At 48.4% G+C, this 253,831-nt stretch overlaps 2 protein-coding genes across 7 annotated transcripts; both read left to right on the top strand.

Moving 5' to 3' along the window:
* The first annotated feature begins 34,318 nt into the window (after positions 1–34,318).
* On the top strand, positions 34,319–218,259 carry ZBTB16 (zinc finger and BTB domain containing 16). Of its 5 annotated transcripts, none has more exons than XM_044753322.2 (8): positions 34,407–34,652; positions 37,702–39,059; positions 53,508–53,576; positions 126,325–126,422; positions 156,061–156,147; positions 207,272–207,442; positions 212,990–213,157; positions 215,209–218,259. In XM_044753322.2, the coding sequence occupies exons 2-8, from the start codon at positions 37,792–37,794 to the stop codon at positions 215,436–215,438; spliced, it is 2,091 nt and encodes a 696-aa protein (XP_044609257.2). In that variant the 5' UTR covers positions 34,407–34,652; positions 37,702–37,791; the 3' UTR covers positions 215,439–218,259. The 5 variants fall into 5 exon arrangements, with proteins under 5 accessions (XP_014710982.3, XP_044609257.2, XP_070346360.1 ...); XM_044753323.2 differs by lacking the exon at positions 34,407–34,652 and adding an exon at positions 34,893–35,019; XM_014855496.3 differs by lacking the exon at positions 53,508–53,576 and having other exon boundaries at positions 34,319–34,652.
* A 19,343-nt stretch (positions 218,260–237,602) lies between these two features.
* On the top strand, positions 237,603–241,610 carry LOC106840236 (nicotinamide N-methyltransferase). 2 transcript variants are annotated; one of them, XM_014855499.3, is made up of 3 exons: positions 237,603–237,812; positions 239,181–239,388; positions 240,566–241,610. In XM_014855499.3, exons 1-3 carry the CDS (start codon positions 237,662–237,664, stop codon positions 240,993–240,995), a joined length of 789 nt encoding a protein of 262 aa, XP_014710985.1. In that variant the 5' UTR covers positions 237,603–237,661; the 3' UTR covers positions 240,996–241,610. The 2 variants fall into 2 exon arrangements, with proteins under 2 accessions (XP_014710985.1, XP_014710984.1); XM_014855498.3 differs by having other exon boundaries at positions 239,178–239,388.
* The last annotated feature ends 12,221 nt before the right edge of the window (positions 241,611–253,831 follow it).

The following is a 253,831-nucleotide window of genomic DNA, read 5'->3' as shown; positions in this document are numbered from 1 at the left end:
AAGACTGGGTGGCTTAAACAACAAACACTTATTTCTCACCATTCTGGAGGCTGGGAAGTCCAAGATCAAGGCGCCAGCAGATCCAGTGCCTGGTGAGGGCCCACTTCCTGGTGTGTAGACAGCTCCCTCTCACTGTCCTCACATGGCCAAGAAAGGGATCGTGTCACTGGGGTCTCTTCGTATAAGGTTACTCATCTCATGTATGAGAGCTTCACCCTCATGATCAAGTCACCTCCCAAAGGCCCCACTTCCACATACCATCACATTAGGAATTCGGCTTCAACATATGAATTTGGGGGTACACATTCAGTCTATAGCACCTGCCCATGGTCACTCAGGCAGCAAGTTGAGAAGCTGGGTCTTCTGACTCCAAGTCTTGGTGCTTTCTGCTATATCCCACAGTCTCTGGGGTCACAGCCCCTATCCCCTGATCATCTCTAAGAGCTCTCTGTCCCCACTGTCATCTTCCTGCCATTTCATTTCCTGTAAAGTGACATATCTCTACATGCCATGTGAACACTGGCGATCAGGACCACATAACTGGAGGGTATGGAATTGGGAGCACCTAAGCTAGCCTAGGCAGCTGCAGTGGCAGATGGGCGGAGGGGGTAGGGGGTGGGGGTGCAGGGCGTGGGCTGCAGTATAAAGGTGAGGTCAAGGGTACAGACTTTGGAGCCAAACTACCCAGGTTCAAATCCAGGCTCACTCATTCTCTAGCTGTGTGGTCTTGGCCAAATTACCCAACGACTCGGTGTCTTGGTTTTCCCACCTGTAAAATGGTGCTAATAACAGTACCGAAGTCATTATTTGTTGAGATGACTAAATGAATCAATATGTGAACAGAGGCCAGCGCTTAGCATGCCCCGAATGAGGGATAGCAATCATTATTATTACTATCATATTCTAGGGGTGGGGCTTCCTCAGTCCCATGTTGTCACTGCCCAGTTGGGTTAAATTGCTCTGAGGCAGGAGTAGTCCTGGATTTCTGTTGGGGGCTCATAGGAGGGAAATAACAGGCAAAGAAGGCTAGGTGTCTGGAATATGCCCCGATCTCAAGGGCAATGATGTCTGCCTTCACCTTTGCACTATGAAGTTCCAGGAGATGCAAGATCCTTGGGATCTCAGGTAGGCAGGGCCCTGGAGAGATCTCTGTGGCCATCCCTCTGCCTCCAGGCAGCCCTTTTGTATATTCTCTGCTAGTATGAGGCCCTGAAGAGCCGAGTGACAGCGTGTGGCTGCCAAGAAGCTTTATGGTTCTTCATACTAGCTCTGACTTCTATTTCGGGACCCACAAAGGTCAAAGTCAGTCCCTGACTGCAAGAATGGTGAGACGCATGCCAGGAGCAGCTGGGTTCCCCAGCCTCCTGGGTCCCACTAACCTGGAGGCGCGAACCTCGAGCCCATCAAGCATAGAGGTTGACATAAACTCTGGCGCTGAGCCCCAAGGGGCTGCTCTGTACAGAATCCCCGATGAGCCCAAAGTGGAGAGAAATAAACTTCTTGCAGCTCATTCTGGAGCTTGCCTGCCTCCGCCTTCTCTCATTCCCTCAACCAATGAAGGAGCTCAGTTAACAATTAAATGCAGTAGCCATTTAACACTGCCCCGCTGTGGGAACTTCTCCCCACCTGCTCAGGTGGCTGTTGACTCTGGCAGGGCTGAGCTCCTCACCCGCCCTGATGCTGGCACTGAAAACTCGCCCATAAAACACCCTGTAAAAGAAGCTCTAGGGGCCAGTGAGCCAGGTTTGCGACAGGGGCCTCCATCTCTGGATCTTCTCCCTTTGCGCTGAAGCCCAGAGCCCACAGCACTTCCTTTGGCTTCACCCCACTTTCCAGAGGTTTGGAGATTTCAGGTGACCGCAGCTGTCTACATGATTTCCAGGTGGAGAGACTTCAGGGCGCTGACAGAGATCCTACCCAGGCCCTCTGCTGAGGGAAGCCAGCTGAGGGGGACCAGAAAGGTCACTAGATTTGGGATCAGAAGGCTTGGTTTTGAATCCCTGGCCTGCCACTTCCTAGCCATCACCCTGGAACTCAGTGGCCCTCAAAGTCTAGTCCTTGAGCAGCAGCATCCATGTCACTTAGGAACTTGTTGAAATGCCACTTCTCAGGCCCCATCCCCAGCCTATTGATTCAGAAACTCAAGCAGAGCCCAGCAATCTACATTTTAAGAAGCCCTCCAGGTAATTCTGGTGCACGCTGAAGCTCCAAACCACCGCCTTAAGTCATTCTCCTTGTCTGAGACTTGCTTTCCTCATCTGGAAAATGGGGAGAAAACATCTGTTTTGCAGGTTTGTTGTATTAAATGAGATTACAGTGTGTGAAGGGGCCTGGCCCCACACTCGTCACACAGAAGCTGTCCCACAGAGTTGCTGCACTGCTAGGCTGAGGGAGCAGGGCGGGCCTGGCGCTGGAGCCCTTGCTCGCGCTCTGTGGAGAAGAGCTGTCTCTCATTCAGGTCTGGCCTTGAGCGATTCTAAAGCCAGACCTCACCTCACCAACATCCGAGAGACTGAGCAAGCAGGTACCAAAAGCTACAGACTGGAGAGGAAAAGAAGGCAGAAGAGGAAACACAAGGAGCGGGAGATCAAAGGAAGACAGAGAAGGTGAGAGTGAAAAAGAGAAGCTGGGTGGTGAGTGTAAGATTCCACAAACAATCATTTGGTTGGCTTTGGTGCCAGCAGTCACCCACTTGTGAAAATGCTTGTGGTCTCAGAGTTGTAACAAGGGAGAAAGGTCTTTTGTCCGTGTCGCTGCTTCCAAAAAGCACAGTATCTAACCCGTCCTGCTGCAGCCTCCTATCTCACCTGCCCTTGGGTTGAAACATCCTTGTTCCTCATCTTCACCATCGTCAAGAAGGGTTCATTAGGGGCCGGCCCGGTGGTGCAGTGGTTAAGTGCGCACATTCTGCTTCTGCGGCCCAGGGTTCGCCGGTTCAGATCCCGGGTGTGGACATGGCACCGCTTGGTAAGCCATGCTGTGGTAGGCATCCCACATATAAAGTAGAGGAAGATGGGCACAGATGTTAGCTCAGGGCCAGTCTTCCTCAGCAAAAAGAGGAGGATTGGCAGCAGATGTTAGCTCAGGGCTAATCTTCCTCAAAAAATAAATAAATAAAATAAAAAGAAGGGTTCATTAGGCACCTATTATGTGCAGGGTGCCAGCAGTATTTTTTTAAAAGCAAGGGGACACATTCTCTGTCCTCTAAGGTTTACTGTCTGGTAACTTGGGTAGAAAAGTGTGTTCTGGAACCTAAGACAACCCATATCTCTTACCAGAAGCTGCACTGGCTGCTGATGACTGTGGGTATGGGTGTGGTCCTGGGGAATCGTCATATGTTTGTGAGAAAGAGAGAAAATGAGAGCAAGGAAGAGAGAAGCAGGTGTGCACTGCTGGGCTGCAGACCCCACATCTCCTGGAAGACGGCGTGACACGTCTGCTTATTTTCTGCTTCAGCACCTGGCTCTCTCAGGCATTAGGAAACAACCACATCCCATACACAATGGGCATCCAGAATCCTAGCATCGCAAGGCAAGCTTGCGCCTTAAGCCGTCACCTATCCATCCTCCTGCCTCTGGGCAGGAATGTCCTCCAACAATCCTAAGAGAGAACTCTCCATCCTCTTTGTCAACGTTCTCCATAACCTTCTAAGTTTGAGTGGTCCCAACTACCAAAAACAATCACAAAAGTAGCTGCCATTTATTATCCACCTCTTGCCAGGTACTGGGCTGTGCACTGTCCAGCACACACATTCTCTACTTATTTTTCACCATAGCATTGAAGAATGGAGCTATTCATCTTTGTTTTTATTAGTGAGGAAAACTGAAGCTGACACAGGTCGCATAACTTGCCCAAGGGCACATGGGAAGGAGGAGGTCCAGAGGCTGAGCCCAGTTCTCTCTAATTCCAACGCTCTTTCCACAATCACCCAGCCATTAAAGTTTCCCCTGTATCTACCACTCATTCATTCATTCAGTTAATATATATTTTTGAGCACCTACTATGTGCCAAGCACTGTATCGGGCACTAGAGCTAACCTGAATTCCTTCTGTTTCTATATAAGCCAGCTCTTTCTTATCCTTGTTATTAGGGAAAAAGAGGCAAGGTGATCAATGTGTGATTATTTTGGGGGTTGAGTCAAATATGGGAACTTGAAAAATCTGAAAAAACCTTGTTTCAGGTCGTTAATTCTCTCTTGTTTGTTATTCCCGTGCATCTCCCCACCAGGTTGGGAGAAACATCAGAGTTATGTATCTTTCAGGGAACCATGGCAAGGTCTTCAAGGGCTAGGACCAGAGAGTATCGTACAGGGCACCCTCCTAGTGTCTGGAGGTGTGTGAGATGTAATTGTATCTGAGTTTATCTAAATATTCCTCAGCTAATGGATGTTTCCAGTCTCTTCCCCCACATTGAACCAAAAAGAAAAAAAGAGAAAAGAAAAAGAAGGGAAGGAAGAATGTCTATTCTGAGATGGACTAGGAGTTCCAACAACGGTTATCTATATTGGCCTGGAATCATTGGTCCTTTGGTGCTGGGGACATGTGACAGCTTTGCCCTTCTCTCTGTTGCTAGTTCAATTTTTACATTTCTTTTCCTCTGGCACTACCCGCTAAGGACTGTCATTGGCCTTCAACAGACTCTAAGGTCTTCTCAGTCACTAACGGTGAAAATACGGAAGTCAAGAGGAGACAAAATGGCAGAGTTGTCTCCCTTCATGCAGCACAGAACTACAGAAATGGGTCTTGTTAAAGAAGACTTGGAATGTGTCACTGTTATGGAAGCAGGATGGCTTGGCCATGGGACTGTTTTATAGGTTTTTGGAGTTGGCCTGAGAAGGGGGCATTGTGAACCCCAGTGGGTTGCTGTTTCACGCACCTGCTCTCTGCTGGTGTCGGCTTTCCACCATGCTTGATGAGCCCAGGGGGCAAAAGCTAATGAACCTTCGGGTGATGGACAGTCCACCCATCCCTAGACTGCCTGGCTCCCAAATTAAGGGGATGAGTTTGCTCAGAACCCCAGTGATGGGTAAAATGCCTCCTTTCCTTCCTGCATGACAGAAATAAACTTCTCCTAAGCCCCTAAATCATAACTCAAAGGGAGCCGGATTGAGATCCTGGCTGCCATGACTGTGCCTCCAAGGGAGGCATTTAAGGAGAAAGGCTCAGCAAAGTGCATTTTTAGAGGGACCTCTGTCTGGAGGACAAAGCTGAGAACCTGACATTAAAAGAAGTCCTTGGCATGAGCCCTCCTGAAAATGTCTGTTGGTGTAGGCCACAGATCCTGGACACTGTGGAAGCAGAGAAAAGACCAAGGACTGTGCCTGATTGTCTGTAATGACTTTGGTTCAATGCCTGGAGCGCTTGAATTCATTCATTTATTAAATAGCCACTTAGGAGGCACGTACTATAGAGCACCTCATATATGTCCCTAAGATAGTCCAGACCCTCAGGCTCTGATGGAGAACTCTCTAAACGTTCTCCAGGAAGAGGGACTTGGGTACTTGTGTCTAACCTCATTCTCCCTCTCTGGTTCTCTCTATGTATGCTTCTCTCTCTCCAGATCTCACTACGAAACTGGTGAGATTCGAATACAATCCGCAGTGTAGTTAACAGTATTGTCCCAGTGTTGATGTTTTGGTTTTGACAACTGTGCTGTGGTTATGTGAAATGTTAACATGAGGGGAAGCTGAGCAAGTGGTATGTAGGAATTCTCTGTACAATTTTTTCAAATTTTCTGTAAGTCTAAAATTAGTTCAAAATAAGAAGTAAAAAAAGAAAAGGAAGTCTCATTAGGAGTTTCATTGACTCTTTCTGACTGCTGCTTCTCCATCGTTTGGTCTCTGTCATTCTGTCTGTCTTTCTATAATCCTTTTACTATCTCCTTGCCCCTTCTTTCTGTACACTTCTCTTTCTCAGTCTCCGCCTCTGTCCTCCATTTCTCCTTCCCACAAAAATCTGCTCTCCCCTCAGATTTCTCCTCCCCATATGGAAACACACAATCAGTCACCAAATTCTGTTTATTAAACTTCCTGAATACCCGTCAGCTCTTCCCTCCTCTCCTGTGCTACTTCCAAGGCTCCTGGGTCCTACCGTCATCACTCACAGCACACAATCACCCAGATTACTCCAAGGGCCTGCTGGCTGGACTTACCCCGTCTGCTGTGGGCTCCAGCTAGTTCATTCTGCACACTGCTGCAGCTCCGATCAGGCCTATCCCCCCATTAACACCATCACCGTATCTGCATCACCCACTGAAAAAAGCCCAACCAGGCGTCATCATACTCTGGTTCCTATTTCCCAGCTTCAACGCCCCATCAGTGGCATAACTAGTTTAACTGAGTCCCAAAGCAACGTCTAAGAGGGGCTTCTGCACATAACGGAAGGAACGGTGCTGCTTTCTCCTGGAGGCAGTGAAGGTGGTTTTTATATGTGAAGTTGAGGTTCTTGGGCTGAGTATGGAAGAGAGAGGAGGGAAGGGCAGAGGCAGAAGAGAGGTTTACATTCAGTGTCAGCAGAGGAGCCTATGGAAGAAGAGAAGGGAGGAGTCTCAAGCCTTCTTAGTAATGTGGTCTTTATGGCCTTGGTTGCTGCTGTGCCGAGCTGCCTGTGTCTTCCAGGTAGATGGGAAAATGGACAGGGGTCCAAGCAGAGACTGTGGTCCCATCCTGCCAAACCCACACTTTGTCCCTTTCAGCTGCCAGCTTTCAGCAATGCCACCTCTTGCCTGTCATTGAAATGAGCTCAGTGCAGACGTTTAAAAGCCCACAGACCCTGTGCAATGCAGCAGTAGCATGTTCCTAGTTTTATAACGACCTACCCATCAATATTTTATGTTTCAACAATACTGAACACATCACAATGTTGTAGCCCTTAGGGGCAAGGGAGCTGGTGTGTCTATAGGTTTTTATCTACCAATCATTGGTTAAGGGCTACCCCTAGTTGGGGTGGGAGTCAGGTTGTATGGTCCCAGGCACTTCCAGCAAAGCAGGTTCCAGCAGCCTGAAGGCAGTCCTCCTAAAAAGAGACACAGGTGCTGGCTGTTGGAAGTGAACACGCACCCCAAGTTGGTGCACACAGAAATGGCAAAGGGATCTGAGAGGATAATGGCAGAGTGGTACAGCATCTGCTACAAAAAGGGGGTGGCTGCAATTTTAGATGGGGGGCCCAGAGAAGGCCTCGTTGAGAAGATGGCAATTGAATTAAATTGCAAGCAAGCTGTGCAGGTATCCCTAATGTCCATCACAGCGCCTGGCAGACAGAAGATGCTCAGTATTGTCTGTTGAATAGATGAATGAATGGATAAACAATGACTGATGCCCTGTGTGCCTTTTCACCTGCATGGGAAGGATGCCAGGCTCCTGGTCCCTACCCTGAGGTCCAGATCTGATGTTGTAGTGGGTGGCTCATGCAACCAGGAGGGCCAGTTGTAGGTGTCTTCCAGCTTCTCTCATGCTGACCGCCCAGAGCCACAAGAGGAATTAGCACCCCAAGTCCCGCAGCATCCTCGTGAAGAAAACACTCCAACCATTGGAGAGTTGCAAACTTGCTGGGTGCGTGTGGGCTGCCTTGGGAGCAACAAATGAGTCTGTGCAGATGGCGCTGAGATAAACGGCGCCATCTTTTTACTGTAGCAGTACAGTCGTAATTTTCCAGAGACATTTATTAGGTGGCGTCTCCCTTCTGCGGGACTCTGCTGTGGCTGGCGCACAGAGCCGCTGCGAGCGAGGTGGAGTGTGGAACCCAGAGCTAATGGCGTGATGGGCACCCGAATCTCTCCCATTCTTTTCCTCCCTTTCTCGCTTCTGACAATTTATAGGTTAGTTTGATGCCTGAATAGCAGTGTGTCTCTAGTAATATGTATTCTTTGTAAGTATTTCCTGCTGTGGCATATCCTAAGAGAACTCCATCAAATAATTATCTTCCCTTTTCTTTATTCTCCTTCTTTTCACTTGATCTGCATAACTATAAAATATTCGATGGTCTCCTCAGAGTAGAAAGCCTTCTCTGTGATTGTAAAGTGTATTTATGTACAGGACTAAATCCACACCCAGCAGCTCTTCATCTCGGCGCTTGCTGGATCTGACAGGGCTCTGAGCCGCAGCGGGTTCCCACCATCTTCTGTTGGGAGAGGGGCAGCTGGGGTCATTGAGGCCATTGGCTCAGCCCATAGGCCTCCATGGCATGGCAAAGTCAGCTCAGGAGCCTGTGTCCAGCTGCACCTCCACACCCCCTGACCTTGACCTCTTTGCCCAGGATCCCCAGTGAACCCCTATTGTCACAAGGAGTCTTGGTCCAACTTGCTCAAACTTTCCCTGCCTCTCAGAATCTAGAGAAGGCGAGGTCTCACTAGGAGACCACAGCACCAGAGTGTCTGGGTACCACAGCCAGGACTCAGAGGCCTGCTTCCTTTGGTATTCTCCAGGCCTTCATGTACATATTGCTTCTCTAATGAGACAGAAAGCTCCCTGTGGGCAGGCACAGTAACATTCATCTTCCTTGATTTTCTCAAAGCTTTTAGCACAGAGCGGGGCGTTCAATTCATAATTAATAGTAAGTACTTATTGCTTTGAGTCCCTTTCTAGGAAGCGTTTTCTGATAAGGTCCTTCTCTCCATCACCCCTACACTCATATTAACTTGCATACTTAATAAATGGCTTTACAATTTTGTAAGAATCTCTCCAACTAGATGACAAGCTTCTGCAGCATCCTACACTCTCAGAAATGGACACCTCCTCAGGGGTCCCTCAGTCCCCCTCATATCCAATGTATGAACATGAACCCTGGGTTTTCTTTTGCTCTTGTTTTATCTTCCCGGTGCCCAGATAACACAACCTGAAGGAAGAAGCAGCAAACTATTGTGGAAAGAGTACATACTTAGAGTCAAGACACCTGGGTTCTCCTCAGTTCCAACAGTGCCTTCCTGAGTAAGAGTCACAGAACAGAACACAGAGCCTTCATTTTCCTCATCAGTAAATATGGAAATACTTATGAGGTTACAAAAGCCAAAGATCTAAAGGCCATTTAGTTCATCCCTCTGCCTCCAGATGTGTATCTATCTAATCTGGAAAGGTGAAAATTCAACCACCTCATCTGTGCCCTTGACCCGGGGGGTAACCTCCCTGAGTTCAGAATGCCTTCCTTTTGCCTCTACAGCTTGCTTGCCGTTTAAGCAGAATCTCTGTATTCTCTCAGTTGCTTACATAGAAGAATGTAGGCATTTTTCTTTCTACAGTCTGGAGATGAGGAGAAGGCTGGAACGAGGCGAGGGCAAGGTGGTGGAAGTTTCCAGGGAACTCGGTCTCCATCCAGTTCTGCTTCAGGATCACCTGTGCAACTTTAAACATCTACTCGGGCCAGGCTCTCTGCCCTGATCAGACTGAGATCAGACTCTCTGGGATGGGTCCCTGCATCTGTGGTTTTCCAAAGCTCCATCACAGTTAGAGTCTGTGCAGGTCCTGTACTCCTTCCCCCTCCCCCCCACCCCCATAGGCAGGGGCTGGGAAAACCTTTGGTGTCTCAGTGTCTCCTATTCCTGAATTCTGGAAACACGACTTACAGACAAGGCAGCTGACAGCATCCACTTCAGGACCAGAGCCATGCCTGAGCACCACAGCCTTGAGACAAGCCCGGGGCCACAGGAATGGGCCTGCACCAAGAGCGGGGCTGACACGAGGCTGGCCCCTTCCCTCGCTACAGACTATGGTGATCTCATACCCTGCCAGCGCTGCCTAGAGGAACTGTCACCCACATTGTCTGCCTTGCAGGTTGGATTGACACAGGGACTGATGGGCTTCCTCTCCTAGTCACCTGTGGAGTTTATGCCTCTGATATCCATCGCATTCAGTCTCCTGGGTGTGTACAGGCTGACTGCTAAGCTCAGACAGGTTTCCTGCCTTCAAGAAGCTTAACACCTACAGCAATGCCTCATCCTCCATCCCCCCCCCCCCCAAGCCTCAGACTCTGCTGTGTGCACAGAACTTCCTGATGCCAGGGCTCCTGAAGCCTCTCTCCTATAAACCCTACTGCTGGGACTCCAGAGTCTACCCAAGATCCCAGAGGAGGCTGAAGCAACCCTAGCCCACAGCAGGAAAGGGGCTTTGTCCTGCTCTTTGGGAGGAGCCATATGGCCACACATGGTCACCCCTTGCAGGGTCTTACATCTCGGGCCAGACCTGTTTTTGCCTCCTACCTGGTCTCAATGACTCTCCAGACTCTTCAGTATGTTTTTGGCTTTGCTGGCTTCTCCGACCTAGGCTTCTCCCATTGTCTTCCTGAGTTACGGGAAGATTCCTTATTTCTCATACCCACTCCCACCTCTCAACCTGCCCCGCCCGCCCTCTCTAACTACAGAAGGGCTTATCCCAGGGAGCACCTAATGAGCTTTCCCATCGCCTTCAGAGTGCCCTTCTGCCAAGGATATTCCTCAGCTCTCCAAACCACAGCCTGGGCATCGCTGTGGGACATGGGCTGGTAGATGAGAGGTGGGATCTGCACCTCCTGGGCAGGGACACAGCCTCGAAGTGTTCTCTCCTCCTATGCCTGGCCTGACCCGCTCCAGGAGACTCTCTTTCTACAGCTGACCATTCTCCTCCATCCCGGCCAGGGCTGGGAGGTGAGGGAGGCTTGATGTAATCTCCCAAAGAGAAGAAACGCCTCTACCCCGGCTCCTCTCCTCGTCGTTGCGGTGTGCTTCTCTCACCCAGGGAACGTTCCAGACACCAGTGAAAGTTCAGCGGCAGCTGTTCGGCATTTACATTTTACACAGTGCAAGGTTATTTGACTGCCACGATTTGATCTTCTCTAGTTAATAACCTTGACTTATGGAATAATAGCAGCAATGGCTCAGTTCCTTCTCCCGCCAGGGATTCCTGCTGCTGGGAGTGGTGGGTGGGCAGAGACCCCTCTCTCCGAGACCCTCTGTCTTCTTGTCCCACAGGGAAGGGGACCCCGCAGGACTAGAGAAATCCAACAGGCTATGCCGACGGTCAGGTCTTCTAGCAGCATCTCCTCCACTTCCTCTCTTTACGGAACAGGACCCCTGGCTCTGGCCCCTTTCTTTGGGTACCACCCTCTCCTGCCTCTTGCTGTCCTCCTCAGTCCAGAGCCACAGGTAGAATGGGCTGCGATCTTGATCCCTCTCCTCTCCGGGAGTCCTTCCTGGCAAGGGTTAACTGTGTGTATAAAATTGATTGCGATTTTAGTAATTCGGTATAATCACAGCCTACCAGCAGGTTGCTTTTCCAGCAGGAGGGTTTGGAATTATTTTCTGGAGTTTGCAATATAGAACTTAAATTAAGCCTCAGAAGTCAGGGGGAGCTCCGCAGCATCCCTAATGTGGTGCTAAATTCTCAGCAGCACAGTCTCCGTATTAAAGCCTTTGCTGGCAATTAGGTTCATTAACTATCACAATACCTTATTTATTACTCGTCGTGCCATATGGTTTCCCAGCTAAAGAATGGCGCCCGTTCTCCTACAGACCATTTGGCATCATAAAAATGTTAACAAATAATATTATGGCTCTCGGGGGCACAAGGCCTTGCTGGGTTCTGGGTCTGAGCGGCGGGAGAGAATATGAAAACATTTTTCTTCTATGGTGAAATAAAAAATTTCTCAAGACAGAAGTATTCAAAGAATATAGCACTTGCATAACATAAATGGGAGTTTTATTTACTCTCGTAATGGTTATGTCAATATTTGCATCAGCCAGGACTTTCACTCATCTTCTTCTCTGCTCTCTTTTGGGGTTGTTTTCACTTTCAGCTTCCCCCTTGTACTGCTCGACTTCCAAGGCAGGAGACCAACTACAGCCGGCACCACCCCAAGGCATGGGGGTGAACTGCTGGTGGGGTGAGGGCTGCACTGGGATTCTCCCACAATTCACCCATCTCAGGGTCTATTGCAGCTCAGCCACATGGGCGCGGCTGCCTTCTCTGCCCAAATCCTGCCTCAAGGCTTCTTCTCCCAGTTCTATCTTCAGCCAGTGTTTTCAGCAGAAATTGGGAAGCGACGCACGTGCCAATGTCGCCCTGTGATGAGCAGACGGTCTGCTGCCCAGGCCTTGCCAGTCCTCCCACTGTGGAGGGTGGGCATCCGGGTGGCTGAAGCTGGAAGTGAAAACCTCAGGAGGATGGGAGAGGTGCAGTGCAAAGGGCCAGTCTGAGAAAACCAACCCGAGAGGGCAAAGCATCTCGTTGTTCCTTATCCCCTGGACGTGGAAGTACGAGGCCTATGCCTGGGGGCTATAAACAAAAATTAAAGAGAGGAAGAACTCTCTGCCAGTTCTTCAGTGTGCAATAAGCAGGTCCCCCAGCTGTGAGGGGCTCCCCTATTTCCCGGCCATGGCTTTCCTCTGAAATGGAGGGTCTTCATGGGCAGTATTCCAGTGCCAGTTCCAGAGAGAACTTTGTGACTTACCTTCTCCCAAATGACTCCTTAGAGTCCCTGGGGATGCTCCTTGGGAAGCAATATAATGTAATGGTTAAAATCATATACACTGGAGCTGGACTTCCTAGTTTTGAATCCTAGTGTTGCCATCTACTAGCTGTGTAACCTTTTCATGGCTCAGTGTCTTCATCTGTAAAATGGGGATCATACTAATACCCACCCCCGCAGGGTTGTTCCAAGGACTAAATGAATTGGTCTCTCGAGGGGCCTAGGACAGCAGGTGCGATGCACAGGACAGCTACAATTGAGAACAGTTCTCCTGGACTGTCCCTTTTCTTTGCTCTGATATTTCCTTTTATCCCTTTGAAGCATTTGGGAGGGAAGACAGCTCCCTCCCAATAACTGCGTCACCCCCAAATCCTGATCCTGACTCTGTGATGGAGCCATGTGGGCAGGGACAGCGCCAGGATGATATCGTCTTTTACACACCGTTTCCTCTGCTATGATGACACGTTGTCATCTGGTGCTCACAAATGCTATGACCCCTCTGCACACACGTCGCCCTCCACCCACCAGCAAACCTGGTGGGCTGCAGCTAATGGAGACCTGCTTGGCATCACAGGCTGAGAATGTTAGGCCAGATGAGACCTCAGAGCTGACCTGAGAAGGTGGTGACATGGCCACAGCCATACAGCCAGGAAAGGGCAGAAGCAAGTCCCCAGTCTAAGGCCCCCAGCTCCACTCAGCAGATCAGTGAGGAAGGGAACAGTGTGGCAGAGGAGAACTCCAAATTCCACTAACAAATTCCATTGTCAATTACATGCAAAGCACAGAAAGGATGAGGCCCACTGTTGGCATCAGCAGATGAGACTCTGGGATGAGCCGACTGTGGCTTGGCAGCCCCAGGAGAGCTGTCTCTCATGCTCAATCTGCTGGGCCCCAGGGTCCCTGGACAGACACAGGCTGATCCCGGAGAGGACAGTGTCAAAGGAAGCCTGTTCCCATTCCCACGAGCCTGCTTCGGAATTCGAGGTGAGGGTGGCTGACGGCCCCATCGCGTCAGCCCTGCTGGCTCCTCGGGAATCACTCCCTCTGTCCAACGGCACTGGGCTTCCCTTCCTGCTGGTTTTCTCTTACTGGTCGCAGTGACTAGTCTGTTTCCCCTTTGCTTCTCCAAGAGGCATGCCCCTTGGGGAAACTCTTCTAGGAGGAAGGGTACAGGAGCAAAGATGCACGGGCGTGTATGTGTTCCCACATGCACAGACACAAGCAGACACCATGGCTAAGATGTGCACAGCCCGGTGACAGCTTCTTTCAGGACATGTCATCAGACTCCCAGAGCTCCCCTTTCACTTTCCAGGCCCCCACTTATTAACTGCCTGTCTTTGGGCCCGTTTGCCAGTACCTCTCTACTTCATCTTCCGCATCTGTAAATGGGGACAAGGATTCGCCTCAGGGCATTGCTGTGATGATCAAATAGTACATGTGAAAAGCTTAAAACATCGCCCTGTAACATGCACTCAATAACTGCTATTACAATAGTCATTAATATGACGTATGAGCATCCACCATGGCTCAGGCTCTCTTATCTATATGTTATATATATATATTTTTCTACGTTTTATCTCAGTCTTCAACGACCACCTGAAGGTAGATATTCTCTTCTCCATTTTACAGAAGACAAGACTAAGGCTCAGAAAGGAGAGGAGCTAGCTAATGGAAACACAGGCACTGGAGTCCACATCCTTGACGCTAAGTCCAGTGCATGTTCAGACATAGGGATGGCTTTTCTCTGCTCCCAGAAAGGGCAGGCATGGGGAGTGCACAGGCCCCAGGAACTCTGTGAGGGCTGAGGCACCACGACAGCCTGTTCCACTTCTGAGGGTCACGCTGCCCCCTGATGTTGCCCCTGCCCAGCTCCCTCCCTCGGCAGATGGGAAGGGGAGGGTCAGGCGGTCAGACCTGCCGTCTACACCAGGACTGTGCCCTCCAGCCAAGCCTAGGGGGAGGAAGGCCAGAGCCATCAGGAGTAAATCTACCGAGAGCTGTGACTATGAGGAAGAGGAAAGAGGAGGAGAGGACCAAGAGATTGTTTTCAGGAACATTAGACAGAGAATGGAGAGAAGTGGGTAATTTTAATCCATGCAGCTGCTGGAAATTAATTTAATTGTGCTGGCGCTGGCTCTTCTCCCTTCCAACTCATTTCATCAAGGGCCTGATGGAGGGCCAAGCCTGAAGAAAACGGCCAGCCCCTCCAGGCAGCCTTGGGTACTGCAGCCCCAGAATCCTAGGGCTGCTACCAGAGCTGATGGGTAAGCTGGCATTTTTTTCAATCTAGACTCTTCTCTTCTTGAGAGGGGACTGATGTAAGACAAAAGGAAGAACTTTCCAGGAGCAAAGAGTATGAACTATGCTAATGGGGAAAACAGACTTTAAAACATCCTCTCTGACTCCTAAGGACAAGAGAGAGATTGACAGGACCCTTTGCTTCTTTTTTTTTTTTTTTTTTAAGGTTTTATTTTTCCTTTTTCTCCCCAAAGCCCCCCAGTACATAGTTGTATATTCTTCGTTGTGGGTCCTTCTAGTTGTGGCATGTGGGACGCTGCCTCAGCGTGGTTTGATGAGCAGTGCCATGTCCGCGCCCAGGATTCGAACCAACGAAACACTGGGCCGCCTGCAGCGGAGCGCGCGAACTTAACCACTCGGCCACGGGGCCAGCCCCAGGACCCTTTGCTTCTTGAGACTGCGCCCAGGTTACGAGTTCCACCCCAGCTCACTCACCCTATGCAGCCACTCACTCAGGCACAGGACCCCCACGGTCGTCAGACACCAGCATCAGAGACACGCCGTCAGGGGGGCACAAAAGCCCATACGGGTGCTCAGACACTCTACTCAGGGGCACACTTGAGAGCAGACATACTCGGCCATATTCAGACGCTGGCATCAAAGCCACCTGCTCTGGCACACGCACATTAGAGGGCAACGAATGCCCGATTTTGACCAACGGCTCTTAATCCTGGCTGCACATTAAAATGACCTGCGGACCTTAAAAAAAACCGACGCGGGGTCCCACCGTCGGAGACTGGTTTGCGGTGGGGCCTAGACACGGGGTATTTTCAAAGCTCCCAGGTGATTCTAAGGCGCAAACCTGGGGTGAGACCCGCGGAGGGTTGAGACAAACCCTGCCTGCTTCCCCCTCTGGCCCAGCGTCCTGTTCAGTTCTACCTTGTGACCACTAGAGGTCAGCAGGGCTTGGAGGAAGCGGCAGCGGGGGTCCGGCCGACCCTGCCCGGCTCCCGGCGCGCGGCGGTCCAGCCTTCTCGCCGCTGTGGCCTCGAGCGGATGGAGGGCAGGCGCTGACTCGGCCCTGGGCTGACAGCGGACACCGCGAGGGGGCGGAGGCGGCCTGCTGGCAGGATCAAGCCTGTGAGCCACAGAAAGTCAACTTCACTTACAAGATCTTTTTCAAAGTATCCCCCATTAAAACCTCACAACCCAGGCCTCCCGCACCGAGCGCCTCTCTGCATCATGATTTTCCCACCTGATCACTGCTCGGCTCTGCGCGCAGGTGGGCGCGCGCTGAAGATGCGCGCACAGCCGTGCCAGGCACCCCGGGGGCCTCTATCAATATAAAAGGAAAATATTTTGCGTTTTCCGTAGGAGGAGCCAGCGTTTGGATTCCAACGGTTGTTTATTTTGACTGACTGCTGTTTTTGCTGGAGAAGAGTAAAGCAGAAAGTTCCTTTACTTTGGCTGAGATGGGGCACGCATAACCGCACTGAGGCCGAATTTCAGACGAGCAAACAAGTGAACCAGTGGTTCAATCTTCTTTTATCATCTTCAAAGAGAATACTGTCAAGGATGGAGAGAAAGGAGGCTTCCCTTCACTTCAGCTTAATAGAATAAAAGCAAGGCTAATCTACCTGCCCCTGATAACACCCGACCTCAAAAATAAAAAACGGGGAGGCCTCCCTGCTCCACTCCCGGCTCCTCCTTCCAGTTCCAGCTCCTGGACGCCTCCCGGGCACATTGCACATGCGTGCTCCCGCACTGCCCACAACACAATCTTGATCGCTCTTTACAATGTCCACCTCGCCCTCCGAGCTGCGAGTCTGCTTGATGGCGAAGTTCCTGGCACATGGCAGGTGTGCGATAAATATCTGTGAAACCAAAATGTTTGTTGCCAATCTTGTCTTGAATCTAACTTGCACAGTATTTAAAATCGACTCACAGAGAAATTTTTCTAGACCCTTCTCTATTCAGTTCCAAAGACCCCTCCTTCTTAACTCTCAAACGTTTGGGGGAAATTTGTTTAAAATGCAGATTCTTGAACTTCAGGCCCCTAGAGACAGTGACTGGGTAGGTTTTAGAGTGGCGTTCAGGAACCTGCGTTTTTGACAAATGCCTAAGTGGTTGTGAATTATTAGGGGGATGAGTCCTCCCTGCCCCCCGACCTCCCCAGCTCCTGGCTGGGCTCTTTATACCGGGCCTTGACTACAGCTCTGGTCCCTTCAGGGGGAGGCCGGGATGGTTTTTGCTGCTCCCACAGGGACTTGGGTCCTTCTGTCCTTCCAGCAGGGAGTGCTGAGTTCTCTCATGGCCTCCAGCAGAGCGAGGTCAGGGTTCTCCTCTGCCCCACCTGGTCTGGGACACTCTCAACAGCGCAGCTGCTTTCTTTTCTCCTCCTATTTCATGCCATTCTTTTCCTTGGTTTCCCTTACCCATCCCAGGAGTGGGCAGGACCAACATGCCAGGCCTCCATCCCAGGATGGGACAATTGTGGGGGGGTCCTAGAACTACACTTGGGGCTGAACTTGGGGCCCTTGTGGATGTGGTTCTGGGTCTCAGCCTGGCCCTCACTGGAATGAAGGGATGTAGGGCAGCCAGAGGAGAGAGGGGTCTGAGGACCTAGAGTTTCCCCAGCAGCCTGGGCCCCACCTGGCCACTGCCCCGACCTCCATCAAAACCCTCTTCATAACCACTCAAGAGACATGGTCATGATGAATTCTACAGCCCATTCTCCCTTCTCACAAAGACGCTGTCAAAAAGGCCACCCCTCAGGGAGCAATCTCTGTAAGTCCAACCAGATCAGGAAAAAGAAAAACTTCAATAAAAACAGCTACCATTATTGAGCACACTACATTGCAGACATTGGACTAGGCTCCTTGATATACATCCCATTAAAACTCATACCAGCGTTGAAAAGTAGCCACACATGTTATTCTCTCCGTTTCTCAGGTGAGACAGAGAGTTTCAGCAGTTTGCCCAGGACGCATAGCTAGTGAGTGGAAGAGATGGGATTTGAGCTCAGATCTGTCCAGCCCAAGCTCCAAAACTCAGCCTTTACTGAAGAGAAGGTAACACCTCTTACTGCTCTGCCCAGGGCTGTTTTGTGTAGGCACTCTCTAGGGAGAGAGCCTAGGGCCAGAGAGGTCTCTGAAACTGTTTGACACATGAAAAACCACTGATTCCAAATACAAAGAGAAAATGACAAAAATGTTAAAAAACCCTTATTTAAATGACAACAAAACAACATTATGACAAGTAGTTAACCACAGCTCACCTCTTAGACAGTTTTATACTGATGATGTTTAGTGAGGGGCATATGCATGTTCCATGTTCTGATAATCTAGGAGTGGCTCCTAAAGAAGCAGGATCTAGGATCTGTCACCGCCACGCCCACCCCACCTGGCCCTACGGCTCTATCAACATTGTCACCTGCCCAGCTTCCCACCACAGAAACATGAAGGAGTGCAAAGAGGACAAGAGTACAGGATCCTGACAGCCACTTCTTATTTCAGTTTTCCTGCCTGCAGAATGGAGATAATAATTGTCCTACCTAGTCACGAGGCACAAATAAAACCATTTTTTGAAGAGCATCAAGTCCTATAGTCTAAACAAAGAGCCTGATTCTAAAGGATGATAATCTCTCAAGATGGAAAATACAGGCTCAAATAAAACAAGGAAACATATACATAATTTTCATATGTGAAAAACATTCTCTCCTGTCCCAGATCTCACAAGGTTTCAGATTTCGTAAGGATAATTACTAACACTTACATAGCACCTCACATTCCTTATCCCACACAGCCATCCTAACTATGGTGTAAAGCAAGTAGGACCCTCTCTCCTTATTTCTGTCACAGAAACAATATGACTGAGGCACAGAGACGTGAAGTGACTTGAGGATCTCCCAAATAGGAAGAGCTGAAGCCTGTAAGACTGATCCGGCACCAGCCCTTCTTACTAGCTGTGTGACCTTAGGCTACTTATGTAATTCTCTGAGCCTAAACTTTCTCATTTGGAAATGCGTATAGGAAGAATAATCTTTAAAATGGCATATAGCAGTCATACCTATCTTTTAGGATTGCTGTGAGGTTAAATAAGAAAAAGCATGAAAAATCACTCAGCAGAGTTACTATATAGTTAATGCTCAGCAAATGTAGGTGTCATTGTTGTGTATTATTACTAGAGCTATTATTATCCAGCATACATGCATAGTCTTCCTTCGCTAAGCATCTCCCAAACCAACACATACATGCACTTTCTTTTCAGGAATAAAGATCTCAATCGGAGCTCCTTGGGGACACCTGGCCAAAATGTCAGCCTGACTTTGGCTTGATTCTCAAGATCATGCAAAGAAGACAGAAAAGTTAGACACAGAGGAGGAAGGAAAACAAAGAGATGGGAGCTTAGACAAAAAGGGGGGGAGGAGGAGAGCCAGGCAGAAAGCTGGGTTCGTAGAGTGCAGGTACTAAAGCTACAAATCAGTTACACACCTCTGACCCTGGCAGCTTGGGGAAGCCTGATGCCAAAGGGCAAAGTCTAAAAATAGGCCCTGGGCAGCCGGGGAGGTGCCAGGTTACTTGGGAACCTAGTTTCACTTGATTACCAACAACTTCACAGGAAAATATAAAGAAGTTAGTTCAAAGGCTGGAGTCACACTTAGCCCGGCTATAAAGTTACACGGCCCAGGCAGAGGACTGAAGGTAACCCTCCGCACACACACCCCTCAGTGTGGTGACAGTGGGGAAGAGCCCTGGGAGGCTGGGCTAGCTGGCTTGTGAGGTCCCAGTCCTCTGCCCAGCACTAACCTCCTAGATCAGGCTATCCCTCTGGCCACCAGTGATGAGCTGGGTCCACATCAGTTTTGCTCCAATTCTTAAGCCATCTTGAGCATGGGTGACCTTGGAGTTAGACTTTGAAGGGTAAACGACTCTTGCCCAGACAGACAGGGAAGGGTACCTCAGGCAGAGGACACAGCCCATCCAAAGCCAACATGGTCCATTGAACACATGACGGTGTTGAGGAGGCAGGATGGTGCCAATTTGTAAAGGTCTTAAAGGCCATCCAAGTGGTTTAGGCCTTTTTTAAATAAAATGTAGGCCATGAGAAGAGCCATTGAAGGATTTTCAGTAGGGAGTGACATATCTGTCCTTTAGGAAAATAATTTCAGTGGCCATTTGGAGAGGAGGTTGCCAAGAGGTGGTTAGAAGCAAGTTGGCAAAGTGAGCCAGCCCTCCCCCAAGGTCATTCTACCCTTTCGTTATTTTGATGATCTTTCTAGACAAAGAAGGATCATATGACATGATAGAAAAGGAGAGAAAACTCGGAGAAAGCTCTAATGAGGAGGGCCAGGACTAGGGGAGGCAAGCGTGGTGTCTAGGATGCAATATCTAACGAGGCATCATTCTCAGAATTCTGAAGATGCCCCGAGAGTGATGCCTCCTTAAACTTTGTACCCTGGCTGGCTCACCTGCCATCCTCTTGTCCTGGCCCTGCTCAGGAGTCTGTCATTACCAGCCCCATCTGGAGGCGGTCCTCCTGTGATCTCTCCATGGGGGCAGGCATGGGGAGCCAGCAGCCCTGTGTTCATTTGTAGGACGTTTAAATGCAAAGATAAGGGCACCAGCAGCCGGTGGACCTGGATCCAAGTCCTAACTCTATCCTGGATGATCTCAGTCAAGTTGTTGCGCCTTGTGAGCCTGGTGTCGTCATTTATGAAATAGTAAAATGATGTGAAAGTGCTGGGTACCGTGCTGTACAGATTCCAGGCACTGTCACTCCTCCTGCCTTCTCCTTGGCTGGCACCCCCTTCTAGAGAGCGGGCATATCATGATACACGAGGATGCTTCTTTTGGAAGCAGCATCCGTAAAAATAACTTTAGCGCCATCGGCATGGCTACCTCAGAGCCTGCAGAAGGACGGCTTTTTCTTCCCTGGCTGTTACTTATTTGAGCCTGAATCCCTGGTTCTCAAGAACATGTTGCTTGTTTGTTTAAAAAGTCTTCCTGGAGAGAGAGAGAGAAAAAAAAAAAAAAGCAGCACATTTCTTGTTTTGTTCTTTCACTCTTTGAAGAGATATTTATTTGGCCTTACTCTATGCAAGCATTGTCCTGGGGCTCTGGATGCCACAACCTGAGTGATGAGTCCAGCCCTGGGCCCTCAGGGAGCTTACATTCACTAGACGGGGGCTGGAACGTGGCTCTGGGGAGAGGAGCCAGGAAACAAACAAGCAGCCTTATAAACAAAGGAAACAATTTCCAGTAGTAACAAGTGCTGTGAAAACAATAGAGCAGGGCAGTGGGGCTGGGGGACAGAGGGCAGCTCCTGGGGCAGTCAGTTGTAGGGAGGATTTCTCCAGGGATGTGCCATTTGAGCTGAGATCTTAACAGGGAAACAAGTGTATTGTGTAATGGAAGGGGAGATTGGCATGGGGGGAGGCGGGGGGTACATCAAGTGCAAAGGCCCTGAGGTGGGAACTAGCAACCTTTAGTTACGGTATCTGCTTTGAGTCAGGTGTACAGCGTTGGGCACGATTTCTGAAAAAGAGAGGAACAAATGTGTTTCTCGACCTGATTCAAAGGACCATATCTATACCTGTATCTTTAATTCTCCATCCCCCTCTCTGTACCAAGGACACTTTATTTGGGTCACAGCTAAACACTCCCCTAACTACTCCACCCTGCCCCCATCCCCCACTCCTTCCTCTATGACCTGGCCATGGCTTCACCACTGATATTTCCTTTCCTTTTTAGAACCACAAAGAACCATCACTGACAGATGCACCTTACCATTTCCTGCCCAAGCTGAAGCCCAGCTTGCCGCGTCCATTTTGCCTGCTCTTGTGTGGAGGCAGAAGGCCCCCTAACACCTGGCTTTCCTCAGGAGGGGCATCAAAGCTATAATAAAGAGACCTCTTCCTTTAAACTCAGCCACATCATACCTCGTCTCAGCCAGAAGGTGCTGGCACCTGAGCCCACAGAGTATTATAGAATTCCATAGCTAGGCTGGCATGGTGATAAAACTAGTCCAATATTTTCATTTATCCACAAGGAACCTGAGGCCCCAAAGAGGGGAAGTAACTTGCTCAAGGTCAGACAGTAAATTAGGGACAGGTCTTAGGGCTCTTCTCAAAGAACTGGGCAAGCGCTTTAAAATGATCAGAGACATTTTCCATATAATATCTCCATGTTTACAGCGGAGAGCATTGAAGCACAGAGAGGTTAAGCAACTTGCCCAGGGTTGCACAGGAAATGTTTGGCAGAGCTAGCCTTGAATCCAGGTCTTCTGACTGGAAATCTAGTGTTCTTATAATTTCACCATGCTGTCTCCAATCTGCCTAACAGAAAATCAATAAACATTCCAAAGAGATGTTGGAAGAGACAAAAATTAACATCCTTCATGATTACCTTTTTTTTCCTTGTTACTGAAGGCACTCAATAGGCAATAAACTCCATAGAAGGAAAATTCTCTTTCTGGAAAGATAGGATATTAAGTCTTTGAAAAAGCTTCCACAGAGTGGAGTATTGGTGGGGTTTATTTGAGTGCTATCCCTTGAAAGAAGATCCCCTCCGATGACTGGGAGCTCCCACAGAATGGGGCTTTCATAACCAGAGAGGTCCATGTCTTGCAGTAGACTCTGCAGTCAATTTATAATCTTTCCTGCTTTCCACCAAATTTCTCTTCCTGGTAATATTTTTGTCATTTTAATTTTAGACATGAGTGAGGAAGTAGGAGAGGACTTTTTTTCACTGAATATAACATATATATCATGAGAATCATATGTGATCTTACCTATTTGTGTCTTCCACGCAGAGAATAAGAGATGGCTTTAGAAAGAAAAGCTTGGGCAGGATAGGAGCCTCTTCTCTAATCCTAATGGCCACCTTCCTCATAGGCAATTGCCCTCTGCTTCCCTAAGCATGTGCTCCAGGAAAGAGGCGGTTTGGGGAATCCAAAAGACCTGGGTTTACGTCCCAGCTCTGTCTGGTACGAACTGTGGGATCATGGCCAAGTTCCTTAACTTTTTTGAGGTTACAGAGAATTTAGTGTCCTCGTTATATAGATAAGGAAACCAAGGCTTAAGAAATCTGTCTCATTTTACACTGCTTTTAAATGACAGATCTGGGTTTGAGACCAACATTAGTCTGATTCCAAAGCCCAGACAGCATGGCACATTGCTTCTCCAGAGGATCGCCACCATTACTACCCTCTAAAGGAAGACGTTCATGGGTTGTGCATAAAGGAATCATGACTATCAAGTAACAGGATCAATTTTAAACTAATCCATCAGAGTGGATACACACATATGTGTGTGTGTGTGTATATGTGTCTATGTATGTATACACACTCATACATATAAATACATGTAGATAAATAGATGATATATCTCCAATGTATATTACATGCTTCTAACTGGTCACATTGGGAAAGAGGATAGACTTCTTAAAGCTATATTGCTATTATTGCTGGGTTATGGGCCACAGGAGAATCTCGACCTCACTGCTCTCCAATCCTACTAGTTTTGACCTCAGATTTTATTATCCAGCTTCATCACCCTCTTGAGCTTGTTTTGAAAATCAGATCTTCCCTCTATGGGTAGATATGCCATGACTGAAGACTTTCAAAAGATTAATGCTATGTACTTTGAAGGAAATTTCACAAGATTTCCAAGAATGACTGAATGACTTCAATGACATCCTTATGATGGCCCCCTTTCAAAAGGGCTCTAGTCCCAAGTTGCGCCTCTAACTGGCCGTACGGCTTTGGGAACGCTGTACCGCCTCTCTGTTTTGCTTCCTGTCTGTAAAATGCGGAGACAGTGCTCGACGGGGTTTTAAGTCCCTTTCGGTTTTGAGTCTATCAGGCATTTCGAAGAGGACAAGCGTTACTTGGTCGTCTAAGCTTAAGTATGCTTATCAAAAAGTTAACTCCCTTGCCTTCTGTATGTTGATGAGTGGGCACAAGTGCTGGCAGGTCCTTGTTTGGAAATAAATGTAACAGCCTTACCAGCCTACCCATTTTTCCTATTAGCCCCCTGCCCCATTTTCTTGCCTTCAACCTAGAAGACACAGGGTGGAAAGAAAAAGATGGGAATGTACCATCTCCTTACAACCAACATGTTCAGGGACCTTTAACTACTTCCTTCCAGGACCTGGGCTCTTTTCTTTTGATTCCTGCAATGTTACACTAATGCTGTGAATATCCTTCCCTAAATTCTGTCACTATAGAGGATGCCCCTCCTCAACTTTTCCTCCACTGCTTCCCCAGTGGGTTAGGCTAGAAAATTATTTTTTCCTCATCATTTGTAGGGAATTGTGAAGAAACTCAGACCACAGGGAAGGCCTGTTACAGACCTGCCCTCTTCTCCCCAGCACGTTGGTGGAGGTCCCGCTGTTCAATCCTGGAGAAACAGCCCCGCTACCCCACTCCTTCTAATGACCTGGTGATTAGATTTGAAAAGCTCAGTGGTTTACAAATCTGCTTCAGTCTGCCTCCTTCTCTTCTGTTGATGAAGGACCAAATGACTCTGCTACCAGGAATGGAAATTAATCCAAAGAGCAGGAATGCATGGTCGTGGTTTCAAGCATGGCCTCTGGAGGCTGGGAGCTGGCTTCTCCCTCTTGTTAGCTGTATGGCCAAAGGAAGGTTGCCTCCTCTCTCTGTCTTAGTTTCCTCAGCCGTAAAATGGGAATAACAATAGGACCCAACTCATGGAGTTATCTGGAGGCGTAAAGGAGATGACTCATGTCAAGAGCCAACGCCCTTGAGGAAGTCCTCAATATGGGTTAGCCATGGTTATTACCTCAAAAGCAGTATTCAGCACATGTCGTGGCAGAAATGAATTGAAGGCATGACTTGGATTTGTTTAAGCCTATCAAATCAATATTCATTCTACATAAACTACAGAGTTTATCATCCTGTTGGCAGACCCTCTCCAAGAAACTATGGGAGGGAGTTTAACAAGCTCATAGGAAACAGACGTCAGATTTGGGCTTTTTTTGGTTACTCTGTTATCTTTGATCACAAGCAAGTTCTGTGAAGTGCTTGTCCACCCAAACACCTTCTTCCTCCCCCATCCACTTTTATTTTGGAAAACGAAAAAGTGATAATACAAATGCCCCTACCACCTGTCCTTGCTCATTCCAGCCTTGCCTATTAGACTGTAACTTCCTGAGGGCAGCATCATTTTTTTTTTGACTGCATCTTTCACTGAGGATGGGACCATAGGTACACTTGGATTCTTAGCAAAGAAGCAGTGCAAACACCCGAAAGCCTCCTTTCTTCTTAGGGATTTTGCAGAGACCAAACTGTTCAGAAAAGCAAAACAAGCCGCCCACATTCAGGGATCTGCCATCCCTGCCAGTTCAGGATTAATCAACAAGGACGAAGATTCCTTTAAGGAAAAGAAAAGAAATAGGGACCGGAAGAGAGAAAACAAGGAGAGCTGTGGATCTGGGCTAGAGAACTAGCTTAACCCTTTCTCCCAGCCCTGCAGCCCTCTGTGACTCTGGGTCTCAGTGTAATTATGCTAAATAATTATATTTATTATATAAATATGTATATTTATATCATATAGATAGCAACTGTCCCTGAAAGATACAGCTGGATCTCTGAGTGTCTAGCTAATAAATACATGGCAAAGAGAAACAATTATGGCTGGTAATGACTTCTGAATATTGAGGCACCCCTGGAACAATCCTTTTCCAGCTTTCCCACAACTCCTCTTGCTATCTGCAGACAAATGGAACTGAGGACTCCAACATGTCACCATTCCCCTAGCACAAGAGATCACTCCCCCCAAGCTGGTGGACTGGGCCTCTTTGCAAGGCCAAAGCAAACACACATGCAGACTGGGGGCGGGATGGGAGGAGGGGAGTGGGAGTCTGTAGTTGCACTTGCCTCACCCAGGACTTCTCCACAAACCCCCTGGTCTTGTGAGCCTAATCCTAAAGGTTAAGAATAATCACAACAGGCAGCCCATCATTGCCTCCCGGTCTGGCTGAGAGGTTTACAACTTAAACTCATGGCAGAGGGAGAAATTGGCTCAATCACTTGGAGTAATGGTACATGGAGAGCCAGTTGGGCATGACTGCTATTTAACTCAAGGAAACCAGGCTGCCGCGCTTAACGTATGTGCACACTAATAAACACGTCATGCTACGAGGTGAAAATTAACACCACCCCTTGCATTCCCTGCCTCGCTCCTCTATTGCCTGCTTGCCTCATCCTACCCAAATGAATGGGACAAGACTGGGAGGATAGGGCCTCAAACAGATGCTCACAGCTACAATGATGTCAATAATCCCAGGTCACCCTTCACTCTCTTAAAGAGATTTAAAATTTATTTATCATAAGACCTTACCCCAAATATTTATAATAAGTCATTTTGTAGAAAGAAGGTGGAAAGAAAGAGTACCTGATATCATCGCTAATAATAGCTATCATTTTCAGATCTTTTTTTTTTTTTTGAGGAAGATCAGCCCTGAGCTAACTACTGCCAATCCTGCTCTTTTTGCTGAGGAAGACTGGCCCTGAGCTAATATACATGCCCATCTTCCTCTACTTTATATGTGGACACCTACCACAGCACGGCTTTTGCCAAGCAGTGCCATGTCCACACCTGGGATCTGAACCTGCGAACCCCGGGGCGCCGAGAAGCGGAATGGGTGCACTTAACCACTGCGCCACCAGGCCAGCACCTTTCAGATCTTTTTTTTGTGGGCCAAATCTTGGGCATCTTCTTAGCAACTCTAGGTGTGAGGTGGATACCATTATTGCCCCCAATTTATAGGGGAGGACAGTGCAACTCAGAGAGTTTAAGAAATTGACCCAAGATCACCCAGGACCTTGGAGGTAGGAGACGGTATTTGAACATAGACCCATGTGAGTAAATCTGAGTCCAAGCTCTCAGCCTTTTTGCTACAATGAGTATTTACAGGGTACAGGAGAAAGTGGGGGATGGGATCATTGGCTTGATGGTGTTCTCAATAGTCCTGGTTTTACTCCCTAAGGTCTTGGATGGGTCCACATTATGATGCCTTCCTATCTGCCCTTCCCCAGCAATCATGCTGCTTTTCCGCCACAAACAAGAACTCAACTTTCACCATGTGTCAAGTACTGCAGATACAGAGGTAAGACCCACAATCACCCTTGTCCCCATAGAACTCACAGCGTAGTGGAAGAGGCAGCTGAAGAAAAATAGGCTAATAGGAAAGAGGGCGAACTACAAACTGTCAAGATCTTTCCTAGTATTCCCCTTGGCTCTGTCCATCCAGGAGACTCCATTCTGCCGATGGACCTGCCCCATGCATAAGCTAATTGTCAAGAGGACCTGGGGGCAGCCCTTTGTCTCAGGCCAGAATCTCAGCTCTGGGGCCCTGCTGCTTCTGACAAACGAAATAAGATGTGTTAATTAAGGTATTCCTAGCTAATATAAAAAACAAATTCCAAAATATACAATAGCTAAAGACTAGGGTTGCCAGATTTAGCAAAAAAAAAGACACCAATTTAAATTTGAATTTCAGCTAATTTTTTTAGTATAACTACGGGATATACTTATACTGAAAACTTATTCATTATTTATCTGAAATGATTTATCTGATCTTCAAATTTAACTGGGTGTCCTGCACTGTATTTGGCAACCCTGCTCAAAACATTGAAGGCTTATTTCTTGTTTCTATAAAGTCCACAATGGGTGGTCTTAGTGGGCAGACAGCTCCCGTCCAAGCTGTGATTCAGGGATCCAGGCTCCTTCCATTCTGGCTTGCCATCCTCATCACTCAGCTTCCAAGGTATCTACATGCTCATGGAGTCAAGTCACGGAAAGGGAAAAGGCATGGAGGATTCCATGCGGGAGTTCTTATGGGCCAGTCCTGGTAGTGGCACAATGGACTTCTGCTCACTGTTCATTTTGTCCTGCTCACTGCTCATCTGTTTGTTGGCCAGAGCTCAATCACATGGCCTGTACCTAACAGCAAGATATGCTGAAAAATGTAATCCAGCGTGTGCTCATGAAGCCATTTGGAGAACAGCGAGCCAGTCTCTGCCACACCTGGTGATAGCAGAGCTCATCTGTCAGCACTCGTGGCTAATGCATGTCTCATATGCTAGTTCTGGATTCAGTCAGCTGTTGTGCACCCACTGGTGTCCCTAGCAGGAGATCAGATGCTCTGCTCTCAGCCCTGGCCTGGTTAACTAACAGCTATTTGGGATTGGGAGTACGAGGCCATTGTAGGAATAATGAATAGTGTGATTTAAGTCAATTCATTTCACTTCAATGCGATTTAATAACTATTTATTAATGCTCCTAGGATATTGAGAAAAGCTTGGTTCTAGGCCCCTGACGGAGACATAAACTGAAATAGAACCCACTTATACCCTCAAGGAGCTGTATACAATTAAACTCAACAGCTATCCTCAACCCTTATCTATATTCCACTGATTTTTCAAGGGTTAGTAAAAATGGCATAGCTACAAAGAATTCTGCCCTAAATATTGGGATACAGAATGGTTCCTCCTCTCCTGAATTCCTAAAACACTTGGTGTCTATGTCCATTTGCTCATTCATTCATTCGTTCACGCATGTACGCATTCATTTAATTAGTTAATTCACTAACATTTCTGAGATCTACTCGGCTTGACAGTGTGCTAGGCTCTGAGGGTTGGGAATGGGAATACTGAGTTGAACAGGACTGAGACCTCGCCTTCCAGAACATCACAATGGAGGGGGTGGTCAGAATGCACATAACTCAGTCAGATACAAGGCAGATAGTGGTAAATACTATGATAAATGTTCAAACAGTGCTAAGGGACTTATGGAGGAGGGAGAAATTAATTCTGGCTGGAGGGCAAGGTGGAGAAGATTACTTGAAAGATCCAACAATGACTTCCCAAAGAGACAAATGAACTTGCCCTGGCAAGGGAGGCTGAGTCTGGCTCAGAGCCCACAACAGCCTTGCCCATGGGGCATCCCCCTGCCTCCCACCCACTCAGTCCTAATGGGGAAAAGGCAGTGAGCTTTTCTCAAGGGAGAACTCCAAGGGAGTCTCTCATTTTATCTTAAAAATTCGTACAGATTTTGAATTCCACTCCACAGGATATCAATGTTTTTTTGCTAAAATAATTTTAATATAATTGGCTCAAATTACCCGTCATTGAGTAAAATCATCTCATCTGTGGCTTGTGTGCCCCTGACATACCACTTCTATTTGAAAAGTACCTTCTCCAGAAATTCAGCTTCTGAGAGTCTATGAATGGAAGTCCAGTCTCACTGTATCCCTTGTCAGGATAAATGAAATATTCTGTTCTAAGGACTCTGAGACCAGTCATAAGCTTTGTGAACAGACAACACAACCGCCATAGATGAAGCTATATTAAATGAACAGAGTAGTTTTCATATACTTCTCTCATATCAGGGAAGAAATATATAGAGTAATGCAACTTGAATATGGGTTGTATTTCTGGACCATGGGGCTTCTGGTGGTACCTTCAAGGAGTGTGCCCCTCCCCTTGCACACCTTTCCAGGTTTGGTACACAACTATAGTGTTCCTGCTGTAGAATAGTAGATTGAAGTCTATAACCTTAAACATCCCCAAAGTTAAACAGCTGGCTATTTAAACAGCATAAAAAAATGTTACAGGGCTGGCCCGGTGGCGCAGCAGTTAAGTTCGCACATTCTGCTTCTCGGTGGCCTGTGGTTCGCCAGTTCAGATCCCGGGTGTGGACATGGCGCTGCTTGGCAAAAGCCGTGCTGTGGTAGGCGTCCCACATATAAAAGTAGAGGAAGATGGGCATGGATGTTAGCTCAGGGCCAGTCTTCCTCAGCAAAAAAAAGAGGAGGATTGGCAGTAGTTAGCTCAGGGCTGATCTTCCTCAAAAAAAAAAAAGAAAAGTTACATATTTCCCCTCTTCCTGGCTTCCCAACAATAAAACACCAAAGTGTAAAAAAGCCCCTGTTTCTGATGAGGACTTAGGGGTTAATTTTCAGGATGGTGCCTGGGGATTTAGCTGTGGGACTCCCATTACTTGTAATGGGCCATGCTGCTTCATTTCATGTACACTATATGGAATCTGCACCCCTCGACTGCTACAAAATTTTAGTTTTGAAATTGAGGCCATCTTTCTCAGCACAAAGCAGATTCCCAGAAATACCAAAAACTACTCAATGTGGCCGGGAGCCTGTGTGTTTGTGCTGCTGATGTATATTTAAAAGAGACAAAATGGCTTTCTCTTAAGTACAGATGCCCCTTTCAAAGACAACAACATGAACACATTATGCCCAAGAGCTGACAGCAATAGTTGCTATGTCTCACCCCAAAGCTTTGTTCAGATCCCCATAAAACCTGGCACATGGTTTGTGACATCCACTGAAACACTGTGGTCCTTCCATAATAACCTGAGCCCTGCTGCCTGTCATTAAGGGACCACTCTTACTAAGCATCTCTTTTTAAATGGCTGCCATCATCTGGTCCCAGTGTACATTAAATCCCATTATAATTATAAACACACTTCCCCATAACATCCACTGCAGATTTCACCCACACTGTCTACCCCTCAGGGCATCTTTGCACTAATAACAACTCAGATTTGCTCTTTGAGTTGACAACATTAGGTCCCAACACCATTTGCAATATGCTGGGGAGAGAGAGAGAAGAAAAAGCTTTCTCTTCCTCAATCACAAAGATCTTGGGATCACAGTGACCCAAGGCCTCAGGGGCTGAAGGAAATAACCCCTCTTCTTCATTTGAAAACTCACTCTCTGCCTTACAGATGAGAGGAAGGGCATACTTAGTACCTGGAAGAGAAGCCCAAGTTTGTAAACACCACTAACCAGATCTCCACAGGGAAAAAGGATGGCAATTACTAGTCAAGAAGCCATCTTCTTATTTGGTTTTCTGACCTTCAGCTAATTAGAGCCCACAGGTCACCTGATTATTTCCCCCTCTGCTTTTTGGAAGGGACAGCTAAGGAAGTGAGATGAAAGAATTAAAAAAAAAAAAGACAAATCAAAAATAACTATCAACATATGCATTGAGAGCAAATTCTACTCTGCTTAATTTTTACATACTGTAAATAATAGTAGATGCATCTGCATCTATCTAGTAAATATCTACAGTGATGACCTTGACACATTGTAAGAGTCTTTGCCTCCAGAAAAGGACCCCAAGGCTTGCTGTGTCTTTCCCCGAGGAGTACCTGTGACAGCCTGGTGCATCCTCCAGTGGCAACCTGGAGTCCTCAACTGCGGAAGAGACTACTTTTTCCATTGGGGGGCTTGGCTGCCTGCATCTCTCCCTGAAAATGCTTCATTCCCCACTCATCACCAAGTTTTGGAGAAATGCAAAGTAGCTTCTTCTCCCCCAAAGGTAGAAGTCCTTGATTTATTTATCAAGAAAAGGAAAATGTACTTTTAAATTTTAAAACTATTTTCCAACTAAGGAGTTGGAACAGAATGAGTTTCGACATTCCATTAACAATGGGAATACTCGAAACACCACTATCGCCTTCTTCCTGGGCGTCTGCTTGGTTGAAGTTTTATTGTAATTCAAAACTCCCTTCTCAACTTTGGCCTGAGATGTTGGGGGAGGAGAAGTGCCGAGATGGTAGTGATCTGAGTCTGTTTACCTGGTGGCCTGATTCACCAGAGAACTGCTTGGTCCTTAGCTTGGCTGGATGCTGCATAGACCTTGGCCTCAGTGGAGGAAGAGGAGAAGAAAAGTTAAAAGCCCCGTTTCCCTCTTCCATCTCGCTAGATGCTGTATGATCTATAAGTTAAGATCATGAGCTTTGCAGTCAGAATGGTCTGATTTAAAGTCTCAGCTCTGATATTTAAGAACTCTATGGTCTTGAGTTAGGCACTTAACCTCTCTGAGCCTCAGGTTTCTCATCTGCAGAAATGGAGAGAATAATAGTACCTGCATTAATAGGGTTGTTATGAGGATTAAATAAAACAATGTAGGTAATGTGTGAAGATCCATAGACAGTGCTCAGAATGAGTTATTATGCCCACTGTCTCCTTCCTGTAAGATCCCTCAGACCTGATATACTCTCCTACGAACTGAGCTCTGAAAGGCTGCTACCAGTGGGAGGTATGTTAGTAAAGAAGGAAATGGGGGAATAAGAAGATTTAAGGATGGAATTCCATCCAAAGGTCAACTCATCTATTCCCCTGTCGCCAGCATGACATCCCAGCACGACTGAGGTCTCTTCTATTTTTAGGACCTATCAAAACTGATGTTCCAGCTTCCCTTACCACACCCTTCAAGAAAAAAAGTAAAAAAGAAAAAAAAAATCACTACAAATACATGAACAGAGAGAGATTTCTATTGTAATTTTCCATCCTGCTTGTTTTTAGGTGCCACCATATGAAATCTCTGAACTGGGGATTCTCATCAGCCTTCTGGGGACCCAAGGACATAGCTCTGGCTATAAAGGGTGCCAGTTGTGTGTGTGGGGGGGGCAGCTGCTGCGGCTTTATCTGGGCCCAATAAACCTTATCAAACTGCTGTGCGGCCAGCCTTTAGCGCTAAGTGGAAATGCTGGGAGCCCAACGCTGGCACTCAGCCCACAGCCTCGCCTGCCTTCCTCCTTTTTGTTACCTTCTCCACCTCTTAAATTCAGGCATTAATCTCTCTTTAACACTTACTAACGAGAGCTGGGCTTTTTAATGGGCAGAGTTTATGAAGCAAGGGAGATTTTCACATAGAGCGAATATGGCATGGGGTGGGCGAGTCCAGGGCCACGGAGGGACCGTTCTTTCCTATTGTTTCCAGAGTCTCTCTTTCACTGATTTGAGGATTAATAGGAGATTAGGATCAAGGGTTAACTGCAGGAGCACTAGAAGGTACAAGTAGACTGCAAGACAACCACCTTCAGCAGGCACCATCAGGCAGAAGCTCAACAAGTTTACTGACTCTTTGTTCTATTTCCCCGGGGAGGCAGAAGGAGGGTCTTTCTCCTCTTCTTACATCCCTCCCATCTTGCTCTCCTTGCAGACCAGTTATTCTTAACTTTCTTTACATTCCTTTCCTCTTACAGATTGCATAGACCTTAGCTAGGAAAATAGTCTGTAATAGGGATTGCTCTTTATTGTTACTCAAAATGAATACTCAGGGCCTGGGCTTTTCTAGCATCGGTTAGCTGTTGCTGTTTTCACTGCTATCAGAGGGTAACCGGCTCCCTTCCTTCCCTTCCCTGCCCGCCTTCTTCTTTCCCCTTACTCCTGGAGGTCTGAGCACTTTCCCTGCCAGCAGGAGACAGGAGCGACGCTTGCTGGGATGGAATTGCTTGTGCTTGGGACTACCCCATTAGCAGCTCTCGTGAACCCGGATCAGTTCTGATACGTAAACTCCACCGTCTGGCTTTCCACAACCGGAAGCGGATTTTGCCTCCAGTTGGCTTCTGCCACCTTCCATGACCCTTCAGTTCTCGGGGCCTGACTCTCGGTCTGGGGCAGTGCCAGAGGCGCGCATCGGAATGTGATTGTAGGTGAGTCCGGCGGGAAACCTTTGACCCACTCGCGTCTTATGTGGGGACTCAGGACTGTGGGATTGAAGCCTCGCGTTGCTAAAATTCTATGACCTCCAGGGCTGACTTGTCCGGAGACCCAGGGAGGGCGCTCTCCACCACCACCCTCACCCCAGCGGTCCTGGACCTTAGTCGGCCGCGACGGCCTGCGCCCAGAAGAGCGCTTCCCTCCCACCTCTTGTCCCCTACCTTCGCCAAGCTCCAGGGAAAGGGGGGAGAAAGGGACTCTCCACCACCCGAGGAAAGGCAGATTTCTTCTGGTTGCTCTGCCCCCGGGTTAGTGATCTCAACTCCACCCTCTAAAGTGGAGCGGCCAGCGGAGAGGAGGAAGCACTTTTGGGGGGCCTGGAGCTTCTTCAGGCTTTCACTCGCCCCCTGAAGACTTTGCGCTGAGCAGGGCGCAGTTCTCAGGAACTGTTTCCAACCAGGGTCCCTGGGGGTCAAAGCCGAGGAGATGCTCAACACTGGGAGGGAGAAAAGTTTCTCTCAGGCCTCGACATCGGTCTCCAGGGATCGCGAGAGCTAAAATGGGGCGTCTCCCCTCGACGAGAGATCCCCGCTGACCCTCTGGCACCTGGCTCACCAGGGCCCGCGAACTCTGCGCCTGGAGACTTCTCGCAATCTGGATGCTCAAAGCTCAGAGGCACAGAAGGCCTGCCTTTGGGCGGGGAAAGTGACCTTCTAAAACCGATGTTGGGGTTCAGGGGATGTAGCCCCTAGCCCGGAGAAAAAGTGAAAGGCGAGATGACACACACTGAATCGAGGCAAATATTGAAGCCGGGGACCAAACTCCGAGCCTGGAGCAGCAGGAGAAAAGAAAACCCGTGTCCAGTGGAAGTTAAAAACCAAGGGGTTGAAGGCGGGGGCTACGCCTCGCCCCTCACCTCCATTACCCCCACTAAGGGTTCCAAGTCCCTGGCACTCCTCTCCACGAGCTCCTCCTTCCTCTCCGCTTGGCCGGTAACAGGCGGCCGCCAGCGCCCCAGCAGCAGCTAGATGTCAGGCAAAGCCCGGAGCGCGGCGCGCGGGGAAGGGAGGGGAGGGGAGAGGAGGGAGCAATGGGGCGGGGAGCGTGCGCGGGCTCGGCCAGTGCGGGGGGGGTGGGCGGGCTGAGCCCAGGGACGGCGCGGGAGGGGGAGGGAGGGGGGCAGCTGTGGGCAGGGAGCCGGGCTCGGCCGCCAGCACTAAAGATGGAGAGGCGCCGGGGCCTCGCAGGGGAGGGGGCTTGGCGTTGACGTGGGACGCGGCGGAGGCGCCGCAGCCGGTGGTGATTTGCTAACCTCGCAGCAGAGAAGAGTTGAGGGCGATGAGAGCGGGTACTGCGAACTGCCGGGCGATGCCGCCGCTGCCGCCTTGATACCGAGAGCAACAGTTCCCCAGCAACACCCCTCCCCGACGCAGGCACACACCCCTCAAGAGGCACGCACACCCACCCCACAGCGCCCGGCTCGGCAGCGGTGAGTAGGGGGCCGGGGAGGGGCGCACTGTTTAGCGATAGCCGCGCGCCAGGGCGCCCCGGGGTTGGAGAGGTCTTGGGGGGCGCGCTCGCTTCGGCCATTCGGCCGCTGGGCTTGTGCCTTATTTTATTCGGCTTGTTCCCTTCCTGCTGCTGCAGCCGTCGCCACCGCCGGTTGGGGGTCGGCTGGAAGGGGGAGCCCCGGCTGTCAGCTTAGGCGCAGCTGCCTCCCCAACCCTTCCGCTCCAGGGCACGGTCAGGGTGAGAGGTAGGGGGCAGAGCAGTCTACAGGGGTTGAGGGCGCGAGCGGAAGGTTGGGGATACGGAGGCTTTGTACCACCAGGGGCAGGCGGAGGAGCTGGGAGCCGGTGGGTGCTCGCTCGTATGTATGCGGACCGGTGCGCGGGCGCGAGATAAGGTTGTGGTTTATTTGTGTGTTTATTCGCCGGCCGTCTGGGAAGCTAGAGTCGGAGGATTCGAGGAGTGGATCTGGGGGCGAAGAGGAGCAGGAGTGGGACTCACTTTGGGTTTTGTTTCTCTTTGGGAAACGTGGTGGGCTCTTTTTTTCTTGATTGGACTTGATCTCTCCGTTTTGGGGGGAGGGGCGGCCGTGGCGGAGCTCCGGAAGGTCTCCAGGGCTCCGGGCCCTCCTCGGCTCTCGGCGGGACCGGCCGTGGCGCCGGAGCTCGCTGTGCGCTCCCGGCCGCGCTTGGTGGGTGACCCCGCTCTGCACCTGATGCGTTCGGGACGCCTTTCCCATCCTGGCGCGCCGGCAGCTCGCTCGCACAGCCCTTCGAACACTCCTGCACGCGCTCAAAATGCGCACAATCTCGCCGGCCCGCGGACCCACTGGAACGCACAGACGCGCTCTGTACGGACTCACTCGCCCGCTCCCTGGGACGCTCGCAGTGTGCCTGGGCCGGGCATGCCGGCTGCTGGCGCCAGAGGCCGGGGACCCTGCCGGTCGCTCCCGAGGGTCACGGCTCTGGGTCGGAGAGCGAGGGCCCGCAGATCTCTTCTCGCCTTTCCTCTCACAACTCTCCGTCGGGCTTTTGTGCTTCCCCTTCGCTGCGGGGCAGGTCCACCTCCTCGCCGCTCTCGCCCAGGCATCCAGCCCGCTCGGACTTTCGCCCTTCGTTCGGGTCTCTTTCGCTTTCCCTCTTCCCTAGCCCGGTTCCCTTTCTTTCTGTCGTTTGGCTTCCCGGGAAAAGTTGCTTCTCCAAGTTTGCTGAAGTCGTCTCCAAGTCTCCGTGGGGGTGGCTGAGAACTGGGGGGTGTGAGAAAGTGATCCATTCCCGGAGCTCGAGCAGGTTAGCGCCGGCTTTCCCCCGAGCCGCCGGGCTGGGCACCGCAGCCAACACCAACCCGATCGTGGGCGCCGAGCCGCGAGTCGGGGAGATGGCTGGCCGAGGGCACCCTGATTTCTTTCAGGACCTGAGAAGCTTGCTTTGGGGAAGGAATTGCGTAGCCCAGTTTCCATTCTTTCTATTGCTCCCTCCTAGTTCTCCGAAACCCTGAAGTCTTCAGGAAGGCGCACGGTGGCGAGAAGCAGATGAATGGCCATCCCACCCTTGACGGCCTCAGTCCCCACCCCAGGGTGGGCAGCAAAAGTATCTTGATTAGCCTTCCTGTTAACCCTTTCTGCGTGAGATTTGTGGCTCTGGAGCCAATAGGGCTCCTTTTGGGGCGGAGGCAAGCAGTGTTCCAAGAGTGAGGGAGCCCTTGCTCTGTTTTGCTCCCAGTTCCTTTCACTGCGGTATTGGCTACAGCAAGGCAGAGGCTGGGAGTGACTTGGGCCTGGAGGTCTCCCTAACACTCTTTAAACCGGGTTTGGGCCTCCCAGAGCCCTGTTATTGATCTGGAACAGTGCTTTGGGGAGAGGCCTTTGTCTCCCAGCGCTGTCCTCCCTTCATACTGGTTGTAACTCACACTGCAGATGCTAGTGCCAATATCGCTTCCAGTGCCTCCAAGCCATGTCCAGCATCAGTTGCTGCTCCTGGTCACAGGACTTGCCCATTCCTGGGAGCCTGTGGGACACACTTGGAATTCATATGCCCGGCGTGTGCCCTCCTGGATGTAGGGGTGCATGTTTCCTCTGATTTCTCTCCTGGGGCTCTTTCATGATCTATCCTGCTACTTTTATAGATTCTCATGTCTACTGGGCACTTGTGGGCAAGGGTAAGTGTGGCATCTTATATAAGCGTGCACACATGTTAACTCTTGCTCCCTCTCTGGTTGGTGTGTTGCACACACCCTCATGTACACGCCCAGTCCAGATTTTGGATTACAGATAGAACAATAACTTGAGGTGCCTGTGGGTAGAAGTGAGCCAAGCCAGTGTGTGGGTTACATGTGTGTGTTTCTCTTAGTACCTAAGGAGGGGCGCTGGCCTGGGTCTGTCAGTCTTTTGCAACCCTGAGAAGAACAGAAGGACAGAGGCCCAGGATTGGACCATGGAATTTTCCTAGGCCTGTAGGCTCCTAGCCCCAGCTAGGCTTGGCTTTGCTCTTGTGGCTACCACTGTATGGCAGGATTTAGGGAAATTTTGTTTTTAAGATGAGATTTGCTGCACAGGGGGTTGAGAGTGAAATTGAGTGCTTAAATTGACCAAAGGAAGGGGTTAAACTCTTATTCTTTTCAGGTAGCTGCCGGGCACCTCCTCATAATGAATGTTAGCCTTGCATAGGAGCTTCCCACTCTCAGACTTAAAGACAGCCCAGGACTCACAAGGCTCCACTGTAATTTTCATTTCACTTCATAGAACAGACGTCATAGAGCAGTGCGTTAGGCATGTGCTGTGGCAGAGCCTTCTCTTTACTCTCATCATCTCTGGACTTGTAAAGGTAGACATGTAGATTTCTAGGAAGCTCCCCTCTCCTCCATTAAAGTCTCCAAGAGTCTTGCTGGGAAATGGGCCAGGGGGCGGGGGCGGGGGGGGGGAGGGGGGGTGGACTGTGTTGTATTGTTTGAATTCTTACTTTTAGGGATATTCACTAATCTGCCTTTTGTTCTCTCATCTCTTTTGCCTCTTCCCGCCCTCTCCTGTGTAGACCTCTCTGTTGGCCCAGGAAACTCACCCTGCCCCACCACGCAGAGCCAGCAAGGAAAGAGAGCCTCATGCCTAAGCCGCGGGGAGCACCATGGATCTGACGAAGATGGGCATGATCCAGCTGCAGAACCCCAGCCACCCCACAGGGCTCCTGTGCAAGGCCAACCAGATGCGGCTGGCCGGGACCTTGTGTGATGTGGTCATCATGGTGGACAGCCAGGAGTTCCACGCCCACCGGACTGTACTGGCCTGCACCAGCAAGATGTTTGAAATCCTCTTCCACCGCAACAGCCAGCACTATACTCTGGACTTCCTGTCGCCAAAGACCTTCCAGCAGATTTTGGAGTATGCGTACACGGCCACGCTGCAAGCCAAGGCAGAGGACCTGGATGACCTGCTATATGCAGCCGAGATCTTGGAGATCGAGTACCTGGAGGAGCAGTGCCTGAAGATCCTGGAGACCATCCAGGCCTCAGACGACAATGACACGGAGGCCACCATGGCGGACGGCGGGGCCGAGGAGGAAGAGGACCGCAAGGCTCGGTACCTTAAGAACATCTTCATCTCGAAGCATTCCAGCGAGGAGAGTGGGTATGCCAGTGTGGCTGCACAGAGCCTCCCTGGGCCCATGGTGGACCAGAGCCCTTCAGTCTCCACTTCATTTGGTCTTTCAGCCATGAGTCCTACCAAGGCTGCAGTGGACAGCTTGATGACCATAGGACAGTCTCTCCTGCAGGGAACTCTTCAGCCACCTGCAGGGCCTGAGGAGCCAACACTGGCTGGAGGTGGGAGGCACCCTGGGGTGGCTGAGGTGAAGACAGAGATGATGCAGGTGGATGAGGTACCTGGCCAGGATAGCCCTGGGGCAGCCGAGTCCACTATCTCAGGTGGGATGGGGGACAAGATGGAGGAAAGGGGCAAAGAGGGGCCCGGGACCCCGACTCGCAGCAGCGTCATCACCAGTGCTAGGGAGCTGCACTATGGGCGTGAGGAGAGCGCTGAGCAGCTGCCACCTCCAGCAGAGGCTGGCCAAGGTCCCCCGGGCCGACCAGAGCACCCCGCGCCCTCAGCTGAGAAACATCTGGGTGTCTACTCTGTGTTGCCCAACCACAAGGCTGACGCCGTGTTGAGCATGCCGTCTTCAGTGACCTCTGGCCTCCACGTGCAGCCTGCCCTGGCTGTCTCCATGGACTTCAGCACCTATGGGGGTCTGCTGCCCCAGGGTTTCATCCAGAGGGAGCTGTTCAACAAGCTGGGTGAGCTGGCTGTGGGCATGAAGTCAGAGAGCCGGACCATCGGGGAGCAGTGCAGTGTGTGTGGGGTGGAGCTGCCTGACAACGAGGCTGTGGAGCAGCACAGGTAGGCCCCCCTTCAGTCCCACACCCGACACCCCAACACCCTGACACCCTGCCTTCATTCCCAGCTACTCCCCAGTCCTGGGGCCTGGCTCCTCTGTCCTCCCTACTATTGGTAAAAACCCACTTCTTTCAAAGTCCCAGAGAGCCACTATTCAAGTGTGGTGAGGGGCTGAGGGTCTTTCCAAGCATGGGAGAACTCATGGGCCCAGCTCCTTTCTAGGCTCTTTCCTCTCTTTTTGCCTTTGGGCTCCCGTTGGCTTTCTTTGCTGTTGGGTCTATTCTCCCTCGCCTGGAGTGACTGATAAAGTGGAGGGAGGGAGAAGAGGGAGTGGGGTTGAGCAGGAAGGTCTCCCACAGCCTGGATCTGGCCGTGTTGCCAGGTTGCAGGTACCCAGGTTCCCGTGTGGCGGTTTCTGCCAAGGTAGGCTGGTCTGCAGCTCTGGAGGGTGGGAGGGGCTGGATGCTGCTCAGGCCACAAGAGCGGCTGCAGGTTCTGAACGTCATTCCTGGTGAACTTCCATTGCCAGGAACGTTGCTTGCTCTCCCTTCTCATTCTCTGTCTCTGCAGACACGTGGAGGGAGTTGATTTAAATTCAAGGGGGAAGGATGGGTATGAGAGTCTTCGTTTTACAGCCTGCAGAGCCTTATTCTTATCCCATCTCTGCTCGCATTGAATTAAATGCCACTTCGGGCTGGCATTGGCTTCCCTCTGGCTTCTGTTTCCTTCTCCGTGAAATAACCATTCACTGAGTTCTTATGACGTGGAGGATGTGCCTAGTTCAATGCTAAGTGCTTTACATGGAGTCACATTTTTGTAACCACAGCCCTCTGAGGTAGGCGACGTTCTTATTTCACACAGGAAGAAACTATGATCTTTTCCCAGGGTCACATAGATAGTAAGAGGCAGAGCTGTGGATTCAAATTCAGGTCTTAACTCCCTTGCACACTGCTGCCTCTTGGAGCCGTTCGGTCCTGAAGAGGGTCGTGTCTACAGAACAGAGGGTTTTGAAAACTGCTCCTCAGAAGTGGAGTAAAGACGGAGGGAATCAGTAGTGGGTATGGTGTTGGCCTGCATCTGTCATAACAATATGCCTATCATTTCACCCTGTGGTCTCTGGGTGTCAAGAAATCCGGTTTCTGTTGTCATTCATGGTCACAGTTCTCTGCATGCCCTCTGGCCTGCTGTTTGGCTGATCTTGGGTGGCTTTTTCCCTTTTGCACCCCTCTCCCTCCACCCCATTCCTGTGTTGCTCATTCAGGTAGAGGAGGAGGTGTGAGAGAGGGGCGGTGGGGGGCGGGTAGGGGAGGCATCTGGAGGTCTATCTGATTACCCGACGCTGAGCTGGAACCTGCTCCAACACTGCTTAACTGGTGACTTGGTGGCTCTGAGCCTTACCTTTCGGAACGTGCCGCTGAGCTCAACATAACCGATTTTTTCTTCCTGTGGGTGTGAAAAATAACTGCCACTGAGGTGTGTCGTCTTGAAGCTTGTACCGCTCAGACATAGACCCAGGGTTGTATTTGTTTTTGCTCAAACTTTCCTAAAGAGGAAACACGGTCCTCAAACTTGACCAGATCAATTTGCCGTCTCCGGATGTGAATTATTTCAGTTACGTGCTATGAGAAATGGGGTACGGTGGAAAGTAATTTTTTTATTGAGGTGTAATTGATGCATAACATTATATTAGTTTCAGGTGTACAACATAATGATTCAATATTTGTATATATTGCGAAACAGTCACCACAATAAGTCTAGTTAACATTTGTCACCATACATAGTTATAGATCTTTCTTTTCCTTATGATAAGAACTTTTAAGATCTACTCTTAGCAACTTTCAAATATACAATATAGTATTATTAATTATAGTCACCATGATGTACATTACATCCCAAGGACTTGTTTATTTTATAGCTGGAAATTTAATCTTTTGACCCGCTTCACCCGTGTTGCCCACCCCCCACCCCCCTGGAAAGTAAATTTTTTTCTGACTCCTGTTGCATCATTTTTGCTTCTCTCTACCTAAGAGAGCTACAAAAGATATCACTCTCCCAGGAGTCCCAAGTTCCCATTCTGTGGGACCCTCGCTTCTCTGGGGGGAGGTGGAGGGCTGGCTGCGTTGTACCCCATAGAACGTGGGTGGTGGAACTAGCCATATCTGGCCATGAGTGCTTGGGAAAGTCATGTGACCATTCTGAGCCTTGTTTTACTCTATTTAGATGGAGATGGTCAGCAGGGTGTGGTGCTGAATTAACGAAGTAAGAAATCCCTAGAGCTGTGCCTGGCGCACAGTAACTGTGAAGATGGAGCAGTGGCCCTTCGATCCCCCATCTTGTTTAGGTCTCGTCTCTGCATCGCCCCCACTGGCTCTGAGTTGCGGGTCGTATCAACGGCTCTGCCTTCTACCCGGCTTGTGTTGGCTGTGAGGTGGTGCAGAGAATGTGCCTGTCCTTGTGAGCTTGTGATGGGGAGGCGCTGGTCCTGGAATCCTTGGCGTCACGCTATGGGCTGCTGACATGGAGAATGTGCTTTTGACTGAGGATAGAAAGTGAGCTGCTGCAGCCCAAGAAACTAGAGCCTGGGGCAGTGCCTTGTGTGGAAAGCTGGAGGGGTCTAAAGAAACGGAGGAGGGGAGAATGTGTTCCTGCACCTGCTTGGCCCTTGCTCTGACTGGCAGCCACTTGGCTTCTGCTCAGATGCACTTTTTCCTCTTTCTCTCTCCCTCAAAGCTCCAGGATTAAGGTGCTACTTCCCGGTTCCCTACTGTTCTCTGTTCCTCCCCCGACATCACAACTATCAGTACAAACAAAAAGACAAGACAAAACAATCAGAGTGGGAGGTCCGGAAGCTGTGGAATTGGCTGTAAATGTAACAGGGACGAACATGATGAAGTAACAGGCTACAGATTTGATTTGATTTGATTTTTAAGCCAGTAGGTGAGAGTGTTGGTAAAGGTTAAGTTCCCAGCAGTTATTGTTGCTTTTCTTTGTAGGGGACAGAAGGGCATGGAGAGGAAGGAAGGGGAGAGGGCCGGGAAGTGATGCAGGAGGGAGAGGTGGTTAAGGAATCCCATCAGTTGGTTTCCTCATGACTTGGTCCCAAGCTGGTGAGAGGGGAGCCTATTGGCACGACAGACAGAACGAAACTTAGTGAAGTTGTGGTCCCTGCGGTGCACGGGGAGATGTCAAAGCGATGTCATATGTAGTCATGGGTTGATGGAGAGACCACACATGATGCTACTTGGGTAAATTAAATGGCGTTTCCTTACCTAAAGGATGCAGAAGGAAGTCAGGACAGTCAGAAGATTCGATGGATCAGCACCATTCTCCAGGCAGACGCAGGAGCAAGCTCTGGACCCCAAAACCTTCCCTATGGGCCCACATTATAGAGGACAATGTCTGAGGGAGGGAGGGTGGGTCACAAAGGGATTCTGGAAGACTTGGACTCTCCTTCTCTAGGCTCAGTCTCTCTTCTTTCTCGTTCTCTCTCTGAAAGGCTGGAGCTGTTCTGCGTGTAGCCTTGTCTGGATCTGATCTAGGGACAGGCTCAACTGGGCCCAGTGCAGCTTCTCGTTCTCGGGGTTATGTGTATGTGATAAGGTTACAGGGAACAGTATGGCTGACTTGAGTGTGAACACAGTCCTCATTTATAGCCTTCAGTCTCCCTAGGCTCGTACAGCCTGCTCCTAATACCTTTCTGAATTTAGTGCTGCAGAATCAGAGTGCGGTCTGGTTTCCCAGGAGCCTCTGGATCTTCTGCAGATAAGCCCTTAGACCAGCCACAGTGTGGATCCTGCACACACACAGTAGGAACTCTTGCCTGGTTCTTGAAGGGGTGCTCAGGAACCACAAGGAATGGCCTCAGCCAGCTCCCTGGACTCACGTGTGCACCCTTCTTGGTGGCTTCTTGGGGCCAGCTCTAGGTGCGTGAGCCACATAGCTGAGATGTCAGAGTTCTGCCTGGCCCTTTGCCTTCGTCCCTCCAGGTGGCCAGCAGCTCTGTTTTCAGTGGTTGACCATGTAGAGGGCCAATAGCCATTGACCTTGATTTAGGCCACCTTGAGGCATGTAGAAGTCGCCCATGACTCTTGGTCCTCTTTCATTATTCTGCCAGCTTTAGACATCCTTGAGGTCAGACCAAGTTCTATTTGGAAGAAAGCATGCTGTGGAATAATGATCACATCGGCAATAATATTAATACTGCCTTTTATCAGTTATACCACTTTTTTCTTTGCACAGTCCCTTTAGTGACTTTAGCTCTCTTAACAACACAGGCTCCCCTAAGGGGGTACAGGACCATCATCCCATATCTGTGATTAGAAAGTCTGAAAGCTGGAAGGTTTTATGTAAGTTTGTAGCAAACTCATTTAGTGGCAAATCCTGATCTGAACTGATGTGAGACTATATTTATCCCACTTGTTTTGAATATTCATATGTTTTGCTGCAAAAATATTAATGTGTTTGATTACAGAGTGCTTCCCTAGACTCCTCTGGGACTGGCAAACACTCTAGGCCCCATAGTACCTTTCTAAAATCTGAACAATTAGGATTTCAGAAGCGTCCAATGGTTTTGGATAAGGGATTGTGGACCATTATCAGCCCCAACTTGAAATGCGGAAAAGGAGCTTAGGAGGGAGTAAGTGACACGCCCAAGGTCAGGTAGCTATAAATGGTCAGAGCCAGGAGCTCAGCTCACCTTCTGATTCACAGTGCTGGGTGCTCTGCGCCAGGCCATATAAGAACATGGGCATTGCCGTTCTGGGTCGGATCCATCTGACCTAGTCTTTGGGTGCCAACACCATCCTTCAGATACCACCATTGGAGGCTACAGCTATCTTCCTTGACGTCAATCCTAAAGGTCAGGTGGAGCCCAGCTTCTCTTCGTAGCTATTTACGGCAACTCTGTCATTCACAGATTTGCTCAAATCCTTTCCGAAACGATTTCTGTTTCCAGGAAGTATCCTTTTGGGAGTGATGAATGACTTAAGTTTATAACCTCCTGGGCTCCTGGAAATCTAGTCTTTTGTCGAGCTCGTTGGTTGTGAAGATAGGAAGATGGCAGAAGGCTTGGTTGAGTTGCATCCGGCTGTTTCCCAGGGCGGGCCTCTAGACTCAGCTCTGTGGTTTTTCTTAGCGCTGTCACCATGTTGGTCTCTTTTTCACCCTGAGCTTTAATTTCTTCATTTGTAAAACTGGGCACTTGGATGAGCTGTTTCTGGATTGTTGAGCTCTTTAAAAAGTTCTTCTGGGGCCAGCGCGGTGGCGCAGCAGTTCAGTGCACACGCAGTTAAGCGCGCACGCTCCGCTTCTCAGCGGCCCGGGGTTCGCCGGTTCGGATCCCGGGTGTGGACTTGGCACCGCTTCGCAAAAGCCATGCTGTGGTAGGCATCCCACATATAAAGTAGCGGAAGATGGGCATGGATGTTAGCTCAGGGCCGGGCTTCCTGAGCAAAAAAGAGGAGGACTGGCAGTAGTTAGCTCAGGGCTAATCTTCCTCAAAAAAAAATAAATAAAATAAAAAAATAAAAAGTTCTTCTTTCACCCCTTACACACGCACTTCTGTCTTCATGAAGTCCTTTTGGTTAGTTGAATTTTGCTCTGTTTTAGAATCTGGATTGGCAGTCAGCCAGCTAAAATAGGGGGTCAGTAAGATTCCCCTCTGTCTCCTCTGGCTCCGTTTTTAAATACTTTAACCTGCTTAGGGTTCCTCTGGGATCCAGACTGTCATCTCCAGTCATCTGGGATCTCGACTGAACTCTTGGAAATTTTAGATGATTTATTTTATTTCCAGTGGAGGAAAGTTGCCTGAGTTCTTTCGTCTCAGTGAGGAGTCCTATTGTAATTCGCTGTCCCTGTCGGATGGAGCTGCTGATTGCTGGAGGGAGGGGGGGAAAGCTGTAGATCGGCAACACTTTTTCCTCCTGCTTGTTCTAGGAAAACTATTTATGAATCTTTAAAATAGTGATTATCCTAAACTGTTAAAATCAAACTCCATTCACAACTCTTTGATTTCTTGCTAATTCGGGAGAAAAACATTCCCATTCACTTTAACTTTTTCTAATTAATGACTTTAAAACGAGTCTAACTGAGAGCCCCAGTGTGAGACTTGAGAGTCTTGCTAAGTGAATACAGGTGTGCCTCAGTTTGTCCATCACAGGGTTCCTGAATTTTCCTCGGTGACTAAAGGTTTTCTTAGTCAAGTTCTGTTTCGGTGCTGTTAGGTGAAAGTCCTGACTCAGTGGCCGTTATTTTGGTAGAAAGAAAAATTTATGTGGCATCCCCACTGCCCCACCTCCAACCCTGTGTTTTACACATAGAAAATGTGCATTTTAAGTAATAGACCATCTGGGTCAGAATCCCCATTTCACCACCGACCAGCTGTCTGACTGTGGTTACGTTACTTAACCTCTCTGTGCCTGTTTGCTCGTTTGTAAAATAGGAATAATAACAGTACCTACTCACTGGGTTGGTACAAGGATTAATCAGTAAATAGTTGTCAAGCGCAAGGAGTGGTGGCACAAAGTAAGTGCTCTATCTGTGTCTGCTATTGTATTTTTATTGCCATTGTTGTTGTGAAGTGGGTCACCCTGGCAGTGCAGGGTAAAAAATGTGTTTGTATTGGTCCAGGTCCTGCGTTCTCCACAGGTGGCGGTTCATCCAGCACCATAAAACCTGCTGCCTCGGTGCTGCATGTTTGGGGCCGATACACAGTGAGCACATGCATTTTCCCCCAGAAGCTGATCTCTTGTACTGTGGTGGCCAGGGTACTCTTTGTCCCAATGACCTGAGGCCTGATGAGTCATTCCAGTTCTCATTTAAATTTAGCTGGGCAGTGCTCCATCATCAGCGGTTCCAGAGGCAGCTTACCAGGCGGTGTCCTATTACCTGTGCACGTGGCCAGCCGGGAGAGCTGATTTCCCTGTGGTCGAGGCAGAGATGAGCACGGACGCCCCCTTACTGAGGGAAGTCTGGGCTTGTGGATGCTGGATGTGCCACAGCTCCTTCCCTTTCCTGCCCCCAGTGCAGGATGCTTCCCAGAGTGCATTCGGCCAATGTGGTTTTGAGTGCTTGATCCACGTCAGGTTCTGTGCTAAGTGCGTTCGCCGTCAGAATCTCCTCAAACCCTCCAGCTGCCCTATAAGGTGGATGCTGTATTTGCATTTCCTGGTGGGCAGAGGTTAATGGACTTGTCCGCGGTAAGACAGTAATGGGTGGCACCAGGGTTTGTGCCCCAGTCTTCTGGCTCCATGTTCACCGTTGTTTCCGTAATGTCCTGCTTGGACTTTCAGCTCCTGATGGAGTCAGGAGGGAAGGGAGAATATGGGAGAATACAGGAAGGACCAGCTCCGTGTGCCCTGAAGCCGGTGACCAGGAGGCTCATCACTTGGCCAGCTCTGGGCTCCTAGCTTCTTCCGGTGCCTTGAGAGGCGGAGAAGAGGGAGGAGCTGTTACTGCAAAGGGTTCAGGTCTTTGGGGGGATCGGGACCACACAGGCTCCACACAGAGCACTACGTTGTACTCCATCATCTGTTACCAACGCAGAGGGGCCGGCTTCTAGCAATAGAGGCCTTTTATGCTAACTTAAAAAAGCAGAAAAATGGAGCAAAAAAGAAATCCACTTACAAAAATAAAAATCCCATGCTGTTAATTTCATGCCAGCATAATCAGAAATTCCCCTTTCTATTTCCCCTGAAAAGCCCCGGTGTCCTTATTATGCTGGCTCAGTCTGGAAAAACTGGTTGGGTTTTGCCTACGTGACGCTTATCTCTGCAGCTGCAAGGAGGGGATCCGGTACTTTATCGTCAGCACGGAAACTTCGGCTAAAAACTCGCAAAAATCTGCTTAATTCTCCGTTCCTAGCTCACTTTCGACTCTGTCCTCGAGACCTGATTTTCTTTAGCAGGAACAGATTGCGTTCAGCTTTGCATTCGGAAGAACTCAAGTTCGAGAAGAGAAGGAACTTCCCGGAACAGGGGGACGTTATTGGTAGAGTTATTAGAAGACTTGGTCATGGAAATTTGGATGACGAGGAGAAATTGTGGACCAGTTGGAAGTAGTTTTTGGAGTTCTTTCGTCTTCAGGGCCATTTAGATCCCCCACAAATAAAAGGAGGACATATACATGCAAACAAACTACCAGCACTAGGCATAGCAAGAACAAGCAGACACCCCACCAGACCATTGTCTTTGTGGGGGGCAAGGTGCGTAGTGCCTGGGTGCAAAGACTGTCGTTAGATGGCCCTGGGTTTGAATGCCAGTGCTTCACAGTGAGTTTGGGCAAATGACTTCCCCTGTTGGAAGCATCAGTGTCCTCTCCTGTGAAGTGAGGTTAGCCCCATACCTCTCAATGGGGTTTTCAACATATTAAATGAGGTACCATGTAACGTAAAGCACACAGCGGGGCCTCGCATGTGAGGTCACCTCCCTGCTTCCCGCTTCTCTCGTGACCTCAGGCTGACAAGGGAGCCGCTCGCTCGCTGAGCCCCCTGCCACCCTCGCCCGGCATTGGTCTGTAAGTGGATTAGCTGAGCGTTGTGATCTTAATGCCATTAGGCCTGTTGGCACAACTCTCCTTGCCATAGTGAGAAGCAGATGTGGCCGGCCATAATGGCCCTCGGTGATCCATCAGGCCTGGAGTGCTGGGGGAAACATTACGAGTGTTAATTTGGGGGAGTCTTTTATGGTAGCTGGGGGAAATGGGGAGGGATTGTTGGAAATGTATTTATTTAAGCCATTCAGCAGGTTAGATGCTACTGGGGTCTACTGTGGCCAAACCCCCCACTCCCCCACCCCTCTCTTTAAGTAAGGCCCCTCCCCACCCCCCGAAACCCGGGCCTGATTACTTCCAGAGTTGGAGAGACAACTTAGCAGGGCTCTTGTTTCTTGCCGATGTACCTTATTAGTAGCACCTGGCATCATAACCCACTAATGGGAACCAGCGCTCTCCTCCTGCGTGGCCAGTGACAAGTAGCCTTGTCAGCCGGAGCTTGCCGTGCGAGGAAGTTCCTATTAGCTTTATGGTCAGGAGAACTTGTCCTGTTCAGGAAATGAATGTTGCCGCTAAAGGTCCGCAGCCCTGACCCTGGCGGCATAACCTGTGCGGGCTGGGGAGACCCCGCTCAGGATGCTTGGGATTTCAGCCCCTCTCTGGTTCTTGTCATATGTAAAGAGGGAATCACTGTGGTATGTTGCAGCCTTGAACTTTTGATTTATTCAGTGAGGGCAACTTAACCGTTTCCATGCCTGGATGGCTGTGTGGTGACGGAGCTGAGTGTGTGTGCCTAGATGTGTGCCTGGGGTCTGGGGGGTGGAGGAGAGACCCCCACACGCGCACAGGGGTTGTCTCTGGGACGTGCGATTTCAGGGGATGGTTGTCTGCTTGCTTTTGCATCCCCGCAGTGTCAGAATTTTCTGGAGTGGTTGCTGGCTGTGGCATGGTGGGAAACTGGTTGAACCTGGGTTTGAATTCATCCTCTGCCTCCTAGAAGCTCTGTGGCTCTGGCAAGATACCGATCCACCCGCTTCCTCTTCTGAGAGAGGAAGTTAGTAACATCAACTTCACAGTGTTGCCATGATATTGTTCGTAGGATGGTGCATACAGAGTATAGGACCTAGTCCAGCGTCAGGCACGTGCTATGGTCTCAGCTTATAATGTTTGAAGGGAGGTGCATGTTTCTTTGTTTCTCATTGTAAACTTGTTTTAAAAAATTGAAAAGAATGGCATAGTCTTTTTTTCCGTTTCTATTGAGGCCATTTTTTCCTCATCATAGCCTTGGAATCATTAAAGAGAAGCTACTTCTTCTTCTTCCTCTTCTTTTTTTTTTTTCTGGGCCTGGGAGTAATGTTTCTAAATGTGATTTTTTGCAGAGAACAGTAAGTAGTGTTTGACCTCATTCTTGAGGGAAACTTTCACCTGACTCTTTGAGATGTTTGTGACTTGTCTGGCAAATGGATGCCTTACTTTTGCTGCTGTTGCAGCTGTCGCCGTTTTAAAGGCCCCTGGTGACAGAGGAGTGAACTGCACTTTCGGGCAAAGCACACGGAGTCTTGCCCCAAAAGATGGGCCTGGGGGCAGGCAGGGGTCGGTCGGAGATGATGCTTCCTTCCGGAACTTTAAAACGAATCTGTCCATCTGTCTCTAGCATTTATGGCATCGTTGACAGTAGTTCAAGGAGAAATAAAAAGACGTTCTTATCTGATTGCGGAGTTGGGTGCAAAGAGAAAGGACAGGAGCGGTCAGCGAGTCGAGCTGCTGGACCTGGAGTTTTGGAGAATGGGACACTGGTCCCTTGCTGGGTGCACACACTTGGGGGAGGCAAGTTCTCACCTCCATTCAGCCCTCTTTTCCCTCTACATGAAAAGCTGCGCCTGTCTCAAATAAATAGCAGCTCTTGCTCCTGTTGGAGCCGATGAAAGCTGCTTCGAAGGCGTTCGTAGAGTAGGGATGGGAAGTGCTCAATGCGAAAGCTGAATCGTGACAGTTGTCCCCTGGATGCTCTGCTAAATTAAGGCTCCGCTAACATTTGTGAGTCTCCCCCCCTGCATACCCCCACCCCCGTCCCCTCGGCAGAAGGGATAAGGATGGTACCTAAAAACAATGTGAAGCGGCTGCTAAATCGAGTGACTCTAAAAACATTTTTCTTTCCTTGAAGTTGAGTGTGGAAAACCAGGGCCGGACTCGTGAGTGTCGCAGCCCCATTTAGGGCCCGTGTGCCTGGCCCCTTTCCTCCATTTCTAGCACAATGGTTTTCATTGCTACCTCTCCCCCTCCTTCCCCCCTTCATAATTATCCACTATTTTACTTTTTGTGTCCTGACAGCTACAAGAGGGGTTTTTGTTTTTTGAGCCGAGTAGCTGCTAAATATTCCCCAGCAGCCAATTCAGTGGGGTGGGGGGGGGGTGGGGGGGGCGGAGGGAATAGGCCAAACCTTGGCATCCCTTGCTGCAAAAGTGAAAAATATTTCTGTTTGCAGTTAATTTTAGTGGCAAGCAGATCATGTTAACTGGATGTAATTGCTTCCAGATATGGCCGAGGGTTTTGTGTGTTGAGATGAAGGGTCTGGTAAGTGCTTACTTCCTGTGTAAATTAGCCTATTCCATTCAGTCTTTCATTCTGGCCAGCCCTGGATTCTGTCATTCTCCCGTTTTTCCCCCCTCCCCAGCCTGCAGCCTGGTGTGAGAAGCAGCTTGCTCTGTCCTTCCAAGGGTAATTCTTTTGTCACTTGGAGCTGCTCACCTCTTGATGTGAGTTTGCCCTTAAAATACTGAGAAGAGTTTGAAGACATGCCACCTGGACCTGTTTGTCTCCACGCAAAGGCAGATCGGCAGAGCCCAGGAGCAGGTATCATCGCCCGGTCACGTGGATTGTGTCTCGGAGCCCAGAACTCCTGGTTCTCTGTGGATTTTTTCCCTCCCGCCCTCTGACCCCGACTCCCACCTTGGAAAATACCTTTTTCTGTCTTTCTGAACAAAGTACACGCTAGTTGGTCTGAAATCCCAGAAAAACGAAATGGCTGTTGCGAGGAGGAGAAGCTTGTGGTCACAGAAAGGAGTTATATTAGTCAGACACGAAGCCACCGCTCTTCTTTGCAAAGCGGGTTAGACCGACACACACACGTGCCCCTCCGTGCAAGAAAGAGAGAGGAAAAATCACCCGGAGAATCTTCTCCAAGTTGCTGCGGGTTTGCAGGGTTGGAACCAAGGAAAACGGTTAAGATTGATGTTCTCCTAAATTCCGATTTTGTCCTGTGGCCAGTCCCACATTCTCAGTGCTATTTGCATAAGAGGTTGCTGTTTATCTTCCTGTATCAACTCCACTGATAACCCCTGTGGTCTGTTTAACAGTCTATGAGGAGTAGATTACTTGATAAATGCCAGTTTTTCCAATATGCAAAGATAAACTGTTGGGGTCAGGGTGAGGGGTAGTGTGTTAGGAGGGAGGGACCAGGTTGGGGAGGCAGGAGGACCCTCTTTCAGATCGGGGTGATGTCTGGAAGCACCTGATGGCAGAAAACAGGTAGCTTGTAAAACACAGCAGCTGCATTTGTCACGCAGTTTATCAGCTTCTGCCCTCACCTACTTTTCTCCTCCTTCACGTGGACGTGCCGAGTCTCTGGGAACATTGTGTTGAGTGGGAAAGTGTGTGGGTAATCTCTGCTTCTTTAGTTCCTATCTTTTCCTCCCTCAACCCTCTCTCACTCCCACAACTTTTTGGCTGGTAAGTAACTTGTGCTCGCTAAAAATGTGTAAATCTGAAATCCTAAATGGGTGGACCTCACCACCTGCCGTGAATTTGCTTTTTCAAGCAGAGTGCCCCATTCTGGAAGAGGCTGGGTGAAAACTTCTGACCCCATCACCTAGTCAATAAGCTGTCTGAGAATCAAACAAAAAGAGTTTGGACTGGCTGCTAAAGCGAGGAACCCAACTGATAGCTTTGTTTTGATGTCCTTGTAATGTTTGCAGATCATGGAGGGTGCTATTTAGAGCAGGGGGTATCTCCTGGGACAGGCTTGCTGGGAAGTTGGAGCAGCCAGCACAAAGTCCGTGAGATGCTGAAGATAGGAAAGGTGGCCCAGGAATTGGGGGGTGGGGGACGGTTCCTCAAGGAAGAGGCTTTCTGGGAGGTGGTGGGGGGGGGCCTGTTTTCTGGGGCTGTAGAGTGCTGAGAAGAACACCAGCTTTAGAGGGAGGCATCCTGAGTGAAAACTGAGGTTCCAGAATTTGTTGTGTGCCTTGGACAACTTACTTAGCCTTTCTGAGCCGCTGTTTCCTTGCTCTGTAAGAAATTATGTGCCTGTGTGGATAAAATATGTGTGAAGTGCATAGGACAGCAAAGGTACTTTGTAAACAGGCACTGTTAAGCTATAGAACTAGGCGCTTAGGAGCCTGCTGTTTTGGCCCAGAGGAGAAAGTGTGGAAGGAACCAGTGAACTCTTTTGGGCACTGTGAAATTGATGACAGTACTAACCCTGTGCTAGCAGCCGGCAGATGAAATAATAGGTGAATAATGTAAGTACCCTGTGCATATAAAGGTGTCCATTTGTGAAGTGCTACTGCTGTTCTAAAGACGCCTGCTTAGCTAATAAGTGATCACTTAATCCTGCGATGTGGCCACGGCCCCACACATTTCGGAAACCTTTCCGAATCCTTTCCGAAGTCTGTGCCACATTCTTTTGCTTCGTCCTTTGGGAGGGTAGATTTGACTTTTGGAGATGGTCAAAATAATTCCGTGACCCATCTGGTGAATATAGTGAGTGATGACATTGGGTGACTGTGTGACTCTGAAGGTGGCTTCTGGAAAGAATGTGTAGGGAGGGCTTGTCAGCTCAGCCCCGGGGTGAATGTTGGCCTTGATTCTTAGGTGGGAGGTGGACCAGGCCCAGGGGCTGGTGATTTCCAGCCGCTGGGGCTGGAAGGAGTTGCTGACACTGATTGCCTGGGCCTGGGGCAGACTCCTCTTATTGCTGCAATGTTTTTGCATTTGTGGTTTAGCCTCCTGGGAATTTGGGGTCCTGAGAGGCACTTCTATCATTAAGAAATGTAGACCACCACAGTAGATGTAGTTTGGGGTCAGAAGGAATGGATTGAGTTCTGACATACAGACTCTTAAGGGAGTAGGCATGGAGGCCTGAGTTTGAATCCTGCCTCTGTCTCTTGGGAAGGCTGTAGAAGGTTCAAGGAGCTCGTGTGTTAAAATCTTAGCCTGGGGGCCGGTCCGGTGGCGCAGCAGTTATGTTCGCATGTTCCGCTTCTCGGCGGCTGGGGGTTCACTGGTTCAGATCCCGGGTGTGGACATGGCACCGCTTACCAAAAGCCATGCTGTGGTAGGCGTCCCACATATAAAGTAGAGGAAGATGGGCATGGATGTTAGCTCAGGGCCAGTCTTCCTCAGCAAAAAGAGGAGGATTGGCAGTAGTTAGCTCAGGGCTAATCTTCCTCCAAAAAAAAAAAAAAAATCCTAGCGGGGCACCTGGCACTCCTCAGTGTATATTGGTCCCCTTTTCTAACGACCTTACTTGTCCGGAACACCTGGAAAGAGAAGGAATGAATGTTTGCCTTCTTCTCCATGGGAACCACCACCGGGCATCCGTCGAGCTCAGATTCACCTTGGGATTGTCCGTCAGACCTGGATCTTTTGTGACCTGGCTGTGCAGAGGCCCAGGGCTCAGTCGCTCCGTCTCTTTCTGCATTATTTATAGTAAGCCATATTAGAACAGAGTGTTAAAGAGGAAGGATGAGTCACTCCATTGAAACCATTGATGACATAAATAAAAGCAAAATGCTTACTCTGTGTTTTGCACAGTATTTAAGGCCAGGTTGTGCTAATTTGAATGCTCCCAAACTGGATCTGTGAAAGTACACACATGTGGGAAAAAATTCAGGTTTAACTAGAGAGAAGTGATTTATTGAAAATCCATTTCAGTATCTCCTTTCTCTCTTTTGTTTATTTTAGATCCATATTCAAATCATGGTTGTCATCCTTCCTCACGAGGGGGACTGACTGGCTGATTCACCAGCTCAGGTTTGTTTATTTCTTTTTGGAGGGTTGAGGACTAGTGCAAAGAGGGAATCTCAGTGCCCTTGTCCTCATCCTTCTTCTGGCCACCTGTTGAGGAAGGCATTCATGCTCTCCACCCGCTTTGCAGGTGTGGGTTCTCAGGGTGGAAGCGTCCCTAAAATTGGTTATTTCAGCGTACTCATTTAGGGCAGAACAAGTGGCGGTCCAGAGAGGCTCTGTGATTTTCCCAAGGTCACACAGCAAGCTGGTGGCAAAAATCAGGACTAGAACCCATGTCTCTCGTTTGCTGCCTACTTTAATTCCTCCTTCACAAACTTGCGTGTGACTACCCAGGTCTGCTCCTCTCTTCCACCCAGGGGGAGGTAAGAATGGAATCTGACTTGAGAGCAGTTTCTAATCTTTGGCTATGAGGGGTGCTGGCTGGATGTTTGGCATGGTGACTTGCTTCTTGGGGTACTCATTAACCTCTCTGCTGCTGAGCCTGATTAGACTAATGTACGCTGAGTCCTTTAGATTTACAGGTGATGTACTGTGTTCGGGGTTTTAAGATACAAAGATTAGTAAGACATGGGACTGGCTCTTGAAGAGCTTATAATTTGAGCAGAGGAGTTAAAATACTTAAAATGTGTATGTTGATAACTATGATAGAAAGTAGAAAATGGAAAGATGATGGTAGACAGAAAAGCACAAGGAAATTCAGAGACGAAGTGCCTTCTACCTGGAGGATTCATTTTTAGTTAAAAAAATTGGTGAACACTCACTGTGTGCTGGACACGGGGAGGGCCTGGGGATTCAGTGGTGGGCGAGATGACAGAGCCTCTGCGCATCTGGGCTTTCCTGATGGGGGAGAGAGAGTTGGCTAGCAAGCCTACGAAAAACGGTGAGAGTGCGATTTGACAAGTGCTAGGATCCCGGAGGAAGTAACTTCCTTTGGCTGGAGTGATTCATATGGAATAGTGGGTTGGGGTCAGATGGAGGTGCCGTACATGCCTGGCCAGGGAGGAGAGGAGGCAGCATGGAGGAGTGGCGAGAACTCGGCAGGACCTGAGTGCTGACTCTCCTGCTGCCCCTTGCGAACTGGATGATCTTGGCCACACGCCTGAGGCACTGTGGACCGTGCTTTCCTCATCCCTAAAGTGGGGTTATTGTGTGGGATATCGTGTGGGATAGCCTGAGGATTTCAGATAATGCATCTAACACATCCTGTGCTGTGCCTGTAACAAGGTAGTTGCTCAATAAACGTAACAGCCGTTCATCTTTGGACTTTATTCTGGGGCATTCGGGAGCCTTGGAAGGTGTTTGAGAAGGACGGTGACATGATCAGAGCTCTCCACATTGATATGGTCCACTAACCATATCCCGCTGCCCCCAGCTCCTCCTCTACCTTCCAGAGTCAGTGTGAGAAGGAGTCTCGAGAGTGACCGTCAGCCCCTCTTCTTGTGTCTTCTACCTGGCGCTCCACCAAGATTTGAGGAAGTGACACGAAATGGACCCTTGCCACCTCTGCTCGTTGGCTGGAGGGTCTTGGAGAGGGAGGTGGACTGGGGACGGGGGCTTCAGCTGTCAGGATCAAAGGAAGTGACGCTATGAAGCTGGCCAGCCGGACTGTTACCCGTCTCTCTGCCTCTCTTTTAATAGAAACCCGAGCATCTGAATTCAGGCTAACCGTCCCGTACCCCCTTGCTCGCCTGATAGCAGGCGGATAGGCGGCTATCTGGCCCAGGCCAGTCTCGGCTGTGGTTGTAGCACTACGCAATGTCTGCAAACCGACAGTGGCACGGGGAGATAAGGCGGCGTTGTGTAACGAGGGGCATGGTCTGTTTGCCCGGGTGGCTCCTGGCCCCTGGTTAACTGCTAACCTCAACGGAGCCGCGGGCCCGTGCTTGGAAAGGCCGTTCTGGGGCCCCTCGCTGGTTCCACTGATGCCTTTCTGTGGTTGGATAAAGGAAGCTCATGTAGGCCGCCCACAGCACAGACCTGGGCTTGGGCTGTGGCTGTTAGGTTGTTTTGTTTTTCTCTTTTCTTTGTCTGTCTTAAAAAAAGAGAAGCTGAAAGGGGGACAGTCTTCCTTGGCACCTACCACCCATAACCCAAAACAAGGTAAACAGTTCCTCAGCTAAGGTAAAGTTGACAGGTGGTAGAGACCACCCCCTTCCCTGCCTGACACTCACTGGGACCCAGAGGCCAGCTTTAAGAAATTGCTTTTGGGGACTCTGGGTCCTGAGTAGAGACTCCTGTCCTGGAACCTCAGGACCATGCTAGCTTTCCCTGATGTCCCAGTGGCTGGGTTCAGGGAGCAGAGGCAGTTGATAGACAGGACTTGGTTTACCTTCTTCCTTCCATCTTCCCCCGATGCTCACTACCTTTCAGGATGAAGAGGTGAGTCCCAGTGCTGGGCCCCCTGCCCTTTTAGGGGCCACAGTATCCTGGCTTCTGCTGTTGCCCTCTTGTGATGGGCCATGGGCTGGAAAGGACTTTCGTGGCCAGATCCTGTCCTGAGGCTCTCATGTGCTCCGTGCCTCCTAGCCTCTCCTTTGACCAGGAGAGGGATGTTACTGTTCACTGAGCAGCTAATTCCATTTCTAGAAAGTTCTTAATGCCCCCCACTAATTCTGCTCTCTAGAATCCCAGAGACACTGGGCCCTAGCCTTTGAGATATTCTTACCTATTTAGGCAGTTGTTTCCCCTACACCATGATTTCAGTCCCTCTTGCCGTTCCAATAGCCCTCCTTTAGATACTTCCAGATTTGTAAATTTTTTTTTTTTTTATGAAGAAGATTAGCCCTGAGCTAACTGCTGCCAATCCTCCTCTTTTTGCTGAGGAAGACTGGCCCTGAGCTAACATCCATGCCCGTCTTCCTCTACTTTATATGTGGGACGTCTACCACAGCATGGCTTGCCAAGCAGTGCCATGTCCGCACCTGAGATCTGAACCGGTGAACCCTGGGCCGCCAAGAAGTGGAACGTGCGAACTTAACCGCTGCGCCACCGGACTGGCCCCAGATTTGTAAATTTTATATCACTGTTTGATCTGATCACATCAGGGTGATTATATGCGGTGACATAACCACGTGGGTTTGACCAATCTGGAGAAGAACCAGACTCTCACCTCTACTGTTTAAGATGTTATATTTCTGTTAATATGTCTTCTGAATGTCTCCCTTCTGTTGTTTTCGTTGCGTGCTCTGAGGTTATTTCCCTTGTTCTTGGCTGTCTGATTGTTCCCAGAGATTGTAGTGATTTTGGGGGGGAGGAGGGAAGTGGAGGGTGACAAGAAGCAGGAGTTGGGTGGCAGATGGTCCTTCTTTGGATATTAGCTTGAATGGATGGTCATTTGCAGGCTTGGAGGTTGCTCCCTGCCTGCTGCGGGGGCCTGGCTCAGGGATGGTCAGGGGAGGGAAGGTGGTGAGTTAAAAGATTCGGAGGCGGTAGCTTATATTGATTTTAGCTTATCTGACCCTTTAGCTTGAGGCTGCTCTTCCTTCAAAGTGTCTAACTAGCTGTAACTTAAAGCAACAGAAAAATGTATATCATCCCTTTCTTTGCATTAATTAGGGCTGGGAGATTCATTATTTAGAAGGATAAGAGCTCCTTAGGAGGGAGGCTTTTGAACTCGTCTAGAGATCTGTGGCCAGACTGCGTGAGTCCCAGGTAGCAGGTGGTGGCAGGGGCTTGATGAGAGGTGAGTGGTGGAAAGGAGTGATGCCAGGGTCAGGAAGGTGAGGCAGGGGAGCTTCACACAGAGCCCTGTGCAGCCAAGCCCGGATCCACTGCCTTTCTCCAAGAGGGGCCCCAAGTGAGCAAGCCTGGGAGCAGACTTCCTCACCCTGGATCTTCCGGGAATGTTGCTTTCTGGGTTTAAAATACAATGTTTAGATTAACAGCTGCTCAGACATCGGGTCTGGTTAACCAAGGGTTAAGTCCTACATCCCCTTTAGTCATAAAGCCAGTTACAGATCTGCCTACCATGGAGCCATGTGCCTTCCTGCCTCGGTAAGTGGAGTCTAGACGACCTACTGGAATGATCCGTGAGTGAGAACTATTGTCCGAATTCCAAAACCCTTCCATGAAGATCTCTGCGCTGAAGCTGTGGAGGTGTCGGCAGATGAACAGAGTGTGTAGTGGTGACGCTGCCCCCCGCCCCCGCCCCGGAATTCTTCAGAAGTTATGTTTTGGATGAAACCTCTGATTACAGGCTTTTTTATTTGCTGGTTTATTCTAGAATGGAGGCTGTGGTCCACAGTGAACAGTGCATTTTTCATCCCAACCCAGGGCATACACAAACATACCTCAAACCAAAGGGTCAGCGAAACTCTCTTTATCTTTACTATATGCTGTGGACTCTGATATTTTCTCTTCTGTTCTCTCTCTCCTATTCCATTTAAAAATGTTAATCAGGACCCTCTAATGGATTTACCACCTGTAGTTTGAAGAACATCTCAATACAGTGAGGACTTAGCTATCAGTATTCAATTAAAAAAATATGTATTGAGCACCTGCTGTGTACTAGCTGCTTGCAAAGTGCTATGGGGTAGTGCTGAGATATTAATAAATTCCCTTAAGAGCACACAGTGAACAGAAATGATAGCCATATATGTATATGACTGTGTATGTCTGTGTGTCAGACTGTGTGCTCAGTTATTACATAAGTGAGGTACTAGGTGAGCAGAGGAGAGGAGCTGAACGATTCTTAGTGAAGCTTCAGGTAGACTTCCTGGAGGAAGTGGCATTTAGCTAGTCCTTGGAGGATGGCTAGGCTTTGGACAAATGGAGATAGGAGCCGTCATTTCTAGCTAGGAGTTGAGCAAATGTGTGGCAATGTATGAGTGGGGGCGGGGGGCCCATACACAGGTGTTGGTGTTGGGGGATGGGCGTGGGATGGGATGGGAGGAGAGCAAGCAGGAAAAGTGGATTGGGGCCAGGTCATGGAACACTTTGAACGCTAGAGCAGTTCTGGGCATCTGCAAGGCTGAGTTGGTTGGAGGTTGCATAACTGAGATTTAGTAGAAGACAAACCTGGAGGAGGTGAGGCCATGCCAGACCCCTCTGTTGTCATCCAGCCGTCTCTGAGTGTGTGGGGCTGGGGGTGGGGATGGTGTCTGAGCTTTGCAGGCAGCCTGGGTTGGGTGCTTGCTCTTTTTCTGAAGTTCCTTCCCATCCTAACTCCTGCTCCCAGTCCACACCCCACTTTGGGGGAGAGAACCACCTTGTGGAGCCCCGTGGCCAGCGACATGGAATGCGGACACATTAGACTTGGTGCACACCTGTCCTTTTTCACATTCCCGCTCTCTGCTTTGCAAACATCACACAGCAGTGCAAACTCAGCCTGGGCCTCCGAGAAGTCAGGGCACTTACAGGAGAGCAGATTTGGAATGAAACTGCTTTTGTTTTTGGCATTCACTACTCCCCCCGCTTGACACCCCCGCCCCCCTGGATGGTCCTTCCCTTAGGAATAATAAGGGAATAGGTCCTTCTCCTGGTCTCCTGTCCCATCCAGCCTTCAAGCCCTACTCACATGAGGCCTCTTTGGCAAGCGTCGTCTCCCTGTCTCGGCCCTCTGGCTTCCTCCTCATTTGTCTGCGGCAGCATTTCTAGTGCCCACCATTTGATTATGAGCTCTGCTGCCTTAGTATTAAACTGCTTGAGCCTCTGGTCGCCCCACCTACAACGTGGGTTCTCTGAGGATAGCCATCGTGGTTTATCCATCCGTTCGCTCTCCCTACACTGCCTGCCACCATGCTGCACACGTCGTAAGTCCCTGGTAAGTCATAGCTAATTGAGCATTCACTGGGCGCTAAGCACTTCACTTGCGTTAACGCATTTCATCCTCACAACCACCCATGAGGTGGGTACTATTTCGAGGAATCCTTGGGTGCTTACAGATTTATTCTCTCCAACTTTGGATTTTAGTCCCATTTGCCCCAAGGAGTTCTGCAGTCCGTTGCCATCTGCTTTCATCAAGGTAACTATGTTGACGCAGTTCTTTCAAAGGTTGCTCGTGACCTCCTAATTCTCAAAAGCAGTCTGCCCTCCTGGACTCTAGCATTGCTCCCTTGCCCCCCTTCCCCGGTAGTTCCTAAAACTCCCTCCCTAGAGGCTGTGTGGACTGTACACGGAGCACTGTGGGATCTGTGTTTGAATCCCATTGCCTCTTTCTGAGTGTGCAACACTTTGGCCCCCATAGTCTGTTTCTTCATCTGCAAAATGCTGGTCGTTTGTCCTCTTCACAGGGACGGTGGTGGCTTGTCAGTGTGTTAGTTGATGCTGAATGTGACCCACTCACCCCATAAATGTAGGTGTTTTTTAAGAAGATGTCCTTGCCATTTCTCCTCTTTCTCTCCAGTGTCTTTCTCAGCAGTCTCATGGTTTCCGTGATCACTGCTTTGTGGATGACTTCCACATCTGACTATCTCGAGGGTTTTTTGGTCTTTCTTGTGTTGCACACATTCCTTTCCAGCTGGCTGCTGGGCACAACAGTTCTGCCAGAAACTAGAACTTGGTGTGCGTTGAGCTGAGGTCAACACAGTTCCTCTAGAATCTTCCCCTTCTGTGTCCTCACATTCTGCCAGAGGCTCTGCCTTCTTCTCCTACCTTGGTGTCGTCTGCGGCCCCTGCCTTTCCTTTGCCTTCCCTGTCTGTCATTTGCCTCTCCAGCCCTATCTCCCCACTCTCACTTAACCCGGTGATGGTTATCCTGGTCTCCTCCCCAGCCTTCCTGCCGTGGCCCCGACAGTGGCTTATCACCACATCCTCCTGAAGCAGAGCTCCACATTGCCTCCCTGCTCTGAAGCCCGCACTGGCTCTCTATTACCTATTCTAGAGGCTCAACTAGAAAATTCTTAGCTTGGTGTTCCAAACCATTGAGGATACTAGATTCTAGGCACGTTTCTGCTCTTTCTTCCTTTCTCAGCATAGGCCATGAGCTGTACACCGCTCAAGGGCAGGGACCATCTTTTTCGTGTCTGTGTTACAACCTTTTAGTCCGTCATCCAGCATATGACAGCTCGGTATGTGTTGCTGTTGAATCGAACTCCCATTCTTTCCTTCACTTGCCGTCTCCATCTCCATCTCCGCTCATCACCACAGGGCCAGGGCTTTCAAGCTCATGCAGAAATGCTCTCTCCTTCTCAGGGCCTTTCTTGAAGCATTCCTCCCCTTTGCTTCCAATCAGAAGTAACATGGCCCTCCTTGGAACTCCCATGCCCAAAGAGGTACAGGTAAAGCTTGATCTTTTATAATCGCTACTTCTGTTCATTTATTCCCAAGAAACCTTAAGTTTTTGGGGTAGGATCTGCGTCCTATTTAGTTACATAGCCATCCCTTCTCCACTGCTTCCTCTGCAGAGTCCAGCGAGGTACCCTGGACATCACAGGTGTGCTCTAAATTGTTGGCTTAATGAATTGGAGGTTGTCTGATGGATGGCGGTGTTCCTGTGAAGCAGGGGTGGGCTGAGCTTTCTGAAAACCTGCCATGTGGTACTCATGGGGTAACCCCCAGGGCACAGCTGGTAGTAAGGGGGCCCAGAAAGCAGACCCAGGCTCGGGTATTGTCAAAGCAGAACCATCTTCGCTTTGGAGCTTTTTCTTTTTCTGTCTTTTTTTTTGATCAGTGGAAAATTTGTCTTAATTGGCATCTTTATTATGGCAGGAATAAGCCAGGCAGGAGTGAAGGGCGGGGGTGTATGAATGCTGTGTGAAGGGAGGTGGCCAGGGGCCTGCACACACAATGCGGTATTGTGCAGGCACAGGTATTAATGTTCTACAGCCTGTGTTTACCCGCCAGGTGACAACGAGCAGGCTACCCAAGGCCAAGGACCACGAGCCCAGCAACTGGATTTTCCTTCCCCTTTCCTTGCTCTCCAGCACCCCCACCCAGCACCCCTACCCAGCACCCCCACCTGACTGGGCCACATCCCGCTGAGATACAGTCCTTGAGGAGAAGCCACCAGGGAGAGCTTTGCTGGGAGGGGCAGGGCTCAAAGGGTAAGCGTTCTCTGGTTCCACAGTCAGGGTTTTCCTGTGGATTAAGGGAACCTACGAGGAGCGGCTCCCGAGGGCAAGGATGTCTCATTTGCACCTACTCGCTTGGTTAGTGCGGTTACTACACCACTGTATTTATTTCCATGCCATCTCTTCAGGATAATTGAGAGCCCTTTGCGGGCAGGGACTGTGGCTTTTTCTTTCCTTTATCCCAGTGCCCAACCTGGCAGGTAACACAGGGTGATGAACCATGATGTGCTCCATGGGTTGAATTGTAGATGGTGCCTCTGATCCCCAAGACCCAGAGAGAGGATCTGCTCTCTCTAGGCTCCCAGACATCTTCCACTATCAACTTGGGGCTTGGATGGGAGCAGACAGAGCTCTAACCAGAGTTAGCTGGTGGGGAGGCAGAGGGGATGATGATTTGACTACAGTCCTAAAGGACCCACTGGGGACCCATCCTTTTGCATCCATGCTCGCCAAAGTACTGTGTGTTCTCCGCAGGGTGCGTGAATCTGGTACAGGTATGTGCTGGATCTGGAGATGAGAGGGGTAGGGAGGCTGGGCTGCTCCTCCCCCTTTCTCTCCTTTCGACTTTGCAGGTAAATCCCAAGGTGTTTGCAGTATAAAGGTTCAGGGGTTTTATAGACATCCAGATGGCAGGTGCGGGTCTGTAACTCCTCTTGGGGCCTCCCTGGGGCGGCCAGCCAGGCTCAGGGCAGGAAGTGGCTAATTCTGGGTCACTTGGCTGCTCTTGTTTGCTGCTGAGATTGTTCCTATAATCAAGATCTTAGGTCTGGAAGGGACATTAGGAGGTTATGTAGTTCAGCTCACAGCTTTCAGGCAAGAAAAGTGGCACTATTCTTCTCGTGCCCATTTCGTGGGCAAGTAACCGAGGCCCAGAGTGACAGGGTGCTGCCTCCAAGTCATCAAATGCTCCCTGTGCTCTTCTTGTCCCTCAGGTATCTGAGGCCTGAGAGGGTCAGGAAGAACATTCTTGCTTTTTTGCTAGGGGCCTAATGCAGGGAGGGTGGCATGAAGACGGGATGGTTTCTTGAGCCTTTGGGTTTCTCTGTGTTGAAGGCTTGCCTGGCTGGCCGTGGGAAGCTGTTAGTGGCTTGGGAAGCAAAGTAGGGATGCCTGGCCTAGCCGGAGAGTTCCTGGGCTCCCCTCCACCAGCCCCACATCACAGAAACACCTGGACTTCCTGGTGGTGAGAAGATAGTTTAGGAGGGCCTGTGCAGCTGAGGCCTCGTCTGGGGCTCGTCTGAGGTCTGTGTAAGAACTTCCCAATCTGTGACTTAGAGACCCAGCCTTCTTGTCCCTCAATCCTGGGAAACTCATTTTAAAACTTAAAAAAAAGGACTTCATTCTCTTCGATGCGATGTGGGCTGGCCCTGGGCTGTCCTTGAGAGAGGTCCAGACCCCTTCGGCTTTTCCGGCCAGGATACGGTGTGTGCCCTGTGGCTGCCGTGCCCTTTTCCCAAGATACTAATATCCCACCCAACCTCTCAGACTGTTTCTGCGCATTGTCTCTGTAGCATTATATGTTTGTGGGAAATTTAAGAAAAATGTCTATGGCCTTGTTGTTTCTGCTTATTTGTTTTCTCATCCAAGTTTCCCATTTCGTCCTGTCCCGACCCGTGCCCTGCCCTAAGGTGGTGTTAGTGAAAGTCACAGTGTAGTGGGGGATCACAGGGCCATCCGTCCTCCTCCCTGCCTGTGGAGAGGACAGACAATGGACATTTCATAAAGGCCCTTTCACCATATTCTCATGTCTTTCCCTGCCACCCCTAAGTCCAACTGAAGAGCTGATGCACATGGACTCTCAACCCCCAGCCCTGTGTGCAAACAGCTATAAATGCCAGGGCTAAGTGGTTATGGTGGGTGGCTGAGTGGCCCCGGGGGGTTTGGCCTGTGTTTTCTCTACATATGTGAGTGTAGTTGCTACTTTTGCACCACTTTGTGCCTTTCTTCTTTCCCTCCATCCCATCTTTCCTTCCTTTTTTTGTAAAGTGTGTGACTACCCCTAGTGTGATTTTGTCCCTATCTGCTTCTCCAGCCTGCTGGGACAGTGTCCTGTGGCCGTGATCAAGGGTGACTCCAGTCTCTCAGCCCACTCTCCTTCTCCTTGTCTTTGTCCAGTTGGCTGGACAAAGAGAACAAAACCAAGTGGCCGCCCCTCCCCCTCTCCTAACCCAGTCCAGCCATGGTGTTCTGAGATGGTTTTCCTGCAGCCGTTTAAACATGTGCTTAAATGCTTACAAGTCCCGAAGCTGACCAGACCTTCCTCATGGACACCCCTAAACCAGCCCAGACCTCATCCTTTTGTCTTCCTGCCCTGTGATGCCCCGTGGGCGCAGGGCGGTGGGGCTGAGCAGAGTGTCTGAAGCCGTGTGGACCAGGAGCTCCGTTACAGTAGAGGAGAAGGAGGTCCGAGGCTGGAGGGGCAGGTCAGCCAGGCCTCTTTTATTTACAGTACTCTCTTTCACGGCCCCAGTGAAACAGGAGCCCCGAGAGGCTCAGTGAAAGGGTACTGTGTTTGTGCATTCAGGCCTTCCAGGACTTGCTACAAAAGGTGGGGGCACCCGGAGCACTGAAGGGGCTTTTTGTCACTGGCAGTTTGGCTTGGGGTGGGAGAGAGGGCGAGAGGGCAGGGCTGCTGCTGGCATTGTGGGCATGTGTGTGTTGAGAGAGCTCTGAGCTGCTCCTTGAAACTAATTTTGTGATCTGGGCCTGGGGGAGGCATGCTGTCTTGATCCTCTTATTCTGTTGGAACAAATGATTCCTTTCTCACTAGTGTTTCTCCTGATGGCCCTGTCGTCCTCACATGAACTATGGTGGGGGGTAAAGAGGAGAGGGGACCCCACTCTCCTCCCCTCACTCTCCTCTCTCCAAAGAGCAGATTCATGGACAGTGATCAACTTCTGTGCGTTCTTTGATCCTTGGAGCTGCCATTCCCTGATTCCTCCTCTCGCCATGATATCTCCTTGAGCCTTAGTTTGCCCATCTCTAAAATGGTCAGAGCAGTGGCACGTACCTAATGTATGGGATCGTTGTAGGATGAGGTCAGATGACACGTGGGGTTGGCTTGCACAGTGTTCATTCCTTTCACGCTGACCAGGCCACAGTCTCTTTATGAGCCTGAGGAGCCAAATTGAGGACCCCATTTTGTAGTGCCCCCAGTCTTCATTCTACCCATCCCTGGATCTTGGGGTTCTTCATACTGGTCACCCTCTGGTCTGCATTATGTGTTAAAGGGACGAGAAGGTTTCCAGAAGAACATTCAAAGGATTAAAGTTTGAGGCTGTAGGATTATGAAAACACACATATACCATACCACACCCCAAAACTGCCCTTTAAAAGAAGATAAAAGACCAGCAGGGCCTGCCCTACATGGGTGAATTCTGACAGGCCCGACAGTGCATTCTTCACCGATCGACCTGCTCTGACTTCCAGTAGCTAAGTCCAGATGGGTGTTGAAGCCTCAAGTGTTTCTGCCTTTGCCCTTTCATTATATCTTTGAGACCATATTTTCAAGACCAAAAATCAGGGCCATAAGAGTAACCGTGGCACAGGCTGGTTAAATTCAAGCCTATGCTGGAGAGCGTTGGGCCATTTGGAAGTGCTGGGTGGTCCGTGCTGTGGGGAAGTGAACAGCTCATGGGTGGGAGTTACTGTCCCCCAGCTACAGAGGGGCCGGTCTTCCTTTCAGCCTTTTGTTCTTTGGCCCCCCTTTCTTCCTCCCCTATACTTACCACCACTGCTACTTCCAACGGGGCAGCCCCCTCTCTTGTCCTTGCCCATCTTCCAGAGAGGCAGATAGTAAACAGCGGGACAAGTAGAAGAAAAAGGACACCTGGAAGGAGATGAGTGAAAGGCCTGATAATGGTGGAGCATTGGCTTGAAATGTAGAATTAGAAAGAGCCTCAGAAAATGTCTTTACCTTGTACTCATCCCTCAGGCCATTTCTGTGTCCTGTTCCAGCAGCTGGAAGCAGCCAGAGCCCATAAAAAGATTGGAAAGACACAGTGAAGGAAGTTTTCCCTTTACACAGTACAGATTTCTCTGCTGTCTGGTTTCTCTGAAGAACTAGTCTGTAAGAAAAATGGGGAGCCTTATTTCTACTGCTTAACCCATGTCATTTTCTAGAGGGTTTACAGAAAAGACATCACACTAGCTCTTTGGGACAATACATCATACACAAGGATTGGTTCTGGATGGTTCTTGCATTATCAAGAGCCACTTTTTCTTTCTGTGCTAGTATGTTTGGAATAGTGATGTCATTGGTTCAGACTTTTAAGTCCTTCTCTGGTTAAACTCTTCAATACAGGCCCTTAAAAATATTTTCTTTGGGCTCTTCAGTAAAACAAAACCAGATTAGTTCACTGATAGTCTGAGGTGTTGGTTCATTCACACATTGGGATATAGGAACAAGCCACCTGGAAAAGTTTATTCTCCTCGTTGGTGAGGGCATGGGCCACACCGTGGATTGCAATGCTGTGGTGTTTGGGCACCTAGCTTCTGGGGGTCAGTGGGAAACTTGGGCATGCAGACAGTGGGAAGGAGGTGATCGCCTCCAGAGAGAGGCATTGTTGCTCAGGAAGTTTCTGTGTGGGCTCAAGCATGGCTGCTGGTAGTCCATACGGTGCTTTCGTGTGAATTAGAAAAGGCGCCTCTTCCTGTGGGAGGATGTGGCTCCTGCCAGCTCCATGAGCAGGGCTCGATTTAAACCTGCTTGCCTCTCAATCAGGTACACAAGGTCCCTGACCCAATGGGGCCTCAGTGGTTGGAGTGGTCCTGGAATGAAGGCTGTTCTGGTGAGATGTTTTGAGTCATCAGCTCATGGAGTGTCTGTGGGTGGAAGCAAGAGTTTCCAGAGGCCAAGGCCTCCGGGGATCTATTCCACTGATCCTCAGCCAGCCTGTGTGCTCCGTGAGCCCCGAGCCAGCCAGGACACCATACCCCCCCCCCCCCCCCCCCCCGCAGCGGGCTGCAGACCCCCCAGCTCAACTCCACAGAAGCAGGGGGCCCTTTCTGCACATCCTGGCATCCGTAAAGCTGCCAGAAACATCAGATGGGGTTTATGGCATCCTTTTAGCATGACTGTCTCTTGTGCAAGGCCAAGAAAAACAACACGAAGGGGGAAGAGCCACGAAGAAGGATGACGTATCCGCACGCACTCCGCAGTCACTGTCACTGTGTCTTGAGAGTGAAGCTTAGAAAAGCACAGCATCTTACACAAACAATTTCTTCTATATTGATATGGAGCAGGGAGAACGAGACCTGTTCACAAGGCAGAAGTCAGCCCTTTGCAAGAGGATCCCATTCTCCCACCCCTTGTCTCATAGTTTCCTCACCGTGGCTGGGTCTTCTTAAAGCCACTGCCAGGCCTAGCCCTCTGGAGAGAGAGAAGCTCCAGGTCCCTTTAGCCTGACACACTTGGGTGCTGTGTTGACAAGACTGAAGCGCCCACGGTAAGTAGACCAGGGCCTGAGAATAATTTCCATTTAACTAATTATTATTCTTACTCCAATAGATTTGAAATCTATTTAACTTTTCAGGGTCCCATAGCCTTTTAAATGTTTCCACTGTATCCTCTCTGATAGGTTACCTTTTCTCTCCCTGTAGGCTATAATTAGTGTCCTTTACACAAAATTGGCTTAGAATTGGATTTAGAGAAGATAAGAATCAAATTACCAGTATTTATCTTGTAAATTCCAAAAGATCTACTTAAGACACTGTATTAAAAAAAAAAAGGGAGTTTAAAAGAAAAGTTTGTTCCATGAAAAAGTAAATTCCTCACGGTCTGAGCCTCCCAGGGACATTTTAATATTAAAGCTGCAGACTTGCCTTAGAGGATGTTAAAATTGCCTTTTCTTTTGCCTGAGTTTTTATCTCCAGTTGAGCTTCTGAAATACTTTGCCAGGCCTGGGATGGGGGAGAGCTGATGTGGTCTCGGTTTTCATGAAAATTTGGAGGGTTTGGATTGTCTATATTTCTGATTTGTGGTAAGATATAAACCTCTAACTATGCCTATCATAAAGCTATACACACGATTTTTATCTTGGTGTTTTAGGTTATTAAGCTGTTGGGAGCTGGGAAGGCAGATTTCTGTGGTCTGTGCACATTTGCACGTCCTAAAATGTCAGCATGCTGGTTTTGTCGTGCTGCCTAGGACAGTAAGTGCCCAGCAGGTCTAAATCAGGTCGGGTCAAAAAATGTGCCTGTGTTTTTAACACTGTTGCCTCATCAAGGTCCAGGCAGTCATGGCACATTCAGCTAGTTCATGAAGCCGTTTAGCCACATTCTCTGTACCTGACAAATCCTTCCTTTGGAAGGCACGCTTCTGGTGTTGAACTCAAAACTCGCACCCCCATCCAGCGAGGAAGGGTGGGGTCTCAACTGCAGCCCCCGGTGCACAGCAGGGGCTCCACTTCATAGGCACTTTTTGTGACCGCGTACGCACTCTCTGCGTGGCTTTCTGCCTCAGCAACATTGTTGACTTCGGTTTTTCAAGCTAATTCTGTCTTTTTTTCATTTTTGGTTCTGATGAAGGTGTTGGATGCCACAGCACAAACGATGGATTCCTTTTAAAGGAACGAAAGTGTATTTGTGAGCAATTCCACTTCTGGGTATGTACCCAAGAGAATTGAAAGCAAGTATTTAAACAGATAAGTGGCACACCTGTGTTCATAGCAGCATTGTTCACGGGAACAAAAAGGTGAAGACAGCCCAAGTGTCCATCACAGATGAATGGATAGATAAGAATGTGGTATATTCATACAGTGGAATATTATTAAGCCTTAAAAAGGCAAGAACTTCTGACACAGCCACATGCTACAGCATGGATGAACCTCGAAGACATTATGCTAAGTGAAATAGGCCAGACATAAAAGGATAGTAGTGTAGGGTTCCATTTACATGAGGTATCTACCTATGCTTATGTGAAAGAGATTCTTAGAGACAGAAAGTAGAATAGACGTTACTTGGGGCTGGGGAGGGAGGGGGAATAGGGAGTTACTGTTTAATGGGTATAGAGTTTCAATTTGGGATGATGGAAAAGTTCTGTGGATGGATGGTGGTGATGGTTGCACAAAAGTGTGAATGTACTTATACCACTGAACCATTCACTTAAAAATGGTTAAAATAGTATATTTTATGTTATGTCTATTTTATCACAATAAAAAAAAGTACTTTATGTTAATTGCAACACCTGGCATTTGAGACAAAACTTCTTGGAAAATACTTCGAACATCATACTGATAAAAACCCTTTGCTAAGGTTTTGAAAAACAATTACCCATATTTGGTCTTGAGTATCAGTCATCAACCTAGCCTTGCCCTCTAACCATCATTATTATTGTTAACTAGGTAAAGTTATTTTTATTAGATGCTGCCTCTCAGGTGGCACGATTAGTTTTCGAGGCCCTGGGTTTTTATGACTCATATGATTCTAGAAAAGTCTCCCCCTTTTTGGTTTTGAGACTTTCTCTAGTTGACCTCTTCCCAGAGGGAAGTGGAGGAAAATCTTCCACTCTGATTTTTTTTCGTCCTTAAATAGTTAAAAAAAAAAAAAAATCTGTGGCTTTACAGCACAGGGAGGTTTCCCTGAGGAAGGAAATTCATTCTAGGTTTGCAGAATTTCTGAAAATTATGGAAGAGGTGTTTGTGTTTTTAGACTTGGTACCTATGTGGTCAGGTTTCTAGAGGCCATCTGTGGCGTGCCTTGTCCCCCGCGACTGGGTGTAGATGTGGCTAGAGATTTTGTGAGCCTCTGAACAAAAACTTCTTCAGCTCTTCCTTCCCGTCCTCTTCATTTGGTTTTTATTTAAATGAAAAGTTAAAAACTCCTAAGGAAATTCAAAGTGCAAATCTATGCCCAGATAAGTTAGCATCTCAGGATGAAAATATACAATCTGGAAATGGAAGTTTCCTCTGCTCAGGGGTGGCTTCGCAGCCAGCAGCCTCGCTCTGTGCTTCTGAGGGTTTAATGGCCAGCATCTGAAGGTACGGGCTCGCCATATATATAGTACCAGGCGTGTGGGTGCCTTGGCACGGATCTGAAAAAGCTTAACTTTGGCATTTCTTGGTTTATTTTAAACGTACAACCTTTAACGCCAGACACAGAGCCTCTTTCCCACTTAATGTAACCATACATTGATTGCTTTTAATTAGTGTTGGATCTTTTTTGGTGTTTTGCAGCTTGGCGTATATAAAAAGTCTGACTTAAATTAAGAAAAAAAAAAAAGCAAACTCTCAGCATTCTCCCAGGTCCTGCAGAAACCAGCCCAGGAGCTTTTGAAATCCTAACCTCCCTTTCCTCTTTATTTTTATCTTGAGTCAGGTGGGCTGAGAAGCAAGTTGAAGAGTCCAATTTAACGCACGTAATAGATGGAGGTAATTTCCTTGTACTGTTTTGGCAGAAATCAAGCATCCGTATGGAAATAATGGCGGTGGTGAGCTGGATTTTCATAGCGTAAACGTAGTTGATGAAGATCAATAGTGCCAGGGTAATGGGTTCTTGGCTAGGGCCAGAGGGGTGGGGTCTGGCCTCTCCCTTCAACCATTTGGAAATGCTAATGATCATCTGTGGCTTCCAACCCAGAATTCTTCCTATTTGCTTGCACATTGCCACTCCTCGTGGGGGACCTCCATACCACTGCCGACTTCTCCAGTAAATATTTCAGACATCCTAGGCCCTGCTCTCCTTTCCCTGCAGTAAATTACATATTAAAGCAGCCTGGTAACTGAGCACCGGTTGCTGTGAGATAAGGGCTGGGAAATCAATATGTTTGCCATGTGGCTGCTTGTTTATGACACCTGCCTCTGGAACAGTTGAGCAATGTTCTGTTTGTTAAGGCTGCGTTTCAGAAGCTTGTATCCTCCTAAAACAACCGTGCTCTTACTGGGGGAGAGAGAGGTGCTACAACAGGTATTGATTTTAGTTTTTCTAAGTATGGAATCGCACATCTAAACGGTGGTCTCATGGCCTCTGGTTTTTTTTTCCCCTTGAGGAGGAGAGGTACAGACTCTAATACTCTGAACATATATATCATATATCTATTTTATAATGTTTATGATGTGGTCAGTTAAGGGTGCAGCATATAGTAAGGAAGTGTAGGTGTTGTTTAAATTTCTCTCTTCTCCGGGTACCTGGCTCACACCCGTTCCGTTCTCTTCAAACTCTTGACCCTCCCTGATAGATGCTTCTCCAGCAACAACAACAAAAACAACCAGAAACACAGCTCTAGCTGCTGGTAAATAAACATTTTAACCTAAGTCTCCAGTGGGGCTTTATTTTAACTAATGGATAATACTATTGTCTTGTGACCCAGCCTGCTCGTGAGTCAGTGGTTCTTAGAGCTGTGCGATGTCAACTCAAGTGAGTAAAGAGTCTGTGTGTGTGTGTGTGTAAGTGTGTGTTGGAGAGTGAGGGGTATGAGGTAGGCAGCTTTGGAGAGAGTGGGAAGGCAGCCTGGATCCCCTTCGCTTGGCCTTCTGTTTTGGAAAAAACAGCCATGATACAGCTTCTTGCCTTTCCTTGGGGATTCAGTAGGATAAAATTTTCAGAAAAGTTTGGATGTCAGGGTGTAAAACATGTCGTGTGTTTTGGGGGTGCCATTGGCACACACCCTCCTAGTGTTCCTGCATCTTTCAAAGTGTTCAGCTGTCTCCACCCCAGTTGGTGTTCTGTAACTTCAAATGGACTTATGCGTAAACAGTCAGTTCTGGTTTGTTTTGCCAAAAAGTGAGTTAAAGGTTTAAAAAGAAACATGAGCTCTCTTACTGAGCACCCCAGAGGCAGCCGCAGCTGAGCTGCTGCCCTGCCCTGGGATTCCCACGGATGGGGGCAGATGATCTCTTAATGACACTAATATATTCTGGGACCTGATTTTTATTTGTGTGTTTTTTAACCCAGATTGTCAGGTTCTCCTTAATCAATAGTGGCAAAATGTTACTTTCCTTTCGATTTTCCATGTGATGGTAAGTGGTTTACCCAGTCATTTCTCTCTGCTCATGTTCAGCCCAAGGTGACACTTCAAATTGGACAGAGGTGGCCTGTAGGAGGACGTTGTGAGTTTAGCTATGCCAGTCTAAACTGAGGCTGTGTCTGTGCAGCTGATAGAAAGGCTAGCGATCCAGGGATTCAAGTCAAAAAATTGGTTCCCCGCACCCCTGCTCTCTTATTCCCCATGACGGTTGACTTATTTTGAGGAGGCTAGTACATATTGGATACTTATTTAATTTTTACAGTCCTGGCCTGGCTGGATGATAAAAGTGTTTAAACCAAGACTAATTCAAGCAAGTATTTCATCCTGCTTGTCAGGGGAGTCTGGTCATAGAGCAGTGTGTAAATTTGGGGGTGCTGGCAGGCTGATCCCTTGCCTCTTGAGTTTACTCAGCCACAGATGGAAAAAGATGAAACTAGACGAGGAGACTTCTTGTTATTTTAGTTTTCCGGGAGATTTTTAATCATCAGGCAGTACTGAGAACTGGAGTGACTCTGACCTTTCTGGCAGACTTTTGCGAGATACGGCACATCTAGCTTTATGAAATTATTAACCTTTCATAAGACTGAGATAATTATAAACTAGAGTGAGGCCCGACAGTGGCTGTCGGATTCCTCCTTTTGAAAGATCGGGTATTTACTGCTTTCACAAAACTTAATGCTGGCTTGGGAATCCAGAAAGACCCCTGGGATGGTGAGTGACCCTAGGGTGGCTTTTTTTCTTTTTTTTTGAGGAAGATTAGCCCTGAGCTAACTACTGCCAATCCTGCTCTTTTTGCTGAGGAAGACTGGCCCTGAGCTAACATCCATGCCCATCTTCCTCTACTTTATATGTGGGATGCCTACCACAGCATGGCGTGCCAAGTGGTGCCATGTCCGCACCTGGGATCCGAACCAGCGAACCCTGGGCCACCGAAACAGAATGTGCAAACTTAACCGCTGCGCCACCGGGCTGGCCCCCATAGAGTGGGTTTAATGAGGAGATATTCACATGGGCTAGCATCTCTGGGGTCCAGGGGGACCCTTAAGGACAGAACATTACAAGCTGAGTTTTCTTGTTTTTCTTTATTTTGAACAATTACCTCCCGTAAAGCGATTTAGAATCTTCATTCAGTTACGATCCAGCCCTTCCTATATTCTTCAGCTTAGTGTTGATGTTCTTTGGGGCCACAGAGGCATATTTTCCTAGACTGACTAATTCTTCTGTTTAACCAGAATTATATGAAGGGCTCTAAGGAAACTTGAGTGACTGAAGAGAGCAACATGGTGTGGTCTGGTAGAAAGAGCCCAGATTTTGGAGTCAAGATAGAACCTGATTGAGACTTTAGCCACGTTTTTTGGCGGGAGGAAGTTTAGCCCTGAGCTAACATACGCTGCCAATCCTCCTCTTTTCTTTTCGCTGAGGAAGACTGGCCCTGAGCTAACATCCATGCCCATCTTCCTCTACTTTATATGTGGGGCGCCTACCACAGCATGACTTGACAAGCAGTGCGTAGGTCTGCACCTGGGAATCCGAACTGGTGAACCCAGGTCACTGAAGCAGAACGTGGGAACTTAACCATTGCGCCACAGGGCTGGCCACGGAGACCTTGGCCACTTTTTAAGTTGTATGTCCTCAGACACATCACGTATACATTCTGAGGCTCCTGTAAAATGGGGATGTCACTTAACTTGTAAGGTTATTGTGAGCATCAAGTGAAAAAAAAGAAAAACAGATCTCCTAGCTGTTATTGTAGTGCCCAATAAGGGTGATTTCCCTTCTCCTCCTCCTCTTCTTGAGAGCAGAGGCTCTGCTTTTATTTCTTTATACTTTTCGTGTTACTGCACACAATGGAGATGCATTCATATATCCTTGTCTCATTTTTGTATATATCACGGTGGGATGAAGGAACTAGTGGCACCCCAAATGGAGAGGGGGCAGGCGAGGTTTTGTCAGTGGCTTTTAATTTCTCTTCCTTATGAAATTGGGGGCTGCTCCAGGGAATAGAAGTCCATGGGACAGTCCTGTTTTCCATTGCCTTTGGCTTCCGCATCACGGTCCTCTTTCCTTTGGTTTGGTGGTCTGTGTTCAGCTTGTGGTGGGTCTTGTCTGGCATGTTGGGGTTGGCACTGAACACGTCAGTGATGCCTGGAATGTCCTCCTTCATGGCCTTCTGAGACAGGGGCCTCAGCTGATTCGCCCTGCAGGTCTGCTCTCAGTTGCAATTTCTCTTTCCAGGAAAAAAAAATTCTTTAAAAAATGCTTTGGGGAGGCCTTCTTATTGTGGCTGAAGGCGCTGGTGCCTCGTTGGCAGCCAAGTTTGGGTTTGAATCTCCCTGGGGTTTGAGGCTGTTCAACTGCAATTCCTAACATGCTCTTGCTTTTTATGCACGGACTGTCTTCGGGATCCTTGGTGAATTTTTCACTCTGGGGTTTTCAGGAGAAAGGTTTGTCATTTGTCATCACGCTCCTCATCCATCACAGTTGCAGTAAGAGTGGTTAGAGGGAAAAGGTGGAATCAGTTGTTCACATTTTTCTTTCTTCCAGGTAAGTCTTTTCCCCCTGTCTTTCTGGAAGTAAACCAATTGGGAAATGCTTGGGCTGGTGTTTCTGGGATGATCTTGGCATATGTAGGAAGAGGGGTGCTTTTTGCTGATGGCCCTGGGATTGGTCCTGTGTCCCTGAGGTGTGGTTTAGCAAGAGGTGAACAGTCATTTAATTATTTATTGGGTGCCTGGAGAATTTTATAGGCAGGAGAGCCTAGGGCAGTTCCACAAAAGAAGGCCAATCGTGGAGCTTTTCATGCAGCTCTCTTCTTGGGTGTGAAGCCTCTGATGCTCCCCAATGCTTATCATAGCCCCCAATGCCAACCAAGTGTCAGGTAGGGACAATAGAGTCAGCTGAAGCTCTTTCTTTGCATGCGCTCATGTTAACTGATCCAGTCAGACGTGGGTGCCCTTCCAAACCATTATGCCTTGTTCCTCTCAGCTGCTAGGAACATTAAAAGATCTTATTTGAAGGCAAACATTACTATGTCAATGATGCTGAAACTGGAGGTCTGTAGAGTGGCACTTCGTTGCCTTGATAATTATTCCTGCTTTGAACCATAACACTATGATTATTGAGGTTAAAATGGAGGGGCTGAGAGAGCCTTGAGGCCATCCAAAGCATTCTCCTGCCTTCAGGCCAGGCCCTGTGTTGAAGGAAGGAGGAAGAGGAGTGGACTGTGCATGGAGGAAAATTCAATAACGACTGGAATTCTGGATGTAGACCCCCTCACCCCCCAGCCTGAGACCCCAGCACAGTTTAACCCGGTGATGGGCACAGAGGGCAGAGACTGCACCAGCACTGCAGGTTGGCTGAGCATTCTGCTTAAACACACTTTTCTTTCATTTCTTTTTTAGTGTGCACCGTCTGCTGGGACTATAGAGGTTTTGCTTGTTGTTTTTTTTAACTTTGGGACATAGAACTCTCTAGTTGTGTTTGTGTTTTGGTAACCACATGTAACAGCCGGTGGAATCTTTCTTCTCTCTGCTTTCTCTGAACTTTCCAAAGAGTGGGCCCCTATCTCTCGGGGGATTAACTCCTTGTGGCCCCTGCATCGTTGGTGCTCCCCCACCCTGGGTCAGCATCTAAACCTCTGTACACAGGATGTTTTCTCCAGCGCTTATCAGATGGCGTAGGAGATGTGGGGTGGAGATAGAGGTAACGTTTAACCCATCCTGAATTCCTTTCATGAGTTGGGGCCCAAGACGAACTCAGCCTCAGAACAGAGGGAGGGTTTGGCCGGAGCAAACTATGCTGGGCTCTCCATCTCAAAGGGAGGTGTGGGCGCCTGTGGTGGGGGGCACAAAGGAGCTCCTTTTCGATGGCTTATTTAACACCCCTCCCTGACACCAGTGGGTGGGTTTGGAGCCCGAGGAATCAAAGAGAAATTTAACAAACGACTCTTTCTTGTATGTGGGCTGAATAATTGAATTTGTGGGTAATCCACACCAGTTTTTTCTCTTTTCTCATCCTCCTTCCTTTCTCTCAGACCAGAATCTTGCTCAGTGTGCCAGTTTGAGATCCCTTGCTGAGGGTGAGTATGGAAGGGAATGGAATCCCAATCGGGCACCTCCTCGGCCCTGTGAGCTCTTTCCTACACTCATGCATTTGGATTATGGAGAGGTTTAGATCGGTTGTTTTATCTCGGGTTGGACATGCCTAGAAAACTGGGAGCTAACCAGGTTCTACCCTCCAGCCCCACGAGAGTCCCTACTTTGAAGGCAGAAAGGATGGAAGCAGAACAGGGAGAGATTTTACATGGCTTTGTAACGGAACAGCAAGCTTGTGCTAGCCTGTAGACGTGGCCTGCTAGCTGGGGACCGACACAACTGGTGAAAGACATCGGCCTCACTTCCGGCACCCAAGAGTTAAGCATTTCTTACTCTTTCTGGGCCTGGCCATCTCTACTTTGCCTTTTCTTCCCACCTCCCCCTTTTTCCTTAGCAGGAAGGGAAAGGAAGGTACCTTGGAACAGCTGGCAGTCAGCACTGTCCCCAGAAGACTCTATTATCGAGGTGGAGGGACTGGAGAGTGGATTGGTGCCATTTTGTTATGGGTTGCGTTCATTCTTCGAAACCTACGGGCATGACTGTCAGATTCATTGAAGGGATGGACCTCCCAGAAGCCAAGAGGTAGGAGATCTTGTGGCCTGGGAATCAGGAGGCCTGCACCCTGGGAGCCACTCACCATGGGGTGGGATTCAGCCCACCCAGCTTCCAAAACAGAGAACATCATTCTAGCTTCTGCATCATGTTTCCACTGGAAAACCATTTCTGTTGAATGGACATTGACTAATGCATGCTTTTCTTCTTACTGACACCAAAGAGAAAGGTCATGCCTCTTATCATTAGGACATTCTTGTAGGGGCACCAGAGTAATCTCAACCACTTTGAGTAACAGGATTAAGTCTGTTGGGGCATCAGAAGGGGAGTTTGTCATTACTGTTTCCCCTGAGATCAGGGTTGATTATCACACTGGCCACCATATTTGCCTTTTCCTGACCTGTTTTGTCAGGTGAGTCGGCAACTTTACCCATAGCCATCCACCCGCCTGGGGAAGACACATCTGTAAAAAATTAGACCAGTTGGTGTTTCGGCACCTGCTAGGTGGACGTAGCAGTACATTTAGGAAGTTCCTCATTATGACTAGTCTTCGTTTCTCTTGTCGTAATCTAAATATACTTCCTTGATTCTTCTTTTCAAGTTTGACGGAGAAATAATTGACATACAACACTGTATAAGCTTAAGGGGTCCAGCATGATGTTTTGATTTACATAGACTGTGAAATGATTACCCGCAATGGGTTCAGCTAACGTCCATCTTCTCATGTAGATATGATGAAAAGAAAACAAAGAAAAAGGAAAAAACTTTTCTCCTTGTGATGAGAACTCGTAGGATTAACTCTCTTAACGACTTTCCTGTCTATCAGACAGCAGTGTTCACTGTATGTTGTACATGTAACATCATGTTGTATGTTTCATCGCTCGTACTTATTTATCTTATAACTGGAAGTTTGTACCTTCTGACCACGTTCCTCCTATTGCTGTGATTCTTGCAACAAGCCAGTGAGCTGAGGCTGGTTGGACAGCCCAAAACTCTGAATTAATTCTCTTGGGTGAAACCCTGGGTGTGGCTGTTTTTCCGCTGGAGGTGACAAAAAAGAGGTGGGGGATCTATTTAGGTTTCATTTGAGGCAGAGATCTGGCCTTGCTGGGTTTCCTTGTTTGTTTATAAACTGCTTAAATGAGGTTTTTTCCTCCTCTCTCCGTTTCTCTCCTTCTCTTATCCTAACAGTCTCATAGGTAAACTTAGAAGGAAGACAAATACTTCTCAAACTGTCACCGAGGGTGCCGTAAAAGAGACATTTGGACAGTGGTGCTGGGAGATCCTTGTCTTTGCTCCATGTTAATACAAAGGGATTGGGGTAGCCCAGATCACCAGGGGAGGGCGGTTTTTCTTCATTTAGCTTTTAATTGCTTTCTTTCACTTTTATGTATAAAAGATTGTCCATTTAATTAACTCAAGAATGCAATTTCAAAAACACTAATGCTTTACACATGATGGCTTTTAAAATAAAAGTAGCATTCTAATATTGCGTAATGTTTTCCTATCCCCTCACTCTTCCCCTCCTCCTCCCACCACCCCTCCAGTCTGTATTAACCTTTAACAGCAGAGGTTGTTAGGAGGACAATCCTGGTCTTGATGGCGCGTCTGCCTCCACTTTCCACTGAGCAGCACTCTCTACAGCAGGATGGCGGCCGCTGCCGTCTGAAGTGTTCTGTCGCTTCTGTGAAGTGAGGGCAGCTGATCCATTCTGCCTTGGCCCGATTCACGGCTGTATTTATCCTCTTTGGGGTTCATGGGGCCCTCCTCCTGTTATTGCCTTAAAAAAATTATGATAGATTGATTATATAGGAAAATGAAAAAATAATACTTAACTTTGGTTTCCTTTGGACCTTTCCTTAGAAGAAGTATAAATTGGCTCAAGGGTGATGATTTCACCATCTTTTCTTTTCTGACTGAAAAGAGGTCTAGCTCGTTCTCATTCCTTCTTATTCCCTTCCCACTACCAACAATGCTGTGAATTACCCGTGTTTTTGGTCTGTCTGCTTTTCTGCTGGAGGTTTCCTCAGATCCCAGAATTTTCCCCTTCACACCAGCCCTCATAGCCCAGTTCCCACTAGATGGGTTTTTGAAAGCACAGTCATTTTGCCAAGTTTGATCCTTGCTGGTTGGGCTTGCAGAGGGGCAGGAGTACCCGTCCATACGCCCCTGAGCAAGACAACCTGTTGCCCGGTACAGACATCCCAGCCACGAGGTGGAAGGGGTCCAGCCATCACTTTGATTTTGCATATGAGATAAGGGAATGGAGCCCGAGTAGGGTCAGTGACTTGCCCACAGGCTTGCTGCCAACGAGGGTCGTAGCCTGAATGAGATCCTCTTGCCTGTGCTCTTCAATGCCTTCTTAGATTCTCTCTGTTGGATTCTGATCCAGGTCCTGGAAGGGACCTCGGGAATCGTGAGGCTCACTCACCTGCCTCGACGCCTGCTTGTGTGTCCCTCATATTTTGGTTCTGATGATGTCCAGAGAAGAGTTTATAGACCTTGTAATGTGCACCGTAAAATACTGCGTTTAGATCTAATTTAACTCTCTCAGATCAGCCCTGTTTTCTCGTGCTCTGGCCTCCCTGGCGATGAAACGCTTGGTTGTTTAGTGAACAAATCCAGCGACTCTGCCAGGAGTTTGTCTGTGAAGAGGTACAGGTCAGTTTTCAAAGGGACCCTCTCTCCTGTGGTGTCTCTTCTCCAAAGAACGCTATTTTTGAGACTGTCAAAGTGATTGCAGTACTGAAAATTTCCACTCTGGAACAACAATGTATGTTTATTAGAAGAGACTAAAGGATGGTTTCTTTCCCTGCGGTTACGTGTGTAACACCGACTTTTTCCTCAACTGCATGATGCGGATCTATACATACACATCTTGGGAGAATGTGTGCTCTTCATTCTGTAGTATGTGGGTAAAAATGACCTTGGAGATAGATGGTTTTCAGAGAGGAACAGAGCTAGACGGAGAGGCCTGGAGCTTGCAGACAGCGTGCAGCACAGCACTTTTTTTGTTTTCTGTCTTATCTGGGGAGAGAGATTTTCAAATTAACCTGGAATGAACAGAGAAGACTGGGAGATTTGGGACTAGATTTTTTTAAGTCTGCCTTCTTGGTAGTGGGATCCCCTTTCCACCGCCCACCTTTATTATTATTATTATTTTTATTGGTTTGTACTTAGGAAGTGTTCATTGTAGAAGACGAAGCTGGGAGGGTTTGAGCGCTGCTTGTGCGAGGAGAGGCTGACGGGGACCATACGGCTGTATCATTCATTAATTCCTGGGTTCATTCATTGAGCTATTTAAACTTCTGTGTGTAAGACAACAGCCCCAGATGGTCTTTTGGTGCCAGCTTTAGCTCTGAGACCCCAGGCCCGACAAAAGAGGACACAGACAGCAGCTGAGTGTACAAAATATTTGTAGCCATTAGTAAGCAGCGACTGAGTCTTGTGGCTCAGGAGCTGGAAGACCTATCTTCTCTAGCGTCTTAGGAATCTTTTTTTTTGAAAAAAGCCCAGTGTGAATCAGTGAGCCAGTTTCTATTCTTGCAGAAGCAGTCACAGGATCTGATTTTTTTTTTTTAAAGATTTTAGTTTTCCTTCTTTTCCCCAAAGCCCCCAAGTACATAGCTGTATATTTTAGTTGTGGGTCCTTCTAGTTGTGGCATGTGGGACGCCACCTCAGCATGGCTTGATGAGCAGTGCTAGGTCCGCGCCCAGGATCTGAACCGGCAAAACCCTGGGCCACTGAAGCAGAGTGCATGAACTTAACCACTCGGCTATGGGGCCGGCCCCCACACTACCGTTTAGAGTGGAATTGATGTCCATGTGCTCTGTCACTCATAACTGTCTGCCTACTTGTTTTGGAAAGAGTTGTCTTTAACATCATGGTGAAACTTTGACCTCGTCTGCCTCCTTCCTTCCCTCTCACCCCCCCCTTCCCGACTCAACTCTCTAAAAGACACCTAAGCTGTTAGGAATTTGCCAGTAGAGGTTGATGAGGGGAGATGGTGGTGGTAGCTGATTTCTTCCTTAGGCGTGGGGGAGGTGGCTCCTGTGGGTTGACCACCTATGGTGTGGCAGGCTCTGAGCTCAACGTTGGTACATGTTACCTCATTCAATCCCTACAAGTGGCCTTTGGCATCCTGGCATTACAGATGAGAAACCTCATTTGTACACATAAGAAGTCAAAAGAGGTTAGATATTTAGCCCATGCTTTTAAGTTGGGTAAGTGAAAATCAGATGCAGGTCTGTCTCATTTCTTAGCCTGTGCTCTTCATGCCTTCTTAGATTTTCTCTGTGGATATTGGGATAGGCTGGCTTCAGTGTTGATGGTTAGACAAGGGCACCCAGCCAGAACTGGCTTCACCAGACTACGGTTATGCCTACCTCCTGTGTTTGCTTCTTCAGTGGATCTGTCCTGTTTTGGGACTAGGGCACATGTGTTTTCCTGACCTCTGACAGGCTTAATTGCGCTGGGACCTGACACTGTACTCGAGGAGGCCTTGCGAGGAGAGAGACGGAGGAAGGGAAGAGTACGAGACATGTCCCCATCACTGAGATGTCTGTTTCTTTTTCTAGTGGAGCTCCCTTTGGCCTTTCAGTAGCTCTCCATTTGAATGTGGCTTGTTTAAGGAACTTTGTCTCAGTGCGGACAGACCGGCCTTCTGGAAAGTGCTGGTTCCCCAGAAATAATGTGGTGAGTGAGATTGGTTCTTTGTGCCTTGAGGAGTGACATCTTTGGTTAGACTAAAAATATCTGCAGCTTTCCCTGGCATCCCAGACCTTCGAAGCCAGGCCCTGTCCTCTGCCCTGATGCCACTCACTCTTGGAGAGTCTGGAGGTGGATGGAGTTCCCCAAGGCCGGAGTTGGGAGCACAGAGGCCCAGATGTTTCGCATAGTTTTTTCCATTGCCCTGATCAGGAATGTGTTCCCTCAGGATGGGTTATGGCCTGGAAGTGAGCCTAATGTAAACATCCTTGCTGCGGCCAGTCCCCTAATCGAATAGAAATGGTTTGGGGATAAGCAGGCTGGAGGTGGGGGAAGGGAGGAAAAGTTAGGAAGCTGCGGGGAGATTTAGCGATTGAATTCAGAGACAAGGTTGTCCTGGGGCTGTTCTCCCGGTGGGTTCCCAGGCAGGGCAGGAACTGGCTTCTGGAGCTGGTGTACGGCAGACCCAGCTGGTTCTCTTAGGCAGTGTGTTGTGTTGAGGGAAAGCCTAGAAATCGTGCTTCCATTGAACAGCTGGGCAGAGCAGTGGGGGAAACTGAGGTGTGCTAGAAGAGCCAGGACTGGTGGAAGGAGTGAGTGGGGGCCACGAGAGGACTTCTGGAGGGAGTCTACTAAAGCGGGTATTTTAAAGAGCTTCAGCATCATATTCAAAATCATACTACTTTGAAACGCTATGTTTTGAGGGCACTAGACTCCCAGAGAAGGGGTATGAAGAATGGGGCAAATTATGTGTGTGTGTGTACGTCCTTAGGCTCTTGGTGGGGACCCTCATTGACACAGAGAGGCTGACCCTCCTCACTGTGACCTCCTCCCCTTTTCCTGTCCCTTTGAGGGGCTCAGGCTTTCTGGGAGATTCTGGGTACTTCACCCAGACCCTAAGGGGGAAGATTGGGCATAAGACGGTCTTCTGCAGCAGCCTGTGCACAGACCCCACAAAGCAGTAACCTGGGGTCCCCAAGGAAGGTTACCTGTTACTGATCTTACCTGGATAGGTCTCTCCTATTGTAAGGCTGTCTAGGTGCACTCCAGGCAAAGCCACAGCAACCACTCTCGCCGGCTAGTAAACTTTTACGGCTTTTGTGGGAGGCTGGTTTAAAAGAATTGGCTGAGATGCCAAGACTGGTGTGTTGGTTTCACTGGTGCAGAATCTAGGAATAAGGGTCAGCCATCAGGAGAAGCCACAGGACCAGGGAGGCACGCGGACTTGGAAACTTGGTGCCTGAGTGTGCCAAGGAGAGGGAAGACGTAAACAATTTAGTTTGCCTTCAGGATGCAGGATCTAATCTAAACATGATTAAGCTGATTTGATTTTATAGATTAGAATTTCTAAGTGATAGAAACTGATGAGGTTAATGTGAAATATTTACTTAATAAAAAGCCTCATTACCTGATGCTGAAGGGTAGGGGAAGAAAAGGTTCTCGGTAACGCGTCTGGTCTTTTGGAAATGAAGTTGGGTTAAAGTTTTCCCGGTAAAAACTGAATTCTGTGATCTTGTTTTTACACATGCTGTGCTTAAATATTAACACCAATTGAGCAAATTGCCTTTTAACTGCCTTTATTTGCTTTCATTAACAGTATAATTTAAAAGCTCAAGAATTTGCATGGAACCTGTTGTGCATGTTTGGGGGGGAAACTATTCATAAATTAATTAATCGTGAGAACATTATCTTTAAGGAAGGTCACGAAGCACAAGCATGGTTTCTGAAAAGCAGTGACACATTTTTGCTGTTTCTTGGGGACTTGATGTACTTTTGGCTTCGAGATCTGGGTTTGTGTGTGTGTGTAATAACTTGGCTGGATCCAGAAAAATTTTAATGACTGGACATGTTTTAAGCTAAGTTGAATGAACCTAATTACACTGTAGTTTCCAGAGAGCTGAAGGCAATACCATTGGTATTTAAGCACTAGTTTCAAAATTAAAACCAGCCTATATAATTGGCTGTGCTCCTTAAATTGTTTCTCTCTTCCCCTCTGAACACCCCCCCTCTTTCTCTCCCTCTCTTTCACTTCCACACCAACAGGGAGAGAAAGAAACTAGCCAGTGGTGCTAACCACAAGACTGTTCTTCCAGTGCGTAACATTAACTGCATTGTCCTTTCATGAAATTACTCTCAATATGTGAAAAGTTTCCAGAATGATTTCAATGAAATCAGTTGCTTCCTTCTGGACAGATGTTTTTGTGGTTTCGAACCTCAGCCAAGGCAAACATTCCGAATGAGATGCAGAGACCACTGTGTCCTATGATGGGCTGGAAATTCCTTCGGGAGTTATTTTACACAAGCTCTTCTGACGCCTCTGTTTTGACGGCCCTTCAAGCTTTCTTTCTCCTTCCCTCTCCCTCTCCCGGTGCTATTGGTTTATTGTGGGTGGTTTTCCTAATTAATTTAATCCGTAGTCTAGTTTTTCAGGGTCCACAGATGCCAGAATGCTGAATTTATTTATCTCTGGTGTTTTTATTGGCTACTGTTGAGACACATTTTCCCTCTCCCCTTGTTACCCTTTCTGTTCTTTTTTGAGGCTTCCAGACCCATGTCAATAAAAACAGAATTTCTCTTCTTGTGAGCACTTGTCAGATGTGTTTTCTTGGGGGGTGGGGTGGGAAATATATATTTCAAATAATATAAAATATATTTTTAAAAGGTCATATACAAAACCCAAAGTACGTAGAGGAAAAGATGGATAAACTTGACTACATCAAAAATGGAAAACATTTTGCATTGGGTTGTTCTTCTTTTCTATTGGGTTTTTGTCTTTTCCTTACACATTTGTTGGTTCTCTTTCTGTATAAATCAGTACCATTTATCCTTTATCTATCGAATGCATGATAGATGTTTTTCCTAGTCTATCGTTTCTCCTAAAATGCTGATTATGGTTCCTTTTATCATATAATATTTTTATAATGTATTTAATTTTAAAATGTCATAATGATGTCTGCAGAATGGATAGTATAAAGCCTTTAATGGCTGTGTTTTAGAATTTGAGTTTGGGAAGAGTATTCAGATATTGAGAGAGAGAGAGACAGAGGAAGGAGGGAGGAAGAGAAGAGAGAATGATGTTAGAAAGTTTTTTTCCTGTAAAGAAGTCCACTGTCTCCTGAGGACTCCTTCTCTCTAAGGAGAATATAGTCCTGTGCTTTTAGTGTGTCCTTGCAGCACAAAGATTTCCCTGTTCTGAAAAGACTCATCCTAAAGGTTGTCTATCCACAAGAGGCAGCCTCGCTGTGTCCTTTCTCCTAGTCCTCCCCAGTCTTTAAGACCTAGTTGAAATGAAAACTCCATAAAAGCCATCTCTATTTCCATCACTTCATTTTTACCTCTCAGAGTACCTACTGTTTTCTGGCTTATGGCAGAAACATTTCTGCATATCCAACCTTCCTTCTTAGAGTTTAGCTTGAGAGCAAAGCAAAACTCATCTTTGAATTCTGTGCATCTTTAGCATCAATGTACAATAATGATTTATGAATAAGTAATTTACCAAATGGATCAAGTCTCATCTATTCCTCTTTCCTATATGCTCTTCTTAGACTGATCCATTCTTTAAAAGAGGTGTTTGGGGCCTTGAAGTCCAACGTTGCATGGATTTTGCATAAATAAGGTTGAAGTGTTGCCTTGGAAGCTGGTTGGAGTTTTGGGAAAGGGGAATTCCAGAGTGGATAGCATTGCTCTCAGGATCTTCCCAATCTAAAACCCGTCTCCTCGTGACCTTTTCCCAGAGGTGAGTTCATGGCAGCTTAGTCAACAGATATTTTTGAGTACCTGACAAATGTTTGGCTTTGAGTGAGATGATGTAGGACAAATAGAAATAAGTCATCATCTTTGTACTTGTGAAGTATTCCATAGTTTGGAATTTGTTAGGGAAAAGGGGTTAAAAAATGCAGACGTCCTGTCAATACCCCTTCCATGTTATTCCTCATTCTATTTTGATTGCTCATCCTCTCATTTCATCTTCCTAAATGAAGCTGGATGGGGCTTTCTTCTTCAAAACCAACTCTATTGAGGTTATTGGGGCAGCCGTTAGTTAGCTCTCTAGTCATCCTATTAGTCTTCAACTGAAACCTGGCAATTCATTCTTTTATTTGTGTATTCATTTATTCAGTTAGTCACTCAACAAAAAGTTGTTTAATCAATATTAGCTAGATTAGTCAAGTTTTAAGTACATGAGGAGACTAAGTTCCCACTCTTTTTCTAATAAAAAGCTGATTTATTTGTGAAAGTAATGGATGGTAGGGATAAAATTGTTACCAAAATACTCTTCCAACGGGCTGTCTTATAACCTCCAGGTGATTCAGTAGAACTGTCTCTGTCTCTATGATGTATTTTCAGGAAATAAGTAGAAATACTGGAGACTTTTCTTAAAGGTCTAGAATAACCGGATATTCTAATTGGAGAATATATCCCTGATATTTGACACAATGTCTATCACGAAGTAGGGGACCAATAAATGTTTGTTGAAAGACGGAATAATAGATGAAGAGTCAAGGTAGGAAATTGATGAGAAGTTACTTTGGGATGAGAGGGACAAGAGGGAAGTCTGACTGGGAGGGACACACTGGGGACTTCAGTATATGTGGTTGGTTTGTTATATCATTCTTTCGACCTTTTGAATGTCTAAAATATTTGAAAAATTTCTTACTATTCTCTCACCTCATTGATCTGTGTTTTTGCTACTGAGTTCAGCCTGGGTGCTATAGAGGGAACATTTTTAAGCTGTAGTGTTGGTGTAAAAAAAAAAAAAAGTTTGCTTCAATTCTTATCAGTGTTCTTTCTAGGAATAGGCTATACATTACTTTTCCACGCGTGGGACGGAGGTCAAGGTGGACGTTAAGGTGTTCGCTGGAATGTTCCAATCCTGAGCTTATTTTCATAGAAAGTCCTACAGATCATTTCAGGCTGATGGGCTGCAGGGGCACAGAAGTAAAGACCTCAGGAGCACAGGTTCCTTCCTTCCTCTCTCCCTCCCTCCCTCCTGCCATCTCTTCCTCCCTCCTTCCTTCTTTTGTTAAGAGAGAGGTAGGAGAGGGTTGTGGAAGATGGGCTGACATCTTTAGATTCTCTACCTCACCTGAGGAGCTGAAGCTTTGTCTGACTGTCTCTGGAAAAGACCTTCTAGAGAAAGGAGCCATAGCTTTTATTTGTGGATGCGACCCGAGCGGGAAGAGTGTGTGTCCTCCAGCACAGTTTAAAGTGTTTGGGGTCTGTCACCTCTCCAGAGGTCAAAGGTGAGACAGACTTTTTGCTTTCTGTTGGTGTTGTTTTCCTCCCCCCTCTTTTTTTTTTTTTTTTTTTTTTAACTCCCTTTCCTTGTTATCTCAACTTCCAAACATCAGCTTTGATGTCTATTGTTGGGACTTCAAGAGGACTCTTAGCACATCGGCAGGTGTTGGTTTTAGTGAGCAGGCGAGAGTCCCACATTCTCCTAGGGTGAGGAGTGGGTCCCACACATGCTCTCTCCCTGGAGCGCCCCAGGCTGTGCTCCTTCGAGTGGAGCAGGAGACCTCCTGCGGACTCTGCCAGCCTGGCCCTCTCCCGATGGGGTGGTGGGCGTGCTGCAGGACTTTCTCCCCTTCTTGTTAAAGCCCGTCAGAAGGGATCTGTCTTCCTTCAGAGTCGCTGAGGAGAGGTTGTCTAACAGCCGCGTATTAAGGTTTCATTAATCAAAGACACTTCCACTGCCCCTTTACAGAAACACAACTGCTTTGGCTGTCCTCTGCTGACAGCCCGCTAATTTATCTTTCCTGGAGGAAGGGAGGGGAGAAGGACAGAGAGGCAGGCGGGTGTCCGCCTGCTCTGCAGAAGGGATCGCCCCACCGGCTCCTAGCATCCATACGAGTGTCCACGTGTTCGCTTGCACATTTCTCTTGAGAGCGGTGGGCTACAGGCTGCTTGCGCTCCCCACCATGCTCAGCAGAAAATCACAACTCCAGGAAGTAGACACTGGAGATGTGTTTCCATGGTCTTCTTTTTTTATTTGCCAAGAAAATTTTACTTCCAAATGCTAGCCCCAAGATTTGCTGAAATTGGGGGCAGAAAGTGCTGGAAGAGAGAAATAAGAATATGGATACATGTGTTTAATGGACATTCTAGGTGAAGTGAAGGGTGATGGGGACATTAATACCTGGGAGCCACTGACCTGAAAGAGTAGTCTTCTTTTTCAGCTTTGCTCAACTTCTCCTCATTCTCAGGTTGGAATCTGACCTTGTGTAACCTGCAGCTCAGAAGATGGATTTTGGGGCATTTGGAAACCTCTCAGGGCCTCCTAAGTAGGTGATTGAGCAGTGTGTGTGTGTGTGTGTGTGTGTGTATGTGTGTTGTGTGTGTGTGTTTTAAAGCTACGTCTCCACTGGGAGGTAGCTTTGAACTCACTTTATTCAATTCATCAAATATTTACTGAATACCTACTAGATGCGTTTGGCTCTGTTGGAGAAGTGATGGTGAGACGGAATCCTTTTCCTAGCTCTTAATTTGGGGTTAGAACTAGTACGCAAATGGCTGTAAGCAAAGACAGAATAAAACATGTTCTCTCAGACAATCAGAAAATGCATTGGAAGCTCCAAGAGGGACATGATTGCATCTGAGTTATTCATTCATCCAGTATTTATTGAGTCCTACTGTATACCAGACAGTGGGGACACAGAAATCCAAAGACATGGTCCTTGTCCCCAAGAATCTTATAAGCTAGTAGGGGGAGGCAAATACATAAGCACAACAATACAGTATAGTATAATAAAGTGGTATTACAGTGAAGAACAACGGATAAAGGGAACAGAGGTGAAGCAGTGATTGGCTGTGCTTTGGGAGGGGCTGCAGATAAGACTGCTGAGAAGGTGACATCTGAGCAGAGTTTTGAAAGAGGAAGATCCCTGGTTAGACAAGACAGAAATGCATTCTAAGTAGAAGAAACAGCATGTGCAAAGGCCCAGGGGAGGAAAGAGTAGAAGACTGTAGGGCATTTGGTTTCACTGGAACTTGAGATGCATGAAGAGGTAGGAAGAGGCGGTGGTCGGGGGCAACGTGGAGTCCATTATGAAAGTCTTGCTAGCTCAACAAAGGGACCTAAACTTTATTCTGTAAATTTGGGGCAAGGTGTTGAAAGATTTTAATCAGAGGAGTGAAATAATAGGAAATATATTTTAGCAAGTACACTCCCAGTCTGACATTGAGGATGGATATATGAGAGTTAACTTGGAGTTGGGGTACCACTTAGGAGCCTGTTGAGTGATGTGGGTGAGAGAGTATGCAGGCTGAGTGATGGCAGCTGCAAAGGAGGCGGAGGGGGAAGGGTAGATTGCAGGGGTAAAATGGATAGGCCTTGCTGTTTGGGCAGGAGGATTATGAGGAGGGAATTGAGAAAGACTCCTGAGTGATGGCTTGGATAACTGGTGGATGGTGGGAATATTAAAGAAGTTCTGGGTGGAAAAATAATTAAATTCATGTTTTGGACATGATGTTTGAGAAGATCTTGGGAAAACTATGTAGAAGTGGTCTGTGTATTTGTGATGGGTCTTGAAGGAAAGATATTTTGACTAGAAGTTGTCTGTATACTAATTCAGTTGTGTTCGTTGACTTTTGATGATATTTTAGAGTGTATAAGGATCAGAAGTATCTTCATTTCATGGCAGAAAACAGTATTTTTGGAGGCCCCTGAATAATGAGAAGTGTTTTCATCAAAGACGTTTATTGGTGTGTGTGCTGACATCTGGAGAGCTGAGATAGATTTTTTCCTTAGGTCTGGATTCCCGAATCATGAGCTCTTCTCTTGCTCCAAATTAATCCTTTGTAGTTAGTGACTGATGAAATCATGACTCTCTGAAATTTTAATCCTTGGCTGTTTAGACACTACTGACTTTATCACAGGACCCCAGGTGTGTGTCTGAAATTAGTGTGTTGAATCTGTTGCATATTGATTACTTTATAAAATCCACAAGGTCTAGAGAAAATGGGCTACAGTGTTGAGGACAATTTTTTTTTTTTGGTAGTTTTGACTGATTTTCAGATTTTCAAATGTCATGGCATCTTAGATTAGGGAGCACGTAGTGTCTTACGTGAGGAAACTAAGGCCCTGTGAGTTGAAGTGGCTGGAACCTTGGCCTCCTGCTTTGTCCTCCATTTCTTCTCTCTCACCCCTAGGAGAATAGGTAGAGAGCCTCAGCTCGAGGGAGGGGTTAGGAAGAGAATAATGTCACTAATGAAAGGAGGATGGGGCATGTGTCTCTGATGAGACAGAGTTCCAGCTTGTGTGGTTTTGCTTATCTCAAAGTGACGAACTCAGTATCGGAGTAGCAAAGAATAGGGGACGCACGCATTGCTCAGACAGTGACTTGGAGTTCGGCTGACGTTTCGGGTTGACCTTTGTGATGAAGAATTCAGGGGGTGTGTATGTGAGTGAGTGAGCGTGTGTGTGTCAGTGTGTAAATGTGGGTGTGTATGTGAGGGAGTGTGTGCGTGTGTCTGTGTACATGTTCGCTCTCCACCACTGCCTTCCCCTTTGGTAACCCTGGACTTGCCTGCAGGATTTCCTAGGAGGATTCCTGCACGGAACTGCTAATTCAGCATCCACTGCTGTTCTGAGTGACCTACGAGTCCCTCTCCCCATGAAGCAGAAAGAGGGAACTTTGACAGGGGCTGTGTTGGGGTGAGGGTGTCAGGCCACAGAAGTTTAGAGTTGGACAGCATGGTGGAGGACTTCTGTCTGGTCTTACCTGGACAGGTAGAAAACTTCTGTGTGGGTCTCTGCAGGGCTGGGGGTGTGGGTTCTAACAACCACCAGAGCAGCAGCTCTCCTCTGGTGACCACCTCTGTGATGTCAGTCCTTGTGTTAGGTGCTTTTGAAGCCAGATTTTCTCTAATCCTCTCAACAGCTTTGAGGTAAGTATCATTAAATCAGCATTCAGAGGATAAATTGAAGCTCAGAGTGGTTAAATGCCTTGTGCAGCATCACACAGCTAGGAAGGGGTGGAGCTGGGGTCTTGACTCTGACACACCAGCTTCCCCCACTGCCATGGCAGGCTACTAGTGAGGAAAGCTCTTGTCACCAGGGGTTGTTCACTCCCCAGTGAGAAGCCCCTCTCTTCAGAGGAGGGATTTCTTGTAAGAAAGATTGCACAGTCTTCTCTAACAATTAAAGAAGGGCAGAGTCCTGTGGGCACAGTTAGAGGGTCTTGTCTGGAGAGGAATGAGCAAGGCAGCCTCTTGGGACCTTTCCAGGAGGGAAGTCTGTAAGGAGAGGTGGGGCACTATGTACAATCACTTGGAGGTGGTGGCCTGAGGCCAGCAAGAGTCTTTCTCTATTTTCCCAGGGAGCAGAGAGGCAGTTGGAGCCACCTCCAGACCCCTCAGGCCTCTGTTCCCCAGGTTCTCTCAGGACTTCGGGGGCAGAGCCAGCACTTACAATGAACAGGGACAAGGTGCAAGGGCCGCAGGCTGGGAGCAGGTGGGGAAGAGGCGCTCCCCTTCCACCAGAGTTCATTTCAGCTCCCTCCAGCTCATTCATCCCCCAGCTCCTCCTCTGCTGATTCATACCATCTCCTTTTCTTCAGTCTATTCTGCATCTCCTCCTTTAACCCTGAATTCTCGTTGTATCTATAAGTTGCTGTCCTCTGAAGTGGAAGAAATTCTCTCTTCTAATTTGTCCCATTTTCGTCAACTCTTGGTGCCCACTCCATATTCACCCCTGGAAAGCGCTGAGTTTGGGTTCCTCCACATTCTTTCTCTGCACTTCTTTGGATGCTTTCTTTATTCAGCTCCATCCCAAGCTCTAAAGGGTGGCAGTGCCATGTTAGGAACCAAGTCAGGACCTTCCTTGGGACCTGAGGGCCTTTGTCAGGGTCTGTAGATGATGATGATGGTGGCTGGTCTGGAGTTGGGATAAATTGCTGGGAGTTGAACGAGAAAGATGGAAAAGGGAATGGCTAGCATCGACCCCAGGGGCCCTGCCTCCTCGCCAGCCTTCATTTCTAGATCTTCTGCTCATCCTTCAGGACTCTCCTTTCCCTCTCCTGGGAACCCATGTAACCTTAGCCTCTTTAAGATGGCACCTTCTTTGACAGGGCCTTGCCAGGCAGCCAATCTCCATAGTTTAAGATTGGGAAAAAAACATGTAGGGACGATCAGGAATGCCCATTTGCAGTTCCTGTGTCCTGTGAAATCCTGCCTGACCCATGTTCAGAGAAACCTTGAGATTATACAGAATCTTAGGTACTAAATGTTTCTCACATCCCACTTTCCTGGTATAGAAGCTCTTCTGTTGATATGCTAGGAAATGTTTAACAACTAGTTCTCTAGAATGAAAAACTACCTGATTTGTAGTGTTTGCTGATTTCCATGATGTAAATACTCCCACTGTGGCTGATTTCAAGCTGTCAATGTGAAGTCACTGAAGACAGAGTTGGGAAGAGATGTGAGCAGCAGTGCAAGCTGGCTCTGGAACACCACAGCATCTGAATGCAAGCATTGAAATAACCATCCTCAGGCTTCAGAATGGAAGTCTCATCCTTGGTTGGGCCGCCAGTAAGATGGGGAGGTTATTTCCTCACCAAATCAAAACACAGAGTCCATGACTCTGTTCTTGGTCTTTGCTGTTCCCATGTCTGGTTCTTGATTCTGGCTAGTACCACGGATGTTTAGTAAAAATAGTGTACGTTGCTGTCATTAGTTGAATGCTTATGTACATTATCTCATTTAATCATTACAATAATCCCATGAAATATGGATTGTTATCATCTTCATTTTACAGATAAGGAAACTGAGTCAGAGTGGGTAAGTAACTTGTTCAGGGTTACATAGCTTCCAAGTGGTAGAGCTAGAATGTGAACCCGGGACTGACTGATTCCAGATTCCAAACCTCAGCCACTGTATTATATTGACAGTTTTATAGCATTTCATGGACATCTTCAATTTTTGACTCTACTCCCAAGGGAGGGTCCTCCAGCACAACCTTAGCTCCTGCTGGCAGCTCTTCAGTTTTGACTGTCAAGTTAGATTCTTTGAGACGTGTGGTGTCATGACCCCATCTTCGGTCAGTTTGGTTGCAAGGTACAGGCTGTTCTCTAAGACACTTCCTGAGCCCCAAGCCCACAAATTTCACTGAGGACTGAGATGGCTGCGTTCTTCATAGACACTGGGTTTGCCTGTTCCAAAAATGGTGATTTCTATAGCAACCATTTATTCTAGCAGATGTGTGCCTGGTATGGTTGGCAGAGGGTGGGATCAGAAATGGAAACAGCCTTTTATTCTCCCCTTGCTGAATGCACACCCTGTATGTGAAGCACATAAGGGGGAAAACATGGGATCCTTCGAATCTGTACAAGATCCTTGGCCCAGCAAAGAGATAATTGTTGTTGAAGACTGATTTTTGTCTGGAGCTTGAGTTGGGCTGTATTTGGTTTCTGGTTCTTTAAGGAGTATTTTTTTGGCAGATGTACCTGTTGGTTTCAATTCAGTAGACATTTATCACTTTGATTTCTGTGGAATGGGACGTTTACCATGAGGGTAGGGTGGTTATATAAACATGGAGAAGACGCTGCATTGGCTCTTAAAGATCTCAAAGTCTGTGTTGGTGTATGCTAATTAGGGCTCTTTTGCTTATAGGTGAAAAATCCAATTTGTGCCAGCTTAAGCTAATCAAGAGGATTTGTTGTCCTAACACGGGAGTGTTTCATGGAGCCCAAGAACCAGGGATACAGCCCCACCTTTGAAAGGCCAAGTGAGCAAAACTAAGAATCAGTGTCAGAAACTCAGGCAATTCTCTTTCTCTTTCTTATCCTCGCCTCTATCCGTGCATCTAGTTTCATTGTCATCCCTCAGCGGACAGAAGTGAGTTTAAAAATGACGACCCCAGGACTCCCAGGTTTGCATATGACAAGATCTGATTGAACTTTCCATGTCTATATTCCAAATTCTAGAGAGAGAATCTGTCCAATGTAGCTTGTGTAGGTGTCAGCCCTTGGCCACTTACTCACCGGAGGCTTTGTGGTGAGGGTCCTTGTCTTAGTCTGTTTGAGCTGCCATAGCAAAATACCCAGGAGCGGGTGGCTGCAACAGCAGAACTTATTTTCTCACAGTTCTGCAGCCTAGAAAGTCCAAGATCAAGGTCCAGCATGGTTGGGTTCAGGTGAACCCAAGCCAGTTCTTTTCCTGGCTTGCAGACGGCCACACCTTCTCACTGTGTCTTCATGTGGCAGAGAAGGAGAGAAAGAGCGAGAGAGCATGCATACTGGAGCGGGCAAGCCAGTGAGTGCTCTCTGGTGTCTCTTCCTATTTGATCAGGGCCCCATCTTTATGACCTAATTTAACCTTAATTACCTTCTTATAGGTACTGTCTCTAAATACAGTCAAATTGGGTTTAAGGCTTCAACATATGAATTCGGGGGGTGGGGTGGAAGGACACAATTCAGTCCATAGCAGTTGTATAGTGTAACATGGCTGCCGGGATCCATCTTTGAGCCCTGTGGATTGGAAGGGGGCTTATCAGGCCCCCCAGAAGGAGAACAGTATAGATAGGAAGGCTGAATACAATGTCAAGACAACACTGCATGCTAGATTAGAATCTGAACCTGATTGTCAATGCAGTGCATTTGAGGTGAAGGGCTCTGCTGTGTGTATATATGCATGCGTGTGTATATGTATATGCAAATACATATATATATGTAAAACCTGAGAGGACTTGCTGGAGAAGGAATGAAAGAGTGTTCGAGGATGGCCTTGGGTTCCTGTTGGCTGTTAACACCCTGTAATGAGCTGCTCTCCATTTTGGTTTCACATGGTATTGAAATTAAATATAAATTTCCATCTCTCATGCTCATGGATTCTCTGTCCTTCTGAGGAACTGTCAAGAAAGAGCTGGATTTACAGTTTGCCAGTCTCTTAGCTCTACGTTCCCGAGGAATTAAGCCTTTCTTATTGACAATGTCCTTAAAATAGAGTTTTTAATAAAATAAAAAGAGATGATATGGGGCCATGCGCTCCTGTCACCTGTGGCTAAACGAATATATGGGCACCAGGATGGTGCAGGGAGCCTTTTGTGGCAAATACTCCTGAGCCAGAGGGATAGAGGCTGCTGCAGAGGCCAAATGATGAATGTATTTTTAAACTTGGAACCCATGAACCACTTATTATTTCTGAAGTAGGAATCAAAACATATGAATAATCTCAGCAGGATTTCAGCAGATGTATTCTGCTTTTAAGGTCACTTTTCTTTGGGGAGATGGTCGTGCGTGATGGGGAGTAAAGTCCAGCTTGATTCTCTCTGACTCTTAGGACATCCATGTCGTGTTTGCTCAATTTACCAGTCACCGTAAGTGTCATGCGAGGCGCATTGCCGCGGGGTCAGGGTAACTCATGGAAGCAAAGAGCCTGCTTTATTTTTTAATACATCAGTGTCACCAGTGCTTACAGCAAAGGCTGTGAGAAGATGGGCTCTGGGTAGTCGTGTCCATGGCTGTGATGACTGAAAAGGCAACAGCCTGCAAGAGAGTTCTCAGGTTTACCCCAAATGCTTCTCCCACCCTCTCCTCTTTCTCAGCATCTCTCCCTTCATCTCTTTCCCCGACTGCCTACCAAACAAGGTCCGGAACTGAGGTGTTCTGGAATTCCACCCTTGCTAAGCTCTGGGATTAGGGCCGGTCATTTGGAAGGGGGACGGTGGGAGAGGAAAAAATACCCAAACATTAACCCCTTGGACCCATAACCCTGAGAGGCCTCACCATTTAGGCCACTGGCAAATCAGCGTCTCTTGGCCACATCCCTGGAACCTGAGCTTCACGCACCAGAAGGAGACAGTTAAGCCAAGCCAGGCTGATGAAAATCTCTCTGTCCTTAATGACTCTGCCGGGCGCACCTGTTCCAGCCTCTCACTCGTGCTCATTGTCAGTGGACACAGGTATTGAATGACCTGTGCAGAGTGTGGCTGGAGGGGGCTGGGGAAGGGGCGGGGTCATAAGCAGGAGAGAGGCAGTCTCCTGTCCTCAGGGAGCTTGCGCTGTGGCTGGGGGGCATGTCCATCTGCATGTTCACCCAGCGCTAAGGGCACAGGCCGAGGGGAGGGGGCAGGAGCGCAGTGACCATTACTGACTCTTTTCCCTGTGCCTGGCTCAGATCCCAGACCCTCTGCCTTCCCCCTTCTACCTGTTTTCCTTTAAACTTTCAGACTTAAAAAAAAAAGACAGCAGTGACACACACTCATTTTAAGAAATGAAGCAATACAAAGATACATGGAGAGTTAATATCTCTACTGTCCTCTACATTTCAACCCTCCTCTAAGGGAACCACTATGTGTTTTCTTTTTATGAAATAATTTCCAACTTACAGAGAAGTTTCAAGAATAATACAGAGAACTCCCATATCGCCTTTACCGATTGGGGGTTTGCCAGTTCTTAACATTTTGCCCCCTGGATTTCTCTCCTGACCTCCTGTAGTCAGAGAGCGGCCTTTGCAGTAGGAGGTGGAGATATGGTTTTTTTCCACTTTAGCCGTGAGGAAGCGATGGCCCAGAGTCGTTGAGCAATGCACCCAAGGTCGCATAACTATCAAATGGCACGGCCAGGGTTCCCACACGACTGCCCCGTGATGTCACTTGTGTTTTGATTTTTGTCTTTCCTCCTAGGACTTCTGGTAGAACTCACAGAGACAGAGAGGAGAAAAGTGGTTGTCAGGGACTGGGGGGTGGGGGAAATAGGGAGAGGGGGTCAAAGGGTGCAGACTTCCAGCTATCAGATGATTGAGGCCTAGGCTCTAATGTAAAACGTGGGGACGTAGTTGATAGCACTGTGTTGTATCATTGAAATTTGCTAAGAGTAGAACTTAAATGTTCTCACACAAAAAAATAAATATGTGAGGTGATGGATGTGTTAACTAGACGGGAGGAGTCATTTCACAATGTGTATCAAATCATCACGATGTACACTTTAAATAGCTTACAATTTTATTGGTCAATTATACCTCAGTAAAGCTGAAAAAATAAAAGAGCAAAGAAAAAAAGAAGCACTAAGCCACCTGCATAGTTGGATATTGGGGTCTTTGGAATACTAGGATACTATGAATACATAATTGATACTTAATAAATATTGGTGAATTGAAAGAAAACAAAGATTGAAGAAGACTCATCCCTTTCCTTCACAAGGAGGCAATGGTGACAGGAAAGTAGAAGCTGAAAGTGCTCCTCCCACTGACCTCTCCTGACCAGTGACCTCGTCCTCCCCATTTTGGTTTTCCCTGGGGGGCAGGCAGGCTTGGGGCAAGGGTCCGGGGGTGCCCCTTGTCACAGGAGTGGCATCTTGCTTCAGACCCTTTTTGCTTTGGACAGCTAGATGTGATCTTTTAGAGTCACACCCAACCCCCATGAAGGAAATTCACTCCACAGATGCGTCTGTTTTTCCATCAAGAGGCGACAGAGAGAACAGGAAGAGCAAAGTGGCCCTTCTCACAGAGAGACGAAACGACCACTGCCTTTTGGCTGGATCTGGGTTTGCGCCCTCAAACCCTTGGGACTGACAAGTCCTGCTTCGCTGAAGGAGAGGACTGAGTTTGTTGGTGTGGAGTCCTCAGTTATACCCGCAGCCTCCCACCCCTGCTCAGTGTGTACTCCTGGATCGAAAGGTTGGAACCAGCCGCGCCCAAAGCTTCTGCCGCTTTAAGGATCTTTCTGGCTCTGACCCTTTTGCCTCTGTGATCTCTCACTGGAATCCATCCCTTTTGCCCAGGCATGGATAATGCTTTTATCTAATGCCAGCTCTGCCCCAGCTGGTCTTAAAATGAGGCGATCTGCTGCTCTGTATTGAAATATCTAGAAGGGAGCCACTAAATAGGAGCCTCATCATCTCCTTCTCCCTGTTTCCTTATCCATGCAGAGTTTTCCTGGCAGCGATGCCCTTTGTCCTCGTTCCTCCCTCTGGGGACATGTCAGACTATTTGGGTGGTACTGGCCCTGGGTGTAACAAAGGTCTGGGACAGCCTATCTAACTAGGTGCTGTGGGGTGGTCCCAGGAAATCTGACCATGAAGGGGCTGAGCCAGTGTGGTTTACGACAGAGAAGGTGGTGAGACCCCATATCTAATTTGAGGGAGCTGAGTATTGTTGAGAGTGGCTGTGGCCTTGTCTTCCTCAAGGGCGGGATTGGGGACTTGGGCTGCAGTGACAGCAGTAGGACCTGGGGCAGTGGTCAGACTGACTGCCTCTTGAGGGAGGTTCTGAAAACTTATTTCCTGGAGACTTTCACAAACTGGAGTGAGGCCCTGTGTGTTCATGGCTAAGCCCAGAGGCCCTGGTCATATGACCTTGGTAGGAGGGCCACTCCTGGCCTGAGGACGCTGTGAGCTCCCGTACCTGTGAGGGGCCACCCCGATCTCTCCACCCCCCCATCCACAGCGTCTCTGCTCCACAGAATTATACTTATTTTGAGAGCAGCTCTGGTGTTCCCTGGTTGTTCCTGGTTTAATAGCCTCATCTCTCCCAGCAAATATAAGCATCCTGAAGGCCAGGACCTGTCTTTTCTTTTTCCGGTTGAGCAGAAGTAGGGAATGCTGGCTCCTGGACCCCACCTCGGACCCTGGTTAGCGCCCCCTGGTTCCTGAATCAGGGTTGCACCACATTTTCTACCTGCTCCCCTCCCTAGACCCCCCCTCACGCCAAAGAATTTAGCCCGCTCCCTTGGGTCACACAGCATGGTAACAGCAGTGTCTCCCCAGGGTTGGGTCCTATCTCAGAATGGAGGCGGGGATGTGTGTGTCATGTGTGCATATTTTAAAAGCCATTCACATGTGATATGCCCTCCTGGTGCATCTCTTGTCATGAGAATCCTGACCCTAGATGGTTCTTCTCTTCCACTGCAGCCTGTAGATCAAAGGGTTCCCAGAGTGACCTGCTGACCCACCTGCATTCGCATCCCACGGGATGCGTGTTAAAATCCCTTGGCTCACAGGGATGGGCTGGAATCAGAATCCCTGGAGTGGGAGCAGAAAGGCGTATTATATACTGCAGACTCCTGGGATCCTTCTAATGCGCTCTGAAGTTAGGGAGCCACTGTAATGGTCTGAAGCCCCCCACTCCCCTACCCCTGTCAACACACACACACACACACACACACACACACACACACACACACACACACACACACACACACACACACACACACACACACGGTTAGATGGCTGCTTATGCTGTTGAGAATGCTCTACCTTCCAAGTGTCGGTGGGCGGGTGGGAGGCAGTGCCTGAGTGTGGAGTCGGATGGACTCGACTAGGACTTGTGTCAGAGGTTAGAGGAGGGAAGCATCAGAAGGGGGATCCTGACTGGGGTTCTTGTGGGCCTGCTGGGGAGTCAGAAAGGCTTAGGGAGGGGCCTGCTCCATTGCTGGCAAAGCCCGAAGCTGCCACCCACGTGGCCATGCAGATCTCTGCCTCTTATCAGATGTCACATGTGCCCCTTGGCAGTCCTAGCAGGGCTTTGGGAGCGGTTATGTGATTAATCTGGTGCCCTAGACAATGCAGCTCAGCACGTGTCTTAGGATGGAGTTGCAGAACCTTGGTGCTGTCTCCTCGAAAGGCTGGAGACTGGGCGCTGAGAGGAGAGATGTCTTCTCTCCCTGCCCAGCCTCCAGGCTGCATCACCTGGTGATGTGAGGCGAGTTAGTAAAGACCCAGTGGGCTGCCTAAGGCTGGGAGCTGGGCCTGCCCAGATCTAAGCTTTTCTTGCTTAGTTTTGATAGGACTTTGGAGCATTTCTTTCCCTCTCTGGGAGCTCAGTCTCCCCTCCCCTTGTTCCCATCCCATCCGGCCTCTAGCTTCAGTGCAGTGTTCATGGCTACAGCAAGGAGTGAGAAATCACTAGCTGTATGGCTTCCTTAGGAAGGCCTGGGGGGATCCCGAGGTGTTGGTGACTAGGGGGGGTGATGCCCTTGAGTGACGCGGCATCAACTCACCGGCATACCTGCCCTGTGCCAGCATGAACACCCGGGAGCATCTCTTTGGGGGAATCTTCCCAGGCCGAGGCAGGGCAGTCAGCACCTTAGCCTGCTTTTGCTTTATCAGTGGGCAGCCCAGATGCCTGCCGGGCAGACCCCAAGCCACTTCTGCAGGGGCCACGTGGAAGGTGCCTGAGCCCCAGTTGTGGAGAAGTGGGGATACCATCCACTTGGTTTTATCCTCCGTTTTGCAGGTGAGAAAACTAAGGGTCAGATGTTTAAGTAATTTAACATGCCCAAGACTCTCCAGCTAGAGAGTGTTAGTCGGGATTCAAACTCAGTACTGTCTGATTCCACTTAGATTCTGGTAGGGGGAGGTGTCAGGATTCAGTGAGGGGAAGCCAATAGAGCCCTTATTAGCGCCTGGCCCGCGGTCAGCACACGAGCGTTTGCAGCAGTTGTGGTCCTGGGCGTGTTCTGAAGATACTGGTGATCTTGTCAAGTGAAGCTCGGCCCTAAAAGACAAGCAGCGTCTGGTTTGGGGTTCTGGCCCATGGAACCCTGGGCTGGTTTAGAAGGGGTCTACGTTAGTGCAGCCAGTCTGCCTTCCCCAGAAGTGGGCGTGCTCCTGTCATCTGCCCCGTGATGTTCCGTTTGTCCTACTCAACCTCCCTTCATTGGCACTGGAGTAGCCAAGGGGAGGCTGACACTCCACACGGCAGGGGTAAATAGAGTCTGCAGGCACCCTCTTCCCTGGGGCCAGAAGGGAAGGAGGGCATGGACATAGCACCAGGCCCAGCGTTGGAGGCAGGGTGGACGAGGAGGAGAGGGCCCGGTCCCAGGGTGCATCCAGGCGCCAAGAATCTGAGCAGCAGCCTTTATTTTTAGCCCTGGGTCTGGGTGGGAGGTGGCGCGCCGCAGCCCAGGGCCTTCTGGACCAGGTACATACAGTTCACTCTTCAGCTCCGCGAGCTACTTCTCTCTCCTTTTCTTCACTTTGAAAAGAGTCAGCAAAATCCTTATTTCCATAAGCATTTTTCTGGCTGTAAAAAGCTGAATCCCAAACCTGTTATTATAGCTGTTCATGCTATTTTAATCTGCTCTGTTTCGAGGTAAGAGGGTAGCAGTGACTCTGCAATTACTGAGTACATTTGATCCATGGCGCAGCTACTGGAGCCGGCGGAGAGCCTCCGAGTGGGATGGTGCCGTGTGTGGCAAATCACTTTCAAATTTACTAAAAATATGCCCCTTTGCAGCCATGCAGATATCATAATTTTCCTCCCTGAGGCTTGTTGAAATTCCCATTGCTTCCTGCCATACGCTCGCTCCCAGCACATGTCCCTTGGCTCTCCCGCCTATCCCTTTCATTCTTTGTCTTGGTCGTGTCTTGGCCAGATTCTGTCTGGTCTCTCTTACCCTCTGCCCCACCCAACCCCGTTTTTCTCCCTCCCTCTTCATTTTCTGCTCAAAAATATTTTGTATTCTACTGACCAGCGCGTTAGTGAAACCATTTCTCGTTTGCCGCGGTCAGAAGAAAAATACTTAGAATTCTAAATCTACCAACTATTTCACATTTAAACAAGCTGGCAAGCTGGACCGACGCTGCGCCTCCTACATACAGTCATTGTCGCATCCCCAGGCTCCCCTCTCTATCTCTGTTCCTATTTCATTCACTTTTCTATTTGCAGCCAGTGCAGAATACGGGCTTCTCCCCCTCTTGCAGTCTGCCTTCTATCCGTGACCTTGGCTTCCCCGAGTGCGGCACTGTAAATGAAATGTGGCATGGCCACGTGTATCTTGATAAAATATATCAGTGGATGAATTGATTTTCATATTGATTTCCTTGGACGAGCAAGGTGTGTGTGGAAATCAAGTGTCTCTTAATGATGGTCCTAGAGAGAGGCGGGCTGCCCAGGGAAGAGCAGGCTTTTTCTTTTACGGAGGAAAGTTTCTGCTTGTTAGCCTGGGAGAGAGGCCTCTTTGCTTTGTCAGCTCACCCTCTTTGTGGGAGGAAAGAGCAAATGTCACAAGGGCCTGGCCTGACCCCAGAGAGGGTGTGCCATCCCGGGGACTGCCTGGGTCTTTGAGGAGAGCATGCATCTGGATGTCCCCGGCAGGTTAGCCAGACACTAGCCCTCATGTGCTGCAAGATCATGAAATGTCAAAGGATTCAATTACTTCGCTACTCAGTGCTTACAAAAACAGGAAAATATATTATTCTGTTTTGCAAAGCGTTTCAGCAGAGCTTATAACCAAAAGGATTTTCTAGTCATTGGAGAGAGTGGAAAACCTCTCAAGCCCTCTTGGAGGCCGTGTGCACCCAGCAGTGTGGAGGGTTTTGGATGGGGAGATGTATTTGCGTGTGATTTTCATAGCTTCCCCCTGGCCACTTTCCACTTTCGTTTGTCAGGTTAGTTGAGATGTGGCACTTGTGAATCCAGGACTGATGCTGTGGCTTCAGGGAGCCATGGGGCTGTGCTTGACCAGGTATGACTCATATGTGTCCCCATCAGTGGATGGGCGGGTGTTGGTATGTGTGCTTGCAAGGACATGCATATAAAGATCTGTAGGAGCTTGTGCATGGGTTAGTCTGAATGCAGGTAGATGGCACTCTCTGGGCTTGCAGTGGCTTTTATTAGTGAGCTCTGGACACCCGAAAGGACAGTATCCAGTGAGGTGATCAAAACTTCATTTTCTCTCCTTTGCAATTGCTTTCCCAATTCCCTCTCCCAACTCCTCCTAAATAAAATAGAGGCTTTCAGCCCTCTTTTCGATCCCAGAAGTGAGCTGATAGTAGCATCTTTTTATGAGGCTAAATAAGTGTAGCTCAAGGTGGTCCTGTGTACGTGTGTACGCTTGTGTAATAAAGCACAGTTAACTGGGATATTAGGGGATGAAGCTCTGGCAATTCATTACATTTTCTGGCTAACTGAGGTTTAACTAGAAAATCCTTTTGGTTATAAGCTCTGCTGAAACGCTTTGCAAAACAGAATAATATATTTTCCTGTTTTTGTAAGCACTGAGTAGCGAAGTAATTGAATCCTTTGACATTTCATGATCTTGCAGCACATGAGGGCTAGTGCTCTGGCTAACCTGTCTGATTGCACGTGCCACGTGAAAGGTGTAGCATTGGCTTGAATTAGTGTTTACCCTAAGAAGGTAGTTCTCACCCGGGGCCAGTTTTGTCCCCCAGGGCACATTTGCAATGTCTGGAGACATTTTTGGTTGTCGCAATTGAGGGAGGTTGTTACTGGTATGTAGTGGATAGAAGCCATGGATGCTTCTAAGCTCTCTACCATGAACAGGGCAGTCGCCCTCCTCGCCCCCATTTAGACAAATAATTATTGGGTCTAAAATGTCATTAGTGCTGAGATTGAGAAATCCTGAACTAGGATGTGTCTTTAAACATTTTTACTAAATGGTTGCATACAAAATATTTTGTTTTCACTGATCTGATTTTTCATAAGAGTCAGGTGTTGGAAATGTTCTGAATAATTGAAGCTTTTAATTCATTGACATTTATTGTTCTACAGAACAAATAGGGAAGCCTGCCAGTTTGCAGAGAGGCAGGCCTGTCCCCAGATGGCCCTCCAGTGAATGCCCAGATTCATTGAATCATTTAGAACCATTAAAAACCATTAGGGCCACACTAACTTTAAATTGAAGGAAGCAGAATAAATTATCCCAGAGGGGGCCAGAGTTGACTCTCTTCTCTCTGTCTTTGTAACACAAACTAAATTCTCGGAGACATCCAGCAGAACTTTCTGATGATACAAGGTTTATTCTACTTACTGCAGGTCAGAGACAGTCTGGCATCGACACACTTAAAAGTGCTTCCAGAATATGTAGACATGTTCATTGGTTTTGAATGGCCCTAAGTGAGCCTTTGGCAGAGTCCATCTGGTTTTGGTGTGATGGGTGTACCCAAGGGCAAGTGGGGAGGTTTTGCCTACTCTGCATCTTTGACTGTCTTTCTTTGAAGACATCGTTGGACGTCAACGAATTTACATACTAAAAAAGTCTTTTAAGCAGAATCCAACTGGGTTTGGGGCAGTTAGTAAGACTGAAGAAAGGGCAGGCCACCTTTTCTGAGAGTAAAGGAAAAGCTTTTACTGTGAACTTAATCTCAACTGAAACTTCAGTGCCAAATGTTCTGCAACTATTACGCATCATTTTATTAACCTACACCCTTTCTGTCGAGAACGCAGTAAAAGAGTCTAGTTAAATGAAGTCTGTGCATCTGTGTGTCTGGTGAATGCATGTGAGTAGTTAGAGAGCGTTCGACGCTTGGTTTAATGTGCAAATTACCAACCATGGTAACCTCTGGCAGGGGTTCGTTATTTCATATAAACGAAAAGGAAAACACTGCCCCTGCAAGATTGACCGATTTTCCACATCAGTCAGTCACAGAGGGTAGAGTCATGCCACCAAAGCATGGTTCATCTCTCAAGTTGTATTTCAGAGTTTTGCCTTACAGTGTCTATTAGTAGAGGCAGCTTCAGAGAAGGAGCCTGGAGGTGGAGTCAGATGGCCTAGGTTCTTGGCCTGGTTCTGCTGCCTTCTAGCTGTGTCACCTTGGACGAGTTGCATAACCTCCTTCGTAGGGCCCCCAGTGCAGCCTTGCTTTCAGGATCGAGGGATGGGAAAGCGCTCTGTCCGTTGCGGACCTGAGTAAATATCAGGCACTACGGATGTTGTTCCATTGTTAAGCAAGAGCAGTACCATTTATAAATGGGTTTTGAAGGCGTCCCAAGCGTTGTTTGTGAGAGGTGTGGAGCGGAGCATCGTGTCTCTGTGTGTACGCCTGTAACTACTGATCGTAGGTCACTCCATCTGCTGTTTTCTAGCTGAAATGCTAAATGGAGCTGTGAGCGTACCTGGAGTCTTTCTCCTCACAGTCCAGGTTCTGAGGGGAGCTAGATGTGTCTCCCCTCCTTTCTCTTAGATGGAAGTGTATTTATAGCCTGGTATAAATACAATCAGAAGGTTCCTATAAAACTTTGTTATTACTGCAGTACAAAGTTAGAAATGCTTGAGGTTTCGGCTTCTTGGCTCTTCCATGCGGCAATGAATATTTTATGGGAAAGGAAATACTTCGTGTCTGACTCTTTTTATAGTGCAGCTACTCACAGGGCTGGTAACCTTCCAGATCTCTCCAAAATCAAAATCATTGCCTGTCCATCTCTCTGCTCCTTTCTTCACAAAATCCATTGGTGTCCTGCCTTGCTGAGGTGTCCACGCTCTCGTGGTGAATGAATCCATTTACAAAATATGTGGGGTGCAGTTTCCAGTCCTAATTAATGCCCTAAACCAGAGGAGTTGGCTGCTTACTAGCTCCACCCCACCCCTTCTGGCACCTTGTGGGGCCGGTCAGCCCGAGGAGAGGCATGCTGGCAGAATGCCCTTGGGTTCTCCACTTGAAGGTCTCTGTCTACATTTTCTGCCATGCTTCTTTGCTGAGAGCCTGGTAGCCACTGGAAAACGTGGCCCAATCTCTCCAAAGTCTACTCTGGTCTTGGAATTAAAAAAGCAATAGGTGAGTCTGAGGTCCAGCAGAGCCCAAAGGGGCTTTTCCCTTTTAAGACCTGAGTTTTGGGCTGCAGATCTTACCCAGAGCACCGTCAGGGTTGATACGATTTCCTTCCCAGGTTCACTGACCCCACATGTAAGGCAGGAAAGTGGGGCTTCAGCGGTCTTGGCCCTGGCTTGCTAGGTCCAGGACTTTAAGTAGAAGCAGTGGGTCTCCTGGCAGGTGAGCATCCATGGAAATTGCTCCTCTGGCAGTGTGAAGCCGTCCTGGCACAGGTGTTCAGCTGGATTGGCCTGGTGGTCCTCAGAAACCTGTTAGGACTACAGCAGTACTATGGACCAGGTTTACGGCCAGATTGCGGCGTCAAAGAACACCCTACCTCTGGTAACCATCCCACATGGCTCTCCTCAGAGGCCCCCGCAGGCTGGCAAAATACTTAGGTCTCCTGTGGATGTGGGCTAAGCGACCTGGGTCTTTTTACTAGTGCCCAGAGAGCCCCAACGTGGAGAGGCTGGTGCGTGTGAAGTATGGCTTCTGAGACACCCAGGAGCAGAGCTGGCTGTGCCCCAGCACCGGCTCAGGACGGTCTTTTCTTAGCAAGGGTGGGTCTGTGAAAAATGCCTAATGTAATCTCAATATGGGTTCTACACTTCATTTAGTGGGAGCTAAACTCAGGAGCCCGAGTTTCACCGTATTCGCCTTCTTCTCTGCCCCTGGTGTTTGTCTTGGCGCCAAAGTAGGTACAGGGAAAAAGTCATTTGCAAGCCTCTGGCGGCTTTGGTTTGATCTCCCAACTCTGGTTGCGTTACCGCCAAATAGAGCCGTGTTTCCTCACTGCAGCTTTGTACTGAGTCTTGCTTTGCCCTTTTTCCCCTCCTCCTTTCCTCCTTTTTGGTCTTCAGACTCACTGGGAGCACGAGGCAGGGCCCGGGTAGAGGGCTTTGGTCTTGTAGGTTTACAGGCTCAGTCATCTCTTTTGTCTGAAGGTGAGGAAAGGGTTATTTATTATTTTTCATAAGTGGGAATGGGATCAGCTGATGGCTCGCTGGAGAAATTGAACACAGCATTTTACACCTGGGATGGACTACACAGGGAATTTAACACAGTTGACATTTAGCATTCCTGTGACCACCAGGTTGATGGGTGGGTGACGGTGAGGCTCAAAGAATTGAAAATCCTCAAATGTTCTGAAAGCTTCATTATTGGTTCTTACTCATATTTTAACTAGCCCTCCCCATCAGTGAAGTGACCAATGAGAATGGGTAAAAGAAATGGAACCAGAGAGAGAAGAAAGAGGGACAATTTTATTGAGTGCCTGTTGTATGAAAGGCACTGCCATGTGCTTTTCAACAAGTTCCTTTCAGGTTAATTCCAAAGCTAAAATTTAGCAATTGTGTTTAAAATTTAGCAATTTAGCCGTGTTTTGGAACCTGGATAATCCATAGATGAGATTATTGGTCCTAGAATCAGATAAGCCACGAGTATTGAGTGTCTCATTTGGTGTCTAGAGTTGTGCCAGATCCTATGGAAGATCAAGGATGTATACACCATAATTCCTTCTCTCAAGGGTTGAAACCACACACTGTATACACATGTGCGTGTACGCACATGCATGTGCACCCACAGGTAGGTATAGCAAGTGGATTACGCCAGTGTGAGCTGTACATTCAAGTGCTCCTGAAACTCACAGGGCCATGTGACTTGGGGTATCAGGAAGGTGACATGAGATACTTTACCTCTTAGCAAAGGCTTATGGGCTGCCATGATGGAAAGTGTAGGCAACCTCAGGGCATCAGGCAGAAGGTTAGGACAGGAAAACCTGCTCCTAAAGATGCACGGTTAGTGAGTATGGTAGGCAGAATAGTACTCTCCAAAGATGTCCATGTCCTGATCCCTGGAACCTGTGACTATTAGGTTAAATGGCAAAGGGGAATTAAGATTGCTGGTCAGCTGACTTTAAAATGGAGAGAGTATCCCGGATTATCCAGGTGGGTCCAATGTGATCATTGTAATCACAAAGGTCTTTAAATGTGGAAGAGGGAGGGGGGAGGGTGGGTGTCAGAGTCAGAGAAGATGTGAGGACGGAAGCAGAGAACCAGAGAGATGGCAGCCTGGGAGGAACTCAGCCCGATGTTGCTGGCTTTGAAGATGGAGGAAGGGGCAATGCAGGCAGCCTCTGGAAGCTGGAAAGGTAAGGGAACAGATTCTGCTCTAGACCCTCCAGAAGGAACACAGGCCTCCCAACACCTTGGTTTTAGCTTAGTGAGACCCATTTTGAACCTCTTGCCCTCAGAACTGTGAGATAATACATTTGTGTTGTTTTCAGCTGCTGAATTTGTGGTAATTTGTTACAGCAGCAAAAGGAAACTAATACAGTGAGGCGGAAGAAATGAATGGCTGGTCCTCAGGGGAAATGGGAGCCACTGCTCTTCTTTTTACTGTTCTTGGGAGCTCCTGCAACAGGAAGTGACCTTTTTGTTACTACTCTCCCCTTGGCCTACCCTCTCAGCACCTAGGAAGCCAAGCAGGACTGACCTTTATCCCACCCAGCGTCTTGTGCAGCTCAAAGGAAAGCAACTCTGCTCTCCCTGTACCTCACTTCCTTCTTGTGGGGTGGCTCCTCTCTCCTCTGCAGTGCTCTGGACTCCCTTTGTGGGTGCGCCATCTCATGGTGGGGCTCTGGCTAAATAAGGGAAGAGGGTCCCATGGAATTCACTTGAAATCCTTCTGCCTGGAAGGACAGGGTAGGCTTAGACCCTGGCTAGAGTGAAGTCTGGGGTTCCGATGTCATTCGCTACCTTCTCATGTTCAGGTTCCCTTTTAATTTGTCTTCCTTGTGTGAACAACCCAGGTGAAGTTTTAAAAATAAGTAGATTTTTTCCAGGAAGGGCTAAAAGTAGCATTAGCCTTCAAATACCGTCTTAGCATTTGTGAAGGATATTTACCACCGTTTGGAGCGTAAGGGTGCTCTGTGCTGGGCCACCTTGGAGCACCTGTGGAAATGGGGTCTTGGCCCCATAAGGGGAGGGGCTTATAAGCTCATAGATCACAGATCTGTCTATAGACTGTCAGAGTCAGAAGGAACATCCTCATTTTACAGATGGGGAAACTGAGGCCTAGAGAGCTCATGTGCTCTGTGGATGATCTTGCAACTTTGTGACCATCTGAGAGCTTGTCCCCTACAGGCTTTGGAATGTTCTAAGGTTCTTGCCTCCTAGTACTGTCAGTCTGGGAGCTTTGGGAGCATTGTGGTGGTGGTTACAGAGATCAGCTTTCCAGCGTTTCCCACAAGACATGAATGAAACTAATCATCAGGCAGAAAGTTGCCTGCTAAAAGTTTGTTTTGGGGGATGTTACTCCCCATCATGGAACCTGAAAATAATGTCTACTGAGGATGACTTTGTCTTGGGTGTTTCAGTTTTATTTTTAAGATTCAAGTATAGACTTAACTGAAGGGCGTCAGCCTCCTTGAAGGTCATGTCACGCTGTCTCGGGGATTTATGACTTAGCTCTTTCTGCTGGGTGACATGCCCTGTACTCTATTACTGTCCGATTCTCCAACCCCCACATCTCCACACTTGCTCCATGTTCTATGTGGCATTTCTTATCTGGAAGTCTAAAAATATTCTAGGTGATCTGTCTGTAATGCTTGAGTACATTTATTCCTGGATACGTAGAAGGCCCAAGGACCTCCCAGGCTCTTGAAGCCCTCTGATTCTTAGAAGGTTAAGCTGTTATGGAAACAGACACTGCATCTGTGTCTTCTCTTATTTCTTGCATGCAGGAGTGACCTTTGGGGTACATTGTTCAGGAGACCAACCATTATCTACCATTTGAAGTCTGCTGCTCTCATCTCTCTACCAAAAGAGAAACTAAACCTCATTGTCATGATTAAGGTCACAGCCAACAGCCAGTTAAAGAGCCATTGCTTCCTGCTAAAAGGGAGCACTGCCCCCCTGCCCCCCCGGCGTGCCCCCTCCCCCCCTCCCCGGCTCTCCTATGGTCTCCAAGATGCAAGTGTCTTGGGAAAGAAAAGGAGTAGAGAGTAAAGGAGAAAGATGAAAAAGCTGCCTGTGGTACTCTCCATCTCTCAGCCTCACTGGAGAAGGAACTTGGCCACACACTTGTTGGATATACTGAAGTGATGTGACGTGGATGTTCAGATGGCAATTAAGTATTTATATGACTAGATCTGAGGATTTCCAGGGCATGACACTTCCAAATCCTTCCAATTCGCTTGTAGAGAGAGGCCTAGAGGCTTCTAGCAAGATAATTAGTGTGTGAATTAGATTGTGTCTTCTGGAAGGGAGATGAAGTCCCTTGCCCACTCTATTAACAGTTTATTTTATTAAGGTTGACCATGCCCTTCTCTTTGGGCAGAGAGGATAAGGATGGATTCCAAGGAGCAAGCAATGTAGCAGAGGCAATGGAGAACTGCTCCGTTGGAGGTAGAGGGCTTTCTGAGACCCTGAGGGAGTCTCCTTCCTCCTCCCATGAATGGTGCAGAATTGGAGGAAGGGCCTGCCTGGCTGCTCTGAGCTCATCACCCTATTCTGGTGACAAACATGGCAAGCCCCAAGCTCTGCGTTGGTGAGAGGTGGTGAGGGGACCGCTCATCGGAGCATTGCTCTCCTGGCTGGCTTATAAAGAAAGCAGCAAGCGAGGAGTGGCTTGTGGGGCCCTTGGGGAGGAGCCTGTCAGGGAACAAGGTGAAGGGTGCCTGGGAGCTCTTGACAGGCCCACCTATCCGTCCTCCATTCCCAAGCAGGAAAGAAAAGCAGGTGGCATGGGACGGCAGGAGGTGACTCTTAGGGCCGTATAGAGTTTAAGAGGTTTAACCCTGGGGCCTGCCATTTTAGAGAAAAACAGGCCATGTGACTGAAGAGTGGATAGGATGAGTATTTCCAGCTTGATAGAGATGTAGAATTTTGCACTGGAGCCAGGAGAGGATGTACGAGCCGGAGGAGGGATGCATGGGGGTTTGGAGATGGGTGTGGTGTTCCCAGATGATGGTAAACCTTAGACAGAGAAGGGGCTATTTTCTGCTTTCATGCTTGGTGCCTATATTCAAAACTCTTAGCCCTCTTCATCTAGCATTTAGCCTTGCATCTGCCCTGTTCTTGTCATGCGTTGTTAGCTTGCACTGGTTCTTAATCTTTTACATGCATGTCTCGTGTTCCGCCTCTAAGCTTTAATGTCTTTGAGGGTACAGCCTGTGCATTGCATTCTTTTGAACCTTTCCACACTGGCTCACACCATGCCTTGCATTTAGTAGGCAGTAAATATCTGTTGAGTTTGAGTGAATGGAATTGCCTCTCCCTCTTCCCTTGCTCGGAGGGGAGCTACTCATTCATATCCCCTTGTCTCATTCCTCACCTGGCCCCCAGTCCAGTTTTATATCTCAAAAAGAGGCTGACGCCAGCCCCTTCCTCTTCCAGAGGTGATTTTGTGAGGATTTATAAGATGGAAATCATGGGCTGCAAATGGACGTGTAGGAACAGAGGGTCCCTGGAATGTGGAGACCACACTCCTGAAGATTGAACGAGAGCCTTCTCCAGGCTGTCACCTTGATTGGTGGATTTCCCATTGCTCATTGGTCAAGCTGATCCTCTGGCCTGAAGGGGCAAGGGGGGCTGACTGTAATTCCCTGGCGTGGCGTGTCACAACTTCCTATTTGCCTCCAGTTATTATTTTTATCAGACTTCCTTCCTTCCTGCTCCTCTCCGTGGCTCCTTCATTCGCCAGCTCTGCCAGTTTGTTCAGTGTGATTGTTTCAGCTTTATTTGGAAACTGGAAGCCTCGTTTTACTATAATAGTTCCTAATGATTTTCTAAATGAAACTTGCGTACTTCATCTGCTCCCCCACTTTTCAGATATTAAACAAGTGTCTCTAAGAGGTTTCCGGGTTTTTTTTTTTTCTTTTTTTTCTCAGAGACCAGAAGTTTGCTCAGCCAGATGGTGAGAGATGGGGTGTGTGGTGGGTACGTGCCTGCTCGTCCACGTGCCTGTAGTAGGGGATTCTTAGGGAGGGTGCCTGTTTCTGTCCAATATTTCCTTGCCTTGTTGGCGTCCAGCTGTGGAGCAAGACAGAGCACCCTGGCAAGTGACCGAACACAGAGTGGGCGGCAGGAAAGCCCCGTCACCCTATATTCCTGCAAGGAATCCACTTGTCTGTGAATGGGAGGCTGTGGAGGAGGTCGGAGAGCAAATATCTGGCCAGTCTCCAAGGCCAGATGGTCTTTAGTGCCATATGTCATGAGAGGATCGGTAGGCATTGAGGGCTTCTAGAGCATGTCAGACTTCTGCTTCTGAACCACCATAATCCTCATGTCTCCCTCCCTCCTCTGTTAGGGACCTGCCATAGCTCCCTCTGTGCCTGCTTTTCAACCCCACCTTCTCCCCCATTAGCGTTCTGGTCTCCATTCATTTTGCACGACTCCACAATGCTCACCTCAGCCCCAGCTCCCCTGTCTCTCGGTTGGCCGCCCCTTGCTCAGGAATGATGCCGTCCTAGTGCCTCTGTCATCTGAAATACCTTCTCCTCTTCTCTGCCTGCTACATCCTTGGTGTCTTCTGAGCCCAGCCTCTAGCCCACCTCCTCTGGAGGCCTCTGAGTTTTTGATTCCTGCTGATTCTGGGTGTGGCGACTGCAGTCAGGACCTGACTGAGCACGACTAAGAACTGGTTTATGTTCTTTTGTGTATTGTCTTCTCTCTTCAATTAGATGGTAAGCGTTAGGGGGACAGGTCGTTGTCCTATACTTTTTTGTATCTTTCACTATGCCGAGTAACTAGTTGTTTTGCAGCCTGTCTAGGCTCCTGAGAGAGAAAGGGGACCTGGATATTCCTGTTCCACCAACCATATTGAGTTGGTAACAGCTCCAGATGACTAGGGGGACGAGGTAACGTAGCCTGTCTCCTCCGCTCACGTTCTTCTTGCCATCTGCATTCTGATCAGTTGATGATGGCCTGTTTAATTGGATGGATGTTGCTGCCAGGTAGCAAACAGAAGCAGCAGGTCTTCTGAGTTCCCTGCCATGGTAACTTGTACTCCACAGAGCCAGGTGCCTGTGCTAGGCAATAGATAGAGATAGATGGTTTGCTCCAAACTCTCTCTTCTTGTACCCTCTTGGGGAGCTGAAGCATCTTACAGATGCATGGCAGGGATATTGCGTTGGCATTTTGTTCTGGAAGGCTGACTTCACTACCGTCTTTGGAAATGTCCTCATTCTCAATACAGAATTGGGCACTCCTCTCTGTCCTGCTCCTTCCATGATCCCTGCCCACCCTGAGCCTTCTACTCCCAGCCAGCTCCATTGTTCTAAGGAGGCTTTTGGTGGCTGCTCAGTGATTGTAGAGCTGAGATCAAAGTCAACCTCTGTTTTAGGACTCCCGCGTAATCCAGCCCCCTCTAGACCTCTGCAAGGTTATCCCCACCCACTTCTCCCCCCACCCATCTAGATGAGCTAGGCTGACCTCCCAAAGGTTTGTCTAGCATGGCTTGCTCATTCTTAATGGCAAGTCTTGGCTCATACGATGCCTCCATGACATGGAGTTCTCTCCCTTGTCCGAGGCCTTTGCATTCTTAATGTTTCCTAACATAGGTAGATATAGCCCTTCAGAGTTTACAAAGCCCCAGAAAGGACCAGCTCAGTCTCACCATGTCCTCAAGCCATCTCTAGCCATACCTCCCGTTGTTTATGTGCTCCTCTTCTGCGCACCCATGCATTGGTTATTTGTTGATATTTTGGTACCCCACCAGCAGATCTCCTTTCAGGATTCTTTCTGTCTCTTTCTCACCAGCTAGGTTATGAACTGGCCAGGGGACAAGGGTCTTTCTTTCTTCTTCTTCAGCCCCATGCTAGCTAATGTTTATTTAGCATATTATGTTCTCAGCACTGTGCTAAATCTTCTTACATGCTCAGTCTCATTTTTTCTATCTACTGGGGTAACAATATTATTATCCCACTTTACAGATCAGAAAACCGAGGTTTAGAAAACCCCAATGTCTTAAAGTGAGTAGGTTTTAGACCTGGAATTTGCAGTCAGGGCTAGTGTCAAGTCTGAGTTTTTAAACTTTTTCCTCTAGTAACTCAGTTTGTATCAGGCTCTGCCACCTACCAGCTTTATGACCTCAGGCAAATTGTTTACTTCCTTGTGCTCTGTTTCCTCCTCAGCAAAACAGAAATAAAAATAATCCCTGCCTCATAGGGTTGTTCTGATGGTTGGATGAGATAATGGGTGAAAATGCACAGAATAGTGCCTGGCACATAGTAAATGCTCAGATATGTCTCGTATACATTTATTCTTCTACTTCTTCATTATCAACATCGTTTTAATATTGTTGTTTACATTACTATTATCACCTCTCACGTCTCTGGCATCATCTTAGCACCTAAGACAATGTTATGCACATGGCTCGTGCTTAGAAAATGCTTAATTAATGAACGAGAAGTCACTAGGGATTCCAGAGGTGACTTGGTGACAAATACTCAGTATGATGTTGTCTTTGTGGCAGATGCTGATTATGAGGTTGTCTTTGCCAGTATACAGTCTTGGCAGGTTCTTGCGGTGGTGGTTGGGGGGTAAGGCATTGTAGGGTGTGATGGTTGCTGTAGTCGAAAACCTTTCTGTAGCCTAAAAACTTTTTTTCTTCCCACCCCTTTCCCCGGTAGCTCTGAGCCCTGCCAAGTCTGTGCACAAGCCTTGAAATGACAAAGTACCCTTTAGTTAATTGCACAACGGATTGCCTAGAGTTAAAAGTTCTGATTTATATGACTATAGCTCTAACTGCTCAATAACACAGGCCTGTAATCTACTTTCATTTCAAACAGAACGGTGATTTATAGGGCAGCATGCCGCTTTAGCTCAGAAATGAGGTGTTCAACATATGCTCTGTTGACATAAATTTGGAATTTATCGCTGTTGTCAAAACTGCCTGTTGGACAAAGGTGGGTATTAAGGCAATAAATGGCTCAGAATAGTTTTCTGTCACATTTCCTAACCATTGTATTCAGTCTATTTGAGGGGAAAATATATACTTAAAAGTAATCAAATGTCCAAAATCCATGCATCTTGTTTTGAATGGTGAGAAGGGAGGATGCAGGGGGAATGGAGAGACCTGAGGACTTGTGGAGGAGTGGGGATGGGTTGGGGGTGTTGTCGAGGAGAAAGCTTTTCATGAAGTTATGGCCCATTTTAAAAAGATTCCACTTTGCTTCCTCTCCCCATCCCCATTAGGAGGTGAGCTTTCTTTCTCATTTACAAAGAAGGGGAGGCAAATGAAAGCTCATTAAATAAAAATAGTAAAGGACATTTTTATGTGTGGGCTTAAAGCCAGCAATGTCAGGGAGGAGTTAGTGAGTGGGGCTGTGAAGGAGGCAGAGCAGGATTTTGTTTATGGGGGAATAAAGCCACCGGCCAGCATCGCTTTCTTTGCCGCCTCGACAAGCTTGGGCTTCCTTCCACCAACCTTCTGCAGGCTCCAGGGCTCCTGTGGGCCTCATGAACTCTCAACTGCCTGATGAGGGTGAGGAACAGTTGGGTTCTAGGCTCTACACAATATGCTGTATGTACCCCATCCAGGTCCTGACTTATTTGGTACCCACAGTGTGGCCAAGACGCACCACCCCCTCGCTCACCCAGAACATGTCTTCAGCACCCACTGATGCCATGCCTTCTGTTTGGCTTGAGAATACAGAGAAATGAGGTCAAGCGGTGTCTTCAGGTAGTTTTCCATCTAGTTGGAGAGACAGACAAGCAAGCAGATGCCACCCCAGTGCCATCAGTGCAACAATAGACACGTGCACAGAAGATGGTGATAAAATGGAGGACCCGCTCTGGGAGTCGAGGGACCGGGGAGGCCCCCTCGGGATGATACTATCTCTCCTGCCTGGTGCAGTGGCCCTTTGTGGGTATTAGGTCTCTGCAGAGAGAATACAGAAAAAAATACACTAGTGATAGGCTTTTTTGTTTTTTGAGATGTACCGTGTTGTGGTCAGGTGATCAGTGACGTGTGTGTCAGTTTGAGTTTTCTGTGTTGTGTATTATAAGAGCAAGGCCAGGGTCCCTGTGCCCCCTCCATTCTCATGAGCATCAGCTCCACGCTATGGACTGGTCTTCGCATCCCCTGGAGTGCAGGGGCACCAGGTAGGTAGCACGAGGATTTGGCGAATGCCGTCAGTCAAGGTGAAGGATCTCTGCCTTTTCTCCATCCTCTGTTTTAAGATAACATAGCTTGCGGTATGTAGTCGCTAAGTATGTGTCTCTGTGAGATGGAAGGTACTACATGCATATCCAGGGAGCCGGCTGCACCTTGGCTGTCACTGGGCCCAGAGTCATCAGCATTTTGCATTTCCTACACGCCAGGCTCAGCTCGGCCGGCTCACAAGTTAGGAGCTGGAGGAGCACGCGAGCCGCCGGGTACTTCTCCCCCTGGAAACGAGGCCCAGCAGGGGAAGAGGATGCGTGTTTGTTGCTTTTATTTTATTTTTCCTTTTATCTCCATGCCCACATGCGTGGAGCGTCTTGGTGTTGATAAATGTGCGCGCGCACACACACACTCACGCTATCCCCCTTTCTCTTGCCCATGTGCATGCCGCACACACACACACACGCAGTCCTGTGCACACTGGGTGTGGACACCAATTGTCAGCCTCCTCTCTGTGGCTCACCCTCCCTTTGCCACCAACCCCTGTCCTTTTCACACAAAGCTCCCCGTTGGGAAAACTCATAATTTTTACACCACACAGTCTTGACTGGCCATTGCTGGAATTACTGTCTCTTTGAAGTGCTTTCTGCTGGGGCATTTACAGGCCATTTTAATTACCTGCAGCTTGCAAGGGGCCTTGCTCCATCCCAGCCTTTGTTTGTTTGTTCTTTGCAAGGAGTCTGTGCAGAAAGGAATACAGCTGCCTTCTTTTACAGAGAAAGAAAAGGGGGGAAAAACGAAGTTTGGGGAACCCTTCCCAGAGCTTCTCCCCATAGCCTGCTCCAGACTCACTGTCCCTCCAGCAAGCCCAGGAAGAGAAGCAGCCCTTGCCCCTGGCTCACCCATGTTCTCAGCAGCTTCCGGCTCCCTGGGTCCCTCGCCTAGATTTTGCCTGGGAGATTTTTGTTTGTGTGTGTGTTTTGGTTTTAAATATTACTAAGTATATTTTCAAACTTCCCGTCATAGACAGCAGGGCTGTCAAATAAAGCTCTGCTCATTGCTGACCAAATCAGAGTCAGCTGCAGTTGAGCTGGGATCCTGCTCATATTTTTTTTCAACTAAATCTGTTTAAGGAGTGTGGGTTATTAAATTATTGAGTCTGGACGTGGAGGTGGAGGGTGGAGGTTGAAATCACACGCAGAGGTAGGACCCACTTTGAGCTGTCTTGGGTTTTACTTTCCTTGTCTTTGTTTTCATTCGATTCTCTCTCTAGAATGAGCTAAATATACATAGCCTTCTTTGGGGCTCTGTTCAACACGAGTGTGCATTTCATGTCTACAGATGAAGATGCTGGCCGACCAGAGGAACCTCGGAAATTTCTCCCCCTCTCTGCGGGTTTTTTACAGCAGGAGGAGTCTTCATTCCTTTATTCATTTAGTCCAAAACTGTACTGAGAAATCAGAAACCTCCTACTTTGCTGATGGGAATGTACAGTGGGGCAGCTGCCTTGGAAACGGCGTGGCAGTTCCTCAAAAGGTTAAGCGTAGAGTTGCCATTGACCCAGCAATTCCACTCCTAGGCTTATATGCAGGAGAAGTGAAAGCATTTGTTCACAGATAAAACTTGTACACCAATGTTCATAGCGGCATTATTCATAGTAGCCAAAAAGGGGAAACCACCACATGTCCATCGACTGATTCATGGATAAATTAAATGTGATATGTCTACACAATGGAATATTATTCTGCCATTCCATAATAAAAAGGAATGAAGTCCTGTCGCATGCTACAACATGGATGAACCTTGGAAACATATATGCTAAGTGAAAGAAGCCAGTCACAAAATGCCACATAGTGTGTGACCGCATTTCTATGAAGTGTTCAGAATAGGCGGATCCGTGGAGGCAGATAGATTAGTGGTTGCCAGAGACTGGGGGCCGAGAGGAAAGGGGACTGACTGCTGATAGGCATGGGGTTTCTTTTTGGGGTGATGAAAATGTTCTGGCTTGGATAGTGGTGATGGTTGCACAGCTCTGTGAATATGCTGAAGACCGCCAAATGGTACACCTTAAAAGGGTGAATTTTATGGTATGTGGATAATATCTCAATAAAGCTGTTACTTAAAAAACTGTATTGAATGCCTGCTGTGTACCGGACTCTGTGCCAGACTCTTGAGGATACAGCAGAGGGTTTCTGCCTTTGTGTAGGTTACGGTCTGGGAGAGAGAAAGAACACCGTAAAAACCCAGTATACACCTGTAGATTGCATTAATTTCCATAAAGGAAATCCACAAAGTACAGTAGTGGAGAATAGTGTTGATGGGGAACTTAACTAGATGGACTGCGGTTCAAGTGCAGCCTTACTTTCCCAGAGCCTGGCACAGGGTAGGTGATTGACAGATACAGTCATTAGCAGTAGGCGGTGAGGCGGTGTGCCTTCCCTGAGCTCCTTCCTGTCGGAAGCTATAACGTCCCCGAGACCCAGCCTGTCCATGGACTGCGGGTGCCATCATTTGGCTTACCTGTTGTGTTAGTGGCTCCTCTCTTCTCGCCTCTCTCTGATTAGAGCCCCGTGAATTCTGGGCGTGCTCTCGGTGTCTTCTGTCTTGCTGGTGGTTGTCCTGTAGGGGGAGGCTGTGGGAGGACATTATGGGTCGTGGATGGTCTCTCCTCAGGTGGGTAAATGTGAATGTGGATTCTAAGCTGGGAAGTCTGGAGACTTCCCCTTGCTTATGTGGGAAAGTAAGTCATTTAGCCTCAGTTTCTGCATCCACAAAATGGGGACAGCACTCTCGTCCCCAAGCACAGGGTAGTTGAGATGATCCTTAGCAAGCTCTTTCAAAGTCAGATGTGGTATATATATGCATTGGCATTATTATTATAAAACCTCAGTTGACTACATTTTGGTCTTTCTGCATTTTTCCAGAGGAAGGAAAAAAAGAGCCAGCAACGAAGTGGATATATCTGTTTGGTTTTTGCCTTTTTCTTTCACTAACGTGACAGTAACTTACTCAAGGTGATCCGGTGTCCATACAGTGTCATGTGCCCCATCTCTTATCTTGTGTTCATAACTGATGTTTAACATGATGGCTCTAAAGCTCAGAATCCTCATAGAAAAGTAATTTAATTTTCGGTGTACTAAAGCAGAAAGAATGAGGCAATATACATTAAGAAGATTTTCAGATGCGTTTAATTCCAGGGGAACTTTTTTGGTAGGCCCTTAATAAACCTCAGCGATTTTCACCAGTCTCTGAGGATCCAGGGCTGATCTGTGGGATTTCAAGGTAGCATTTCGGCTTCCTGGCTAAAGCGAGGACATGTAAAAATGAGCCTTGATAACCAGGAGACAGTGTTTCCCCCACATACCCAGGCAAAACAGCAAGGTAAAGGAGGAATCTGTAGCTTTTCGAAAACGATTTTCCCAGAAATTGGCTATTTGTGCTGGTTGAAAGCCTCATATGGGAGTGAGAGAGAAAAAGCAAGGCGCTGCTCATCCATAACCATAGTTCAATTCCCTTATAGGGCCTTTTAGGATCTAGAGAGAATATTTGGGATTTATTTTTGTTTCCCTTGGGCTGACATCATCAAGCATGCATCATGGTGCCCTGTTTTGGATTTGGAAGGAACTGTAAGAAGCTATAAATCTTAAGGCATTTTACTATTTTTTCCTCTTCCCTTTTCTAAAAGCACAACTTTTCTGGTTTCCTTTAAAGAAAAAGAAAAAGAACACAAAATAGAAAGAAAGAAAGAAAGAAAGAAAAAAGAAAACTACAAAAGTGTGTATTGATCCCCTTCCCTCAGATCTTAACCGCCCAGGCTGTAATACCTTGCTTACATCTGCCAGGTTTTTGTGCCGTTTTGCAACATCTCCTTAATCCAGTGAGCATAAATAGAACATTTCAATCATATTTGGCTACCAGGAACTTCGCAGATAAGCACGCTAAGACCTTGTTGAAAGGGACTGTATGAGATTGTGTGTGATAAGATCATCCTATAGCCCAGGCGCACAAATGGAAAACTTTTGTTCTTGGTGAAATTTGTTGATAGAGATATTTCAAATAAATGACTTAGGAGAACTCGGTATTTTAAAACAAAGGGCCGGTTATGTAACAGCCAGAGGGCCCAGGCCTCCTGGTGCTCAGCAGCCATGAAGATCCTTCTTTGAGCAGTTGCTGCAGGGAGATTAGCATGCCCCTTTGTCATTTCTGACATCGTATTTTAACACCCACAGCAGCCTTATCTGAAAGCACTGTACTTGGTGTGGTTATGGCTGCGGAGAATGCCATTGTCCTGCCTCATATTTTCAAGGCTCAGGACAGCTCCTTCCACTCTTCAGTCAGCTTCAGGTTGGCCTTGATCCCAGGCCAAGGCAGGATGCATGGCTTTCTTTCTGAGAACCCCATGGAGGCCTTCTCTTTTGGACAATAGGGACAACTGTTCTTGTTCTTGATTTGTGTTTGTGTGTGTGTGTATGTGTGTGTGTGTGTAGAGGGGGCGGATTTTTTTACCTCTATGTTTTTCTCTTCAAATCCCTTTCATGTTTGTTCATTCATTCAACAGAAATGCACTGAATCCCCTCTATGTTCTGGGCTTGGTGACAGAGGTTGAGGGGATGAATCTGGTATGGATCCTTCATGAAGGGGGGTTATAGTCTGACTGGCACAGGACCCTGTCAGCCCCCACAGCCTTTCAGTGTTGTAAACCTGATTGGAAAGGACCTAGGAAATCATCTAACTCAACCCTTGCATGTTGCAAAGGTGTGAAGTGAAATCAAGAAGAGGGTAAGTGGGGTTGACCAAGGTCATTTGATAATTCCTGGCAGAGCTGGAGTAAGCACCAGATCTTCTGCCCCTAATCCAGTGTTTCAGTCAATATACCACACTTCTAATCTAGATTCTTAAGAAAATGTGCCTTCTTTGGCATTCTCTCCTCCTCCCTTTAAAAGACTCTGACACAACCCAATGGCCAACATCTTCCATAGTGCCACTGGTCTGGATTCCCAGCAGAGAGGCGCTGGCTGTATGCCCTGCCACTCCTCCACCCCAATCCTGCAGCACAGAAGGTGTTAACTAGCACTCTGTTCTTGGTTGCTTTTTTTAATATGTTGTTTGAAATCTTTGCCTTTTATTGGTATATTTACTTTATGGCATACATAAAGAGCCGTATTAAAAAATAAATTGTGTTGTAAAAGCATTTGGTAATGTTTATTAATATTGACTAGTCAGGGAGCAACGAACTCTATTGCTAGAAGGATAATTTGTGGTAATACCAGCTAAGCGTTCACAGCTTGTCAAATGACTGTCTAATCTCAACATTAAAAAAATGTGGGTAAAAGGATAATTTCCCTTATGCCTTGAGGAAATGAAAGTGACCCCTTCCCTAGCCAAGATTAGTGCTCTCCCTTCCTTTTCTCCCTGGGGGTACCAGGCTTCCTCTCTGGTTCCACACAACCCCAGGACTGGGTTTTAGTGATCAGGTGTCCCTTTGTCTTAGGGTGGTTGGTGACTGCTTCACTAGAAGTTAGCTTCTTGTGTGTCTGCTCTGGCTGCCTGCGTCTGTGCTGAGGGCCTTGGAGGCGGAAATAGAGACCTGGTTCCTGTCCTCCAGGGAGTTTTGAAGAACTTATAAATGGCTTAGTGCTGAATTGTGGACTTGATATACCAAGAAAGAACGTAAAGAAAAGGACACAGGTGTGACTAATGACTCACCTAGACTGGAATATGTCTCTACTGGTAGCGTTAAGAGACATTCTTTGGGAAGATATAATGTCACCCTTAGATTCCCTGAGTATCCCAGATGTCCTGTGAATGGCCGGCTCTGGCTTAGGGTGGAGGCCTCCAGTACAACAGGCTCTGTGCAGAGGATTCCTTCCCCGCAAAAAAGCATTTGGAGAAAGTATAGGAGATTGGACCGCATGTGGAAACACCCGTGATCTCCCTGGAAGTTGGCTTTGGGAGTAAATCCCTCATAGCTTAATAACTTTTGGTTCATTCCTTCCTCTTAAAATTAGAGCTCACAATGCTACTGACTGTTTGGCCTTCCTCTTGTCACTTGAATTAAAGGTAAATGGAGGTAAATTGAAGGTACCTTTTGAACTTAAGAATCTGGGGAAAAAGAGTAAAGGCATTGCTTACGTACGTAGGGTCTTCTCTCTCTCAGCTCTGTTTCTGCTTGGAGAGGTGAGCAAGGCCAGGGTGAGGTTCTCTTACCACTGGGTTTAGGAATCATTTGTTGCTTTTGAGACTGAGAACATTGGCAGAGCCCCATGAAGGGACCTGCCTCACTGTGCCCACTTGGGAGACATGGCAGCAAGTCAGCACCAGTTGGCCAGCTGCTCCTCAAGAGAGGAGCAGAAGTTTGCTTGGTGGCTGGCTTCCCATGGTGAGTAGAGGATCTTGGAGAGTATTGGTTGCCATGTGGGCAGCAGGCCTTGGAGAGAAGAGGATCATTTTAGACTTTGGTTTGGGTTTGACTCACAGAATCTCCTGTCTCGTCCTTGTCTCTTATGAGCACCTCTAGAAGCACTGAGTAGGTCACGTTGATGGTCACGGGATCAGAAAGCAAGAGCTCCAAGCGTCGGGTTAACTTCTGCACGTGGAGCAACTCAGACCAAGGAGAGGGTGAGTTGGAAAGGTCTTCAGGACCTCACTGGCCAGAGCCGAGTGCTGGTTCAGGGACTGGAGTCAGTTAGGCTGCGAACAAGGAAAATATTACCTTATAAAAGCCCTTATACGTTGGATTCCCCACTTTACTTTTCCTCGTTCAAAGGTGGGTAGTCCAGCTACAGAGTTCCCTCCCATTAACTTTCCCCAGTGACAGATCTTAGTTTTCAGTGCTGATCTGCCCAGCAAAACTCACAGGTCAGCTCCCGAGTAGGAGAGTGAAGGAGAGCAGCCTTGAGTATCGGATCAGAATTCCCTCTCTAAACCTTCCCTGCCTGTTGGTCTGCTCTCACTGCTGGTTGTCTCTGGGCAGAGGAACTTGGGAAGAAATGGACCATTGGCAGTGTTGAGCCTTGAACCCCTCTCTCTCAGTCAAGCAGTGCTGCCAGCCCTTCTCCTCGTGTTCTCCCTTGGTCCTCAGTCCTGGGTGGGTTGGAGGTGGGCCGAGCTTCTCCTGCAAAGAGTAGATATAGAGGGCACCCCTTAGGGAGCAGCTGGTGTGGTCAGCTGTCCCTGGCAGCTGAGCATGGGGAGGATGGAGTTTGGCATGGGTCTCTCCTTGCTTCCACTTCTTGTGCTGTTGTGTTCTAGCTGGGCTGGGGGAGATGAAGGCTTATCCTGAGGCTGAGAGGTTGGTCTGAAGGGCAGGCTTTGTGTGGCTATGAAATAACCATTGGCCTTCCTCGTGTGGACTTCAGGAGCCACAGGACAGAGTCCAGCATTGGGTTGGAGGCTGCCCATGAAGCTCTTGTACTTGGATTATTGTTAGGATGAAACGAGGGATGCCTAGACCCGCTCTGCACCCCCCCCCCCCCCCTTAGATAGAGGAATTTCTTCAGCAGCATTCAGCAATCACTTCTTAACTAGGCCCTATGAAGAAAAGGGAAAGTAGACATGGCTTCTGCCATTATATAGTTTACAGTCTAAAGCAGACAGAATCTTTATGAATTTTCAGACTTAACAGTAGCACAAAAATGGTTTGGGTGAGCATGTATCTTGTTAACTGGGTTTTACTGGTGAAAGTTGTGTGGTTGAGAATCAGTGAGAAGGAATGAGTCTTTCTCTCCCGTTACTTGTTAAAAGGTTTAGATTCGCTTAGCTCTGATTTCTCTTAATGATTGAGTTCTCTTGAGAAAATAGCTAGAAAACTGTTAGAGGTTAATTTTTTCTTTGTTTTATTGGACTTAGATGATAATCTGTCACATTTAAGGTGAGTTTATCCAACAGGCCAGATGTGGTCTGAGGTGGGGCAGCACTGGGGGTGGAGGAGAATTTGAGCTCTCTCCCAAGAGTGGGTGATGCGGACCTGAAGCATATGGGGGAGATGGATCCTCCACCGAATATAGATTGGAGATGCGTAGACCGTGCTAGAACTGGGTTACTTTCAAAACGTTGTTCAGCAATGTTGCTTCTTCTCAGAGAATAGAGTGTAAAAACCGAGGCGGAATGCAGAAAGGTACAAAAACGTCCCCGGCTCTCCTCCTTCCCTGTGTTGCGGTGGAGGATGATGACCTCAGATGGCTGTGAGCAGTTAGACTTTGTGAAAAGAGAGGACCGGACTGGGGAAATATGAGCGTGTGTGGTAAAGAAGAAGGAGGTGGACAAAATTTCCATTTTAATCAAAATGTTTTGCAGTTGCATCATGGCGGTGGGGGGAGGGGAGGTTGTGGTCTAAAGAGTGACAGAACATGAGTTCATACAAATTTGCACTTTTGCTCCAGAAACCAGTTGGAATTCTATTTCCCCATTGGCCATTCTGCACACTGTGCCACGGAGAGGCTACTGGTAGCCAGGTCCCTTGAGTGCCCTCAATTTTTTCTCTGCCATTTCCTTTTCCTTTGAATTAGGAGAAGCTTCCACCTTTTCACCTTGGCATCTGAATAATATTTAATGCTATGAGCAAACCAGTGCTGGGCTCCCTTGAACACCAGGCCTGTGAGATGTTCCCTTTTCCTCGTCTGAACTTTGTGTGCTTTGCCCAGGTCTCTGCCAGTGGGGCAGGACCTTGTCCTTGTACTGCATGTGGGGTTACCTGGATGCCATGCTGCCTCTGATAACTTGAGTTAGTGGGTCAGGTACAGGGCAGTGTCCTTACCCCAAGGATTGGGCAGGACAGGACACCTGTGTCTCTGCAGGCTAGGAAATGCATGGCAGCCAAATGGTTCCAAAGACAGGCTGGTGATGAGTTCCAGAAGTTTCTTTTACTGAAAGATAGACCGCAAGTGAATAAAGGAGGAAACTCAAGTCATCTGGATTAAAAGGTTTTAAAATGAATAAATTTCTGGGATTGGGTGGTTGATTTTTGCTTGGGTTATCCTAGGTTGACTGCCTAAGTGTCATGGGACATCACACAAGAGGAACATGGCTCAGAGAGGATAATAGTGCCCCTTAGAGGAGTTCCTTGGAGGCTAGGTAAAAGGATATGGGTCTGACTTTTGAATAATAAAACTTTGGCTCCATATGGGACCAAAACCTGAGATATCACCCACCTCACTTTACAGATGAAAAAATGCAGAGAGACACTGAGAGCAGGATTTGTCTGAGATCAGAGAACAAGTTAATGGGCGAGTCAGGATGAGGATCCAGGTCTTCTGGCTGCTCGCGTGGCATTCTTCCCTGCACCCTGCTACCTCTGTAATAAAGGGCCAAGGGTACGTCCACTTTCATGCCACGCCAATATATTTGGCCAAGAAAGCCACTTCCACCAATTGCCAGGCACATCCATTGGCATCTAGAAAAAAGGCAGTGAGCTTCCCAGAAGCTGTTCATCAGGGTGAGGAGAGACTTGCTCTGGAACCTACAGGGAGAAGAGATGGGAGTCCAAGGGCAGAGTTGGGGATGCTTATCCTGGCGTTGGCTGCTGAAACCTGAAGACTGGTCATTCCAGAGTCCTTTTGGAGAACAAGTCAGAATGGGTGTTTGTCCTCCTTTTCCTCCTGACAGCCTCCTCCTGAGAGGTGGGCACCTCTGGAAGCTAAGAAATCACCAGTAAAGAAAAGGATGAAAATAAATAAGACCAAAATCCCATGTGCTGCCATGCACCAGACCTGACCATGAATGTGTGCAAGAGGTTCACTTGCTGAACCACTTGTGAATAGAGCTTTTGCCACTCCATGGACCATCTCTTAGAAAAGCAAACATCTATCACACCCGGGGAAGTGGTAGGAATACTCAGTTATCCTGTGTGCGTGTGCACGCGCGTGCGCAAACATACTCATGTGCCTGGGTACATATTTAAAAACCTGCTTTGCCCAGAATGCTGTTAGGACATGTCCTAGTGCCCAGCATTGTGAAATATATTTAGAGTTAAGAATGTTCAGTTAAAATGTTCTGTACTGTTACTATTTCTCAATTGGGATGGATCAGCCATGGCCAGGAGTAAGATTACATGGGGGTGGGGCGCACTACAGTGTCATGGATGAGGGGTGTGTGTGTGTGTGTTTGTGATTGGGAAATCATTTGTTGTCTTTGGCAAGGGGTTAGAGGGAAGGCGAGCAAACAAAACTGTGATTGAGAAAGAGTTCTATGAAGAGGACTGGGTGTGATCGCCATCAGAGGCCGCACGCACTGGGCACTGTATGCTGTCTTCAGGACCCTGTGGCCCGTAGACTGTGGCTCTCAGGAGGCTCACCTGGGAACCCGCATGTTTTTGACACACTGTTGTGTTCTCATTACGGGATTCGAAGGTGGTGGCAGTGGGTGGCTCAGCTTAGTTGTCATGATCTGGGGGCACTGAGGCCCAGCTCCGGGTCCTGCTGGCTCGAGTCTGTAATACCCCCACTTCCCACCCGCAGTTTTGTCAGTATCAGTATCAGCAGCTCTCCAGCCTTTGGCTGTCGTCTAAACACATCACATTCTGATTGCAATAAGTTGTTGGCTCTAAGGGGGCCTTGAATGCTCTCCTGCCTGTCCCACCGCTCTCAGCTCCTACCTCTGGCTGCCGTTGCCTGCCCTGTTACACCTCAGGGCCCAGGCCCCTGGGGAGGTGGCAGGCAAGGCGCAGAGATGGGCGTGGAGGTGGATCCTGGGAACAGGGCCTGAGAACAGGAGTGTGGGTGGGAGGAAAGTCAGTGTTCCAGGCCAGATGGCCCGCACGCCAGTCAGCAGCTCAGAGCTTCGGCCATGCCTCGCACAGACTCTCTTCCCAGTGCTCAGCTCCCCACTAGCCAGCCTGCTTCCCTATATCTATCCAGCTCCATTGCTGGCTCCTGACTGAACAGTGAGGTCAGGCGGGAAAGGCCCCTGGTGGGAGTTGGGATCAGAGCCAGTTGTTACTGGGACCTCTGTCTTCTTGGGGTGATCATATGTGCCAAGCCCACCTCACAGAACTGCAGTGATGGTAAAACGAGATAACGTGCATGAAAGCAGTTTGGAAAGCCAAAATGATGACTACCACCTTGCATTTCTAGAATGAAGTTATCTGGTTTCTTGCAAGCTTTCTTTCTGTCAGGGCTCAACCTCTGGCAAGAAATAGAGGAAGACGTTTCAAAAGATGGGCCTTAGGGGCCGGTTCTCCATGTTGGGGAGTGACTGTAGTTCTAAGAACCTCTGGATGCCCCGACAGGAGCATCTTGTCTCCATAAAAGCATCAATTCATTAATAAGTTTCTTCAGAGCCTACTCTGTGCCAGGCACTGCATGGGAGTGGGGATACGAGAGAGAAAAGGTATAGGTGCAGGCCTCCTCCGTCTAAGGGTCTCGCAGGGGAGCCAGGCACCTGCACAGTCGCAGCGCAGCAAGGGCGGTGCTGTGACCCAGGTAAGCAGAGGCCTCGTGGCCTCCATGTGTGGTCTGTGCTACTTTGACCACGAGCATTTGTCTGACTGTCCTAGTGCTTCTTCCTTCCTCCCTCTGAAATTGGATCTGATTTTTTTTTCTTGGTCCGTGTGCCAGTGAGTAAAGCAATAGGAAGTGCCCTGTTCTTCTAGCACTTGGACAAGACCAGGAATGGATGCTTCCTTGGCAGCGGGCCATGAGAAAAGGGGGCACTTTAGGCTGTCTGAGGATCCAGGGATATGGCTCCAGCAGTGCCCATCCCTAGCTCCCATGCCCTCCTTCTCCCTTCCTCTTGTTCACCTGCCAGAGGGATGACTGCAAAGCCCCCGCGTGGGGGTGGGCCTGCCTTCTGTCCAGCGAGAGCAGCAGCAACCTGTCTTTTCCTTTCCCCTACAGGAAGCTGCACAGTGGGATGAAGACGTACGGGTGTGAGCTCTGCGGAAAGCGGTTCCTGGATAGTTTGCGTCTGAGAATGCACTTACTGGCTCATTCAGGTAGGCAAGGATGCCCTGACTGGCCCCTTGGAGCACAGGCAGCCACCTCCTGCCCACCTTCACCTCCACCCAGAGCACAGTGTCCCCACTGCTGGCTGGGGCCTTGGTCCACCTTGTCCCATGGATGTTCCCTCCAGGTTCATGGAGCAGAAAGTCCATCGTGATGATCTGACCATCTGGACGAACCCATCCTCTTTCTCACCTGGGTTTCCCAGGGTGGTGTTAGCACCCACTGCCCCACGTGCTCTACCTTTCGAAGTAGACTGTGGTTTCATTAGCAAAACAGTTGTGGAATTAGGTTCTCACTGTCTAATGAATCTGACTATCGGGTTCACATTATACAGGAGCCTTTAATTAAATAGGTATAGAAAGGTTGGAACACAAAGCTAGTTACAGCGTGCTGTCTTTTGCAAGTTAATTTTATCCAATTCTAGTGGGGTCGACTGTGCAGCTCATGTTTGGGCAAAGCTGCTCTGCCCCATGAGGCGTGGAAAGGGAAGAAGCACTGGCACCCAGCGTGCTTCGTGTCCTTGGTGGAGGGAAGGATACAGCAGGTCTGATGTTGCTGCTTTGAAGCCAAGGGCTCCCCTGGCTTTAGTTGTGGCGGCCTCCACACTTCCCTGCCAGGGCCAGTGCTGTATTCCCTCTGATTCCCTTGCCTTTCACCCTTGGAGTCCCGTTTTAGGGAGAGGGGAGGGCTGTCCTCTTATTCGGTATTGCTCTCCCCTCATATCGTCAGCTGTCAGCGCCTGCTGGTTCCTTCCCCATGTTTCCTCCCGCATCTGGCCTTCTGGGCAGTTTGGCATTTGTGAAATGAGCATGGGCTTTGGGGCTGGCAGATGAAGGTTCAGATCTCGTCTGTGATAGGTGCTAACTGTGTGACCCTGGGCAGATTTGTGTTCTGAACCTGAGTTTCTGCATCTGTAAAGTGTAGGTGTTGCTAGCTCGTATCAGTTTTTTTTTCTTTAGTGTTAGGTTACACAATACATGTTAAAGGCATCTGTAGTCCATTCTCTGGCATACAGTTGATATTTAATAAATGTTGATTGTTTCTGCTTGCCCGTTCCTCTCTTTTCCCTAGTCCTGAAGCTGTCACCCTGTGGTGTGTTCCCGTCACCGTACTCTAGAGCTTTCGGTCTGGCTGGCTGTTTGCAGTCTCTCCCTGCTTCTTGCGTCACCTGCACAGTTGTGTAAATGCTATTTGGTAGCTTTTTATGCTTCAGCTCGCCACAGCCTTGCTGCAGAGCCTGTGCGGCTCAACCATGCCTTGGATGTTGTCTCTCCCTGGCCTTTATGGCCCTTCCTGAGGTACCCTAGCTCCTTGCCTCTCTTTCTTCCCTCTTCCAGATCCAGGGATTGGGCCAGACCACGTGGCAGTCTATGTTGGCGTGTCCACTCTGTGTGTTCCATTCCTTCTTCGAGTGGGCCTTCCCCACCCCACACCTGGCTCCGCTGAACCGTTCTCGTCCCACCCACTTGTCCCACCTTGGCCTGGAGTCCTGAGTCCAGGCGTTCCTGCCTTCAGCCTCTGCTTGGTACTCATGTCTCTATTTGTTCTATTTTTGTAACTTGCCCCTTGTATCTCCTTGCTTCCCTTTAGCTTTAAATGCTGTTTAGGGTACAGTGTGGGGTTTCATGAGCCGTCTGCCAACCAGGTGGCCACCCCTCCCAAGAGCAGAGTGTGGCTCTTCCGTCTCATTTGCTCCCTGCTCCAGGCCCCTGTGTGGTCTCCATCTATGTGGAGTTGGACACTTCTGTGTGGGTAATACACTTCTCAGCCTGTGGTTAAAGCTTCCTCGCCCCCTCTGTCGCTCAGCCCAGTGAGCGTCCCTCCTCCATACTTTTTCCTTGAGTCCAGTGGACTCGTCTACTTGTTGCTCTCTGTGCTTTCCGAGCTCTGGGGTTTCCTTTACCCCATTCCCTCTGCTTGGAATAACCCTTCCCAGTCTTCCCAGATCTTCAAGGTCCCTTCTGCAGTGCCATCCTCAGCTTTCCCCACCTCTAGCCGGAAGCAATCAGGCCTCCTTCTGGGTGGCCATATTTCTTTATCTGAAGTATCCTTGGGCACAGTCGTTCTTCTTTTGTTATGGTTGTTCATGGGTTTGCCTGATGACCCCTACTTGGGAGCCAGGGTTAGGAATTTGGGCACCTATCTCCTGACCGTGTGACCTTGGGCAAGAAATGGGAACCCTCTGGGCCTCCGGATCCTCAGCTGTGAGATGGGAGTACTTCACCCTGCCTCAGAGCAGTTGAGAGGCTCACACCTGACACTTAGCGCCATGCCTGACCTGTGATAGGCTCTCGGGGGATGTAATCTTCCTTTCCCTCTGTTCCTCTAATGGACTGGAAGCTACTTGGGGACAGGGCCTGTCCCCATTATGCCCAGCACATTGGAGCCTATAGATAGTGGTTGAATGAATGAGTGCAGCCTGGGAGGCCCATGGGCAGCTCAGGGAATGTCCAGTCTCCCACCACTGTCTCCTGCACTGGGCGCTGTTTAGACTGTGTCCCAGGGGTGTATGGCGGCGGGGCGGGTAGGGGGTGGGGGCAGCCAGGAGCCCTCTGGCCCGTATTGTCCAAGTCTGAATTAGCTGCTGGTTCTGCTGTGAAACACACTTCAGCAGTGTTGGTGGGGCCGGTGTGAGAGACAGAAAGGGGAGAAGCTGCTTACACCCTTTCAGGTGGGCCTGGAGCCCGCACTCCAGATACCATGAGTGACTCTGCCTCACCCCTGAGGAGCCAGCAGTTCCCTGGGGACGCGCATGCCTGTCCTCACTGAGATACCCCTTCAAAGTCCCACAGTCTCATAGGGATGCCCCAGCAGCTTTGGGAGCTGAGTCCTGTTTTCCTGGGTTTTCTTCTCTGTGCCTCAAGCCTGATTTTGCAAATGATCTGTCCCTCTGAAATTCACTTGCCAAAGCCCTTGTGAAGGAGGATTTGGTGATGGGGGACCTATGATGGGCCCTAATCATGCTTTAATTCACCCTTGCAGATAGCTCACAGGTTGTTTCCACTCTGACATTTCTAGTCTCTGTTTTTTCTTTCTATTGTCCTGCATATCTCTCACCCCTATGCTGGGAGGTCTTGAAATTAAAATGACAGCAAGAGCTTAGGGAGGCCAGACCACTTCCTAGATTGTTTGCCCCTGCCCCTGTTACACAGTGAAGGCTCCGGGGCCTCTGAAGGGCCCTGGCCTTGTCAGGGAGTTGGGGTTGGAGGGCTGGACTGGTGGTGCCGGGTCTTCTCTCAGATTCCAGTCACAGAAGTCGGGTTGTACACCTTCTGACTGCTCCCCAAGTTGCCTGAGAACAGAACTGTGTGATGTTTTAGAAGAGGCCTTTAATTAGATAGCAGGAGCTTTCCTTGCTGCCCTGTTCTGAAAGCTCCGTGCAGGAAGCCGACAGCAAGAATGGCCTCTCAGTGTCTGTAGTGCAGACCCACTTTACAGAACATCACCAGTGGTTGGAGCAGCAGTGCAGAGCCTAGGAGAACAATAGTTGCTCCAGAACCCTGGGGACCATTTGTTAAACCGGAGCAGGCCATGGAGAAGAGAGTCTGGGATCTGGGTCAGGGTCACGGTGCTCCTGGCTTCCCCTGAATTTGTTGCTGCCCTTGCACAGGCACATTCCTGCTGTTTTCTCCTGCTCAGCGGAGCTGAACGATGCTCAGGCGCTCAGTTCCTTGCTCGCTCCCTCTGCGTGCTAGCGGCCCCCACCCCCTCTTGGCGAGCATGGCCTGTGTTTGTTATTGTAGTTCTGGCGCTGGGCCAGGCCTGGCTGGGAGCCAGCCTTGTGGGTACAGTGTGTACAGTGAGTGCTGAGCCAAGTTTGTCATCATACACGATTAATTTTTTTTTCTAATCTGGTAGGGGTGGGGTGAAGGAGCAGGCGAGAGAAGAGTTTCTCTGATGCTTGAAAACAGGCCACATGGAATTCTGCGGAGACATTATTGATGAAAGGGTGAAACACTCTGTCTCTTGTTTTTCCTTCTCTCCCTCTCTCTTTCTTTTTCCTCCTTTCTCGTTGTCTTCCTCTCTCCTCTGCATGTCCCTATCCGAGGAAATCAGCCTGTAGGAGATCGACAATATGCGGTCTTATTTTCAGTGACTAGAATACTAAATTTACGCTCCTAAATCAGTTTTCATTGTGTTGAAATTGACAATTTGTTTAATTAGAAGTTTGCCCTGTAGGAGGCCCTTCTTAAAGACAGTTATTTCTTTCTCTTTCTCTTTCTCTCTTTTTTTCTTTTTTAAGACTCTAAAGGGTAGTAGTGAATGTTCAGTTTAATTGAAGTTTTTATTTCAGTTTGAATGTATTAATTAATCAAGTGTTTATGAGATATACCTGATGATAAGAATACATTTAAATTAACAAACAATAGCCTAACTCATTAACTAATGACATTGATCTGGCCAGGCCCTGCATTCTCGGAGGTGGTTTTGGGGAGCAGGTGGGTTTGAGTATGGGGAAAGAGGCTTGGGGTGAAAGAGTGACCCCTTGGATGCTTTGCAGAGCTCTTCCTTCTGGAGCGTGGACCTTGGGTGGAAGATGGTGGCAGTGAGCAAGGGAGGAATCCCAGCCCCTCTGCAGCCCGGGATCACGCTGCAGTCTCCCTCTCCATTCTTTGCTGTCCCATCCCGTGTGGTGATGGGGCCCTGAAGCATCTACAGACCAGACCTCTGTGCTGTGCTGTTTGCTGCTCCTTGTTCTCCCTTAAGAGGTGATCCCTAGCTCTGGGATGTCCATGCAGAGACCGTAGCCTCGGGCGGTGCCTCAGTTGGTTCTGTGATTTGCTCGTCTAAGGTTTCCCATTAGGTAGTGTTTCCCACAGCTTGGCTTCACATACTGGTGGATTAGAAGTGAGCACACCCAGAACTGCTTGCCCCTATTTTTGACTTGGCTGCGTACTATTCAGAGGTTTGCCTGTTTCGGTGGCCTGCTCCTATTCTGGGAGTGTCATTCATTTTTGGAGCCAGCAGACATTTCCTAAGCACTAATTCTGTGGCGGGCTCCGTGCGCTGAAAACTGCAGAATGCACAGCATCCCTGTCCTCAAGGAGCTCTAGTCTAGCAGGAGAGACGTTTGACTGTGAAGCAATGATAAAAGAAAGCACTGTGTGCAAAGTGCCAAGAAAGAGTCTAGTAGGAATTCAGGAGGAGGGTGTTCCTTCTAGAGGATGGTAGAACTTACATGGAGGGTGAGAATGAATTTTGCTAGGAACTGGTGAGGAGGAAGCCCAAGACACCTATGGTGATGTGCAGTGTAACCAGGGTGTGGGGGCTGCTTGGGGGGGCGGAGTGGGGAGGGCAGAGTTTAGAAGGGAGGGATGGGGCAGGACTGTGGAGGGCCTTCAGTAGCAAAATGATCTGCATTTTACCTACAGCACTGAAAAGCCACTGAAGGATTGAATAAGGGAGTGACACTTTTTTTCTCTGGAATAGAAAGGCCTGTTGGGTTTTTTGATGTACATGAGGTTGGAATATAGGATTTATAAGACCCATGGAGAAATGGCCTGAGTGACGATCTTGGGGTGTGGCTGGAGTGTAGAGAGGCCTGTGCCTCTTGCCCTTGTGAGGGGCACTCAGCCTTTCTTTGTGAGTCAGGTCCTGCTAGGGGGCCAGTCCCCTGCACTCACTCCCCCTTGCCCTTCTCTGAGCACTGGGAGCCATGGCTGTTGAGAAACCTCTGCTGACACCGGACTCCACCCCAGAGTTAGAGCCACCAGGACAGAAGATGGTGTATGGCTGATAGATTTTCCGATTCCAGCCACAGCATGGGGTGGCCGGGGCATATTGTTCGGGGCCTGCTTGGGTCCTCTGTCTGGCAGGGAAAAGGGCTGGAGAGGTTGGGGCCAGAAACCAGATTGCTTCTCTCATGCTTTCCCCTGTTCTGATGAGATGGAAGAAAAAAAATTATGAGAGGTCGAAGATCTGTGGATTGTACTTGTTGCTTTTTTTTCTTTTTGAAACACTTTGCTTTGGGATTCAGGGTTCTTCTTCCCAAAGATAGAGAAGGTGGGGGCAGCAAGGTAGCTGGAAAATTCCCCGTGACTGCGAGGCAAGGATCTGAGCTGGTCCCCATGCCGATGATGGGAGAGGCCTCTTCTGATTGAAAGACAGCTTCCAGGACCTGCAGCTTCTCCTGACCTTGCAGCCTCCCTCTCCCTAGGCTCTTCCCAGATTAGGTGGCTGCTGAAAGCAGGAGACTGGGAGTTATCCAGGCAGGTCTGAACCCATGGTCAGTTCATTCTCTCCCTGCCCGCCCCCCAATGAACGTCAGTGCTCCCTTCTTATGGTTAGCTTTCTGCCATCAGGGCAAAACCAGGAGAGGACCAAGAAGAAACTGCCTGAGCCCTTTAACTCTCACAACGTGCCTTCAGAGGTGGGCACGGTGGAGGGTTTGGGTTAATAGCGCAGCACAGAGAAGATCCGATGAGCATGGCTTGGAGCCCCGCTGCCTTCCCTTTGGTCCTTGTGGGCGAGGGGGGTGCGGAAAGAGGAAGGAACCAAGAGAAGCCACTTTCCCCGGCTCTCTCTTGAACATGCTTCTCTCTCTCTCCCTCCCTACCCTGAATTTGGCCTGCTTCCCGAACTTTTTCCCAGAGTGGTGTCGTCACTGGCCTGCGGCAGGTCTGGATGTTCTGCCAGCATTCCAGAGAGTTTATGATCGCTCGCAGATGTGCCTCCAAGAACACACTGTACCCAAAGCAGAAATTAATGCAGGCTTGACTGCTGTCCAAGCCCATACACGGGAGAGAGGAAAAAGAAAACAAAAACTGTTTAATGCTGTTTATAAATTATACACTGGCTGATGAAAAATACATTTCTTCCCCTCTCCTCCCCCTTTCCTCACGGCCCCCCCCACCCCCACCCCTTCTCGTTTTCTGCCTCCGGAGCCTAAACTGAGACCAGAAGAATATGGTTTTGCTTTTTAGCTCCTGTTTTGGCTGGGATCCGAAATCCTGCTGCTGATTCACAGCCAGAGTATTTTTCCCCTTTACCTGATGAAATATACTGATTTTTCCAGCCCAGATGGGGTGTTTTGGGTTTTGTTGTCTGGGTTTTGTTTTTATTTTAACTTTCTTTTTTGGCTAGGGATTTTGTTGACAGTCAGTGACAGGTCCTGGGATGGCGCTGTGTGCCATGCTGGCCCCAGGGCAGATAGAACCCCACATCTGTGCCCCTCAGTGCTGCTGGATGTGCGTGCCTGGGTCTCCCCGGCCCCGAAGGCTTCACGTCAGCTTCACGTCAGCCCAGCTGAACAGACGAAGTTCGGAAAGTTCACGGCAGGTCATTGTATTAAACAGTGTTTTCTTCACTTCTCTCCCGCCCCTTCACCTCCAGCCCCGTGTGAAGAGGGGGTTCGCATATCCCTCCCCCCAAATACACACGTCTCTACCTCCATATGGTGCCTTAGCAGGGGTTTGGAAAGTTCGTCTCATCTATCCCTCTGGATCCCAGCCTCCCCCCTGCACTCCAGTCCCCCATCCCAATTTATTCTATAAATTCGTTTCCGCATTATGTCTATCCATTTACATGGCTTTTGTGTTTTTTAATACTGCTAATGTTTATCATTTGCCCAACAGGCTCGACAGATTTTGCTTCCTGTAGAGCATCGAGGCTTCAGAGACCCCTGGTTGCTAAGTAGCAGTCTCCCTGTACTGTAATGGGCTGATTGTGTATTCCATGCAGCGCTGTATCTTATTTTTGTATGCAAGACAAAGTGTTTTGATGGAGGACGATTGCGGCAGTGTCTGGAGGCTGTTTGGAGTTTTATGGGCTGTACAGTACACTGTGTGCTCTCCGAACAGAACACAGGCTGTTGAATTTGGGATTGGATTTGTCATTTTTCCCCCCTCAGAGAGGAGCCTGTCAGATAGAACATTACTTTAAGGGTGGAGGGAAGAAAGTGGAAATTATGTAATAACCTTCTCACTCTCTCTGTCTGTCTCTCTCTCTGTCTCTCTCTCTCTCTGTCTCTGTCTGATTTTTCTCTCCCAAAATAGGATGCTTTCTCCTCCACACGCCCCCTTTCCTACCACCATATGATTTTGTCGAGCTAGATGATGACGTTCCTATCAGGAAACGAATGGCCCTAGAGAGATGGATGCTGGGACATCCTGTCTGTCTGCTGTTTATTCTCCTTCTCTCCCTTCCTCTGCTTTGCTCCTTCCATCCTTCCTAAGTTCTGGGCTGCTTTGCTGGCCCTTGTTTTTGTCTGAGGATGAATGGATAATGGGGCTATAAGGTAGGATGTGTGTGGGATCCACCCAAAGGCAATTTTCTTATTTCCAGGGCCTTTTCACCTCCCTTTTGCTCCCCACACATGCACCCCACCAGGATTTTTAGGTGGTCCTCTATTTATGTGGTTCTCCATTGCTTCCTTTCCTCCTTAGTCCTCATGCCCTAGCCCTCTAACCAGGCTGTGCCTGGGTCCCAGGATCCAAGGCTGTGCCCAAGGGACCAGATTCCACTACACCCACGTGCCATACTCTTCAAGCTGTCCTTCTCGGCGCTCTCTACTGAGCTTGCTGTGCTGGCGGGTGTTGATTTCCAGCTTTGCTTTTCTCCTCTCCTTCTATTTTTTCCCAGTCTCCTTTTGTCTCCCTTCATCTCTTTGTCCCTGTCCTTACGTCTGTGTTGGCCTCAGCCTTTTCTTGATGCTCCTGTGTGTTTTCTGTCTTCCTTCTTTGGTCTTCATCTCTCTTTGTCTCCATCTGTCTTGGTTGGTCTTCTCTCTCTCACCCACCCATCAAAGTTTCTTAGCTTAGAAGTTGGGTGGTGGTTGGGATGGGGAACAAAATGCCGTGTTGGCCATAAGGCCTGGGGAGGACTCTGAGCAAGTGCTCCGAGAGTACTCCCAGCACCTGGAACCTTGTGTGGTCCTGTCCCTGGCCACTTGAGGACCAGAGTGGGGTTCTCTTGCTTGGGTTCTGCTTTTCCTGGGTCCCTGGATGTTTTCTTAAGTTGAGCTGAGCATGGGCAAGTGGAAGAGCAGGGTTAAGATTTTCAAGGTCTTCCTGGACTTTGCTACTAAAAAGCACACCTTGCCGGCACTGTGCCTGCACAGGTCTGTACCACGGAACTCAGTGCAGAGCCCGCCTGGCACCTTGTAGTTTGTGCTTCCTCACATACCCGTGGCCTGGCAGAGTGCCTAGAACATAGAAGGCTTTTTGATAAGTTTTTGTTGAATAAGTGAATAATACCCTGTTACTAAAGTGTTTGTATTTCTGGGGCAGATCTGGGCTTGGTGGCACTTGAGACTTGAGAGGACTCCATGAGAGGACCACTGCTCTGCCCTAGGAAGAGGAGAACCAGAGCCACAGGCCTAGGCAGATGGAGCACCCAGAGCGGAGTGGATGTCATGTTGTTTCACAATTTTGGGTGTCTTCTCTTGGAAAAGATTATGAATATCCAGTGTTGGAGCCCCTCCCAGGGAATGGGCCAGTGCAAGGGAGGGCACCCAAAGCTTCAGCTTGATTAGCTTTAGGGAGGACAGGCCTCCGTGAACCACCGTGAGGAGCTGCCGGTTGAGGGCCCCACAGTTGGAGCAACTGAGTGGGGAGATTCAAGAATAAGGATAGGATGGCAACATCTGCTCAGCTCTGGGGACCCTCAGAACATGGGGCAGCCATGTCCACAGGCCTTGGATCTGCATTCTATAAGGGTTGGAACAGATCATCTACTTTTGGTAAGCTGCCACTGGTCACAATGGACCTGGAGTCCTCTTTTTATTTCGTACTCTCTTCTCAACAAGGCTAGTTGGTAAGGAGAGACCCTAAGTCCCACCTCACCCAGAGCCACCAAGTGGATCGAAAAACATGGTAGCATCCTAGTCTCCACACTGACTGTCAGTGACTCAGTGAAACACCATGATATCCACCCCTTTCCTGGGTGCTCCATCTGGCTTTGGTTCTCCTCTTCCTGGGCAGAACCTTGGTCCTCTCATGGGGATTGTGTGTGTGTGTGTCTCAGAGAGGAACCATGAGAGTGAGGGGTCCTGGAGGTGATGAGAAGTGTATGTAAATGTCTTAGGGTCTGTTCTGCAGCGCTTCTAGACTCCTCAGTAATTAGGGTCAATGGAGGAGGTAGGATTGGACAGTTCTTTGGGAAAGATGCTACTGTACTCCTTGGAAGGTGTGGAAAAGCTGTGGTTATGTCCCCAGAAATGAGGGGCGGCTGTGTCTGTGCGTGTATGTGTTTGCGTGTGCACATGTGAGAAAAAAGATCGAGGAGAAGCGTTTACATGAAATACTCAAAATTGTTCCATTGCTGTAATGGCCCCTCACAGACCATTACCTTGCAGATTTAAAAACTAAATGAGCTCATCATATCTAGTGACTTCCACCGACATTCATGCTTGATTGCAAAGCCTGCCTTACCTCTGAATTTCAGCTTCATTGTTATTAATTCTCAGACGTTGGTGCTGTGTCACCCCCCTTGGATTCAACCTCGAACACGTTGATTTTGTGTGATGGATGGGAATGTTTCTGAACAGGACCCCACTGATGAACCTTTTCGGTTTAAAAATAGCCCCCTGACCTGTAGGACCCAGTCTGGAGTTTCCGAGGAATCCATTGGGCCGAGGTGGGATGTGGGTTGACTTTGGAGGGGGCTGAAGTTTTGCAGTTTGTAATTTAAGAATTTGAGTTTCCTATGAATGATTCTGCGTGCCGTGCAATACTCTGCATTTTCATAACTGTCTCTTCCACTTTGGGGAAAGGAAGGGAGGGAAGAAATAACAGCAGCAGCGAGCGTTCTGTGGGCAAAGGAAGAAAACAAGAGATTGGGGCAGAGAACAGGCTAAATTTAAAATTGTAATTGGCTGACTTCCACTGGCTTGCGGGTGTTTTAATGACTCATAATAACTTCATTTAAAACCAGCTGAGCAGAAAATAGATTGGAGAGGAGCCTCAGGCCATTATGGATTTGTTTTTTTTGACAAGCTCGGTTTTCAGCAGCCAGGAAGGCTCTCAGAGAGGGTTTGGCTGTGTTCTCTCTCTCTCTCTCTCTCTCTGAGGGTTGGTGGTCTGCCCGGGAGAGATTGTATAGAAACCGGGGCTGCTTTTTTTTTTTCCCCTCCCCCCACCCCTTTTTTAACTGATTAAAAATAGATGCCTTGAGGTATTATTTTAGCATCAGTAGGATTTTTTTTTTTTTACTTTTGATGTGGTAAATGGAACATAAATAAAATTGTTTTTGAAATTACTGAATTAATTAGGTAGTAAAGCAACTACAATGCGTAAGTTTCCTTTGCCAGTTGCCCTGATCCATATTTGGGGGGCGTTCCCCTTTACTCCCAATCCCCTCCTCCTCTCCCCCACCAGCGCCCCCCTCCACCCAGTGTGGACCCTCCCTTTGAATGGCAAGGTTCTATTATCACCCCGCCACAGCTAAATGATTTTTTAAAAGATCTGCAGGATTTTGACAGGATTGCTTCTGTCCAGCTACCCAGTCAGCTCAAGGAAGCATGAGTTTTGGGAATTGCCAGAAAAGGCTCTAACCTGCCTTAGTCGTTTTAAATAGATCCTGCCTGTTTCCCGTGCTAGGAACGGTGCCAGCCTGGCCAGCGTTCCTTTTTTTCTTCTCTTTTTAAAGTCAGCCGGCTCAGCCATAGGATGCGTCTGTCTGGGCAGGACAAGAGGCTGCCCCCCGATCTGATTGCGCCTAGCCATTTATCTACCCCCTCTTATGGCACCTGTCACCTTCGTTGTGTCATAGCTATTTATTTGCTTGTCCTTTTTCGCCTACTAGACTCTAAGCTTCTTCAGAACATGTGATTTATTTCCGCATCCCCCATACCACCTAGCAGAATAACCTGCGTGGTGGTTATAACTCAGTGGTTTTTTGAATAAACTAATGGGTGAGTAGGTGAGTGTGTGGCTAGGCGCCTGGTAGGGACTAGTGCCAAAACACTCCCCTGCTTCCTTCCAGCCCTGGGGTCAGCAGTCTGGAGGAGAAGACGAGGAACGGAGGCAGGACCTTATTGGTAGCGTGCTCCGTTGCATCCTCACAGCCTAACACACAGCAGGCTCTCAATAAATATCTGTTGAATAAATGAATGGCTCAGGATGGACAGTAGGGAGAAGGGAAGGAGAGAAAGGCACATACGTTTGTTGGATGCCTACTGTGTTCCAGGCGTGGTGCTTGGCGCTCTGCCTGTCTGAACTCAGTCTTACATTGACCTTGGAAGGTAGGTATGCTGATTCCATTTTGCAGGTGAGGCCACTAAGGCTTGAAGAGGTGAAATAACTCGTGTCAGGTCAGACAGCCAGGACATGGCAAAGCTGGATTTGTGGCCAGGGCTCTCTGCCCCCACACGGCTGCTTTTCTGCCGCACCTGGCCCAAATGCTTGCTTCTCTGTGTGTAGAGATACCCAACATCTCAGAGACTTGGGAGCTGAGACAAGGAGAGCAGGGCAGGCCCTGTCCCCAGGGGTCCTGAGGGTGGGGTGGGTGACCCAGTAATTGTCTACTGTTCAGGGTTTTGTACCTAGGCCACCAAGAACAGATGTGTCACTTACTGGCTGCTTCTTGCTCTGCTGGTGCCACATGTAGCTGCCCTTGTGGCCATTACTTCTCCTCATCACCTTGTAGGGCTGGGGGTAGAGTGGTTCTGGAGCATTGCTGGAGGGTCTGTGGATGAGTATGTGGCTCTCGCAGCCAGACGAGAGCTTGGTTGTATCGTTCCCCCTAGTCCCCACCACACCCCATGCAGAGAGGAGGGGCAGGACTAGGATGCTGCCTGGGGTCCCTCCTGCATGGTGACCCAGCTGGGTGCTGTGCTCCTGCGGGGAGGCCCTCTGTGATGGTGAGTCAGGAGTGAAAGGGGCAGCTGACCAATAATGCATCCCAGAACCATGGGAGCTGTGGCTGCTTGGGTTGTCACTAGCTCCTTAGACTTCCAGTGACTCGGAGTGTAACACATCAGGAAGATTGCCGCCTCCCTGACCTTTCAGAGTCTGTCCAGTGAGGCTGGGCCACTTGGCATGAGGCTGGTTACGCCTGTTCTCCAACCACCTCATCTTCCCCAGGCACGCGCTGGGGATACTGGAAGCCTTCTCTGGGGACTGAAACATCAACCAAATGGGAACCAGATGATGAAGGTTGGGCAGCAGAGAAGCGTTGATGACTATTCTGGGTCACGACATGTGGCCTCTTTTGAGGAGAAATCATTCATGAATGAATTCATCAGTTAGCAGTTACGAGCTGAGGGCCAGTGGCATACAAAGCCGAGCAGGATGGCCAGAGGGGCTGCAGCCAGGGTCCTTACCTGCAGGGGGGGTGTCGTTCTGGCTGAGAAGATGACGTGAGCCCCAGAAAGGGAACGTTGCATGCAGGGCTGAGTGTGCTCACTGTCCCTACAAGGGGGAAAGGGTGAGTGTTGCAAAGTTGACAGGAGGGTGAATCTCCCAAGGACCAGGGTGATGAGGAACGGCTTCAGTGATGGCTCTTTCCTGCCAGTATGTCCAGATGGAGCTTCATGGTGGGAAATAGACTTGCTTTTCCCGACAAGAGGAAGCAAGAACCTCTGTAAGCTGGAACCAGCTAGACAGGTTTCCCTTCCCTCTTCCTCCTCCTCCGCCCACAGCAATCTTGAAGGGGCCTAGGGCCCAGGTTCTCCTCCTCAAGAATCCTCAGACTTCTAAGGATGTTATGACCCTCCTTGGCTTGCAGGTTGAGAAACGCTGCATTAAAAATTAAAAGCTGACCCTGCAGGGGGTCCCTCCAATTTGAGGTAGCCACAGAAACAAATGCAAATGTGAAAGTGCGGTTTAAAATTAAATGCAGATCGGAGTATTGTACTTCTCATACAAGACTTGATGAACTGCAAAATATGCTGTGAGTGTCCAGGGTTCCACGAAGCCCGGGTTGAGCACACGTAGCTTAGAGGGCTGTGCCTTGGTGAGGCTGAGGACAGAGACTTTGTCACCTGGAGGGAAATGGAGGAACAGAGTGGAGGTGGGGGTCTGTCTTAGGCTGAGGCACCCAGGGCTGCAGCCCACCTTCTCAGACCACGCAGCTGAAGCCCCGTGTGTGCCTTTTGTGAAGGTGGCGGCAGCTCTGCCCATAGGTGGGAAGCCACTGGGAGAGGGTTGGTGCTTCTGTAGGGAGGCACTCCCTTAGTCGGACCTTCTCCAGGATTCGACCTGACAGAGACATCTCTTCCAGACTTTTCCATATTAGTTAACACGCTCCCTCCTCGTTCTCTCAACCATCCCATTTTGATTGGAATTCTTTCACTTGCCAGGGAAAAGAAAAAAATCAAAGCAAGTTCTAAACTTTTCATTAGGTAGTCGGGATGAGAAGTCTTCTGGGGTAGTTGGATTAAGTCTCGGCAGCTCTCTCGCTGGCGATTACTAGCTAATTGAGCTCTGGGAGCTCCTTGGCAGCGGCAGTGAGCATTTTGCTGGCGTAATTATGCAAGGCTGTAGTCGTTTTCAGTAACAAGGTAACTCCAGGTGAGGAGAGAACTCGCTGAAACTTTTGATTTGCCGGAGTCTTCCTCATTTTATTCCTTCCTCGACATGAGCCCAGGACAGACAGAGGCCCAAAGACCAGATCTTTCAGGAGGCTGCTATCCATCCGGGCTTTCAGCCTGAATGGCCCAGATCTCGTGGTCCCTTTGTTGGGGCCTGATGGGAACAACTGGGCACATCTGGGAGAGCCCTGCTGGGCCAGTTCTGCATGGATGGAGATTTGGGGTCCAGAGTCAGATGCTCTGGAGTTTAGGATAAAGGAGGACAGGTACAGGCTTTGGAGGCCTGGGGACAACTGACCAGGGAGCGAGGAGACTCACAGGCAGCGTCTTCGTTACTGACCTGTGCACTGAGAGAAAGGCCTGACCGCAGGTAAGAAGGCCTATGTCATACCAGCTGTCACTCCTGGGGTCTGTCTCTCCTGGGTGGGCAACGTGTGGGCCTGCATAAATGGGACCAATATGGCAACTCCTGGGGGTCTTTTCTATGCAAGAGAATTCTTTATAGTGAAACTTTCTTAGACATACTGCCCTCCCCCACCCCACCCACAGCCAGACTCATAATCAGGAGGTAGGAGCCTGAAGCTGTCCACAGGCCCTGGGGTGAGGTGGGCTGGGCAGGCGTCTCTCAGTGCCTTTTGGCAGGGGCCCTGGGGCCTTGCCAAGCTGAACATGTCCTCTGGGTGGCCCTGCCCAGCCTCTGGCCTGCCGCCCATCAGCACTGAATCATGCCCCTCAGAGGACAGCATGTCACTATGCTTCCAGATATAGTCCCCAGCCCCCTGGGGTGGGTGGGGGACAGGAAGAATCATTGTCACCGGAGCACTCCATCTTTCTGACACCACATGCCCCGCGTGGTTTTCTTCCCTCACTTCTCAGCCCCACACAGCCTAGAATTCTGCTCTGCAGCGTACTTAGAGCTGTTTAAAAAAAAAAAAAAAAGTGACCCTTTGATTTTTTCTATTCTCTATTTCCCACTTTAGTTTTCAGGATGATGCCTTCAGTCTCTGGCCTGAACCGTCTTCTTCCTCCATCTCAGTTATAAAAGTTTGTCACAGTCAGGCTGGCTGCGTGGAGACAGGAATGTGGTGTTTGGTTAAATTGTAAAATTAGCTAAGCAAGTTAATGAGGCATCTCGCCTCTGCCTTCCGAAGAGCAGGAAGTTTATGAAGGTGCTTCGAATACCTTGCCCAAGAAGGAAAGGAGGGGAGAAAGGCCAGGAATGTGGCAGAGCGTCATTTAGCTCTTTGTAGACCTGGGGCCCCGCTGTGGCCTGCTAAGCTGGAAGGGACCCGGGGAGTCACCCCCTGAGAGCTTCTGCTTTGGGACGGGCTCCATCAACCACTTTGAGTCCATAGGACCTCCCTCCCCTGTGTCCAAGGACATCCCGAAACTGCACACAACTGGCTATGGTTAGCCATTCTGGTGCCAGATTCCCTTTTTGTCTTGCGCAAGGCTGAAGAGTCAAAAGCCCAAATGCTCTTTCTTAGGACGTGCCCACAGCGGAAAGAAGACCAAAGACGACAGTTGTAATGGTAGCTAACATTCACTGAGGGTCGACGTGCCAGGTACTGCACCAGACCCTCGCCTCCCTGATCTCATTTAATCCCCACAAGACCCCTGTGAGATTGGTACTGTTATGATGTCCATTTTACAGATGAGGAAGCTGAGTTTCCTTGCCTAAGCTCACCCAGTGAGTAAGAGAAAGGGTTGGACTGTAAACCCAGATCTGCCTGGCTCAGAAGCCACTGGTCTTAACCTCTGAGGCAACGTTGTTTCCACTCCTTTTCCTGGCTGCCCATTTAACCCAGCCCAGAGTTCACAGGGCACTGGTTGCATGCCTTACAGATGCTCACCCTAAAGCTTTGGAAGTCATGGACTCAAAAGGGCATGCAGAAGAGCTACCAACAGTCAATTTTCTGCACACACCAAATTCTCAGGTCCTCTGATTACACCAAACAAACCTTCCTGTTTTCAAGCAGCAATTTGATGTCATTTTAGTCTCACAGGCACTTTGATAATGCTACAGGCTTAACATGGAAAATAGCTGGCCCACCATGTCAGCCAGAAAAGGCGAGTTGTTATTTTTGGGGGGAGGATGGTGGGATAGTTCATATTAAGAATGGGCATTAAGTGTGATGGGCAGTGTTTCTGTTTTGAAAACTGTGGAGTCTTAAGCCTTCTGAATTTCGAGCCTGAAAATGTCGGTGCTGTAGTTGTAATGTAACACTTCAATTATGGTGCAGGGGGTAAGAAAGACAGACTCTGAAACCTGCAAGGTTCTTTTAGATCCACAGCCTGAGCCACAATTAAGGTTTCAGAAACACCAAAGGCAAGCCAATGAGTGTCATTTTTAACCAGTTTGAACATTTTACTACTTCCTAACATCAGAAGCACCCGGGCTGGAGTGCCTGCGTCTTGTCCTCAATAAAGTGATTAAGCTGAATGGGTGTTGGGGAGTATTATTAGGCTGAGAAGGGCTAAAAATAGCAACGCTCTGTTTTCTGAAAGCCACAGCAGGCCTGGAGAGACTGGCAGCCTCGAGGTGCCACTGAGGGGCCTGAGGAAGGGGTTGGGAGGATGGCAGTCACTGAGCCCTGGTCTGAGATGAGGTCGTGGGTGTTGTGACGGGCGAGCGAGGTGACGGGGCTCTTTCTCAGCTGTCATCAAGAATAGAGGAACAGTAGACGCTGTGGATTGGTTGCTTCTGCCTTGGTGGAGAGAAATCTCCAGGGTGTGTGTGTGCATGTGCACCCGTATGCTTGTGTTTGTGTGTGTGTGTGTGTGTGTGTGTGTGTATATTAATGAACTAATGTTAACTGACAACACTGCAGTCTAGGATGGACACCTTGGCCTGAAATTTATGTATTCAGCCCCAAACTAATTGGCTATACCTGCTGTTCTTGGGAAGAAGAAGGGGTCCAATTTGGGCAGTGAGTAAAGGGCAAGTGATAAGGGACACATGCAGAGAGAGGTAGGGAAGGGAAGAGACCCTCAGAGCCAAGAGTGAGCATCTGCTCCGTAAAGCCTTGATGCTAGGATGCTCAGGGAGGGTGGAATAAAGGGACTTTTGGTTAACTGAACGTCAACCAAAAACCCTTGTCTATTTCCGTCTTTGTAGTTGGCTGTCATTCATCAATGTAAGAGGCCTTTTTCTACCTTAAGTGCTACAATTGATTGTTTTTTTGATGTAGAATATCTTATCTTCTTAGAAGGCAAAAGGAAAATGCTCAGGAAGAGTGTCCGTCGTGGAGGGATGTTCCTAATTGGGGTGTTATTGTAGGTCAGTCTTGAAGATTGGTTGCACCTTTCCTTGTAAAGCTCTGCACATTGTCCTGTCCTTGAACTCATTCCTCTCCATACCAGCTTAGGTGGAGGGAGGAGCTAGGAGCATGATGTCCATTTTACAGTTGGAGAAACTGAGGCCAGGTAAATCAGGATTCTAGAATACAGCCAAGTCCACAGCAGCGCCTGATCTAGACCCTGGTGCTGCTGGCTCTCAGTCCAGACTCTCTTTGATGGACAGTGGTGTTACATTCCTAGACCAAGAGGTGAGGGTTGTTCTTAACAGGGAAAATGCTCAGAGAAGAGGATATGAACTGAGGAGGGTGGCCTCAGAGCTTGTGGGAAAATCCCCTAAGTCCAAGGAGTGAGCCAGAGTGTGGAGAAGAACAGAGGACTCGAGCACACTGTCTTTGGGACCTTTTTCTGCTCCCCTTCCTATGAACTTCTTGCTCTTGAACCTTTTATGTAATCCAAGGCCCTCCTAGTTAGGTGGGCTTACCCTTGCTGCCACCCTGATTGAGTTACTTTTTCTTTGACACTTATTAGCTAGGAGACTTTGAACACGTGAACTAAGCTGTCAAAATCTCAGCTTTTCACATCTATAAAATGGGGATAATCTTAGAATTGGTGGGTGAATTAAATGATATGTGGCATTTAAAACAGTATAGTACTTATTTCATAGCAAATGTTCGATAGATGTTAGTTGTTAATAGTCTCATTATTGCCGTCGATGCTGCACCAGCAGCAGCCTTATTGCCCCCCATTGCAGGGCAGCCCTGGCAGGACCCCTAGGATCCTGGGAAGGGAAGAGTTAGAGTGCAGTTGCCAAGCGCCAATTACTGTTGCTAGGCACCCTGCATTAGCTCATTTAAACCTCCTAACAACCTTGTGGCTCATTTCTGGGTGAGTGATGCTCCCTGGAGTGGCGCAACTACAAAGTTTCACTGGGAGGAGAGGAGGGATGTATCATCACCTGTTGAGCAGTTGAGGAAATTGAGGCTCAGAGAGGTTAGACGGTTAGTGCTCTTGATGTAGCTGGGGGGTACCTGAGCTGAAAGCTCGCATCTGTCGATGTCAAAGCCAGGGGTCGGCTTGGACAGAGGGGCTCCTCTGCTGACTGAATCCTGCCTCTTCCCGGCAGTCTGGCCTGGATGTCTGCGAGGGCTGTGGCAGGGCTTCCTCGTGGGGCTCCCAGAAGAAGAGGGGCTCCCATCTCAAGGGAGCCAAGGGAAGAGTCCATAGACACTTGTGTGCAGAGCCCCGCCCACTGGTTTGTGCAATGGTTATCACACTTGTGACAGCATTTGAGCCCTCTGAAATGCTTCGTTTCTCGTCACTTACTGAAATGTGATGACCTAAGGGTATTTTAACTTAACGTACACACATACGAATACACACACGCGCGTGCACGCACGCACACACAGAGTTGCAAATGGAATTGGGGAGAGATGCTAGGAGTAGGGAGAGGGGATTCTGGGAAGAGGGGATGTGGGAATTATGACTGTAGGATCCCAAAGAGATCCCAGTGCTGTCAGAGGGCTTGGCCTGCTTTGCAGTCAGTGGGAAATGAGGGAGGGAGGACCAGAATGCAATTAGGGCTGAGGAGGGCTGCTCTCTCTTCCCTCTGAAAATACCTCAAGTGAAAATTTAATTGGAGGGAGTGTCGGGATGTGGGGTGACCGGGGTGGTGGCAGGTATTGCTTGAGATTTTGTGGGTAGGCAGGGTTTAGATTCTGGCCATCACCCCTAGAGCGGCCTGGGTGTGCTTTTCCCCATTGTCCAGGCAGTACTCATGAGTCTTACCCTGGGGAGGTATGTGAGGGATCCCCCATATCAGATTTTGGGTGAAGGCCTGTGTGCTTCAATAGAAAGGAGCAGGGTAATTGAGGTTGAGAGGAGAAGGCCAAAGGCTCAGGTACCAACAGAGCTCTGTGGCTGCTCGATGCAGCAGAAGTCCCTCCGCCTGAGAATCCTCAAGCAGGGACCAGGGAGGAAGATGATTGTTGGTGTCCAAGGGTTGAGGGGATATCCCACAAAATCATGACGGAAATCCCCACTGGGGTTTTTCTGGCCTTTTTACCTAGTCTCTTAAAAATGCCAAGATTGCAGGACTACTTCCTTTAAACAAAACAAAGCTGTGAACACCTGAAGGCTTCAGTGTTCCCTGGAACTCAGGGGGCAGCCTCCCCCTTGGCCTCATTGGCTTAGCCCGACTCTGTCTGGCTAATGATTTTCCCAGCGTCTGGACTCTCTGTTCTGCTTTGCCCACCTGATAGAGCAAGGTATTCCTCCTAAGAAGGAGTCCCCTGGCTGAACTGGGGAACACAGCCCCAGCTTGGTCGAGACACCACCTTCCCATCACCAAGGGGTGTAAGCATTTGAGCTCCCTTATACAGTCACGTTTAGCTTTCTTTGCCATGTGCTTCCAGCTTCTCGCATAACACCCATTCATCTTTTCTTCTCCTAGGGGAGAAGAAAACTAGGGATGTCCCAATTTAAAACTTGTCATTTATAGATGGAGAGATGAAGAGACCCACCCAAGGCGACACAGCTCAGGCAGGGACAGTCAGGACTCTGCATCCATTTCTCTTTGTGGTGCTCCTGGCCAGCAGAACCATCCTCGAGCCCCTTATCCACCTGCCTCATCTGATGGTGGCTCCTTCTCTCATCACAAACAGTTGGTTACCATGCATACAAGAGCCCCAGAGAATGCTGTCTCACCCTTCTAGGCCACTTACTCATTGGGCACTTCCCCAAGGAACTGTGGGTCTGGAATGTTAGGGGCTAGAGTTCCTGAAGGCTCAGGCCAGAGGCCGGCCTCCTGGAGCTCATCAACTTGATGAAGTGAAATTATTCTGTACTCCTAATAACTATTTGGGCATCTACTGTGTGCCAGGTACTTCATATAGGTTCTTGTTCAAACTATCCTATAAGGATTAATAACCCCATTTTAAGGAGGAAAGCGAGGCTACAAAGTTGATGCCAGGACCATACCGCCAATGAGGGGAAGAAACCCAAAGCCACGTCTGTCCACTAGCACTGTAGGACTCCACCTCAGGGACATCTCCAAGTTGGCACGGTGTTTCTGAAAGGAAGTCTAGTCCATCATATCAGGGGTTGACATTCCCATAGTAAGAGAGGGTTTTGTGCCATTGTATCAATCACCATACCTTGATTAGCTAGTCATGAAAGTTGTTGGGGAAAGAAATGGGTTAAAGGCAGGGGTAAAGCAAACCCCCAAATCAGTACTCTTAGACTTCAGGAAGATTTGTATGTTGTTGCTGTTTTCACTTCAACAAATTTACCATCCAACTTGCATTTTATTTAAAGTAACTCACCTTAACTAGGTTCTCACTCATCTCAGCAGGAGGATGATACTGCCGTCAAAACTTGGCCCATGAGTGTTGGGAGCTGACCAGAGAGGGGGCATGTCTTTGATCTTCTCCCAGGGAAAGGTGACCGACCCTCTCTTGACTATACATTGTTGGTTTGTATAGGGGTTTCTTGGGGTGCACATTTGCTGGTGTCATCTGCCTTTCCTTTATCTTTCACTCCCTTCCCACTCTGCTGATGACTTGTCCAGAGTGGACATCTTTCCTCCCTTCTTTTCTCTCTGTGTTTTGGCTGGGGGGGGGGGGTGGTAAGAGTATTTTAAATGTTATGATGTTGATTGCATGCATTTGATGTCTGTGTGGGGTCCAGACATTGACACTAGGGGAGAAAGTAACAGTAATAATGATGATGATATTGTTAACGACAGCTAACATTTCTTGAGCAGTTACTGCATGCCAGGCATGGTGTTAAAGACTTTACGTAGCCATTTAAATTAGTCATCACTCAGCCCTGTGAAGTAGATACTCTGTGCCTAATTTTACAGGTGAAGAAACAGGCCCAGAGAAGATAATTCGCTTGCCCAGGTGGTAGCTAGAAATGGTGGGACCCAGGACTTGAACATGGGTTTGTTTGATTCCAGAGTAAGGGTTCTTCATTTCTCTGCTGTGCAGCTGTGTCGAGTAGATCTGTTTGTACCGGCCGTAGGCTGTTTCTAAGCCTATTGGGTTACCTTCTGGTCCTAAAAGTGGTAGCAAAGGAGCTTTCCAAGCCTCTCTGGGCTGAGAATTGAGTTGTATGGATAAGGGGCCAGGTGGACCTCAGTTTTCTCTGTGGGACACGAGAGCAGGACCAGAGAATCCCTGTGAAGGCTGAGGGCACCAGGACACCACAGAACCTCCTGGTAGTATGCTATTCATTAGGTTCATTAGGAAATGTTCTCTCAGACCAGGGATGCTTCAGCATTTCCTTTGACCCGTTCCAAGGTCTCATCTTCTACAGAGTGGACATTTATCCACATGTGAGGTGCCCAGCCGCCTACCGAGTCATTGATCGGAAATTAACTTCCAGAGATCTGAAACCCTGCCGCCTGCAATCCCATCATTCCCCTATCTCTGGTGCCCAGCTTGGAACATTTTCCTGGTGGCTTTCTCAATCCTACCTTTGCTTGGGGCCCTGCATCATTAGTTCATTCACCTTTCCGTCCTGTAGTGACGCCAGGTCCCGAGGACCTTTCTCCCACTTCGTTGTCAGGTAGAGCTACCCTTGAACCATATCCTGAGCCAATCGATAGCGCTGGTGGTTTTCCATTCTGCCCACATCTGCCCACCTGCGTTGCCTTTTCCCTCTCCCATGGCTCTGTGTACCTTACAGAGATGCTGGTTCTGTATCACTTTTTGTTTTGTTGATAAAGGAGAAAGAGCAAGAGAGAGCTGGAGAGAGAGCACGCCTTCCAGCTCCTCTTGGGGAGTGCACATCTCCTTGAGCGAGAGAACACGCAGTGCTGGCCTTTGGAATTGGCAGCCAGTGTACTGTTCTCTGTCTGATAAGAGGTACTGTAAATAAAACTGTACACCCTGGCCCGTTGTAAAATGCCCCGCGTCTGTACTCATTGTTCTGACAGCTTAAGCTTTTTTTGGGTCTGCTGTTTTGGTACACTCTGTACTTCCTTATGTAAGCAGGCATGCGTATCTCATCAGAACATTCAAGATGTTTATTTTAAAATCTCAAGGAATTAAAAGAAAAAGGACACTGCTCAACATTAGATGCTGGCAAACGTTAGGTGTTTTTTCAGTGGTTCCTTTTTTTTTCTCCCTTATTAGCGTGGGGGTGGGAGAGCTGTGGGAGAGGGAGGGATTTTGCATTTTTTTTTCTTCTCTCATTGGCTTCTGCCTTATTTACTTCAGAGAGACACGAGCTCCCAGCTGGTCGCGTCCAGCATCTTCTATTCCCCTTCTTAGATGCTTGGGACGCCCAGCCCCATTTCTGGTCGGGAAGGCCTGTAGGGAGAGGCCAAGGGGAGAGGCCGGCGGTGGTGAGGGAGGGCAGCTGCGGGAGCCTGATGTGCTTTTCAGCTCTGTTGTTGTTGGAATGCTGAGCATTTATAGAAAGCTTTCTGGTTTTGAAAATGCTTTCCTGGGATGTCCCTCCTTTCCTTCCTGCAAGTCGGGGTGATTCTCAGCAGAGAGTGAAGGCAGCTCCCACACAAGGAGTCCTTAGACCAGCTCCAGCCTCCATGCAGGCTGTGGCCACTGCCTCCCTTCTTTCCACCCAACCTCAACCTGCTTTCAACCCTCCTCCTTCCTCCAGCCCCTGTCTAACCTTCTGGAGGTGTCCGGAAGTCAGGGGAAAGGGGAGAAGTAGGGGTCTGGAAAATTCTGAATGGTCAGGCAGCTCCTGTTCCCCGAGTGTAGCACTTACGGCATCCTTAAGCCCTCATCTGCAGGATCCCTGGGAGACTGGCAGGAGAGGGATGTCTGTCTGTCTGTCTCTTTAACCTCGACTCAGATATACTCAGTTCCTGGGCTGGGAGTGGGGGTCACTCAGCAGATCTCTGCTAGCCAGTGGAGGGTCTACCCTGGCCATCGGAGGCCTCCTAGGACTGGAGGCTCCTGAGCGTGTTAGAGGGAGGGGCTGCTTCTTTGCTGCGGGTGTGTGAGTCCTGGGCAGCTGGGTGGGGAGCCAGAGGGCTGATAAAAGGGAGATGAGGAAGCAGACAGCCCCACTTTCTAACCTTTCCTTTCTTCTCCCACGAACTGCCTAAGTTCCAGCCAGAGAACATGTCCTTGAGTTTCGAAAAAGGAACAGTAGAGAACCCAGACTGGGTGGAATAAAGACTCTGCCACCCCCTAGGGGACAGCCTGGCAGTGCTCAGAATGGCCACTGCCCGCTTCCCAGGCCGGTTCTGCGCCCAGGAACCTGCCTGAGGGTTTCTTTGTTTATCACGTGTTTAGTGAGCACAAACTGCACGTCAGGCTTGGAGTAGGGCGTGGAGGAGGGAGCAGGGGACAAGACAGACAGACGCCAGCCCTGCTCACACGGAGCTTACCGTCAGCTGGGGAAGACCGAAAAGAACCCGGCAACACAGGACACGTGAACGGGGCTCCTGGGGCTCATCCAGGAGGATTTAAGAGCCGGGTGTGAATAGCTGCCGATACTGACATGTTGGTCCTATGACAGATGATCCTGCTCCCCCGACGAGACCATCACTCACCTTTAAATTCGAGGGACAAGAGGTGGGGGTGTGCGTGCTTGTAATGAAATATGTCTTTACAAATGTAAGCTCACTTTACACGAGATAAATGGCCCCCAAATAACTGTACATTTCTTTTCAGTAACATCAATCATACTTTACACAAAGGAGTTTTTTAAAGGGATCATGACCCCGAGCCTGACTGGGCATGCTGATGGGTACTACTCACTGGGTCTGTGCATCTGCCCCCCAGATAGAGGGTCGAGCACTTTCCCCACCTTGTCACAGCCCTCTGAGGGACTTACTGTCCTTCCCATTTCGCAGATGAGGCAACTGACTCATGAGATTAGGAACTTGCTGACGGTCATAACTTGTGACTAGCTTGGCTGGGATTTGAGCTCTGATCTGTCTGACCTGAATCTCGCCTGCCTCCCGAGGTAGAAACATCCTCAGTGAGCTCCTCTGGCCACAGAGCGCTTGATGATTAATGGAGTTTTGTGTTCTTTAAGATCCATGGTCTCCTCGGAGCCTCACAGCAGCCTCAAGTGAGGCAGACAGACGTGGTCTCCCCATTTTACAGACTGGGAGTCAGGTTTATTGAGGTGTGATGTCCACAGCAGTGAGTGGCCTGCACTCACTGATCCCACTGTTCTGTCCCTTGGTCCACTCGATCTATAATTGCTAGAGAGGAGAGAGGGGGGTCTAGCCTACTTTTTCTTCTGGCTCTTCTCCCTCTTGGCTGTTTAATTTCTCTCCCTGTGGTCTGTCCCCTTACCTGACCCCATCTCTCCCTCTCCCCTCACTGACTCCATTCCAACCAGGTGGCCTCCCCACTCTTCCTTTGCCTGGACCAGGTGTCCCCAGACAGTGGTGTGGCTTCCTCTCCTTCACCTCTTCCATTCTCCCCTCTGATGTCAGCTCGTCAGGGAGGTCTTCCCTGACCACCCCATATAAAATAGCAGCACCAGCACTCTCTATCCCTCTTCACTTAATTTATTTCTTTTTATCAATTGCCACCACCTGTTTTATTTTCAGAGTTATGCGCCATGTAATGACATTTCTATCAGCGATGGACCACATATACAACCATGGTCCCATAACACCAGTACCGTATACCCTAGGTATGTAGTAGGCTGTACCATCTAGGTTTGTGTAAGTGCACTCCATGGTGTTCACACCACGAGGAAATTGCCTAATGATGCATTTCTCAGAATGTATCCCCATTGTTAAGCGACATGTGGCTGTACTTGATTTTTAAAGATGTGCTTTCTTCTCTAGAATGGAAGCTCCCTGAGGGCAGTGATTTTTTTTTTTTGGTCTCTTTTGTTCATTTGCTGTAATCTACCTCTTGGCATATACTTAATGGACATCCAAAAACATGCCCTGTGTGCAGGAAGGCTCTAAGGAGGCGTGGCCATCCCTGAGCTGTGCCCTGGCATTCTCTCCTCTTCAAGATGAGCCCCAGGAAATTTTGCAGGGGGTAAATGATGCCGATATGTCCATATGCACCCATTGTGTTCAGCTGGCATGACCTTCCTCCTTCCCCATCACTCCCTTGCACTGATGCTTTATAAATGTATTAGCGGCTGAATGATGTCACCATAATGCATTTTGAGAATAGCCATGTGGTTTGTACACACTTGAATTGCTTTGAATGCAAACCTGACATCATACTGAAGGCAGCGGCGAACAGCATATGCACGGTAAACAGGCAGAGACTATCTTATTGATTAACAGATGAGGCCTCTATTATTGATCAAAGCTTGGCGAGGAAATTTATCACTTTTAATTTCAGGGCTGCCAAATATTTCTGCCTCTGAGCCAGCCATTACGGAGACAATTTAAAGGCACACGCCTCTTCGGGAGAGGGGGTTTCTGCCTCTCTCCGCTCTCCTCCTGTGTCCTAGAACTGCCTGTCTTTGTTGTTGGGCTCACCCTGGGGAGTTGGGGGGAATCTTGCCTGGGGATGTGGGGGGTGGAGCAGTCCTGGGGCTTCATGAATGGGGACCGGCAGTGGGAGCCAACATTTGTGGTATCTGTGTGTGATGAGGGTTCTCACCCAGAGTCACTGAGGACGGGGGGCTTTCACACACTCGGCTCAGTTTCATGACTTTGGGAGGGCATGGGTGCAGAGCGGAGGACTTGAAGGGCACCCAGAGGCGGTCAGGCTTGGGACAGCCAGCAGCCTTGACTAGATGGTGTGTGCTAATCTGTTTTTATCTTCCTCTGAACTCATCTGATGGCACACATCCGGCCTGCGTTTCCTCCCTGCCCTCCTTCCTTTCTCTCTGCTTCTCAGCCATTAAAGCAGACGCTATTATAGCCGCACCGACGGCTGTTTTCTAAGAACTCTCCATACCACATCCCTTTGAAGCTGCAGCACCAGCGGGTTCCTCACCGGTAGCTCCAGCACAATGGCGACCACCAGCCCACAGGGCACCCTCTGCTTTCCAGTCCCTGCTCCCCTCCTTGGCCTCCCCTTCCCCTTTCTTCTTTCTGGAGCCGTGAGAACTGACAGAACCAAAGAAATGTAATTAAAATCAGATCCCTTACGGAAGCGCAGAAAATCATTGCTGGTGAATGATTTGGGACTGGGGGCAGTTTCTCATTGTGAGGGGCTGTGGCTGCATCCACCCTGGCCTTCCCACCCTCCTTTCTCTCCTCTTTGAGGCACCAGCTGTGTCTCCAGTATAAACAGAGGGAAAGTGGTCCTGGCTGCCACCTGTGGGAACACACAGTGACCACCTTCCATGATGTTTCTGGGCTCTTTCTTCAGAGCTCTGTAAGCCCCGTACAGGTCCTTGGCCCGAGGACGCCCTGTAGCTTGTAGGGACACCTGGAGATGATCATGGTATTCCCCCTGCCTCCAGGCGAATTCAGCTCCAGCTGCCTAAGGCAAATGATGATATTTACTTTTAAGGCTCTTAAGGAAAAGTGACTTCATATCTCTCCTGGGACACTTTATTACTCATTTCTTCAGTCAACTAACATTTACTGAGCCCCTAGCAGAAGGTATATCCTGCTGGGCGTTAGGAATCCAGACCAGGTCAGTGCCCTCATAGGACCTGACTCTAGGATCGTGATACCCTTCACTGTCAAGAACGGTTTATCCATGTTTAAGTCTATACTGGCACAACTTGTATTCTAGTTCTGTTCCTTAAGTATGTGCTAATACTCCAAGGCAAAGATTTTAAAACTTTTAAAAAAGTAGTGGAACCATTTTTCCAAATAGAATTTTGGATTTTCAAAACTTTGATATAATCAAAACTTTGATTATAAAAGCAGTATATTGGATTTTTTTTTTTTTGATTTGGGGGAAGGAAGCCTAGATCCCACCTTTTTATCCATGAAGCATCTTTGCAGATGGAACCCTAGGGAGGCTGAAGGGTATAGGAATTGAGAGCAAAGGCTCTGAAGTCAAGCTGCCTGGGTTTGAATCCACCTGTCCTGTTACCTACTGTGTGACATTGGGCAAGACACTTCACCTCTCTGAGCTCGAGTTTTCTCATCTGCTAAATGGGAGTAATAATAGTGTGTACTTTTAAAAGTTGTTGTTAGGATCAAATGAAATGATATATCTCGAACACTTAGCATCACACCTGGTATATGGTAAAGCCTCAGGAAGTCTGAGATGGTTTGAAAATGGCACTGGGATATTTAGTTCTGCTTCTTAGGAACCTAATACAAGACTAAAACACAGGCTCAGGTCAAGAAGTGCTAAGGTGGGTGGAAAGGAACCAAGTGCTGTGGCAGGTTGGAAAGGTAGAGCGGTGAGGGGCCAGAGTGCTTGGTACAGGCACACTCCAGTCTTGAAAATAGAGGAATGGGACCCGGCATTGCTCAGGCACAGAGACTCGGGAAGGATCGAGTGGTGCCCAGTGAGGACTGGTGAAGACAGACAACTGACTGGGTCAGGGTGTGGAAGACCTTGAAGCCAAGTAGAGGAATTTAGCATCAGTGCAAATTGTGAGCCATTTCACTTTCGTGAGCAAAGAAATGAGGAATCAAGTGGCTTTCAAGGACCCTGCGTCTGCTGGGTGGATCAGAGAGGGTGGCTGGTGATGTGGCAGCTGTCCTTGAGCCTTCAGTGTTCTGGGCATGACCCAACAAGGGCCTGGATGGGGCCGTGATGATCCACATATAATGGAAGAGATGCATCTAGAAGACATTTTGAAGGAAAATCACCAAAGCTTGCAACAGGTGCCCCTGGATGAGATGACATTTTAGAGCCTTGAAGACTGTTAGCAAATGGGCAAAAGTCCTGTTTATCTTGACATTGGCGCTGAGCCTTGTAAGTAATGGTTCTAAGAAAGTTTATCAAATTGAATTGCACTGAACTGATTTTGTTTATTCCACAAATGTGTAGAGTAATGGGATCCCACCGGGTGTCAGGCAGATGCAGCTGTGCATGAGATGACATGCTCCCTCCCTTGGGGAGCTTATAGTGTGGCAGGAGATAGAGCCAGGTCCACCGGCGTTTAGAAGAGAGCATGGAGAGGTATGACCTGGAACATACAGGGTGCTATGGGAGCATAAAGAAGGGCTACCTCACCCAGACACGGGGGCTGGGGTATCGAAGCTGATGTGTGCATGATGAATAGGGCCTGGTATACTGTGAGGCTGGGAAGAGGGGCAAGCATGTCAAAGACAGAGGAGGTACAAAAGGATACACAGAGACCTGGAGATGGGGAAGAGCCTGGCTCCTCCAGGGAACCAGAGCATCTGCGTTGGGCTGGAGACTAGGGAGCAAGGATGTGGAGAGATGAAGCAGGGAAGATAAGCATGTCTAGAAGGGTTTTGGGAATCATGGTGAGGAGCTTGGACTTTATCCTGAAGACACAGTGGGGGCCCCCAGGGATTTTAAATAGCCAGATGCAGGCAGTGGCTAGGGCAGACAGTGAGTTTGGTTTTGCACACACTGAGTTAGGGGTTTATCTGAGTAGAAGTATGTCAACCATTCCCACTTTCCGTAAAGTATAATCTAGGCAACAGGGCACATTTCCCTTCATCGTCTCATTTACTCCTTTCCAACCCTTGCCTGGAGCCAGCCCTCCAGAGTCCCCTTCTGCTTGGGACATCTCACCTGGACCCCGTCTCTGTTTGTCTTGGTTATTCTGGTTTTGTTCCCTCTTCTCTCTGGGGGAGCCCTAGATGGGCTGTTTGGAGCTCAGGTAGGTGGGTGGTCACACTTGGAGGAGGGGCTGGGCTGGCTGCTGAGACTGTGGATTATTCCCGCCTTGGGGTCTTCACAGGTATCTGATGCCTCCCTCAGTATCCACCTGCAGGATTTTGGCCCAGAACCCCCTCCTAATGGCATTTCGCATTGGTGGTAACTGCCTCCCCTTTCTTTCAGCCGGTGCCAAAGCCTTTGTCTGTGATCAGTGCGGTGCCCAGTTTTCGAAGGAGGACGCCCTGGAGACACACAGGCAGACCCATACCGGTGAGTTGAGTTTGATTCCCATGCTCCGGGTCCTCCATGGTGTGACAGTGTATGGGGATGAAGTATCTTAGCAGCACCCTCTTTTAGCAAACGTGACATCCAGTCATTTCCTGGTGCAGCTGTGAGCGGGGATGTGTTCTGCCGTGTTCAGCTACTCTTGCTTGTGGGGCTGGCTGGGCAGGAATTTACAAGGGTGACTTTGCCCCATGAGAACAGCTGCCCTGGCTTAGACCAAGATCTCTAACGGGACACTGACATCCTCTCAAATGCTCTTGTCAAGGCCTTAGAAAGTCGGTGATGTTATCTAAGCACGCCCTTTCTTTGGTGAACGAACATTCAGGAAACTCTCGCACCCCATCTGACTAACTCTGAAACCCTCGTGTGGCCACAGTGGGCTGGTCCCCAGTCTGAGAGAGTCCAGTCCTTGTCTAAAAGAAAGCAATGTGTACCCAAGGATGTATTTGAACGATATTAACTGACATCGATATGGCTTTATTTGATTTCAAAGCATTATCTCACAGCATCAGCATCGTCTCCTCATTGTAATCGGCAGCAGCATCGTCATCACCGGCGTAGCCCACACTTAGGAGATGCTTACAGTGTGCCAGGCTCTGTTCTCAGGGCCTTACCTGATCTCACCTGGCCAATCTTTCAGTAACTGAAAGGTAGCAGGCCAGGCCATGTCATAGGTAAGGAAACTGAGGCTCAAAGGAAGGAAGGTGACTTGCTGAAGTGAACCGGGAGGACAAGGGTGACACTGCTTAGACTGTCCGGCTGTCATCTTGGCTCTGCCACTTACTCTTTGTGAGACCAGGGATAAGTCGCTTAAACTTTCTTAATTTGGGTTTCCTCGTCTGTTAGAAAAGTGGGGTGATAATAGTACCTACCTCATAGCCTGGGGTTGCTGTGGGGATTGAAGAAGATATTTTATTTGAAGTGCTTTGTGGAGCGTTTGGCTCATCGTAAGCGTTCAGTATGTGGTGGTAGATGTATTTAAAATTTAATAAATATTTATTGATTTCCCGCAATGTGCTCGGCGCTGTTGGGGCATGTAAGGTACAGTGACATGGAGACAGACAGCATCCCTGCCCATCGTGGAACTGAGATTCTCATAGGGAGACAGTTTAGGCAAATATGTATAATGTGTATGCATGTGTGATATATGTAAGGTATGTATAATATAATGTCAGTTTATGATAAATGCTAATAAGAAAAAATAAAGCATGATGAGGAGTAGAGAGTGATAGGGAGAACCTGGTATTTTAGATAAAAAACGGCAGGAAGGCCTTGCTGAGGTGACATCTGAGCAGAGTCCTAAAGTGAGGGAGTGAGCCACTCAAAGATTTCAGGGAAGAATGTCTCGGCAGAGGGAGCAGGCCCTTACGGAAGCCCTGAGGCTGGGTTGAACTTGACAAGTTCAGGGAACAGCCTGAAGAGCAGTGTGCCGGGGGCAGGGAGCGAGGTGCGGAGAGTGAGAGGAGGTCGGACATCAGGTGGGTCTCTCACCCCTAGTGAGGAATATAGGTTTCATTCTGCATGTGCTAAGGGTCCACTGGAGGGGGATAAAATATTTGCAAATCATGCATCTTGTAAAGGACTTCGAAAATAGAAAGGACTCTTATGACTCAATAATGAAAATACAGATAGCCAAAATTTAAAAAGGGCACAGGATCTGAATAGACACTTCTCCAAAAATCCGCAGTCAATGAGCACGTTAGCCATCAGAGAAATACAAATCAAAATCACAATGAGACGGTCCTTCACACCTATTAGGATGTGGCTGTGATAATAAATACAGACGATAAGAAGTGTTGTTGAGGAGTGGAGAAATCGGAACCCTCATACACTGCTCGTGGGAATGTACAATGGTGCAGCCACTTGGGAAAACAGTCTGGAAGTTCCTCAAAAGGTTAAACATAGAGTTACCATATGGCACAGCAGTTCCACTCCTGGGTATCTACCAAGAGCGATGAAAACATACGTCTATACAAAAAATTGCCCATGAATGTTCATAGCAGAATTATTCATAATAGCCAAAAAGCAGAGATAGCCTAATGCCCCCCCCCCCCGCCCCCACTGATCAATGGATAAACAAAATGGAGTATATGCATACAATGGAATATTATTTGGCTGTAAAAAGGAAAGAAGTACTAATACATTCTACAACGTGGATGAACCTTAAAAACATTAAAACATGCTTACTGAAAGAAGCCAGCCACAAAAGGCCACGTGTTGTGTGATTCCATTTATATGAAACATCCAGAATAGGCAAGTCTATAGAGACAGAAAGTAAATGAGTAGGTACCACAGGTGAGTGAGTTAGGGGAAAATGGAGAGTGACTGCTAATGGGTACGGAGTTTCTTTTTGGGGTGACGAAAATATTCTAAAATTGATTGTTGTGATGGTTACACAACTCTGGATAAATTAAAAACGATTAAACTGTAGATTAAATGCATGAATTGTGTGTTACGTGGTCTATGAATTATATCTCATTAAAGCTGCATATACACGCCTACGCACACCCCACTCCTACCCTCTCATCACACCATGTCCTTGTGTGCAAACATTTATAGAGAAGGGGAAAAACATAACCCATTGGAGGGTTTTGAATGGGAGAATGACACAACTTGGTTTGTGTTTTTAGAATATTATTCTGGCTCCTGTGTTGAAAGTTGACCACAGGGAGCATTTCAGTTGTAAGTGCTGTGTAATGAACCGCTCCAGCAGTAGATGAAAGCAACAAAGCGTTAGTGTCTCTGACAGTTCTGTGGGGTGACAGGGCTCAGCGGGGTGGTTTGCACTTGGGGTCTGTCCTGTGTTTGCAATCAGATAGTGTCTAGGGCTGGAGTTGGCTGCAGACTCGACTGGGCTGTCCAAGATGGCTTCCACGGTCACACATCTGACTCCCCGTGCTCCTCCCTTGGCCTCTCTGTACAGTGGAGCAGCTGGACTTCCTACATGACAGCTCAGGGTTCCCAGAGTCCAGAAGCAGATGCTGCAGCCCTCTTAAAAGCTAGGCTGGAAACATACACCATCACTTCCACCGTATTTTATTGGTCAGAGCCATCCCAGGGGAGCCCCAGATTTAAGGGGTGGAAGACTAGACTCTCCTTCTCAAGGGGGAGTGACAAGCACATATAGGGACAGAGGAATGGATGGCAGCCATCTTTGGAGACCGGCTACCAAGCTACCACCGGGGCCTAGAGAGGAAGAAGGAAGACCAGTGAGCTGCTGCTGTTAGAGTGATTGTCATCAGTAGTTCCTTGTCCTTCCGGCTCACAAAGCCTGCTTCTCCTGAGTGGAGAGCATACCTCCTAGCGCTGGGGTCGTGGGCTTTGGATTGGTGCTGCCGTGGCCTGTGGCAGTGGGAGGAGAGCTTTCTAGATGAGCTGTCATTCCAGTCAGCATCTCCCTTGCTCTGTTATAGAGAGAATGACTTGGCTAGGTGAGTTTTTGCTCAGGGTTCCAGAGCTGGTTATCTTGAAAGCCAGGGGAGGACCCAGGTCTCCCAGGGTCCCAGCCGCTTTCTACAATAGTAGGACGTGTAACCGAGAATCCCACTCTGAGGATTCCAGCTGGGGGCTGAGGAGACTGAGCTGTGAGCCAGCTTCGCCGAGCAGCTTAAATCTGTCGGTCCGGATTAAGTGTGCAGCGCAGGGAACAAGCTACCCTCTCCTCTGGGACCAGCAGAGAGGCTGAGTCCCCGCGGGGTGAGCAGACAGGGAGGTTGTTCACGGGCACACCCCACACGCTTATTAAGTGCCTTCTGTGTGCCTGGCACCCACTGGGAATACAGTAGTGATCAACATGGACATGGTCCCTGTCCCTTTTTTTTTTTTAAATAGCTTTATTGAAATATAATTGGTATACCATACAATTCATGTGTTCAAAGTATACAATTCAGTGGGTTTTGGTATATTACACTGTTAATTTTTAAAATTGTGGTAAAATATATATAACATAAAATTTGCCATTTTAGCCATTGTTAAGTGTACAGTTCAATGGTATTAATGACATTCCAACCTGTTTCTAGAGTCTGGGTCCTGATTCAGCTTTGAAAGTCAAGAAGCATCTTAGGACCAGTGCCTTTCTAGGATTTAACTCAGTGAGAACTCGAAAGTGATCAACACTTTCCAGAAAAGGATATTTGTCTCAAATATAATTGGAAAGAACCTGGAGTTTTGAGTCAGAAGCCCAGGATGGGGTTCCAGCTCCACTGCCTAGGACATGAATGGGCTTGACTTGTTACTTGTCATTTCTGCCCTTCAAGTCTCCTCACCTACAAAAGGAATAAGGTCCCGTCCTTCCTTCAGCAGTGCTGGGGCCCAGCCATTCAGCCTTGCTTTTGCATTATCTCCAGGTTGAGTAAATGGAGCTCTTGAAAGGGGAGAGGAATGGAGAAAATGAATCCAAATCAGAGATGAGACCAGATGTCTACTTTGAGAATGGCTCTCTCGCCACCTGGGTGTGAGCTCCGGGTCAACTCCCTCCGCGTTGAGGAGCGTGCAGACCCTCCCTAGTGTGGGGCAGGCTGGGCTCAGGGAGGATAGATGTGACAGTGCCTGATCCTCAGCGTAGGCTTGGCAACGGGATGGCTCTTCCTGACACAGGGCAGAGCTCATCTATCACTTATTGTGCTGTTTCCTGTAGAACCAGATAGATCCTCAGCCTCCTCTACTAATCAATGAAGGAACGCAACTTGAAATCTAGGTGGCATCTCTGTTCTAAGAAAGGGGACCCATGAGGAAGGGAGAGGCCTAACGATAAGGAATGCTGAAAGTAGTGGTCAAGTTATGGGCCTGGGAAAAGCCAGTGGGGCAGCAGGTTTCATAGGAGAGTCAACAGGAGAGCAGGGAGCCAGAGCTCTGGAAAGGAAAAGGAATGGAGACCCTGGGAGAGTAGAATAATGGTAATGCCATCTTGTATTTCTCATTCCTTAGTTTATAAAACACTTTTAACAGACGAGAAAGTGGAGGCCTCGAAGTCACCCACTAGGAAGTGGAGAGCTGGAACTTGACCCACCTTCACTTTCAGTGCTCTTTCTGTTACTCCCCAGCTGCCTGCACACTGACTTACTGCTGTCCGTGGGTGCATGGCTGAACGGTTTAGGGAGAGCCTCTCAGAGATCATTTAGCTCATGCTCCTGTCCTGGGCAGGGGCCTTTTAGATCCCTGCGACCCATTTCCCTAAAAATTCTCAATGCCCATGTCCCCCTCCTGAGATAGGATGCAAATTCCCTGAAACAGATTGGGTTGGGGCATTCCGTGCCCAAGGCTGCCATGTGGGGAGTTAACAGAGCTAGCCTGTGGCACTGCCTCAAATGGGTGGTGATGGTGTTTTACAGCTATTCTTGACGCTGAAGAATGAGTTTAGTAGAAAGTGTTTCCCAATTCCATTTTAGCCCAATGAATGTCATCTTCACGTCTCACCCGTTTGACCCTAGTTAACCTGGATTTTTATCCTGGTATGTGTGACCCCTCCTCGTTCCCTCCCTTCGAGATCTTGGTGGGCTCAAGCTGGTGTTCTGGGAGGCCACATGATGGTTGGGCTGGGCTCAGGCTTTGTTGTCACACTTCAGTTTTCTGTTTTGGCACCGCGAAGACTTTGAGGAGATAAACAGAGAGCACTTTACACCTTTTATATTATGACAAATACATATTGCAAAACACTGCTGCTTCCAAAATGTTTGGGTTGCAGAGCGGGGAGGAATTAACAGCTATGCAGCTCCCTGCGCTGCGTGTGCTTCATTTACACATCAGAAGTTTTTTTACACCGTTCAGTAAAATAAAAAGTGAGAACACACACACGCACGCACACACATGCACACCCAGCGCACCACTTGGGTTCTATATTGGGAAGGTCTTAAATTAGTAAGTAGTTCTTTAAGTCCAGATAAACTGATAAATACCTTTAATGGCTTAATTTATACTCTGGGTTTGAAATTTGACACATGGACACTATCTTGGCTCAGGAAACACAAGTGGTTTTGTGCCAGAGGTTTTAATGACCAATCAGTAATATAAATTGCTGCATCACTGAACAGAAATAGCTTCTCCATGTCATTTGATCTGGAAACTTCTCCGGCCAGGCAGCAGTTAATAAATTTAAAAATAATTACCCTCTTTATTCAAAGTCAAACTAATTAGGAGTGGGTTTTACAAATCATAATGTTGTTCAAGCCACTGTACATCCCCATTTTGGACTTGAACAGGCCTGGGGGCAACAGACAGATCGGGTGGCATTAATTAGAGGGCAGGGGAGATACCTTGGCTGCTGAGCGGAAGGCGAGGGGGTTGGGACAGTCTTCAGCATACCATGTCGGGGAAGGAGGAGGTCTCAGTGAGGAGGCCTTGGGAGTGAGCTGTAGAAACCAACTCTTTTAATCCATATGGGGGGATGTCACAGCAGCCACCCACCTGTGGTCTGAGCATGGGGGAGATGGAGCTGGTGTTTGTGGGCCAGGCCAGAGAGACTGTGAGAGCCCAAGGGGGACAGGGCAGGCAGGTGTGCACATGGCTACTTGTGAAGGATGGACCTGCCCGAAGGCAGGCGCGTGGATCGCATGATCTCTAGAGGGCTCTCACTAGGCGAATTTGGGCCCTGATGGGGTGGCTCAGGTTTGTCTTGCAGGCTTCAGGGAAGAGGGGGACCCATGGAGCCTGAAGTCAGAATGTGAAGTTCAGGGTATTCAGTGCATAGTGACCCTCAGAACTTGGGATCTGGTGTCAGACTGTCTAGATTCAAATTCCAGCCCCATCACTTCAAGCAGGTTGCTTAACTTCTCTAAGCCTTGGTTTCCTCCTTGGTAACATAGGGACAATGATGGCATCTATTATATAAGGAGTATTGTGAGGATTTAATAGGATAGTCCACATAAAGCACTCAGCATAGGCCTTGCACAGAGTCAACTCTCAGTAAGTGGTGGTGGTGGTTACTATCATTGCATCATCGCGAGCTTCATCAGACGCCCCAGAGGGCACCCATTCCCCCACTGGGAGGTGAGAGGGGAAGGGCCGGGTTGATGGGTAATGGTGGTGGAGGAATAGGAACGGCATGCAGCTGCTTTGCTAAGGTGGAGGTGGGATCTTCCAGGATCCCTCACTCGTCCTCTGGCAAAGAGGCTGTTTCCATTGTGCCCACTGAGCTAACAATGACTGGAGCCCTCTGAGTACAGTTGGGAGAGGTGAGGGCAGAATGAATTCCACATGTTGAACAATCCCACAGAGCAGATTTGGTGTATCTTATTTAAGGCCCTGTTGCCTGGAATGCCCAAGGCTGCCCAGGGGGACCACCCCCTGCTAGTATCCAAACAGATGATGTATAAACCTAGGCCAGACAAGCTGCAGAGCTAGGATAGGCACTGAGCAGGTGCTCCAACCTCTAGGAGCACCAGGAACATGTCCTGCCACATCTTAGAAGGGGCCCTATTGGTTAGTGCCCTTGAAGGCTCAGAATCTTGAGTCTCCTGCTGGTGTCGTGGCCCGTGTCTTTGCCATCAAGAACATGGGTGTTCTGCATCTCCTGCCTTCTTCAAGTAAGACCTTCTGTGTCATCCCACCTTATGCCTGCCTCGTGCCCTGGTAAGGAAAAGAGGAAAACACGCAGACTCAAGATGGCTGAAGTTATTGCTAGGTTTAGGAATTCTGGGGCCAGGACAATAGGTTGAACTAGATCTCTAGACTTGCCTCAAAGCAATTCAGCTCTCTCCTCTGGCCCCCAACCTGCCCCACCAGGTCCACCAGGTTAGCGACTTGGGTTTGCTGCAGATTAGAGTGGCCTGTGCAACTGGTTCATCCCATCATTCCTTCATTCACGTATTCCCTGAGTTTTAAAGTACCTACTATGTGCAAGGGGCTTTGTGGACCCAGTACCACAAAGGAACAAATGTGAACAGAACTTGGTCCCTGTCTTCCTGAAGGTTACAATGTTGCGAAGGAAATGAACAAGTTGGGTGAACTTGCCTTGGGTACAGATAGTATAATATTATGTTTAGTGGATATTATATATCCAGTAGCTGTATTCTATTGGATACTTTGGAGTTATAATTTTATTAAGTGCTCACTACAGTCCTAAAACATAGACATTTTTCCTCCCTATTCTTTGCTGGCGAAAACTGAGCCCTGGAAAGGTTAAGGAAGACCAGTCCTGGGTGGACCTAGAACATGTGCCTCGGGCTCCTGCACCCAGAGCCCATGTTTGAACACTGTCTCCCCTCCCCACGGGGGCCTGGCCTCAAACCTCATATGCAGATGAGGGAGTCAACTCTGCCTGTTTAACAGCCTAGAAACTGGGGCTCAGAAGCCCATATCTGAAAAAGGGGGTCAGTTAAGAACAAACAAACCAAACTAGAGTTAGGACCCACGAGGTCTTACTTCCAGTCCAAGGTTCTCTCCACTCTGACTACAAAATAAGGACTTTCTTTTACTGGCCTAGAAAAAGTTGCTAGTTTCCACATTCCTGTGCTACACACGAAGCCACTCAAGCAGCTGCAAATGTTGAGATGCTGGGTCTCCTCTTTTCCATGTCGGCTGCAGGAGGGTCCTGTGGTCCAGAAACAGCTAACACACCTTGCGGCCAAGGGCAGCCACGCTGTGGGATCTGCTCTCCTCTGGTAGCAGGGAGCAGGCGCTGGAGGGAGCCCTGCCCACTGTCCTCTCCTTTTCAGTGTGAAGGAGGCTAGGAGGCACCTTGCTGTAGCTTTGGAAGGAGGAAGCAGCGAGGGCACGTGCACACACACACACACACACACATTCTGCAGCTGTGTGACCACCTCCTTTGAAGGTGCAGAGCTGTATCCCCAGCTTGGTGTTGTTGGTTGTCTCCTTACACTGGCCCTGCTCTCACTCCTGATGTATTAATGATGCTTGGAAAAAGCTTCAGGGACAGTCTCTGGCTCTGAACTTCAGAGTAGAAAATGAAATCCTTGTTTGGAGGCCTTTCTGTGGCGGTGAGCATGGGAGGGGTGGCAGGAGTCGCGGGCGGGACAGAGGAGTTAAGGGGTGAGCAGCAACATTCCTTCCCCCAGGGTGGCTGCCAGCCTTGCCCCTCTCCTGCCCTGGGCCTGGCACAAGGCGCGGTGCTGGGCACTGAGGAGCCGCGTCAGGGTGGCTGGCCCCTGTCCTACAGCAGTAGGAAAACCAGCAACTGTGCTGGCTCCTCCTCCCAAGGGCAGCTTCCAGGTCCCAGCCCCAGAGGAGGGGACAAGGGAGAAGGGCCAGATGGGGAGAAATAACTTAATCTGCCTAAAATGTTACATGGGGAAAAAGGCAGAGTGAGCCTCAAACCCCTTCCCAAGCTGGAGGGCACAGGGTGGGATATGAGGGGTCCTCGGGTGGACACGCGGACTCCATGCAGTTTGGTGTGACCTCCCCATTGAAAACATAATAGCATTCGACTTTTATAAATATCAGGGGTGATTTGTATAGCGTTTCACATGGCGTGCCAAGGAGCTGAGCATGAGAGAGCTCCAGCTCGAGACGGCTGTGGAACGTCATAGGCACTTGGGGAGGGAGAGTCATGTGCTGCTGTCCGTACAGTCAGTGCACCCGCATAGACTTACTCTCGACCTCGTTTCATGCTGTTACTATAAAGGCATGTTTGATGCCTAATATAGAGTTTTATTTTCCAGGCAAAGGGCTCTCGGCTCCGCTGGAGCTGTGGAGTGGGGAAGGACAACCTAGCTGACACCTGCTGGCCCAGACAAGCCGTCTTTCTCCGTTGTTCACCCTGGTGGCTCCTGGGCCCCTATGGCTACCTTCTAGAGGGGCCTGTAATGCTTTTTCAAAATTATTAACTTTATTTTTTAGAGCAATTTTAGGTTTACAGCAACATGGAATGGAAGGTACAGAGGTGATCAGATACCCCAGATCCCCACTAGTGCATGGCCTCCCCCACTCTCCACATCCCCCTCCAGAATGGTACGTTGTTACAGTCGATAAACCTACATCGACACACCATGATCACCCAAAGTCTGTAGTTTCCATTAGGATTCACTCTAGGTGTTGTACGTTCTGTGGGTTTGGACAAATGTATAATGACATGTATCCATGGTTGTTGCATCCTACAGAAGAATTTCGCTGCCCTAAAAATCCTCTATGCTCTGCCCATCCGTCTCCCCAATAGTTTCTATCTGAAGCATTGCGGCTTTGGGCCACGCTTGGAGGGGATTGGTGGTGTTTGGCTGCCGTGGGATTACAGGAGGAAAACTGACAGAACGCAGATTTGGGTTAGAAAAGGTTGAAGATCATTCACTCAATAGACATCTTGAGCGTCTGCTTTGTGCCAGACATTTGTGCTGGGCCCTGGGATAGGGATGCAGCAGTGAGGAGGACTCCTGTGGTCCCTGCCTTCTCCAGTCTCCCATCATTCAGAAATGATGGTGAGCATTGTTGTCGTTGGGGGGACGGGGGGGGCAGCCTGGTATTTGGAAGCAATAATGAATTAGGAGAAAGGAAAACTGAGTTCTTATCCTGGCTCTGTCACAAGCTTGCTTTATGACATGGGACAAATTGCTTTGTTTCTCTGCCTGTCTCAAATGTTGGGTGTGGGAATTGGGCAAGAAAAATGGCTGCTTTGGGGGTTCTGTGGTTCCCAGCACAGCCTGAGATTCTGATCTTGCAATGATGGTCTACATTTTTCTCCATCTTAGTTTTCACGTATGTAAACTCTGATTCATAATATGTGGCTATTCTAAGGACTGAATAAAATAATGCATGTGAAGTGCTCAGCCGAGTGACTGGGATGTAGGACTCGCCTGACGTGGCGGCTGCTCTCGATGATTATTTTTAGATGTCCACGGTTTCTGTCCCTCAGCAGTGGACAAGTGTTTCTTTTACTTCATTTAGAAGCTTAGTCAATAAAAATATAAGTGCATACTGTGTCTGAAGAAGGGATTAAAGGTGAAGATCTCTTGCCTTTTAGAAACTGTTCTGGAATTCGAGGGGAATGATGGAATTTGATCTTTGAGGACTATTGTTCAGAGCTTGGCCTGGGCCTGGTGCTGCGGCCTTTTATGTGTTGTCTAATATAGCCGTCATAACACTGCCGAGAGGCCGGCTCACTGCCTCTATCGCTGAGGAGGAGCTGCAGGCTGAGAGGCCTAAATAATATGCCTCGTTCAGCGGAAGGACTGGGATTCAACTTTAGGGGCCCCAGTGGTGAGTCTGATGGGACTTTTGGGCACCCGTCTTCCTGTGGTTCAGGGTGGCTCTCTCCCTTTCAGCATCCTCCTTACAGCAGAGTCCTGATGACCCCCCTCAGCCCCCGACTCTGGTTCCCGCTCGCTTCTCCTCGCTCCCATTCCTTGTTCTGCCATGTTTCTCCTTTCTCCTTCCACGCCACTCTCCAGCTCCTACCCTTTGCTTCTCTGTCTGCTCTCCCTGCTCCCTCGTGACACCACTGCTGCCGATGACAGAAAGGAGTTAATAAAAACCAATGTGTAACTGAAACTTGAAAAGCTATAAATTGCCTTGTTTTTTCTAGGATGTTGGTAGCATTTTGATTTAATAGTTGGACAAACACAAGGGCCTATTTTATTCAGAGTTTACAGGCCTCAAGGCTGTTATTCCTCCAAATTTAATAGCATTGAAATTGCAGGGTTTGCTATAATTTGCCTATCGCTTTCTGCTCCACCATTGATGTTTATTGTCAGCGGGATGGAATCTCAATCCGACTCACTTAGATAACATGTCTGTTAAACATTTAGATAATTGTACCATCATTAACTTGTCACATTATTTTAGAGATTCAAAACAGAACAGGGTAAGTAGAGGTACCGAAGGGAGGTGGGGGGTGGGGAGGAAGAAGAGAAAACCTCTCCTGAGTTCAACACCCAGGAGATGAGAGTTGATTTCACACTCTTGACCTTTCCTTGGAGGTGTCTAAGTTGGGGAGGTGTGTGCTGCAGAGCTGTGCCAACCCTGGGGACAGTGCGGCTGATGCTCAGCAACCCTCCATATTTGTTTCCTCCCCAGCTTTGGCCTTCATGTACCAAAGATCAATTTTTTAGCTTCCCTTAGGGATGCTGATTGCAACATTATATGTAATTACAGGGCATTGAGAACAACCTAAATGTCCAAAGGTAAGGAATCTGTTAGTTATGGTACCTGAGATGGAAAGACGTCCACGATAAAAACTGGTTGGAGAAAACAGGTTGTGTAGTGTGATCCCATTTAATATAACATACAGAAGTCATCCCGTGAGATTCTGTAAGGCTCTGTACATGTTAACAGTGATTATCTTTAGAGAGCAGGATTACAGGGCTAAGAGGATTTTACTTCCTGCTTTATCTATTTCTGAATAATAATAATAATTATATATTTTTATTTATGATTATATAATAATTATTACTATTTACAGGCATGTACCGTTTGTGTAATTTAAAAAATTAGGGTCACATTATAAACAAGAAAAATATCGCCTTTGAGTCTCATTCTTTCCATGAAGGAGATCTTCTTAAAAGGCAACAAGTGTCAGTAAATGGATTTTGAGAGAGGTTCAGGACATTAATGTCTCAGCTACACTGGCAGCTGCCTCAGTTTCCCACCATTAGGACACATCAGTGAAGATAGAGTCCAGGTGGAGAACTCAGTACCTGGGAAGAATGGGCCCATGCCGGTGATCCCAGGTCACAGCTGCCATCCCTGTTCACCAAGGGCCTGACGGAGGAAGTGGGTAGCAAGAGAGACTGTCATTCCACCTAAGTGAGGATGGAGGTCACACCTGGAGGCCAGGGATAAATCAGAATGAGCCCCCATTCTGCAGAATGGGAGATTCTGGCGGCAGCTAAATGTCAGCAATAGTGGGGCATTGAGCTTGGCATCCAAAATTGCCCCCCATAAATTCTGCGGTGTATGCCCCCTGGTCCCGTGGGGGTGACAGGTGTGACTGCAATTGTGTCCGTCCAGGTGTGGACATTGTGTTATCTCCTGCATCCCCAGGGCCTGCTCTGTGACTTGGGCAAGAGAACTCACCATTGCCTCTCACGGCTTGTGCACGCCCAGTGACACAGGGCATAGGGAAGAGATGCGCAAGTCAAAAAACAAGGTTTAATGTTCCCCTGATTGTACTGTAAATAATGCAGATATTTGGGGGTGGGAGGGACAAACAATGTAAATATTTTATAGACCGTAGGCTAAATAATGTATGTATTTAGAAAGCAACTTAAATATTTCATATGCTGCAACACAGATTCCTGCTTAGTGGATGAACAGGGCTGGTGAGGCCTGAGGGGTAAGGGTGGCAGTACTGTGATGCCAGGGAAGCAGCATAGGAGCTGCGGTGACAGTATGTGTGTGAGGTTGGGGTGCAGCAAGGACAAGCCGCTGTCACTTCCTTGGAACCCAAGTAGTTGGAAATCTCAGATTTTTTTAAAACATCCTTTAAATATCCTGTACTCTTTCTTTCTTTCTTTTTTAATGTGGGAGAGAGACAAATAACAACCTAATAACAAGAATTTATTTATTTATTTTATTTTTTTGAGGAAGATTTTAGCCCTGAGTTAACATTCGCCGCCAATCCTCCTCTTTTTGCTGAGGAAGAGTGGCCCTGAGTTAACATCCGTGCCCATCTTCCTCTACTTTATACGTGGGACATCTGCCACAGCATGGCTTGAGGAGCTGTTTGTAGGTCTGTGCCTGGGATCCAAACCAGCGAAACCCGGGCCACCGAAGCGGGGCGCTCAAGCTTAACTGCTGTGCCACCAGGCCAGCCCCAAGAATTTATTTTGAAAAAGCAACTTCTAACCCAAAAGAACTGAAAACATACATATACACAAAAACTTGTACATGAGTATTCATAGCAGCATGATCCACAATAGCCAAAAAATAGAAACTACCCAAATGTCCATCAACTGATAAATGGATAAACAGAATGTGGTATGTCCCCACAACGGAATATTGTATAGCCATAAAAAGGAAGGAAGGACTGATACGTGCTCCAGCGTGGGTGACTGTTGACACCGAAGCGGAAGAAGCCAGGCACGGAAGGCTACATAATGTATGAAATGTTCAGAATAGACAAATCTATAGAAACAGAGCAGATTAGTAGTTGCCAGGGGCTGAGGGGAGGGGAGGATGGGGAGTGACAACTAATGGGTGTGGAGTTTCTTTTTGGGGTGATGAAAGTGTTCTGGAATCAGAGAGTGTTGGTGGTGGTTGTACAGTTTTGTGAGTACATTCAAAACCATTGAATTGTATACTTTAAAAGGGTGTATTGTATGGTTTATGAATTATATCCCAACTAAAATAAAAAGCAGCTTCCAGGTACGTGGTTGGTTTTTACAGACTCGGCCCCATCCGTTCTACCTGCTGCCTCGGAGGACTTTCTAGACAGGTAGCAGTTTGTATAATGGTGGCCATTTAGACGATGCCGGAGACTGTCCTCCGTTTGGAATCACTCTGTTCACAGAAGGCAGCAACGAGTAGGACGGCTCAGAGGTGCCTCCTTCCTTTCCTCCTCCTCCTACTGTTTTCAGAGCTGGGAGGGAAGAAAGAATGAATCAGGTCCGGACCCTTCAACAGGAGAAGAATGCGAGTCTGACATCTGCAACGTCAGGAGGAGACTGGGGAGTCGCCTTGGGGTGTGGATCTCAAGAAGAGAAACCAGCCCTTATCTTGCCCGGGCGGCATCACTCTTGCCAAAGGCAGGATGGGCAGTACAGACCCAGGCAACCCATTTTAAGAAAAGAATCACATGACTAATATGTGCTCAGTGTGGGGAAATGAGAAATACATGCAAACAAGAGAAATATGTTTCCTGTAGTCCCACCATCTTTTTCTGTTTTCTTTTAAACGAAAATGGGGTGGTAATACGCAATGCATGCTGCTTTGTAATCTGTTACCTGCATGCCAACAAACCTGTATCTTGATCATTTTCTGGTTTCCTAGTATTCTTCCTTAAGCCCATTCATTTTTTTTGGCAAGCCCTGATGTGCCTTACTTGTGCGCTGGGACACTCCCTTGCCCTCCATGCTTTGGTCGGGGGACCAGGCCCCATATCCCAAGGACCTTGTGGGAACTGCAGACAGAAGAAGGGACTAACAGAGATGCTGCACGTTATCACCTCTTACCTATTGCTGCTTCTGTCAACAAGATAAACTGGACTGGCCAGGTGCTTTTGCAGCAGCTGTTTACTTGGCCATTCCAGGCAAGCTTGAGATGCTGGGAACATATCCAGTCCTCACATTTGATCTTCTTAGAAGCTGTTTGCCTTTGGTTTTCTCCAGCCTTGCAAATGGCCACTCGCCCTGGGCAGGATCTGGGCAGGTAATTTACCTCCTCTGCTAACTTAACGGATGGCACTGCCTGGGGGCTGGGCAGACCAAGGGAAATATAGACATCGATTTATTTGCCAAGTTAAAACCCGGAGTTAAGTAGCAAGTTAAGCATCTCCGTATGTTAAGTATCTTAGGCCCAACTAGGGAAGACTTCCTCAAAAAGAGCCCCAAACAGGTGTTAGGAAAAAGCCTTTTCTTTGGGAATCTCCTTCTCTGAACATTAGGGAAAGTTACCTAAGGGAGGGACTGCAGGTTTAGGTCGGATGAGATGTTCCCTGCCACCCCTCGGAGAAGATCCATTACAGATTGGAAATGACTTTGTCTCTAAGCGCCCATTGTCAGACGGGATGCCCGTTCCCCTCAACCAAACAAATATAAAATGCTTGCAGCCTCTGCCTTGGATTTTCTATTACTGTTTCACAGGACTCCAGAGAGTTTTAAGATAGCAATTTGATTAAGCTTATGGGGAAGATCCCATCAGATAACATTCTTTTTCTGCAGGTAGAGATAATGTGTTCAAGTATTAAGTATGTTTTAAAGGTAATTATCTTTTCCATATTCATTTTAGTTACAGGAATTGAAAAGGGGGAGACTTTGCCTCGGAAAGCTGCCCCTGGGGGCCCTGGAGTGGCTCTGACTTCTCTCCTCTGGGAAACACACTTGAGGTTTTTGACAAATGAATGAGCAGCAAGTGTTTTTCTGTTTTGAAATGACTCGGGATCCCTGTCTCCAGAGAGGTGGTCCAGAAGGCGAGGTCTTGACCGCTGACCTTGTCAGGCTCCCAGCTGGGATTCTCTGGTGTGGCATGCTTCTGGGCTCCCCATCTTCTGCTCCTGGATGCCAGGAGGGGGCCTGGCTGCTACTCAGAAGGAGGACTTGCCTGACCCAACAGTGAGTCATAGTGCCACATCCCCCACCTTCTAGAAGCAGAGCCTGGAGCTACCATTTACATATGCTAGGCCCAGTGTTGGGATGTATTTGCATTGGGAGAGGCTAATTCAAGGTCTAGAATTCTAACATTGTAGACTCCTAGACTTCTGAACTGGAGCAAGGGGCATTAGGGAGGGTGATCCTGAGGCTCAGAGAAGTTCAGTGATTTGCCCAGGATCACACAGCAAGTTAGAGGGGCGAACTGTGGGCTAGAACCCAAGAGTCCTGGTCTTGGACCACTCCTGCTGTCCCCCAAGATACCCACAACTCTGTGCCGTCTCCAGAAAATAATTGTCTTCCCCTTTCCCAGGAGATCTCCAGAGTGGGACATTCTGTCCCATGTGGCCCTCTTTGTCAATCCGTTGGTCAGGGTCTGCACTGAGAGCTTTTGGGCCCCCCACGGGCCAGGGGCGCCCAGAGCAGGCACAGTGCTGGTGCTCTGGAGTCCTCAGACCTCGTTTGCCTACCCATTGTGCTGTTCTAAGTACTCTCTGAATATTTGCCAAATAGAAAAATCAGACCTAAATCCTGCCTTCAGAAAGCTAACCATTGCTAGGAAGGAAAAAATACAGATGTGTCTGAAAAGATAATTAATGATACTAGGCAATTCAATATACTAAGTGCTATGAGGGTCTAGGGTGCTGTTTGTACTGTCCCGCATCCCTGTCTGCCTGAAATCCTTTCTGCTGCGGCCAGAAACCCATAGATCCTGCACACGGTGTTTCCCCACGTTGCATCTCCACCTCATCACCAGGGAGCACTCGATTAGATGGGCTACAGCTTGTTGGTTTGAAAGCAGCTGACTCTGGGAAAAGACCCGAGGAGACGGGTGTATCATTTAAGACCCCAGGATGGTGGCATGATCCAAGGTGGCAGGGGAGGGGTCGACACCAAGTGGGTGGATCCAGCCTGGGTTTAGTGCCTGGTCCCGTGCACTACATCCCAGGCAAGGATGGCTCTGGCATCTGAAATGCTCACCCAGCGTTGCCTCTCCCGTGCTGATCCTTCAAAGGATTCTCATGGTCTTACCCCTGCTACACATTAAAATCACTTGGGGGAGCTTTGAAAAGAAATACCAAGCAAGGGCTTCCACCCCCAATCAGCTGAATCGGAATCTCCAGCATGCAGCCCAGATATGGATTTTTCTTTTTTTTTTTTTGAGGACGATTAGCCCTGACCTAACATCTGCCGCCAATCCTCCTCTTTTTGCTGAGGAAGACTGGCCCTGAGCTAACATCCGTGCCCATCTTCCTCTACTTTATATGTGGGATGCCTACCGCAGCATGGCTCAACAAGCCATGCATAGGTCTGCACCGGGGATCCAAACCGGCGAACCCCAGGCCACCAAAGTGGAACATGCAAACTTAACTGCTGCACCACCACGCTGGCCCCCCAGATGTAGATTTTTTTACAGCTCCCCGAAAGATTCAGATGTATAGCCAGAGTTGAGAACTTCTGGATGGTATCAGATCTGACGCCAGTACACGGCCCGGAAAGCGCGTCACAGTCAGAGTCTCGGGCCTCATCTTTGGCCATCCCCTACAGCGTTCTTGTACTGAGCCACGTGCAATCTCCCGTCCTCTCCCTGCTGTTTTTCTCCTCCATGTACAGTCGTGTGTCGCTTATCAACGAGGATACATCCTGAGAAACGTGTCACTAGGCGATTTTGTTGTTGTGCGAACATCTTAGAGTATAGTGAAGGGGGACAAAATTTGCCACCCCAAAACGTGTCTCTTTACCATGAGGATTATTTTAGGCTGATTATTTTTAAGGAACGAAAGACTCAGAAAGTTTTTCCTGTTAACTCCCCCTTAACCACCTAAAAGAATTCAGATGAAAAAAGCTGATTTGGGAAGTGAGCGATCACCTTTCATAGCATGAACTGGGTGGTAGACGGGCAGGAATCTAGAAAACCTGTTGTTGGGCTCTCCTCTGTGTTCTTCTGTTTCTGTGCGGCCAAAAAACCACTTGCTTTCCAGACTTTTGCTCTTTGTCCCCCACTGTGAATTGCTTTCCTTCCCTTTGAAGTCCCTGGCTCTTCCCACTGCCAACATCTTCTTTCATCTTTAGCTGAGGATGGTATCCAAGGTGAGGGCTTCGGCCACTTGCTGAGTTACTTGGTTATCCTGGGTTTCTCCCGTGTCTACATGTTATTAAACTTTTGTTTGTTTTTTTTTCTGTTAATCTGTCTCATGTCAATTTAATTCCTAGACCAGCCAGAAGAACCTATAAGTGTGGAGGAAAATTTCTTCCTCCCCTAGAGTACTTTCACAAACCAGGATGGTATAGCCTATACACAGCTAGGCTACATGGTACCAATCTCGTGGGACCCCCCATCGTGTATGCAGACCGTTGCATGTGCAGTCTGTCATTGACTGAAACGTCATTACGACGCATAGCTGTATCTTCCCCTAACTCCCGCGCTCTCATGTGTCTCGTCTGCCTGGCATATTTCTTCTCAGCTCAGTTGTATACCTGTTACGTGCTCAATGTTTGTGTCTCCTCTGCCCCCGCAATCCCTGCCAATTCATATGTTGAGCCCTAACTTCCAATGTGATGGTAGTTGGAGGCAAGGCCTTTGGGCAGGTTTAGGTGAGGTCATGAGGGTGACGCCCTCTTGATGGGATTAGTGTCCTTCTGAGAGGAGGAGGAGGGTAGAGTTCTCTCTCTTTTCTACCATGTGAGCGCACAGTGAGAGGCGGCCATCTATAAGCCAGGAAGAGGGCCCTCACCAAGAACCCAGCCACGCTGGCACCCTGTCTCAGACTTCCAGCCTCCAGAACTGGCAGAAGTAAATATCTGTTATTTAAGCAGCCCAGTTGTGCTATTTTGTCACAGCAGCCTGTGCAGACTAAGACAGTATCCTTGTCTGCCACACCCTTCCCCAAATAAGCAGTGGGAAGCACTTCCTCCTTTTGGTCTTCTCTACCATGGACTGACCCCACTTGCAGCATTTGGCCATCTTGCTTCTCTGTGAGTGAGAGGTGTTGTCTGAACCATCTTTGGGTCCCTGGGCCCTTTTACTGTGTTAGGACAAGTAGTCACTCAATAAATACTTGTTGCGTGGTTAACCAAAAGTAGTGAAGGGAGCTTCCTGGTTAGAAGTGGGAAAGGGGAATCTGTTCTTGTCCAAATTCAGATTTTTGCTCTACACCTGCCAGCGGTATGGCCTTGGACGAGTCACTCAACCTTTGCAAGTCTCAGATTCCTTATATGAAAAATTAAAACACCGTTCTTGCCATATACCTCAAAGACGGATGTGAGAACCAGAATGATCTTAGAAGGAACTATGTCTTTGTAAGGTGTCGAGCACAATTCAAATTTAAGGTATTGTTATAATTGTGACATCTCTTGATACCCTCAGGGGCTTTGGCTTCCTCTTTTGCACCTGCTGTGCTCTGCCCTACACATACAATGAGTGCTGTATGAAAGCAAGCCAACTACTTTTTTTTTTTTTGCTGAGGAAGATTCACCCTGAGTCTACATCTGTTGCCAGTCGTCCTCCTTTTTTTTTTTTTTCCCATGAGCCACTACCACAACATGGCCACTGACAGATGAGTGGTGTGGTGCTGTGCCTAGGAACTGAACCCAGGCTGCCAAAGTGGAGCGTGCTGGACTTTAACCACTAGGCCATTGGGGCTGGCCCCAACTGCTTTTTAATTTATCTTAAATTGTAGAGAAAATGATGAAGGAAGCAAGCTGGTCCATTCAGTAATCAAGTATGCAATGTCACATGGTGGGCAGAAATTAGGGGGAGAGGTATCCTAGGATTTATAACTGACTGTGACTTCTGTGGGTCAGTAAGACAGATCCTACATGCTCACCCTTCTAGACCTGTAACATCCAGTGTGGAGAAAGTTTCAGAAGGAAGAGATTCCCCAGACTCTGTCATTCCTTCCTCATTCATCAGCCGTGATTTGAGCACCAACCACGGGCATACATGCCAGCATCCAGGGACAGCCTGCCTCGCCTGCCCTCCAGGAGCTCACGGACAGGAAGAGGGCTGTGACAGAGGCGTGCATGCAAGGAGGGCAGGTGCCCGCCCTGATGAGGGCCGTGGGCAGGGAAGGCTTGGAGGCAGGAGGAGGTGCTGCAACTGAATTTTCTTCTCACCCTCGTCTCTCCTGCTTTAGGGTAAACTTACTTTGTGAGGAGGGCGCATGATTTGCCCGCCCTGTCTCGTAGAGTAAACCTTTGTGTGTCTGCATGTGTATGGAGGCTGTTACTAATCCCCTTCCTTTCTTGCTCTCCTGTTTCTGAGGCTGGTGGTGTCTGGGATTTTCAGAGGGAGGAAGGATATAAAAGGGCAAGACAGGAGACCCCGGTGCCTGGATTCAGAGCCTCCACATTCCGGAGACCCCCCAGAGGCCCCTCTGCCTGGACCCTTCGCTCGAGAAAGCCATTGTGCTCCGTCCTGGCCTCTGACCCCGAGGCTCTGGGAAGCAGCAGGTTGTTGACACTTGGACAATCATTTCTTGCAAGGCGACTGCCTCCCTCGGGAGCTCCCCTCTCTGCCTTGGGGGGGTGACTGTTCCCCCAACGGGGGGGGGGGGGGCAGAGGAGGAGCGAAATGAGCTCTCAGTCAGAGTGGGAGGAAAGGAGGGGGCTGCTCAATCTCAGGCCCCCCAGGTAGCTTTCCAGCGGTCTCCACGACTCACTCCTGTCTCACCTGCCAGTTCAGAAGCACCCTCTTCCCGGGGGTAAGCTTCGGGAAAAGGACTTCAGGAGACATGTTTCTGGCCTGGAATTCCTCTGGCCTTCTCGTCATGGGTCTCACGTTTGTCGAGGAGCCCCATATGTCGTCCTGAAGGATGCCTGTGTGTACATCTCCTGCAGGCACAGGAACAGAGAATATTTCTGGTCGTGGCGCTGCTACTTATTTGGGCAAGTCACTTGCCCTTTTAGAAGTTCAGTTTCCTCATTGGTACAATGGGGTCAGAAAACCCCGCTTACCTAATAGGCCTGCTCTGAAGCTCAAATGAAAACCCCCCAAGCATTTTCACCTCCCTTCTTTCTAGGGTGTTGCAGGAAGCCTTATTCAGGAGGGGGTGGGGCAGGACCGAGGGTCTCAAATTTTTTAAGTGCCACTTTGCATTCCTTTCACCTCGGTCTTAATAATAAATAACCCTAACTGCACAGCCAGGAGCTGGGATGTTCTGTCCAAATGAACCCAAGAATCTATCTCCAACAACCAGGCGTCCCCATTCAGTGGGCTTGGTTAGTACCATTTCTCCAGCAATGAGAAAGGCCCTCTTGCTAAGCTACAGAACAATCTGCCTTGTGCTTTAATTCTGGAAGAAGCGGATTAGTGTGGCCATATTTAACCTTTGACCCTGACACAAAAGCGTTATCAAAATTAGTTACCAAGAGGCTCTGTCTTCCTCTCCCCACCCCCACCTCCCTGTTTGCAGGGGCGGGTTTAGGATCTTGGTAAACTTCTTCGGAGCAAGAGGAAAGGTACAGAAGACTACTGTTGCCTTAGGACACATCAGACCTGGCACTTGCTGCCAGAGCTCTTGGGGGTCTAAGGTGAATGGGCAGAGATGAGAATCTTGCATGACGGAACTTGTGGGCTGGTTTTAAAATTTGTTCTCCTTGACACCAGCCTGCTTCTTGGTTATCTTGGAAATTTGACTCTATTCAGATGGTATATTGATTTTTAGACCCACATTCATCAGAACTTTCTTTAGTGTCTCCTTCCACCCGGCTGCTGTATGACCTAAAAGTACTGGTTGATCCGAAGGATTGATTTCCAGCATCTTCTCCTTCCAGGCAGGAATCCACAGACTTGGGGGGACGGAGTGGGGCTGTATGTGGACCTGAGTCATTTGTCTGGGTTTCTATCCCATCCTCCCTGTTGCTGAGTCATTGTGGCCTTGGGCATGTTATTTGAACTCTGAGCCCCAGCTTCCTCATCTGTAAAATGGGCATGGCAATAACAGTGCCTGCCTCTGAGCATTATTTTTGAGGATAGATGACAGGATACTCGTGAAGTGCTGAGACTGCTGTGCTGCACTTACTAAGTGTTTCACAGCCATTAGCTACCGTTATCACTATTGTTGTCATTGTCATCAATGTCATTATTACTGGTTCTTCATCACCTCCCCAGGTCTGGCTCCTGCCCCACACACCCATCCCTACCAGTCGCCCCCCGACAGGGGTTTTATTGGTGACCTCCTCCGTTCCCTTCCCTGCTCCTTCTGTTTTCTAGCTTTCTTTGCTGTCATTTTCAGAGTTCCCTCTTGGATTGGGGTATATGGGTAGGCGGCGAGGATTGGCTTCATTTCATACCAGAAGTCCGACTTGCAGTGGTGGCCTGGGAGGGAAAAGCGCTTTATAAGCTCGCGATGAAAGCTGTAAAACGAGATGGTCAAGGATCTGGCCAGGCCTGGTTCAGGATTATGGCCGGCCCCTGGAATGCCGAGGGGGCCTCTTTTAAGAAGGCAGTGTCTATTTACAGTGTATCTCTCATAAACCCCGACGCTGGGGCGAGGGCAGGGGGACTCGCCCTCCTGGCATGTGATTGATTATCTGGTATTTATGCCATTGAGGACTTGTCAGCGGTTCGGGGTCAAAGGGTCATCTCATGTGTCTTGCCGCCAGTCCACCTCCTTTTGTACAGTGTGGACCGGGTGAGCTGTGCACAAAACAGCTTTTTCTTTTCCTTGGGAAAAGGGGGAGGGGGTAGGGGGAGTGTCAATGAAATTTTTTTTCTCAACCTTTTCTGAATAGTGTCCTTTTAATTGTAAAGAACTTTTAATTAAAAGTAGCAGGAAAATTCATCTCGAGAAGGTTTAACTTACCTTAACAGATACTTTTGTGTCCCAAGAAGCTGGGAGTGACTTTCAGAAAAAGAAAATAAGTAAGGGTCTTTGTCGTGTCTCTTCCCCTCCCCAGATGTCCTCCAGGTTCCCCAGCGTTCCCTCCCCCACCCCCGCTCACTGCCTAGTGTGGACCCTGCTTGGGACAGTGGGAAGGAAGGAGTTCATACTTCGACTGTAGCACAGCCGTAAACATTCAGAAAGGGACTTCGGTCCTTCTGGTCCAACTTTCTCTTGTTATAGATGAGGAAACAGCTCCTCGGCAGGCGAGCACACTTACCCAGGGTCCCATGGCTAGCGGATTACAGAGTCAGGCACTGGAATCTGCTCTCCCGACCCTCCTTCTCGTGCTCATTTTAGCACACCGAATTGTTTCCTGAAGTTTCAGATCCTAAGGGAAGATAAACGTGATGTTCCTGTTGTTGTTTTTAAATCCTGGATATTTGAGACTTGAGAACCACTCCTGAGGGACCACCCAGCTCATTCCCCCTGCCTCGGAGCACACAGGCTGTACTCGCACGTCCCGGAGGAATTGCTCTGTGCCCCGTTCCTCAAAATCTGCGGAGAGAGAGGCTCCAAGTCCTCGGCTTGGTTTTAAAGACCAGCACCCCTCCCCCGACGGCCTGGATGTCCTTCTGAATGGTTGACTCAGTTTCCTCCTGCTGAAGCTCAGCAGTGGCCGCAGTGGAAGCTGCCTCTGTCCACCTGTGTGCTGACAGGGGACCTCCTGGACCTGGGACGGCCAGGACACCTCATTCTACATGCTGCTCCCCTGTGGCCTCGCTGCTACAGGGAGGCGTTTACGCTCTAAAATCCCACCCAGGCTCCTTGCCTGGTGATACCCCAGGATAGTGAAGCGGGACCTTGATGGGACCCTCTGCCCGTGGCGCTCAGCTCAGCAAACAACACTGGAAACCCAGGCAGAGGACTTATTTGCCTAGAGTTAGTTATCTGTGGGAGTCACGTGAAACTCCTGTCCCCCATATTCCTGATTTTGTCCCCCTGCCCCTTTTAAAAAACGCAATATGAAGAATTGTCTTCTAAAGAGTAGCTTTAGAAATCCTAATTCCTTTCTATTCCCTCCATTCCCATTCCAGTTAAATTAGTGAATGCTGACTTGGACTGATGGGGTACCACGGTGAGGAAGGTCCTAAAGCGGTGTAGGATCTGGTTCTTGCTCATGGGAAGAGAAACCAGCATTTGCTGAATTCTTACAGAATTTACTGGGTGCCATGCCCTGTGCTAGTGGTTTATTTGGATCATTTTACTTAGTCCTTATATCAGCTTTTCAAGGTGAACATTCTTGTTTCCAGATGAGGGACCATGAACGTCTTTCCCTGGGGTATATATATCTGATAACCATTATAGCTAATATTTATTAACATTTCTTTTTTGCTAGGTAGTACTAAACATTTTAAATGCATGACCTCCTTAAATCCACAATAAAATCCCTGTAAGGCAGGTATTGTTGTTATCCTGGTTTTACAGAGGATGACATAGGCACAGAGGAGTAAGGTAACTTGCCTGAGGTCACACAGCAGTGGTAAGTGGCCAGCCTGGATTTTAGTTACAGCGAATGACTGCAGAGTTCACACTTCAACCCCGTTACCACTCTGACTCTTTAGATTTCAGCGCTGGGCTGGAATCTACCCGCTTCCTCATGCTGGTGCTCATGTTGTCTTTTCCCACTATCCTAACATAAATTTGCTGGGAGACGCTATATATAGACATATATAAATCAACCAGAGACCAGCAAAAGGTCACTGTGTAATCAGATGCCAGCCTGGGTGGTGCATGGAGAGGAATTTAGAGGAGGAATATGTTAACAAGGACAGTACTGAGTCTCATTGCTGGACTCCCATAGCAAGGGCCTTACTCATCCCTCCATCCCCAGGACCTAACGCAGGGCCTGGTACACGTGAAATGGTCCATGAATGCGGGTTAAATTACGAGGAAAGATTGAGTGGGGTAGGTGGGGTTGAAATGAATTTAAGTTTTAAGAAAATGATGTTGATAACCATCTCCCGTATCTTGCATGCTGACCAGGTGCCAGGTACTCAGCCAAGTATATTAATTATGCTGTACTGAACCCTTATTACTGACCTATGGCTATTCTTATCCCCAGAGTAAACTGGGGCTGAACAGAGGTTCTGTATCTGGCCCAAGTTTTCAAAACCTTTTTTCCCCCCAACCTCAAAATCCATTTCCTTTCCCAAAGCAGAGGACAAGGCATGAGTACAGGGAAAAGCAGAAGCAAGCGAGGCCTGCAGAGAGAGCTGGAATGCATGTCTTCTTTTTTCTCCTCTTGGTTGGGAGTTGCCTCTTTGATATAAGGATTTCTGGATCTATGAAGTTAACTGTGTCCAGTTAATTGAATTTATAATTCAGCACCAAAATGCTGAAAAGAATTGTCTTTTATGTCCTTTAATGAGTGCTATAAAAACGAGTGGTGAATCTAATTTTATGAATGATCCTTTATGACTTACCTGATAACTAGTAGTTGTTCAACACAAAGGACTCATAACTCAGTCTGGACCGACGCTGGCTGCCTGCAGTAAAAGAACTTGTTTTAAAGTGGCCCTCTTGCTCTTCTTGAGTGGCCCCGGGATTCACTTGTTCCATTCTCTTCCATCACCTCTGCTAGAGAAGGAGGCTCAGGCTCCTCATTCTGGGGGATTGTGGAGAAGGGTCACCTGGCCTGCCAGCCCAGGATGACCAAGAACTCGCCTCTCAGAATGGGCTCTTACCAAGAAGGGGAAGGCAAAAACAGGGTGGCTCATTCCAGTCTCTCTCTGGTGGAATATATTGATTCCACCTAGATGTTGTGAGCTGTGCCAGGGAAGAGAATAGAAACCCAGAGAAACATGTACAAGGGATGTAAGAAAGAATTCCCTTTTTCTTTACCCTATGACAAGAAGCAATGACCTTAAAAAAAAAATAAATAAAAGAGAAGCTTAGGTTAGACGCTGGTAAGAACTTGCTGAGTTGACAAGATGTTCCTGAGAGAGACTGAGGAATCTTCATCTCTAGAGCTGCCTCTACTGAGTGTGTGCACATGCATGTGCCCTTAGCTTTTTACAGCTTTTCATCGTTTTTCATTTTGTAAAAGTTGAATTTGAATGATCTTGTGGTTACAAACCTTAAAAATAATAGATGTTGACCGTAAAATTCAAGCATCGTCCATGGATACCATATAAGAAAGGTTGGCTGCTCCCACCTGGAAAGTCAGAGGTTGGGGGCTGGCCTCAATGGCCAGGACTCTGTCCATGGTGCCAACCCAGAAATGGAAGGGCTGTTGGCAGAGAGAAGGGTTTAACAGAGCAGCAGGTGGGGACGTGGGAGCTTAGATGAAGGAAGGCCAAGATAAGGCTGTGGCTTCCATTTGTTATCTCCTTTCCTGCTTTATCTCAGGTAAGAACAGGCCCTGCAGCCCTGAGCGAACCTCTCTATGGGGCTGCCGAGCTGTGAAAAGAACAGTTATGGACTGTTCTCTCCCCGCCCTCTCTCCCTAGGGGCCCCCTCTCCCTCGTACACACTGCACCTGTAAAGGCTGCCGCTTTGGCATATTGGGTGGGTGGGGACAAATGCAAAAATGTCTGCGATCTGGGTGCTGATTACTTCCTAGCAGAGCTGGGGGTGGGCTGAGACGTTTCTTGTCCACAATTTGAGTCTTGCTTCAGCCGGCCTTGTGCCTGGACTGACCGGTGGGCCTTCCTCTCCCTTGTTCCACCCTCAGTAGGGAGATGAATTGCTGTTTGAGTCCATAAGGGCTCTGACTTGGCTGTTATCTTTGGTCTGAAGGAGGCTGGGTGACAAGGACAGAGAGAAAGACTACTGCTCCAGCCTCCAGCATTTGAGACTGATGAACTTCTGCAGGGGAATGCCCACCCAGCTGGTCTGGAAAAACCTGCTTGGGCCCCAGAGAAACCTGACAAAACTTGATGCTATCAGCCTAAAAACATCTACCCTGAAGGCAGCCTGTAGCGCATGCGCATGTTCCCTCGGCTTATGAAGGGCTGAGATGGAGGGAAGTATGAAGCATCTCTCTCCCCCACACCAAATCCGGATTCTCACTGAGCTGGCATGTCACTAAATGACCCCCATGCCTGCTGTTTTCGGAAAACCAAAACAACTGGGCATCATTCATCCCACATTCATTGCAGGCCTCCTATGTGCTTAAATGCTGGGAGTGCACACATGGGTAAATCCTGGTGTCTTGATTCAGGGACCTGGGGTTGGGAAGACAGACATGTAAGCAGGTGATATAGTGTCCAGTGCTGTGTGCTGGGATGGAGATGCACTGTGGGAGCCCAGAGGAAGGGTACACAGTAGATACCCAGGGGACAGATAAGGCTTCCTGAAGAAGAAGGCACACCAGGATTTACCCTGTAAAGAAGAAGTAGAAATTAGTCAAGATAAAGGGAGAGCTAGGCAGATGAAACAGACCTGTGTGTTTGGAAATGGCGGTGGTGTAGCTTAAGTATCATGTCAGAGACAGATGTGGCAGATGAGGTTGGAGGGATGGGCAGGCCCAGACCACAGAGGTCTTGTTAGGCTGTGTAAGGAGCCTTGATTGTATCCAGAGGTGATGAGGAGTCCTGGGAAGCCTTTAAAAGGAAGTGGCGAGATCACATCAATTTCCCATAGGCCACTTGGGTGGTGGTATGCAGGTCAGATCTGAGGAACATGAGCCGTGTTGAGGAGCCTCTCGCAGGAATCCTGGTGAGAGATGCTAGTGGCTTGGACCAGGCAGTTTCTTCTTGGAATGAGAAGGACATGTATGGGAAGTTCTTAGGTAACAAAAAATTAGGCGGATTGGGATGTGTGGGGATGGAGAACAACAGACCTCCAGGATGACACCCAGGCATCTAGCCTGAGTACAGAGCGGATGTTAGTGCTAACGACTGAGACAGAAGAGGAGTGGATTTGGGAGCAGAAGATGTGGGTTTCAGGTTTGGCCACGTTGAGTATTTGGTGCCTGTGGAACATCCAGGGGCCTCTTGGATTTATGGATTTTCTGCTCAGAAGAGACATCCAGGCTGGAGGTGGGATTCTGAGCCTTATAGTGGCCACTGACACCATGAAAGTAGCGTTTTCCTGGGACAGATAGTGGGAGTGGGGAGCATAGTGGGTAGAATACCGTGGGAGCAAAAGGCCCTGTTCAGCAGAGAAGGGCTTCAGCCCCAGGCAGCTCCTCTGGTCTCACAGAAACCAGCACAGGGCCTTGCATGCACAGGGCTTCCCCTTGGAGGAACCTCAAGGCGTGGCCTGGGGCGGGATTCCCACAGACAAATGGGGGCTCTGCAGGGTGAGGAGGCGCTCTACCAGCCCAGCTCCTGACGTTCTCGAGCCCCAGGGATCTCCTTTGACCAGTGGCCTGGCCTGAGGTGGGAGAAAAGAGGCTGACAGGCTAGAGGAATAATCTCAGAACTGCGGGGCCCTTAAGGGCTTACAGGTCTACGCTCCTGCTTCCCGGGAGTGGAAGGTCAGTCCTCCACGCGGTTCTGGGAGAGTTCTTACAGAAGGCCCTGCCGCTCTGCACAGACCTTCCTGGAAGTCTCGCCCAGGTGAACCCTTCATGCTGGTTCCATTGCCCTGTGCACCATCCTTTTGTGTGTGTGTCTCTTTTCTGAGGTTTGTTATGCTTGGTTCTGTGTCACTGTCTGGATGGAATATAAGCACCCTGATTCCTTCAAAGGAAGCAGAGAACAGGGCTTCTGGGCCCTGCCCCATTTGGGTTTTACTTACCCTCACAGCCCTTCTTCCACTTTCCCTCTCCCACACCGATCCCTAAGTGAACACTTCATTTGGGACGTGTGTCCCACTCTCCCTCTATGCCCTCCTCCAGCGGCTTGGCATTCTGGGACTAGCTGCCAGAATGATTGACATAAAGCCAATCTATAAATAAAGTCTTTTTCTTTTCTCATAAAGACTTTGTGGTTGAGTTTGCCTTCAAGGTCAAGATCAGACCTTTCTAAATAAACACATATCAAAGGATCATTAGCAAAGCAGCACTGTTAAATTGAGATATTAACTTCTGTCAACTGCTTGTTTCTTTTTTGTTCTGTAACTCATGACTGCAGTAGGGTTTTATTATTTTGTCCTTAGGCAGTAGCATCTGGCTTCTGTAGAGACTGTAAAAATTAAAAAGCCACACAAATCATTGCGAGAGAAAAGCAGTAAATTCAATGATAAGAATTTAAAATTAAAATGTTTCAGTGCTTTTATATTCTGCAAAACATGAAATGAATGAGTTTGCTGCCTGTTGCCATAAACCTAACCCAGCTAATCGTCCGCTTGAGTTTTTTCCTGTGTCCTTCGCTCATCACCATCAATTCTGTCCTGGCACCAGGCGAGACATAAAGTAAAAGCCGTGTGTGTGTGTGTGTGTATGTGTGTGTGTGTGTAGTGGGGTTGGGACCAAGTGGCAGATGCGCTGAGACCCACCTCGTTTGAATGGAGGAGACAATGATGGGGTGCGTCTGGTGGGAGCCAGAGTGGGGAAGGGAGGGTTGAAGATCAGCACATTCCCAGCAACAAAACCTGCAGGTCACAAAGATAAACAGCAACTTGTAGCATCCAGGTGAAATCCTAAAAAGGAATTTTCTGAGCAAGTGTATGATGCTGGATTAGGAGTCTGAGCAGGCCTGGCTCCTTCCCATCCCAGAGGAACCCAGGCCTTTGGGTAGAGTGCTGGGGGGTGGGATGAAGCAGCCCTTCGAACTCTTTACTGCAGCCAGAAGGTTCAGAGTTTCTGTGTTGGGATCCACTCACGCTTACTGCAAAATCGAGTTGTGACGCTGGGTCTAGCTATGTCCTAGGCTGTGAGGGAGATAAAAATGAAAGATCGTTTTTCTTCCCTGCTCTAGAGGAACTGTAGCTTAAAGAAAAAGTAGATATGATGCTCCCTACGTTAAACAGCTAGACACTTTAAGGCGGGTGTGAAAAAGGATGCGATGGTGGTGTACAAGCCATACACAGAAGTACTGGGGAGTGTGTAGGGTCAGAGTGGAGTAAGACCAGTTCAAGGGGAGCTTTTAGGACATGAGTTGCCTTGAGCTAATTCTTGAGTCCCTCTGGCTTGGGGCCTGGAAGTACTGGGAAGCCTGGGGTAGGCATTGTTGGGGGCTGTTTATCCTCATGTCCAAACAGGGCAGTGGGGGCCAGGAGAGAGGGGACTGTAGGTCCCTTTTCATGCAGCCTGTCCCAGTTTGACTGTGGGACCCACAGGCATGAGGGCAAAGCTCTTTGTCCCTGACGAACTTCTCCAGCCCAGGAAGAGGTGAGAAAAGAGAGCCAGTCCTTGGCCTCCGTCAAAGGGAATGAAGGAAAGTGTGAAGATTAGGGGATGGAGGGGTCGAGCTAAGAGGGTATGACTAATACAGCCGGTCATTCAGATAGGAGAGCACATTGTTCTCTGCGCCCAGATGGTCCTTGGAATAAATCAGCTCAGGCAGAAGCAGACTTCCAGTACAAGAAAGTTTGAGCAACTGCTTGCCCGCTCTTGTATAATGACATAACCCAGGCCCCAGCCCTGAATAGCAGCCATTCATGTCTCCACTGTGGGTGTTGGAATGGAGGCATGTGTGTGCGTGCACATGCGTGTGTGTGTGTGTAAATGTGTCACTTTATAGCCTCTTAAAGAAGAGTGTATGACTTTATGTTGTGAGGGATAGGCATAGGGACACTTTTCACTTGGGGCCTGACCCCTTCTCGACTTGCAAATTCCGACCTTGAGAGTTTTGTAAGTAGTCCTTTGGTGGACAAGAAGCTCTGCCAGGGCAGGGCCTCTGTCTGATTCAGTGTGTCCTCAGGCCCGTATAGCACAGCGATGGGTTCATACAAGGTGCCTAATATAAATGGGATGGAAGCTCTAATAGCATTCTTATTTCTCTCTATTGCCTTATGGTAGCCACTCATTAACTAATTAAACTAATAATTAGAACATAAGTAAATCAATCAATCAATAATCCAGCTATTCCTCACATGGTTCCCATCTGGGGACAGTTATGAGGACTGAATAAGATAGGGTGGGGACACTCACCAGAGCAGTCACTTAGAAAGTTTTGAGTGGTGCAGGACTTCTGTCATAAACCTTTTCCAGGTGAACGTCTTGCCCAGTGTCCCGGGTTGAAGATTTGCAGGCATACAAAGGACATAGAATATCTGTGAGCGTCACAGCGCTCTGTGGCAACTTTTCTACACACACAACAGAAGAATGAACCCTCTCCCCTTTCTTTTCCTATAGTCTCCATCCAAAGGCTTCACCGTTTCCTCTTCCTTCACAGAATCCATTTAGACTCCTTAGGAGTGAGGGGAGGGAATAACCAAGTAGCAAAATCACTGAGTAAATAAGAATAATCAAACAGATACTCCCTGGAGAGTCTTCTTTCTGTGAAGATGTTAATTAATATGAACGCTCTGTCTTCACTTTCAGAGGCAGCCTTCCTGTGCTGACTGTACACGACTGCCCATCCAGCCTGCAGTAAACTTTATCCTTGGGGTCTTCAGCCTTTGCAGAATGAGCTTCTTTGGGGGAATCAAGCCAAATCCTGCCTGTTCAGAGCTTAGAGAAGTTGCTTTGTCTAAAATTAAGTGCATATTGGGGTCGGCCCTGTGGCCCGAGTGGTTAAGTTTGTGCTCTCCGCTTCGGCAGCCCAGGATGTCGCTCGTTTGGGTCCTGGGTGTGGACATGGCACCGTTCATCAGGCCATGATGAAGTGGCATCCCACGTAGCACAACCAGAGGCACTCACAACTAGAATATACAACTATGTACTGGGGGGGTTTGGGGAGGAGGAGGAGAAGAAAAAAGGAGATTGGCAACAGTTGTTAGCTCAGGTGCCAATCTTTAAAAAAATAAGTCTTTAAAATTAAGTGTGTATTAAACCAATGACAGTGGAGGTAGGAAAAGACACCTTAGGCCTAGATGCAGCTGAGTCAGGAAATGAAGCAGGGACTCCACGTGTGTCCCCTTTCACCACATCACCCCCGTCTCAGGCCATCCTGATTTTCCACCACCCTCACTGCATGTCAGTAGACCCACAGCTCACAAGCTGCTGAGGTGTCGTAGTTGGGAGATTGGGGGTTGTTTCTCTCCCATCCATATCCGAGGCCTGGATTGTCCTCATGGCCATTTTCTGGGTGCTTTATTCTCCAGGCCCCTCGGGTGAAGAGGTGGCCTCTAGCATTCTCTGTGCTGGTATTACTAGGAAATGACAGTCTGCTCTCAATGGGCCATTGTTCCAGAAAAACAACTACAACTGGGTGACGCAGGAGGAAGAAGGAAAGGGGAAGAAGAGGGAAGTGTTTGGAAAATAAAGGCGCCGCGGAGAATAAGGAATTTGTGAGTGCAGGGGGAGACTCATGTCAGGAAAAGTGGCCCTGGCCACAAGGCGTCCGTCCAGAGCTGCCCTCATGTTTCCTGCGTGGAACACACTCGTGAAACAAGACAGTCCTGGGTGAGGGTAGTGGGGAACCAGCCTTGATGTAGACATCTTTGGAAGGACAGGGTCTTTCTTTCTTGCCTTTCCACCAGTCCTGAAAGCTTCCAAAACTCCACAGTGCTTCCATCTGGGCTTAAATGGAAACGTTTCGAAGATTCCTCACTCCTTTCAATGACCTTTGTCAGAATCCTCCAAACCTACAGTTACTCTAACCTGAATGAACAGAAAGTGTCATCAGTGTTTTCTGATTCTCAATGGCCCCTTGTACTAGGCTAAAAAATCACCAGCCCCCACACCCCCAAAAAAGTTAGGAAAGAAGCATGAAGATGATTGAGTAAACGTTGCTTCTCTCTCTCATTTTTAAGGGTTCTTAGAGCTTGAGAGGTGGGGAATCAGGAAATAGGAGTGAGCATGGTGTCTGGACAAAGGGAGGACCTGAATGGATACAGGCAGAGCCAGGGCACCTTTGCCTGGGAACTGGTAATCCTGGGGCTACCTGTATTGTCACATTTGCTTACAAGGACGCCTGGCACTGCGTTCATTGCTGACTGGTCATCCCTAGAGCAACAAAAACTGGGGTCTTTGGCCAGTGCCGAGAGCAACGCTGGACCGAAATCTGACAAAAGCCTGTTCAACTCTTTAAGAAAAATCAATCTTTATTTTCCTAGCTGGATGCTATTGGAGGTCACAATTTATGTGCATGTTAGTGACATGGCTTTTGACATTTCCATTAGCAGCCCTGTTTTAGGGGTTTTCCATCTGCTGTAGAAATCGAATCTCAGAATAGTATATTACACATAATCACCATCTGAAAAGGGATGAAACCCACCAAGAGTGTGATTTTTGAGGAACCCAGTGCCGGGTGCAGAGGGCTCTACGCGGGGGCTGGCCTGTGTGCAGCTAAAAGCAGGCCCTGCCCAGAGCTGAGTGCCTGCTATGGTCTTAGAGGAGAAAGGTAAAAAGTGTGTACCAGGGGCATCTGCAGCACTGGGTCCATGTTCTGCCAGTGACCAAGAGGAGGTGCCAGGTTTGACATTAGGTCCCAAACTGAGTCCTTGTTGGCTGCCAGCTCACAGCTTTGGCCATGGAATAATATCTGTAACTCCATTCTACAGCCCTCCCATTCAAAGACCTGGATCCTCCATTGATGTGAATGACACTCTCTCTTGAAGAGATGTCCGGATAGTTCTGCACTGGGTAGCACTTGAATGAGTGTACGTGAATGAATATATGAATGAGTACTTCCAGGTTGGGAGGAGAAACCAAGCCCAGAAGAGCCCATGTCCTGGTTCTAAAGCATATGGATACGAGTGTACAGCTAACAGTCATACACGTTAAATAAAGGAACACCCCGGTCTAGAAGCGTTGGACTCACAGGGAATCTAGGCTGGTGGTGGGGTGGCTGCAGAGGGTTAGGAGACATGTTTCCTTGAAGTTGGTAAGTCAGATATGAATGGCTTGGGCTCTAGAAATCATAACTTGCCAAGGACTGTGGCCTAAGCCCACAGAGGTATTAGGAGGTTAAACTTTTACGTAGCCGCTTGTTTATTTATCCATTCAGTAAATATTTATTGAATACCCATTATGTACCTACTAGTATATTAAGCTCTGGGAACATACTGGTAAGCAAAACGAAATCCATATCCTCAGGGGGCTCATGCCTTATAAGGAGACAGATAAGTAAGTAAGCAAATCATATAGAGGAGACATATTGTTATATTGGAGACATAAGATGTTATAAGAGCACACATGAAGGCCTCCAACTTGGATGGGAAATTGCGGGGTGGGTGGGGCCTCCCGGAGGTGGTGTCCTCTAAGTTGTCATCTAAAGGATGAGAAGAAGTTATTAAGTGAAGAAGATGGGGGTCCTAGGGGAGAAAGGGAAGAAGACCAGGCTGAGGTCAACATGGGTGAATGCCCACAGTTAGGAGAGAATAAGACAAGTTCATGGAACTGAAAATGGGAGTGGGGAAGAGGGCCAAGACCTAAGGTTTGAGAGATAAATGGGCATTCAATGTGAAAGGCCCCTGAAAGCCACGTTAGGTAGTTCTGCCTTTTCCCTGAGGTCAATAGGGAGCCATTAAAAGCTCTTAGTCAGGGGAGTGGCATCAGATTATGTTTTAGAAAAATGACTTTGACTACATGGTTGTGAATAGATTGGAGGGGTTTAAACTGAGGTCAGGGAGATTAGTTAGGACAATGTTGCCATAATCTAGGCAAGAAATTATGGTATCTTGAGCCAGTGTGGTTGCAGTGGGGATGGATAAGAAGTGGAAACAATCAAGATATTTAGGAGGCTGAAGAAAGTTGGGAATTGGTTTGTTGTGAGAGGTGAGAGAGAAAGGAATCAAGGATGGAAGGAAGGAATCAAGAAAGGAAGCAAGGAATTTCTTGCTTGGGCAATTGGGTGACAGTGGCACTCTTTACTGAAATGGAGAACACAAGAGGAGAAGCAGAACTTTGTTGTTGCTGTTGTTAAGATAATGTTTTGATATTCCAATTGGGAGGCATGTGTGACGTCCATAATGGGGAAATATCCAGGAGGCATTTGGATATACAGGTATGTCTGGAAGTCAGAAGAGAGACTCCCTGGACTTTTGGAGTCGTCAGCATATGAATAATCCTTAAGCCCTGGAAGTGGGTGAGCTTACAAAACAAGACGGTACAGAAAGAGAAGAGAGCTTAGAACAGGATCCAGAGGAAGCCCAACATATTATGTAATGCCCCTCCAGGACAATCACACCCACAAGGGAGATTGAAAAGGAGTCGCTGGAAGAAATAGGAGGGAGACCAGGAGAGTGTGGTGTCATGGAAGCTAAAAAGGTTTCAAAGAGGAAAAAGTAGTTATCAGTCTTAATGCTGCTCAGAAGTCTCCTGAGAGGAAGACTGAAAAATGTCTGTTGGATTTAGTGACGTATGGGGGATTCCTGGTTATCAGAGGCAAACAGTTGTGGTCTTAGTGGAACAATGGGAGCAGGAATGCGATCATGGTGGGTTGAGGAGTTAAGTAAGTGCTTGGGAAGTAGAGGTGGGGTGTCTAGGCAGCTCTAGGAGTGGAGAAGGGGCATGAGTTAGACTGATCCAGGGTTAGGGTTTGGCACTGTGGGTGCCATGGAAGGATAATGAGCAAGAGAGTTCAGGAATTGGCAAGGAGGCAGCTGGTAGTAGAGCCATCGGCCTTGAAGTGTGGACTGAATGGAGAGAGAAGGAAGGAAGGGCGTGCTCGGGAGAGATTTGGAAATCAAAGAGAGGTTCTGGTGAGAGTAATCGGATGGGAGAACTTGAAGGGAAGGAGGTTTAAATTTAACACTTCAAAGGAATAGCTCTTATTGGGGATGGAAGCTCCAGAGTGTTCTCTATAAGCACCTCCTGGAGGGGGCCTGTTCGGCTCATGGACCTGAGTTAAAACACCAAGTCCACTTATTTACCTCCCTGTCTCCCCACGGCCCTCACTCAGTCCACTGGATCACTGTTCTAAATTCCATTTCTCGATTCCCTACCAACCGGCACTGAGGTAGACACTTCTCACATATTTTCTCTAATCCTCCCAGCAACCTTGCATGGTGGGTATTGCGACTCTAATACAGATGACGAAACCAAGACCCAGAGATATTAGGAAATTCGCATATGATTCTATAGCTGATACGTCAATGGCAGAGCCAGGATTTGAACCTAAGTTTCATCCAACTTCAAAGTCCAGGCTTTTTGCTCTACACTTTTAGACGGTAAGTTTCTTGGGGGCAAGAAGTATCTTAGCAATGAGCCTTGGTATTTGATGCCTACGCAGAATTAAAATTTGAGAAATGCAGGTGCAGGAGTGAGTGAGTGAAGGAGTGAGTGATGCTAAAAGCGACTCTCCTGTCTTGTCTCCCGGGGAAATCAAAGTACTACTCCCCGAAGAGAGGAATGGAGGCGATTGGAAGGGGAAGGGGAAGAACAGGGTAGGAAGAGGTGGCAGCTGAGCGACGCTAGTGTTGGATGGATAGAACAGAACAGAACAGATACCACAAGGTTTCCCGTCTGCTCCGGCGCCAACCTCCAGTCCTGTCAGGGAGTGGCCCAGAAACTCCGGAGGAGGAACCGAAAGGGGAGGTACCTAGGGAACAAAACCCACATGGGAGGAAACAAGAACCCCAAACCACCGAGTGACATTTAACTTTGCATTTCCTTTTTAGAATCTGAGGCTGGGGTTTCTCTACAGACCTTCCTTTAGAATGTCAAGCAGTGTGTGTGTTCATGCACGTGCATGAGTGCGTGAGTGCGTGGGAGGGCAGGACCGGATTGCCCATCACTTGTCTGAGGAGCACGCACACCACCTAACTCGGCCTTGAGGCCCAGGCGTGTGTCTGCCGGATGCTCTGTCTCCTTTCCCTGGGATAGATTCAGTGAGTCAGCAACACAGCCTCCTTGGAAGGAGGGTCGTTCCAGATTTGGGGGAAGTGGGAAAGGCTGGTGGATTTTCTTGACCGTCATCAAATTCCTCTCCCACCCTCCCTGAACAACAAAAAGTTTGATCTCCTCCTCTTTCCAGGCTTTCAAAGGCGCACATGCCGCCTGACACTAGAGAAAAGCCCCTTCCTCAGTCCTTCGTGGCTCGGTCTCATCGCTTGTGTGTTCAGCTAACCTACAAATTCACTGTCCTCCTTCTCACCACCATCATCACCATTTCCCCTCTGGGTGGCAGGGCATGAGGCCTAGTGAGCCCGGGCAGGGCCATCTCTGAGGTCCACGGGAAAGTCCTGGGACCCAAGGGCAGTGCCGTCACCCTCAGTATTCCACATTAGACACATTCCTATCATAGCCTGTCGTCCCCCACCCATGCACGCGCACCACCCACTGTCTGCTTCCCAGGGCTGCTCACTGGGGGGCAAAGGTGTGGGCAGGAGACAGAGGAGCAGGTGAGCAGATGGAGCCCTTTGGGACTGGAGGAGCCTTCAAGGATCACAGAGCCTATCCTCTTTAAATCACAGATGAGACTGGGGTACAGAGAGAAAATTCATCTGTTTAATCTTTCACCTGCCCATTCCTCCTTGCCTCCATCCAGTAAATAGCCATCACCTGCCTAAACCTGGCGGGTCCAAGAGATACAGCCCTGTATGAGAGAAATCGGGTGCCTGCTCTCAGGCGGCTTTCATTCTGATGGGGAGAGGGAGACAGTAAACCTTGAACTTGAAGCGACTCCCCCAAGGCTAGCTGGTGTCAGAGATGAGAAGGGAGCCTGGACCTCCTGCAGTATCCTTTCCAGGACCCATCAGTGACAGCTCCCTGCTTCCTGGGAGCCTGAGCGTTCCTTTCTGTCATTCACTGCAGTTGGAGAAGTTTAGAAGGAATAAAATTGGATTTTAGTCTAGATTCTGGGCAGCAGAGGGCTTGTAGAGGAACAAGTAACTTTTGACCAGTCCAGACTAAGGATTCTTTTTTGTATTATTTTGGTAAAATATGCATAACATAGAATTTAGCATTTTAAGCATTTTTAATATACAGTTCAGTGGCATTAAATACAGGTATCAAAATATTTTTTAAAAAACTATTTGTAGTATAGTATATGTGTGATCCTTTGTTATTAAGCTCAAGCAGTGGTCACATATCTATTGTATTTTTGCAGGAGTGGTTTGCATAAATATTTGCAGATAACTGCCACACTGGTACCATGGTATGAAAATATCTGCGCTGTCGATGACCAAGTCACAAGTACAGCGAATACGACGGGTTTGTTGCTTTCATTCCCCAGTGAAGGAACTGCTAAATTTCAGTTAGAGGTTGGTGACAATAAAGACGTCACTTTTTTCCCCTCCATGTTCACCAGCCTCCTGAGTTCAATCCCTGGACTGCTGGGGGCATCATGGACTTTAGGTTGAGAAGCCCTGCCCAGACAGAGTCAGCCCCACCTTTTCTGCCCTTCTGGAATGGCAGTGCTGGGGACCAGGCGTGTGCTGATGAGTAGGACATGGTGACAGAAACCCTGCCTGTGCCTGGGCCGTTGAAGGAGAGAAGGCAGGAGCATCACAGGAACCCAGCCGACAGGGGGAAGGTGCCCCCATTCTCCCCAAGCTGCCAGCCTGCTGTCTGAGGTGGGCGGGGCCAGTGCCCCCTGGAAGTGTGCCTTCTGGCAGCTTCCCCGCCCCCCTTCCACCCCCTTGTCCAAAGGCTCAATGCAGAAGGGAGCCATATGGTCCTTTGTGGACACATTTTCCCTCGTACAGTATCTTCCTGGTGTGAATGCAGGGCCTGGCTCCCCAGTGTCAGCTGTCCCTCCCCTCCCCCGTGCCCCATCCCCCACAGCCAGCCCAGAGAGTAGCAGGTTGTGGGGGGCAGGCTCCCTGAGTCGGGAGCCCTGCAGAGTCGGGGTGATCGAGGAGTCTTAGTAACACCCACCCACACACTCACACAGAAAACTGTTGAAGTGAAGTCAAATGTCTCAAAGTCAGATCCCTTTTTAGTATGAATTTGCTGTGTCTCATTCTGAGCACTAATTCCAATTTAATTGCAAGTGGCCTGAAGCCTCTTCAATAGGAGTAACAAATGGTTTGATTTTGTAAACTTCATCAGACTGCATTTTAAATGCGACACAGTAGCCCAACTCGAATGCCAATGAACCACTGGAGTAGCTCTCTGTTTACTAATTATCCGTTTTTACTCCAAGCCACGCTGGCTGGCTTGTCTGATTAAATCGGATTTGTGGGATAGAGAACAGCTAGCAGAGTTTTCTCTATAGTAAACGAGATTGAAACTATGGGCCGCCTGGCTGCACACTGTAAATTATATTTCCTTTTAAAGGGGACGTGTCTCTTTTATTTCTGTGTCATCCCTCCTGCATATTAAACTTCACGGCACACAAGTGTACCCGGCTGCTTCTAAACCCAGCCTCTCGCCCTCCACCTGGTAGCCGGCTCACTTCTGTTGCTTTTCCATCTTGGTCTCCAAACTGGAAAGGGAATTGGTAGCTACATCCCACGTCCCAAACCCCCCCACTTTCCACTCCTTTTCCTTTGTAATCTTTTCTTTTCTCCCCTTCATCCTGGGGTTGAGTTTTCATTATTCCATTATTCTAAAAGGTACCTGAGACCATGTGAGTTCTTAGAATCCATTTTGAGTTGGCTCAAAGAGAGTTCTAGCAATAAAATTTACTGAGACACAACACAGACTGCATTTCAACCTTTCAGAAAGACGTGAGTCTTGGTGGTATCGGGCTGGGCCGGCAGGGGTTGCACATGAATTGGTAGCGACAGTGTCAACAGTGAAGAAAGAGAGTCCATTTCTGAAAAATTAGATTTGTTCTTTTGGTGCTCCCTGGAATGAAATCCTTTCCTCTGGCCTGAGTGAAATTAAGATCACCTGGTTCCTACCTGTGGTCCAGCAGAAAAAAGGCAGTGGTGCAGGTACTGGAGGGGTGGATGTTGGTGGACTGGTGCCCACAGTTGAAGCTCAGGTTGGGGCCACTGGTGTGTCCACCCCTGACTCCCTGGGGTCTGAGGTCTGGCGTAGAGGTGCTGGACTCTCTTAATTGTTTATTCCTCGGTCCCTAGGAAAGCCACCTCCACCCTTCATCCTTCCTGCACCACACATACGCACGCACACACGCACACACACTACATAAAACAAACCCCAGGCAACCTTCAATAAGGTGTAATCAGGCTGTGCTTAAACTCTGCCGTTGCTGAGACTTTAACTCCATGAGCTTGACCTGCCCTGCCCTCACTCTTGGTATCTATCTTTGTGCCGGGAGCTTTTTATATTTTAATTTGTTTCTGAGTGTCCTGCAAAATTAACGGTGTGCACATGTTTCCCTTTTTGGCCATTGTGTGCGGTACAGTACGGGAAGGCTGGCAGTGCCTCTGATAGCCCGGTTACCGTGGGAATGAATGGCCACGGCACTCTCAGACTCACAGCCCTGCTTTTAATTGTTGACAGTAAAAAGCATTTAAATGCTGCTTAATTTGTAATCATCTTCTGGGGGGGAAAGGAGAGGACCCATTAAAATGTCAGTAAAATGAATACGTCCTCTCTTTTTTTTGGTTTGGTTTTGTTTATTTATATGGGGTAGTTTTTCTTTTCGTTGCCCGATGTCTGTCAGGTATTTAAATGGCTCTGAAACAATCAGTATTTCATTTTATTTTGAATTTCTGGCTCCCCCAGCCCAGCTCCCCTCCCAGCCCCATTCTGTCTCTCTGGGTCTTTGTCTTGCCTCTGTCTGTCTGTCTCTCCCTGTCTGTCCCTTCTCTTCTATCTGGACCTCCTCCTGTCTCCACCTCACTGTCTCTGGAATACATTGGGGTTCACAGGACATTTTAAATAAGACTCTAGCTGAGTTGGTTTTTTTCCCCCAAAGATGCCTCTTCTGGGCCCTGGTCCCTCCCCAGGGGCCTCAGGATGACTTTGGAGATGCCTGGAACTGGAGAGTGACCTCTATAGAAAATGTCTTGTACGCTTGACGAATACAAGGGATGAAAGAGACTGGCAATAACTTTGTCCAAATAAAGAAATGGGGTCTCATCTTCAGGGGACTCTCCAGGCCCCCCCAGGAAGCTCTAGACACACTGCTCAGAATTTAAGTGCCTACCATGCGTTGGCACTGTGCTAAGGAAATAAGACCACTGGATTCAGAGGGTCTGGTTCTCTGACAGCCTCTGTGCAGGGTCTCTCAATTGTCTTTCTGTCACCCCGGCACTGGGGGCACGGGAGAGAAAGCCCCTCTCCCACCCCATCAGCCAGGCCCTCACCCAGCACAGAGGGAGATGCATGGACCCTTAGACAGCGATTCTTCTAGAACTGCCCTTGTGGGTGTATGGCTAGTTCTGGGAGGAACTAGCAGGTGGCCACTTGAGAGAAAGAACGTAGCAGGTTCTCTCAAGTCTTTTTCTCCCATCTTCCTGAAAATCCCCATCCCACAGGGCTGTTTGAGACGGTTCAGAGTGACAGACCTGGACGGGCCCCTAGCAGATGCTCAGTCAAGCTCAGGTCTTTCCTTTGCCTTGCCTGTGATTGTCCCTCTGTGGTTCCCAGTGAAGCCTCGAGATTCTTTTTAACTAAAAGAAGGCTGTCGAGGCTGACTTTGGAGATAGTGAAATACATCTTGATGGGAGAAAGCCCTTTTCGGTCATCCAACACCGTCTTCAATAGGCCTGAGATCATTGGCTGTTAGAGTGGGGGGAAAACCCTTTAAGGATCATTTACTTCCACCTTCATTTTTCTGATAAGGAAACTGAGGCCCAGAGAGGTCTAGGAACCTACCCAAGAGTGCAAATCGAGTTGGTCACTGAACCAGGACTTGAGGACAGGCCTCCCAGCTGAAGATTCCAGTGCTTCCCATGCTTCCACCTCTCTTCATTTGGGAGTCTACAGTGAAAAGTCACAGGAAAGGGTAGGGCAAGAGGACAAAGGTGGGATGATTACCCTGGCCTGTCCTTTCCCACACCATCCTGACTTCCCACCACACACTTCAGGAGTTCTCTTTCCAGAAGCTTCCAGAACCAGATGAGTTAGAGACTGAGGGCCCTTAGCTGCTTACAGTCTGGCTCCCACGCAGCCTTGCAGAGAGCTGCAGGCCTCAGACGTGGCCACGGACAGAGGGCGGAGAGCTGAGCACGTGCCAGTGAGGATGTACTGAGGAAGGAACTTATTGTAGCTATGTGTTTATTCACTACCCACCTACCCCCAAATGAGGGAAGCAGGGAGCCCTTTGGCTTTGGGATCCCAGAGGATGGACAAGCTCTTGTCTCTCTTCTGTGAGCTTTATTCCTACAGAATAAGCAGCGTAAAGAAACTGAGGAAGGCAGTCTGTCTCTGCATCTTGGGAGGAGACGCTGGGCACAGGGGTCCTTCAAGGCAGTACGGTGCCCACCTGCCCCATCCCCTAGCCCAACTTCCCCCAGACTGGTGCCATCTCAAAGGCCAAAATGGGTACCCGAGAGAAGCTTCCCGTCCCCAGGGCCAGGTCCTCAGGCTGTGCAGGGCCGGGCTAGGTGACAGGACTCTGGGCCGCCCCTCTCCTCTCACGACTGTTGAAGTGGGTCCAATTTTTCAATCGTGGGCCAATTAGTTTCACAAATGGGGGCCCCCGTGGTGCCAGGGCACATTTGTTCCGGGCCTGCGCACTGGCCGAGCCTCATTGTCCTGCCTCCCACCCCCGTGTGGGCCCATTGTCCTCACCCCCAGCGGGTGCTGCTTATGGCTGATTTATACGGGCAGGCGTCCTGCGGGCTCCAGGCTGCACCGCCACAGCTGGCGGAGGTGCTTAAGGCCTCGGACCCCATGACCTTTGCCCCAGTCCTGCTGTCATTTTGAAAGTTACAGACCAGAGGGCTGCATACCTCTCCGGATTTACTTCCCACCCCAACACCACCACCCCACTCCACCCCTGCCGCCACCACCACTACACACATACACACTGACTGCCTTGCCGTCTTCCTCCCCTTGCTCTTGCTGTGGAAGTTTGGATTCATTCTGGAATGTCTGAAAGGGTCCAGGAACTGGACTGTGAAGGGACTGCGGGTGGGGGGTACCAGGAGAGGTAACTGGTCTGTTCTCATGTGGAGGAGGCTGCTGCTTCCCCTCGTGTGGCTTTTAATCCTCAGATTCCTAAGTTCCGCATCCGATCCAGGGGCTGGAGGGGTGTGTCCCTATCAGTGTGGCACTGCTAGGGGTCCAGGACTGCATTGGCATCTTGGAATTGAGTTTGCCCTTGGCACCTATTTTGCCCTTTACAGCTTTTCACCCTAGAAAGGGTGGCCCAGCATGAGGTAGAGCGAACGGGGAGGCTGTCATGTAACCAGGCAGCAGAGCGCAGATCTGGTCCCATTTTAACCCATTAACTGTCTCTTGCAAACCAAATTCAATGTTCCTCCTCCTTGTTACCTCCTTTACTTTCTTTTCCACCCCTTTTCTTGTCCCTCTACCCCAGGTTCTCCCCGTCTTCGGCTCGTTTGTTGGAGTGATTGACAAAATTAGTAAATCCATTCATGTTACTTTTATTGTGCAGGTCTCAATAAATCCCCTGTGTCCAGGGTGCACCTTAATGAGCTAGTGAGCTGACAAATTTGTTTACTGTAGCTGAAGGTGCCGAGTAATGAAATGCACTTGTGTCTGCAGCTCACTGCTAAACAAATGCATGGTTTTCTGGGAGCCAGCATTGCTAGCTGCTGCCGCCTGAGGATGCGGCCACATTCCCCAAGAGACTGAGAGAGGGGTGTGTGTGTGTATATGTGCACACACATGTGTGTGCTTTGAGACATGTAATCACTCACCCATCCTTGGCTTCATTTTAAAACAAATCTGAATCAGCTGCTCCAGCTCCTCTCCGTTTTGGTTATTCATTGAGAACTCTCTGCTCCCTGGACTAAGGATATGAAACCATAACATTCCTCCTTTCCCTTGTGGAAAAGGAAGCTCATACAGATGTATAGGTGTCTTCCAAGATTCTAAGCAGATAAGAAAGAAAGGAGAAAGAAATAGGGAGGGCTGGATAAGGAGACTGGACTTGACAAGGCTGCATTGACAAGAAGGCTAGGTGCTAAGGTTTTTAGCTCCTAGCTTGGTTCAGGAAGATGTAACTGGGCAGATGATTAAAGGTGCCCAGGAGTAGGTGACACTAGATTCAGGAGACCAGCACCCATGCACGGGCTTGCAGCTAATTTGGTTTGAGACAAGCCTTCCAAGATGTTTTCTCAGCTTCTCTACTTCTCTTGAGAGAGAGGCCGTAGGCAGTAAAGGAAACGCTGGGACTTACCTCCCACTCAGTGGCAGCTGTCATTCCCAGGGGTCAGTGGGCTGACACTTTCTTGGGCTAGGCAGACTGGGCCCTCACTGCACACATAGCTAGCCTTCTGAGGAAGGCTGGGAGTTCAGGAACTCCTCCCAGATGATCCTGCAACTTATGCCCAAGAGGAGAACTCGAGAGGGAGCTCCTGACCCTTTTTCCAGTGGATCCCTTAAGAAGGAGCCAAGCCTTAAATGATGGCACAGGGGAGTCAGAAGGGAGGCACCCATGCCGATGTCATGGGCTGAGTGTTTATTTCCTTTCTGTCTGCCCCCTGGCCCTCCCCCACACACCTGTAGCATCTCTCTCCTTTGAGATGCACACGGAGTCTTCTTGCCTTTGGCGTGAGTCAGCCCTGGACTGCTGGTCTCTGTCTGTCTTTTTCTCTTGACAGTGGATGATGCAGCTCTACCATGTTCTTTAACAATAACCTGGGGGCAGGGAGAGAGAAAGATCGGGAAGGAGAAAAGGCAGCAGTTTCAGTGATGGTTTTGGTGTGTGGTGACAGGGCTGCCCATGGCGTCTGGGAAAAGAGTAATCCTGGGGGTCAGAGGAAGGAGAATGACATGTCTGAAGGATTTGGGGGTGGGGGTGGGGAGATGGTTCCAGTTTAAATGAAAGTTTTCACACTCCTGTAAATTTGATATTTTCTTCTTGTGGGGAGAAGCTGCTGGGCGTGCAGGGGAAGCAACTCTTCCTTTGCTGGGTGAGGTCGAGTGGGGTTGGACACAAGAGGCCCATCCGTGGTCCATGTTCATGCACACACCCTGGCACATGCACATGTAGTAGTCACGGCCAGTTTACCAAAAACAGCCGGAGTATATTTAGACCCCTCTGCTCTTCTGATTAAGAAACTGCTTATAGCTGGTGATAATAAGAGCCTTGCTCCAAGAAGGTGTAGCACCTGAAAATCTTCTCCAGCTGTGCACTCCTCTGATCCTGTTCCTTCCTTTCTATTAAAGAGCTAATTGGTATGGAAATGGCACAGGTGTAAACATGAGGGTTTTTGTGTCTCGTAATTTCAGACCTAGTCATCACCTGGGTGAAATAAATACCCGGGATCTGTGTCACCCCTCCTGTCTCCTGTTCCACCCTGGCCTTGGCTTTCTCCCATTTTTTGGCTAAAATTAAACTTGTTTTAAATTTGGAGTCTGTGAGTCGTACATGCCATGCCCTGAAGCCAGAACTGGCAGTGCTGCCCTTGGTGGTGGGGGTGGGGGTGGGGTGGGTCACCATCTCCAGAGATAGAATAGATGTAAATGGGGACCCAAATATTTGCATGGACCCTGCCCATGTTACCCAGAACCAGGCTTTCCATTCAACCTTGCCACACTCATTCCCTCTTCCTAGTTCAGATTTCCTTCAGGCAGACACCTTTGGCATCCAGCCTAAGACTGAGCCCCATTCATTCTTCAGGAGAGCAGAGGAGGTGCTGACTTTTTAACCCGATAAATTATTTCTTTGGGTCAAGGTTCATTTATGTATCTGATTTACATTGAAATTTACAGATTGATGGAACATGATAGATTTGTAGAATTTACATACTCAAAAACCTTTGTCAGTTGCTTCATAACAGCACTGTGAAGTCAGTATTGGAAAAGGCAGGTTAGTTATGAATGCCGTTTCTAGATAAAGAAATGAGGCCAAGGGCAGCAGCTACTTGGCCCAGGGTCACACAGTCGGGAAGGGCTGCACTTCTGGGCCTGAACTGGGGTCTTCTGACTGTTTCACTCCATGACGTGGTAAAACTGGCCCTTCTGTGGTCTGAGTCTTTGCTTCTAAGCAAGAGAGCTCAGACATGGAGCAAGAACTGGGGGCCCTCTCCAGCCCATTAGATAGACGTGAGAGGCCCCAAAGAGCTCAGCTGTGTGTGTCACTTGGAATTGTTGATTTCCAAGGAGAGCCTTGATGGAAGCTCTCAGTAACGGCTTCATTTGGTCTGAGCATTCACCAGCTCTGCCCGTCTGTCTGTACCATGACTCTCCCTGCCCTATGTCCACTCTCCCACCCCATGTTCTTGGTGATTATCCCACAGCTCCTTATTTATTCTTTAATGCACTGTGCAGCTATTGAGTGCCCGCTCTATGCAGGGCCCTGTGCTCCGTGTTGGGGGATGTAAAGATGAAGAGAATAGTTCCTGCTTTGCAGGGCTTACAATCTAGTAGGCATAGGCAGGGCTGAATGACAAAAGTAAGGCAGCAAAGGGTTTTATGTGCTATAATCGTGAGGGCTCGGAGAAAGAAGGTGTTCTTGGCACTGAGTCCTAAATGGTGTAACTCATCCAAGATGCCTTCGCTAGGGTCAGCTTCCTAGAAGAAGCAGCTCAGAGTAGATGAAACAACTCAGGCTTGTGTATTGTGTAGGACTGCCATGATCCTCATCCAGGTTGTCCACTGCAGGAGGATGCCCAGCTGAGAGGGCAAACGGAGGCTGGATCCAGCCCTCTGTGCATGCCAGAGCTGTGCGCCCAGCCGAGGATCTGTGTTTGCCCAGAGGAGGAGGCATCATTTTCTAATTCAGACAAAGGCGTCATCTGGGCTGGCATTGGCTCTGCCACATCTTTGTAGTTATAAAGCTTTTTCACATGGGTATCTCATTTGATCCTCTCAACAACTGCAAGGAAGAAGGCAAAGGATGAGCAAACTCTGATCCAGAGAAGTTCAGTGACTTGCTCAGGGTCACCAGGCAAGGAAGTGGCAGAGCCAGGACCCCTGTATTCTTTTCTCTCCCTTGTGTCATGCTGCATGTGATTTCTGAAGGTCTTTTACAAGCAGTGGAGGCTCCTCCCCTCTCCCCAGTGGTGTCAGGCATGAGATCTCTCCGCAGCAGAGGAGGGAGCAGCAGGTAACTCAGGAGCTCAGGCGCAGAAGGGAGCAGAGTGTTCTAGCTGCCGGGCCCCCTTGCCCCACCGCACAGCTCACTGCAGCTAATGAATTGCTAAGACAATTTTATAGATAATTTTATTTCCATAGTCCCACATTTTAATGTGTTTCCAAAAGCTAGCATTTATTTGCTTAATCTCCCAGTGTAATAGAATCTGCCCTGACTCATCATACATGCGAACAATCAGCTAGGCAGAAACTACAGCAAATTGTTTAATAACTCACATCTAGTCTCTAGATTTTTAACTTGCATGCACCAGTAGCTTTTCTTGTGTCTCATCTTCTTCTCCCCCCTAACCTTTCCTTTTTTCTTTTTAAGTATTTTTCCATCCTCCCAGCTGTTGGTCTCCAAACAGAAGAACGGGGAGATGGGGTGCAGGGCTTCAGAGTCCCCTTTGCTTCTCCTCTGAGCGTTGATCAGTGTATTGGGGGCCAGGGAGAGCCCCTGCACCTTGTGAGATGTCTGTTCCAGGAAGGGGAGAAAGGCCATTGTAGGGACATTGTAGCATTTTCTTTCTAGGTGGTGACCACATAACTTTAAACCTATCACCAAGGTGCAGAGCTGGCTGTCCAGGACTTCAGGTGCACCACGCTTCCTGACTCGAGCCCAGGCCTCGGGTCCTGGCATGCCGCCTTCCTGGATTTCACTTCTCCACTCCTTCTCCTGTCCTCACAGCTCCTACCCTAGTGCGTCCCCATCCTCCTCCAGTGGTAGCACGAAAGCTATCGGCTCTCTCCCTGCTTCCAGCCACTGGCCACTGCTCTTGGTCCCCATGCTGCCCCTGGGGGCATTGCCCTCACATATAGCTGGCATCATGCTAGCATCGCCCAATCCTTTCATGGCTCTGCATTGCCTGTAGAATGAAGTCTCATCTGTCCTGCCCGCGATAGGGCTCCCTGTGATCTGACTCCCAGGAACTTTCCCTGCTCGTCTCTGCCCTCAGGGCCTGTCCTCCAGCCTCACCTGCTCTGACATCAGCTGACGGTGTTTCCTTAGCCTGGCTCCTGTGCCATGCCTCCTGACCCTCGGCTCCTCAATACTCTTCATTTCTCAAAGCCTGACTCAGAATCTTCTCCAAAGCCCTCTTGGAGTCACCCTGGCTGATCATTGACTTGTCTGAGTCCCCAGCTAGTCTGGGACCCTGTTTCTCTGGTTGATTTCATCATCCCCATTGTCACCTAGCACAGTGCCTCCACTGGGTAATGTTCACTGGGTCGGCTGCGTGGACACGAAGTGGGTTCGGGCCATCCGGATGAAGTGGGGACAGCGCAGTGTGGCAGTGTTGAGGGCCTTGGGAAGAACATGTGGTCAGAGCACGGCAGGATTCCCAGGCGGCCCTGCCAGGTGTTGTCGCCCTCAGAGCTCCTCTGGGCTCAGGTGTCCTACTGGGAATGTTGTTTGTGTTCCCTCGGACCCAGGCTCGTTCCACGCTGAGGATTTCAGGGGAAGCATAAGGAGAAACCTGGGCTCTTCAAGGGCATGGCTCATCCAGAAAGCCTGCTCCATCTTACCGATTTAAGGCAGCTGTTTGACATGGGGCTTTTAGGGACAGAAAGGGGGCTGGTGCTGGGGGCCCTCGGGGTGAAGCAACCAGGGCAGCCGTGTCACAGAACATGTTGCAGACGGACTCCACTCCCAGGCATGTTGACCTGGCTGGGCTGGATGTTGAGGATTCACTGTCAGCCCTTGGTCTGCTTCTGCCCGGGCAGACCACTCCCCCCAGTGCCCTTCAGTCAAGTGGAGCCAAGCACCCCACTCCCTTCCAGAGATCCTGCTGGCCCCTAGTGGGTTGGAAGGCTTCACAGAACTATCCCTGTGACTCTGCTTCCAGTGCACTCCTCCTGCCCTGGGTTCTCTAGCCTTGCTGGGGCAGGCCCACGATGCACCAGGGCTCCTGAACAAGCCATGTTGGAGCTGGCTTGCTGGTGTTGTTACTTTGCCTCTTCTGGGAGAAGCCCAGACAGACAGGTGGCAGACCCAGAGCTAGACATGGGCCCAGCCCTGTGGTTTCTGAAATCAAACAGACCTAGGCTTTCTCAAATCCCAACTCTGCTGCTTTCTCATTGTGCGACCTTAGGCCAGGTAGTTCATCGCTAGGATTTCCCGTTTGTAAAAACGAGGATGAGAATGGCTGCCTGGCAGGATCGCCAGTTTCAAGTGAGATGGCAAAAACAGATAAAGCACCTAGTGCAAGGCCTGTGTTAGTTCCCTGCCCTTCTGCAGTGTGGGGCCAGGAGCAAACTCCTGCCCTAGCTTGTTTCCAGTCTCCCCTGCTCAGCCTGCCCTGGACCTGGATGCAGCAGCGACTGCTGGTTGCATGGACCCTGGCTGTAGGGGCCTAGACTCCAGGGTGTCTACACTGATGGCTGTGAAGGGTGGAGGAGCAGGGGACAAAGAGAGGTCTTGCGTTCTTGCTAGTCCATCCCCAGCCTGCCATGAATGGGACTGAAGCACTGAGAACAGACCTCCCAGTTGCCATCTGCATCCATGGACCAGAGAAGCAGCAAAGCTCTTCATGCTGTCCTTCTGTTCACCCCACTTTCCACCAGGAGCCCCCTCATTCCACCTTGAGCAGCCCACGACTCCCAGCAGCCAAAGCTCTGCCCCTCCCTCCACTCTGGGGAGGCTGGACAGATGCTGGGTCTCCCTACCTTTCCTGCTTGTGTCCCTCACACAGGGGAAGGCAGTGTGGAGCTAAGCACAGGTTATGTCGCCCAGATGCCAGCAGAGAGAGGCGAGCCGATGGGCTTCCCGGAGAAGCTGATGTACTTAGAGAAATGGAATCGAAAATGGTGGGCACTGAGCAATCAGTTAGGACTCTGATGGGGAGTTTAGACACTTCCTCACGCGGGGCTCTACCCAGGAAGGCCGTGGCTCCAGAGCAACATCAGGAAGGGGGTTGATAACAAACGGAAAATGGTAGCCTGTCTTTGTAGAGTACCATTGGGTACCTGCCTGTGCTTCTGATCAGTGCAGGGAACAACTGGACAGAATTAAATGGAAATCTCAAAGTCCTTGACAATTGCCCATTGGTCTTGGGATAAAGCCTAAAGCTCTTAACATGGTTTCCAAGACCCCGCACAACCTGGCTTCTGACTCTTTGGCCATTCTTTCCACTCCTCCCTGCCTCCCTAACTGTGCTGTTCTTCTTTCTGATCCTCCGACTCAGCACACTTCTTTCCAGCCCAGAGTGTTTCTAGATGCTGTTCCGTCTTCCCCCACTGGCCTGGTGTGCTGGGTAACGTCTATGATGAGAGGAGGGACTTTGTATAGTTTTCCATGGTTACATCCCCAGTGCCAAAAAGAGAGTCCTACTTGTAGAAGATGCTAAAATAACATTTGTTGAATGAATGGACCGTTAAGCTGTGTACTTTAATGAATGGAGAAGTGGTTAAAAGAATAAGGTTTGTAGCTGGCATGAGGAGAGGATTCAAACCTAGGCTGCTTGTTGAATCCCAGCTCTGCTGCTTCTGAACTCTGTGGAACTTTAGACAAATTACTCAGTCCGTCTGTGCTTCATTTGCCTTGTCTGAAGGCTCAGGATGTAGAGCTACCATTCTGAGATGTGATTTTAAATTAGTTGCATTCACACATTGGCCGACCCATGTTCTCCTCATTTTGACTCCTCACAGAGGCCACCCTGCCTCCCCGTCTTATGTCCCAGACTCCGAAAAGTCCCTCTGATATATACCGTCTGGGTACCCTGCCTTCAGCGTAGCACTCCACACCATTGCAGACTCAGATTTGCTGCTGCGATGTATCTGATTAACGTTTCTCTTTCTCCCACTAGACTTTAGGTTCCATAAGGGCAGGAGGTAAGTTGATTTTGTCCACTGTGGAGCCATATACTTGGTGCTCCATCAATATTGTGTGGCCCGGGCCGCCCTTGCGTTTGCTCCTGAGCATGGAGGCTTGGGGGTGCTAGTCTTGACACTGGCTCTCCCTCTGGCCTAGCTGGGTAAAAATGGCCCTCAGTTCCGCTCTCCTGAGGTTCTCCCACTCCTATCTCCCGCAGGCACAGACATGGCGGTCTTCTGTCTGCTGTGCGGGAAGCGGTTCCAGGCGCAGAGCGCGCTCCAGCAGCACATGGAGGTCCACGCAGGCGTGCGCAGCTACATCTGCAGCGAGTGCAACCGCACCTTCCCCAGCCACACCGCCCTCAAACGCCACTTGCGCTCACACACAGGTACGCCCATTGAGGTCTTGGGAACCAGTGTCTGGATTTACTTCCCGAAACAGAAAGCGGAGTTGCCTGGAGGATCGGCCCTCAGCCCTCCTTTACTCAAGGGTTGAGCATGAAGGGGCTTCCATAGCGCAGGTAAATGTTGACCGTGCTTCTCCGTTTTGTGGACCATTGGTTATCTCTCTGTGATTGACAGAGAGGGTGCTCATTAAAAATTCAGACTCTCGGGTCCCACCCTCAGAAACTTTGGCTCAGTGAGTTTGAGATGGGATCCAAGACCCAACACTATTAATAAATATTTCCCAGGGATTCTGATGTGGGTGGACCCAAAATGCATTTTGAAAAACACTGACCTACATGGTCTCTGACTCTCTCTTCTGTACCCCCCACCCCTCTCACTGCTCCCTACCCATGTACACATACTCCTGAAGTCAGCTTCGGCTCTTAAGGGAATATTGCAGAAGTGGTCCTACTTGCTCCACAATAACAAAAGCAAATTTTTCATACTTGGGCCTCAACCTTGCTAAGGGGAGGCAATGAGGGTCTTTAAACACTGAGTCATGAGTAGCCCTGCTTGGCCAGTTCTAGATAATGGAGGAGGAGGGGGGTTGTGAGTCAAGGGGCTGAGCTAGGTGCTTAGGAACTGGCAGTCCCTGCCACCATCTTCTAGGTTTGGGGGTGGGACGCCTGGTCCCTGAGGTCCAAGAGACATTTGCTTCCTTGCAGCAGCCCCTGATCCACCAGCGAGGGAACAGATGACTGAAATTCTTTCTTCTCTCTAAGGCAGAACTGGGTCTTCACTAACTGTCCGTGGACAAAGGAATGCCCCTGTCTGAGTCTACATGTGTCTCTGCCTGTGTGTGTTCTGTCCTGGGTTTGGGGTGAGAGTGAGCGACAGGGCGGGGCCCGGGAGACAGACAGGCTGACTCTGCATCTGAGTTTGGAACAGGGTGTGTGCTCATGTCTGTTGGAGAGGGTATAAAAAACTCGGTGTGCCTCAAGACACGGATGGCAGGACCCTTTCCGTCTTCATTCTTGAGTCTTGTCACAGCTCTGGAATTAAGTCCGCAGGCCAGGCCTTTCACAAACAGCAGACTCTGCTGGCTAAGGGAGGGGGCTTTATTTATCCCAGATTGAGCAGGCCTGTCCTGCCAGCAGTTGGCATCCTCGCCAAGGAGCCGCCAGGGCTCTCACTTCTGGATGCCATTCTATTCAGGGGACCATACTGCCTTAGCACCACCACATTTGCTGACAACTATTTAGTTTTGCTGGCATAGGACAAGGGGAGGTCCCAGAGGGTAGGGCTGACAAGAAAGGCTAAGGAGGAAGGGATGCTGACAAGGACTTTGTCTATAGTGACTGCAGACACATCCCTGCAGGTATGTGCACCATCCTGTCAGCACCTCCCCACTGGGTGCCCAAGTTCAGCCTTCTCAAAGATGGCCAATTACCTTTCAGCCACTTCTGAGCATGCTGCTGGGTCAAATCAGTCAGCTTCATGTGACTCAAGTGATCCCAGTCCTGCTAAGTCCACCCAGGATATGCCCTGCTTTGTCCATGCCACCTTCTAAGAGCTCAGATATCAAAATGTCACCTGCCCCTGTGCCAATCATGGCTCAGATTCATGGGGAGGGGCTATTTGCAGACATAGTTTGGGAGATTAAGTACTAGATTAAGTACTTGCTTAATCTAGGAAACAGGGAGCATGTATGCTGCCCATGCACACACACACACACACACACACACCCCCCACATACACCCATTGATTTTCACACCAGAGAGGCCCTGTGCACACCAGCCATATCCAGGCCGAGCACACCCCTCACACAATGCCTCATTAATATTCCGTTCTCCTTGGCCCATTTGCTGCTGAGGCTGGGTGTTTAGCATCGGCAGCTGTGTTTGGTAGGTTAGTCCAGCCGTGCTCTTGGCATTGATGGATCCCTGATTCACGTGGCCCATCATATAATAAACTCTCAGCTGTGCTGAAGGGAGGGGTCTGAGGAGCTGACGGGATGGGGCTGGGGTGGGGAGGGCGACACTGGGCCTGGCCAGTGCCAAGGAAGCCACCAGGTAAGGACAGACTGCTGGGGTCACAGGTGCACTGGGTAGGCTGGAGGGGGCTCTAATTAGTCTCGTTTGTCCTGCACTTAATGTCAAGCTCATTAAAGAGGCTACAGAGTTAATCAACATACCACAAATTGGATTTTGAGTTCTGCCGCCAGTTTTGTGTACATTATGGCGACACGGACACGATTAACTCAGGGTGACGATTTTAGGCCAGGTGCTCACCGTGCTTCAGATTGTGTGTGTGAGTGTGAGTGTGAATGGCTTGTCTTTCTTTTTTTCTTCTAAGTTCTTTTTCTTCCCTTCCCTTGGCTGACTCTGGAGATTTCCTATTTAAACTCATTTAACATGTGATCCACTTCATAATTAAATTCATAAAAATCTGGTCAGACAAACCTCTCTGCCTTAACCCTTTGTTTTTTTGGACTCTCAGGGCCCCCGTCTGGAGGGGAAAGGCACAGACAGCGGTTCCCCTCCGGCCGGGTGGCTGCCGATGTACGTTTTAATTACCGGCTCTGGCTGAAGTCTCACGTGGCCCTTGCTTTATTTATTTATTTATGTCTTAATGAGGATACTGAATCCTTGATTAAAGTCGTAATCGTTGCAGATTCGGTAAGGAGGGGGAGTTGGATGTCAGACGGGGCTGTGTGTAGACGTCTACGCAGAGAGAGTGGCATGCGGGCCCAGGCGCGCACAGACTGACCCCTCTCTCTGTTAGATACACAACTAATTAGGACCAGGGTCTGCATGGGCCTCTACTCCCTTGGGCTGGGTGGGGCTGGAGGCTGGGGACCCGCCCTGGCAGTGAGAGGATGGACAGGTTCCAAGAACCCCAGGACTCAGGTCATCCCCAGATTTGCATGGGAGGGATGCTCTGGCTATGCCTCTGAGCCCGAGCAATGGCCCATAGATTAGGGAGAACCCAACGTCATGGGATGGCTCTGCTCTTTGAGCTTCTCCTGTCTGACTCTTTGATGGAAGTGCTCCCACCCACCCCTCTACACCCTCAGAGCTTCTTGCAAATCTTCTCCCCATGAGAGAGCCCGCCAGTGAGCAGACCCCAGCATCCACTCCCCACAGAGCCTTAAAAACCCTTCAGAGCCATCAGCAGAGATGAGAATTTATGTGGGTACAGGGGCCGGCATTGGAGAGGGGGGAGGTTTGGTTAGCGGCCTGCGGAGGGGAGGGAGAGCAGAGAGTAAAATATCATTTTAAAGAGGAAGTGAAGGCACAGGCATGCGAGTCTATAACGAGAAGGACAATTTATGCCCAGGCACGAGCGCAGTTTGACATGGGGATAATGAAAAAACGTAGGTCATTGTGGATGACTGAAACCTTCTTCAGCTGAAGAAAATGTATGAAATGCAGAGGACATTACACGGTTGGCAGCCCCGCACATCTGCAGAGGGACAAGTGAAATACAGTGGGCCATTCTTTACCATAAACTGTGGTTGTTGGAGATGCAGCCCAGAGAAATTGTAATTACAGTGACAAGACGAATCAGCGATATTTAAATATTCATGAACAAAGTCTGGGGTGATCAATCTATCTTTATTGTCTGTGCCTTCACTCCTGTAATAAATAAGTAGCTGAAGTTCTCACCTGTCATCCCCCAAAGCCCCCACTTTGGGCACAAAGCGAAAGATGGTTAATCCCCATGCCCCAACCTCTCACCCTCCAGGGGACATAGGAGTGGAATGCACAGAAAGGAGGCTGATGGGCATAGACTCCAAGCCAAGGAAAGGCTGTTCTCCCCCGGTTTCATATACTCACCATTTCCCCAGGGTCTGCTCTGGGTTGTCCCTGTGCTACATACTGAGGCTACAAGCATGAACAAGGCTCCCTTCTTACCCTGGAGGTACTTCCATTCTAGAAGCACCGTGGGCATGACAGGAGATAGAGTATGCATGTCAGTTAGCAATCTGATAAGTCTTCAGTGTCCAGACTCTGGAACCCAACCAGAATCTGAATCCTGACTCAGCTACCTACTAGCTCTCTGACCTTGGGGACCATGCTTAAGCATCTCATTTTTCTCATCTGTAGAATGAGAATGAGAATATTTTTCTTATAAGGTGATTGCAAGGATTACATGATGTGATCCTTGCGAATTTCTTTGCACAGGAGTGAGCATGCAACAAATGTGGCCCATTTAAATGAGAAAGTCCCATAAAAATTCTGCTACTACTACTAAAAAAACGAAATGCTGGATTTTTCTTCTCTTTGGGGACAGAGAAGAAAGTGTGACTCATTTTGCCTGGGAGACTAAAGGGAAGCTTCCAAACAGGGGTGACATGTGCGCTGGGCCTTGAAGGATGACTAGGAGTTTGCCAGAGAGAGAAGAAGGGAGAGAGAGGATCGAGCAGAGAGAACAGCTACATAAAACTGGGGAGGAGGGAAAGAGCAGGAGGTATTTGGGTAACAATGAGAAGTTCCCCAAATGGGAGGGATTTTTTTTAATTGACATATGACATTGCATTAGTTTTAGGTGTACAATAATGATTTGATATGTGTATATATTGCAAAATGATTGCCACAATAAGTTAAATATCCATCACCTTACAGTTACAAATTTCTTTTTTCTTGTGATGAGAACTTTTAAGATCTAATCTCTCAGCAGCTTTCAAGTATATAATACAGTATTGTTAACTAGTCACCATACCGTATACATCCCCGGGACTTATTTATTTTCTAATGGAAGTTGTAGCTTTTGACCCCCTTCACCCATTTTGCCCACCACCCATTCCCCACCTCTGGCAACCACTACTCTGTTCTCTATATCTATGAACTTGCTTTTTTTTTTTTTAGATTCCACATATAAGTGAGATCATATGGTGTTTGTCTTTCTCTGTCTGACTTACTTCACTTAGCATATTCTGTCAAGGTCCATCCATGTTTTTGCAAATGGCGAGATTTCCTTCTTTTCATGGCTGAATAACATTCCATTGTATATGTGTATACCACATTTTCTTTATCCATTCATCCGTCAATAGACGCTTAGGTTGTTTCTGTGTCTTGGCTATTGTAAATAATGCTGCAGTGAACATGGGGATACGTGTAGAGGGATTCTTTTGAGGGTAGGGGAGTCAGGCGGGAGTGGCTTTTGCCCCTGACCTGGAGGAAAGGAAGAGAAGATAGCCAGAGAAGCTGGGGGGCAAGGTCTCAAAGTCCCCAGGTCTGCTCTACCCTTGTGGGCGCCTGCTTTCTGGGGACTGCTGTTCATCCCTGAACCAAATGGGCTCTCTGTTCCATAGACTGGCCCTTGATCCATGGATGACCACTGAGCCACAGTAAAGTATGGACGTGTGGGCGCACATGTGCTCCCTGTTTGTGCTCTGGGGCTAGCAGAGTCTGGGGGTCCTTAAGTCGCCTTCAGGATGTTGAATGTGGCAGTCTTTTCTTCCTGGTGCGCTGAACATACCCTCCTGTCCCCTAAAGACGAGGCAGGGGGATACAAGGGCCTGATCCAGCCTCTTGTCCCCACAGGCGACCACCCATACGAGTGTGAGTTCTGTGGCAGCTGCTTCCGGGATGAGAGCACACTCAAGAGCCACAAACGTATCCACACGGGCGAGAAACCCTACGAGTGCAATGGCTGTGGCAAGAAGTTCAGCCTCAAGCACCAGCTGGAGACGCACTATAGGGTGCACACAGGTACTGAGGGCCAGGACGGGTGCCTGGGCTGGCTCTGAGCCCTGGGTGGGAGTGGGGGGGGGGGCAGGGCAGATGGTTCCCCGGAGAGGCCCAGGTGACGATAGTCCAAGGCTGCACCGCAGAGTAGAAGCGATTCTGCTTAGGGTTAGTATGGTGGTCTGAGGGCCACCGCCTCTTCCCCACACTGAAGCAGACATTGCTCATCGATCACAGCACACTTCCCATGGGCCCAGACTAGCACTCCAAGCTGCCATACCAATAATTCACAGATGATGTGCAAGGTGACGCCTGTTCGTGAATCCCGAATTAGGTTTAGGTTGACCCAGTTAACTGAAAGTGAATGTTAGGATGGCTTTATGTTACTTGAGGGTTACAGTAAGAATTAGGGGCACTGAGTTAGGTTATGGTGAAGGTTGGGAAAGTGTAAGTTAGAGTTCGGTTTTCAGATTAGAGGAGCAGATGGATTTAATAACCCCTCTACGTGTATAATGTTTTACCATTTCACACGGCCTTCGCATTCCTTTTTACGTAAAAGAAATGTGAGCTACTGTTTTCCCCAAGGTCTGAGGACAGAACAAGTGGAAGTGGTCCCGATGTTCAGAATTGCCAGAGTTGGGGCAGTGGAATGCTGGAGCTTCACCTGCTTATGAAAGCCAATTTTGTACATCTCTTCCCAAGTTCAGTGACATCACCTTGGTTGCTTAAAATCGTCCATGGTGGGAGTATTGACAACATAGCCATGAGCAAATGCTACAAATTAGGTCTTTTTAGAGAGCCAGTTGTTACATATTTACCACCAGGGCACTGCGGGTTGGGGAGAAGGTAGACATTCAGAAGGACTTCGCCCGAGGATGAGAGGTAGTAGAAGGTAGTGGAATCTGACAAAGTAGGAAGCCTCCTCTCATCAGGGGAGACAGCCGTCCTGTGCAGAGGAAGGGAGAGGTGACCTCAGGCAGGTCCTGCCAGCCTGGGGAGAGCCTGCTCCTGTGGGAGGGCTGGGGAGGGCCCAGGGAGCAGTAAGCAGAGGGTACGTGTTGTCATAGCTCTGCTCTCTTGCCTCCAGCATGGCCCACAAACAGAGGATGGGGTGCTCGTTGCTGACAACCAGAGAAGCCCAGAGGATTCCCCAGAGCCCTGGGGCTTCCTTAGCCCCTTGTCGGGGATGTGACCTGGCAGGTGGATCATTAAATGCATTTGGCAGTGACTATTGTAAATAGCCGGTCGATAGTTAGATCACTTTGGCTGTTCATTACTTCATTATTTGCTGGGGCCTCTGCACGGAGGAGTATCGATAGTGAGATGGCTGGCCAGTTAATTACTGTATTGAAACAAGGTTCCCTTACATCCTCTGCTCAGCTCCAGGGGACTGTAAGAGAGGGGAGGTCGGCTAGCAGCAAGGGTGTGGCCACGCCCTCCCAGGTTCTCTGGCCCTCCCTCATTCTAGCCCCAAAGGGGAAGACAGGGTCCATGGAGGTTGTTAGAGCCTTAGAGGACTAGACACGCCCAGATGCAGCATGTTTGAAGGACAGGTTCCCTCAATTTCACCTCACCCCTACCTCCTACCATCCGTAGCCACGTGCCCTCTCTCCCCTGGAAGGAGCTGTGGGCCTTTAGGGCTCTCACTGCCCCTTTACTAGACCTCCATTTCTTTTCTTAAGGAAGGGAAGAGTCTGTGTCTGGGAGAGTTAAGAAGAGGAAGGCAAGGGGCCAGAGCTGTGCTGGACGATAGCGCCGCCACGAGCTACATGTGGCTATTTAAGTTAGTTAAATAAGACTAAAGTTAGTTATGTTAAAAAAAACTAAAGTTAAGTTAGTGAAATAAGACTGAAAATTTAGTGCCCCTTCACACTAGCTACATTTCAGGCACTCAGTAGCCATGTGTGACTAGCGGCTACCATATTGGATGGTGTATCCATCACCATGGAAAGTTCCAGCGGGAAGTGCTAAACTCTTCAACAAGCCCAAGGGTGGAAGGAGGGCCCAGAGCATCCCTGTGGAGGCCCTCACGGCCCCTCCCTCTGTCCTGGCTTTCTCCTGCCCTCCCTCCACAGGTGAGAAGCCCTTTGAGTGTAAGCTCTGCCACCAGCGCTCCCGGGACTACTCGGCCATGATCAAGCACCTGAGGACGCACAACGGCGCCTCGCCCTACCAGTGCACCATCTGCACGGAGTACTGCCCCAGCCTGTCCTCCATGCAGAAGCACATGAAGAGCCACAAGCCCGAGGAGATCCCGCCCGACTGGAGGATAGAGAAGACTTACCTGTACCTGTGCTACGTGTGAGGCGAGGCCCACGGCAGTGGCGGAGGAGCGGGGAGCAAGGAAAGAAGAGTTAGGGAGGGTGAAGTCAAGGAAGGACTGTGCAAGGAAAAAAAAAGGAAAAAAGAAAGAAAAAAAAGAGGAGAAAAAGGAAACCTGATAGCTGTCTGGCCTTGGATTCTCTCTGGGGCTCCAGGTGACCTGGCTGCCTGACCACTGCCCCTTCCCCGGGGGCCTCCATCCCTCCTCTCCTGCCTGGAGGTTGGCCTGGTTTTCTTGGGTGCGGGTGGAGGTGGTTTTGTTCAGCTCAGATCTTGGCATATTTTTCTCTTCCCTCTACCCAGACCCTCATTTTGTGTCCAGAAATGGAGGCAAGAGAGGGGATGAGGGGTCCTCTGGTCAGAGCCAAACCATCTCTGCCTGCTGTCCTCTCACTGACTCCTCGCAAGATGGGGGCTGGGCGGGGAGGCAAAAGAGGGCCCACAGATGGTGTGGCTGGGCTGGGTCACTGGTTGACGCTCAAAATGGCAGCTCTAGTTTGCTGGGGGCAGAGTGGAGTGGGGAGGGGCCCTCCTTCCCTTCTATCGCTCAGTTCTGTTGCTTTCCTCCGCTCTGCCACATCTGGATGGCCCCTCATGGTCTTCAGGAGCCTCGTGGCTCTCACCCCCTCCCCCACCCCTTGCCCCCTGCCTTCTCTTGACTCCTGCCCTCCAAGTCCTGGGAAGGCCCAGCCCCTTGTGGATGGGTGGCCTCTCCTGCCTCCTCCAGCTCCCTAGTGGAGAAGCTGACTCCAGAGCCCCCACTCCCATCCTTAGCTTGCTGAGAACCCGAAACAAAATAAATACGGAGTACCCCACCCTGGTCAAGCCCTGTCATGAGCGAGACCCTGCTGGGCTGCTTTTGCTTCCGAATGGAAAAACATAACAACTAAATACACACAATCCCACCAAACAAACACACACAGCCCCCGGCACCCCCTGTTGCAGCCCCTGGGAGCAGGGATCCATGAAAGGGCTCATTGTCCAAGGGAAGCATGTGGATGTCCTTCTCCAGATGTGTCTGACACCTGGACGAGGCGACACCCTGCCCCGGGGTCGGGGTAGCTGCCAGAGGAGGGAGTTGTGGAGTCGTCCTGGGGACCCTTTGAACATAGGGGCCCGGGGGACCCCAGACCTGGTGAGCTCAGCGGGAAAAGCCAGGTGCGGAGCGGGACAGAATTGCTGGCTTGCAGGGCCCCCAGTCCACAGGGAAGAGGAGGAGGAGTTGAAAGCGCTTGGCCTTGTGTTATGTTTTGCTTCTTTTCTGTGCCCCCTGTTCCCCTGTTAGCACATTGTACTTGAATTACCTCAGTTTTTTGTGACCTCATGAGCTTTTTTAACCCCTGTATCTCTTTTTTGGTTGGGGGTTGGAGGATTGGGGAGGGTGTTCTTTTCTGTTTCTTGTGTAAATTAATAGTCGGTTTAATAGACTTCAGCTGGCCGAGGCCCTCCCATCCCCTCTCACAGCCTTCCAGCTGGAAGGAGCTGTCCAGAAGGATCTGAACGTGAGAGCAGGGGGTCAGCAGAAGGGGGGCGGAGGGGTGGTGTATTGGGGGGCGCTCTGGGGTCACTGTCGGCTCTGCCCTGGGTGTGAATCATCCTCGCCCAGCGTCGGTGCAGCCTAAAACGCTCTGGAGAAGATCCCACCTTTCTTCCCATTTGCTGGGTCGTTCGGGTCTGGGGGCCTGTATCATTCAGATCCTTGCAACTGTGTGGTCCCACCTCCGTGTGCATCATCATTGCCAAAATTGGTCTGTTTTCAGGGCTGGTGTGGGGATGAGCCAGCCTTTGTTGTGTTGCGTTGGGGTGGGGTGTTGTTTTTCCGAAAGCTACCTCTTATGTTCGTCCAGTCGTTCTTCTGTTCCCTTCGCGCCTCCCGGTCTGCCGCGCTGCTCCCCCGTCCTCCCCAGCCGCCCCGCCCTGGATTTTGGAAAGCACATTTGCAATATTTGTGTTCACTTTGGGATGGGCCCTCCTGTTTCATCTCGTGCTTTATTTGTTAAGAGTTGTGTTTTTTTCCTCTTTCCTTTCTCTCTCTCTGAGAAAGTTGCGGCTGCGTTTGTATCTTAGGTTTTAAAAAGTGGTTTAGGGAAGCGGTTTTGGGGAGAAGGGTTGGGAGGAATATAGGGAAGTCAGAGGGATGGGTGCTGCTGTGACCACCCCCCTGTCCCTCGGCCCCATCCCTCCGGCCCTGCCATCTCGCCCACCAAATCTGAAGGCCTTAAAAATTGTGTGTTGCGGGAATATGAGCTGGGGGAACTGTGTCACTAGAGTGTTGATGGGGGATATAAAGTAGGCAGGATGCTATTTTGCAACTGTAATAATGACTTAGTGCTTTGGAAAGGAAAAAAAAAAATGTTAAATTTGAATATGTGACTAGAGCAGTTGTGTTTATAATGTGAAGAGAGTGAAGTCATTGGGGGAGGAGCGGTCTGTAAGAAATCATTCTGCACTGTTCCTTCTTCCCCCGGTCTGGGAAGAAGGGGAGACTGGCTGGCCCTCAGGGGATCTGTAAATCCCAGAAAACAGTATTGTAACAGTGAGATGTCATTCAACTTTGGTGGGGAAGGAAAAGAAGAATCCAGCTATCCCATAGGCCTAGCTAACCACCTCTTGCTCTCCCCCACCCTCCCCACGCAGCCTGGGTCTCCTCCCCTAGTCATCCAAGCTGAGAGGGTTGAGCTAATATTTACAAATTGTAATATTTTTGTAATGTTTGTTAGTTCCTTCGTCAGTTCTGCAGAAACTTGCCCTTTCCTTTTGTAATGTGAATAGGAAAAAAAAAAAAAAAGACAAAAAAAAAACAACCCACCAACACCGACAACAAGAAACTATCCCTTTGTACTATGTGTGTGCGTGCGCGCGTGCTTTTCGTGTGTGGTTGTGTGTTAAATCATGCAGTATTGTTGTGATCTGGTGTTGCAGCACTGGATGGTACTCAATCAGCACCTGCCCGCCCCCACCATCCCTAGGAGGGAGGGGTGCTCCCACGGAGGCAGGGAGAGCGGGTCAGGGCGCGTGCTCTGAAGGATACTGATGGGGAGACGTCTGTACTCTTTGCTCTCCCCTGCTCCCCCAGGAAGCCCCAGACACCCTCAACAGAGTCCAACATGCCTCTTTCCCAGCTTCCGACTCACAAAGACAAAAAAATTCTGACCTTGCCACGGCCTAACGGCCCAGGTGACGGTCAGAAGTTATCTAGAGGCTTTTAGATGTGTCTGGATAAAGGGGGCTGGGGAGACTAGGCGGGGGGAGGTTTCTGTCTCCCCAGGTGAGATCTGAATGTTTTCACTTGCCTCTTCTTTCTGCCATCTGGCCCCTTGGCCAGCCCGCTGCCTTTAGCTGTGGTACTGCTGACAAGCTTACTTGCTACTGCCTTATCCAGCAGAGTGGAACTTCTCCAGCCTGGAACGTCCAAGTTGGTTAATAGTCCTTTCCTGTGTTCAGCTCCTACAGGTGTGTCCCTTATGCTTTTGGTGACATTTCCCCCCTCACTCATGTGCTCTTTCCCTGTTCACTCCTTCACTCATTCAAAGCATTAAAATCCTATGTGTATATAGGATAGACAAATATATATAGAGAGAGATATATATAGCAAGAGAGAGATATAAAATAGTAAATATCATTGCTGCTTTGGGCTGCTTTGGAGGAGGCCATGGATACGGGGAAGGTAGATCTGGGGGGCAGGGGTGGGTAGGGAGGCTGGGGGACCCAGTGATTCAGTACAATCCAGGGATGCAACGTGGGCTTGTTTAATCTTTGTGCCTGAACAGTTTTTCCATGTTTAGAAAAAAAGAAAAAAAAACTGCTGCAATTTTTCACAAGTGTATGGTACCCTTCTGGATGCTGTTGGTACAACCGGCTGCAGGGGCATCAAGGCCCCAGAGGGAGAGGGCCATTGGCTTACAGCAGTGGGGGCAGCCTTTGGACTCGGTCCATGAGGGGGAGCGGGGGGTGGGGAGATTTGTGGCCAGTTCCTTGCAAGCCCAACAAGAGTGAAAGCTGGGGGTACTGGACATAAGACAGAAAAGGAGAAAAAGATCAAACTCTGTTTGTTCATTTTTCCTAGGCCTCTGTTATATCTTTTTTTTCCCCCTCCCATCTTGTCTCCTCCTTCCTGGAGCTTCATGGTGGCACTTACCTGGATATTTCAGTTGGAGGAAAAAAGCCAGACTAACCCAACATGGTGGGACTGATGGCTGGAGGAAAAAGGCAGAGCTGACCAGGATAGGGGTGCAAGACAGCCCAGGGAAGTTGGGTCAGGGGAGAAGGGTGCTGGCCCGCAGGCCTGTTAGCCAGCAGCCCTGCCTCCCTGAGTCCTTGGCGTCCCGCTTCGCAGACAGGGTACCAGCCTCTTGCTGTGTCATAGAATTTGTTCACATAGTGTTATGCATGATCTTTGTAAGGTTAAGAAGCCGTGGTGGTGCACCATGACATCCGACCCATATATATAAAGATAAATATATATATATATGTATGTAAATTATAGCACTGAGGGCTGTGGCGCCCTGCTGGACCAAGCAAAACTAAGCCTTTTGGTTTGGGTATTATGTTTTGTTTTGTTATTTGTTTGTTTTTGTGGCTTGTCTTCTGTCGTGACAGCACAAGTGCCAGTCCGATTGTTCTGTATTACAGAATGGTGTTTTTAATTAATTGATGTTCTAGTTCATGTCTACCTCAGCACCTCCTCTTAGCCTAATTTTAAGGAGGTTGCCCGATTTTGTTTCTTCAATTTTACCGGTTACTTTTTTGTACAAATCAATCTCTCTTTCCTTCTCCCTCCCACCCTCCGTCTCTCTTCCCCGCCCTCCCTCTCCTTTCTGGTTGTCCCATTCTCTCACACTCTCTCTCTCTCTCCCTCCCCCGCTCCCTCCCCCACCCCCCACCCCCACGCTGTGCTCTCTGGTCCTGTGTGTTCTAGGCCCCAAGCAGTTCACTCGAGGTTGTGCGTCCTGATTGCAGCTTCCCGCATCGGCCTCTGTTTCGTGTAGATTGATGCGTTTCTTTGTAATTTCAGTGTTTCTGACAAGATTTAAAAAGAAAAAAAAAAAAAGAAAAAAATGAATTTACTGCTGCAGGTTTTTTTTCTCTCTCCATGTGTCACTAAGTGAAGTTTGTGCCTTCTATAGCAAAGAGAATATTTTTTACATCCTACTAACAGTAGATTTTTTTGTAGTGAACATTTTTTGTATTTTTATTTATAAGTCTCATAAGAAAAATAGCAATGTTCAGTTGTATACCTTGAATCTGCAGTTAGAAGAGAATAAAGTCAATTCAGTTGTCTCTGGCTTGACGTGTCCCCCTTTTCTTTTTTAAAGTGCCTTGTCTTTCTGCCTCTTGGGTGGGGAACACCGTAGAGGAACTGAGATTTCTGTCTGGGGATAGGAGAAGAGAAAGCTCTGCATTACACACATTCAGCCTTATTTATGTGGCACTTGTATGCCATATTTACAAGGCACATACCCAGTCCATAACAGACTTTTCAGCTTCAAAAATAGCACTAAATACAGTGTTGTCGTTTGATCCTTGGTACAGTGTACGAAGTAGATGCTCGTTCGTTTACTCCTTCAGCGTGGGCAGTTCATCCAGTCGCATGGACCAGCTGCTGCTGAGGGCCTTGAGAATGGAGGCAGCAGAACAGACAGACCCCTGCCCGCAGGGAGCTGACCTTCTAGGGAGCCGCTGAGTTGCAATCCATTTCCTTATGTTTTAACTTGCTCGGGACACACAGCTGGTGAGTGGCAGAGTCAGAATTGGCATCCAGATCTCCTGATACCAAATCAGGTTTGTTTTTCCCAGGGCTCCACAGGCAGGGGGTCTCCTGTCTGGTCTTGATCATAGAGACCTTTTCAACTTTTCCTAGCAGCTAAGCAAGCTTCAGAAATTTCTCAACAAGAAGCTGCCACCCAATTAAAGCTCCCTGGGTCTGTGGCAGCCACGCCCCGTGGAGAAGGGAGATTGGAGCAGGTGGCCCTGTGCAGGGAGGGAACTGGCGGGAGGTGGGGTGCAAACACAGCGTCACCACTAGCAGAATAAAGCATTTCCAGAAAACTCGAGGGGCACCACTCCCTTGCGCCTCCTTTCCCTGTCTCTGGGCCAACACTTCTCATCTAGGCCTTTCATTTTTCCTCTTACTGGGGGCAGGAGCATAGCCCTGGTCCTCTGTCGCTGTAACACCAGTTCCACCCAATCCTAGACGCTCTGGTTCGGCACCTCTTCCCCAGGCCATCTTACCCACGCAGCTCCAACCAAAATAACCCGTCTCCTCACCAAGACCTAGGGACACAGCAATGATTGCTACAGTGGTCCCTCCAAGGTGTGACACCAATGCCAAGCCTCAGGGGCCACCTGACCCCCAGCATTGTTGGGAGGTTCTGGGAGCCTTGCTCTGCGTAATACCCTCCTGGCAGGCAGCTTGAGTGGAAAGCCTGATGCTTTGCCTCACCAGCCTGCTCTGGACGTGGATCGGAAGAGCGGCCTTCCAGCCCCTGTGCTCCTGAGGCAGGCCTGGGGTCTGCATGGCCCCGGGGTTGTGGGGCTGAGAACCACCTGGAGCTCTGCCTACCTCCCTGGATGACCTTCCCAGGAAGAGGAAGGGACAGAGGGCGGTCTCTCAGTCCCTGCACGAGCTGGCTGCTCTGCCTTCAGTTTCTGCTCTGCTGCTTTTCTCTCTGCTCTGCTCTTTTCCTTTCATTTTTCCTTCCCCTCATCTCTCATTTTTCCTCTCACCCAATCCTCCTCTCTCCCCATTCCTCTCTCCTTCTCTCTGTCTCTCATTATTTCTCTTGGGGTTTCTTTTAGCCTTCATGTCTCTGTCCCACATTTTTTTTCCTCTCCCATATTTCTCATCTTGGAAAACAATCCTTTGCCAAAGACATACGTGGTTTGATTTTGAGCCTCTGCCCCCATTCCCCCAAGCCATCCGTCCCTCCCTTTCTTCTCTGGGTCCCACTCATTCCCCAGGCCTCCCCTTCCCTCCCCCTCCTTCCCCCCACCGGCCTCCCTCCCCTCCCCAACGCTCCCTCCTCCTTGGGCCTCAGCTTTCTCTTGACAGATGGGAGGGCAGTGAGCACTCCCTCTTTAAAACAACATTTAATCGCCGTTTTCTGTTCTTGGACATCAAAGCTGGGGCTTAGGCGCTGCGCTGGGGTCGCGCGGTGGCGCGGGCTCTGGGGGAGAGGAGGTGAGTGAATAGGGGCTGGGCTGAATGGGCTTTGTGTGGCCGCTGGGGTCTGCCTGCTTTACATGCTCTTTGACCCAGATATGATCTCATGGAGAGAAAGGGGCCCTGGCCGGGCCATCCTGAGAACGCTCCGTGGCCTGACTCCATCGCCCTCCCTCCCTCCCTGGGGCAGGCGGCCGGCGCCGCCTCCTGCCCGCCCCCCTGCCCGCCCCGGCCGCAGCTGCCCTCTGCCCCAGCCCTGCAGCAGCGGGCAACCTCCTCCAGGACGGGACTGGCCACGAGGGCGCTCTGCTGGGGTCAGAAGAGGGGCCAGGCAGCCGAGGGAGGGGCTATATTCCTCCTGAATGTGTCTCCAAGGACATTAGGCGGGAGTCACCCCCTCCCCCCATGCCCACAAAGTCCCTTCCTGTCCCAGGCTGCTCAGCTCGGGTTCAGGTGGTACTTGGATCACATCCTATCAACCATAACAGCTCTCCTTCCAGCCGCTCTGTGGGGTTCCCCTCCTGCCACAGGTGAGAGAGCCGAGGCCCCAGCCAGCAGGCTTGCCAAAGACTCAAGCAAGTTGTGGCAGGTGAGATGAGAGAGATGGCGAGCTTTGTCCAAGGCCATGGCCTTCTCCATCTAGCTCAACATTGCCCAGCGCCCCCACCCGGCTGCCTGCGGAACCCCTTGCCCCCCCCCACCCCCCCCACCCCCCCCCACCCCCGCTAGGAAGGGGAGAGGGCTGGGGGTACAGACCCCAGGTGCTCTGCCTCCCTCTGTTTCATCCTCTGCTTTGTGGCAGCCAGAGGGATTTTCCAAAAATGGAAATAACGCCATGTCACTCCTCTGATTAAAGTCCCCGGTGGATCCTCATTACTCTTAGGATGAAATTCAGACTCCTTAACAAGGCTTACAAGACCCTCAGTGATAGAGCCCCTGTGCCCACCCCACCAGCCTCGTCTTGGGATCACTCCACGTCACTTGGCCACCCCCTACTCTATGGTCCAGACAACTGGACCAGAGATGGCTTCTGGAAGACACCGAGCTCCATCCCCTGTGGGCCTTTGCAGGTGGGAACTGCGCCCACAGACGTCCTGACCTCCCTTCTGTGTGGCTATCTTGATGTCTCGTTACTCAGGTCTCAGCTCAAACCTTAGCTCTCTCAGGAAAGCTTCCCTGGCCACCGAGGCTGGCTTCAGTGCCCTCCTACACAGAGCCTCCGGGGTTCCACCTGCTGCAGTGCACCACAACCACCACTTTCTTAACTGTCCCCATTCGTCCAACTGCGAGCTCCTTGAGGGCGGGAATTGTGTGTCGCGTATCTTCATATTCCCAGAGCCTAATGCTGTCTGGCCCGCGGTAGCTATCCAATCAATCTTTGTTGAATAAACGGATGAACAAAAGAGAGGGAGAAGGAGGGAAGGAGAGAGGCAGTTAGCATCGGGGGCTGAGGTTGCAGTGGCCAGGGACAGGTGAGACTGCATAAGTAGGTGCCCATCACGTGCCAGCCCAGGTCCCTCTGCGTGCATGCATGTCACAGGCTGCATCGAGACCCCAGCAGCGGCGCTCCTGCTCCCTGTCACATGTGCCCATATTGGCTCATAGAGACACCTGCACTGTGTGTGCCATGTGCAAAGGGAGGAGCAGCCAGCACAGGACAGTGGCACATCACAGGCAGGGAACTGCTTGGGCATCACTGGGTGTATGTGTGTGTGTGTGTGCGTGCGCATGTGTGCATGTGCATGAAGACATCTGGTCCCGGGCCAAGATGGGGGGCCATCCCCAGCTCTCTCCGTGGTTCTGGGCCCACTCCCGGCCCCTGCCCCTGGTGGGCTGGCAGGAGAGCAGGCTCCTCTCTGGGCTGTGTCTGCTGCTCTCTGGGGGGTGCGTCGGTGAAAGTGAACTCAGTCATTTAAACCTGACTCCACAGCCCTGCGCCCCCTGCAGCGCTAATTACGCTGTAGTTCTAAGCTGATTGCTGTACACTAAGCTTAAGCCCTCCTTTATTTACTGACTACATTAATAGCAAAGCTCCTGACTGTACGCCGGCTGGCTGCACCCCGTTCCTCTGCATCTCCCCAGGAATGCGGGGTGCAGGGAGCAACCTGGCACAGAGCCCCCAAGTCTGATACCCCCCCAGAGTCACCGGGGCCAGACAACAATGAGAAAATCATTGCCTTCTTCCATACATATTCCCAGACCCAAGGGAGGGGTCCTTCTCTGGTTCGGACTCTTCCACAGAGCGGGGAGCACGCTAGACACCCCAGCTCACCCCCCAGAGGGATATTCTATTTCAGGACACTGGGAAACTTCCCTTCGGCTTTCACAACTCCTGTCAGGTGCAGAGCACTGGCCGCATTTTACAGACAGGTAAACTGAGTCTGTGACCCTACAGCTGTGGATGGTGGAAGTGGGACTTGAAGCCAAGCCTTCTCATTCCAACAGCTTTCTTTCCTCTCCACCATGCTGCCTGTCAAGCATTCCTCCCCGCTCCCGGCGCCTGCCCACCCAGGTCTGACAATTTCCTTTTAATTGTATGTTCTCACAGTTCCCACTCTTTGCCATGAGGAAGGAAGTCCTGCATGGAATCAAAACCTCTAGCTCCCAGCTTTTTCTGCCTCCTTCACATGCTTGCCCAGAATTTGCTGGAAACCCGTGGTACCAAAGCCTTTCCTTCATTCTCAGAAGCTTCTCCCAGGGCAAACTAAGTCAAACCTTAGCTGCATCCCCACCTCCCTCCCCCACGCACGCCTGGGGGAGTCTGGGGTGAAGAGGCCAGCTGCGGGCTTCCGTGGGATGGTGGCCTGCCTGTTGTCCTGTTCCTTGGTGCAGGAGTGTCTGTAACCATGCTGGCTGGCTCTGCCTGCTTCTGTGAGTGCCCTCACATCCCATGAGGCTGAGCTGGGCCATGACCGTAGGGCATGGCAGCCTTCTGAAGACCAGGTGGGCACCATCGGGGGCAGCATATGGACCCATGTGATCCAGCAACCCAGGCTCTGCTCTGATTAGAAATGGCATGGTGGCTGCTGTGCCACCCAAGGAAGAGGGGCAGCTGGGATCTTGCAGAAAAAACCTGGGGTTCAGAGTCGAGGACCTGGGTCTGAGGCCAGCTCTGCCATTTACTGGTTGACCTTGACTGCAACTCAGAACCACTCTGAGGTTCTATTTCCTCAACTGTAAAAGGAGGTACAGTAATGCCTGCCCCTTCTACCCTCAGGACAATCGTCAACTCGAGCAAGGCAGGTGAATCAGCCTTCTAAACACCACAGTGCCATAAAAATGAAAATTATAAATGATTAGCGGGCTCAGGGCTGGCCTGGGAGGGGACCTGATGGCCTAGACAGTAATTTCCAGGGTAGAAGCCCTCATAGCCAGGACCCCGGAGCCTGGGGTCTAGAGCGGACCGGTCCTCTGCTGGCATCACCGGGACTCTGTTGCCACCTAGTGGGCACTGGCTGCAGGTGCTTCTGCTGCTCATGTGGGTCTGGAAAATGACTGGGAAGGCCTGTTCCCTTGTAAGTGGCTTTGGATCCCTTGGGTCGCCTGCTGTACCAGGTCGGGCTGCGTAAGGAGAGAATGTGGTCCAGATTTAATCCAGAGAAGAAACACCTTCAACTACTTGGGAGACAGTTCGGTTGGCCTTCCAGAAGTTCTCCTGAGCCACTATTTCTATCCTGACCCTTTTTCTCCCACCTTTTCCCCCACTGACCAACTGGCCATGTCAAATCCAACTCCTCCCATGCCCCAAAGGCTGGTGTGGCAGCTGCTGCCAGCCAGCCAAACCCCAGGGATCCACGGGGCCTTGTCTTACACTGAGGGAGGATCACGCACACATCACAATCCAGCTCCCCACAAGCTTTGTTGCTGGGAGAGAAGCAAGCAGGCCCAGCAAAGGTTGCACAAGGAGCTCAGAGTGCCCCAGGCCTGGCTCACTGAAGGCCTGAGAGGTGACAGCAGGAGGCTGGGGACAGTGGGACAAACTCACTTCCTGAGAACCTTCAGAGAGCCTAAAAAAGCCATCGCGGAAAGCCGCTGAAGTCAGCTCCTGCCTCGAAAGAGAACTGTCCTTCTAATACAGCGAGCAAGCCTGTGCCGTCCCCACAACCTGCCACAGCCCCACTCCAGCTGTTTAGCATCTGAATTCTCAAGTTCACACCTGTGCCCCCTGGGAGACAGTGCACAATCCGATTCCCTCGGACATTTGGGTCTACAGATAATTTGATTGGAAGTGATCTTAGGCTGGATCATCTTGTCTCTCCTTGCCTCTTGGCCCCTCCAGCCATCTCAAATGAATGCAACCAAAGGGTTTAGAAGACCTCTCCCAACGCTAAACTTCTAAGATTCTATGACTCTTGCCAACTGTAAAGATCCTCAGAGCAAAGGCTACCTCCCCCTCTGTATCATCTGTTAGCACTTGTTTAAAAAGCAGCATTTCACTTTTTCTCCCTCCCCTAGATCAGCGGTGTCTTCAGCTTAGAGTGAGCTTCTAGTGACACCAGGTGGGGAGAAGGCAAAAGCGCATGCATGAGGGTGGGTTTTGATGGGCAGAGGAAGGAAAGGCTTTCCCTAAGAAGTCCCCATTTGGGAAGGGAGGGAGTCACAAAATGGCAGGAGTAAGGGGGTGGGGGGCTGGACAAGTTTGGCTTGACTGATTTTCACCTTATTCTCAGAAATCTCTTGGCAATTAGCATTCCTCCTTAACACCCTATCCCAGGCACAGGTCCTTGACCTTTCCCTCAGTTCCCAGAGCACAGCTGAGACCGGGCGGCAACATTTAAATTAGATTCTCTGAAGTCTCAAGGACAAAACAAAAGAAAATAAGCACCAAGAACGACCTTACATTAGCCCAGCTCTCTGCCTTCCTGCTCTCAGGAGAGAGGGGCCATCTTTAATCCCTACCACCCAGAAGTCCCATAAAGTGGGTCCCTAGTAACGTGTCTAAGGGATCACGTGCTGTCCTCGTATCAAAGGTCACTCCCTTTCTTGCCCTCCGGGTCTCATCCTCTGTCTTTCCAAGTTCTTTGCTGTGCACTTTTCTCTTCTCTCTGCTGCATTCACTTCTCCCTCCCAACCAGATTATTCCCATCGGCATGCCAACGGCTCCCATTCGAATAAACTTTTCCCTAACCCCACAGCCCCCTTCGGTTACCATCCAAATCCTCTTCCTCTGAACAGCAAAATTCTCGAGATAGTTGTGTATAGACACTGTCGTCTTCATTTTTGGTAAAGCTTCTCATCTGAGTTTTATCTCTTTCACTTCCTTGAAACGGTCTCGCCAAGCTCATCAGGGGCTCTATTTTCCAAAACACATGGCTACTTTGCTGTCTTCATCTTACTTATCTTTCAGCAGCTTTAGACGTAACTGGCTCCTTCCAGAAACGCTCTCCTGGTTTTTCCCTCCCCCACATGCTGCTGCCTCTCAGGCTCCTTGGCCGCCTCCTCTTGCTCTGCTGGAATTTGCATATTATATTAGACCAGCTCTGAATGCTTCCTTGACCCTCTTACCTTGTCTATCTCCTCCCCTCACTGGTGTCTCATCCACTTCTGTGGCTTTTAGTATGTGCTCATGACCTCAAATTTTAGTTTGGGAGTCTAGAGTTTTCCACTGAGTTCCAGACTCAGATGCTTAACTGACACATACATTTGAATACCTAATAGGCATCTCACACTTAACATGCTCTTACCAGAAGCCTTGTCCACACATCTCTGTGCCTGTCTCTTCCACTGGGTGCAGGATTATTAACCTTTTTCTTCCTCAAATCCGAGCCTCCTTGTCAACTTCATGTTGGCTATCTTGGGGCCATCTGAAAGAGTCAGCGTGGATGGGAAAGGTAACACTCTTAATCTGATGTGTGCCACAGGACTGAATCCCTTTGTAAGAGAATTTTGAATAATGAGCCTTTATTGCTGGAAGCCTTTTCCAGTCTTATTTCCTATAATTTAGGGCATAGAAGAAGTCAGCTTACCTATATCCAAGAAAATACAAATTACTGGATTCCTCCAATTTTCTTTCATTTCTTCTTGGAAATTTGTCTTTTTTTTTTTTCCTGAATTCATCTCTTGATAATTATATCTTGCTACAAACACTGGAGAACAACCAACATACACTAACATTCTGGTTCTTTCCCCACAGTTTCTCTTTGAGCTATAGGCTTAGTATATACTTGATCTGCCTTTCAAGTTGTTGCAGCCAAGACTTTTCCTAAATGTGTAGTTCCTGCCTATCATGGGGCTCCATTTTCCTAGCCAAGCTCTCCTTGCTGCCAGTGAAATCATCTGGCCACTGTCTGCTTCTCTGACCCACCTCCTTCCACTTTCCTCCTGCCACTGTTCTCAGCCTCACTGCCTTCCATCTGCCCCCAGAGAGGACAGGTCTTTGCATGTGCTGTTCCCTCTGCCAAGAGCCTCTGCCCCCTAAATCTTTGCCTGGCTGCCTCCTTCACACATAATTCAGGTCTCAGCTCAAATATTGCCCCTTGGTGGGGTCATGCCCGACCATCCCATCTCAAGTTTTTTTCCCCCATAGCATTGACCGCCATCTGATATTTTCTTTATTTGTTTCATTGTCATGGTCCATGTCCCATCCCCCTTGCCTGTAGCCTTTGCAAGAACCAGGATCCAGTTGGCCTCATTTGCCACTGTATCCTTGGTGCTTAGAGTGGTACTTGCCCCACTGTCGGTATGACAACAAATGCCAATGCTCATACAATACCGTGTGCCAGACACAGTTGTAGTTCTTTGTTGAACACTTTTTTTAGTGAAAAATTTCAAATATACACAAAAGTAGAATAATATGATGAATCCCTTACAAAACCCATCGCTCAGATTCAACATTATCAAGATTTTGCCATGCTTGCTTCCTCTATCCTTTCTTTCCTTCCTTCTTTTTCTTTCATTTTTCTTTCCTTTGTTTCTGTTGAAGTATTTTAAAGAAAATCCCAGGTATCATGTCACTTCCCCCCCCACATACTTCAATGTATGCATTTTTTAAAATGAATTTTTCTTATATAACTTCAATAGCATTCATACACTTTCAAAAATTAGCAGTGATTTCTTAGTATCGTCCCTCAGTCCTTATTCAGATTTTCCTGATTACCTCAAAGATAACTTTCTAAAGTTGGTCTGTTTGAATTAGGAGCCAAACTAGGTCCACTCGCGGCCTGGGTTTGTAATTTCTATTAAATATCTCCTTCCTCCCATGCTGTTGACTTGTCGAAGAAACAAGTGGTTATTATTAACTATCCAGTTGGAAATGATGAGGGCCCAAATGGGACTGGGTACAGGGGGCAAAAAGGAGGAAATGGTCTGAAAAGAACTTGTGGAGTAGAGTCATCTGGTCGACCCTGCTTTGGCTCAGTAGAGTGGTGACATCACTGGCCTCTCTGAGGCATCAGGAGCTATGTAGGAGAGCAGCAGTGGCCTTTCTCCCTCTTACAGGATCTCTGGTGTGACAGCTGAAAGGAACCCTCAGATCAGCTAATTATAGCTCTTGTTTTAGTCCCTTGCCCAGCCTCCTCCAGCTGGGCAGAACATCTGTACAATCCTCCCACTTCACAAAATTCCCTCTCTATCTTGCTTCCTCTGAGGCTGTTGAGAGAGGGTCAATCCCCATACGCCATACTTACCATGGTTCCCAGACCAGCTGTGTACCAAACCCATGGAGTTTTGTTCTGCTCCTTGAACATACACTCAAATATCTGGTTCCCTATCCAGACCTTCTGAATCAGAACCTGTGGGCATGGTACGTGGGAGTCTGTATTTTAAATACAGATGATGTAGCCAATTCACAGATCCTCATCAGAAACCTTGTAGAATACACCAATGGAGTCAGTCCTGAGATAAAATTTGTAAAGCAATTTCTGCCCGCAGATTACAATTCCTTTGGGGTCAGTCATATTCCACCTTTATAGCTTGTGCACAATTTTCATTAAAGTTTTGAATATGCATCCCAATATTTGTGTGTTTATTTATGCATTATATACATGTACCACTGTACTACCATATTAAGTATAAAATACACTAAAATAAATTTTTTAAAAAATTTAACAAGTAAATAAAAATAGAAGTTCTACTATTTGCTTCTTGCAGCCCCGTGGTTTTTCTTGGATTCCCATCTGTGGGTTCCTGCTCTGGGGTCTGTTCAGCCCGTCCTTTGCCCAAGGCTTCCCAAGGGAGTTCCCTGTGCAGACCTTCCAGATATCGTGAAAAGCTCCCTTCTTCTATAACATTCTTTGTCATGACCCCAAAGCCTTCTTGGAGAGAGGTTTGCCTGGTTCACCTGGGCTAATTTTTTTTCTCTACAATGTGACCAGTGGAACCCTCCCAAATTAGTTGTGGAGCAAGCAAACAAGTTATGTCAGCAGTCAAGTCTTCCATTCTTCCTGTGGTCCTCTTGGATCCCTGGGGGCTCAGGAAACGAAAATTTCCTAACAGATGTATTTAAGGCTGCAGGGGGAGAAAAGGTGATTGAAGGCCTGGAGGAAGCAGGAGGCAAATTGAGGTAGGGAAACCTAGAACTCACCATTTCTAGGCTTCTTGATTCCTTCCTGTAGATCTGAGTTGCCACCAGGTATCATTTTCCTTTAGCCTGAACAGCTTCAAAGGAAGTATTTCTTGTCCTGCAGGGTTATTGGTAACAAATTCTCTCAGTTTTCACTTATCTGAACATGTCTTTATTTCATCCTCATTTTTGCAGACTGTTTTTGCTGGATATGGAATTCTGAGTTGACAGTTATTTTGTTTGTTTAGAGCTTTAAGGATGTTGTCCTTTATCTCCTGGTTTCCACTATTTCTGATGAGAACTCAGCCATGAGTTACATCATTGTTCTCCTGTATGTAATATGTCATTTTTCTCTGGATGATTGCATGATTTTCAGAAGTTTAACTATGGTGTGCCTAGGTGTGACTTTCTTTGCTTGGGGGTTTGCTGAGTTTCTTGAATCTGTAAGTTGATGTGTTTCACCACATTTGGGAAAGTTTTGACCTTTTTTCTTCATATATATGTTTCTACCCCATTCTCTCCCTCCTTTCCGTCAAGGATTCTAATTACATATATGTTCAACAGCTTTATTTTTTTCCACACGTTACTGAGGCTCTGTTCATTTTGTCTCAATCTTTTTTTCTCTCTCTTCTTCAGACTGAGTAATTTTTACGGCTCTGTCTTCAAGTTCTTGGACTCTTACTTCTGCCATCTCCAATCTGCTGTTAAAACGACCCAGTGAATTCTTCATTTCAGACATTGTATTTTCAGTCTAGAATTTCCTTAAAAAGAAGTTTCCACTTCTCTCTTGAGATTCCCTGTTTGCTTCTTAAGACTATATTTTTCTTTAATTCCTTGAACACGTTTATTATAACTGTTTTAAAGCTATTTAAACATCTAGATCATATCAGGGCCTGTTTCCATTGATACCTTTTATTTTCGTGGGTAGCACTTTTCTGCTTCTTGGTGTATCTAGTAATTTTTTTATTGTAGGCTATATTGTGAGTGATCTGTCAGAAGGAGTCTGGATTATGGTGTTTTCCTTTAAAGAGTGTTGTGTTTTGTTGTGACAGGGAATTAATTTATCAAAAGCTTTCCTTGCCCCTATCAAGGCTTGGTTTTAGGCTGTGTTAGGGTGACTTTAAAGTAGCCTTTATTCTAGGGCATGGTCCTTCTTCCCAAAGCATCACTTTTCTGGTGTCTCAGCTGAATGCTGAGATAATACGTGCTGCAACAAGATCTTTCCACTCGGGCTGGAATGATGACTCCCAGCACCATGTGACCTCTGGTATTTCCATTCTTCTCTCAACTCCATAGCAGGCAGTCTCTTGCAAAGTCTCAACGTGTGCATGTGCAGCCCAGTTCTTGACCAAAACCCAACAGAGAACCTGTTATGGGTTAAATTGTGTTCCCCCAAAAAGATACATTGAAGTCCTAACCCCTAATACTTCAGAATGTGACCTTCATTTGGAAAAAGGGTCCTTATAGAGAAAATTAAGTTAAAATGAGATCATTAGGGTGGGTCCTAATCCAGAATAACGGGTGTGCTTATAAAAAGTTGAAATTACACACAGAGACATATACGCAGAGAGAAAGCTGTGTGAAGAAAAGGGAGAGACCAAAGTGTTGCATCTACAAGCCAAGGAATATCAAAGATTGACAGCAAATCACCAGATGCCAGGGAAGAGGCATGGAACAGATTCTCCCTCACAGCTCTCAGAAGAAACCAATCCTGCTGACACCTTGATTTCAGACTCCTGGCCTCCACAATTGTGAGAGAATAAATTCCTATTGTTTAAGCCCCCCAGTTTGTGGTACTTTGCTATGGCAGCTCCAGCAAATGCATACATGCCCACAAAGACTTTTGGTGGCCCCTCTACATGACTCCCTCCTTCCTGGCAGCCAACCCCAAGAGTTCCATTCGCTTTAGCAGCTCCAAACTCTGATCTTTGCTTCTGAGCTCAGCATGACGCTAGACTCTTCTTGGGTTCCACCTTGCTGTGCTGTAGTCAGGAAGTTGTCCCCAGGCAGACAGCTGGTTCATGCTGGGCTCCCTTTATGGGTTTTCCTTCTCTCAGGAGTTGCAGCTGTGCACTGCCTGTTGTCCAACGCCTGCAAACAGTTGTGTCATGCATCTTGTCCAGTTTCGTAGTTGTTTATGGTGAAAAGTAATTCCAATATTTGTTACTCCGTCATGGCCAGAAGTGAAGTTTCTGTTCTAAATTCTTTATTTGAATTAACTCATTTAATCCTCTCAACAACTCCCTGAGGTAGGGTATTATCCTCATGAGTTCCAGAAAAAAACTGAGGCAAAAAAAGATTAAATAACTTGTCCAAGGACATATGTTCTAAACAGAGGAGCTAGATTTTGAATCTAGGCAGGTTAGCTGCAGAGCCTATGTTCTTAAACATTAACCTGTTATCTTACATAATAGGTGCTCAATGAATGCATTTTGAATAGATGAAGAGACGGTGGTCTCTTCTACCTTTATTGCCATTTCCTTCTGTTCCACCTGCCCAGGAAAATCCCAACATTACACCAATCCAGTATCTTCACTCTCCAGCACCCAGATTTTTAGCATGATGGAGAAAATCACACTTCTGGGCAGACTGAACTCCTACCAAGTTATGCGGACCTTTGACAATACCTAATAATCCTGTATTTCCCTAGTGTTTGCCTTCCATTTGCTGTTGGTTTTCTCCTCTAATCTCAAACACTTGTACCTTCCTTCTTGTTATTTTCAGGAAAAACACAATTTCCAGCTGTGAACTCTCAGTTTCCTTCTCATTCCTATAAATTTGACTTTTATTGGCACCCACCCTTGCCTTTTCCTCTACTGTCAAAATATTTAGTATTTTTCTCTTTCTATCTAAGGATCATCCACTTTTAGCTGCCGCCTGATGTCTTTCCTCTCTTTCACAGCCAAGCTTGTGGAAGTGTCAGTCACATTCTCCGTCTGCACTTGCTCATCTCCGTAGTATTGGAAGTCCTAGCCAGAGCAATCAGGCAAGAAAAAGAAATAAAAGGGATCCACGTTGGAAAAGAAGAAGTGAAACTGTCACTCTTTGCAGATGACATGATTTTATTTTTATTAATTTCATCCTTAGGCTTTCTTCAAATGTATGTTATTCTTTTTTGACTTCTTGATTTTGGATGCTTAATTCTTTATTTTTTCTGTTTATTAATATAAGTATTTAAGATCATGAATCTTCCCCTGCTTTATTTTTGTCTAGTTGTAGGATTTTTTCCCTATGTATTTTTGATTTTTGTTTTTGTTTCCTCCTTGATCAAAAAGTGTTTAAGAGAAAAATTTAAAAATTTCTGTGTGGTAGGGTCTCTTGTTTTCTGGTTTTGTAATTAAATCTAGTTTATTGTATTTTGATCACTGTATGTTATTTTATATTATTTCTACTTTGGGGAAGTTTTATAATTTCTCTGTGGTTTTATATTCAGTCAATTTTTTAATATTCTATGGATAGCTTTTAAAAAAGTATACCTCTGTTTTCAGATTGCAGAGTTCAATATACAGAGTTCAAATTTGTATTATTGATTACATGTTTATTTCTTCTCTATCGTTATTTACTTAGGAAACCACGTACATAGGAAATGTGTCCTTTCCTTGAATATGGGCTAGGAATTGTCAAGACCCCAGACTTGTCCCTACTCTCAATCTGGTGCCAGAGCAGAAGAAATGTTACTGTGGTGGTTTTGCAGCCCAAAGCATTGTGAGGAGGGGGAGAGTGATTTCCATTGCTCCTGAGTGGGGAATGGAAATAGGGCAGAGAGAAAGAGTTACAGGCACAGAGGTTGGGTAAACGGGATGTTGAAACCCTTGTTAATCAGTGATCTGGGACCAGATCATGCAGTGTCATCTCAGGAGGTGCCAGCAGCACAGACAAATGCCAGCCCCCTTGCCTGGCACCAGGTAAGTTCCCCACCCCACCCCTGGTGAAGGAAGACTCTAAGTGACTGAGATTTAATGTCTACCACCCATTTGAATGAGACTCGAAGAAGAAATTCAGTTCACTTATGGAACAAGTATGTTTTGCACACTCAGCCCACAACATCTGTAGCTCCAGCTCATATCTCTCTGAGAGTTCTAGACTTGCATCTGGGTTAGATTAGACTTTTCAGCCTCAAATTGAGTGTGCTCCAAACTAAACCCATCTCTTCTCATCTCATCCTCCTCACTCCTCAACTAAAACCTGTTCTTGTCTTCCGTATTTTACTAAATATTATCAACATCCATTCAGTAGTCTAGGACAGAAACCAGAGCATTGTGTTGGAGAGTGTAGTTCAGAGAACACTAAAGATTAAAAACCAACTAAGGCATCTCCATCCTATTATTGCTCATATGTACTGGGGCTCATAGGGAATTTAGTTTAAAAATTAGGCGTGTTTTAATTCAGTAGCATTTCTATACTCTAACAATGAACCAACAGAAAAAGAACTCAAGAACACAATCCCATTCACAGTCGCAACAAAAAAGAATAAAATACTTTGGGGTAAATTTAACCAAGGAAGTGAAAGACCTATACAATGAAAACTACAAGATTTTTCTGAAAGAAATTGATGATGACATAAAGAGATGGAAAGACATTCCATGCACATGGATTGGAAGAATAAACATAGTTAAAATGTCCATACTACCTAAAGCAATCTACAGATTCAATGCTATCCCAATCAGAATCCCAATGACATTATTTACAGAAATAGAACAAAGAATCTTAAAATTCATATGGGGCAACAAAAGACCCCAAATTGCTAAAGCAATCCTGAGAAAAAAGAACAAAGCTGGAGGCATCACAATTCCTGACTTCAAAACATACTACAAAGCTACAGTAATCAAAACAGCATGGAACTGGTACAAAAACAGCTGCATAGATGACTGGAACAGAATTGAAAGCCCAGAAATAAAACCACACATCTATGGACAGCTAATCTTCAAGAAAGGAGCTGAGGGCATACGATGGAGAAAAGAAAGTCTCTTCAACAAATGGTGCTGGGAAAACTGGACAGCCACATGTAAAAGAATGAAAATTGACCATTCTTTTTCACCATTCACAAAAATAAACTCAGAATGGATCAAAAACCTAAGGATAAGACCTGAAACTATAAGCCTTCTAGAAGAAAATATAGGCAGTACACTCTTTGGCATCTGTATTAAAAGGATCATAGGACACCATGTCTTCTCAGACAAGGGAAACAATAGAAAGAATAAACAAATGGAACTTCGTCAAACTAAAGAGCTTCTTCAAGGCAAGGGAAAACAGGATTGAAACAAAAAACAACCCACCAATTGGGAAAAAATATTTGCAAGTCATATATCCGGCAAAGGGTTAATCCCCATACTATATAAAGAACTCACACAACTCAACAACAAAAAATCAAACAACCTGATCAAAAAATGGGCAGGGGACATGAACAGACATTTCTCCAAAGAAGATATATGGATGGGCAATAGGGACTTGAAAAGATGCTCATCATCACTGATCATCAGGCAAATGCAAATCAAAACTATATTAAGATATCACCTTACACCCGTTAGAATGGCAAAAATAACCAAAACAAAAAGTGACAAATGTTGGAGAGGTTGTGGAGAAAAGGGAACCCTCCTACACTGCTGGTGGGAATGCAAACTGGTGCAGCCACTATGGAAAACATTATGGAGATTTCTCAAAAAATTAAAAGTAGAAATACCATATGACTCAGCCATCCCACTACTGGGTATCTATCCAAAGAACTTGAAATCAGCAATTCCAAGAGACCCATGCACCCCTATGTTCATTGCAGCATTATTTACAATAGCCAAGACATGGAAGCAACCTAAGTGCCCATCAACTGATGACTGGGATAAAGAAGATATGGTATACATATACAATGGAATACTACTCAGCCATAAAAAAGGATAAAACCATCCCATTCACAACAACATGGATGGACCTTGAGGGTATTATGTTGAGTGAAATAAGCCAGATAGAGAAAGACTATCTCTGCATGATTCCACTCATATGTGGAAGTTAAACACATGGACAAAGAGAACAGATTAGTGGTTACCAGGGGAAAGGGGGGTGGGGGGGTGGGGATGGGCACAAAGGGTGAAGTGGTGCACCCACAATATGACTGACACAATAATGTACAACTGAAATTTCACAAGGTTGTAAACTATCATAATCTTAATAAAAGGTAACAAAAAAAAAATTAGGCATGCTTTTTAAATAGTTTGAAAAACCACTGTAGGAAAGGGTGCAATACAGTGGAGCAAAAGGGACTAGAAACCGTTCCATACAAGCCAAAGCTACTGAAAAGCCCGGGGGCCAGCGTAGGAGTGGAGGGTGGTGTCGCTGGAGGAGGGACCTGGAGAGGTGGAGAAGAGGAGGCGAGTGTGACAAAGGTGAATGGCCGAAGGGAGAGGGTTTAGGAAACGTCCTTCATTGGCTGTCTGGTCATCTAATTGTTTGAGGGCCAAGGGGAGTGACTAAGCCTAAGCTTTATCAAGAAGGGCCAGGGTCCAGGGTTCCTTCCCAGACAAACCCAGGGTTCCTTCCTTCCTCACTGCTCCCCATGGCTTTTCAGGAATCCACGGTGCCTGATGTCTATCAGGCGAATTTTGAACCCACAGCCTACCTGGACTACTTCAAGTTGGGCCAGAATCCTTTGAGTGATGAATTCCTCCATTTTCTGCTAAAACACTACAATGCCACTTTTAAATCAGGTGCTGGGTTCCTTCAACCCTGGGGGAGGTTGGGTGGCCATGCGAATCTTAAATCAGATGCTGGTGTTTTTCAACTGTAGGGCAGGTTTGGGGTGGGGGTGGAGCAGGGCGGTCAGACAATTGACAGGAACTTTGGACCTTCAGAGAGTGTGAAACTGCCCTACAGGAAGATTTTATATATACTTAATGTATGGTACATGGTGAGATGCCCTCAGTTTCTGCGGTCTCTGAGGTCAAGATTTTCTCCTCCCATGAAATCTAAGAACTGTGGTCTTTGATGGTCCTGAGCGGGCCTGCCTTCTCCCTCTCCCTGACAAAAGAAGCTACATGCGCATCACGAAGTGTGGGAAGCCTTGCTCCAAAGTCCCAAAGTTCGCTCTTCTGCCTGATTACCACTGAGGACAACAAAAACATCCTGGGCGAGTGGCTCTCAGATTTGCCCCTAGGGGAAGAATGGTGCTAGGCAGGCTGGGCCATTAAATCAAATAATAGGTATCTTTTCATGATTCACATGAGAAGAACATCTAACTCCATAGCTAGAGTTTTCCCAATTAAAAATTTTCTGCCGTAAAATTTTCTTAAACTTTTGATGGCTGCCTGAATTTATCTGCCACTATTCCCTATGGATAAAACACATGAACAGGGAACAAACAAAAGGTAACAAGAGCATCCAGGAGCAAATGAGCAGGTGAAGTTCAGCAGGTAGTTGGAACCCTTGGGTCCAGCTAGTTTCCTCTCCTTGTTGCCTTGAGGTTTACCTCGGAAGCCCTTGGCCAGGTGGGCATATTTTGTGTTAACCCAGTCTCTCCCTGGCTGGAGAGAAGGCAGGATACAGAGGGGAGACCAAGGGCTCTGTGAACAGGCCCTATATTCTCCTTTAGTCCACACACTGCCAGGCAAGTTTGTGGGAATACAGTCGGTGCTCCATAAATGTTTGCTGATTGTTCTTGGAATGTTATAGATGATCTCAGTGGGGCCACAGGGCCCTTCAGCAAAAAGTGCTTGGAATAGGGAAGCCAGGGTCCTCAGGAATGTGACCAGATTCCTTCTGTGAACACTTATTGAGAGGGTGAATTGGCAGTTGAAATGGCAAAGTCGGTTCTCTACTAGTTGCCCGCCACCCAAACAAACTCTTCTGCTCCAAACTCTCCCCTCCTCCCCAGACTATCCGTACTCAGTGCCCAGGACTGTGCTACGTGGTGCCCGAGGCTGTCAGTGCAGGCAAGATTCCTGGAGTTTACATTCCCAGATGACCAACTCGCTACAGCCTCTCCAAATGGGATAGAGAGAGTACAGCCTTTTGGCAAGTGTGGCCCTCAGAGCCATGCTTTGGTACAGATAATCTAGAATGTTCCTGTTCTAAAGCAGGTGGACTGAAAGGCAAACTCCTGATTGACATTGGCTCTGGGCCCACCATTTATCAGCTTCTCTCCGCCTGCGAGTCTTTCGAGGAGATCATCGCCACCGACTACACAGACAAGAACCGCCTGGAGCTGGAAAAATGGCTAAAAAAGATGCCAGGGGCATTTGACTGGTCTCCAGTGGTGAAATACGTATGTGAGCTTGAGGGGAACAGGTAAGGGGTTTGCTGTTTCTTTTGGGAACTTCATGATACCAGGAGCTTCACTTAGCTCTCTGAATCAAGAATTTTCCAGAGGGCTCACGTAGAAATGGCAAGGCAGATGGAAACTAAGAAGTAAGGAAGTCAGTGGGGCCCCAAGAAGAAGAAAGGAGGAAGAGTGAGATATGAGTCCTATAAAGACCAAAAGAGGGAACAGAAATAGATGACTAGAGACAGACACGGAGCCAGAAAGAAACTGTCATGAAAGCCTACCCAGAATGCCAAGGTATGACCCCAAGCAGCTATGGAATGGCAGGGCAGCTGCCCGCTGGTTGTTTATGGCAGGCACCCATTCTGATTGGCTGGGACACCTGTTGTTCCAATTCCAACCTCCAGGTGGCTCCAAGCTTGTGTAATCTTTCTGTGGACCACATGAGGTGGGGGACAGAGTTAAGACCAATCTTGCATGCAGGTGGAACAGAATTTACTTACCTTGTGTAATCTCAGGGCACCAGGAAGGTCCACCATAACACCTCCACTCCCAAAATATGACTCTCCCTAGTTAGGTAACCTGATTGAAGTTGTACAGTGAATTCTTATTCCTTTTACTTAAGACTAGGACTTTTTTAAAATGCAGAACTGGAAAGAGTAAACCTTTTAATTACTAGTCCTTATTCACACCTCAATATGAGTGAGCCCCACATCCTGAGAACAGGTACAGGTGAGAAGAAAACGTGTGTGGTCATGAGGAGGTTGAGTGGAGTGGCCGGGGGACACGGGAGGGAAAGGTATTGGAGAGACTGGGGGTCCCCAACCAAGTCTACCAAGCTCGCTTTGTAGTTCTCCTCAGCTGACCCCAGGCAGACTTGCCCTTTCTTGTTGCCCTTGCCTGAGTCGCATTAAGCGTGGACCTAGCTGAACGAGAATGGGCTAACTGCCGGGAGTACAAGCAGGAGAGGGCCTGGAGGTGGAAGGAGCACTGACCACAGGGTCAGCAGGTCCCAGGCTTGACCTTGTCAACAGCTGGCTTCATGACCCCCTCTCTTTCTGGGACTCAGTTTCTTCATCTGTAAAACTGGCAACCTCATATTCTGGGAGTCTGTGTGAAAAAGGCAGGGAATGACTAGGAGTGCTGTCTGCATCTCACACGATGAGCATGACCCAGCTGGCCACTCTTTCCTCTTCACTCCAGAGACAAGTGGACTGAGAAGGAGGAGCGGCTGAGGAGAACTGTCCGCCAGGTGCTCAAGTGTGACATTCTGAAAGAACGGCCCCTGGAACCCGCAGTCCTGCCTCCTGCTGACTGCCTCATTTCCTCGCTGTGCCTCGAGGCTGCCTGCCCCACCCTGGGGGCCTGCCGGGCAGCCCTGCGCCACCTCAGGACCCTGCTCCGGCCCAGAGGCCATCTGGTGCTGAGCGGGGGCTTTGAGACCACCTTTTACATGGTGGGCGACAAGAGGTTCTCCGCACTGCCCCTGGAGGAGAAATTCCTGCTGGAGGCCCTGCAGGAGACGGGCTTCACCATCGAGAAGCTGGAGAAGGCTCAGCGGCCTGCTGAGGGCTCAGACGACCGCTCAGACTACACGGGCATGTTCTTCCTCGTGGCCCGGAGAAGGGACTGATGCAGCAGACCTGGAAGGAGCCAGGAGCGAGCAGGGGCAGGACTGCCACCTGTCATTCTGCCACCTCATTTGCTTGCCTCTTCATTTAGCCAGTTTCATTTAGAATCCTTACCAGCAAATGCTTTTAGAGTCTTATTGTACATGATTGCCAGGTAAACAGGGATGTTTATCTCAAACAGAGAGGTTTATGATATACTCCACTAATAGCCGAGGGTTGGGGAAAGAATTGGACCAGAGAAATAAACCTGTGCCTCCTCTGGTTTCGAGGGCTCCTCAGGGTTGTGTGGAGTGAAGAGGGTGGAGTCCCCCACGATCTCCTATTTTAGGTAATTCGGGACTGCACAGCTTCTGAGCTCATCTACCCGCTGCATCCTCACCCCGATAATGCTGCAGCCCCGCCCCAGGAGAGGAAAAGAACACAGGCCCCGTGTCAGGAGACACGGATTTGATACTTGGCTCTCTGGCTAACTTGTTCTTGTGACTTTAGCTGGATTGTCAATATCTCAGAGCCTCAGTTTCCCCATCTCTGAAATGGAGATAATAACATCCCTCCCCAGGGTTATTATGAGACCCGAAAAATATAACATGAATACACTTGGTAGAGAACTACGTGAACACTGTGTGCGTACAGGTTTTGGCTGACCCTATACATGCGTGTAATAAGCAGTTCTGAAGAGAGCTCGAGAAGTTGTTTTCCCTCTTTGTCCACTGGAACCCACCTAACCCAGTTTGGGACAGGGATGGGGCACTTGGGAAAGACTTTTTCAAGAAATCAGCAGCAGATCAGAGAGATCTAAAGGGTGGCCACGAGTCAGCCAGGTGAAGGAAGGAGAATGAAGAGCAGGAACTCCCAGGAGCATGTGCCGAGACCCCGAGGGAGTTAACATACTGTGTTTGGTGAACTTCAAGAAAAACTGAAGACACTTGGGTACAAAGGTTAGGGCCCTGTCCCTCTAGGGCACTGTTAACACACTGGGCGCCTGGCATGGTAGGATAGGCCAGCCCTTCAAGGGGGCAGAGAAATGCCAAAGCTGTGACAGTTGGTAGGGGGCGGGAGGTGGGCAAACAGGGACTTTACTCATTCAACAAATATTTGTCGAGTGCCTACGTAAAGCTAGGCACTGTGCTACATGTCAGAACCTTTGCCCAGGTCTGGGCCTCACACTAAACATGGTTGCAACATCTAAGGCCTTGATTATATTCTACCCAATGTGTGTGCATCTCTGTATATTCCCGTGTGCGTATGTGAATAGGTGCTTGTGTGTGTGTGTGCACACTGACGATGGTAGTAGAGGGTGGGTCAGATCTATCTGTGGTGCCACCACATGAGTCATAGGTGATGCTGACTCCCGAAGGCTGAGTTCAGTTCAGGAGTTAGCTGCCAGGAGAAGATTACAGTAGACGGACCCAGAGGCTGAGTGTTAACACTCCTTCCAAGGAGAGCTCCAAATGTACACTGAAGTATGTGGCCATAAAGCTGGGCTGGGCCGGAAAGCAGAAGGTGAAGAGTAAGGTGGGCTGGCGTATGGGGAGGGTGTCCAGGGCAGGTGCTCTGGCAGGACCGAGTTGCCCAATGCACTACCTCACTGCATGAAGTGTGGGTGTGCACCCTGGAGTAGGTTCCTCTGGGGTCCTGGCGTTAGTTACACCGGCATTCACATCAAGGAGCTATTGGCTCCTTTATACGACATTCAAGTTACTGCATACACTTTGTGGGCCGAATATGAGTAGGCATCATGTTTGGCTTCATGGGAGATAAAGAAATACCAATATGTGCAAGGTGTAGCAAGGGACCGGAAAGGGTTTACATTCATTGAATTAACGAACAACACACTTTTATTAAGCACCCCTTGAGTAGGCATGGGACTCTACTACAAGGCAGAATTTGCTTGGGAGAGGGATAGTGATGGGAAGCACCGAAGATGGAGGGATTAGTTCAAGGAAAGTTTCATGGAGGAAGTGGAAGGCAAGATGAGTTATAAAGGAGGAGGATGGTTGGAAAGGCATTCCTGCTGGAGGAAACGATGCATGGCCTTAGGAAGATACTGGGCAATGATATGATGTTTCTTTTGCCTAGAACATGGTCTCCCTGTGAGACCTCGGGACGGAACTTGGGGCATTGGGCTCTGTGAGCCTCTCCAGGGCTTATCAGATGTCGTCAATATTTATTTAGCATCTGCCATCTGCCAGGCACTGAGAATGTGAGAATACACACGACATCATTCTTGACCTCACTGAGCTCACAGACAGTCATGACAGCAGTGTTATGGGAGGTGAGGTCACACAGAAGGAATTGCCTAATTTGGAGGAGATAAGGGAGGCGTTCCAAAGAGGTCATGTTTAAAGTGAGCCTTGAACTAACGGTAAGTCCCAGGTTGCCAGGCAGACAGTGAGGTGGAGGTGGGGTGGGCTGGAGCGTTAAAGGCATTTCAGGTCGAAGAAGCAGCGTGGCCAAGGTGGGAGCCATGGGTGGACATCGGCATGTTCGGGACCCTGGATCAGGAAGCGTACACTGAGTGGCTGCTGTGTGCTAGGCCCTGTTCTGTATTCTGGGGATACGGGGAACAAGTCCAACAAGGCCCTGCCCTCCTTCTACTTGGGAGGGGAAGGGAAGGCAGACAATAAAAGAGTAGATGAAAAGAGAGTGTGAGAAGCCCTAAGAAGGATACAAACAAGGTCATACTGTGGAGAGGAATGGGGTCAGAGTGGGTGGGAGGGGGGATCCATACAGGTGCATGGGATGGACAGACCTAGATGGGACTTCGCACAGCCAGTGGTGTGAGAGCAGGGGCACCTGGGGGAGGGGTGCCAAGCCCAACCGTCTCCCTCTCTTTATAACAGAGCTCTCCAAAATTGGAGCGAGAATGCCTCTGGAGGCAGAATCGACAGGCCGACAGGAGCTGCTCTCCTGCCTGTTCTGCATCCTGCAGGCCTCCCACAAAGAAGCCCCGTTTAAAAATTTCAAGCCCTTCCCTTTTGCCTTCCAGAGGAGGATCCCAGATGCTCAGACCTCCGGGGGAAGTGACAGGCAGTGAGTGGGGTGGGTGGCCCACTCCTGGAGGACAAGGCAAGTCGTGCTGCTGAATGCGAGTCTCTGTGAGGGGGTGTGCCCTTCGGGAGAAGAAGGCTCAGGGACAGCCAGTGGCTCTCTGGGGACCAGTCTTAGCTCTGTTTTAATTGTTTCCCTTGTCCTTCACTCTCTGGACACAAGGTGGCAGCCGAGCCTTGAGATTGACAGGCTGCAGGGCCAATGGGGTGGGAGGACTCTTCCCTCAACATTGCTTGTCCACGGCATGCTCATTTGCCTGAGGCCTGTCTCCCTGTTCAACCTGACCTCTGAATGGGGGAACCAGGAGGAGGAGGGCCTCTGCCAGCACAGAGCACCCTGGTTTTCACCAACCTTCACTCAGCCATGTGTAATATGCACTGCCCCTCTCCATGATGGAAGCTAAGGCTCCAGAAACCTAACCTCAGTCTGCCTGCTCCAGGGCCCCACTAGAGACTGGCCCATAAGTAGCCTGGACGACAGACCAAGGGAGAGGCACCCCAGCTGGCCTTTGGAGAGGAATTCTTCTGGGCCCTCTCTGCTATAGTGAAAACGTCCCCAAAGCCTGTGAAACTGGGGCGGAGGGACCAAACGCAGGGCATGGGGCATAGTACGCCCATCAGATCCATTCGACAGCTATTAAGTCCACTGCATGTGTTAGGTCCCATGCTAGTGCTAAGAGGACAAAGGTGAATTGGACTCAGGCTCTTCCCAGAAGTTCATAATCAGGTAGACAAATAGCCCTTGCGATATAATGTGCTAAGTTCAGTGTGAGAGAGATGTGCAGGGCATTGGGGAATACAGAAGAGATGCATTAATCTAGACTTGGGGGTGGGGTGGAGGGAGGTCAGAGACAGCTTCCTGGAAGTAATTCCCAAGTTGAGTCTTAAGAATAAGAAGGTTTTGCCATGCAAAGTTAGAGAGGGCTTTTCAGGCAAAGGGACAATGTGAGCAAGAGATCAAAGTTAAAAAACTAGGTGGAGGGAGGTTAAAAGAAGTTGCAGTGTGTCTGAGAAAGTTCCAACTCAACAGCCTTTAATGTTGCAACCATCTTAATAGGTACACGTTCTGTGATCTGGCTCTTGCCTACCTCTCCAGCCAGTTGAAAGGATTCCTGAGCAGTTTTGTACATTTCTATAAGAGCTTTGGAGAACTGAGTTTTTCCAGGCTGGGGCCTACAGGATTAGGGGAAATTGGATGCTGGAAGGGAGACTTGGAGGCTGGGAAATTAGTTTCTGGGTGGGCCTTTTCTATGGGACCTTCTACTTCCCTGTGGCTTAATGAGTGACTCCCCTGCAAATTGGGGACTGATGGGGAAATTGACAAAGGAAGTAGTGACAGAGTACATTCAAGAGAAATCCAGAGGTTGAGATTGTAAGCAAACAGCAAACACAATTTCAAAAACAAAAACCATAAGGCTAAATGTTGATTAACTAGGTTACGTAAAAATTCAATTCCTGATTGATGAAAGACCTCATAGCCGAAGTGATCAGGCAGACCTATTGGAAGAAATATTTGCAATGGATAAAACCAACAGGGAATCAATACTTCCTAGACTATACAAAGAATATACAAGTCAACAACAATAGGAAGAAGTCCAAAGAGAAAAAGGAGCAAGGATATGATTGGGAAATTTATAGAAGAGGAAACCCCCAAAATTACAAATATTTTGTGGCAGAGATTGTCTAACTCTTCACCAATTTACACGTCTTTTCTTCTTTGGCACAGAGCTAGACAACATTTCTGAGCCCCCTTGCTTCAGGCCATGTGACTGAGTTCCACCCAAGGAATGAATGGATCAATGTGTGGCACAGCTTAGACAGGGCCCTCCAACCTCCTGTGCCATTGTCCTGGGCCACTGTCTTCCCTCCCCTGCTGTTGGATGCAGAGAATCCAGTGGAAGACTCTAGGCTCTAGAGGAAGACAGGGCTACACGTACATAGAAGTGTGACCACCTGAAACAGTAGCCTGGCCCTGCCTTCCACCACCCTGCACTGTGATGTGAACAAAAAATAAGTCTTTATTTGTTGAGCCACTGAGATTTGGGGTTTGTTACATCATTTCACCTACCTCACTGATATGCGTGTTTAGATGTGCTCAAATCCATGAAAGAAAGACAAAATAAAAAAGTGTACCACTTCACTTATTCTCATTAGACTGGAAAAATTGGTAAAATAGATCATTCCAAGAATTGTGGTAGAGGTTGGAGGAGTGTGTGTGTATGGTGATATAGGAATTCCCATGCCCTGCTGGTAGGGATGTAGGTTGGTGTAGCCTTGCTGGGGCAATCTGGTGGTTCTCACTAAAATTAAACACGTGGATATCTTATGACTCAGCAATTCTACTCTTGGGCCTATACCCCGTGGAAATCCTCACACCAGTCGACACAGAGGAGACATGGATATTTACAGAAACATTGTATTGGGGAGTTAGAGGTAATCTGGGTGTCCATCACTGGGGGAGCAGATAAGTAAATGAGGGGATTCGAGTCATGGAGAACTACGCAGTGGCAAAAAGTAATGGACCACGCGTACACATGGCAATGTGAATGGGCCTTAAAAGCAGAGTGAAAAGGATGTAAATGAAAGTATGTGCATACTAAACAATAATACATATTTTACAAAAATACACATAAAGAAAATATACATCAAACACCAAAGAATGGTTGCCTATGGAGGGAATGAAAGTGAAAAGTGGGAGGGGAAAAAGAAAACAGAATTGAATGGATGAACTCACTTCCACTATACAGATTTTTAGTTCATTTCAAAAGCTTCTGACAAGAGATTGAAGACTGACAATCACAGCTTTTTACTTTTGCATGATAGAATCTGATTTCCAGGAGGTTATTACATCCATCCTCAATTTTTTAAAAGTCTATGTTCAGCCTTCACTGCTTTTTTCCAATTTCATAAACATTCTCTTTTAATCGCCTGACCTCATGTTTTTTCAAAAACTAAACAAAACAATAAAAGGGGAACAGAATCACAAGATCCAATCTTAGTCCAAACAGCTTTTACTCAGAACATAAAACTGTTTGATTTTACTTGTGTAATAAACAGAGGGAGAAAAGAGTGAAATACTTTATGCTCATATCTGCATAGCATTATTAGTGATAGAATGGGTGTCCTAAACGTATATTATACCATTACAGTAATTAGTATGGAACAAGAAACAAAAACCATTGGAACAGGGAAGCTAGCCCTAAATCAGATCTTAGTAAGCTTTGTAAGTAAGCATATCACTAAGGGACATCACCCCAAGGAGGAAAGGAAACAAAACAAAACAATCCAGATGGCACAGAAGCCACTCAAGTTCTCAGCTTTTACCAGGTGGGTGTTGAGGAAGCTCCTGCCTGATTTTTGGCCTCACTGAGCTTTGGCATTACATCTTCTGGGTACATGCTGATCTCCAGCAAGCTGGCCACCTACTGCAGCAAAGCCACTGGTCCTGGCTCTGCCAAAGGCCCCGAATGCTCTCTCCCGGCAGTCCACAAACCATTCAATGGGGGCGGATGGGGCTGGACGTCTCTTGGCTGCATCCTGGAATTGTCCCAGGCTGAGGTTCAGGAAACTCTTTGTTTTCCAAGTAGCCCTCAACGGCCCCTACTCCCAAGAACGCTTTTCTCCCATCACTCTTCTTCCTTTAGCCATGCAGATCACATCACACTCCCCTCCACCCCCACCCCATTGGCATCTTTCCCAAAGCTTTCTGCAACCTGGGCAACAGATTCGGTGGCCAGTTTAAAATGTGGGGACTCGTGAGTATTGATAGGCAGATAACTAGTTCCCACCTGAATCAGTATCTGTGTGGCAGGGGGTTTTCAACCCAAAACTCTGTGAGAGTCTGCACTGTTAGAAACATAGGAAGCACGGCTCCTTGTGCACACACAGGGCCCCTCTCCCGATCTGATGGAGCAGCCTGCTTTCTTCCTCACAGGTAGCCAGGACTCTTAACAAAACAGAGAAGCTGGGAGACTGTGGACTCTGAGAAAGGGCTCCCTACTCCCTGCCATCAAATCTCAGATTAATCATCCCTGGACTCAGCATACGTGTTCATTAGAATCTAAAGCAGGCCCTATGAGACCGCATCAAATTTGATGAGTTATCATTTTGCTTGTAATTTTGTTTATTATTAATTACCAAGGGCATGAAAGGCTCCCAAATTGCTGGTTCCTCTGACTCCAGGAGCTGCTTAATTTGGCCCTGCCTTGGATTCTGACCTGGGGGCTCACACCCAGTCTCGGGTCTAGTTTGAGCGAAGAACCAGGAGGAGGCTCAGGAGACGTGCTTCTCTGTAGCACAAGCCAACCCCCTCCACCCCCAACCCTGGCCCCTGTGCAGCGGGAAGAGGTGATGGGGGCATCCTCCTGATGGTTGTGGTGTACCTGGGCCTACATTTCTTTCTTGAAGATAAGCAGGAGCCATGGATGTAAAAGGAGAGATCCCTGCCTCCTGGAGCCTGGATCATCTCTGGAGCATTCCGCGCCTCTGATCTAAAGCAGCCCTTGATGTCTGAAGCACAGAAGGACTTCTTCCAGGATTGGAAAGAGAAGCTTGGAAGGAAAACTTGAGCGGCTGTTTCTGTCATGCTCCCCGCCATCCTTGACCCATTTTTGTTGAGATCGTCATTTATCCTTTAATGCCCTTGAGTGATTTAACCCCATTGGATAAAACTGAGTAAAAAAGAGACATGCTGGGGTCTAACTCACAGAGGAAATGGGAAAACCTATGTGATCAAGTGCCCTTGATCTCAAAATCTGCGCTTGTTTCAAAAGTGACTCTGCGTCTAGACAGCAGGATGTTTTTTTAAGTCATGAGATATATCATACATATAGAAACGTTCACAAAACATTTACATATAGTATAAAGATTAATAGAAAAGGAACACCAGGTAACCACCCCCAGTTGGGAAATAGAACTCTGCAGGATCTTAGAAGCACCCCTTCTCTCGCTTGAGCACAACCCCCTTCTTTCCCTCCAGAGGCAACTCCATCCTGCCGTCTATAGAAACCATTTCATTGCTTTTCTTTACAGCGTACCATTCATTTATGCATCACTAAATAATGTTGTTTACTTTTGATGGTTTCGAACTTTATATAAATGGAATTAAAATGTAAGTCTTCCTTATACCTTGTTTCTTTCATTCTATGTCATTTGGAGAATCATCCATGTTGATGCCTATAGCTGTAAAGGGTTCGTTTTCGTTGTTGTGACTCCAATTTATTCATTTATTCTACTGTTGCTGGACATTTACGTTGTCTCTAGTTGGGGGCTATTTCAAACAATGCTGCTTAGAACATTCATGTGTGTGTGCCAGATTTTCTCTAGGGTAACACTTGAAGTGCAACTGCTGGGCATAGGATATGCACAAACTCAACTCTACCAGTGAATGCAGCCTGTTCTCCAGAACGGTGAACCCATCTATGTGTGCACTAGAAATACATGAGAATATCTGTGATCAAGGTCCCTGGTGCTGGTCAGATGTTATTTTTGCCAATTTGCCGGCCGTGGAATTGTATCTCACTGCGGTTTAATTTGCTTTTCATTGATGAGATTCAGCATCTTTTCATAGGTTTATTGGCCATTTGGATTTCTTTCTTATAAAGGGTCTGTTCAAGTCTCCTGTGTTGTTCTTTATCTTGATTTTGATTCACAGAAGTTCTTTCTAAATTCTGGATCCTTGTCCTTTGTCAGTTTTATGTGTTGTAGTATCTTGGCTTGTCTTTCACTCTCTTAGTACGTCTTTGGTTGAAAAGACATTCTTAATTGCAATATACTCAAATTTACAATGAATAGTTTTTGTATCTGGCTTAGGAAATCCTTCTCTACCCCCAATGTCATGAAGCTATTCTTCTATATTACCTTCTAAATCTTGAGAGTTTTGCCCTTCATACATAGTTTTTAAATCCATCTGAATCGACTTTTGTGTATAGTATGAAGAGAGATTCTAATTCCAGTTTCTCCCCTATGGATACTCAATTATCCCAGCACTATTTGTTGTCAAGTCCATCTTTTTCCCCACTGATCGGGGTATCACCTCTGTCATATATCAAATGTTCATAAAGGTGTGGGTCAATTTACGGGCTCTCTACTCTGTTCCATTGGTCTATTTGTCCACCCTTGTACCAATAGCACACAGTCTTAATTACTATAGCTCTATGATAAGTATTATATGTGTAGAGCAAGTCCTTGTACCTTATTTTTCTTCTTCAAGAGTAGCTACTCTTGGCCCTTGGCACTGTCAAATAAATTTTAGAGCTGGCTTGTCAAGTTCCAACAAAAACCTATTGAGATTTTAATTGGGATTTTACTGAGTCTATAAATCAATTTGGAAGGAAATGACATCTTTACAACGTTGAGTCCTCCAATCCATGAAGTGGTATATTTCTGCATTTATTTAGGTCTTCTTTAATGTCTTTCAATAAAATTTTATAATTTTCTCCATTAATGTCTTGTACATATTTTGTTGGATTTATTCCTAGGTACTTCACATCTTTTAAGGCCATTGTGAATGAAGTCTGTTTTAAATTTTATTTTATAACTGTTGCTGTTTAGAAATTGAGAGGAAGCAGAATGTGCCATCCCAAAATGTGCCACTTTGGCATGTGGATTGTTTGGAGCTGAAGGCAATTAAGACTCAGCAGCCCCAGGAAGTGCTTTTACGTCTCCCTTAACTGACTGAAAGAATCTACATAGGGAGCCTGTATCAGGAGAAGAGCTAATATCAGAGATAACCTTTTATATCAGAAAGATGTATCTTCACGGCGTGGCAAACATTTGTTTACCAAACATTTGTTCTTCTCATCTTCCCGTGAATTGTCTTCCTCCCTTTGAAGCTCCAGACCCCTACTCCTCCTTAACTCATGATGGTATCAACCTCACTTGTCCAACTACCTTTGAGTCTCCTGTCTTTGTGGGGCCCCAGGACGTATGTAATTAAATGTTTTTCTCCTGTTAATCTGTCTTATGTCAATTTAGTTAATAGAACACCCAAAGAACCTAGAAGGGAAGAAGGAAAAATTTTTCCACCCCTACAAAATGAATTTAGTTTTTTATATTGATTTTGTATCCAGAAACTTTGCTAATTCCAGTAGTTTATTTGTGGATTATTTTTCAGTTTCTATCTATATCATCATTATATTAACTGCTTAGTCTAATAGTTATATCTTTTTCCTTTCCAATCCTTAAAGCTTTAATTTATTTTTCTTACCTACTATACTGTCTAAGACCCCTGGCAGAACATTGAATAAAATTGGTAATCGTTAGCATTCTTGTCTCTGTCCTCAAGTGGAAGAGAAAGCTTTTAAATGTGTCATTGTTAAGTATGATGTTAGTTGGAGTTTTCATAGATAATCTTTATCACATTAAGGAAGCTCCATTCTTTTCTCAGTTTGCCAAGAGGTGTTTTTATTGTGAATGGATGTTGAATTTGAGATTTTTTTCTCTCTAAATGTGTTGAACAATCAAAAGGCATTTCCCCTTTAATATATAAATATGATGATCTACATTAATTGATTTTTGAATGTCAAGTTGCCTTGTATTCCTGGTATGAACCCACTGGGGTCAGGGGTCATCGTGTGACTACTAAAAAAATAGGCTCTTGAGTTAAACTGCTTAGGTCTGAAACCTGGCTATACCACTATCTGGCAGTTTGACCTGGGCAAGTTACTTAAACTCTCTTGCCTCAGTCTCCTCATATGCTGAAATGGAGATAATAGTACCTAACACGGAACTATTGGAAGGTTTAGTAATATGTCCAAAATGTTTAAATCAGTGCCTGGAACAAAGAACCGTACAAATGTTTGCTATCTTATCGACTAAACAATAATTAGTTTAGGGTTTTTGTACTTGTGTTTGTGAGTGATTTTAGCTTGTGATTTTTCTTTCTTACAAATAACCTTGGTTTTATGGTTTTACTAGACATAAAATTAGTGGAGAGAGATTTTCCTTTTTTCTGTTCTTGGCAGGAGTTTGTGTAAGAGTAGAATTATTGATCCCTGGCGTATATGCTAGAACTCACTTGTGAGGCCATCTTCCCTGAGGGTTTTGTGTGGGAACAATTTTCAATTTAAATTCTTTGATGGTTATAGGTCTATTTTGTTTTTGTATGTGTTGTATATTGATGTAAGAACTTCTAAATCTAAATTTTAAATATATTGGTATAAAGTTATTCATGATATCTTCATAATATCTTTTTGAATGTCTGCAGCATCTGCCATGAGACGCCCTTTTCTGTTCTTGACATTGGCTATATATATGTGCCTTGTCTCTTTTTTCTTTGATCATTCTAATCAGAAATTTATTAATTGTATTAGTCTTTGCAGAGAGCCAACTTCTGGGCCTTGCTAATCTTCCTTATTGTATCTTAACTTTTAAATTCATTAGTTTCTACTCTGTGTTATTTTTTTCCTTTCTACTTATGTCTACTTTGCTGCTCTTTTCCTAACTTCATAAGCTCGTTAATTTTCAGTTTTTCTTCTTTTCTAGAATACACATTTAAGGAATACAGTTCGCTTTAAATACTGCGTTAGCTTCAATCCACAAATTTTGATACGTACTATTTTTAATATTACTCAGTTCAAAAGATTTTATAATTTCCATTGTGATTTTTTCTTTGACCCATGGGTTATTTATGGGTTACTTCTTGGTTTCTTAATTTGTAAACAAATTAGGGTGTTCTAGCTATCTTTTTATTTTTGACTTTTAACTTAAATGCATTGGTCAAAGAACATACTCCATATCATTTCAGTCCTTTGAAATACATTGAGGCCTGCTTTATGAGCTAGTGCATGGTAATTTTTAACAGCCTCTGTATTCTTGAAATGAATGTGTAGGTGTTGGATGCAATATTTTATATGTGTCCATTAATCAAGTTGATTAATCCTGCTGTTCAAGTATTATGTATTATTATGTGTTTTTGTTTGTTTTTAACTCTCTGTAAGTGACCTTATTTTATACTTTGTATTTGGCTAAACAGGTCTATGTTTCTTTTTCTCTCATTCCTTGGCTTCTTCTGAATTGATTTTTTTTGGTCACTCCATTTCCCCTCCTCTACTAATTTGGAAGTCGATGCAGTTTGATTACATTATCTTTGTGGAATCTAAAATTGGAATGTAGGCATTTTACTTTGGATTCCATGAAGCACCAATGAGGGAATAGGAAAGTGAGACAGAGAAAGAAAGGAAGGCTGCATTAATGAGCCAGTTACTGCTGTGGGCAGCTGGGGCTCAGTCCTGCTGGGGACCTCTGGGAGAGTAAATAGAACACGTTTCAGCATTCCTATCCCAGGAGCAAGGAAGCTGGTGTACTCATTAAGCAACTTTGCGCTGTCATTGGGTGAGGGCCTGAGGACCGCTGCATTAACTCCCTGGCTTTTCCGGCATATTCTATGTGGAGGCTGAACATGCTCCTGTGACCAGAGAAAACCCTCAGGCAGAGTCTCAGGTGCTTACAGTGGAAAGATGTTGACCTCTTCAGACTTGGTAAGCGCCAAGGGAATATGGGCAGGGCACCATCATCTGCTTAGAACTACAATTTGCATCGTTAACTTATCAAAGTCTAAAGATAATCAATACTTTTACCCTTCTTGGACAACACAATGATCTAGGCCACTTCAACTCCATGTATTCACCTTCCCCTGAAATTTATAGGTTATTGTTATTTTGTATGTAATTCCATCTGGATTATTTTTTATATGTCCTTAGAATTACTCACAAATTAGCCTCCTTACTTGTTCTTCATTCTTTCTTGTATCTCAGACCGTCCATCTGAGTTCACATTCCTTCTGTCTG

Source organism: Equus asinus, chromosome 20 (genome assembly GCF_041296235.1).
Source record: "Equus asinus isolate D_3611 breed Donkey chromosome 20, EquAss-T2T_v2, whole genome shotgun sequence".
In the NCBI taxonomy this organism is placed as follows: domain Eukaryota; kingdom Metazoa; phylum Chordata; class Mammalia; order Perissodactyla; family Equidae; genus Equus; species Equus asinus.
This window is presented reverse-complemented; position numbering and strand designations above follow the sequence as displayed.

What these genes read in the sequence shown, in the direction of transcription:
- ZBTB16 (XM_044753322.2), top strand. Translation starts at nt 37,792, where the DNA reads ATGGATCTGACGAAGATGGGCATGATCCAGCTGCAGAACCCCAGCCAC. An exon ending in GCACTTACTGGCTCATTCAG is followed by an intron (nt 126,423 to 156,060) that starts GTAGGCAAGGAT and finishes CCTTTCTTTCAG; the next exon opens with CCGGTGCCAAAGCCTTTGTC. An exon ending in ACACAGGCAGACCCATACCG is followed by an intron (nt 156,148 to 207,271) that starts GTGAGTTGAGTT and finishes TATCTCCCGCAG; the next exon opens with GCACAGACATGGCGGTCTTC.
- LOC106840236 (XM_014855498.3), top strand. Translation starts at nt 237,662, where the DNA reads ATGGCTTTTCAGGAATCCACGGTGCCTGATGTCTATCAGGCGAATTTT. An exon ending in CAATGCCACTTTTAAATCAG is followed by an intron (nt 237,813 to 239,177) that starts GTGCTGGGTTCC and finishes CCTGTTCTAAAG; the next exon opens with CAGGTGGACTGAAAGGCAAA. An exon ending in TGTGAGCTTGAGGGGAACAG is followed by an intron (nt 239,389 to 240,565) that starts GTAAGGGGTTTG and finishes TCTTCACTCCAG; the next exon opens with AGACAAGTGGACTGAGAAGG.